The sequence below is a fragment of the Poecilia formosa genome, unplaced genomic scaffold, assembly GCF_000485575.1.
Source record: "Poecilia formosa unplaced genomic scaffold, Poecilia_formosa-5.1.2 Scaffold184, whole genome shotgun sequence".
In the NCBI taxonomy this organism is placed as follows: domain Eukaryota; kingdom Metazoa; phylum Chordata; class Actinopteri; order Cyprinodontiformes; family Poeciliidae; genus Poecilia; species Poecilia formosa.
This window is the reverse complement of record NW_006800123.1, coordinates 750,047-956,496: the sequence shown is the minus strand read 5'-3', so window position 1 is coordinate 956,496 and position 206,450 is coordinate 750,047. Positions and strand designations below refer to the sequence as shown.

Below are 206,450 nucleotides of genomic sequence, written 5' to 3'. Positions count from 1 at the left end.
TTGCTGGAGTTTTTTTTTTTTTTTTTAATGTGTAAGTGGCGGGGTTGTGTTTTCAGAGGGGGCCAAACCCTCATTTGGAAACTGCTTTTCATATTTACCCAGGTTATATCTGTCTAACATAAGAGGAAATTCTTTGGTCAAATACATGATGCCGTAATGCACTCCTAAGTGATGCACTGAGGAAGGGTTTGAGCATCCTCTGACTCCATGAACCCATTAAGCAGTTTGCAGCTTCAGTTCACAGCAAATTGGACTGTGAGATAGGATAAAGATCACCCAGCTAACTGATCTGAAACGTCTGTGTGTTTTTTCTTGTTCCTCTCTTCCTCAGGTGATTCAGACCATCAGTGCGGTGGACAAGGACGAACCTCTGGACGGACATCGCTTTAATTTCGCCCTGGATGCAACCGTCGCCGGCAACCTGAATTTCACCCTGCGAGATAACAAAGGTGCAACTGCCTTTCTGTGCCACTCTTTGATGCTGTTCAAAGATAGTGGGTTACTCTTTATTGTGAATTTATAGAGGAGTGCTGAACGCACACATACAGAGAACCTGTGAGTGTTTGATGCTAAAAGGACACACACACAAAAAAATCATTGTAGTCGGTAGAAATTCTTTATTTGGATTAGAAAACAGAACAATGTTTGGTTAAGGGCTTTATTTAGTCATTTCTAGTTTAAACAGCTTTGCTTACCTTTAGTGAATTGATGAATCTTTTATTATATTTTTTTCCTATTTTTGTTTAGCTCTAACTTCTGTCACTTTATTAGTTGTTCTACTGTCAACTAACTACACAGATACATGTTTTTATTAGTGATGGCACATACGGCTCTTTGAAAGGAACTGAATTTTGAATGAGCCATTTAGATGATCTGTTTTTGGAAATATATTTTTTTTCTAAGACAAACGGCTCTATTTCTGTTTCATACAGTTGTTTACAAGTGTTGTGCGCATTCATCACATTTCAGTGCCATTTGCAATTCAGAAACACAATAAAAAGGAAGATGTAAGGAACAATAGAGGAAAAAGTGAAGCTGGGTTGCTTTACCAGAAACAAAAGCACTTCAAGCTAAATGTCTCAGCTACACAACATTGTAAAGCATCTCTTAATATGTTTTATTACAATCTTATTATGAATATGTATCCTTATTGTAAAGATAAATTAAACATAGGTCTGTCCCAACATTTCAGAAAAACGCAATGACTGCCATATGGTGCATTCTGAGTATTTTCCACATGAAAGTATGTCAAGAGGGGTTTGCGTTGTTACTTGCATCTTTTTAATTCAACCAGCCAATGCAATTGACTCTTCCCATCCCTCACTGGGACTCTGCACAGCGTACACCACCTACGCCACATTTCTGCTTAAGACATGAAGCAAAATCAACAAAACCATATGGTGCATACCTCTATTTGCAACACCACGTAGTCTGTGACAGCATTCTTCTTCCACCAAGCGATGTACCTTTGACCTTTACACACAAGATGCAGCTGCCTTTATAGCGTCATAATCTGCTACCCTCCCACACATAAAAGTGGGTGGAAAACTTCATTCTAATTTCTATGTTAGACGTATAGACTCGAGAGAGTTGTACTTGACTCTATGATTATGTGCTTTCACAAATTCCTGCTGCTTTGAAAAGAAGAAGAAACATGTTCAGGGCTGATAGAGTCTCTGAGGCGATGCCCTGCGTTGAGTGGTGCGCTCACCTGTGTGGGAGATGAGTTGAGGCTGTCTCCATACCTTTTCTCAAGGCGCAGCAGCCGTCATGCTGTGCCAGAGTAATCCACATGAGTGTGAACACGTTAGACACTGAAGTGTATGTTCAAGGTAATTCAGGTAGCAGACTAGGGATTATCTAGTCTGCATTGGAAGACTTGTTTCATACCAGTACGGAGGCAAATCAGTTTTTGAGGGAGTAGCAATCAGTCCAGCAGAGCCTTTACTGACTATTTTTGTATGTGAATTTTTATACCTACATAGTAGATGCATATCATATATAATTTCAGGAAATATTGGTTTCATGCATTTAAATTTGAAGTATTTTTTTTAGGATATTAAAATCTTTCAGAGTGTTCCAACTGACCCAGTATGTAGGTGAAAGTGGAACTAAATGAAAAGAGGGAACTCAAAACAGCTAGCCTTTTTACAAGAGTGACAGGAAGAACTAGACTGTTAATAGGAAGCCAAAATGTCCTGTTTTTAGTTTGCACCATGCCATGTAGATAAAGCAACAAAGCCGTTAAAAAAGATACTAAGAAATAAACTTTTTGGCCTGCATTTAAGAAGATAACTGCCTCAGCATGCCACCTCCCCTATGAAACATGGTGGTGGCAGCATCATCCGGCGGCTGTCGAGAGGCTTTTCTTCATCATCTTTACACTTACGTAAAGTTGGAGTGGAGCAGCGGAGATGTGTGAGTAATCAGGCATTTCTGACTGGTCAAAGGGATGAATCTGGGTTTGGCAATCACCATGACACCAGAACTTTTCTATCTGTATTGCCAAGTGGAAAGTTTAGTAGAAGGATGATAATAGTGTTTTGTTGGTTTTAAACGGGTTGTGCTCTTTGTCTGAGTTTCAGTGAAATGAACTACAAATACTGTAGAGTGCAAAACAGAAACGGATAATTTCATTCTCCTGACTGTGAGGACAGGTTGAAGTTGCCACCTCAACCTGATGGTGGAAAGCTTTCACAGAAGAGTTTAACCTGTTTTTGATGCAAAGGGTGAATTAAGACCATTTTAAAGGTGTGAGTTGAGCTGTTAGGAACACACTACATCTTTAACTCCAAACCCTCACATGTTTCCTGAACTCTGATCTTACTGATGCGTATGTGGCTTAAAGTGGGAATGCATCTGAAGTCTTTCCAAGTAATCACATAGGCAGCATTGGTTTGATTGGTGGTTTCTGACTGGGAGCAGTGCATTTCTGCAGGTGGCAGTAGGGCCACAGGGAGGAGGCGGAGGAGCTCGGATATTCATACATTATCTGTCTCACCCTCTACCATCACGTCCATAATGACAATTTTAACAAGTATGTAAAGAACACATTTTTATAAACACTGCCTGCTGCAGCTTTGAGGGAATTTTTACTAAACCATCCATCTAATTTAATCTTTTTGACTGATTAGTGCATTTTGTTTTTACTCAAGGGAATATATCCACTTCATATTTTAAGGGACTTTTCTTAACGTCTCTTATGTAAATCAGCTGTTCTTTTTATTCCTAGGTGATCATGTTTTCTTTACAATAGAGCCCCTCTTTGTAATAAATTTCCCTTTTTTTTTCTCAGACATCTGAAAGCAAACGATGAAATCTACATTTCAATCATGGCGGCTCAGTTTGAGAGTGGATTTCATTCTATTGATACAGCCGTCATGAAAAACTTTAGCTGCTATAAAATGGCCCTTTGTTTTCCTGACTCTGGCTTTCATACTGAGATTTGACATAAAATTTTACTATGAAACCAAAGCTGCTATTAGCTAACAGGTGGTCAAGACCACAGAAAGGCACCACTGTGTGTCATATAATAAACTGTGTTAATGATGCCATCTGTTAGCCCTACTGGTGAAGTCATTTCAAAATGCATGAACAAAGCAAAGAAGGTGTTACGCTACCTGCTGTTAATATCTACATTGGATGGATGCACCATTAAACTTGTGTTTTTTCTCTCTCTTTTGCAGACAACACTGCCTCCATACTGACGAAACGAGGCGGCTTCAGGAGACGGGAGCAGGCCGTGTATCGACTGCCCGTGTTGATTACAGACAACGGAAAGCCCGCCCTCAGCAGCACCAACACGCTTTCGGTGCGCGTGTGTGACTGTGACTCGGACGGCGTGGCCCTGTCTTGTGGAGCCGTGGCCTACACGGCAACTGGCCTTAGCACCGGCGCCCTTCTGGCTATTCTGGGCTGCATCATTACACTTCTGGGTAAGAACCGGATGACCTCAGTGTCAGAAACATAAAGCCTTGTTCCAGCTGTTTGTTTTTCTCTTGGCTGGTCTGTGCAGCGTAAAGGTCGGTGTGGGCAGCTTTTAATATTGGAGGAGGGTTACAGATACTGGCTTTATGCTCGGATTTCCTTGTTTCTGTTATGTGGGTCTTCAACTCAAGTTTTAAAAGCGCTATTAAAACATTTCTAGGAATATTGAAACATTAAAACAATATTAAAATGATGTGCAGTGATGTACAAAAGTTTATTCACGGGTGGTGGGAAAAAAGTAAAAATGTGTCATTTCTAAACCTGATGAATTTTGTCATTTTTCTTTTTAAAAGTAGAAACCACTAAACCACTTTCAGATATATCCTCTTTTTTCTGCTACATCTTTTTGTGTCAGACAAGTACATAAAAAATACAGTTTTCAAATTATGATTTTATTTATTAAGAAACTAAAATGCATCCCACCCAACGTGGCCTTATATACAAATAACTAATATTTTCCATTTTAGTTAAACGGTTACCTATGACAAGACAAAGACAGACGCACCCATGAGTTCTGATTTGCTGAAACAACAGAAGGTTTTTTCCATTGTGTTTTCAATACATATGAGGTTAGTTACAAAACTGGCCTTTTATCACCCATAGTTACATAATATGTTATTTTCTGAAAACTTTGTTTCATCTCCTGCTTCCATTTATTTTGGTTATGACTCCCAGCTGACTTATGAAATGCATTCTAATAGTTATATGCCTGACAGAACTAAAGCAGGTCTTAGCGACCTCCTGCTGTGTTGGATATTTAATCACATTTTCTCATAGTTGAATCCATAAAATCCCTTTAGGTTGATGGTTGCCAAAGCAGTTATGAAATGCTGTAATGGCATGTGCTAATTGAGGGAGATGTAGAACGAAACACAAAAGCATTTTTTAGCTGAAAGAAATCATTCAGTATTTGTCATTTCATATCAGAGAAGAAACAACATGACTAATAGTTGAAATGACCTCATATCCGGGTTGTGTTGTTGTCTCCTTACCCCAACAAATAGCTGAAATCCACCTATTTCCACAAAGCCCCTCCCCTCCACGCCTTCCCCGGTCTGCTCCATCAGACTAGCGGCAGCAGCAATTAGAAAGCACCTGGTGGAACTGGGCATCCACTTCTCAGTCCAACACTCTTAAGAATGGTTGTTATTGAGAGCAGTTAGTATAATCAGCTGACGATGAGAAGCCTTGTGATGACATGCTGACTCATCTATTCTTACTGTTCATTAAAACTCATCATTGTTTGATGTATCTTCTTCTCACCTGGCAAACAAACTTTAATTGCGTTACTGCCATCTGCTGGGTTGGGGTTTATTCATACATGTGACTAGTATGCCACACATTTTGAACTGAGAAAGGTGTCTATTATTTTTAAGGTCTTTTGTGTAATTAACTAAAATTAGTTGCAGTTTAAAGGTAGCTAAAATGCTTCGTTATTTTTCTGAAGCAAAAATAAAACGATGCACACTCCGGGCTTCCAGACTTTACCATCTGCCTTGTCCTCGTGCATTTTTCATTTTCCTACCTGGAGCTTGTAGATAATATTCGAAGACGGATGCAACATTTTCATATTTGGTTTGTATTTTGTTCAATTCTGTTTATTCTACAAACACGTCTGTTAAATGTTGGTGTCTGAGTGAAAGCAGTGCTTGACACTCTACAGTTTGGTCCTCTTTCATTCTTTTAAAATATTCTCGCTTACAGAGAAATTTGACAGAAAAGGATTTGGAAAATATAACTACAAAACCTGATTTCCTTTTAGCAAAAGGAAAATACAAACTGTTCCTCTTTTCTCACCCCGGTGCTCCCATTAAAATTCAGTCCCTTAGCAAATCGAGGGAGTGGGCAGTGCTTTGACAGCTTATACACCCTGCATTGGCACTGCTGCGCTCCTTCATAATCTGCCTGAACTTCCACTTTGCAAACTCTGCTCCGTTTGGCTGTTGAGTTGCGCTGGGAATTTATTTAAAATAACAACCCCTGCAGTTCAGAGAGTAGTTCAGATGTAAGTGAAGGTAGAGAAGCCATTCAGTCCAGTACTTGGAACCAAAGAGAAGCTATAGAGTTTGCAGCCAGTCCTGATCTATCTGAAGGCGGTTGAAGAGCCTCGACATCTGACATTCTCGCACAGGTCAAACCTGGAAGGAGAAATTTTCCGTTAAATTTCCATAACCGGAAAATATAGTGACCTTAGTGAGGCAGCTCTGAATAGCCGCTCTGATGTTTGCAACTTGAACACCAAGAAAATCCAATAAGATCAATTATGTACAGTGAATGTTACTGGAAGAGGAGGTTTTGAATTTTAGTTAAAAAAAAACATTGGTGAAAATTGAGGTGAAAGCTCAACCTTTTGGCTTTTGGTGTCAAATAAACCAAATATGTGACTGGCTACAACAAATCCAGTATCCCTGGGGATGTTTTTAGTTATTTACAGATTCTGAATGTGTGGATGATAAACTTTCCATGAATGGCAAACACCTGGAATGAAATTAAGTAAATATGACGATCTGAATGTTGGCATTCAGCAAACATGATCACTGGGAAAGCAGCCCCCATTGTTTCAAAGGTTGTCCCAAAACCTGGTCAGCAGCCTGGGGTGTTAAAAAAGGCTGTTGATCTAAATTACTTTACGTTAACTTCACCCCCCAGCATCGACTGTCAACAGGTAGACTGTGCCTGGGAAGATGTACAGACAAAAGTTTTTTACAAGCCAGATTTTGTCAAGCTTATTGAGTAAAAAAAATATATATTTTCTCAAAGTTTTCAGCAATTGTCCCTTTTTCCAATGAGACTGTGAACCTCTGTCTTGTCATAGAGTTGTCTATGAACCCAGAATAGTAGTTAAGGTATAAGTTATCACTGAAATGTTGATGGTAAAAGCATTCCTGTTTCACTGTTGTAATAACGTTGTCCGTTGTTAGGTTGTGGAGTGTTGTGCCATTACGGATCATAAATCATTGATGCACCAATATCCCTTTAATTTTCTTATTTTCTAGAGAAATTCTCAGATTCATTTCTTAAGCTTCAGATGAATCCGAGGGATTATTGAAATAAGTGCTTGTGGGTTTGAAGGACGCTCTGCTTCTGGTTTTGTGTAACACCATATGTAAGGATGCCAGTAAAGACACTGGTAAATTAGCATTCATTACCACGCTTGCACAGATGACGCAGCTCTGAGCTGTCACCTCCAGGCAGCATTATTACTACTATAGACCCACAGACACAGTTTAGCTTTTAGCTGATCTTCATTCATAGACAAGAAGGAGGATCCAAACAGTGCATACAATAACTGAGATAAGATCTGTGATAAGGTCAAACTTTTCTTTTCTTTTGCCCCATTTTTTTTCCGTAAGTGTTTTTTTTTTTTTTTTTTTTTATAATCCCCTGGTAGTTTTTCTCGCCATCAGTTCAACAGAGAATGCCTGCTGTGCTGAATTGACATTTTAAATGAGGCAACATCTCAGAACAACCCAAAACCAACACTTTTGAACAAGGCCTTAACTGGTAGGATATTCTAATTGTGACAACCTCACACACTCAAAAGACTTGCAGCCTTTCTTGGGTACTTGAGTGGGCTGCAGGGGGTGTGTGGTAGGTGTGAGGGGGTATATGTGCAAACCAAGCCTTTCAGATTTTTATTTGGAGGACGTTCTGCAAACTTTCTGAAATTTTTACAAGAATCCATAGCTTTGTGTTGGTATATCACATTAAAAATTGAATGGTTATTGATAGATTTGTAAAGCATTGGGCCTTGTTTTTTTTTTTTTTTTGTTTTGTTTTTTTTTTTCTGTAATGTCCTAAACTTGATTTGAAATTCTGCTGAACTTGCATCTTTAGGCCAGATTTAGCCTAGCTGTAGCATGCGGCACAATGCTTAGCTTGGCACATGACACCATCTCTTGACTTATTTGCAGAGAAGTTTAATTATGGGAGGGTTTTGCATGTTATTAACTTTTTAAAACAGTGGTATAGCTATTTCTTGGCCTAGTGTTAATGCCTAAGTGTTCCAGACTAAGTCTCCTTTGCATGTGATTTTAATTGTGCGTGATGCTCTGTCACCATCTATCTATTTAGCACAATTGGGTGAGCATGTTTCCTCCTCTTCTCCTCTTCCTCCTTGTGAATATTGGTCCCAGCTCTCCCTCTGTAGTGGAACTTTGTCCTTGGCTTGCATTAACCAGCCCGTGCGTGACCGCTCTGACGGATCCTTTATTCTTATCTGCGTTGATGGTCTTCCATCAGGAACCTTTTCAATCTGTAGGTTGCTATTGAGGCCGTGATTGCGTGTGATTGTGTTGTTGTGGATGACAATCGAGCTTCACTGCATCCCACCGCTGTCACTCTCAGGTTCTGTCACTCTCACGTTGCCTTCTCTTTCTTCCCCTTTTCCTTTCCCACTCTCCGTTTCTCATCAGGTGACCACCAGTAATATTGTTTCCAGTGATTTGTCATCATAATAATACCTACAACATATGTTACATGTAGCAAGCTGCGTTTCCCAGAATGCATCGCTTACTTTGAGAGCGTCAGCCAGGACAGATGATAGAAAACAGGCAGTTTTCACCTGCCAAGCTAAAAACCACTAAGAGCTGTGTTTGCATTTGCATTAACTCTACATGCTCATGAGCTGAGTGGTCATCAATCATGGCTTGATATTTTTAGATTTAATTACCGGGCTTGTGCTTCTTGCATTAATAGCTCAGAAAATGCCTGAATACAACTGCACTTTTGAAAAATGTCATTTCAAACCCATTTTTTTATGATCCAGCCACTTTGGAAGATATGTCTAAACTACTGAGACGATCATTATCTCGTTAAGATCCTGGGCCGTTTTTTCCCCCTGTGCAGGTCAGGTACGGCTCAGCCCTCCTGAGAGCCAATTAGGATATTACGTAGCACTCCGAATCTCCAGGCATTTATTTCTATCTGGACGTCTGACTTGCTTATCAGATCTATTTCATTAATCTCTGTATCTGTTTGTGTGTCTCTGGCTGCTGTGGCTGTCCCCTGTGGAAGTCGTGTGTGTTTGTCTCTGTTTCGACATCTCCAAAGTCGTCAGAGATATTTTATGTTCAAGCTGCTTTGTTGGAAGTCGGCCTTTTCTTTGCTTGAACAAGCCCATTACCAGCCGATTTAACTCTTGTTACACATGGAAAAAGCTGAAAATACCTCACATGGGAGAACTGGGAGGAAATGGCTCAGAGTTTCCTAAAAGGATCCATAGAGGAAAATATAAACACAAAAGTTTATGGAGGAGAAAATAAATACCGAGTCTGAAGCCTGTACTGCGCAGTCTGACGAACCCGCAGATGTGGACCAATTTGTAGGGACCTCTGGTAATGACAAAAAACAAAAAATGAAATATTTTATTGCACTGGCATGATATTTCACCTAAAATGAAGAAAATAAAATATATCTATTTTTAATACATTTGGAAGTGTGAAGAAATCATGTTAAGGTACCAAAACATTTTCTGCTATCTTGGTTCTCAAAACTCAGGATTTTCTACTCCGTACAGGGATTGTTTCTGGAAAACAAGAAGGAATGTCACTATACAATTAATTACTGTTAATAGCTTACTGCCTTATATCACTAATAGGGACAAATGGATTTCCTGAACTAGTATGAAAAATGAAATAATTGAAAACAACACAGATGTTGTAAGTAGAAAAACTGTCAAAACAAGGAAACGGTCTTAGTAAAAATGATTAATTAGTGAACTGATCAGATGGTCACCAAAGCATGAGTAGATCTGACGGTGTATGTAATGTACATTTTTGTGTTCAATCATAATGTTGCTGTGCTATCATTCAGACAGGAGGGAGAGTTACAGCTTCGTTATGCATCATGCGTTATGCAACACTGGTTGTTTTAAATGTGCTCATCTCTAAGTAAAGAGCACACATCTTGTCATCTCAGACCATGTTTACAAAATGTGTAACCTAGGAAATAAGCCTATAAAATGGGTTTGATCGTCAGCTTTAGGCTGGGAAAATGGAGTATCTGTCCAAAAAGCTTCATGAAACTCAAAGTGTGATTTTAGAAAATGGCAAAAGTTATTCCAAATTGGACGAAGGCTAATGCAGTTATCCTTCGTCCAAGGTATCATGCATATTTCAACAAGTATAAAAGTTGTTAAAACTGGAAAGTCACCACACACATCTGCTGAATTAGCTGAAAAAGTTTAATGGTCGAAATAGCACAAAGTGTGCAAAAGCCGTTTAGTGACCAAAGAACTGCAAAAGGATCACAGGCGTGTGTGCGACACCTTGCATTCACAGGAATGCAGAAAGCTCCGAGAAGCATTGCTGGAGAACAGAGGAAGGCCTGCATAACTGTTGTGATAGCTCCTGTCTGTCGTCATTCATCACTTTGTACATTCGCAGCAGCAGCAGACAGTCGCATCCCTGAAGGAGAAAGACACCTCTTTATGTGACCAGACACAGATTTTCCATTCGCTCTTTTCAGTGTGTGTTGCTCTTGTTGCAAATGCATTCGCTCTTTCGGAAAGATTGTTTTACCCAGGTTGAATTCACAGTAAACAAAGCTCAATGTGTGGGTGTAAGGCAGTTGGGGGATCGAAACCTTCACATTTGATTAGATCAATCAGACTTTCCCTCTAGTTCCTGTAGTCTAAATGTTTGAGCATTGCTGTTATTTCTCTTGTAGCTTATTACCATGCTGGAAGGGGTGAGTTAGTCTTTCCATTTGTATACGTAAATCTAAGCATTTCTGCACAGCTCCTTCCGGGGGCTTTTTCCTATTCTATAATGAAGGAAGACCCAAAAAAGTTCAGAAGTTCAAAAAGTTCAGAAGCAAGTATATCATAGAACCACTGGCTTTATTTGAGAAACAATCGCTGGGCAAATGGGAAGCTGAAGAGCTGAAACAAAAGCACCAGTTAAGGCTAGCTAAAGAAAGCACAAGCAAGACAGTGAGGGGAACAAAGTCTGACTGACGTGAACAAGAATTAACAAGACATTAACAGAGAACCTAGCAGAAAACATGTACACTTGAATATTAGCAAACATGGCAAAGTATTTCAATATGGCAAAGTCAGTATAAGGGGAACTGAGGCTCTTTCTGTAGAGAAACAAGCTCTGTAAAAATGAATACAAGGTAAAAGAGAAGAAAAACAACAAACTTGTAAGTAAAAGATTTGTCAAGCCCTGCAAAAAGTGAACATAACAGCATGCCAAAATACTAAATAATAGGAACATTTCATAAAACTCAACTTTTCAGCAGATGATTTAGCTAAACAAATGCTTCAACGTTCTTGGAACATAGTTTGTGTTTTTGGATTAACATTTCACACATTATGAATTATTTACATGAAAAAAATATATAATTTTGGGTTTAAATTGAATATAAGGGTGCTTAAGTACTGTATTACCTATTATATAATGTGATTTAATATTCAAAAATGATGTAACTAGGCAACATGAAGTTTTTTAAAAAGTGTTTGGAAGTAAATTAAATTCTAGCTGAAGAAACTCTTTCCTAAAATCAAACGTATGAAACCAAAACTTGCAATAGGCTATGTCATAAATTAACAATAAGTTCATGTATGCGCTGTTCAAACAATAAGCTTCACTTTAACATAAAGTGTAAATCTGTATCTGGTTTAGTTAAAACAAGCCTGTTCTTCCATCAGTGAAGTGGGTAGAGTAGTCAGAAATTTGACTTCTGTAGCAATACCTCCTAATAATATCACTCACTTGGTTAGAGGTGCATGTTATACTATATGTACAGTAATTGTTTTACAAAGATGACATGCAGCATTTCAGCAGCAGGAAAGCCTTGAGGAATTAATTGAGCAATGCAAGCTTCGTGTGCGAGGCTTGTCTACATTCTTCGTACATGTCTGTGTCAAAGTCGTTGATTAATTCATCTTTATTAAACAGCAGCGCAGAGACACGGACTGTGTGGGTGAGGCAGTGAGTAAATAACCTGTTGCGTGTTCACCTGAATCACACATATAGAAATACTCTAATGAGAAAGCGATGCCTGCTGGTAAGAAAAGGGCAGCAGAGAAAATTCACCTTGTTCACTATCGATTGCGTGGGGTAGATCATTTAAACAATTCAATTACAGCAAAAGCCTTTGTAGCACAGAATTGATCTCCTTTTTTTTTTTTTTTTCCCTCTGTTGTTCACTTAGTTTACATCTGTTCTCCAAAGTGAAGAGTGGGTACCTGTCGTACCGGGGCTGCGTTTGCTAAACTGCGTCTCTCAAAAGAGCCTCGGAACAAACCATCTGTATTCTCGGCCATCAACCAGCTCCACCTAGAAGGCTGTAACTGGATGTTGGCCTGTTTCCAGTCCATGAAGCATTGTGTCTGCCTTCTAGGCATTAAACCCTAAAGAGCTTTGCTGGAAAGCACTTGGAATATTCTATTTGGATGTGCCACTTTGTAATTCATTTTAGCGGAGCCTTGCTGAATTGAATGGAATTTAGAATGACTTGGGGCTCTAAAAACAGAAGAAACAATCTCCCTTGGAAATGTTTGGAAGCACTAAAATGTGTCCTGGATCTAAGGAGGGTAATTGGAAAAAGAAGGGACCACTCAAAGTCCGGTGAGCTGCAATATTCTGCATTTTACACACGATTCCTACACATTTTGTCATGTAAAAATTCCACACTCAGTTTTTTTGTTTGTTTTTTTTTTACTTCTCAGTCCTCCATGTTCATTTTACAATATAAAATACAAAAGTTCACCATGTGTTCAGAAACATTTATGCAGCAGACATGCTTTTAAATTTCGTCAAACGGATCAAGTATATCAAGTCACAAAGCAGGAAAGAAGAGGAGCAGCATAAAGCTGAAAGAAAAAGGAATGAAGGACAACACAAGGGAAAGATAAAAGAAGCAAGGAGGGATGCAAGGCAGAAGGAAGTTAGTCAACAAGGAAATGAGGAAGGAAACATTTTTCTAGATTAAATTCTATTCTAAGATTATTATTTTTCCACAGTTATCCTTATTTGGACAAATGGAAATCAAATGCTGGACTTTTCCAGACCACTAAGGTACCGTGGATGCATGCGGTTCCCAAACAGCTAACAGAACGCTGCCCATTCGTCTCCCCAGTCCTTCGGTGTGACACCTCTCTCTCTCCCTTCCTCCCTCCTTCCCATCCCCTCTGTTTGCTCCTTTATTAGAAGGTGTGAAGTGGTCTTTGAATTTGGTTCCTGGGCCTCTTTCTCTGCCGCCAGCAGCAGCAGCAGCTCGATGCCGGGCAGGAAAAGAAATATGGACCAGTGGAACAATATTTCACTGGCACCGGCCTGACATTGATGGATAGAGGATCATTAGACGTTTGCCAGTTTGCTTGGGCGTGGAGTTATTTTCAGCAATAATGTATGGGAAGAGGGAGCAGGGGTTGAAGGAGAGCTTCTGCTATATGATCTCAGAGGCCCGTGCATTCAGCATGGCGGAGCTGTGAACGAGTCTGGAAGGAACGTGGGCGGCGGAAAACACAAAAATGAATTACATCAAAGGTTTAGCTTTGCCTTCTCAGCTTAATACTTGAACTTTTTATTTATGACTCTCAGCCTCGTTTTCCGCCATTAATCTCCTGTCGTCTAGTCCAATCATTTTGATAATTTAATTTCAGTTTAGTACTTCCAGGTTCGTCTTTTACTTTTGACAGCACATATATTGTTCAATAGCGCAACAAGATGTCTGGGATATACTAAGATTATGAATACTTTGTCCTAATTCTCTTTGTCAGTTGCACCACTCAGTCTCTTCTCTTGTTTCACACGGTCATGAAAGAAGGTTGATTTTGTGGTTTCGTTTCCTTGGAACCCATTTGATTTTTAAACGAGGTTAACAGGAGACGTTTTATTCTCATATTCCTTCTTCATCATGTCAAAATAAAATGTTTTTTTTCTCATATTTCTTCTTCATCAAGTCAAAGTAAAATATATATATATATATATATATATATATTTTTTTTTTTTCCCCCAACATGGCTTCCAGACATTGGCATTTGAAATGTGTCTAATGGTTTTTATTTGAAATTCCTTATTATTGTATTGTCCATATTTTCAGGCCAACTTAGCTTGACTTCCCCATGTTGAAAACCAACTAAGAAAAATAACACATTTATATGTTCCTACTGAAAACATATATTCAACCTGAAGGATGAAATAAAGAAAAAAAAAATAAGATTTGTGTTTTGAAATAAATGTGAATTTATTTTTAGGATTTTTCCACCTTGTTACTTGGGATACTAAAAATGTGGTGGACACTGTATGCCATGTTAGAACAAATATTATATTTTAGTATTTTAGTGACCTAAACCAAATCTAATTACTGTTTTGAAAACAGTTTTTTTTTTTTTCACGGTAAACAAATTGCTGTTTTTGTTCTTGTAAGGAGACGTGGCGATCTTACCTAACATTATACTTGAAAATACAAGGAACTTGAAATTCCAGTGATAACTGTGAACAATATATTTATTGGAGACATACTACTACTTTTCCTCATACGCTTCCTATGAATCTCATTTTAAAAAATTGGAAGGACTGTACTATTTTTCTCTCAGTTGATGTATCAAAGGGGGGGAAAAAAAATGGCACACTACTCCTCCCCGGTTGTCTTAAGTCAGTGTGAAGTGATTATCAGCACACGGATAATACACATCATCCCACAATTTCTCACTCCAGGATTTCTCCTCCTCTCCCCTTTACAGTGATGGTTCTGTTGATTGTGACAATGCGGCGCAGAAGGAAGCAGCCCTTGATCCTGGAGGAGGAGAGGGACATCAGGGAGAACATCGTCCGCTACGACGACGAAGGAGGGGGAGAGGAAGACACGGAGGCCTTCGACATGGTCACCCTGCGCAACCTCAACATCATCAGAGACCCCGCCGCACGGCGAGACGTCACGCCGGACACGCCCACCTTTTACCAGTACACCTCTGCTTCCCGCCCGTCCTACAAGTCGCTGCCCGACAACGTGGTGTTTCGAGAGTTCATCTGGGAGCGGCTGAAGGACGCCGACGTGGACCCCACGGCTCCCCCGTACGACTCCCTGCAGACGTACGCCTTCGAGGGCAGCGGGTCTGTAGCCGAGTCGCTGAGCTCGCTCGAGTCACTAAGTACAGACTCGGACCAGAACTACGACTACCTCAGCAACTGGGGGCCGCGCTTTAAAAAGCTGGCCGACCTGTACGGCAACAGTGACAGCGTGTTCTCGTAGCCCCCAAATGTCTCTCTTAGCAGTCCTGGAACTTTGAAACGTGCGAGTAATATATTGTCAGAGCAAGTGGTTTTGTCCGCCTTGGTGCAGCCGAGGAAAAGATTCAAAGACAACATAAGTGATTGAAGGAGAAACACTTTGACTTCAAAGGTTTTTTTGGTTTGTTTACCTCCTAGTATGAGCTTTCAAAAGCGTGCCATGGTGAGTTTTGACACTGACTTCAAAAGTGGCTTGACTGAGGAGGAAGCCTTGTGTGCAAAAGACATTAAAGGTTTCACATTTTGGGCCCGAGTCCAACCGCTGACTGCAAAATGCATTACATGTGGAAGCTTTTTTTTTTTCCAGCGAGAAACCTGTCCTTTCATTCCAGTGATGGGCACAGTCCCAACACTCCGGCTTTGATGCATTCCTTTGCTATCTCTGTGCTAAAAAACAAAAAGTTTCTCATGAAAGGCTGTCCCCCTGGCAGCTAATCAGTAGTCTCTGGACTGCTCAGATGAAATATGAGAACAATTTATGTTTCTTATTACCGTTTTTTTGCAGAAGACGGTTGAAAATGGGCTGTATTTTATAAACCTTTACACCCAGAGCAACATTATTCATGAACTCAGTCATAATTCTTAAAGTTACTAGCCAGACTTTTCTGTAAAATCTGATCAAACTCACTTTAGATATTGCCACCTGCAATATATATATATTTTTGATCAGGTCTTCTCTTTGTTTTGGTATTTTGTCGTAAATTCATCCATCCGTTGTCTACATGCGTTATCCCGGCAGGGTTGGGGGGGCTGGTGCCATTTTATGGCAAATCCCAGTTGTAAATCCTAGAAACACACAGTCTGTAAACATGGCCACACTTCTGCTGATGTCACAGGGGGCAGAGATGAATTAGTTGTAGGGTTTCATGTCTGCTCTCTAGTTTTTGTAAAACTTTGACCAACCGATTGCAACCAATTCCCATTTCCTTTTAGGAATTTCTGTAAGCAGCTAACAAAATATAACAGATATATAATATATCACAAAGTAGATATTTTTGTACCTGGAAAAATTGGGTAAAATAGGCAAAGGAGGGAATGACCTGTACCTGCTGTTGTAGTTAGCACAACAAGTAAGGACATCTTAGTTTGGCTCACTATATATTTGCTTTTATATGAAATATATATTTAGAAAACTGCTTGTTTCTCCTTAAATTGTGGCACATTTGTGAGGAAAATAGATTTGTAGGTTAAGCAGCAGAGTTGAGTATTTGGGCAGCACCATGAGACACCTGCCAAATTCTGTCTCCTAATCCCCAAAACGTTATTGACTATTGACTTCTGTTTGGTGTGGTTTATTGGATTTAATGATCCAAGTTTAAAGAAACAAGACACGTCGACAATATAGCAATGTGTTTCTTTAGCGCAACAGAGGCTCAGTAATATAAAGGTGATCCATAGAAGACCACATTATTCTTCTGATTACCTCCTTGGACACACACTTTTGTTGGATGGCATTGTATTTTTCAACCAGCATTGAATCCATCGGCCAATTTGGTTCTGTTGGTCACTCTGGCATGTACGACACACCTAAAGTGATCCCGCAAGTGTTCAACGGGGTTGTGGCAAAGACTGTAGGCAGAGTTTGGCCCCTTAAGTCGGCCGTATATGAAAGTACTGCATAAATTCTGAGTGATATTCCAACAAACACCGAAGTTGTTGAAGATGACCAGAATTTCACCCTCGAGGAATTGCAGATCAGTTCATGCAAAGTTCTTGAACAAACAAACTGCTTATTGTTTCACTTTAAGTTGGAACGGAAAGAAGAAAATGTTTCCTGCCGGTAGCTGGACAGCTGCTGCATCACCCACCACTACCACCATCTACGGTTGCCAGGCACATCCACTTTTGATGAGCCAAATCCTACCTGTTAGCTCTACTACACTTGCTCCTGCCAAACATCCTTTGCTGCCATCGTCTTTCCAGTTGCTCTGCAGCCAGATGGAGTGAAGGTGTATGGGGGAATTTGTCCATTCAGTATTTTATTGGTATGTACCAGCAAACAAGCATTCCCTGCCACTCCCACTACACTGCGGCCAAACACGTATGACATAGAATTTAAAAGTGATGAACATGGATGGGAGCCAGTCAGACGGAAAACATCTGGAACATACAGTCTTGTAAAAAAGAAAAAAAAAAAAAAATGTACTCAAAATCTCTGAACTCCCTTGAGTTTTGTTAAAATTACAAAGAGTGTTTTTGAATACTGGTTTTAGTTTATATGGGCGGTAGGGGACGGGAGCTTGGTGGAGGTAAATACAGGACAATCAAAGAGGAAAATTGTTGGAATCGGCAACAGACTTGAGATTTAGGTTGACCTTCCGGCTGAGTGGTAGCCCTCAACAGATAACCAGAACTACAGCTGAATAGTTTAGGTCAAAGCGTGTCTTTGAGTCAAAATGACCCAGTCAACGTTCAAACCAAGATGGACTATGTTCCTTCTGACTGAGCTTCAGTTATTTAGCAAAGAAAAAAAAAAGTGAGTCTCAAGATGTGCAAAGCTGGCAGAGACATTTCCAAAAGGACTTCTACGCTGTAATTGTAGCTAAATGTGGTTCTCCAAAGTACTGAATACAAATTATCATCATACTTTTCAGCATATTATTTTGTATAAAAATTTCAATGCCAACTACTCTTTTTTTAACAGTTATTTTCTACGTTGTGATAGTCTCCACTGAAGAGAATCCATTAAAGTTTGGGGTTGTAAATTGACAAGTTGTTAAGAAGTTCAAGCAGAATGGTTACTTCTGCAAGACGCTGTACATATAATTAAACCAGTTTATTTTCAAAGGCCAATCAACCAGTGTCCTCCTCATCTGTACCGTCCACAGCAGTGCTGCTCAAGGCTGAACGGGTCACAGCTTGAACTGTTCTTCTGTCTGATGTCATTGTATTGTATTGTTGAGTTTAGTCCCACTGACAACATCCAAATTCAGTCTATATGTTTCATTCCTGCTGGCTCATGTGATGTCATCAGCTCAAATACAGACACACTAGGACTATTAATTTTCTTTAATGTCTGCTTATTAGAAACTTTGTATTCCACAGTAATATTCCATACTTCATGACTGCGCCTTCAGTGTTGTACAGTTTTTTCTGAAGAAAAATACACCCCTGGCTAGTATCTTTAACACTCCGTGACACACAGACTCATACCTATAATACAGTATAACCAAGTACAGTAGTCGATGTGCTAAGGAAGTTGTGTGAATCATAAAAAGAACGACATCCATCAGTTTTATATATCAGCAGGGTGACAGAGAAACACAAGCTCTTCTTCTCCTGAAAGTACATTTTGCAGATGTCGCGATGTAGTGTGTGTCTCGGTCTGTTTCTACTTCTGCCTTTCTATTACCAACAGTATCATTTCTCAGCTATGAAGTCGGGGTTTAGTTCTGCTTTTCTACCAGGTGGGAGCGTCAGATCAGTGAGCCTTGATGCTGGATTTGTCCGTGCTGTGCTAGAGATTCACAACACCTAGACTTTAGGGGGGCAGGGGGGGCGGAAATCAAGTCTTTGTTTTTAAAGTGGCTGACCTCACAGAGGTCTGGTTTGTAAGTAAATTAATTTAGCTTCTGTAGTTTGCAAAGTCCAGCATATATTGTAATTTTAAAATTGAATTTTAAACAATGTACGGTTTGAATATCGATGGTGAACGGACACACTGTATGATAATCATATTGTGGCGATTTTCTTTTCTTTTCTTTTTTTTTCCTTTTCCCAGCTTTAACGAGTTATGTCACAACTGGGTGTGCACATGTGCAACCGCTATGTATTATTTATTTCAAAGAGGCAGAACTGTGCAAATGATGTTTTTATCTTTTTGCTGAAAATAAAATTGATATTCAGTTCCTTAAAAGGCTTAAGGGATTTATTTCAGGTTATCTGAACATAAAGGTCATCTCTGGCTAGAAACTACAGACACCATACAGTGGCAGTAATAACCAACGACTCTGAACCTGTTGCCATCATTAGGGACCTCATAAAAAACCAGAAAAGGACTCAGGAGGGGAAGAAGCTTTCTCTGTGCGGCTGCTGCAGCTGACAAAGCTTTAATGCTCCACGGAGGCTGTTGTGATGCCTCTGAGGCTCGCCGACGCTCATTTGGGGAGCTTAGTGCAAATGTTTCATGCCCATTTTGACGCAGCCAAATAAAATCCACGTGTTTTGTTTTTAAACGCTGCATCTCAAGCGACCAAAATAAAAAAAATGTTAATTGACTCCCCTCATTTAGGAATGTAGAGTCAATAAACAAATTAAACGAATCATGAACAATATACTGGATTTAATTAAACGCTGCCCTAGTTTCCACACACAAAGTGGTACAAGTCTACTCTCCCTGTTTTTTCAGTCAGCTGATCAGGAATGGGCTACAACAGGTGTGAGAGGGGGAAGTGCTGAGCTACCCAGAAAAGCTTATCCTGGCACTTTATCTGACCTCTCTTATTTATGTTTAAGTCAAAGTCTTGAAAAGTCTCTTATCGTCTAAAAGTTTGGTAGATCTGTCGCTTTTCTGAAAGAGTCATTAGAAGGTTCAGAAAATGTTTGATTGGGCAACGTTAGACATGCTTGCGTGACTCACATTTTTATCTTACCGAGATTCTTTTCATTTAAAAAATATTGTAATTTCAACTTGAGGGTATTTCTTAATTCAAGTGACATGCATTATTCTGAATCTCAACCAAAGTAATGGAACCAAACCACTAACAACTGAGAATAGCTGTTAAAAGCTACAGCCATACTGCTCTATGTTTAGAGTAATTTAACACTAAATTTAGGTTCAGGGAGAACAAGGGGTGCTGCAACATATGGCGTGGCCTTCATCTCAACATCACAAACTCAGTGTGGGATCACATGAAAAAGACAAACAACAGAGATGGGCTAAATGCACAGATTAGCTGTTCATTAAAAAATTAAATAAAAACTGGGAACATTTGTGCCTTAAAAAAAATCCTCTAAATGAACCATTAATTATCAACAAAAAATGTCTGACACATTTTGAAGGGATCTTCTTTTCCAAGCTTTGAACAGTTCTCAGCTCCGCTAACATGCACAAAATGAATAACCTCAATGTTTGTAATTCCATTTTGTCATTTTTCCCCCCCTAACATTTGACTTTTTTTTTCCCCTGGCTTGCTCAATCCAGATTTAAATCAAAGCGAAAACAGCTTGTGTCCCGAGCCGTTTCAAGTAGTCAGAGCTCCATGAATACAACTGACGGTATAATTCATAGTGATGATGCAAGAGATTGCAATGGACTTGTTAGGTGTTTTTTTTTCCCTTGGTAAATATGTCGTCTTCTTACAGGTATTGACACATTTTTGCAAAGCTTTGAACCTGGAAAAGACAGGATTTTGTCAGTGTGACTTCAGAGTAACTATAGTTACTGTGAGTGAGCATTATTGTTCAATCAAATCTTATTCTTCACTCATTTTTCTGTATTCAACAACTATAATTACAACTCCCTTCAAAGCTTGTTTGAAATAATGATCATTTATAAGAGGCTCTTTCATATGTGCATGATGATAATTGAATCCACTTTTATGTCAACATTATTGGTTAATTTTCTCATAATACTTCAATAAAAGACCCTGTGACAGCAGCTTCGTTAGGAGCAAGAACACAAGCTTATGTTTATGCAATAATCAGATTTTTTTTAATGTCATCAATTTATTTTGTCTCACAGAAATCAAACCTTGACTTGATCAAACAGGATGAATTGATTTATCAAAGCAAATCTTATGAAATTCTAATAAAACAAGAATACAAGATTACTCTCAACTAACTTGCACTTTATGTTAAAAAATGATGTGAAAGAGGCGAGGCATCCCTCTGAGGTATATACGCAATGCTCAACCTTGAAAATTAGTGGAATGGAGCAAAAACACCTTGTTATGCAGCAACTTTTGGATTTATTATCACCCCTGGTGAAGACGTATTAATATAATTTTTAAAAAAACGCATTAATTAAAACTGAAAATACATCAATGGAAATTTTAGGACACTCCGACCTTTAACGTTTTATTTAGTCAGAAAATAAAAATCCCACCTAAGAAAATGAATGCTCTTACAAAATCCCCAACTGTTGAGACCCAAACAAAGCCATAGAAAACAAAGGCCACTGAAGCCTTTTTTTTTTAAGTTTATTCCTCACTTTTTAGAACAAAATAACTTCCTTTATCCATCAGTGAGGCAAGATGAAGTATGTAGATTCACACTAATATAAGAATATAAAAACAGAAAGTAAAAATAACAGACTAGACAGTAAGGTCAAACTTAAAGAATGAGACAAAATGACAGTGTAGTTAGTAAAAAAAATACATATTCAGAGTCAAAGAAATGTGAAAGGATAACTTAAGTAATGTACGAAATGTGCAGGTATGTGTATACATAAGAAAAATAACAGACTATTTACAGGCAGTAATAAAAGAAAAACACGGATGTGCAAATAGCAGCAGAAAGTTGAAAAATTTTGCAAAAATCCTCCAAAGCGTATGTTTAGAAAGCTGCATCAAAAACTGGGATTTTGGGATCATCAAGTTCCCAAAGAACCTATTAAACATCATGTCAGCCAGTTGTTTAGTTAGCAGGCCAGAAAACATCTGTTTTGTCCAACAGGCTCAACTTGCTAAACATTACTGTAAAATATTTAACTGTTACTAGGTGGTTGGGTCAGATGCGACTGAGATTCTCAAAAAAAAAAAGAAAATAAAAAAGAAAAAGGAACAGTCCTGGTAGGTCAGGCATAAATAAAAGGATGAATTACATGGAAAATCCCATCATGCATCCAGTTATGTAGGGTGAAGGATCTGTGATGCTCTGGGCGTTTTTCTCCTGTATTGACCCTGGGAACCTCAAATGTTTTTCACAGTGGATTATTTGAAATACCTAGATGTTAAAAAAAGGAAACTTCTCCCAGAAAACTGATAAATTGTCTTCATAGGACATTAACTATAATGACATGACCACATCATCAACAGACACAGATATTCCAAGTCATATGTGGCTTTAATAAAAAATACAAATTCAATATTGCTTTTTTTTGTGCTAAAATGAAAGAATAGCTTTTCCAAAGCTACTTAAACACCTTTGCTAATGAGTGTAGCTGATGTTTGTGTGTTTTTAAGCTGGGCATTCTGTCATCTCTTGATACAACATGAAATAAAACAATCCCTGTACAGAGTTGAATGCACCTGCAGTGGTATAGAGCTGCTAGATGATTGGATCTCAAACTTTTAATGTAAACTCTGGTGTTGATAGCAGCGGCTAACAGTTGTTGATTTTGAATGACCCGTCGCTGTCGATCAAAATCAGCAGGAAAGTGTCTTTAGCTGTCCGCCGCCTGCAATACTTATAAGCAATCAGGAACATTCAGTTATCAGGCGTTCGATCGGGACCTCGGCTGATTGCCTGTGTTGGCCCCGGTGCCTTGGCTGCTGAGGCCCCTTGCCGCCTGCAAGCACTTCACTCCATTCTTATCATAACCGTAGATCATCAGCAAATTGCCCTGACAAAGAGGTGGCCATTTTCAGAGACTCTCAGCGAGATGAGGAACACGCTTCCCCTCAGATTGTCTGCTGGAACATCACTAATAGAGTTTGACCTCCTGGCATAANAAAAAAAAAAAAAAAAAAAATCAGATGCTGTGGTTGCCTTTTTCACTTCATGTCCTACACAGACTTTTGAGATAATTTCTCTTTCAGTTTCTCTGTTCTTCAACAGCAGCGCTTTATGCTGCTAAAAAGTTTTGTAATTTGTGGTTTTTAATTCCACTTTTAAAGAGAGCAGTTTTCCCTGAATAAATCTAGAATGAAAAGAGCAGAAATAAATTGCAATCTGCTGCCTCCCCCACCTCCCACCCCCCCAAAGATATTAGCATGCTGACTCAAAGCAAATGTAGATTTTTATAAACAATGACATCTGATTTCATAAGCTGCAAGAAAGTAGTTAAGATCACATAAAAACACAAAAGTCATGATTTCAGGGAGATAAAAAATTCAACATGCTCCTTGTTGCACATGGACTGAGAGATCAGTTGATGTATGGGGCTCATATGTAAGCCAAAGGGGAACAAGGGTCATGCATATTTATATGAATGGGTGAATATTCGTTTCTGTGATTAAGAAGCGCGAAGCAAAACAAAACAAACAAACAAAATAAAGAAGTCAGGCTACGTGGGGTGCGCTCGGATGTTGAGCAAAATTAAAGCAACATAATCTGCTCCGCGTCCAGCGAGGGTACCTGTTTGTGGCTCGTGCGCCGCCATCAGCTGGATGACTACTCAGAGGTCCTTTGAAAATGAGCAAAGGGAGGAAAAGAAGATCAAAGGCCGTTGCAGCACCATGTTTTATTCTCTGTCTCTCTCAGCAGCCAGCGCTCACGGCTTGCTTGCCCGCCTTCAGCGAGAGAAATGTCAGACCTCAGGTTTGTGTACTCTAAAGTTCCTCTAAAATTAGACCGGTCCCAGACCTGGGCAATATAAATAATTCTCTTGAGAGGTTTGGTGTGAGTGGGAGTGCAACAACTTGCTCAGATAGAGCCTGGGGAGCAAGGCGGGAGTTGTGGGGTTGGAGTGGGGGTGGAAAGTGGGTCACACTGGCAAGATTATGGTAATAAAATGTAAAAGAAGAGAAATGCAAGAAAATTGCTGGATGGTGAGTCAAAGTTGCTCTATGATGAAGACGTCAGGGTAAGTTTGCAATAACCGGGCAGGCTGTGCGGAGAGGTGAGGGGAAGAGAGACGGCATGTGATCAACAATCAATGCGTTTGTTTTCCAAAGGTCAAACACAAAAAGGTATCAGTGACAACAATGGGATCATCCGTCTTTATAATTCCAGCTGTTTCTTTTCGGTGAAATTGCAACCTGCGTGATTTATTCCGCTGGGTTGCTTTAGCGTCTTCTCAGAAAACACGCAAGAATCGTCGCTGTGGCAATGTTGTACGAGAAAATGTTTAATCTGCATTTGGCACGAGGTAGATCTCTCTCAAGTGTGACAATAAACTCAATCGCTTAATACACCCGTATTAACAAATCATTCCGATTTGTAACCTGCTTGTCGAGGTGAGAATCTTATTGTGTCTTTTTGCAAAGTAAAATGTTCTTTTCTTGTCTGTTTGCTGTTTGATCAAACCAAATGAAAATCTGGAAGACCCTCAGAATTCCCACTTTGAATGCTGTTGTTCAGCACAATGATTCAGAAGAGAGTAAAAATTTCTCCCTGGAAAAAATATTTCACAAAACATGTTTTAAATGTTGGGATCTAATTCACAGAAATGCCAAAACTTCGCTCCAGAATTAAACGTCAGCCCAAACTACATGCATTTACCAGATTTTACGCAATTTCCATCAACACAGTTAAAGATATGGAAGCATAAAATTAAAAACACACACGAAAAAAATAAAATAAAACAATCTTCAGGGATCTGGAAGAGTTCCAGTTTTTGTTCTTTGATGTACACAGTACATTAAGGGACCTATCCTGTTCTGTTCCCATTTACATGTGTGACTGTGTGACCGATCTGCACACAGATGAATTATTGTAAATAGAAAATGATGCACCGAAGCCCTCTCCAGCGATGATTGGCAAAAACATGTCAGGGCAACACCAGCATTAATGAGCCATAATCGACACAGGCCTAATTAGTGGCGCTTTGTACTTTTAGGCAGGTTTATCATCATTAGCCATGCCTGGCTTGACGTAAGAACTGGAAATGTGAGGGAGAATAAATGTTTGTTTATCATGTAGACATGGAAAATAGTTTCATGCTACAAGTGCCTCAGTGGAGACACGTTCCTCTAGTTCCCATCAGTTCCCATCAGCAGGGGCCGCGGGGCTAATTAGATCTGCAGAAGAATCAGGAAAGTAAGTCTGAAAGCAAACGTACATATTTAAAGAAGCTGTATGGAAGAGGTTACTTTGTTAGATTTTAGTTCAATTAAATATTCAGATTAACAAAGAATCTATCAAATATTCTAGCCCATCAGACGCAAATTTACTATGACTACTGAGCGTTGTTGGAGCGTCAGTGTTTGCATTTATCGAGCTAAATCCATTTTAGGTGAGGTTTCTACTTTGGGATTCTCCTCCATACCGATTCCATGATTGTTTGTCCGACATAATTGAGAAAAATTATCGCCCATCATGTCTTCTTCTCTCCGCCAAATTGCAGTGTTTAACACAGATAAACTAAGCAAACACTCAGCCCTCTGCTCAATAATTCACGGGCAGACTTCCCTGTTCTGCTGCCGAGGTGCAGGCATGCAGGGTTTATTTTCCCAATAAAACCAAACGGAACAATGAGATGATGGAATTATCCCGGTTGTATTTAATTGAGTTTGACCGGGTCCCTGCTCGCTGTCCGTCTAATCTCCTCGCGGCGCTGTAGTCTCACTCTCGGGGAAGACGGAGGGCGGCCGATAAACTTTGAAGCTTACGCTAAGAACCAGCTCACTGCACCTCCTACATTATTCATGAGTCCGCGACTAGAGCATCTTCAAATGGCTTGTCATTTCTTTTTACCCTCTGTCACAATGGCCATATGGTCCACAAACACAGAGGAGAGGAGAGCAATCGGTGGGACGGAGTGGCCAAACTGGAGCGCACACACAGTGCTTTGCAAGCATATTAACTCATTTTACATTTCATCATGTTACAACCATGAGCAACTTGAGGTTTTCATGTGGATTCGGACATTTAGGAGGCCGTACATTTAATATTACCAAGCCCACTTTGTCATGATACCCTTAAATAAATTCCAGTGTGATTATCTGCCTTTTTAAAGTCAAATGATATGTAAATAAAACTGATTGTGTGTAAAGTGTGGTATGTCTTAGGACACAACTGCCTGAGACAATACGTGTGGAAGTCTGTTACGTGTCAGTGTCACACATAACACATGAAAAACTTTCCATACGTTTGGCAAAACAGCCACCCTTTGAAGTCTTTGTCCTGTTGGAAGGAGAACCTCCATTCCAGTAGGATTTTTTTTTTTCCAGGCTTACATCAAATCTAAGCTTCGATCATATACCATCATCCTGTCACCGCCATATTTTACACCTTCATTTTTTATTTTTTTTGGGGACTTTTTGTGACAGAACAAAACAAAGTAGCACATAATATGTAACGTACAAGTGTGCCACAAGTTGATAGTTGACTATCAAGCAATTCATTTTGGACCGACCCCGCCTGAATTTCGGCTCAGGCTTAGCTCATAAATCCAACCCTGAAAGATGCCTGTTAAATAAAATGTATTATGATTATTATTAAAACGACTTCTACAACTAGGAGAAGGGACACTTGCCAGGGTTATTGAGTCTTCAGGTATTTATACTAATTTACATATGTATTTACGGGAGGGGGAAGCTGCTCTCTGTATAAAGAAAAGGTGCTCAGCCACATGCATGCAGACAGTTTTATAGGTCTTAAATTTAGCATGTGGCGCGCTTTTCTTTAGCTGTGATGCCTTCCTAGAGACATTGACTGAATGCTGTGAACATCTAAACATTGTCCCTCTCCTGCTATTCACTTTCTACTTAAAATGTGCAGCTATATCAGTTCCTTTGGTGTGCTTCTTCTCAAACCCCCATCGGTCGTGGCGGACTGCTCATGCTGAACCAGGTTCTGCTGGAGATTTCTTCCTGTTAAAGGGACACTTTCTGTTGTTACATGCATGATCAGTACTGTGAAGTCAGTGACACAAGGCAAGCGATTGTCTGTTGTCGCCATATGCTCATCCAAGAGGAGTGAACACTTTGAATGGTTCGATGCAATCTGCTGGGTTTCCTTAGACCAATTTGAAAACTGAATTGAATCCACTGTTTGATAACTAGATCAACTGGACTGTATGTGTGGTTGAACTGAAATGGCTTGTTTGTAAAGCCCCTCCAGAAGAGACCTGATGATGTATGTAGACATAAACTGAACTGAATTAAAACTGTTTGAAAATGCTGTCGCTTTCGTTCCTCTCATGCTGATCTATCGCAGAAAATTTAAACTTAATCCATAGAAGTGAAAAAGGTTTAAAGGTTATGAATGTTTTTTTGTGAGGCACTGCACATTGTTTGAACCAACTTGAGGGTCTACATACACTTGAGAAAGCTTTAGAATGTAAAACCCTGCTTTGGCATATTTTTTTTCTCTTTCAACATTCAAGACCAACCTCCTCCCACATATTTCACCCCACGCAGCTCAAGCTGAAGGTAGCCCTGTTGTCTTCCCCAACTCCTTTGAAAACTTATGAAAGGACACACAAAGGGGAACAATCAAAAGTTTTTGGAAAAGGTAACAACCACACTCAGTCTCCGCAGCAAACAAAGGACAGGAATCTCTCTCCCTGCGAGGCGCAGTTAATTTTTTTTCTTTCTTTCTTTCAATCTTATCCGTACGCTAAACAAAGTACGGAGGCGTAATTGTTCACGTTTACGCTGCACGGTTTTCAGTTCTCCCAATTCTTACCGGTGACATTTTGTCAGTCCCCTCAGCCGGCGTTCCACACACTGTTTGTGTTTACAGAGTTTTGTTTGTGTGACAAAGCCACGCAAGGCACATCCTCCAAGGTAGCCAGGATTGCCGTCATTTGGCCTCCCTAATGTGTGCCACTCAGCATTAACATATCATTAGCTCTTTCTGGGACCATTCAGTCAGAAAATTAGAGGTCTCTAAAGGCCCGCGGTTCCATCACTACGGCAAAACCAGTTGACACCTTCACTTCAGTGTGCTCAGTGGGGAAAAGAAAGCAGGATAAAGACATGCGTGGGAGTGAGACCGTGTTTCAGGTACCCCTTTATTATAATGATTTCTAAAACTTTTTGTGCATTTCGCAACTGGATTCAATGGAGTATAATTTGAAAAGAATATTTAAGTGACTTTTTCCCTTTCTTTTTTTTTTTTACCAACCTTCACCTTGAAGTAAAAAGATGGCGCCAACAGATTGCGGAATGTGATAAAATTCCATGTATGGTTCCCGAGGGCAGAGATGGATTCTCCTACGGCCACATCAGCCTCAAAGCGATTGGTTAAATGCTACTGTTAAAAGCCCGTCCTTGCAGAATGGTCAGGATGAACGGCTCTGCTTCAAAACCTAATGACAAAACATCTGGCAGATAGTTCCAGTGCTGCAGTGGAACTGCCGTAGATGAAGCGTTTAGTCTTCGTAATACCTTGTTTTGACACCTGTAATGGAAAGGAGTCCTCCTTGCTTTTGTTGTTCGTGGCAAAACATCGCCTGAATAGGTCGAAGCTCCTCCTCTGCAGGGTAATTACAGGTTCAAACTGAAGCTAAATGGAAATACAAATGTGCGACAACATGAATAGCTTTTCCAGATATTTTCTTCTAATCTAACTACATATGATGCGTGTTTGAGCGATAGATGCTGCAAATGTTCTCGCTTCAAAGGGCTCCTCGAGTTCACCCGTTTATCGCAAATGAGCTTTTCTTTCTGTAATTAGCCGATTACGAAGGCATACATTAGAATACCTATTTGCATATATATCCTACAGTATTTTGAAAACTTATTTATCATTAAAGCTTTACATTTCTTCTTTATTGCAATTGTCTTTGATAATTCCAGTAATTTTCTAGTGTTTACTACAGATTCAGTTACACTTTTGTATAAGAAATTGGTAAGAAAAAAATCCAAGTGTGTTTTTTTCTAGTAGCAAATAAGACATTATTTTTTTAAAGATGGGTTTCCTGCATAATTAATAAATATAATTTTGTCTACTAATAAAAAATAGCAGTTAAGTCCAAAATCACAATGTAATTTCCAAAAAGACTCTGTTCTGTTGTCTTCAATAAAATAAAATGCAATACAATTCTGTTAGAATTTACAGAAATGTATGTTTATTTACTGTCCTTTTGATAAAACTAATTGAAATACTTAAAATTCTGCAATTAAAGGCCAACTGTTAAACGATGTTTACCCATTCAGACGTAACAATAATAATAAGTGAAATTTTAATGGCAGTACTGTTGAATGAAAGTCATTAAGTTTATCTGAAACTTCAACATAGCTTTAGATGAAAAAATGGACAAGCATAAATCCATGTTCCTGTTCATCCTTGCAGGGTCATGTGGAGGCTGCTGCCTGTGTCCAGCTGTCACTGTGTGAAAGCAGGATACATCCTATACAGGTCGCCAGCCCATCGCAGGGCAACAAAGAGAGATTCAAGACACAAACACACACACACACACACACGCCTACACATGCACACACACACACACTCCTAAGGGCAAATTAGAGGGACCAATTAACCAAACTGGCATAGAGAGAAAGCTGATCCGGAGTTCCTATAGAAAACCCAGACACCCACTCACTGTTCCCGTCTAAATATCAGCATTTCAAGAAATTAGAAACAACAGTTTACAATTTTGTTTGATTTTTTTTTTTTTTTTAAATGTGGCGCAAACATTTTTGCAACAATTAACAGAAATGCACCAACCATTATTGCTGTTTCGGCTTTGACCGTTCAGTGCAGATTTTAGTCCGTTGAGACGATAAAATACAACAGAAAATGTTTATGCAAAACATTTAGCAAAGTTAGTGCAGTTAGCAAAACAGAAATCATATATCTTGAACACTCCCGATGTCTGCCGGTATTCCCAAATCCAGCATGGTCCTCAAGAGACAGAAGTTGGAAGCTAAATTTTGGTCCGTCTAATTCATTGGATGCAGCATTTTCCTTTGCATTCTCCAACATATCTAATATGAAAGCCAGATAACCTGCGCTGCCCCAAAAGCTGCTGAACATGTCAAGAAATTCTGCATCAACAAACCTCACACAATGCACATGCACCACTGCTACAGCATTTACACAACTTCCACTCCTATATTACAACAGCAGGCCAATAATAGACCAGCCTTTCAAAACCTGTTGGTGGAAATCCACACATTAGCTGCACTGCTGTGTTCAAAGCATGTGAAAAAATAACAGCATATAGTGTGGAAATTATGATAAATTAAAGAAATATCTGTAAATGTTATGTTAGTTCTAAAATAATAAATAAGAAAGCCTTAATAACCAAGGCGTTGCAGAAATTGTTGTTTTTTATAGTTCTAATAAATATATTTAAGTCTTTTGCTGTGACTGAATGTTTTTATTTTGCAAGTATTTACTAGTGCTGCTATCTGCCATTATCTAGAAACTCACAAAAATTTAATCTGAATATTATTTTCAATATTTGATGGAAATTTCACAAGAAATTTCACCACCTTAAATTGAGTCTGCTGGTTGATTACTGGAAGTACATTAAAAAAGATATTTAATGACTCACACATACTGTTTGAGAATGTATGTCCCCACTTGGACATTTTATAAATATTGTGTATTTCTTATAATTCATTGGTATTATTTTGACATCATGAGTAGTCCTTTTTTTATTACTCTGATTTAATACTTCTAGTTTGACAAAAACAAACAGGTTCAGGCGGCACAAGGCTTCAAAGCCAAGCCAGAGAAAACGACATCAAGGTTCACACAAAGCTATCTGTCCCATGGGGATAAGTTTGGGATCCTGATGGGCATATCTGCACAAGCAAATGATAAACATTTTCAAATGGACAGACATTAAAAAGTCACTGTACATTGGCTAAGGCTGACTAATCCTCCTGGGGTTTGTGTATGCGTGTATGCGTGTGTGTGTGTGTTTCAAGTCCAGGGGACAGAAGGAAGCTGATCCAATTCCCTGCTTCCTGCAGGACACAGATCTGCATTTCCACTGCACTTTGATGAAACAGCAGCCAAGCTGTCCCCCTCCATTAACAGCTCCTCTGATTTCGCTCTGTGCTCTGACAACCCGGCATGCTTGTGCATTTGCCTCAGTGCTTGTCTGTGGGTGCATATTGTAAATAAGTTTTAGTGCATATGCTTGTTGTGTGAGTCTTGTGGAGGCAGATATTCCACAGAGCCTTAGGGATGAGACCAGACTGGTCTGTTTGTTCTTAGAGGGTGTGGATAGACTGAGATCATGAAGGTTAAAGGAAAAACTAATATGTAAATCAGAGCTAATTTCTGTCTGCAGCAGTTCTAATAGTTCAATTAAAGATTATAGTTGGAACATATTTCAAAATCTAGCTACAACCTTCCACACGTAGCAATTTTGGGGGTTAAAGTGGAAGCCATATCCTAGACTCTCTTTTCATTGACTTTTCATTGACATTGCACAGTTCCCGCGCCATTGTTGATCTGTTTACCCTCTCCGATTGCGTCCAGTTTATTAAACATGTTTGTTTGATTGCGACTCAAGTTGAGTCGGGACGGTCCAGTACAGTCCGATGCAGACTTTAACCACGACTGGGAAATCAGGGGTAAAGGTGGTCAAATGATTTTATAGTTTGGCAACAGCTTCGCTGTCTTGTTTAGAAGTCATGGTAGGATACAGTGAGAGATCGACAGATAGATTGGGGGTCTTCCTCTGCAGTAACGGTCCTGTTAGTAAAGCGGTCCAAAGAGCCGAGCCAAAAGGTAAGGGTCCCCACCTGTGGTCATGAGATACGGATCATAGCTGTGAGAACGAGATCAAAGATAAGTGAAATAAGTTCCTCTGTAGAATAGATTGAGCCCATCCTTTTGAGATAAGGTGAGGAGCTCTGTCATCTCGGCCCTGGATCCCTCATAGGAGTCCAACTGAGGTGGTTTGGGCATCTAATCAGGAAGGATATGCTGATAGGATCCAGCAATAGGACTGTGTATCCCTTCTTGAATGGAAGCGCCTTGACATCCCCCAAAATGAGCTGGCAAGAGAAGCTGGGCAGAATGCAGTCTGTTTTCTTTTTTTGTTTTTTTTTTCTACAATTTCTAATATTTAAGTATGTGGAATTATTTCACTGAAACTACCAAGTCAGTTGTTCATGTCACTGAATTTTGCAGCTGCATGTTGCAATTATGAAGCGTCTGTAAAAGCTGGGTACACTCATTTTGACATCCCATCAGTTCCATACAGTAAACAATGTCACATCATAAATCTAATGCTTGTAAATGTCTTTTGCGAATTTGTTCATACAGTTTTTTTTTTCTTTTTTTAAGTGAGAGGAAAAATACAATGAAGTTCATACTGCTTTATAAACCAGAGTAGATTTTTACAACCTCTATATTTATCGCTCCCTCTGGCACTGGAGAGGCTGTTTCTGTCAGGCTCAGTTGCTTAGATTTTTTTTCTCCTTTGCTCTTATCATGTTTGATATTGAAAGAGAACTGTCAATATGTATCTCGTGTGGCTACTAGTCTTCTGCTATGTAATTACAACAGTTTCGTGTTCAAATTGACCTCTAGCCTGATTTAAGTGAAAGGGATCATCAAGCAAAAGGACATTTGTTTGGCGAATCTTAGAAATATTGTAGAAAAAGGCAAAAAGTCCCAGCAAAACTACAATGTTTCATCCTGGAGTAACAGAATGAAACTCAGATGCTCACAGCACTGCATCTGGGTGCACAGTCTTTGAATGTACTGCCACTAACATGTGGCGGTATATCCATTGGGCTGTCATCTCTTAATATGTGTGTTATTAGTCTGTGACAAGGACACCGTTGTATAAACCAAGCTCAGTGCTTTTTTTTTTTTTCCCCTCCCATAGTAATATTTTCTAGGTCACATCATTGCAACACTGGTTCAGTATATGAACATGGCTGGTGGCTCAAATACTTCGACCTAAGAGTCTGTTAAATGCCACGCAGGCTTATCACGTCACCGAACACCGATCCAAACAGCTTGAGGGGCAAAAGTAGAAGAAGGAGGAAAAGGAAAGAAACATGGCATATTTTTGTTTCACCTCCAGGATGACGTGCGCGCACAAGATGGTTAACAAAAATAAATTGGTCCGAAATTGCCCAATAAGTTCAGATGCGGTTGTAATGTGGTTTAAATTGCATGCCCTTTCCGTCAGTGGAACAAACCCTCTCAATGTCAGCACTCTCTCCCACATGTTGAACGCCTAGTTTGCCATGCAGTACAAGATCTCAGGGCCTGTTTAGTATTCACCCACTTAAGTTTCCTAAAGGTTACCAAACCTAATTAGACATTTATGCAGGATCTTCAAAGGTCCCTCCGTTATTAATGATGTGCTACTTCTGAGGACTGCATCGATGCCTTTCCTTTTTTTTTTTTTTTTTCTAACTCGAGAAGCAAGCGCCTCACAATATGCGCATACACAATGGCAACATGCAGACATGGAAAATGCAAGAAGAGGCTGATGGCTGGCTGGTGGTAATTACTGAAATGTCTGGAAGAGATACAGCGAAATACATGGATACAAGGTTAAAATCATCAATGAAAGAATGAGTCCAATTCTGGCCAAGCTAGAACTAAGCCTGGCAAAGCTGCAAGGGAAATGTTTGGTATTTATAGATAAAGAAAAAACAAAGCTGCAAAACTGCATAATGACATAACATTTAAGGCTAATCTTTCCTTTTATTTTCACCACTGATCAAACTGCAGGTTATGCCAAACTTAAATGAAACAATGAAAAAAAGCTAAATGACCAAAGATCCAAGTATTTGGAACTTTAAAAAGTTGACAAGATCTTTTTTCAAGGTATCCTTGATAAGGGAAACTGTTCTAAAGATAAAAGACGGTCCAGTGCCATACCAGCAAAGAGAACCTTCTACAGTGACTGATAGTACTTTTTTTTTTTTTTTTTGTTTTTTGTTTTTTGAAAGACACAAAAAGGCTTTTTGGCAGCAGTTTCATTATTTTCTGTGAAGATAGCAAAAAGGCCACAAAAGAGATGGGTTTCCAGTAAAGAGGCATTTTTAGGATGTCAAGTCTCCATAACATGCAGTAGAAATTATCAATATGGCAACTGACTGTTTTGGAGAATTACCATTATTATTATTCTTTTTTCTCCTGGCATCAAGTGCATACATGTGGAGGATGCGACAAAATAGCATTTTAATTGACACTGTGTGCAAGTTTTCAGCAACAAATATTTCCTTTTGCCTAAAATAAAGGGTTACTTTATGGCTGATCATCATAATGTGGTGGATCATCTGTGATGTTGTGGGTCTTCTTTTTTTTTCCAAAAACCCTCAGAACCGTGTTAGTGTTTTCTTCATGAGCTCTTTGAAACAGAATCATTTTAAAACTAAATCTAGTGGACTCCCTCAGAAAACTCAAACTGGCTTTTTATTCGTTCCCACAAAAGGAAACTGATCCATGAACATCTTCAATTTAACACAGAAGTTGCTTACCAGACACAAATTCAGCCTCATTCTACAAACATCTCAGTTCCCAGACGTAGAAAGCATGTGGCCTGATCTGCAGATCCGGAGAGGGAGTGCATAAGAGAAGACCCGAGACTTAAATAAGAATGTTCAAAGACCCCGTTCTCAGTTTTCTCCAACCCTCTGAAATCTTGTAAGAACCAACAAAGTGCTGCCCCATTTTTAAATGGGTTTATGCAAAGCACTAATATCAGGGTTGCCAACAAATGTTGTTTTCAACTATTTTTAAGACGTGGATTCATGTCTCTTAGTCATTCAATTGACTGATTTATTTCTTTTGTTAGGTTTTGGTAGCATAAGTCGTGTGTGTATGCAGACAACATGGTAAATTAACTCTTGGCATTCATAGGACCCCCAGGAGAGCTGCAAAATAATTTCTGGGGGTCGCCAGATGGTTGCTGAGGGAAAAAAAAATCAAAAACAAAGTGACTCATTTAGACTGGATAATGGTTTGTACATTGCTTTGCCTGTGCCAGAGTTATCTACAAAATAATAACTGAACTTCCAAAGATAACACTGACTGATAAGTTCAGTTATTTGCTTAAAAAATAGTAGCTGAACATCCAAAAGTAACAATGACCTACAATAAGCAACAGACATGAAACATCAAGAATGAATTCTGAATCAAGACTACGACTTATGCTCCACTCATCCGAGATCAGCTTGTGGGGCCAGAAGGCCGTTGAGAAAAATTATATCCTTCTACAATCTCCAACTTATTCTGTGGGATCTTGGAGTGTTCCCAGTGGGATGTCCCAGAAAAACCTCCAAATCGGCACAGAAGGCATTCTGATCAGATGCTGGATTCACGTCAGCTCTGGCTCCACAATGAGCCCCGACTCCCCCCAGGGATGACCTGGCTTTTCAGCAGAGCGCCCCATCGTTTTGAAGCATTGCTCAGCAAATACTAATATTAGTCAATGTATTTTACCTTTTGAGGTGGAGATTCAAAAATGTTAAAACAGTCCTTTAATTTCCAATTGTTTGGACTCTCTAACTCAAATGCTAACTTTAGCAACCAGCTGTTACCTGGTATTCTCAAAATGCTCTCAAATTGTTCTATTTGAAAATTAAAACAGCTTTTGAAAATATCAACCTTTTAAGTTTTAAGTAAGTGTTATACTTTCTATAAAGCCCAAATGTATTTATTCTAAATGTTTTTTATTGGTCTGATGTAATTGTTTAATCTAAAATGTCATGTTTTCATTAGCTGTGAGCTGAATATCATTACAGGTAACAGAAATAAATCCTGAAAAAGATGGAGTGTGCAAATAAGTAGGAAAGGACACGAAAAGAAAAACAACAAAAAGAAAAAAACAGAACAGAGTAGCAGAGCCTGATGTTGGCACAGCTTTACGCTGAACATCTCCTCTGAGTCTTTCTGTCATCGTCGCGTAAGACACCTTTAGACTCTCTAAAGGTCTTCCTCACTACTTGTAACATTTCTTCACTTTAGCAGCCCTCTTAAAGTCTAAGGTGCTGAAGTAGCAACTTCTACCTAACCGAGGTAAAACTCTTAGAAAAATCTTGGATTTCGATAAATTTTAAGAATTTTTCTGAAACGAGCTACGTTTAGTCTTAGGATTCTTTGAGAATATGGACCCAGTCCTGTGTGTCTATGATGATATAAGTTTGTGCTTCGCTCTGTTTTTAGCGCCGCGGAGGTCAGGTCAGCTTTGAATGTTTAACCTCGCGTAAACACTTTATCAGATGAGATCACACGTTGACACCAACGGGATAGTGCGTTGAAAGAGAGACTTCACTTTGACAAGAACTTTGTTTTTCTTCAACTATTAATTTTCCTTCTGGAATAAAAAAAAAAAAATTGTTCTATTTATCTTAAAACCTGACAACATACCGCCCTCAGTTTAATTTTGACATGGTTATACATAATGTGATGAGTAATTATCAAGTAATTACAAAATCCTGTTTACATCCAGCCTCAGATACATATCAGGAAACTACAGTTGACAAGTCGCCAGGGGAAAAATATCCGGTTTTCATTTGTTATTTGACTTTTGGATTTTAATCAATTATGAATGGCAGCTAATTAGAGATCTTCAGGGACCATCACTCTCTGAAGCGTCAGCGTCTCCTAAGTGCACTGCATGTCACGGAGGTTGGACATTGACAAAAAACCTCTCACTTCTTCACGGATTTAGGTGTCTTTTTCCTGAAGAGTCTTCACCAATCATCTGTGAAGGAATGTGCCGGGTGCTTGTGAGAATGTGCATGAGGGTGCAAGAGAGAGAGAGAGAGACAGAGCATGTGTGTGTGTGCGCGCGTGTGTGTGCGCGCGCGTGTGTTTCATAATAATAAGGCGGAGTGAAAATGAAGAGGAGCTAAACTGTGTAAGTCATTTCTCATTTCCTTGCTTCAGTGGCTGTCAGGAGAAAGCCCCACGTTTCTTGAATGATGGTTCAGACAACAAAAAGTGAACAACAAACCCTATGGCTGTAGAGAGGAAAAGGGAAGGAGAAGAAGAAGAAAAGAAAATACTTTGAAGAAAAAAAATGACGAATGCATGTTTTTTTTGTTTTGTTTTTTTTAAAAAGACCAAACCAACAAACAAGGCAAAAATCCCAATATCAATACCCTGATAATACCACAGAACATGCCCTGAGAGTGAAACATAATAGAGGGAGGGTAAAAAATCACCTGTACAGTTGGCACTCGTACAGTTTTAGAAGGACCTTTCAAGGGGCTGATTTAATGTGAGAGCATCAATCCTTTTGCAGCGCAGGGCCTTGACAGCAAGTGAAAGTAATCTCTTCTTTATTAATGGGACTTTTCACTTTGGACCCGGGGCCTTTGGTATTCCATAATGGTACTTTCACACTACAGACCTAAAGAAAGAAAAATATGAAATCAGATCAAGTGGATGCGTTATGAATGGTAAGTGGGAAGTATTCCTTTGTAAATCCAGAAGCGCTCTTTTAAAAAAGTGCAGGTGGGGGAAGAGAGAGAGAGAGAGAGAGAGAGAGAGAGAGAGAAAGAAAGATGCAAAGCTAAGCTCTGAAAATAGCTTAGACGCTGAATATTTTACATTCTTTAAAAATGTGTCGAGGGATGTTTTTGGAGGACTAAACCTTTTAAAACAATAGGGAACACTTTAGGTTTCAAACTATTTTTTAACATAGTCATTCTCGATCTAAGGATCTCCTGACTGTAGACCTACTAACTTTTCACTTTTGTTCAACAGCTGGATGTCAACAGCAAAAGTTTTGGGCAAAAATATACCCAGGAGCTGCAAAACTTACTATTTTCTGAGACAAACCTTCAAAGTGTTCAGCTTAACATATTTTGTATTTTTCTAAAGCTTTTGGATGTGCTTAGTATTTTATAACATTTTGTGTTGTGGCTTAACCTTTGTTTGCTTTTTGTGTTACCATGAATGAACCAGCAAAATTAAAATGCATCTAAAAGTAAAGACTTGCTCCAACTTAATAAACATGTTGTAGTTTAGAAATTACAGCTGTTAATAGACTTACATGCACTGATTTGCTCCATGAATGAAAAGCTTGTTTCCATATTGTTAACTTGAATCTGCATCCCCTGAAAGAAGAAACCTGTAATTTCCACTGGGTTGTTTGTTGTTCACATTTTGACTACAACTCTGTTTTATGCAAATTTGGCTTGCCGAAGCTGAGAGGGTCACTGCCCTTCACTAGCCTGTTGCTTGCAGGAATGTTGCTGAATTTGTCAGGGACAGAGGCAAACAAAGATGCCTGTCATGAAAACTACACTCCCACTCCAAAGAAAAGTTGCACTTTAATATTCCTCTGGACCGCCTTCAATTTATATTACTATGACTTCCATGCAGAGTTGCACTTTTTTTTTTTTTTAAATCTTGTAAAAATAAAGAGTATGTTTGAGCAACAGATGCAGTGGAAGGGCATAAACACCACATGTAAACTGCAATAGAATAAGGTAGCTTTTGAAATAATTGTGTCCATAAAAGTGGAAATGTCATGCTGCCCATCTGTTTTGTTCTCGGTTCCTAATCTATTGTGTACTATTTGATGAGTAAAAGTCGTCACTCAGATATCGTGTGACTTTCGATTTGCAAGTTTGAAACCATTAGACCAGGCAAGACAATAAAAAACAAAACAAAACAAAAAAGAAAATCAGAAGTAGAGAGAAGCTACCTCTTTTCACTGGTGGCCAGAGGAAGTTTGAGAGCAAGAAGAAGGTTTCAGACTGGAAAGGAGGTTCGAACAAACATCATCAAATGCGAGAGAAGAGGGAGAAGCCTTGACAGAGGGCAGCGCAATATCTGAGTAAAAATGAAGAATCCTGTTCTTAGATTAAAAAAGATACACTCTTGAATAATAAAAAGTATTTTTAACACACATGCTGAGAGTAAACAATCTGATTAAATGTGAAGCCTTGTAGGATACGTGGAGGATTCCTGCTGGTGTCACTTATATTACAGTACAGGCTGGAAGTTGTTCACTGCTGATGGCTCTTATGTTTATTCATACTAATCATCACGCCTTGCTTTGGTCGTGCCTGACATCTCTATGTTAATTTAATAAATAGAACTCACACCTTAATACATATTTATACATCTACTTAGTCTCATGTAGACCCAGCCACTTGCTTTCTGCTCTTTATCCTGTTCAGTGCTATTAAGAGGTTGGAGGCTTTCTATTCTCATCAGCACAGAGCACTGTGAATGAACTGCATCTGTTAGTTAGAGCAGCAACAACAAAAAAAACTACTAATCGATTCCACTGGGTGAATGACACTGCATTTGTAAAAATGACGCAAGTAAATTTCAGGACAATTTAAAGTGTAGCGATCATGAGAACACAAAAGTTAATTCTGAATGGTGCAGGTCGCTGTTTGGCTGCATTTGACATAAAACTACAGAAATACGGGCAGACTTTCTCCAAAACCTCACACAGCGCCTCATGTAAATGTGTGCAAACTGTTTCAGTGCGGAGGCTTTATTTGCTCAGTTGAGCTCATTTTGGACCAGATGTGCAAATATGCCGGTGAACTTGTCATTTTTAATCTGAAGAGCGAACTTGTCTTTGAGCTGCTTCTTATGGAGTTCTTGCTGAAAACTCCCAAGATCTCTAATATTTTCACAAATGTTCTTTTTTTAGAGAGAGAGAGAGAGAGAGAGGAAAACAAAAGTACATATAACCTACACATCCAGCACCCATCGTGATCCATGCAGTAATATTTAACACAACCTCAGATTTTAATCTTTATATGTTATAATTATGTTCACATCACCAAACTGAATGTGAATCATTTGCTCCCACTTCAGAAGCTTAAGGCATACATGCAACTAATGAAAGAAGGAATGGCTCTCCAAATCCTTTCAGGCATCTTTTCAATCATCTCACTGTCTGCCTAATGAGAGTCCCTCTTAAAGGCCCTCCAGTGTGCATTGTGGCGCTGCGTGATGAGTTCGGCTCTGGGTTTGGAAAAAGGGAGCTGAATATCAAACCTGTGCAAAGACAGAGACAGTTGACAGAGTGAAATTCTTCACGTTGCCGTAATGAGTGTAATTACACAAAGAAAAGGGCTGTTAGGTTAAATTACCCGTAATATTCACCGTGGATAATGGCAGAAATTCAGAAGGTTAAATGACACCAGTAGCTGAACCCCTTTCGACATCAAGGTACAATTGAAAAGGAAATTATAACTGAGCTTTTACGGGGAAGTCCAATGCATGTTAGATGGTGAAGATTGGTTTGAAAAGACTTTTAAAAGGCCTTTAGAAGCTATTGTGAGGTGATGATTTAGTCTAAAAAGCACTGGCCGGTTAGATTGTTTCCAACAGTGGAAGCTATTTGAAGCCCACTTTGAGTTTGGAGGATGTCTGGAAATTGTCCTGCTGAGTGCTGCACCTACTCATACAAGAAACCACAGCGGGAAACGCTGGATAAATCCTTGCAATTAGTTGTTTCCATTGCCTCTTTCTCCCTTATTTCATGTTCTTTCTTCAAAACAGGCTTGTGCATGATTGTTTTGTTTTTTATATAAATATATATATATTCCTTCAGTGGGAACTATATTCTCTCTGGTTCAATCCCTGACCTTCACAGCCAGCAAACCGCCCAATTAGTGTATGGGCAGGTGAAGAGGGCTGGCCCTGATCACCACGCAATTACCTCGAGTCATCCCACGAGCAACTGCCTACACAGCTGCATGCGGTGTTTGTCTAATGACCATGAAGAAAGAGGGGAAAAAACAGATCCGGTGTTATTCTATATAGCTTTCTTACTATAGTTGGTTCCCAGCAGTTGCACTTCCTTCATACATCTCAAATCAACTTGTGGCATACTTTCGCTTCTCTCTCTCAACCTTAATTTGCATGGAGTTATAAAGTAAGTCGCGTTTTTGATTGCTGGCTGTTCAAAATGAGAGGTTTGATGGACTCTCAGATTGGCACATCACACAGCATAATGCATGTTGAGGATTTGATATTTGCTGTATGTACTGAAAGAAAAAGAAAAAAAGCAACACGTTTGAGACATGACTCGCTCGAAATAGTGAAAATGTCCATGAGTTTTACGAAACGTATGAAAACCAGAAAGCCAACAAAAGTATACGAGAATGATCAAGTAAAAATAACACAAACGTAAAGGTGTTGCATGTACCTGCAGCCGAAGTTTCCCAACAATCGTCTGACAAAAAAAATAAAAGCACATTGTTAAAGAAGCTGACTTTTAACAGAGGACCGTATCCCAGCATATGGCTAATTGAGCAGAAGGGAACAAATATAACGTAATGTGAAGCCCATTTTAGAGATTAAGGAAATATTCACAAGGTGTGGAGTGTGGCTAGAGTCAGTCCTTCAAGAGCCGCCCCACACATGGATGCAGGACATTGGTTTCCGTTTCACATCCCTTGTATTAATTAGACCAAACCTGAATTACAGATAGAGGAAAAAGTGCCTTACCTCAACTAGGGAGAAAAAAGACATTCAGAAGTCAAGATCGTAGATTCCGAAGGAAAAGTGGACAAGTACAAAATTCAAGTAACTTGAGGTAAGATGGAAAGTTTCCTCAGTCAGTGTTTATTCAGGATCTAAGTCATGCTGGAGTTGGTCAACCTTAACGCATTTTATCCAGTTTTAAGAGCCGTCTGTCAATACATGTTTGATCCTTCTGCAGACAAGCTTTGTGTCTATGTTGCTTTCATTTTCCAGCAGGACTTTGCACCGGCCCACATAGCCAAAAAGTACCAATAGTTCCTTTAATGACCACTTATCACTGTGATTGATTAGCCAGGAAACGTGGCCTGGCCTAAACCACATAAAGAAAACAGGTTATGGTCAAAAGTAAGAGGTCACTATTAAAGCTTCCTTAACACTTCAGCAAAACCACACGATCGCCTCCACTGATGCAGCAGTTCCTGCAAAAAGTTTCCCCCACCAAGCAGCGAGTACATATAATGTATATTACATGAACATACTTTACAGTAAACCTACAACTATGTCATAAAACATGTTAAAAGACCTTGCATGATCTTGCAATTTTATGAAAAACTGAATTTTGAGATTTTTTTTTTCATTAGATGTAATTCATAAAATACAAATGAAAATAAATAAATGTTTGAAAGGTGCCACAGTTTGAATGTAGTCAATCTGGTCACTCTTAAATAAATTGACATTTCTGTGATATTCTAATTACTTTAGGTGTAAGAAATGAAAAATGAGTTGTTATAAATTACTTAGTCATACCTTTTAGCAATAATGAAAGTGCAATAAGGAGATGAAGAAAAGAAAAGTGTTAGTGACATTATGTTTTATTCATCTTATAAAAACCACTACAGACTGTTCTCAACAGACTGTTCGGTTCCAGGGGATCGTCTGCAGTAAAGCTAATATGCACTTCCTGCTCAGTGCAACAAAGAAGTCAGAGGGAAAATAAGCTACAAACTTACAGCTTAAAGATAACAAGATAAGGAACCTTAAAATTGGTCCCAAGAGTTGGTGGAAAGCAGAGCTAGATAAGCTGGACTATGTGATTGTGAGTATCTATTCTGATCAGTTTCCAACTGAAAAGTGTTTCTGGTTTAACACTGGTGTCCTTATCAAACCTGTGTCTGGTGTGCAAGAGTTTTGGGGCGATTGGTTAACTACTTCCTTCAGGAATGCTTCTGTTGCTAGGACACAGTTGTGATCTACAGCTGTAGGGTCACAGAGCACATGGCCTGCATAGACAAACATCTCAGCTAAAACTGGGAAAAAAAAAAGTGAAAAAATGAGCTTTTTACATTTAAGATGTAGCAAACAAACTATGTGAACTATTTTTACATAGCTTCATTTTAGTCTTACCAATACTTTAGGAGCTAAGACTAAAATAAAGCTGAATTTAATAAAACGTTGGTAGGTTTCAATGTAAATTTAGATGTATAATGGACATCTGTACAGCTCTGTGGCTTTTGCTGAAGGATAAAAAGTCATACAATTCCTGTAGTTTATGTCTGTGCAGACTAATCTATCAAACTTTTACTAACTCATTTTCTAAATTTTCAATTCAACCAGTTGTTTTTTTTTAGCTTATGGGATAAATATTATATTATATTTGGACAAAGTTTGCACAATTTTGTGATCTGCTGTGAATGTGAAATTTAAGTACTGTACCTCCTAAAAAGAGAAATAAACTGATGAACGATAGAAGAAGAAAGTAGTTTGAAATGAGAGTGGAGAGGAGAAGATGGAGAAAACGGGGAAAACTTGGGATATGAACTGAAAAAGGGCAAAACAGAAGCACATTGTGGACTAAACCACTGATTATTATAATATCATTATAATTTGAGAGTTTTATTCAGATCCAGCTTTATTCAAGTCCCAAAAGGCCATTTAATGTTACAAGAAGTAGGGAAAAAAAATCTATAAGAACTGATAAGAAAATAAAGAATGTAAGAGCATATTTTTCAGTTCCTCTAATCCCCTTTAACATGATCTCATTGGAATAATATTTTCAACTAAATGATGCACAATCCCAGTCAAACAGGCTGAAATTATGTACTAAGTAATAAATATAGGATTTAAAAGAAGTAAAGAACATAGAGGAGAGTTAAGCAGCATGTATGGTTTTAGAAAGCAACAAAAATACAGCTGCCAAAATGGATTGGATATGTGAAGCTTGCCAGCAGCAGCTGTTTTTATATAAGGCTTGATATTATCTTCACAGCAATGGTTTGACATTTTAAAAAGTACACTTTGTCATTGTGCAAACTGTCAAGATGAAGAAAAAAATGTCGAAGCCTGCTGCCTTAAAAGCCCTAACAACAAGGAGAAGAAGTGAGCCTGAAATCTAACAAAAAAAAAAAACAAGAAATATTGGTACAAATATTTACACTACATTATTTTATTTTATTTTTTTCACATTTTACAAGCACAATATATTTTCTTTAGGTTTTATTCAGATTTTATGTAGCAAAGCAACCCAGGGCAGCAGAAACATGGCTTGCAATTTCTTTTAAATAAAAACCTCAAATGCAGGCACGTGCAGAGGGGGGGGCTGGGGGTGCTTGAGCACCTGCCCTTTTTGCTCCTTGCCCCCAAGTGCCCTTTTTGGTCAAACTGTTTTTTGTTTTTTTTTGTTATTATTTTCTAAGCCCTCTTCTGACACATAATAACATGTACTATAATTATTTGCGTTTTTGTTGTTTTTTTTGTTGTTTTTTTGTTTGTAAAAACACAAGCCCTCCGGTCACCTTGTTACCTTTGACCTTTTGCCCGTGATGCATGACGCAGTTGCCTCTCGCGCAGTGAGATAAAGCGGCTAACTGGAGCTCAACGTAGCGAACGTCCCAGATTACAGAACAGATTTTGGTGAATTAAAAAAAAAAACCTTTTTGGTGAATAAAGTGGAGCAGACTTGCTACTTGTCAGATGACGGAAAACGTTGAACGTATCGTTTCTGCTTCAGCGGTTTAAGCAGAGAGGTAGTGAAATACAACAGACACTGACAGGCCTCTGCGTCTGGTTTACTCTGAAGAACTACTGAGCGGGAGGAGACAGCCAGGTGAGGAAGAACTGTTCTTAACTATCAATTCAGTATTTTTATCATACTGACATTAGGCTGTTGTTGTGCTGTTAGCTAGCAGCTAGCTAACAGCTTTGCTAGCAAAGTCGTTAGCTAGCAGCTAGCAAAGCTAGATAACTAAAAAGCTTCTCCCTGTATCGTTAATGATATCAGTCATTCTTCAGTATCACTATTGCAATAATGGCACATCGCCCGTCCAAAACCGATCATCTCCATAATGTATAAATGTCTTCTAATTTCCTTTGCTGCATAATGTACTTTGCATTATTCTGGCGTTAGGTAAATGTACCTTAAAGGAGAATAGCACTTAAATAAAAGTCCAAGGATATTCATTTAGAATTAAAAATAACTCACCCTGACTTACCATGATAGATATAATGTATGTAATAAAAGTGTGTCATTAATGAAGGGAAAAAAACTCAAACCAGATTTTAACTAAGTTTAGGGTCTGGTTCGCAGAGTATGAAGTTAATTGTTTTTTCCCAATTATTCAATGAAAAAAAAAAACTAACCTGAGTTAAGTAAAATAAAATTGTAATCAAAACTTTTGGAATGGTAATGATTTCTTTTTTAAAAACAAAATGTTTTGTTTAAAAAACTTTTTTTTTAAATTAAATAACTCATTTTTGTCTTGTGAACTCAAAAAGTTATTTGCCAAACAAACTTTTATTTGCACACATCAGAAATCTTTTAATGTGAGAATCACAAGCAAAACTTTGAGTCACAAACAAAAAAAAACAACTTAGAATAGCAAGAAAAGATTTCTGAGATGGGCAAAAAGGTTTTTTAAGCAAAACTCAGTAGGCTTTTCTCATGGTGGCATGCATTAACGATTCAATTTTTGCTTTTGTTTTCTTTTTTCTTTTTCTGCAGTTCCACGTTAAAGTTTGATGCAGCTCTGCTTTCCTGAATGGACCATCTTTATCTCCACTGACAGTGTAGCAAACAGGTAGCTCTTTGTTTTATAGATTACACTAAAAGGTAGCATTGTGCCCTTGTTTACATTTTTAATAGTATAATTCTGTAAAGACAATATATGTCTGGTGGTCTAGCTCTGATTTACATATCCTGCTAAATTGTGGGTTTGAATACTGCAATACTTTCCTATAACAACATAGACCTGCAGAAATAAATTACTAATAAAATATCTTACATATGCATAGCTGTATGCTCTATATAGAGATTTTCTTTAGCTTTGATTGTATATCTCACAATTTTGTAAATTATCATAGTTTATTAAACTCTGAAAGCTGAGAGACTTTGTTAATATTCTGTCCTAGAATATGGTTAGATGTGCCCTTTTTTTTTTTTTTTTTTTGAGCACCTGCCCCTTCAGTGGTCTCTGCACGGCCCTGCTCAAATGTGGGTCAAACGTTTGTGTTCACCTTTACTCAAAAAAACAACACATTTGAAAGCCATGAATCATTTTCTATCGTCTTCAAAATTGAATGCTGAATTACTTTGTGCTGACCTACTGATAAAATGTGAAAAATATTCAATGAGTGTGAATATGCCTATGAGAAATCACCAATGTCTGTTTGATTAAAGCTTCCTGGACAGAAGCTGTCCTGGCCTTTTTACCCTTTAACAATTATTATCAATATATAAAAGGTGGGAGGGGGAGGCGTTCTTTAGAAGAATGTGTCTTCCTCTGCTCCTCCGAACCATGGGGTGAGTCTTACTGCATAAGGCTTGGAGTTACACACAGGTTTCTCAGGTTCAAATTCCAAACAGGAGTCCAATGAGCTCAAAGACCCTGAGGACGACCCTGACCCCTCGTACGCGTAAGTCCGAAGGCAATCAAATGGTGGGACGTAAGGATCCTGATCGGCTTCTGCCAGTCTGTCCAGGATAAACTGCCTGAATACCTCGTCCTCCGGCCCAATGAGGTGTGACTCTCGGAGCGACATCCGTATGCTGGCCCTGACTTCCTCCCTCCGCAGTTTCCTGTCCCTCCTCCTCGGATGGGGGCGCAGCGGGACGGGAGGCTGGCAGAAGTCCAGGCCGGCTCCTCTCTCTCCGTAGTAAAGCACCTTCTGGGAAAAGGTGTCGGGCAACTCCAACTCCTTCACCTCCACATCCGTCCCCTCCTGTTGCTTACGCCGGTGCCTCCTCACAATCAGCATTAGAACCGACAGCGCTGCAGACACGACACAGTGCGAGATCATTATAGTTAAACACCGGGGCATGAGCTTAGCGAGAAGAAAAAAACAAAAAAAATAGACACAACATACGGTGCCTGATGGAGCATGCATGAAAATAATAGCAGCCAGATTTGTTTTCCTGCAACATGTTTTCCTGCAAATATGGAAAAAAAAAACATTGGTAATATCTTACTTTTTTTTTATTTCACTTCAAATATAAAGAATAAATTCCTTTATTCGCTCCATGTGGCACAGAATACTAAAAGCATTTATCTTTTTTTTTTCCCTACTGTTTTAACAGCCTCTTGTTCTCTGAGAAGTGTTAGCATAGCGGGTTTTGTCATTAATCTTTCATGTGATGGGCAAAGGGAGGACACAAAGCAGCTAAGGTCATAATAAAGCTCTTCACTATGCACACCCATCAGTGTCCCAGGATGGCATTGGTACTGATGTATTGCAACCAATACACTCATTACCTGGCATCATTGCACTGCACGCTCCAGCATTGTAATCGTGTGTTAAAGGCACGCTGGTGAGTTTAAAAAAAAAACAAAAAAAACGGTGGCTTCAACAATGAAAGCGGAAATTTGTTAATGAAAACCCTGCTGTTTCATATACTTGCCAAATGGTTGTCAGGTGGAAGTGCTTTAGTTCACATCTGCTGGAAAAGAGGAACTTTATGAAAACAACATTTCAGAGAAACACGACTTAATTCATTTATTTTTTTTATGCTAGCAGTTTTATTTTTCTTTTAAAGTGTGCTATGGTTTGTTTACCAATGAGATGCTCCGGAAATGTGTAGTTTAGACTCTTCTATCACTCATCTATGTCACCATGTAACGCATTACCTCACTGCTGGCCCAGCAGCTATTATACACCCTCTGACAAAGAACGAGCTGTCATCTCTTTGCAAAAGGTGCTTCTGCTTAGCAGAAAATGTCTGAGCCTTAGAGCAAAGCAGATGTTCTGGTAATAGCGACAGAACGGAACACGAACTCCTGGAATAGAGGGAGCTCTTCACATAATGGATTATGTGGGGGGGCTTAATCTGCTGCCACCCAATCGTATTAATGTTTGGAACTGTTACCAGCCGACATCAAACAAAACTAATTTTGAAAGTGAAGCGGATTTCAAAAAATGCAGACAACCCGGTTCAAATGTGGGCTGTCTACATTTGAACTGTCACCTTTTGATTGCATGTTTTTTTTTGTTTTTTTTTCTATAAATAAATGCAATAAAATGGTTAAATGCGTCAAAATTATTTTAACTTGTTTCGACCCGAGGCGAGAACAGAATTTTAAAAATGATCTATTAAGATGCATAAAGTGCACACACACACTAAATCTAATATTTTTTTGAAGCATCTTCTCATTTAATTATAGAAATTACTCTTCTTTACTTCACAACCAGCATTAATCATAGTGAGGGTTATTAACCTGATTTCAAGCTCAGGATTTTTATGACATTTGATCTTTTGCATCCTTTAGCTGCAGCTTGCAAAGAGGCAACAAAGGATTTCAATTTGCCAAGATGTCTGTCAGTAGAAGTTTATGAAAAAGTATCCACATCACACATCTGTATCATGGCAGCGAACACAGTTATCATGAATATTAGAAGTAGAAGGAGTATTGGAGAAAAAAAATAACCTATAAATATCAAATATTTCTCAAAATTTGCTGGAACCAAACTTGGTCTTCACCATCAAAACTTAGTAAAATGCAACAGATCGGAAATGTTTTACTCAGTTTTAGATGTCTACATAATATGAAAATTCACTTGCTGTGGTAGGTTGCTGTTTAAATTGTTCCTGTTGTTGTTGTTCCTCAGGTATTTTTTTTTTCCCCCAGTAAGAAAAACCAGAGAAGCTGCACTGATGTAACAAGAAGGGTAAAAGATACAGATATGAACTTATACAAGTTTAAAACATGCGTCTCTGGAATGCCGGATAACATATAAAAATTCCAGAGAGTTGTTACTGATATTCCCTTCGCAGTATCTGACAAACCTGATGGAGCTCTGCCTCATCGCTCTCTTTCCTGACTACATAGTGACGCAACAGAAGCAGAATACATTGTTCGTCCAAACTTTTGCACAAACTTCTCTGTTGAGCAAACAGACATGATCTGTCTGCCTGCATGTCAGCAGGCGGTCCAATGTTCAGTTCATTATTGTCTGAAATTTGGGTGGGGAAAACCTTTTCATTTTCTTGCGAGCTCTACTACTCACTTACAGGATGTGCAACGAGGTCATGGGTTCATCATCCTTTCCTGTTCTCTGAAGTTTTGCTATTGTTGTTAACCGATTATTAAATCGGTTTAATTAAAATGATTAAATAAATCAGGAGTCAGTGGTAGAGCAGGCACACCATATGCAGAGGCTGCAGTTCTCAGCACTGCTGTCCCCAGTTTGATTAGTGGAACCAAATGTACTTGTTGCTGCATGCCCTCTCCTTCCCTCTCCGCCCCTCTTCCTGCCACTGGTACAGCAAAAACCTTTACTAAAAATTATTCCCATTCCATTTAAAAAATAAAAAAAACATGCAGTGGATGGCCAGTATTTGCAGGGATTGGGTTTGTACCTATGCATTTCAGGTCCCCATGCTGCATTTTCCTGAAAGTATTGTAGATATACTCTATGAAAACATATTCTACAGTCAGGCAGATAGAAAGAGCTGAGGGATTTTCCAACATGTACTGGTACTATCCTCCATATGTCTGGAGTGAATACTGAAGCAGCAAAGCATTTATTCCAGAGAAATCCTCTGAGCCTACAATCACCCAAAACCACGTTGGAGGATGTGCTGCGGTCTGATGGAACCAGACTTCCACTTTTGGGGCCACTATTCCAAATGAGTATTTTTGGCTCATCATGCATCACTAAAAGAGCAGCATACCTCCACTAAAGCACAGTGTTGGTACCATCATCCTCTGGAATAGTGTGTCTTCAGGTGAAACTGTAGATTTTCTCAAGGCAGTTTAAATTTTTATTGATACTGAAGCAAAAGCACACTTACATAACAGGGTAATTACTTCTTTTTTCAAGTGATTTATCATTGTTCACCTTTTCATGGCACAAAAAAGCTGAAATTTTATGAGGGAATAAAGGGGCAAGATCACAACCATGGAATGGAGTTAAACATGGTGTCTCAAATAATTGAAATTATTATTTTTTTTTATTCCTGCCCAGTCTGTCAGTCTGCTCCCAAATGTTTAAACATGGCAACTGATTGCAACAGACTGTTTCTTCATCTGATCCATTATCATCCCCACATCCACATCTTTATTCCCATAGAGTAGAAGCCAATTAATGGTTTCCATTCCTTAAAACGGGTGCAGATAGTTTCACCCTTTTCCATTTTGTGCCTTTTTAGTCATATGGGATCAAAATTTTACAACTATGAGACAGAACCACTAAAACGATAACACTGTGTTAAGGTCACTTGGAGACACAATCTGTCGTTATGGGAGATAATTGATTCTCAAACTATCTGTAGGTCTTTCAGGCTTTTCTATACCATCACATTAATATGTAATGGTTTACTTGAATAAGTATATTAAGATTCAAAAAACACTGCTGACCTTAATAATTCAGCTAGCCACTAATTAAAATTAACCTGGGTAAAAGTGTCAAGGTTTTTTTTTTAAATTTAAATTCCTATTTCAACATTAAACTTTAACATTTTTCTACAGATTTCCACAGTGGTTGTAGTTTTCTGAAATGCACACATTTTGAGGATGCTGTTTGAACACAAGGAGAGCCGACGAAGAAGCCGTTAAACATTTCAAGACATGAATGTGTGCTCACACATTTCAATGAATTGTTACTATTTTGATAAACTGATATTTATCTCACTAATAAACCGATTTAAAAAGTTGGAAACGCAAAACAAACGGCAACAAGATTAGGTATGACTAATGACATGTTGACATGGTAACTTTATGGCTACATGACTTCAGGAACAGTAAACTTTCACTTGTTAAAAACAAGTCATCATCGCGTCCATTCACACTTACCAGTCAGAGTGACCAGGCAGACGAAAATCCCCACTAAGGTCTGCATGCTGACCCCGGAGAGAGCGAGAGCCTCGACCCCGGCGGTGGGACAATGTCCAGCCGGGAGGCAGCTGCAGACGCCTATGGTCAGCGTGGTGGTGCTGGAGAGGGCCGGGGTGCCGCTGTCGGTCACCACCACAGGAAGCAGGTACTGAGTCTGGTCTTTACGGGTGAAAGTGCTCCTGCGCGCCACAATGCCTGCCGTGTTATCTGGAACGACGACGAGAGTCAAAGACCGTTTTTAGTGACCGCTCCTCCATGTGCGGGTACCTTAAAAAATCGGGAGGAAAAGCCTAATATGCCTAAAAATTTGAAGTCAGATTTTTCTTAAAGATCAATGCAAAGATAAAGTCAGTTTTCATTGCGTGTGTTTGATTTAATTTGACCGCTGAACAATAACTGACATAAAATAAGCTGTGTGGCATATAGCAATACTCTTTCCTTTATGTTCATTTTCTTGACTCATTATTCATCTGCCTGTCGCTGTCTGGTCCTCGCATGGCTAATCACCAATTCCCTGCACCATTGTATGTTTCATCATAGCTTATTTAATACATTTTAAAGTACTTCATGTTCCACTGACATGTTTCTATTCCTACTGTCTCTATTTATTGTAAACCTTTAGAAACAGTCACAGTCCTCTGACTAACAAAGCAAAAATGTTCATTTACTTTCTCGACTAGAAAACTACTCATCTAGAGACACTCAAAGGTTTACGCATGTGAACAATATTAATTATAGAGGGCATTTCTCAATTCCTAATGAATCATCTGGCCTGGTAATTATCAGTCAAAAATACTTTATTATTATTAATAATCATAATATCTTCTGATGATTTAATTAAGTAAAAAGAAAACCAAACAAGCAAAGGTTTTTCTCTGCACAAACCTCTACAACTAGCAGGAGAAGGTTTATAATTAAGAAATTAGACATTCAGAATAGTAGTTTAACTGATAAAAGTGAAATTCTTCACAAAAGTTTTGGGTCTTTCAGAAGTTTCAAGAAAGGGACAATCAGGCTTTTTTTTTTATTTTCGGCAGTTAGTGTTAAATTGAGGGGGGAAAGGAAAATGAAATAATTCTGTTTCAGAATCCGTACTTGTTAAAATGAGCATATCCACGAGACGGAGAGAAAAATAAAAGTTTTTGAAATTGCTTCACACAAAAACCAAATGAATGCTGCAAAATCGACAAAACAAACAAAAATCTTTATTTTGGTCTCCTTGGTACCAAGCTGATGGAGTAAAACATGTGCTTAGTAGTCTTTCTGTCCAGATTGGTTGATCTGGAGAAAGATCAACCAATCAGAAGTGGATTTTTAACAGCATACAGTTTATGTCACATTATACATTTAACAAGAAACTATTAGTTTCTTCCAGACATTCTTTTGCAAGAAAAATCTAAATTTATTTGCAGAATTATGCCTTGTTTTCATATCTTTGGCACATCGGTAAATGTACCTTTTAAAATTCAATTTCTGACCTTTTAGGAGGTTTAATAACTGCCGTTTGAAATATTTTTCATTTGAGACGATTCAGAAGCAGCTTCTGACTTTTGTCTCCCACTCTCAGCTCAATCTTCTTCTACTGATGACTCACTGACTGAAATCTTCCTCCACCGTTTGAAGAAGCCAGAGACTGAGAAACTCAACAAACTGCCAATGAGAGATGAACAACTGCATCTGCTGCCCAAACTTTTCAAATATGTAATTATTCTATTGAATAATAAGATAAGCTCTCATTTAAAGTCCAACAAATTAATCAATCAATAAGTTACGACCACTAAGTTATGTCTCAATTAATGAAATCCGATAATTCAGATAGGAGGTTCTTTGACAGAGTCGCGGCCCTGCAGTAAAATTCATCCTAACGAAGCTGTTCTCTCGTTTCTAATGGTCTGTTTGCTGGTTGTTGTTGGAAATGTGTGTTTGCAGCCTGAGTTCAAGCAGTTTTGTTCTTCAATTGGTGTGATTGTAGCCCACAGTAACCATTTCAAAATGTGCAATAAATCGACAGTTATTCACCGTCTTTTCAGTACATCCAGTTGGGCATTAGGATGTATTACACATTCAGACAACAGTACTTCTTAAAACCATGAGTTTTGAGGATACAAATCACATTTACATCAAGAAAAATGAAGATGTTCATGGTATGGAAACAGGTTTTCTCGTGTCTAAATGTAAACGGCAGACACGGATGTGTTGAAGGGCCTCAGTTAAGACAGTTAAAGGTGCATGAAAGCTCATATCTCGGGTGTTTTGTGCACTGTTAGTGGTTCTTTGGTGTGTTTTCATTGAATGAATTTATGCTCACAAACGTTTTACAGCCACGGTAAGGAAATGCATACAGATTGATCTTTTTTTTTTTTTTTTACTGGCGGGCAGAGGTGTGCGCTGTAGCCTTAAGTCTTCTGCAAGAAATGTCAGGAATGTTCATAATGACATTTCTTCTTCCTGGAAGAATAATTACAGATTTAATTTATGCCAAATGTCCCTGCAAAAAGACCAAGTCGCCCAAGAGCTCATTTGCTCGACTTGATGGAGGATTTATTCAAACTGCCACCAAAGTTTGTTGCCTAGACTGAAGCTAAAACTATAATCAGTTACATTTGAAACTACTCGGCAAAACACAAGGTTCTTTATTCAAATCAGATTCTTTAAACGTACATTCGTTGCATGTCTGCAAACAGCTCAATGGCAGGAGGCTCAGATTGCAAGCAGAGATAAAAAAGAAGAAAAAACAAACAAAAAAAAAACTAATTTGGCTCCGTCCAAAGAAGAAAAATGTACCTGCAGCTTTTATGCTCTGTTTCCACACAGCTTAGTACATTGTCCATAGAGATGGAGTACCTCACATCCAGTCTAATGAAATGTTTTTTTTTGTAGGTGGCTGAAAACTTAACAGGAACAAGTTATTGGAAGAAGGCCAGTATTGTTGCTGCTATTTTTCCCTGCAGTTTTAACTAAATTCAGAATTAGACTGAATAAAATGAAACAGCGCAATTGTAACGTGAAATAAATGAAACTTCCAGGTGTCGCTCCGCCAAACTGTTTTACCAGCATGAGCTAACGAGCAGCTAGCTGGCACGGATGTTAACTGAGCGTTCTTCGGAAATGGAAGCTAAAACGTATTAACTCCCTAAATCTTAATAAAACAACAGCATCCTCATGAAGTCTTGCAACCTGGTGTAGCTGGAGAAACAAAGCAAATAAGGATTAGCCACAAGATCAGTGAGCTGAGCTTGTGGCACCGTATTCGAAAAGACTCGAGGCTGTAATTGATGTCAAAGGTGGATCATTAATTATTAAACAAAGGCTGTAAGAACTGACACAAATGTGATTTCTTGGTTTTCTATTTTTAATAAATTAAAGTCTGCAGAACTTTTTCCTCGCATCATCATAAAGGGGTAATTGTGTGAAGAATTTTGAGGAAATAGATGAAGTTAATACTATTTAGAATAAAGTGAAGCGCCGTGAACACTTTCCAGATACACCGTAGAGCTTTGGACTTTGACAAGACCTTCAGAATTTGCTTTGTGATTTTTTCCCCCCCTTTTAAAACCAGAAATATTCAATACCAAAAAACTCCAGCTTTGAAATGTTGGGCTTATTGAGTATTTTCAAGGACTTGTGTCAGGACCAACATCCTTTAATTTTTGATTAAATCCAATGCTCCGAATCCAATGTGGGAACAATGTTGAATGTTTTGCCAGGCGATCATTCAGTGACTGTCTATTCAGACAAATTCTGTATCTGCAAGACGTCTATAAACAGAATCTGGCTGGATGTGTAATGCAGTCTTCATGCAACTGAAGAGGCCTTGGTGAAATAATGTCAAGCAGCTTTCTTAAATAGCAATAAAACACTAATTACTAGCTATTGCATAATAGATTACTTAACTTGAGGACAGCGAATTATCTGGGTTAGTGCTACTACAGAATCTATGAACCCATTATACAATTCTAAAAAGTATTATTAGCTGCATTTTCAATTAAATGTAACCTTGATTATCTCTGATGGTGAAGTTCGGATTGATGCGCTCCTGGGGAACCATGGAGTAGTAGAAGTGGTGCTCCTCCACAGCCTTGTCCGGGTCGACGGCACTGAGAAGATGAATGAGCTCAAGAGACACAAACGGAGAGAAGAAAAATAAGCACCGCAATTACTAAAGCACAAACATAATATAATGCGACGCACTGTGTTTTCGGCTACCTATTCATCTCCTTTTTGAAGAAAAGAAAAAAGAAATTGAATTTGGTTGCTGGTAATTTAATGAGTGCACCTGGTGTACAAATATCAAATGTTTTCATGTCATCGCCGCAGAAAAGACAACGTGGGATAAAACAAATATGTTCAAAGCATTCCGCCATATTTAAACACGTTTTGGTTATAACATTGCCGCAAAGTAAAATCCCCAACACGAGAGCATCATAATGGACATACTTCTCCTGCTTGCGTGCCCTCGCAGATATACGGCTGGTAATCCCTCGCAAGCCTTGGCACGTTGTCGTTTACGTCCAGCACGGTGATGAACACCGCCACGGAGGAGGATAAACGGTTTTGCACTGCAGCAGCGAAGACAGACATCCACTGAAGTCCACTGGGTGCATGTATCACAGACGCTTTGTGAAAGCTGTGGCAGAATAACACTTCAGACTGATAAATGTTTGGTGCTCTTAGAACACGACTGCGCTGAGCAGAACCTGAACGTGATAATCAATGGATGCAATTGAATGAACCACACACTTCACAAAACTGAGTGTTTTGCCCTGCATGTGTAGTCAAAAACGCTGAATATCAGCCGGAGAACATTTAGCTGGTGGGGAAGTAGAAAAGAAGTCGGTTTGAACCTGTAAAATCAGCAACAATCCTGAACATGGAGCCACAGCAAGAATGGATGGTTTAGATCAAGGAATGTTCATGAGTTTGAATATCCCAGTCAAAGTTTGAGCTGAAACTCAATTGACGATCCAAGGTGATATTAGACAATTAAAGAATATTTCTGTTCTTTCTGCAATCTGACTAAGTTTGTGTTATTTTGCAAAGAATAGTCTGTCCAGCTGACTTCAGACAATCAAGTGATCTATGTTTACTTTGCATGGGAGGTTAAAGAACAAAAAACTTTCCAGAGACAACACCATTGTGTGCTCTCTTTAAGGATGAGAAATATCACTGTTAGATTGTGCTTAGCAACCAGTTGTGCAATTTTTCAGAGAAACAATCCAAGCTTTTATTTCATATTTCAGACTTACTTGAAATATGAACTATAATTAATTTCTTAATGGATTGAAATGCGACAAATGGAAAGTTGAGAGGCACGCCAAAACTTTCCAGGTGCATCTTTCATAAACTCATGATTCATTCATGGACTGTTTGCATGTGAAAGAGTTTGCTAACAGTAGCATTATAGCATTAAGGTGTTATCTGTCTGTCTAAATTTCAATTGCAAAATTGTACATTTAAAGAAGAGAAGGTTCAGGCTCAAATCATCCGTCTTTCGAGAAACTTAATGGATGACTTGTTGTTTACAACTGAAACCAAAACTTGTTCACTGCATTAAGCCGTATAAATATTGAGTGTAATAGGTCTGGAAAGCTCTTCAGAAATATTGTTTGTTTGTTGTTTCATACAAACAACAAAACCACATCAATAATTGCTACTTATGACTGGTACTACTGCTGTTTATCAAACCATCCAGCCTGGTTGAGTAATCGTTTGATCATCTAACTTCACTGCATGGACTCCACAGGTACATCCACATGTCCCTGTACCATTTAAAGTCACCATCAATCAAGCATTCCAGATGAAAAAACTGCATCTGTGTACAAAAGAATAAAGAATTACATTTCAGAATATAATTTTTAACGTATTTCATCCGACTGGAATATCTCACAGATATTTGCTTCTGTTAATACAGCATGGAGGTGATCAGGCTGAGTCTCTGCTGAAGAAGTCCAGCTTTCTTTAGAAGTGACCTTCAGCTCACCTGCTGGATCTGGGTTTATTATTCTTCCAGCTGACAGTATTCAATCAAATCTCTGGGGTTTAGGTCTGGCCAGTTTGCTGAATTAAATCAGGATCTCCATAAGGCTTGTCAGCAGAAAGTATTGCAAGAGCTCCAGATAGACAGACACTAACTTTAAAATTGAGGTTATTTAACTTTTGGGGCATAGTTTTTCCTTCCACTCCACTTTCCACATTTATTTTTCAGTACTCTGCGAAAAACAAGCTTAACTCAATACATGAAGAGCCAGCAGTTTTCTCTTTAACTGATTTAATTGCTTAGGTCATAACATAATTTTGCATTCAATTTTGTTCTATTATTAGTCTGTTTGAAACAAGGAACTGAAGTTTGTTTTTTCACAATCTGAAGACAATCAGCAAAATTAAATCAACAGAAATCTTATTTGTAAAATGTAATCTATGTCACTGCTTTATTTTTTTTAAAAATTAGAACGGTTCATTTCCATCTTAATTTATTAAGGTTTTACCTGTATACCAGTATTTACATTCACTCCAAAAGTAAAAAAAAAAAAGAGCCATCTAGTTAGTTGTGACTTTCCTAAGCAGCAATAACGCTGGAACACATTGATTAGAGGCGTCAAACGGGAATAAAAATAAATGTGCCACGGCTCTATCAACAAGAAAACATCCTTACTGGTTTCCTTGGCTTCAACGCTCATGTTGTGCCAGTCTGCAGTTTCTCGATCCAAAGCCTTAGCGATAGCTATGGTTCCATTGTTTGGGTCTATTTTGAAAGCGTTGGTGGCATCGGTCTTTTTGTCGATCGAGTATCTGGAGGAGAGAAATTCACAGAAATGGCACATTTAACACGGAAGGCTGGTTTCTGGGCAAAGAAGACGTCGCAAAACCGCAGGGAAATTAATTAGACAAATTGCTCTTTTTTTTTATCTTAGATATCCAGCAAAACAAGTGCACACACAAGCTAGTGAGAGAAAAGTGACAACAAAGTGGTGCAAGGACACAGCACCTTACTCTGATAACAGATTTGTTTATGCTTCCAGTCAATGTAAATTGATTTTCATTTTTAATTAGCAACCCTTGTTTTTCACGATGATATGTGTAACTGGTGAGTAATTTATAAAACACAGATCAAACATTAAAAAAAAGCATGGAATTTAACAGCATTTTGGAGGAGAATGGATGACAATTTTTCAGACTTTATTCCTTCATATAATGGTTTTAGTTGTATCCATCTCAAGCATTATGTGTGATAATCCATTGCAAGAGGTTTTTATTTTTGAAATAATCTTGTTCAAATTTTAATTCCAGTGCATCCAAAGTATATGAATGCTCTATGTTACATCTGAGACAGACAGATATGAAAAGTCGGTTGCCCTGTCTATATCATAGTTGTCTAAATAATTGTTCACCATCTTCCAGTCATCACTATTGTGAGAGATTTTTTTATTTTATTTTTTTTTTCCTAGAGCATTGTCTTTAAAATCATCATACATTTAATTCTTACCTCACTTTAAGGTGACATCATTTCTGTGCACTAATTCAAAGGAGGTCTGGAGATGGCAAACTTAATCATATTTACTGGAACTCTGGAAACCCCTAAAATGTCAGCCTGAATTTATTAATCAATGAAACACTGTCTCCGCAGGGACAATAATAGACGCTGCGCTGAGCATGATATGCAGCACCTGCCACTCTTAAGCTCTGCTGAGATGGACTACAGGCAGCGCTTGTACGGCTGTCTCCTCTGCAACGTGCCCCACTTGCAAATGACGGCAAATCTCAATTCCATATGCCACCTCGTACGGTGCTTTATTACATTTTGCACGTTCTCTGCGACGTCGCTTTGCGATAATACCGCCGCAATAGATAGAAAAGCCCGTGAGGTGCGAGAGAAAAAAGAAGAAATGTCATGATTTATTCAGGAGGGCTCATTTCCCACTAAAGTATTATGAGATAAATATGACCATGTTGTGGGTATCCAGAGATCAAGGAGGTAGAAATGGATGCAGCAAGCCAGTAAGGCTTTTTGAAATGGAATGATTTTTCACCCTGTGGAGGAAGCTGTCTCCAGGTGTTTCGGCATTGGGCGTCTAACCCGTCATTATCATGCCAGTTGTTGGATGCTGGATGGCAGATGCCCCCCCCCTCCGACCCCCCCAGAGCCCCCAACCCCGTTCCTGCTCACACTACCTGATGGGATTCTTGACTGTGTCAGTGTCTCTGGCGCTAACGGTGCCAACCACTGTTCCCACTGCTGCATTCTCGGGAATCTTCCACTCGTAGAGCGCCGAGAGGAAGACAGGCGGCTCGTCGACATCCTCCACAAAAATCTTCAGCGTCGTCCTGTCGCTGAACTCATCCAGAGGCAAAAACCGAGTGTCTGGGTGGTTGTTAGCTGCCTCTGCCACCATCGTGTAGCGTCTCTTGGATTCATAGTCCAAAGGCTGTGAAACAATGAAAAAATAAAATAAAATAATAATAATAATAATCTAACATTTCACAACAACAATACAGCTCTTTATTTCTGATCAACTTTTCAATCAGGTTTCCCTGAGACTTGTGCTTCAGACAATTACTCCACTGGAAGTAAAACCTGTTTAATGATGTTCAGCAATTGCCAATGAGCTCCAAGCTGTGAGAACGCTCTTAAATAATGCTATGGTTTTGAAAAAAACATTAAGATGCGACTAATAGGAAAACAGCGGGCGAAACATTACCACGCGCTCAAAATGATTCCTAAACAAAGTCAATATTTATTTTCCATTTTATGGCATTTAAGTAGAAATCTCCTGCCTGTCGTGAAAAGCAAAAAATTACTTACAGTGTTTGTGCTGGAAAACAATTCTGACTCATTCTATGTTAATTGGAAAAAATATATATTTTATTTCCAACCATATATGTGTAGTTACACGATGAGCAGACAAGGCGAGTCGCGTAGAAATAGTTGTACAGTTTACAGTGTTTTAGAACATAATATCCTGTCTTTCACTAGCAACGTTTCCATTACAAACGTGCACAAATCTTTGTCTAGATTCAGCTAATGTAAACCCCCCCACAATTTTACCATTTTGATTTCTCCATTAATTAATCAAATTAATTGAAATCATACAAGAACAAGCTTGTCTCTGCTATAAGTCATTCAAAATCATGGCAAGCAGCTATGTATGCAACCTTTTGGGGGAAATCATAGCTGACAATTTTACAGAAAAACTATGGATTTAACATGTTCTAATAACACACAACTTTTTATGAACTGCGCGATGCTGTGAGGGCTCTGGTGGAGGCAGCTGCACACTGTCCAGAAAACAAAACAACAAAAACAAACCACCGTTCTCCGACTACTACTTCCTGTTGTCTTCTTTGGCATTTTCGCCAGTAGTAGCATTTGGCTGTTGATCACCTGACTGGTATGATGTGAAGAAGTATTTTCATTGCAGTTTTGCGAAAGACATCTATTTCAATATGGCTGAAAAACCATAGCCAATTATCAATCCACCAAGATGGATTGATAATTTACTAGTACATGGGGGCATTTAGTTTTGCACATTAGGCCAGGTTGGTTTAGGTCGCTTTTTACCCTTATTTAATAAAGTTATCATTTTTTACTCCATCTTTTTTGTGATTTGATCCTATTTGCCAGTATGACCTCTTTATTTTAAGCTTCCCTGGAGGGAAACATCGCAAAACACATGAAGTCAGTCTGTGAATTGTGTTTTCTACCTGCAAACAAAGTCACAGAGTCACTGCAGGAAAATATATGAGCAGTAATAGCCTGGTGTTTTCAAAGCTGGACTTAGCAGGAACATTTACCAGACACAGTAAAGATGGATGGCGAGAGCAGTGAAAAGAACTATACTGAAAGAAGAAAGTGTGCACACTCTTAAACTCCTTTATATTACTGAACTTTTACGAACACCTGCGTTTCAAAGACAAAAAATTCAGTAGTAAAAGCCAAGGTTTTCTTCTGCACCACTCTGTGACGACCATTTGTAAATTTCAGCAGAATGCGAGTTGTAAAGTGCAAGAGCAAAAATTTGGATGGTAAGTTTGCCTGAACTGAACCTTCACTAGATGGTATTATACTGTGCAACAATATAACAGCAAAATAATAAAGACTGGACCGTTATACAGTAATAACTGTGAAAAGAAGACTGCTTTTTTGGATCACGCATGCAGATATATTTTCCACACTATTGTGATTTTGTGTGGAAACAAAAATATTAGGGTTCCATATGCAAGTCATGTAAGTATTTGAGTTACTGCTAGTCAGGCTTAAAGCTGCAGTAAAGCTTGTGAAAACTATCATCATGTTGTGAGACGTGAGACAAATGGAGGGAGAGACTCGGATTGTTTTTCAGGTCTGAAATTACGTTTCAGCCTTGAAAAACACAGAACTCTGTACTGTTTTAAAGAAGTAATTGAAGCAGAAATTAGCAGTGTAGTAAACTAGAAGGATGTCTAATTTCTGAAACGCTGATCATATCCTTGAATTCACTGCAGAATAAATGTGTTTACAGCTGATGAAAGCTCCTAATTCTGTGATGCTGAAAAGTTTCAAATATAAGAAGAAAATAACTCTAAACTTTTCAACCAGAAAAAAAAAGACTACACTTAAATGTACCCACGGATCAGATTTGATTTTCTGCTGATCCATACAAAAACGTTACTCTAGCTTTCTAAATCTGATTAAAAATTAATTCTGATTGAGCCAGACTAGATCAGTCCGATCTGATTGTGGTGTTTACATGACGATCTACTGATTGGGCTATTAAGCTGATTATAGATAGTCCATGTAAACACAGCTAATGAGAAATGAATCACTGATGGAATGAAAACATCCTTCCCCAGATCTTTAAATACTCCACTGTCAATAAAGCATTTAGATCCTTAAAAGTATCTGAATTAAAGTTAGCTGAGAGATTCTCAGTACTGTGGGAAAATATGTGCAGACCTTCATTAGTACTGATTGCCCACCATAAAGCCCTTCAAAGAAATACCCGGGGGAAAATTGAATGCCTCTTACTCATTAAATATGAATGCATTTTTTTTTTCTACTGTCTTAAACATTTCAAATGTGTCCAGTTGAATGAACACTTTTCAGCCAGACTTTGCTGCATTTCATCAGCTACAATGTGAAACGTCTTTGCTGGATCTTGGAGAGGTTTATAGGACGTTGTGGCGCTCCTGACAGAGTGATGGAGTGAGAGTTTCCTGTTATGTCTCCTTTGAGCATTTACAAAATGTCTGTGGAGCACTAGTTCTTTATCATGATGGCAACATACAGTATCTAGGTCATTGATGTGGGGACCGGCTGGTAGCAGCAGTAACCTACATGCGTTGGTCATCACAGGTTTTGAAAGAAGAGTCGCCAAGGCTAGAAACCGTCATGCAAATCCCTCCACTGGAAATAATAGAGACAAGGCTACCATAGGAACCTTCTTTACCTGTAACTGAAGGAATCTTACCACAAAGTTAAAACAAGTTAAAACTCCTACGTCAACAAAAATCCAGCCATAGAAAAGGGTGTGAGGGAAACACAGCCAACTCCAAATTGTGCATTTAGTACCGTTTGCTAAGAATCTGCATTTTCTTATGCTACAGTTCAAATATGAAAATAATCTGCCACACTGTCAGAGAAAACTTAGCATCATACAAATGTATAACAGTCACAGCTTCATGCTTTAGAGCCCTGATGAGATCAGTTCTGAATGATCAAAAGAAAACATAAAAGCTTTGGATTTTCTGGGATTTGGAAAAAAAAAAAATGTCTTGTCAAGTTTTTGACATAAACCCATTTTCAAAAATGAGAATGTTTTGGGAGCATGAAAATTATAGTATTCTGCTGCATCAAAATGTTTACTTAACTTTCGCAATGATGGCTTTTTTTATTTTTTACATTCGTTGTATTTACCGATCAATTAATCATCTGGAAATTTAATTTCAATGATCAATGAGTGGTTACACGTGGGCAGCAACTTGATCAGAAAGTAACTCAAGCTCGCAGTTTTACTGCATTTTCAAGCATCTGACATGGTGAGGTGAGCAACGCTTTAAGACGGTAAGAAATGTAGAAAAAACATAATGTTATTATTGATTCATTGCTGCGATATTGTAGTGGCAGGCCCAAAAAAATCTGTGACAACGTACCAGGTGATCAAATTTGGTATGAGTGTCAGATACACATATTGTGATGCCAAACCATTATTTTTCCAGGACAATATGTATTTCTACACCACTGGAATACAAAAAGGATAGTGTGACAGAGATATCAGAGAGCATCCTAGGGCAGATGTAATATAGGTGGTGTCACAGTTGCCTTCAAACCTAAACATAAGTTTTCAATTTTAACCCAATGGACACTTGTTTGAACAGTTCTGGAGGCATTACAGACCTTATGGCAGTCTAAATCCAGTGTAAAGGGCAACCAACTATTCAGTGAATTTACAGAATGTTTCTTTTTTCTTAAAGTCACAGTCACTTTCAGACAAAGAAAAATAAAAGAAGGAGTAAAACATATTTTCCATAGGAAGATAACTGGCATACTGTAAACATATATGTACAGCAAAGATACTTATTTCAACCATGAAACCATGAAAAAGAAATGCTATGACCACAGCTGATCTACGAGAGCAGGGCTTCCTTCCCCCAGTGGATTATAAGCCTGGCGGGCCACCAGGCTTTACTTGTGCCCCCACCAGGCTTAGCATTACTTATTTAAGTTTGTTTAAACTTTTGCATTTTTGTAAGATTTTATAGTTGGTGTTCAGATATTAATCTTCCCAATATTCCAATAACACATAATTATCAAGTGATCTTTTCAAATTTCCTGTCAGCTTTAAACATTTTTTTACTCAAAAACACAGCGGGCCACTGGATGAATGACTGCTGAGCGCCCCAACCACCTTGCAAGAGCAATTTAAGCACAGCAGATTAAGATAAGTAAACCTAGCCACTCAGATTTCAGGCAGTTATAAAAACAAAGCAGAATGTCATGAACAAGTTCAATATGTTTGTCTGTCATTTCACAAAGTAAAACTCATAGTATGTAGATCAAACCATTATTTCTTGTAATTTTGATGTTTACAGGTTATAAAAACCCCAAACCCAGTTTGAGAGAATTAGAATCATGCAAAAAGAAGTAAAAGATTGTGAACTCATGGCGCCGCACCCATATCAGCAAATAAACTCAAAACATCTGCTAAGGTTTCTTCAACCTCTAAGTGTTCTCTCTGTCTAGATCAACAAGCAGATCAACAAGCAGACCAAGCAATGCAGATGAGCTAACAGTTGCTATCAAAGCAGCCTGGGCTTCTGTTACACCTCAGCAGAACCACAGGCTGGTCACCTCCATGTCAGGCAGGAGTAAAAGGAGGACATATTTCACTCCATGTGTAACTAATCTATAAAATATATGAGTTTCCTTTATGAAATGAGTGGCTAAAAATCTGAAAGGTTTTCATTAGATAAAGTTCTTTTGAGATCTCTCTGTGAATGTAAAGCAAATTGCACATATACTGTATGTACCATGGCCAGAAGGATTACTCCTTCCTGTGTCACTGGGTCTGTTTCAATCTTAAAAGTGGAGCTTTCGTTCAGGTCATCTTCCAGGCGGTATGTCATTTTGGCGTTACTGCCAATGTCTCCATCTTCTGCCATGATTCTACCCACTGTGGTCCCAATGGCTGCATTTTCAGGCAAAGCAAAGGTGTACACATCTACGGAAAGAGGAGAAGTTTAGTGTTATTTAATGCCTTTGGAAGTGAAAGTCAGCATATAACGGATTGGCCACATTTTATCACAACAACAAACTTCATTGTACTTTAAGGTTTTTGTAAGAATGTCCAAGACAAAATTGCACATGGGTGTGAAGATTAAAGAAAGTCATGCATAGTTTTCAGAAAATAGTGACACCACCAAGAGGTTCTAAAAACTCAGAAGAAACTGCAGTACATGTGGTTCTTGCCATAAGACTGGGCTTTATGAAAAACTGACAAAAAAGAATGTCATTGTTGAAAGTGGGGCCACACCATACATAGTGACATTTGCAATACTAGTATGTACAATGTACATGGAGCATTGCCTGCATAAGACCTTCTAATATTGTGTCGTTTAAAAAAAATTAGTCGGAAGTTCAGTTTGCAAAAATGCCTCAAGTCATGTAACGGATACAGCAAATATGGAAGAAGATGCTTTGGGCAGACAAGAAAAAACGTTACATTTCTAGCCTACATGCAAAACACGATGCGTGGAGAAATGATAAAACAGCCAGCTCACCTTGAACATTCTCATAGTGAAATACAGTGGTGGCAGCATTATTATCTGGGAATGCTTTTCTCCAGCATATCACAGTTTATCACAGTTAATGGGAAGAGAGATGGAGCTTAAATGCAGAGCAATCCTAGAAAAAGACTTTGACAGGGATGCAGGTTCACTCTCCATCAGCACAACAGCAATAAGCTTACAGACAGAGCTACAACAGAATGATTTAGATCAGGGCTGTTGATGTATTAGAATGCCTTCATCCACATTAGAAAACCTGTGGTCGTAACATGAAAAAGTAATAAAAGATCGCGGGGTATGAATGCTTTTGAAAGCTACTGTGAAATGCAACAAGGTATTTATCCAGCAACATATTGTTTACAGAAGGTGACTGCAAATTGTCAATAGCCAGAAAAGAGATTCTGCAGGTTTCTAAAGTGATATGAGAGACAGAACACTGAGGTAGATAGTCAATTTGTGTGAGTCCCAGATAAGTTGTGGCAAACCCCATATAATCCCAGCCTAACTCTAATAAGAAGATGAGAAAATCTGATTGTGTCTTCGAGCGGCTCCTTTTTGAGGGACTGGCACTACTGGGAGCAACTCAACAGGCAACCAGCTGCTTCTGGGGTGGTGGAAAAATAGCCCTGCTGATAATAATTTGCAATTATGTGACAATGCAGAGGGCACAGTTCAAAGTGAAGTGCAGCCATCTAATATTAATGAGGCTTTTTTCACCAAACACAGAATCTGTGGGATACACCGGCGCCTGCTATGAATTGGGATGTGACATTAATAGTTAAAAGCTCAATCCTTGCCGGCTCTTTCCTGCAGAATTGATTTCTTCCCACTGCAGTCGTTTAGTAAGGTTTATCCCTGAGAAGGCTCAGTTTGTTTCCAAAGGTCATGACGAATGTCCTTTCATGTGTGAATGATTAAATCCAACCAGCATGTGGCACATGTACGTATGCACACGCAGATGTGTGCAGCTTTTCCCATCTCATCCTTTCGACTGTCTGCTTTTTAATTTTGGGCCGCCGGCTGAAAGCCACGACGTGCACAGTCAAACGCAGCGCCAGCAGCAACAGCCGCCCACCCGAACCAGAGGAGCGGGATCAAATAAATACCTGGTAGGTACAATATGAAACACTTCCTCGATGTCTGCAACACTTTGTACTCTTTCATTGATTACCAGACTTTTTTCTTTCTTTTTTTTTTTTTTTTGTACGTACGCATGTGGCCCTCAGAATTTCTCATCAGCCGCGAGTCGCGTGCGTGACTCACGTTGCTGAAATGTGGGCCCGTTGTCGTTCACGTCGGTCAGAGTAACGGTAACCGTGGTGGTGGAGGAGTAGCCGCCGCTGAGGCCCAGCATGTCCTTCACCTGCACCACCACCAGGTACTCCTCCCTGGCTTCACGGTTCATATCAGCCCAGGACGTCACAACGATTCCTGCAGCGCAGAGGGAGGGAGAAGAGATGGACAGAGTGGACGGAAAAAGTTAAGTATTTGGTTCATTAAGTGCATTTCTGTGGCTCTTACATATGTTTCGTTAAACTAAAGGTAAATAAATAAAGATTGCCCAAAGCAGTCCTTTGGAGAGCCATCCACAACAGTCATCGAGAATTTAATCAGCTAAAAAAATTAAATGTTAAGCGCTCTTTGAGATGGCTTAATGGTTCTTCTGTCTGGCCAGAGTGGAGGCTGTGGGCAACAGCGAACTGAAGAACAATTTCAGAATTAGACTGAACCCGTTGGTATCTTCAAGGCCATCCTTTCCATCAGTGTAAGCATGTAATTTTATGATAACGTGACATTAAACTTTACAAAAGCTAATCGGAAACCAAATATCCTCTGAGCTAACTGCTACACTTTAAAACTCATCTGAACTGTTTAATGTTTGACACCAATGGATTAAATGCAATCAGTACTGAGTGAAAACATTGTTTTTTGTTTTCTTCTTTTTCAAGAGAGTTTTAAACAAAGTCATAATGTTGATATACAAATTATTTTGGGCATTTGCATTAAGCAGAATTGCCTGATAAGTGATCACCTATAGCACATCACTCAAAACCACCATGACATCTTTAAATGTTAAAATAAAAGATACTTATTTCTCACATCTGAAATCATCAACAAACCTAAAGACATGTAGACGTTTACAGAGAACTGCTGCCTACTGCTCTACTTTTTTTTAAAAAAATATAACAATGGGCTCTGTTACAAGTCGGTTTTGTCCTCCCATGTACTGCATCAATTTGCATTTAAAATTTCTTCAGCGTCAACAATGCCCCCTTAAAGCTCTTCACAGCTCAGGTCAACATTGTGTGTGGGAAGTGCTGTGGCTGACCCCGGTATTAAAGCATGAATCCTGTATTCATGAAAACTTGTTGAATCACATTTTAGAGGAGGTCACTTGTACTGAAAGAGCAGGAAAATTTGTCACCGTTCATGTTTGAAGATGAGAGGATGATTGAGTCTGGTCCTGTCAAAAGAGATCTGGAGGGGCATTTCAGCAAAGTCAAATATCTCTGAAAAGTGTATTTATTTTTATGATTAAATTCAAAAACTGAAAAAAAAAATCGTATATAGATTTATTAGAAATAGAGTGAAATATTTTAGCATATTTCAAGCAATAATTTTTGATCATTTTGATGACTTGGGCTTCTGAGTGTAAAGAAACATGTCAGAGGTCTGTGGACCACCAACAGGCTGTCTGTTTTCTTATCTCATGTAAGATGACTGTGATGATTGTGACAGGCCTGATTCTGGAGGATTTAGCACAAGAACAGCAACAGCTGAAGCCCATTTCCTGATGACCTCTCCATATGGTGGCTCCTGAAGTCCTGACTCCAGCTACAGTCTATGCGGCATAGGTCTACGATCGATTTCTTGAGTAACTTTTGGCTCTACTCTCTTCGTTGCAGCATGCTGCAACAATTAGCATCCTTGCATACATTATTCTGTGGATCACCAAGCGTTCCTTCCAAATTCCTATAAATGCATCACTTCAAAACCTTTATGACTGCTGCTCCTGTCTGGGCAAAATTTTCTAGGACACTGTATCCTTCCACCAAGCTTTCCATTAATCTGCTACAATATATTTCTCTTCTAAAATATGGCCTGTTTAGCAATTATCTGAAAAATCCCAGCAATTAGTGAAACAAAAACCTTTTTTCCTGATAGTTTAAAGTTTTATTTTGAAAATTTGCCCTTCCTAATATCTTTATCCTTTTAGGCTTAATTTCTAGAAACAGAGGAAGGAATTGGACACACAGCGTGTCGGTTCAGTGCCGTACCCGTCTTTGGCTGCACAGAGAAGTAGGGCTCCCCCTGCAGGATGGAGTAGATCAGCTTCGCGTTGTTGCCAAACATGGGATCATCCGCATCTGTGGCTGTCACCTGGGCCACCGTGGTCCCTGTGGGGGGCAGGGAGCGGATTGCACAGTCAGAGTACACTCAGGCAGCAGTTCCAGTCGACAGGGAAATAAAGTGATTATGCCACAGTCCCGCAGGGTCTGTCTGTCTGACTCAGGAGGTGGAGGGGGAGGCAGTGGAAATGGAAAAAGCGGAGAGCAGAGCGAGTCTGAGGGAGAGTTAGTGGAGGGATGTTGACAAAAGAGAGAAGGGAGTGGTGGGGGGGGGTCGCGTTGGCCTTTCACAATATAGAGCAGGTGTGCGTGACAACCTTTCCAGCCCTGTAGGGACATCTCTCTATCCTATTGCCCCAGGTTTTCTCTCCTTGATTCAGTTTTATTTCACTATCTTTCACACTTGCCACCTCTCTCTGAGCTGACCATATCCTTGCCCTCACCTTGGTTTCTAAGATATCTTGCTCATGCCTGCTCTCTGTCTCATTCTTTCTTCCATGTGAGTGGTCTGTCTTTCATTCACAGGCGCGGCTTTACCGCCGCGTTTCCTATTTTCGGCTGCCCTCGCTTCAACCTTCCCCTTTCACTTTCCCTCTCTGAGTCAAATTCATTGTGATTTATTACGGGTTGGGGGGTATTATGCAGCAGAATCAGATTACATACAAAATGAAATGGTAATGTTTTTTTTGTTTTGTTTTTTTTTCTCGCATGAAAGTGCAATGGTTATAATAAACTTATTTAAGAAATCTATCAATAAAAGCATCCAAGCTGTGATAGAAAATCCAATACTTTTAACTTCCGGAAAGGGGGACGGGCGGATAACAGACGCTCCTATGCTTCTTTGTTCATGGTCTTCACTTGGGATTTCATTTAAGACAGTTTTCCTTTTATCTCAGAACTAAAAGGTTGGATCAACCTCGTTACGGTAAACATACCAGTAAATGGAAAATTCATGAAACACACAAACCTGTACTGCTTTATAGTTTGGAAATATACTGGTTATCTTTCTCTTTCTTCCTGGATGTAGACACAGAACCTGAAAACAAGCTGGACTCATTATTTTTAACTGAAACGCACTCAGGACTCTTCTTTGAGTTAAGAATCTAATTATATCTCACTGTTTTATTTTCCTTCGCTCTTTGGTTCAATTTGGGCAACAACTGTTGGGTGTTTTCTGGTACAGCTCTTTGCCAAAACTTTCAGTCCTTCCACAATTTTTTCATTTTTTACCACAAATATTTCTTTGCGTTGATCTATCACATAAAAGCTCAAAAGAAAATCTCTAATTGAAACAGTTGAATATATCTTTCAAGACATTGAATCATTTGATTAAAATAAGTTACTTTCATCTTACATCACCTCAGAACAACAGCAAAGACGATACATACCTACTGGGCTCATCTCAGGGATGCTGGAGACATAAGGTTCGTTCAGGAACTGCGGAGCGTTGTCGTTGATGTCCTGCACTTTGATTATGAACTCAGACTGGGGCTCCACTGGCTCCTCGGTCCTTGTGTTTATAGCCTGGGCCTGAAGGACATAGAAGGCCTTTTTCTCGCGGTCCAGCTTCTTCAGAGTCCAGATTTCTCCAGAATTCTCGTCTATCTTGAACACGTCTCCAGCACCTTCTCCTGATAATACGTACTTGATAGTAAAACTGCCTCGATCAGAGTCAGATTTGACCTACAGAGAAGGAAGAAAGGAAGGTATAGGGAGACTTTTTCTGAGGAAAATGATAAACATGTGTTTTCAAAGGGAATAACCATGTCAAGGACATGGCGGGCGTTCAGTTTGAAGCATCACCTGGCCAATAATTTGAGAAGTCGGATCTTCCTCCTGGACAAACAGCTGCTTCCAAATCCAGCCCCTCTTTTGGCGATGGTGCAGAACAGTGGAGCCCCGGGCCAGCTGTTGGCCTTCCAGACCCTGAGTATCTCTTATATCACTCAGTAACCCGCCGGGAATCATAGAAAACACTGTCACCACAGCCAGCACCCCCGGGGTGCTCATTTTTACTGTCCGTGCATGCATTTCCTCTCCAGCTCCCATGGTCAAACAACGATAGGAAAGAAGGGGGTTGTTGTGTGTGTCGGTAATCCTCTATTCGCCAGCGCTGTCGATCACAATCTTGACAGTGCTGCATCCCATCTTCCGATATAGTTTGTACGCAGGTTCATAACTGAAATAACAGGTCACAATTAAATTAAACCTGCTAAATGAATGACTTCAGTTTGTGCACAAAATTTCTGTCGAATGGAAGCACATTCTTTTCAGCAAAGCTGAATGATTAGGAATTTTTTTCCACTTTGTCAAATCAAACTTTTAGTCAATGTCGCCTGAACAGCATTCAACGTTCGTACTAATTCACAGAAAATGACCCACTCACAGCTACATTATAACACAGCAAAATCCTGCAATAGCTTGAACAAAAATGTTGACTGATTCTTTTTACAGTTCCTCAAAATCATTAACATAGTGTGTAGAAAACTGAAGGTTTGCTGGAACCAAAGTGCAATTTACAGAAAGCTTCTCAACTTGTCTATGTCAGCGAAGCCATGATTTGTTTTACATTTAGACAATGCCCTGTATTGTGTTTTATGTCTGGGATGATAAGGCAGATTATCATTCCTTAAGGATGGCACTATACTCTGCAGCTGACGAATGAAGACTTCTAATTAGATCAATGTCTCCCTGGACACGGAAAACAGAGACGCATATACCGCTGACAAACTCTGAGTCAAATCGATGCACCAATTATAATGTGCAGCGAGATCGGGGTCAAGAGTGCGAGGACAATGAAAGTCAGGACCAACAGCAAATTTGTTAGGCACTTCCATTTACGTGTTGTCTGACAGGCCTGGGGAACCCTTTACAAGTTCAACACACACATGTTAACACACGCAGCCAACTTTGTTTTTTTTTTTTGTTTTGTTTTGTAAATCATGGAAAATGCTAATTCACTTGCTTTGGTCGTTGTCGACCTCAAACTGACAGCTCACAACAACAGGTAGTTGGAAGTGAGTGAAATATCTGCCTTTCAGCAACACAGTGGCAGCATCAATACTCTATGACATCACAATTCCCATATTTAATCCTGTAAATGTAAATTAGCTGTCAAGATTCATTTGCAAAAAGCTGTCCTTATACAGGACTTCGTCCTAAATGAAATTTCACAAAAGGACCCGAATGAGGGCATCTGTTTGTGCGTTCGTACGTCTGTACAGGCCGTATTCATATCTCTGAGCATTGTGGAGTGACACTCCAATTAGTGACCAGTGAATCGTGAGGCGTTGTTGTCTTTCACGGCGGCTGCCAGGCGTGTGCCTGGACCGAACGTCTCGAGGCAACACCCAGACAACAGCCCCTCAATGATGCTACACCAAGCAACTGCCAACAAACCAAGGAATCGGTTTCAAAACGCTTCTGTGGGCTGAAATAGTGCACAGGTCAAGAGATGTTTGGCTGTCAGCTTAACAAGATGGGGCATTTTGAAAGTAAGTGATGAAACTGTGGATAAATAAAGCCAGAGAAGCTTAGGTCAGGGTCTGGAAAAGGGAAATGTGAGGCATGAGTATGGTGAAAACATGTTTTGTGTGTGTGTGTGTGTGTGTGTGTGTGGGGGTGTGTGTGTGTGTGTGTGTGTGTGTGTGACAGCCATGCTTATAGTACTTGATAACAAGAGCAGCTAAACCAAAGCGTGGTTTTAAAGCTCATTTTGTAGATAGAGGCTTTTATACAAGCATATCAGCACTTACATGTGTTAAAGTGTTCTGGAAAAAAAAACCTCTGAGGACCTAAAACTAGAGAGACTCATTGGACTAAATGGTATATTTTCTCCATTTTAAAGAAATCCTCATTGTACATGACACATGGAACATGTAGAGTGGCCTGTGCTTGACAGCCATTCATTAAATCTAATAGGCCTTCCTCCCATTTCCAGCCAGCCTCTTGCAGCCCATATGTACCGAGCTGCGCTGATGCTCTGCCACATGACAGAATGACAATGAGCTGCAGTCTCACCATGTTAGGCAGTAGATGCGCTGAGACTGTCCCATCATTTCTCCATACGTCTTCTAGCTCATAAAACGCAGCTCTTTTGTAGGAATGGTTCCAGGATGCCATTAAAAGGTATCCTAAAGTGCCAACGCATTTAGACGTTGTACATCGAAGCAAGGCAATAATGAAACGGAGTCCGTCTTTTGACATTGTGGATGACACATTAATATCAATTCCTGTTGCTGCCTGAATTAATACATTAATGCTCTAGCAAGATGTCCAACTGAAAAGAGCATAAATTATGTTGCTTTAAAAGAATCAGTCATTCTGACTTGTTCCATTTTTTTTCACGTTACAACCACAAACTTCAATCTGCTACCTCCGTTTCTCCGATTCACCAAAATAAAATTGGTGCAAATGGACGGATAGAAAGTTTTGTTTCAGTAAATCGTGTTATTTTGAAATGACAAGCTTAGAATTTTAGATTCTTTAAGTGTTCGACAAAATGTGTTTGCTGACAGAAAGGAAATCATCCTATCTACATTAATGTAATTTAACTTATCCAGTATTTTCAGTGCTCTATTACTTCAGGATGCTGTTTGTTCACTAATGTCCACTAAACCTCTGAGGCATTCTCAGAACAGCTGGAGTTATATTGAGATTAAATTTCACAAAAGAAAATGTTTTAAAGGTGTTTTTACTGTGCACTACATAAAGACTTACTAGTGTGATTTGTTTCCTGCTACTTGAAATTGTTAAAGAAAAGTGCATCTACTAATTGTCACTTCCTTAAGATCACGCTTTTCAGACAAAATATCCTTATTTGGTCATTTGGGAGTCAGTCAGGGGAGTCGCAGTTTACCATTTAACTTCATAAATCAACAACTTTGACACTGACATGTAGGTTGTGTTTACTAAATCGGGACCAAGACTAAGGCAGAGGGATGTCAAGTCACGATGTGACTTATTTATGTATGACTTTGTTTAATTTTATTAAAAATACAAGGTATAATTTCTGCTTTGCAAAATATAATAAATTTACAGAGATTTATAAGTATTAGCACCACGTTCTGTTGTTTATCTGCTTCTGAGGGGGAAAAAAACAAACAAAAAAAAAAAAACAATTAAGTTCTTGTATGCTGCGACCATAGAATAAGCCATGACTAGAGGGGTTTCAATTAAAGTCAGCATTTGATTGCCTCTTAATTAGGCTACAAAAGCATAAAACACATGCTGTCTTCAATCATTAAATAAAGAATGCAGTGGAGTGCACCATATTTAGCTCACTGTATTTTGTGTTGGTGTATTTTCATAAAAAAGTAGAAAGCTGAGATATTAAACGATGAAGAGAAGATACTTTTTTTTTTTACTTTATAAATTAAGTTATTCGTTGAGTAATGAGTTTTATGTGTTATTAAATGTAAAAATCATTATGTTTATAACTTTTCCCTGTGAAATGTGTTCAGGCTTGTAGCTTACTTTAACAAAATTAACTTCTACAACCAAAATTGATACATTTGAAAGAAAAAAAGCTGTATTTTTTGAGTTCATAACCTGAAGATTCAAAGGTAAAATCATTCAGCGAGGTGGAGGAACGCTAGAAAAATGTCTGTGAGCAGGAGCTTTGAGACCTAACAAACCAGCACCCCGTGGAAGGAATAAAGTGCTCTGTGATTAGTGAAAAATAGTCTGCCTGTACTTCACTGATGCAACGAATGACCATTTGTGACACAAGCTTCAGGTAGACGTTGCAATTTCTGCTCAAGTTCTCACCAGCATTGTTGTTCTGATGTGCATGTCTCAAATGTAATAAAGTCTCAAAAAAAAAAAAAAAAAACAGTCTGCCAAAAAATAAAATAATCAACCTGTTTGGAAAATGGAATTTGTTGAGAAAATATATATATTTAAGAAAAACTTACAGCAAGTTGGACACTTGGAGTTTTTGCAATTAGTTCATTTGGAATACAAAATTATATTTATTTGATCAAATTTGCTATAATTTTGTTCGGACTGTACTTAAGAAGACTCAGTCATGAATATAAACAAATGAGGGTTTTTCTTTGTTGTCTTTTTAAACAAAATATTAACCATATGTAGCGACAGAGGTACTTTGTTTTGTTTATTTTTTCTTCCTCTCATAATTTTCATCGTTCTTCACTTGAATTGTACAGGATAGATGCTACATTGTGGGCTGAGTTGTGTAACATTTCACCATATTGAGGATCTTTTCATACTTATGAAGTTGTACGGCTGCAACTAAAGCAAACTGTGGTTACTTTAATATTTTAAAGACAAATGTTGGTAACTGTAGCCAATAAGCAATTAGCTGGAGTATTAACAATATTAGTTACATTTTTGTTATTGTTGTCAAACAATATATAATCTCACTGAATATTAGAGTGAATTGTGATTGCAAAGGCAATTTTAATTTCATCTAGAAAGTACCGAAAGTAGCAACTTAAAGTTGAAATGAAGATGAAAAGAATTAGTCTGGACATGTGAATGGCTAACTGACTGAGATATTTCCAAACTTTTGTGGTGAGAAAAGGCGAAGGGCTAAATCTTTTCAATAATTTTGGAAAACAACATAAACCAACCAAGTTTAAACAGCAGAAATAGCTAAATTTGTCACTTTAAAAAAAACAAAAAAGGGACTCATCTAAAATCTTGTCAGGCTAAAAGGTATTCCTGCTTTTCTGCCGTTGCACTAATAAAATATCTGAAACCAAGTTTGACTGCGTCGCCACACCCACCTGTTTGTGTGATTCTTCTGTCCGCCAAGTCACTGGTCCCGGCTGCCTCCAACAGAGATCACTACTGGGTTTAAGGAAAAACAACCAGCTTAACTAAAGATCCTGGTACATAAAAAGAAATTCACTCGACACAGAAACAGAGACGAATGATCATACTTCTTACAATGCGTAATCCCTTCAACTGACAACCTCGCCTTTTCTTCTTCTCCCCCCTTCTCTGTCCTCCTCCAACTTTCTGAGGAAGAACAAACACAGGCTCTATTGTCTGAGACTCCAATCTGAACACTGCAGAACACTCGGGGCCTTCATTGACATTCAGATAGCCCCAGCCCAGACGTACAAATGGTTTTTTATCTGTTTTTTTTTCTTGGTTTTTTTCTGTCTCGTCTTTGTGAACAATCCTGTGCTTATTAGAGTTGAGCTGGAGCACTGAGCAGATGGTATTTCATCCACTGTAAGGTCACCGTTCTTGCTAGTGATAGGACACCAACAATCTGTTTTTTGACATTCAAGCGGAGGGAGCATGCTGTTCTTCCACACTTCTTTCGAATCTGGTTCTATTTAAACAGTGAAGGCCCCTCCGCCGCCGCCTCCTCCTGTGAGTGACGGTTGTGAACGTAATCCAGAAATGTTTGTCCTTCCAATTTGTCCTACATCATCAGAACAAATGGAAAAAGAATGAAACGTATTAATCCATACACTATAAAACTGCATCGATGTTTAATTTGTTTCAGCAAGTTGGTCCAAAACTTACTATCAACTTTTCCTCGTCAAACATTATGTAGATGATCCACTATAGTGGGAAAACAATGTTCTTTATTGTAAAATCTGCTAAATTATGTAGGTATTAAACATGTAATGCCTTAATTAGCTGCTAATAGCTGTAACTTTTGTTGACATGAGCACATTCACAGGAACTTGACATTTTTTAAAAAGGATCCTGAGGTGCAAATTAAACGACATAAAAGACAAGGAATTCAGCATCTGAGACATTAAACTGAGGAATTCAGTTTTTTTTTTTCCTTTCACTGTATAATTAAATTCCGAATGTATGCAAAAAATTTGCTCGCCCCAAGGACATGTTTGAAACAAATACTGACTAGCTGTGATCTTTACGCCCTCAGGCAGCACCGCATGAAACACAGACATGATTCTGTGGTAGAAGTTTCTGCCTGGGCTGAAAACCACCGTCGGTACAAACATACAGTTAATCGCTGTGTCTGTGATTGCAAATTAGTCTCTGCCAGTCTGAGAACGCATACAGAGGAGCTGCAGCGTATGTGGCATTAAAACTGAGAAGAGTATCTTTTGAGAAGCAGCAGCACTTTGCGACGCTTCAGTCGTTCTGGGTTCCAGAAACGTTTCCGGGTTTTTGCACCAGTTTGAATTCAAAAAATTCTCAATGAATTTTGGGCATTTCCATAAATGGATGGATGGACAGGCTGACAGAAAGATAGATAGATGCAACACGGCATGTTTTATATGATTTGGTAATAAAATACATTGGTTTTGCTACTTATTTGAAGAAATTCTCATACTCCACTTTGATGGTAGAGAGAATATAATCTGGACTATATTCTATATTGAATACTCTTCCTTCTTTTACCATTTTTATCCAGACATTGAAAGCACTTCCATTGATTTTTTTTCCAAACTTTTCCAGACTGTGTGACTACTCATGTTGTCTGAGAATGTGTTTTTCACCCCCTCATCCCCCCCTTGTTTAGTTCTCCAAAGCAATTATAGTAACTCCAATTACCAAAAGTTAAAAGTTGTCATTCTTAAGTCTTTTTTTTTTTATTTGACAACCCAATTGCCTTTCGTAAAAATACCACAAGACTCCTCGTTATGTGCTCCTCAGAGGGCTAATTACACCCCTAAACAATGCTAATGGATTCCATCATTAAAAAACTCTAAGAGGTCCAAACCAACACCGTCGGTGCAAATGTCCCCTAAGTGACCACAGAAGCCTCCCTTCGGCGCTCCCTGACAGGGTGGAATTTGTTATTTCGGAGGTTGAGATTAGTTCTCTGTGTGAACTCCACTCCTATTCTGATTCCATATCAAACAGAGAAATGTCAGGACCTGCTCTGTGACATTTAAAACCTTCATTGTAGACCTCGTCTAATTGAGCCTCCCTCATTATAATGACGGAGTGCGGGCAGAGCGTCGGAAAAGAACATCAGAAATGAAAGCTGCGGTTTAGGATTATTTACATTCCCTTTCTCCCAACGCGGCGGCGGATACGACTATCTCTTAGTCTCCTGTGACATTTTCGGCGCTGTAAAATAATGGGTGCAGTCTAACGGTCAGCATATTCGAACGAAGATAAAGGGAAGTCTGGTCAAATAAGCATTCACCGAGATGTCATACTGTATAAATAATGTGAGCTATAATTATGATGTAGTGCTCTCTTATTTCTTGTACATCTAACTATCAGTGAAGGTATCTTTCTTGCAGCAGGAGTCACAAAAACAGACAAAGCAGCTCCGATATGAAACTGATCGTTTTTCATATTTTCCGGCCTTTTGTGCTCCACTGATGAATCCCTCTAAAGATCTTGTTGAAAACCGGTTATTTCCCAATCAAACACCATGCTGACATAAAAAGTTCACAGGAGATGGAGTACTGAACTGTTCAACTTTGTCATGTCGGAGGCAGATGTGCCCTTCACAGCTTGTGTACATATTGTTAGATTGTCTCTGTGTAATTGGAGGAGGAATAAAGCGTCATTGGCATTCTGCTCAGTCCACTGTGGTGAATTTGATGAGGATGTCACATTAAAAATGTATGTTCCTCGTACGTTCCTTGGCCTTTGTCTTGGACACTTATGACAAATAAGGACAGAGCCGATGCCGCCCGAGGTGGATCTCTGTGTTTGAGAGGAAACATCAGCATCTTTTTTCACTGTCTGCCTCCTCCACATGAGAGGAGTGGCTGTCAGCTGCTGGGCCTGATTTATGGCTATAAAGCAGCGTTGAAAAAAAGTTTCATGGACTTCATGAATATAACCCTGTCAGAAAAATGTGATCAAAGCGCAAACTGGTTATTGGCATTCTGTCTCAAATTCTTTACAAAGTTAAGTTAATCCAAGTAGTTGTGTGTGTTTGTTGTTGTTTTTTTTTGGGGGGGTATATGTTTTGAAATTTTTGTTGACATTTAATTTTTTCTTCTTGTTGTAAAACTCGGTTTGTTTTAGTTTTAGGTTTGCTGTTTGATTTTGTATGCCACATTGTTTTTGTAAGGTTTCCAACACCATATTCAGCCCAAATATGGAAGGACAAAAGCAAATCAAAAGTCTACAGTGTTCATTTATACTCAACATTTATCAATATAGAAATGAAGTGACAGAGGGAAATTGAAATGAAAGACTTTCATTTGTGAAGGCAACCAATCAGAGGTGGACTGGGGAAGAAAATGACCCACCAGTTCCAGAACGTCCTGGGTTCAGATCCCTGCTTAGACTCTTCCTGTATGGACTTTGGATATTCTCCGGATGCATGGGTTCTTTCCAAGTACTCCAACTTCCTCCTGCAGTCCAAAAATGTGAATGTTAGGTTAACTGTTCTATTTAAATTGCACTTAAATTTGTGTGATGTATCCATGGTGCTTAATGTCCAATAACCTCTGAAGAAAAGCACCAGCTCCCCTGCTACCCTGCATGGACAAGTGGGTACAGACAATGGAGGGATGTACAGGCTTAAATGATCTGGGAACATTTAAGCTCCATCATGTAATGGGTAGCGGGGCTGTGTTCTTCATGCACCCCAAAAACCCAGATCAGTGTTGATCTGATGTCAGTGGAGCATGCCACCAGCAGGAGACTCTTATCAAATGGCTCCAGTGAGATTATTAGTGATTTTTTTTTCTTTTTTCTGTGACTTAAGGGACCAGTCACAACTGCTTACACCAACAGACGACACGCCTGGAAAGACGATGAGAAGCATGTAGACAGTTGCACCAGTGAGTTCTTGATGACCTTGGTTTATATGATGTGTTAAAGACACATCATCAGATCGTATTTGCTGTTACAACATTCACTGCTAATGTGACAAGACGTAGTGGGGGTGGTATTGTTGCTGGTTCCTGAATGCACAATGACATTTAAGAGTCGTCACAGATGTGGGAAGCAAATCGTACTTCCTTGGTTTAAACATTTCTAACGGTACATAAAATAAACTGAGGTAGTTTTATACCGTTGCCACAGAAATGGCAGCATACAAGAAACGCTTTAATAATTTTGGAGTTGTCCTTGTAAATTTGGAATTTTTTCATCATAGAACACTGAAATGCTAGATGAAAAGCCGTGGCGTTTTTGAGACTTTTTTTTTGTTGTAATGAGAAGCCGTCTCTTTAACAAACCTTGTTTATCTTGCATGGAGAAGGCCACCCTCGTTTCCAGTGTACATGACTGGAAACGACTTTCCATTAAGATTTTCCTGACTTCTTAGTGAAAGCTGATATTAAAAGTCTTCACATGAACCTCTATGACATTTTCAGGCTGGAGTTGTTTTGCTTTCTGTCCAAGTTTGAAAATCCTCTGGAATGTCTATTTAAAATACAGAAAGGATGACAGAAATGTGCTGCAGATAAGATACTGGCTCATCAAAAACTCTCACAAAACCTCATTTCAAATAAAAAAGTGAACTTTAAAATTTAATGAAAACATAAATTTAGAAAAAAAAAAAAAAATCAAAGTGCATGGGTGAAATAAATTTTTCCCAGACCAGTGATATTGGAATAAAACTGCAGCTTGATGGTATACCGAAAAGGCTTTTTAGAATAATTTGCAGACAGACAGCTCAACTCAGGCAGCTGCTTGTAACATTAGACGTCTTATGAGAAGATGAAAGACGTCTTTTTACGAGGAGGTTCTTATATTTCTTATGAAAGGAAATTTATAGAATGTTATGGCTGCATGTAGCTTCTTTTAAGGACTGCACAGCCTTATTATAAAGTAAGTTTTGCATAGCATCAAAGATAAAAGACAGAGCTCTGAGATGCTGTGTTATGTAGGTGGGCCTTTTGACTGGATGATGATCTGCAGAATGAGCAACTCAAATGGAAAGCCTACATCTAATTGCTACTGAGATTTTGAAAGTCGAAGTGGAATAAAAAATGTTTTCAGACACATTTCATCTGAAAAAAAAAAAAAAAAAAAAAACACACGGCAAAGCAGTGACAGCACAACACTTTTAAAAGCTGTACTGAAGAACAAACCAAACCCGTGAATAAGACAATGAAGCAACCAACAGACCTCACTCAGTCATGGCAAGTTTTCAGCAAATGTTGTGAGAAGTTTGTGGAAAGATTGCCCAAGACCAACAGGTGATTCTACAAAAAAAAAAAAAAAAAAAAAAACAGTATATAAACTTCTCAACTTGTTTTCGTGTCTTTTTACTCAGTGTAACTGTTTAGTTTCAGCTGTATGTTTTGCTGTCTTTCTCATTTTTCATAAGTGATAAAGAAAAATGTGCTTCTATGAAAATTAGATATTGGAAAATTAGATCAGCATCTGGCGGCCCAGTCCAAGTAAAGTAAAAACCTTTCAAGTTCCTCTTGATGTATTGATGAAATTCTTGAAAACTCTCTTTGTAAATCAGGACATATTTAGAATGGCGTGACCTGAACTGCTGAAAAATGTTTGCAAAAAAAAAAAAAAAAAAGATTATTTCTGGTCTTAATTCTGATGCAAAAGGTGGCAGGTTTTATTTTTGTCCAAAGAGTGATTTACTTAAAAAACAGAAAAAGTCTTGTATAAAAAGCCACTTCAGAGCTAGAAGTAAAAAGCAGTTTTTTTAAATATCATCTCCTGAACTGACAACATTTCTCAGAGGATTCACTCGAGGAATGAGTTGAATGCTCAGCGTTCTCCAGGGAAATATAGTTTGGAGTTAAGAGTGTGGTATCCATCATGCTGATGAAATGCATAATTAATTGTCATCTTTCTTGTATTCCTCTTTCCTGCCTTGACCACGAAGATGAAAAGTACAAGTCGAACAGCCGTGTCGTTGGGCTGGATGACGTCCTCTCTCTCTCTCTCTCTCTCTCTCTCTCTCCCTTTTTCTCTCTCTCTCTTTCTGTGGCAAATTAAACACAGATGATAAATCAGCAAGGTTAAAAAAAGTATTTACACAAATAAGTTAAAAACTATCGACCCAGTGCATCTCACTGTCGTAACCCTCGGGACGCGGCTCCCTCGGAAGAATGCACAACTCCCCCAGTCGGGGTTCATTTGAGACGCAGACTGTGTCTGATTGATCAATGAGAACCACTGCCGAGCCATCAATCTAACAGCAGCAGAATGGGAAAAAGGGAGCATTAACATGTATAAGCTGCCGCGTCCTGACAATGTCCTCTACCTTAAGTTGGTAAGAAAACAGCCACCTCTGGGGACAAGTGGGAAGTCTCAGACCTCCGACACGAACGTGTTATATAAGGACAACACGAAGGATGTCAGCATCTTGATCTCTTTTTTCTTTTTCTTTTTTAACTCCTGCGCAGCATTTTTGCCCGAATTTTACAAAAACACAAGACTCACCTTCATGCAGCCCTCAGGTAATTATTACAGTAAGCTGCTAATGAAAGCATAAAATTGCTAGCACCTTTTTGGCCACCTCCCTGCTGTTGCTGTATTTTAAGGCAAATGGGTGATTAATGAGTGATTTGTTCTGCTAGTGCTGCTACACAGCTGTTCTATACCGCAGTGATAATTGGGCAGAGCGGCTAAAGCCTTGTTTGCCAAGGTCTTTTACTCAGAGCTATGACTAAATTAAAAAACAAAAAGCTAACATTGTGCTTGAGGAGGTCAGCAAACAAGGCGTTTCTGTACTGAGCTGAACATCTGTATTTTACATTACAGTACAACTTGCAGCTTAAAATGAGTTGTCTAGCTGAGGGAGACACATTTTGGCAATTTTATCAGGTAGAATTTCAGAATTATACTGTAGTCAAATAACTAATTTAATATAAAGCCTTACAGTTGCTGCATAGTTCAGTGGCGCAGATCTTCATTGCCACTTGGACAATTAAATTCAACATCAGAGCCTAGCAAACAAACACATGGGGCCCTGAATCTGTAAGCACTTCACCACCTTCATGCTTCAACGGTAACATTGCTCTCGAAGTAGAAAGGTGTGTCCACAAAATGTTTTTACTCTTTACTAATGAGTTCACTGACTTGATCGACTGGCCGCTTTCAAGTCGCTCGACTGACTGAATGCGCCTTTTCTGGAAGACAGACTGGGATTGTTCCACCAAAAATACTGGACTTCTTCCAGTTCCACTGCTCAAAAAATGTTTCCGTACTTATTATCTAATAGCATTGTAGCTCCATAATGGCACCTTCTGGCTATGAAATGTATCATTTGACAATAAGTTGTTGTTTTTTTGTTGTTGTTTTTTTTTATCAGATTATAAAAGTTCATATACTGGAGCCAAGTCCAGCCTTATGAGCCAGTGTTGGGAGTTCTGCAGAAGTAAGCAAATGAACCATTTATCTGAAAGCAGGTACGTTGCACTGATTTTGAAATTTGAGAAATAAAATCCCAGTTTAATTTGACACCCAGACACAGACCTGGATTTAAATTGAACCTGTTTGTGTAAGATTGTTTTACACTTTGTGGCTTTGTCACACTAAATCCTCAAACTTAAATGTATTTAACTGTGTGGCAGGACAGACCAACATATCCTAGTATATGATTGTGGGATGGAAGAGTCGTGTTTAGTCTAGTTTTTACTAAATAAAGGATGAAAAGTGCTGCGCGTCATTTCAACCTCCCCACTTGAGAAGACACAGTGTCTGGGGTGTAGCAAAATGACACAAATTAAACAAATTAAAACAGATGGTCCATCCAACTGTGTTCAGGTTATTAAAGTAACCCCTCTGTTCCTGTTTTATTAGCAATATTTAATGAGATCCCTAATAAGAGCCACACTGAACAAAATTGTCTAACAAGGATAGAAAGTTGGAGAGTTTTACTTCAGTTTCTTTTTTTTTCTCTAAATTTAACATTAGAAGCTGAGCAAAGAATATCACAGACAAATCAGCTGCTTGTTGAAGCCACGAGCAGCTCATGCAAGTGTATTGGAGGTTGAACCATTTCGCAAAAGGAATCTTGACAAAAAGCTGACAAGTGGTGAGAACAGCATGTCTTGTTAGCTTTTGCCGCCCTCATTTTTGCAGCTAATCTTGGAGGTTGAGTAGGTGACATTTCAGTAGCTTCGCCAACCATGCTGTCAGTTTATTTTTTTACAACCTTGAAGAAAAAAAAAAAAATGGGAGAAATCATGTCGCTCTCTGTGGAAGAGCATTACCACAATCTTAGTAAGCAGTTAATTTCTGAGATTTGAAATGACATTAGTTTACATTTTCTTACTGCATCGAAGATTTATTTATTTATTTTTTTAATAAGCTGCAAATATCTACAGGATATCTGTCAGCTCCAGGGATAAACATAAGCTCAAATAGTGGCATTCAGATTGCAGCAGATTTGGTTCTTCAGTGCACAGTCACAGTTATATTCACTTTTGGGCATTATTCATTCAGGCCTGCAGTTGTAGCTAATCCCTGCACCCAAGGCACTTCAGCAATAATGTACCTGTAAAAAAAAAAATCCCCATCCATATCTTTATGAATTGTTATGAGATTAGTTAATATTTTTATAACACTTTTGGGGGATTTATCATGTGTGCTTCACTTATGCAGCAAAATGTACCCAATCAGATGTGCCCATCTAAGCTTTTCAGTAAATATAATTTAACTTCGGAGTGACGGTAGATATACAGAAACAGGTGTAGTGTTCGGGTTATTTGAATTTAAAATAACTAGGAGCTCCATGCCCTTCCCTTGCATCAAAATAAACACAAACATTTAAGCAAGAGATGGTAAAGGTGCACTGCTGGGGGTAGATGTTGGTTGGAATACGACAAAATGTTACATAGCCTTAATGAGATCGTGTTAAAGTACTTTAGTTGCCTAATGGAGACTTTTCCTACTAGAATGCAGAGAGAATAATTCAAACACATTTAAAACTTTGGATTTGTTTCCCTTCCATCTTTGGAAAATGAAAGATGTGGCGGGGCACAAGAGCAGTTGCAGCACCTTCAGATTTATGCTTAAAATGCAGCAAGGGGCCTCCTGTAAAAACTGCACGACAAAATCTAATTTAATAAGATGATACTGTATTATTATCCCATAATGTCAAAACCTTTAAAAACAATGATTTGGTGCATCATCCGGAAAATATGTGCGTTCATCTCTCAGTGATGAAGGCAAATCAATTTTTTTTAATTAAACAAAGGTCTCTCGAAATGCCAGGTCTTGTGTTAAATCATTACATGGGAACAAAAAAGTAACTGTATTTATGCTAATGGATATTAATTTTTTTGTGACAGCCAGCAAGGCTTTTAAAGTAATTTATATCTCTCTTTGAGAGGTTTCTGTGGAGCCAGCGCCACGTTTGTGTGTTTGGCAGATGGGCTTTCCTTTTTAAGAAAGGAAGACATTTTTCTATTCAACACATCGAGAATCTGTAGAAAATATACTTGTTTTGTAAACTAAACCATTGGGCTTTTAAATTTCTAAGCAAGAAGAAAAAAAAATCTAAATTCAAACATGAATATACCAAAGAAAGAAAAGGAAGACAGTCAATTGCAGTTTTCTACAGATAATTGTCATGATTCACTGTCTGCCTTAGCACCAGATATTAACAATGTTGATACTCTTTTTTCTTTCAAATCACTCGTCAGAACACGTCTTTTCAAGTGCTTTTCATTGTAATCTCGCATTTGTACAGTTTTTGGGGTTTTCTCGTACATCTGTTTCTATTTTTAGTGTATTCTTGTATTTATTTTTCTCAAATAAGTAATTTTTGCATTTCATTTGAAAACTAAAGTAACAAAGTCTGGAAATAAGGTGGGGAGGTACAGAAAGCTTCGACAGTCAGGGACGACTGATGTCATCTGCTGGTGTTGATCCACCATGTTTTCTGAAGACGACGGTGGAAGCTGCCATCTACCAGCTCTGCTACTCGCCGTTTTTCAAGAGATTCTAAGCTACCAATTGCTTCTTTGTACTCTATAAACAGCTACATCTTCAAGCAGCTTCCGAAACTCAGAGTCATAACTCACCTTACTGTTCAGATGCTATAACATTGGCAGTTCAAGATCACCCAGCCAATCACAGATGCTTCTCTTCACTGCCTCGTGGTTTAGTACCTTGAAATCAACAATACTTCCCCCATATCCCTAACCTCCAGGAACTAAGAAATCTTCAATATTCAACTTGATGTGCTGGTATAAATCCAGCATTCCTTCCTTCGTCTCGCTTGTCTTCTTGCAACTGACCAAGCTCATGTTCCAGAATTATTCCTCCTTTGCCTCCCCCTCGATGGTTCTCCACTGCATCTCTGATATCTGGACCTTAACCCACACTACGAACCCTGACCTATGCCTGTTCTATTGAGCATAGCCTGAAGAAGAAGCCTGCTTTTTTGACCTTGTTTCTGGTTTGCCACATGAGGATCTTTGTGGAGTTTGTCTGTCTTGCTCTCAGAGATGACATGTCCTCCTTTCCAAACGATCCTTCAGTGATCCCAAGCCTTCTCTTACATCACAGCCGCTAAAGTCTTTCTGCTTCCCAGGAAGTTGCTTAATTCTTGTCGTCCATTCAATTTGAATTTCTGTCATGACTGTGTTTTATGTTTTGATGCTTTTTACACCAACGACCATGGCACATTGAAAGTCACTTAACTTTCCTCTCATCCCTATTCTTTTGCTTGGTTTATACATCAACAAACTGTATTGACAACAAGCAATTCAAAAGGTTCCAATCATAAAATGGAGAGCAAATATATATTTTCTAATAAAATGCATATGTATGTGATGTAAAAGCAGATCTTGATGTATCAGAATTAAACTGACTTTGAAAAATGAACATTTATCTTGTCTTAAAATGAGCCTATTTGCATTTGTGATGACATTACTGAAATAAATAGTTGTTTCTCATTAGAGGTATGCAGACCGACTTTGTTCTTTTAACTTTATAGGACGGTGGGAGGAAGAAACCTAGCACCTCTGTGAAGTGTGCCGGAGGCAGAATCAGTTAAAACACACTCCTTGACACAAGGAATGAGAAGGCAAAGAGTCCCTGTTAACATTTTTCACTTCACTAAGCTGTTGGAACAGTAGATTAAGTGTGAAATGTTGTTGAAGATAATTAGGCAGGGGCCAGAGTAGGAAGAGTTAGAACAATCCCCGCTGATACGGCATCACATGCCACTATCTTATAGATTGACAGAAATTACAGCTGTAGTTGTCAGTCATTTTCAATGATCCTTAATGTGAATTTTTATCTCGCGGCTTAATTATCAGACAAAAACGATATTCAACTACATTCACTAGCATACTCAGTGAGCTTTCCACAAGACTAGCTCCTTTATTGTAGGTACATGAAGAAAAAGATGCTTTAAAGGTTTTATCTGCCACAATAAGAACAAACAACAACAAACAAAACCCTCAGCAGTCAACAAAATAAATCTGAATGTCAACAATCATATTTCTTAGTAAAAAATCAAAATGGAAGCATAGGAGAACATAAGAGTCCTGGCCTGACTTTAGCTTTTCACTCAGTTACTGGTTCTGCGTGAGCTGTTGGATGCAAGCAGTATTGATTTTTAACAAAAGCAAAAAGCCTATGGGAGCCTTATTTACCATGTTTGACATGTTGTAGAGGAAATAGTAATTTTCACACTATGCTTTTGCATCGTGAAGAGTCTCCCAGGCACACAATCCCTCACCTGCCCTCTCATATTTCATGGTCTGAGTGGGCAACTCCAGCAGAAAAGGTTCCTCTATGAGGACGACATGTGAGGGGGACACTGGGAAAAAGGAGAAGCCGAACCAAATGTTAAAAACATTCATAAAGTTATTCACAGGAGCAAGCAAGAAAAGAAGGATAAAAACGATGAACATTAAGTGACATCATATGTTTTAACCCTTCACTTCTCAGTCCCATTTTAGCATGGCTTAGATATAAAGTAGTATCAGTTTTTCCATCTTTCTTATAAGTTTTGCTCAACATGAAATGCCTTCAGAAACCGATGTGCCTTATGCAATCTGCCACAACTAGCTGCTAACCAAACCACACTATTCAAGCATTTTATGACTCTCGTGATAATTATTCTTCTTGTTGTGTTTACTGGCAGTTGGTAAACAATTTTCCGGTGCGCATTACTACCACCAACTGGAGGGTCAGGTTGTAATATTCTCTTTTTGCGCTGTGTTCATGCTGTGCTCCTCTGCCTGACTTGCTAATCAGTTTCTTTCAGCTCACCTGTGCCTTGCCTGATTGTCTCCCTTTCTACACCTGTGTTCTCTACTATTTGAGCTCCTGCTTATTGACTTCTCTGTAGAAATCAAGCAGTCCTTCCTTGGTCTTGTTTGTTTTCTTGTTGTTGACTAAGTTCATGGTCCTGGGTTATTCTCGCCTTATCCATATCTACTGCATCTCTGATATCTGGACCTCGACCCACGCTACAGACGGTGACCTATGCCCCACAGAGAGATGCTTCTGACCCATATATTCTCTTGGATCCAAGCTCGTGTTAGCATACAACAATTTAGAAAGTTAGCTGTTGAGACTTGTGAGACCTTTTGTGATCTATTTATTGTGTTTTAGTCAAATGGTCACCATTCAGGCATATAAGTACTACAGTAATTGAAGTTCTTCCAACAATGAGACCTATGCTGTTAATAATTAATGCAAACAATGCTTTTAAATTACATTTAACTAGAGCTTAGAGTTTTTTATTTGCTCTGCTACATTCTTTTCTCGAATAACTTTGGTTTCATGTTACATCTGTGACTATGCTGCTCCCTGGAAAAGCTCAGGTTTAGCAGCACTGCCAGTGAGGAGTTACAGCCAACCAACCAAGATGAAAGATTGACTCCAGGATTCATGGAGTTAAAATCCGCAATCAAACTCTGCCACCTCCATTCCTCACATGGCTCCGTGTTAGGATAAAAGAGATCATAAACAGCATTGGGTCTGCACTACTCAAGCTCTTCACGTGACCCACTGATACAGCCACCTATCACTCTCCCTTCCCACCGACATGCTTTCCTGGTCTAACCTTGAAAAGACAGTTATTTTTATTATCATCTACAAATTCATTTTATACAGTTAAAATGAACAATTTCAATCAAGTGCTGCAACCTTTTTAATCTCTGTGTCGGTAGATGTAATTGGATGGATGGATGGATGGATGGATGGATGGATGGATGGATGGATGGATGGATGGATGGATGGATGGATGGATGGATGGATGGATGGATGGTCGATCATTTTTAATTATGTTGCGTTTGTATGACAGCCTAACATGCTGAGACAAAATGAAAATATTTTCTGATCGGTTTTTGACTCTGTGTTTGTGTCAGTTTCAGACGACTTTGTTTTGTTACTAAATGGTTTGTTATGTATTTTATTGTATTTTATCCATTTTACTTGAATCATATGCTTTGTGTCTGTGACATACCATTTGTAGACTTAATATTTTTTATGCATTTTGCATAGCGTTTTGGGCCAGTGTGGTAGTTTGTTTAAATTTAAGACATTTTATATGTTTGATTGCTAATAAAGCATGTTGCACAAGAAACTGTATCTTACACATTATTTTAAAGGCAGTTTGTGATATTTAACAATTGGAAAAATAGTAACTAACATGCTTTTTTTGCTGGCACCTAAACGAGACACTGTTTAAGTTGGTGTGAGTTAGAACATGTAAAGCAGTAATATGATTATAGAGCGTGCATTTAGTTTTATGTGTTCAGTCAGTAACTTAAGTCACCAAACATGGATGGTTAAAATTTAAGCAATCTTGCAAATCTGAAACTAAAGATGTCCTTAAAAATCTAAATTAATTTAGGAAGCTAGAGGTTTTTATTCTAAACTAGAAACAATTATAGAAACTCTTTTTCCCCACACTCACTTTTCTATTTTAATCTTTCTAAGACCATTCAGTAACCATGGAAATAGATATAGATGAAATAATAGAGATAGCAGATAACAAGACAGAAGAATGTGTTAATTGTTTTTCCTTGTCTGTGATGCAAAATGTGAGTCTCTGAGAAATAAACTTGGGGAGTTATGAAAAATTACTAGGACAAAGCTGTATTGTAGGCTATTTATTATTCTCAGACTTGGCTGCAGGCACATATTCCAGAATTACACCTGTTTAAACCAGGCCTTTAGATTGAATGAGAAGAGAAAGAGAGACTGCAGACAGACTGGCAAGTGTAAAGACTCCAGCATGTGTTAATCGTATGGTGTAATCTGAAGTGTGATAACTTCTTGTGTCTGAAGAAATGATTTTCAGCTTGATAAAAATCATTAAAAAGTTTCAGAACTCTCGTAGGGGAAAAAAAGAAAACATGAACTCTGCAGTCTAAACCTAAGAAGCACTGGTTGCAAACAGAAAAATGAAAAATTCAAGAAATGTGCAAAAAATACAATCCGATATCGCATCAGAAGTTAATTAAAAAAGGAGGTTTTATTCTGGCACATGCAACCAGTTGGTGGAAACCAAATGATTTTTCCAGGAAAAAAATTTTTGAATTGAAACATATTTTATTTGTTACAAATCTCCACCCCAATGCTTTTGGCAAACACCGTTTCTCTCATAACTAAAAGACTTGAACCAAAATTAAACAGTTTCAACTCTTTTCACATTGATCAGACAAGCAGAAATTTCCAGAACACATGTAGATCAAATGTCCAAACTCTGAACTTTGAGCATGATGTCAACATCAGTTTAAATGTAGATCGTAATGCATAGAAGCTGTATGATTTTATAATTTAGTGGTTATATATCTGTTTTTTAGCAGCTATGCTTCTGTCAGTTACATTACTAATACAGCGACATCGATTAATACTTATAATATGTTAAATACTACCTTTAGTTTTTGATGTATTTTGTTTTTTTTACATCAAAACATATCCCAAAAATATGTTTAGGTTATTTTTCTATATCCCAAACACATAGTTGTTGCCCTTATTTCAAGAAAAGTCTGATTAATCTTTAGGAATATTGCTGGTAAATTACAAGATTTGATTATTTGGCAGCTAAAATACCCAACGCTTTTATGGAGAGATGTAAAAACAACATTTTTTTATTGGTTATAAAGATCCGGGAAGTAAAAAAAGAAAAGAAGAGAAAAGAAGCAAAATATGATCAGATTCAAGCCATACTTATGAACCAAAAAGAAGACGAGCAAAAAATAAACTTACAAATAATGTGTCACCAATATGATCAAAAACTATAATCCTGCAGCAGACTCAAGTGCCTCTTCAACAGCTGAAAGTTGTTGCAGGAAGTGGGACTTTCTTCAGACTCCAGTGCACCTGTCTACACTCTCACAATTAGGCAAAAGTAAGACAGGGCACAAGTCAAAAAGTGGTGACAGGAAGTGAGGTGCAGACAGGGGTACTGGAAAGGCATGCCAGGGCCAAAGTGACAGCCTCAAGGGATTGGATGGCTGACACGGTGGGTTAGCAATGCCTCACAGCAAGAGGCGCTCATTTCAGCTTCCTGTCTGCCTTCAGTTCAAACGTATCCACAATGTGTTTTTCTGGCGTTGGGCAAAAGGCATTGACATTTCTCTGTTTTGCACATCACAGCCATAAACTTCAGCCGATCTATGTGATGAACCACCACAAAGTAAAGTGGAGGAAAACATATTTGTAACAAATTATCTTTATTAAAAATAAATAAAAAAATGTGTTGTCAGCTCCCCTGAGCTGATATTTTTTGGAACTATGTTTTACTATCTGCTAGTGTAGCTGTTGTGGAACATGCTGCACCTCCACCAGCTTTGGTGATCCATTCGACAACAAAATTATTTAAGCTCTGGCATTAGTAAAAAGTGTCGTACATCAGTTCGCTGTAGATTCTTAATTGCATTAAGGTCTGAAGTTTGACTAGACCACACAAATATGCTTTGACATAACCATGCTCTTGTAGTTCTGTCTGTATGTCTAGAGTTGTTATGCTACTTAGAGAGTGTTCAGAAATCCCATTCATATTCAGTTTTTAACGTCATAGACTGTACATGTGAACTTTAAGTTTTCAACATTTCAATAAATTATAGTTTTCACTGCAATATAACTAATATGTTTTAAGGAACTTAAATAGGAAGGTTCTCTGCTTCCCCTTTAAGTACTCTGCCCTTATCTCCCAAAAGTTGTGCGCAGACAAATGATTCCCCAGTGGTTTATGCATTGCTTATTTGTTCCAGGACAGTGCAACGGCTCAATATGGATTAAAGAGGGCATTTTAGCAGGATATTTGTATTTATGCTGACTTTGGGATACATATGGGGGTTAAATTAAAATAACTTCAGTTTTCCTTATCTTGCAAGTACTAATGTCACAGGTATCATTTTAGATTTGTGATTATTGCTACTGTTTGGGTCCCACATTCATGACCATTTCACCAGTATGACAAACACACATTGTCACACTGGTGACACAGCATACCGTTTTATTTCTGGTCTATGTATAAAATACCCAAAAATGTCAAGTAGAAATCATGAATCTGATGTAACAAAGAGTCAAAACTTTTGGAAGACACAGCTGCTTATAGAAAAGGTCCAACCTTCTCCAAACCCTTCACGGATATTGATAATGTCATTTGAAAACTGTATATTACAAATATTTAAAAATGAAACAGAGATCACAAAATATTACAGAACACATTAATGGCTCCGTTGTTTCACATAGCTGTCACTTTGACATTGCATCTCCAGGAGAATCTGAGCCGTTTCCCCCACTCAGACTGACAATGCTGCTAGGTCCTACTCTGAATGTCAATCTGGACAACAGAAATGATAAAACCAATTGAAACTTTCAATCTCTGTCCTTCTGATAAACAGAGGGAGTCTGTATGAGGCAGGACAGAGGAAGGATGAAAGCTCTCTCTTATTGATGACCTCGTGCCAGTAACAGCAGAATCCCCATTAGCGTTGTTTTTTTTTTGTGCAAAACAACATTTGGGAACAAATCTCCTGGAGCTTGACTCAATGCACTTTTTTTTCCCTTAGCAAAACCGGGTCTAGATCCATTCTCTTTTTAAAAGGAGAGGATTGAAGACCTTTGTTACTCATTGCATTTAAGTGGACGACTGATGTTCTGTATGCAGCTTAAAATGTCACTCAAGAACTCTGAAGCTTCTTTTAAACCCCGGCCTGTATGGTAATGGATAAATTCAGGTAATTTGAAAAAGAAAAACTAAATTCTACCATCTGTAGATGGAGAAAAAATATATATTTCACAAACTAAATTTTGTGAAATTTAGTTCACAAAATTTCACAAAATTTTGTGAACAACTATTAATAGTTGTCCCTATTAATAGGGACAACTATTAATAGTTGTCCCTATTAATAGGGACAACTATTAATACCAGAGTGACAAATGGTTTGGATAGTTTTTCTCCTTAATAAATGAAATCATCATTCAAAAACTGATTTTATATTCATCTTTGTGTGATATTAAAAGAAGTTAATCTGAAACATTTAAGTGTCAAAAAAAAAATCAACAAAACAAAGCAATTTGTGACAAAGTACTTTTTCTTCGCTCGGCAATAGAGTCGACCTCAAACTGCATAAAACTCGATGTTTAAAATTTCCCTGCCCCGACACATGACTCTGACAGTGAGATGTTTTTAACTTTACTGAAACTGCAAGGTTTGCACCGCATAGCATTTGTTCAGTCAGAAGTTCAAGGCAACATTATTAACTGAGGTGCTTATTAGGTCAATCTAAACCCAATGTGGTGCTATCGCTCTCTAAAATAAGATCACATTGGAAGATCCTTGTGGGCGGTCGGGAGTACATAACAACCCTGCTTCTGTCACCGTGTCCATCAGCGCATCGATCCAAAAGGCCTTATCAAACAGCATATCTCCAGCTAACAGGGCGCTGAGGATTGACTTCGCAAATCTCTTCTCGCTCTAACTTTCTTCTGGATCTCGGCACAGCGTCTTTCGTCTGTGGCTCATAATCAGCCGGGCTGATCTCGTCAGAGCTCCTGTCTTTACTGAAGAAGAGCTTTAAGGTTGCAGAATGCCAAAAGAAACTTATTGTACCCGATTTTGCTACTCTGAGATGTTTCTGCCTCGACAATAAAAAGAAAGCAACTATTTCACCCATCAACACTGACTTGAGTTATTAACATGTTCAAGTGCCTCACGGGTTGTTGACTTTAAGATTTGTGCAATATTTTATTGATGCGCCTTGTGCAACTGTTGCATCATAGATTACAAAGAACAAGCAGCCCAGACGGCAGGAATAAGTGGGGGAACACTGGAGGATCGTCAGAATAAATCAGGAAATGGCTATTGTTGCTCCGTCTCGTTTTGTTTTCTTACACTGACGAGGATGTAAGCGTTGCGTCTCACTTCCTTGCACCAATCCAAAGATGACACAGAGCGATAACGCATACGGGCAGCCCCTGCTGCAAAGGGACCGCATCCTTCAAGTGGAAAAATAATAAGGGGCATTGAGCGAGGTTTAACTGCTGTCCAGTAATGTGCACCTTCAAAGAGCAGTAAAATTTCAGAAGTGAGCCATTATGCTTTGTCAAACAACTTTCATGAGCATAAAACAGTATTTTACACTGATTAGTACAGCTAACATGATTATCTATTACAGCATTTCATTCCACGATGGGGATGTTTTGCAGAAAAGTGTTTGTTTTGAGATCAAAGGGAACGATGGGATTGTGGAGCTAAGATTGCAGAACATTGGCGTGACATCAAGTCTGTCGATGTGATGTATAGAAACGCAGAATGATCCAAGATGTGTCCTTATTTGAACATTATTCAATTTTTAGGTTACCTTACATAATGATTAAAGTTGAAAATAGAAACCACAATGATAAAAGAAACCTAATCGAAACACATCCATCAAGATCAAATGTCATGAAACACCAAAGCAAAAATACAGAAAGCAGGCAAAACATGCTGTGGTGGTAGGAAGGAAGTACGGACCATGTGGCGCTATGAACAGGTGGGTTCGGAGACGTGATCTGAATGTGGGCAGAGATGTTGATGCACAAACGTTCAGAGGGTGTGCATTTTAAAGTAGGGAGGCAGAGCAGCTAAAAGGTCTTTGTCCCACAGTGGACAGATGGAGTCCAAGCTGTGGGAAGCAGAAAGGCAATGGAGAACCTCAGCGTAGGGGTTGGTCTACAAGAAGTTAAGTGAGATGTGCGGGAGTGAGGCTGTGAGGCTGGCTTATCAGAAAACCCCACGCAAAACCACATAAAAGATGCAACCGACATGAAGAAGGTACTCTGGCCAGAGGAGAGCAACACGAAACTTTTGGCCGATGCAAACGGCTCAACGCGCTGTCGTCATGGCGACACATGGTGGTGGTAGCATCATGCTGTGGGAATGATTTCCAGCACTGACATGGAAGAATGGGATACGGATGGAGCTAAAATCAGCAAACAACACACAACCAGAGCTACAAGAGAATGCTTTGGAGCATATTCATAATTTACAATGGCCCAGTCAAAGTCCAGATCTATATCGAGACAGAACTATGCAGCAAAATTATAAAGAGACAACAAAACTAAAAACTGTCTTCAGTTGGGTAAGCGGGTAGCTTTATGGGGTCGGGGGGTTCAAATGTATAAGTTTTGCAGCATCTGCTTAACAGTTATGGACCACTATGCAACACAGAATGCCAATAAAACACAAAGTTTGTGCTTGTTATGTGAAAACATCTGGAAGGTTTTAGGGATGTTAATACTTTTAGATGCTGATACAGATTGAAAACAGTGTTAATCGGCTGAACCTGCATTTGAGCGAAACAGTACAGTATTTAAATATGCAAACAATCAGGTATTAATCCTGTTAGACGGAGTCATGTTGTTTCTTTTATTATAAGACACAATACATGATTCCAGTGTTTCTTAATCCTCTTGGCATTTAAACAAACAAAAAAGTCAGTCAGGAAGCTTTTTTCCCATTGAACTTAAACATGATACTGTAGGATTTTACAAAAGAAGGCATGCATAGCAGAAGTAAAATGCATAGTGCATAAGAGTTTTTGTGCACAAAAAAAATATGTGCAGAAATGGTTCCAATCTGTTGGAAAACTTTAAAAATAATAAGTCAGTACAATGAACACTAAGAGGAAAACATCCTTGTGTAATGTCAGTGATCTTATAACATCAGGCTGGAAGATTTTCACCACAGTTGTATCGGTTCTGTCCAATAAAAACAGTCTTTCATGCAGTGGGTGAATTCCACCAGTCTTTTTTTCATAAGTCTACCATCTTAGCTTATCATCTCCACTCAGAATAAGCGTGTGAGATAATGGATGGATTCGGATACTGACTGCTGCAATTCTGCAGAATCCCACTTACATAAAAATAACAACAAAACTGTTTGAGTACGTTCATGGTCTACTCTCTGCCTGTAAGCATGTGAGTCTGTAATGAATGTTTCTTTTCCTTGTGCTTTCTGGGGCTTATAAAATTGATTTTCTTCCTGAATTTGAAGACTTTATTTTTCGTTTTGTTGTTTGACACTGAGGATTTCTGATGTTTTTAAGCAGGATTAGTGGTTTGACAAGTTAACTTCTGGTTCAACTTTGGGTTTTTAGTAACACAAAGCTGCTTCACTTCATGACAGAATTTTATTTTAAAGTCTTTAGTCAAATTGAGGACGACAGCTTGCAGTCTAAACTGAACCTTTTCCCACAAGGAATGAAGATTCACCATGAACACGGGAAAAAATGTCTGAGAACGTCTATGGTCAAATATCCAGTTACTCACAATCAAAGCTACTATAATAAAGGAAACAAAGATAAAAATTAATGTCCATATAAAAAAAAGGAAAGCAGAAAAGAAACAGAGAAATAATAAAAATGATTTTCATATTTATTGTTACTTTCAAAATGTTTTTATTATTTATAACCAGAACGTCCAAACAAAAACTACAAGAGTATTTTTACTAACAGTTCAAATGTTGCTGACGGAGTTGATTCTGATTCTGAGTGCTTATATAAATGAGCTCTGTGGTTTAACATCATTAACAAAATAAAATATTTGAGTACATGTAGAGATATATGATGACATTTATTTAGACTTCACTGCTCTCCAGTTGCTTGCTCTTTCTCTTCCTCCTCTAGAATGCTCTTTTTCTCTTTCCTAATATATCCTGCTTCCGTATCTTAGAAGCCTCTGAATAGCTCACCATCCCTGTGGGACAGGAGCTGCCTCAGCTAGCCGTCTGCAGTGATTGACACCACTGGAAGTGTGCAAAGTGAAATTAGAGCCGGTCTTAAATATATTTTCAAACTGTCCCCTTAATTGAATTATTAAATGTCTGATTATGTTTGAGTAAGGGCTATTTTCCATTAGTGGTAGCTAAACTCTGACAAAGTCTGATGATGAAGCTGGTGATGTGTCTTCATCATCTAAGATAGGAGGCCAAAGTCTTCCCAAACTTAGAGAGGAGTGTAGCAGAAAATAAAACCAAGAAATGCAATTTCCTTTCTTCTCCATATTAAATAAGATCTGAACTGTACAGACTTTAAATTACTTACTTTTGTACAGCAAGTTCCAAAAAAAAAAAAAACCCATTGAAATACAAGTAATGTTTGTAATTGCAACGTAACAAAATGTGAAAGAAGCTTTGTAGATAGAAAAGCATTGCTAAGTCTCTTTAATTTAATTTAACTTTTTTTGCAGGCTTTTGATTTTTGCATTTGAGCTGTGCCAGTCTGATACATATTATAGGGTAATTTCTCAAAATCATTTAGATTAAGAACGTGTCATTTTGATTAACCTTTTCAGTGCATCATAAGAGATGAAAACAATCCTGCACAGGTACTGTATCCTCAAATCTACACCCAGCCGCCCCTTTGGAGCATCAAATGAGCAGGCTGATCAAAGCCCTGCGGTTTAAGCCACAGCAAACAGATTTTGCACAGAAACGTAAAATCCGTACCGTTTGTTCTGCTCTGCGAAAATAAACAGACATGAAAAGCATTTCTTTATGTTTTTCCGAGAGACGGGAAACATAAATGTATCATTCAATTATCTGAGAGCATTAGAAGAAGATCAGACGGAATATTTCAGTCCTAATTCTGCCATGGCACACGAGCAGCGCTGTGTGTTCGGCGCTGCAGGAGGCTACCTTGTTGTCATCTGTGAGTTTATGGGTTTCTCCATATTTGCATAACAATTGATACAGCTGCAAGTGCAAAGACTCCTGCTTTTTTCCCCCCATATAAACAACAAAAAAATCAACCTGGCGATATGACAAATTGTGTGCTTTGTTCATTGACCCTCTAGGGTCAATTATGTCTGCTGCACGAAGACACCAAGAGCGCCTCAGGTTCACAAGACCGTAGTGTTGGCACGTTGATCGATGGCAGGGATGCTTATCAGCCACAGTGTGCTACAGACACCTAATTGCAATTGATCCCCCTCCGTTGTACCATTAATTGTAAATCCTCTCTCAATCACAAACTCCACACACACTACATATGTTGGAGTCAGATCTCAAACTTCATTCATTAGAGGGATCTACATCGGTTTCCAATATGGCCGCAGACAGTGCTGAGAGTGAGGTGCTGCTCAGTGTGCTGAGCGCTGCCGGGCTCCGAGGCGTCTGCATGGCTTGAAGGTCAAGGTTGATAACGAACAGCTCAGAGCTCTCACCAAGATGTCAACTCACCGAGTTCTGCTGTCAAAATACCGCAGTGGAAACCAAAGCAAACCCAATCTAATGAAATGATTGATCTTTTCACCTCAGTATTGGCAATCACTTGGCCAGTGGCGTTGTACCAAGCTGAAATGTCTCAATAAATAACTAGCCTTACTAAAGTTTGTATTGACAATGACTCGTTTCCACTAAGCGGTACGTCACGGATTCGGTGAGATTTGAAACCCTATTTTGTGGTCCGGCGTATCCAGGAGAGCGTTTCCACCATTGGTTGGACTCTCACAGAGCAGGTGGGGTTAAACCCAAACGCCTAACACACAACTGCTTGTTACAAGACATGATTATTATGTGATGCCAACAGAGGTGGGTTGAGATACTAAAAATAGCACTTAAGTGTCACACTAAGTATACATTAATGAAAGTGCTCAGGTAAGAGCAGAAATGTATTTGGTAAGAAGGTCACTCAGTGACGAAGCACTATGGTTCAGTGGAGTTCAAAAGTCTTTGGAATGACTTTCCAACCTTTTTAATGATGATGGATGTCAACACTTTGTTTCTCATCTGTTCATGAAGTTATTTAGATAAGGCAATGAAGTGCAGTATTTTTAAGCAGGATCTAGCTTAGGGGCTTGCCCACAAAGTTCCACATGTGGACAAAAACCCCGACAGCTGAGAAACAGTGTGGATCAAGGGGCCAAGACCGAGCAGGTCGATCAATCCACCTTTGCCTCTCTTCCCCAAGGCGACATGGAGTTTGCCACCCATGGGAAGGCAAGAAGGCGCCACTGTTCAGCAGCCAGTAGGGAGAACTCCTCTCCAAATCCCCTGCAGAGCCAAATAAACAACCCCAAAAGCAACGTGTCCCTCCCACAGCTGATGCCCTTTGGATATACCAGAACAGCCTTCATGTCAGCCCCCCCCCACCCCAGGTAGCCTCCTCTTTACCAATACTGCACCTGCATGCTCCTCTCTAAAAGTAACATCACCAGCGACCCCGGTGGTCCACAGACTGCAAACACACAGGATCATTCCCATACAGTCCACCAGTAAGTGCAGAACCCAGACTTAAAATGCCAAACACCGAGCCAATTTGCAAGAATTGTAGTAATAGTAGTTTCTTTGCAAAATTTTCTTGTCAGTTTAGGAAAATAAAAAAAATAAAAAAATCAATAATAATGAAGGATTTTTACAGGATTTTTAAAACTTAATATTTATTGTTCAGGGTAAACAAAATAATCTTAGGATGTTAATGTCAAGAACCTACAGGTATTGCTCTTGCTGACCCTGAACAGCAATAATTAAAAGAGAAAGCAAATATGAAATCAGCAAAAGCTACCTGTATGTAAGTTGATGAAGCTGTGCAAAGTACTGTGTTTGCATAAATGACGGGTAAAATGAGTAACGTTTGCGTTTTCAAAGACAAACTGTGTACTGCTTCTTTGTTTTGTAAATCTAGAGGAGCTTTTCTTCAGACAATGCTTCCTGGACTAAGCACATTCATTCAAGGAGATCCTCGCCAGAGGCTTATTGGAATAAACATAGCATTTGACAGGGTGACAGGCAGAATGTGGCTACAGGGCTAACAGTTCTCCAGCAGCCTCCAACCTCTGGCAACAGAGTGTACACAACTACTCCAAGATGCCTTGAAAGAAATGTGTTATTAAATAAGGCAGTGCGGAGATAAAGATGCCAGCAGCAATGATACTTTTTCATTTTAACTCCAAACTTATTTGCTTATAGAGGAGGATGAGTTGTGCAGCTACGGTGAGTTGACAAAGGGGATCCCCCTGCTGCAGGGAGGCTGATATGTCAGCAGAGATGGCGGCTCCGCCTCAGTCGTCCCCCACCCTGGTAAGGACAAACTAATATAGCAGAACTGCATATGTGGCGCTTTCTTAACGCACTTAGTTCTCCTTCCACAAACGCAGACCAGGCCGAACGCGTTCATAACATTCACCGGTGACGGACTGAAGCTGCGGTGAGCACACCGTGTGAGCGCATGGCTCACAAGTTTTACTGACGGGAATGACGTGAAAGCACCATACAGATGATTCATCCGCTCATTTGTCTTTCAGCAACCCAGTTGGTTTCAGTCTGGTCTCACTGCATCCATCTCTGTTAGTGTCAAGTTGTTCTCTTTCATCATTAAGCGAGTATCAATAAATATCACAAGGGCAAAGTGAAAAAATAAATAAGGATTTGCACAGAAAAACATGCAGTGGGGTTTACTGGCTGTTTTCATAGGATCGTTGCTATTGCTAAACATATAGCATAAAAGGAATACATAATTTGAATAAATTTCTAAGAACATCAGGAGGATAATTATTTGCCTTTTTAGCAGACAGTGAGATGTAGCTTACCAGCTACTATTCAATCCATTTTTTTCCTGATCCACCCTAAATGTTCGCTAGGCCATTTAGGCTGTCCAAAAACAGCTTTCTGCAACACATACTGAACACCTGATTGATCCACAGCCATGGAAATGTTTTCTCTTTTGAAAGAAATGCACCTTTTCCACCTCTAACGCCATCTCGTCTAACTGTAGTCAAAAAGTTATTTTTACATTCCATCATTTTCTCCAAATAATTTTTTGTCCATGAAGGTCAAACTTCTGTAGGAGCTGCTGCATAGAAAAGTGATTCTGAAGGTCGAATGCAGTCAAAAAGGGAAGAGAAACGAGACATGATTTGCCTTTCTATTGCACTGTGAGAAGTTCTCTTGGAATTAATTACAAACTCAGAAAAACAGAAACTCTTTTCTATTAGCTTTCTGCTGCTCTGTGGACATTGGTCATCGTAACTCTTAAAATGCTAAGCAGCTGCTAATCTGCTCCTGGATGCAGATTGCTGGGACAAAGGAGTCACAGTGTTCACAAAGCAGCGAAATTTGCATAACCTGCCCTTTGCTAATGAGAACTGTGTAAAAGCCACAGCCCCAACAAGCTAATTAAAACCAAGACTTTGGCTAAAGCTATCTGATCAGGAAAATCTCTCCAAGTCCCCCAAACTTTTGCAGTTCCCTCCTTACTTACTTCGACCAATCAAAATTAGCGCTGATGGGAAGTTTGGCTCTTTTCAGAGAGCCGGCTCTTTTGGCTCAGGCGTAGGAAGAGTCTGTTCCCAGCACTGAAAGGACAGGTACAAACTTATTCTACAAAGAGCCACCTTTAGTATTAAAAGAGCTGAGCTTATTTATTACACCTAATCATGTCTTTGTACATGAATCTCAGAGAAACTAATTACATCTCGTTTTGCACCCATTAATCTGTGGTGATGGTTTTTTTCTGTCTCAAATGAACATCACAATCACAAATTATCACAAAAAAACTTCACACCATGCTCTGAAGCAATGAGGCTGGCTCATAAATAACCAAATTACAAATCCAAAGTAGCAACTTTACACCTTAATTTGGAAACTTCACAAAAAGAAAATGCAATCTAGTTTTCTGATCATTCTAATTACAAAAAGTGTTGCATAATTTTTGGTTCATTTCGGATAAAAGCAATCATACAGTCACACAAAGGCTGCAACTTTTTTTTTTTTTTTCCTGATTGTTACACTGCTGTAGCACTCGCAAGTTTTCAGTGTCTTTGTGTAATTTCTTAGTTTAACATTCAAGGGATTAAATTACAGTAATATTTATGTAGAAATCCATCCAATTAAAACATTTTAAGACCATATTTTTCCTGTTGTCTTCTTCAGCTGTGGCCTTGGAAACTAAAACAAAAAACTTGTTTTTGCAATTATCTATCTGTCTATCCATCCATCTAGAAGCAAAGTCCTAACCTTCCCATATTAACAGTATCCTGGTGAGTGGCTGAAAAACAACTAGAAGGGTAAACACAATTTACCGCTGAAAAAGCCAATTGTGTTGATTAGACGTGCCTCTTTCTTGTCTATTTAATTTGGCCTTCACTGGCTGCAGACTGACTTTTTCTTGTTATAACTCCAGCAGCAACACCAATAATCAGGCCTTCAATCTGTTGAAAGTCTAGTCCTCTTTAAGCCTACTATTATTCTCCCTGCAATAGGCGTAATTGTCAGGATGGCAACAACTACTGAACTTTTTCCTCTGTCTGTCTGGGGGATATTAGAGGCTTAGTCGGATTGCTGAGTTATTAGAGGGAGTTTCGCCAGTTTTTGTATGCTGTCTCCAAAAACATTCAGGTCTTAAGGCTCCCTCCAGTGAAAATGTAGTTCTGTTTGTGTTGTTTTTCTGTGGGGGTTTGTGATGGACTGGCTGGCTAAGCAGAATGTTTCCTCTCACTCCATAATAGCTGGGGTAGAAAGTAGCACCACAATAGAACAAGGCCACAGAAAGATTGATGTTTTCATTTTTTACTTTCAATTTGGGGACTTTTATTGGACGCATTATTAGTAAATCAATAACATCACTTTTGATGGAAAGTTGCATTGCTTTAACATAAGTGACTGATCCTGCAGTCTTCCCTGAATGGGTCTTTTTTGACCCGTGTTACAAGAAATATGCTACTTTTGTTATTTTGATTCAAAATAATGTTTTATATAATATTTTACTATGTTTTATTCCACACAAGAATCATTTCATTTGTGAAATATTTTTATTTTTCACTTTTTAAACATTTGTACATCTGTGACAATTTGCAGAACATTTTTAAAACATTGAAATGACAATTTTACAACAGGAATGGAACAACGCCAACAAACAATTGACAATCCTGCTGTTTTGAACTAGGATATGTTGAGTGCAGTCACTTGAAATGCAGGTTCTGTGACATAGGTTTTGGTTTCGCTAAATTGCACATGCCTGATGCACTTCCACTGACTCCTTTTAAAGAGGAGCTGGGCTTCTTGAGCTCCTGATCTTGTTCTTGGTTTAGTGGTCCAGATCTCATGAGAAAAGGTGCAAATTGGACTGCAGCAGGCCGAGGATATCAAGGTTTAACTTTTGGACTCAGCTCTTTCTGTCCATCTTTGGAGTGGAATTAAAAAATAAAAAAAACAATATAGGTTATCACATTCAATTTCAATTTAATCTGAGGGCAAGTGTATTTTCAGATCTCGCTGAGATGTTTAAATTAACATATTATTTTTAAAAAAAGCTTAATAGGTTACTGAGATTACCTTAATATTAATCTATTGAATTATAACATGTAATACATGAAATATAAATCAAAGAAAATTGTGCGAGTTCAAGTGCCTTTTCAGAGCAATGTAGTATGTAAGAAAGTCATCTTTGTTTATTTAAGATTGAAAAAAAAATAAAAAAAATGCAAACAACTTTTTCCCTCATGAATATATTTAGGTGTTTTTTCCCGGAAAGTGGACTGCAATAACACATCGAGAGCAGTCCATCACCGTTATCGAGGGGGCATAAAGTTTTGGCGTAGCAGCTCTTAAATGGACTCCTTCAACTCAAGATTCTGGGTCACATAAAGTTCCTTCAAAAAACTGAGTTTGACATAGTTTTCATTTGCATAATGCCTTCTTGTGGCATCATTCACAAATTTACATCAGTGACACACTCCCCAAGCCACAGCTGTGCAGCAAATCAGATCTGCGTCAAGAGTAACATAAGAGGATACTGTGTCCTGTTCTTTTTTTATGTTAGTGCAGCTTTCCCAAGATTCTAATGAGATACTGGTGGGACGTTTTGGTCAAAATACTCCTTCGCCTTCGTTACCAAAACTTCTTGGTGTTTCAGGGATTCCGCATGGTGATAAATTAAATTAGCCCAAATTAAGGCCAATAAAAGGTAAAAAACAGAATTTGACTTGGTAGTAAATTTTTCAAAAAGATTTCATGCCCCCTTCAATATATTTTTTACTTTTTCATTGATGTCGACTTTTTGTTTTAAGTTTGCTTAACTAAGAAATCTGTATAAAAATTATAACTACTCACAGGACCTGAGCTGACGGTGATAGACTCAGTTGGTTCCACTGTCCGATGTGCTGTGCAGATGTTTGAACCACCTAAAGTTTGGAGACTAGCAAGTCCTTCTGCGCCTCACCATGAGAAAATATAAGTTTTCACAGCTGTTCAGGTGACAGAGAGGCGTTTTGTAAAGAATGCAGGAAAAAAAATTTAAATTTGACCTGGAATGGCATGATGGCAAACAAATTACACCTAGCATCTACCATTCATTAGCAGCGGATTCCTGCACGGGGTTAGTAGATCCCTCTATGGTGTTTTGGTGTGACACGAAACGATGCGACTGCAGCATCAAGCTCAGGTATGAGCGCAAGTATTGCCATCACACCTCAGCAGAAAAAGCAGCATTATCAGCAATGCGACAGATGGTGCAGACAGGCTTCCCCAAAAAAGACTGCTGCTCGATTTTGTGTTTATAGTAAAAATATTGTAGAGATAGTAAAATACGTAGTAAAAGGTAGTAAATTCAAGTCTAGAATTCCTATATAAACCCCGAGTTTCCTTAGAGGATCTTTTCTTTTCAGATGATGACACAGAGAAGATTACAATTACAATTGGTTTTTGATACCTTGAGCTCTATTGACAGTCGTTTTTTTGTTTTAGACTTTCAGGAAGACTGCTGCCGTTTTACCTTTGCAGTGGTTTAGCGAGAATTTTAAGTCTAAAACAGAGTTTGTAATTAATGCAAAACAGGAAGTAATATGGCCACATGAAGCTTTATCTTCATGGCGTTTACTTGTTTAGATTGGTTGTTTCAATTCACATATTTGCCGAGGGCTTTGTATGCAAATGAAGAGCACACAGTTTTGTGGTCTGATGGGCCAGGTGTCTATACTCTGAACACATCCGTTAACCTGAAGGCAGTTGGACAACTAAATGAATCAAGGTCTTGTCCTGAAAGCAGAAACTGAACGACCAGATGTCCAGGTGTCTCCCTCTGCAGAATTCAACCATTTGTTTTGAGAGTGCTAAAGTAATAAGATGTTTTGTTTTAGTTGAATTTTGTTTTAGCATTTAGAGATAGCCACAAGGCTGTATTGGTTGTGCTCCAGGCATTCGCTGTTTCTGGCGCTTTGAGGGGCTTTTTCATCTAATCAGACCAACCAGAACAGAACCTCTACGTTGGGAGGAGTCCCAAATGTCCACATGAAACTCCGAGACAGGATATGAGCATAGACTATAAAATAGGTGTTATGATAAATGCTTAAGCACAGAGCTGCACAGTGGTGCAGCTGGGAGCACTGTTGCCTTCCCGACAAAGGGTGCTGGGTTTGAATCTCAACCATTGACCAAAATCCACACACATATTCATTTTTTTAAGAAAAGTTGTTCCCACTTCACTCTTTACATGTATCATACTTAGCGAATGAGCGAACAAAAGCCAAAGAATTACCATATTAGCTCGCAGCAGTATACTAACCAGCTTTTTAAAAGCTAGTTAATTAAATAAGATGCCTGAGCTGACTTGCCTAAGTTCCCAGTCTTAATGAGCTTGATTGTGTTCCTTTTAATCAAGCTCCACTGTTTCTGACAACTTGTAACCAGAGCTGCAGTGAGGAAAAAAAATAAATATTGCAAATTACTTGTGATTTCCAAAGAGCATTTGATTCACACCAAACCAAAGGAGAACAGTTGTGAGCTTGTCATACCAGGACAACGAGAGGTGAGCAGCAGACTGAGCTAATATCATTCATGATACATTAGACTAGAGTGTTTATCCAAACAGGCTACTAATTGACTTCCCAAAGAAAATAGGGCTCTAAAGCCAGTGAATTGTGACTACAGGCACAAGAACACAAACAAATGTTCTTTTTGCTTAATTTTTCTGCTACTTTACAAGCACCGCTTTAACATTTTTCAACTAAAGCCATGGATGAACTTAGATTAGCTGCTGTCATAGAATACACCTACTTATTTAAAAAAACACTGATCTTTACTTTAGATTAGCGAAAACTGTCAGGTCGCAACTTGTCATGTTTAATTAGGACTAGGAAGTGAAAGTGCTGTGCTGTGAAGGTCTGAACATACAAGGAAATTCACCAAACTTTCACACGTATGAGTTGTGTGTGAGTTTTATGTAGAGAGAGAAATACGTTTAGTTAGCATTTGGTAATTTGGAGTTTAGTTTTATACTTATTTCAATACTTATTTCTCTGATTACCTCAAGGAAAGAGAGAAATACGTTTAGTTAGCATTTGGTAATTTGGAGTTTAGTTTTATACTTATTTCAATACTTATTTCTCTGATTACCTCAAGGAAAGACAATTCATATTGTATGTGCGTCCAGAGGTAATGGTTGTATGCTATAGTAGAATGAACAAAGGCAGTTCTGAAGACAAAAGGGTGACAACCTATTAGCGAGGTATACCTAATAAAGAGAGTATATTATGTCATATTTGAAAATCAACTCCAACTTGAGTTGTTATGTTTGTCCTTTCTTTTCTGGGATCTGAGCAGAGGACCAGCCAGCAGACAAACTAGCAGCGTGCATGGATGAACTTCAAAACTCTGACTCGACGTGCAGTCGAGACTCGGGTTGTGCTTCTCAAAAGACACCTTAACTCAGCTTGTTAACCTTACGTTGGCCTGTCAATACAAGCCAAAAACACCTTCCTCGCTGATGCGCATGACCTTTCAAAAGCCTGTTCTCTTTCATGACATTTCATTTAGCATCCACTCACTGTATTAGTTTTGGTCGGTGCTCACACCACACTCTGGCTTTGCTAATTCTTATCACAAATTAAGCATGGTGGATAAATCGCCATTATTGATTAAAGGGTGTTTTTTCAAACCTGGTTGCTCATGATTCTTACCTCTTGGAAAAAAAAAAAAAATCAATGCTCAAGTATTTGTCAGACACCAAGGTGACAGAAAAACACAAACCAGTGAATTGGCCCCCCAACTCATTGACCAACCATCAACCCAATGAACCCGTCATTGGCTGTTTGGGTGTAAAGAACAATTTGATGAGTGGAAAAAAACCATCAGCTTTGAACAATGCATTTTTATTTATTCAGCCCTTAGATCCCAAAACATTTTCTCCCTCCTTTCAGTTTTGTCTGTTTCCCAGAGTCACTAATTATACTTGTGAAGAGTCCTAGCAGCACAGATTGGCTGCTAAAATGTGGGTTGTGAGTGTTTGTGTTCTAGTCCTTTAATCTAAAATATATTTAAGGGAGACAGGGTCCAGACAAGACACAGCTCTACATCACCCACTGGGGTGCCTGTCTGCTGTAGCCACAGGGTCCGCCTGGGTGATTTATACCACAATAACAACGACTCTGATGGTAATATACTACAGGTAATTGAAAAGAAAATTGAATTAGGTCAACAAAGGCTGTGGCAGTCACTGGATGTCCCACAAAAACCTTACAAGTGCAGCATCATTCTGCTGCTCTGGCCTTATTAAATATTGTGCTGCAGCCTAATATCAAGTGACTGGATAATTGTTGCTATCTTTCATTTAGACTTGGCACACTCTGTTAATGTAGCTCAGGCTGTCATGACACATGTTGTGGCACTGATAAGGTTTTGTACAAGTTGTCTAGTTGTTTAATGGGAGATTAGATGTTATCTCTGCAGGAGCACCCGGTTGTTGAAAGGAGCTGACGACATGCATGAGCGATAAACCAGCACCGGTGCAAGAGAGAGCCCCTCGCTAAAAGTCAGCCTAAAGATCACATTAGCTTTAGTAAAGTGGACATGTGCATCATTCTCAGCCATGTGTCAACAAATATCACTTCATTATATGGTGAAATTTATTGGAATCAATATATATATTCACTTACACCTACAATAGTTTGTCTTAAGAACGGAGGGGAAAAGTGCACCATTGGGGGTTTGAGTTAAGTGACGATACACTCTTCATCCTAATGCCAGGTAATAATTTATACCATGGATACTGTGGATTTCCCATTGCTAGCAGGGCTTGCTTTTTACCCAAACTCGAACGTAACCTGGGCAACGTAAGGGTCCGAGTTAGTGTAAAAGATTTTAATTTGTCCTTCAACAGTTTGCACATGGTCAAACACATCTATAGAAAATAACCTGCAATGCAGGGATGTAGTTGGACCTCCTGAGATGTTCGAGAAAGAAAAAAAAAAAAAACTAGACTAATTAATTTATGCAACCAGCTGCCTGAGCAAAAGTGTCAGGCAACTGACTTAATTTTAAGGTTTTCATGCTGCCTTAAAGTGATTCAGTTATTAAAGGGAGTCTAAAATAAAACAGGTTTATGTTCTTTATGATATGTTTCTGCAAAAAGCCAATGGTAAGTGCAAGTAGTAATCTGCCTGTTCTGACTGGAAGTCGCTGGTCAAACTTGTAGGTTGTCAGTAAAGCTGACCAGTTCTTGAGAATTATGGTTTCTTTTTATGCAGCATTTCATCCGTTTATTCAATTAACAAGTCCTGACTATTTACATTAAACTTTACATCTAAATTAAAGGAAGACAATGACAGAGTTAATTCTACCCAGCTTCAAATAAGACACATGCTACAATTGTTTTGTGAGAATCATCAGGCTGGTTGCACTACCTATGTTGTGCCAGCAGGGGCAGCATAGGCATGACGATGTATCCCCCGAGTCCATCCATCCATTTTCTTTACACCCTTGTCGGGAGGGTGAGAGGCGGGGTACACCCTGGACAGGTCGCCAGTCTGTCGTAGGGCAACACAGAGACACACAACAATGCAGACACACACTCACACCTAGGGGCAATTTTGGAGAGGCCAATTAACCTGACATGTTTTTGGACTGTGGGAGGAAACTGGAGTACCCGGAGAAAACCCACGCATGCACAGGGAGAACATGCAAACTCCATGCAGAAGGACCAGGGCCAGGAATCGAACCCAGAACCTTCTTGCTGCAAGGCAACAGCTCTACCAACTGCGCCACTGTGCAGCCCTATTCCCTGAATCAGTTTTCAAATAGTTGATGTCATGAACCTGTGACCTGTTTCACACTGCTTGATAGGAAAGATGCCAGACAAAGGATGTAATGAGATCTTGAGCCACAAGAACTCACAATATTGAAATCCTGTCAAAGTGAAGTCTGCCTTATGAAGCGCTATTCAGCTGACCTTGTCTCAAAAATAAGAAGACAAAGCTTTTGTCATGGGCCATGAAGGAGTATAAGACATTTGTATCGTTTGAAACTAATTTTGAAATAAGAAATAAAGTAATTTTCTCTCACCTTCACAGCTTTGTAGTAGAATGTGTTGGAAAATCATAATTAATAAATAATAATAAAAAAAAATACCATTAAAAGTATATTTTACACTTTGACAGTTAAAAACATGTGAACAAAATCTTCTTGTATTTATTTATTTTTTTACTTCATGAGGATCCACCGGATTTTATTTCAAAGTCAAAGCAAAGTTTGTGGATATACTTTGGGGAAAAATGTGGCAGTGTGTCCCGTTTACACACTCTGTATTAGGTAACACATAGATGACATGTAATATTGTAGGGGGAAATGTGTATGTTTTGTAATGGTGAACCTGCTCCTTACAGTCAGGATTATATTAGGCGACTCAGTCACAGTAATGAAACATAAAACCTGGACTGCTTAACACAAATTCAGTTTTCAATACTTTGATACCCTTCAATAAGGATTTCTGCTGTGCAAAATAAAAATTTAATAGTGTTGGCATGCACACCTGGTGCTCGGTTATTGTAGCAATAGCGGTGAGTGTCGACAGCTTGAGTGAGAACATTACCTATAGGCCGGGGGGAAAAAAGTCGAACTGTAACAGAGCTTTTTAGCTCAGACAAATAAAACTCTGCAGCTGCCAGAGTTGAAAGGGAGAGGAAATGAAAATGTAAAATGCATTGCTTTCATTCACACACTTATTGCCTCACATGAGGAACATGGTAATATGAAATGTGCCTGAAACAGCTGGGTCGCAGTCTTTTTTTTTTTTTTCTCCTCCCTGCGTGTTGAATTTATTCATGGTCTTGCCACAAGATGCTAATCCCTCTCTCTTCCATTCCTTCTGTCCTGCGTGTTTGGTGCTGAGCAGCGGTGAGGCTGATCGGCACGGACAGTGTTGTCTGAGGGGAAGCGATAGAGGAGACAGGAGTGACACAACTGTGGCCTCCTGCTGAGAAAAGAGAGCAGGTAAAGCACGGAGGAGATGAATAGGCTAATCTAGGATGCTACCTTAGCGAAATGTATTCCAAACGTTCCTCTGTGCCTCTCACAGAGGGATGACGCTAAAATGTTTGGGCAGGTAAGGACCCAACTGGGAGGGAGCACTGCCCCGAGGAACTTCAACACCTCCCCGTGGTCCCTGCTGACACGTTCCGCCATTCCCTAATATGCATTTAAAACCATCCCCCCGATTCCCTGCCGCAACAAAAAAAACACATCCTTATTCAAAACCGAATTCTTTGAAAACACCTCCAATTTATCGATGGAAATATATTGCCCACATAAATTAAAACCGAGAGATCTTGTCTCATCGGGCCAGGAAGCAGAAGTACAGACCAATTTAAAATGGCAAATGACCAAGCTCCCCAAGTCCCCTCTCTAAGAAGTGAGTAATAGATCTCTGATCATAGGCTATTACCGGGCAGTCAGGCTGAGGCCAGGCTGCCTGTGGAATACAGAGAGCACTCCTTGACTTTTACATCAAAAAGATGCCACATGAAAAAAAAAAAAAAGTCCTCAGAGCTTTGGGCACCGTGGATCTCTGTGGCCGCCGCGCCACGGGAGGAGTGGAGCCCAGTTTGTGGCTTCATCTTTCTCTGTGCTGCCTTTATTATTGGAAGCAGACTTCTAATTCAGAGGGCTCTGCTGAGCTCATGGCGCTGATCACATAGACAGAAGGAGCTAATATATCAGTTAACACTGGAAGCAGTTTAAGACATTAATGTTCAGCGAAACAGTGTTGATGTAAAATACAATCAGGGTTTTCCAGAGGTATATTTGCCATTTTGAAACCACAAACTGTAGTGTATTTTTATGCTGATTTCACGTAGCAAATGTAGGTAGTGTGCAAATTTGAATAGAAAGGGAAACGTTATATGGGTTTGTTTATTTGAATTTACAAACTAGCTGAAAGGATGCATTTGAATTCTACCCTCCCCAGTCAATACCTTGTGGAAGCACTTGTCACTGCAGTTATCTTTATATGCATCTCTTTACCAGCTTTGCACATTGAAGGAGACGTCGCTGCACATTCTTCTTCATGAAGCAATAAAAACTCAACGGAGAGCATCTGTTAACATTGTTTTTCAAGTTTTTCCACATTTTCTCATTGAGATTTAAGTATGGAGTTTCACTTGTCCCTTTTAGCAAAGAAGTAATAGTTTGTCTTAATCTTTAATGTAGTGCATCGTTTGCTATGTTTCCACCCAGTTCTCATGCGAAGTTTGAGTGAAATTGTAAACTGATGCAAAAAAAAAAAAAAAAAGAAAAAGAAAATGTGAATTAGGTAAATTTCCATCTATTGCTTTGGAGCAAATCAGCCTTGCTAACCGAAGCAAAATTTCATCAGATGTTGACGTTACGGATGTAAAAAAAAAAAAAGATGTAGAGGTTGCAAACGAACATGGACTACACACCTCAGAAGTTCTGCTAGACATTTTGACAGACATGATAAAACGAAAATCTGCCAAAAATCTTTTACCGATTATATTTTTTAAACGATAATAATGACTTGTTATTATTTAATTAACGTTCAATGAGCTGAATAGAGAATCCTCTTCGTGTCATCACACTGACCAGTTTCCTGATGCCTCATTTTTCTGCAGGTGAAAACGTTCATTTCTAATCTACCAAGAGCATCCTCTCATCTAAACCACGGATTTCCTCTGGTCCTCTAGAATCACTGCGGACCTGGTGGCTACTTCTGTAAATGATGCTCACCTTGCCTCCATGACATCCATGTCTTGGTAGGTTTGAAGTTGTCCTATGCGCTTTCTATTTTCCCAATGATAAATTGAACTTTGCAGCTCCAGTGGTTTGCTGTTGTACCCACTGATAATCTAGAAAGGAGCTATTGTAGATGAACTTTAGCCTAGGTTTCTGAAGAAAGTTCCACAAATCAAATATGTATGGCTTTATGGGAATACAAAAAGGATGACGCAGTGAAAGAAACAGTTGATGTATTATTTTCCCATGAAGTGGAAAAACAGAAGACAAAGATGATGGGTTTTCTGTTTGCTCTCAGTTTGAGTGATGCTTCTGCTTCCTCATTGGCCCAAACAGATCTAATGTTTTCATCAGCTTGCTGTTTTTTTTGTTTTTTTATCTTATCATGATTTACTGGCTTTGTATGTTTCTTTTACTCTTTGTCACAGTTGGATTTTATCGACACACTAACTTAGATCATTAATCAAGTGTAATGTTAGCTGATACTTTGAGCCTGTTTAGATTCCCAGATATTTTACTCTGCAGTGGCATCAAAATCTAACTAAAAACAGCTTTTGAGAAGATTTGTATAGGGTGATGAAACTAAACATTGATGCATATGCCCAAACAGACATTTCTACATTGTCTGTTTTATTTTATTTTATCAATACGGATGTGACAAAATATGACAAACCACTACCTTAGCAAATAATGAAAATAGCAAAACATGACAAACAAAGCAGATATATTGAAAACCTTTTCCTTAGTGTTCATGTTCACGTTATTTGATTAAAATGCTAAATATAAAGTGTTTGTGATTTGTATGTTGTATTTTTATATTGAGAAGCAAAGATTCTCTTTGGATAATTTGACATCAGAAACAAACAATTGACATAGAGCAAAAGTATTTTATTAAAGGTTTCAAAAGGATAAGGTTATTGAAACAGTCGGCAACTAACAAAAAGAGCAGTTTTTTGTCCTAATACAATTTTAAAAGTTTGACAGCTAAAACTATTTTGAAAGCGGGTCTCACAAAGTAAAATGAAAAAAAAAAATCCATAATATATTGAGCTAATAAAGGAGAAATAAAATCCACGCTGTGGAGGAGAAACTGAGTTCAGCGGCGACCCAATTGTTTTAATTACATAGACATCTCATCATGTTGGGCTGCATTGGAAAGTCTGTGTATGAGATGAAAATTCATATGAGCTGATGCAAATGAAGACCTTTTTGATCTGACAGTCAAAATTGATGGGTGGGTTCTTAGATCACTTCTACACTGAGATGAGAGAAAAGAAATTTGAATTTCAAATTCAGATCTTATTACATTGTGCGTCTGCGTGTGTGTGTGTGTGTGTGTGTGTGTTACAGGTGTTCAGAAGTGCAAAGAGTGGACATATAGAGAGTGTGGAGTATACTTTAGCCAAATTGCTCTCTCAAGAAGTCACTTACATACAGAAACCCCAGAGAGAATCATTGGGCAATATCTTCTCTTACAATAAACTTGATAACAGTATTCCCGCCAGTGAAACTCCCCCCAGGTCAAGCTTAAAGATCTGAACCTTAAACGCTGAAATATTTTGCATCCAAACACTTTTCTGCCACATTTCTGGGTTCAACTGCCTGGATAACCATAGAAAAGGCCTGTGTGTTTATATTATCGCCTTTAGTGAGTTCTTATTGATCAAAGCTGACAGCTACACATGTTGGATAAAGAGAAACATCATGATGATGTATTTTTGTTGCATTATTTATTGTGACTGGCCTGGTAGGGCGACGCTCCCTGAGGTAATATGTCTCCTGATACATTATGTCAGACAAATCTCGGGCTCACTAGAGAGTTTTTTCGCCTCAGAGTTTTATAAGGCATTCATTTGCTGTTATGCAATACTTGCGGCTCAGGTCTGTTTGCGTGTTTGTTTCGGAAACAGAAAGTCGTCGCAAAAATATTAGCTGCTAATTTCATGTTTTATTTATGACCAGACCGCAGTTGTTTTCGAAAGGCACACAATGTCTTTGCTTTATGGGAGCTTTCAGAACTCGGTGTAGTTAGCTTTGCTTGGTTCAAGATAAATCTAAAGATGTAGAACGTCAAGCCTTTGTTGTTTTCAACAACCATGGTTCAAGTTAAAAAAAAAAACAAAAAAAAACTGTATGAGTTTTGGGTATTTCAAAAATGAACAACTTACCCCACTCTTTCACTTTTCTATTCAGATCCTCAAGTTTTTTAATGTTCACACCACAAGGTTAGGAATTCCTGGTCCATTTCTAATGAACAATGAAGGCAACGGGGTAGAACTGTCTAACTATTCAAGTTTGGATTTATCACTGAACAAGACTTAAAACCAAAGTTATAGTAAAGGTTAGACCATACATGTTTTTAATTCCACTAAGCCTCCTTTAAAAAGGCTTAAAATTCTGTTTGTTGACATTGCTGTTTTTATTTCAGTTTATTTCCCTTTCTAGACGTCATTGGGGACATTTGTTTTGCTTTCAGGCCACAATTCTTTCAGATACTGAGAAAAGAAATTGGATATTAAAAATATATATAGTTAAGAGAAATGGTGATAGTGCTGCAGGCTGTACTACAATCCACAAAATTAAAACAATGAGAATAAAAAAACAAACTTTTTGGTTGAAAATCCACAAGTGAATCTCCATTTATGCATGTGCTATACCAATAAATTTGTTTGCCATTACATAGATGATTAAAAATAAAATGTAAATTTTTTTTAAGTAAAACTTCAGAATTTTGTAATGTATTAAGTTTGGATTAGAATAGTAAAAGTCCAGATATAAAGTAAGTAATAAAAAGAAAGACTCAGAAAGATGTATTACAGGGAAAAATATTCCTCCTATGAAAGGATGCAGACAGGTCATAAGATCCACAGTTTTTACTGGTTAAGAAAATAAAAACATAAACCCCAGTAAACATGATAAAACCTCCTCTAAGGAAGTTGCTGCTGTTTAGTGATGTAGATGTGCTAAAACGGCAGTCAGCAGACACAAAGCAGAGGAAGTAAAATAAACTACCTGTGTGATTGTTGGAGAAAAATCCCAGAGGGTGAAAACTCATTATCTGCACTGATTAAATAGATATCACCTACAGGAATATCAGTTAAGTGTATTTAAGCATGTGAGTGGTGTGTGAAATTAAAGCTGTTAGAAGATCATTTAACAATGCATCTGCACATATATCTTCAGGAATATAGATCATTTGTGTTTCCTTGCTGGCAGAGTTTTCATTTTAATCAATAACAAAATACCAAGAAGGATTAACATGTAATTATTAAATCATTAACATGTATCAAATTATTACCATGCCAGTTTCCCACTCCGCATGTAAACAACTTAGTGGATTTGTTGAGATAATCAGAGGAGGACAATAATGAGATTATTGCCTGTAAACACAGCTATAGTGCTAATTACGTGCTCTGCCCCGGCTGTCTGAGATGGGTCTGATTAGCTGCGGCGGATCTACGTGAAGACGGAGGATTTGATTTCCCTCAAGTGACTCAAAGAGGTTATGTGTTTGGAGTTCAGCTGTGATGGGAGGAGAGGCGGAGAAGACGGAGCGATTTTAAGCACCTGGAGATGATTGAAGTGTGTTAAACAGTTCCGGGAAGTCTTAGGAGCCGTTGGAAAATCGAGGAGATTGCTGCCAGAGCGCCCACAGAGCAGAGAGCTCCCACAGGAGACATCAGCTGTTTTTGTGTGTCTGCCTCATTTGTTCTCACTCATTTGAACAGACTCAACACATCAGCGGGAGCGATATATCAGGGATTCTTTTCTGTTGGACTAAAGATTTGTTTATTTTCTTACTTTTTCCCTCCATTTTGATGGTTGTCTTCACAGTTTCTCCACATAAAACTGAGCTTTTCGTAGGCAAAAAAAGAAAAAACAATGCCTTAGAAACCCACTTAATTTGAAAAGAGATCCCCTGTGTTTGCTTTTTGTTCAGTACGAATTCAGCTGTTGTTTCGAAGGCCTCAGAAGACTTGGAGAAAAAATTAGAGAACAAACAGCATAATGAGGCCCAACGAACAGCAGCAGTCAGGTCAGGGGGAAAGTTGCGGAGATGTTAAAGCGGGGTTAGGCTATGAAACAGCATCAAAAGCCTTTGATTTCTCAGTGAGCAGAGCTGGAAACCATGTAGCTAAAACAGTGCCGTACCTCTGCTCATGTGGGTTACGCGCAGCGCTTGGGGCACCAAGTGGCCAGGGCACCAAAAGAATCAGTCTCAACTGCAATAATGACAACATCTTGAGCTGAAATGTGTGAAGCGTGTTAATAATTATAAGAATCACAAAATTTGCTCCAGAAAAAGACAAATCTCCTCCAGTCTTCCCCGTGGTGCCTTCACGTCCCAGTGGCCTATCCTATTGTGCCTCAGTCCCAAGTTTGGCAAACACCTGTGTTTGAGCATGGCCTAGAAAAGAGGTGGGGCGGAAAAGAGAAAAAGAAGAGAAAGCAGAATAATGCTCTCCTCATTGTTTCTTTCTCTCTGCCTCTTCTCCAAATCAGCGTGTACAGAGACAATCTAAGGTCACAGAGCCCATCTGCATCCTTCCATGAACAATGTACAATACAGGCAATGTATATATAGACTCAATAATAATGTCATGTTGAACACCTGACATTACTTGTTTTGGCCTGATAATATTAGTTGTTTCCTGTTTGTAAGACTTAAGAATCCAAATGTTTGCCTTTTTGCCTTGACTGGACTTGTTTCAGTAATCAAAACCTCAATGACAGAATAGTATTTGTATGGCATTCACATTATTTTAAGACAACTATTTTATGTTTCAGAACAAAGAACAAGTTTTATGCAACACATTTTAGGAATACCACTAGAACGAATTATCCTCAAATTAATGCAGATGCTTATTTTTGGATTTTATTACTCGCATATTCACTACCTGGCATCAAGCTTCTTCCACACTCCTCTCTTCTTTGTGCCCTTTTCATACTGATAGAAAGATGAGGGCTTAATTATACCAAATCAATCTTTTTTTTGCCATCCAATTTCCCCTTCTCCTGGGAATTGTAATTAATCTATTATAAACAACACCTCTAGTCCAATATGTTAATGAAGAGACCTCTGCAGTTAACATTACAGTGGCAGTGAGAGCAACACAGTGGATCAATATGTTTGAGTTGTGTTCTCCAAAAGGTGTGGGTGGGTTTTCTCACGTTGATTCTTTTTCAACGTGAATCAAAAACCACAGAGAATAAATCACCTGCTATCACAATCATCAGCTATTTTTTTTTTTTTTTTACTTTTACACTTTATTGTCCTCAAAGGGGAATTTTTTTCTACTATCCAGCCCCTGCACTCCCAACACCAAGTAGACAATAGAAACCAGCAACTAGGTAGAAAATAACATACAGAATGAGACAAAACTCCATCAAAAGGTTCAAAATAAATGATATGATATACAACTGCGGGTATCAGACTTTCTGCAAACAGGCCCTCCTGTACCTCAGTGTCCTATATCTGCACCCCAAAGGGCAGTAAGGTCAGGTGTTCCTGTAGTGTAGTGGAGAGTCTCTTGTTATTGGTAATGCAGTGCATGTGATGGCCCTATTATCGAGTTCAAAAAGGTTGAATGTGGGCAAACCAGTAATTTGTGGAGCAGCACTGGCTATGTGTGTGAGCGTAATCCAATTTTTAACAGTGAGCATGTTATTAAAACTGGTGCATTACAGTAGGACAGACTGAATGATGCTGTGTTAAAGTAGCAGAAAGAGGCATGGAGCAACACAGAGTTCCCCAAGTTAATAGAAAGTCTCTGATGACTCTTTGTGTGTGGATCAATGCTAAGCTTATTGTCTGGTGTTACTCCAAGATATTTAAATCTTCAACTATTTCTACAGTTTGGTTGATGATAATGGGCAGCTGTGAGGTAGGAGGATTCTCCATTGGTTTTCCACCACAGAAGCCCGAGTCCAATCTGGACCTGACCGTCAAGCAGATAATTCTGGCCCGACCCGGCCCAAACTGTGGGTCGGCTTGGGCTATAACTTTAAACTCGACTGCTTCTGAGTGAGGACTTTAGATTGAGCACCTGCAGCAACGTGTCAGATCTTCTAAAAGTCTGTTTTGGAGAGTGCGGGCTCATCTGCCGGACTCTTGATCCAGACATCAGACTTTGTGACCCAACATATATTCAGTCAAAGGCATCTGCAACACAGAGCACAAACTGAACTCATCTCTGCCCACGACAATCACCACCTATGATGACTCCTTTTAGAAACAGAGACATGATTTGCTACGATATCTAATTTCTACATAAGAATTAACAAATTCTGAATTTGTTTGAACAACTTCATCCCAACTCCATCTGACCAAATAACTGACTTTCTATTATAATCCATTAGCTTTCCTGAAGTCTCGCAGCAAAGCTGTCATTTTAATGTCGTCAAAGATTTCCTCACTCTGCTCAGTATTCTCTGAATCTCCAATATACTCCAATAAGTTTTCTCGTAAACAACTGATATATGATACGCGTTTTCATGTCGATGAAAAATACAAGTAAAATGCATTTCTATTGCACTGATATAATGAAGCATAGAATAAACTACTTTGTAAGGGAGGAGCAGCAGTCGTGTCTTTTGACGCCCATGCAACAGTTTCCAAAGGAAACATTGACATTGGTAGGCAATGTCACTCCATCAGGCTGTAGTGAATGAATGGCCACTGCCCACACCATCACTGCCATTAATGTTTTTTCTTTTATCTCAGACTTTCACAGCAGCTTCAGGTTAAGGGTCTTCACATGCAAGTTGCCTGCAGCGGTTAGCTTTAAGTCAAATTTGTTTCATAGCCATCGGTGAAAAACAATATCTTGTGTTACTTGGAACTGTAAAAAATGTCCCTTGTTATCCAAGTATTGTCATTTTTATGCCTTATGAATCGTCACTCTGTCAGTTCGTTCATCTTGCTGCCTTCTCAGCAGTTGATAATTCAGGTTTCTCCCCCATAACAAGCCTTCTGTCATCTTCCATTTATCACAAGGATCGTCGTCATCATCCACAAATCGAAAAAAAAAACTATCAAATGTAGAACATTGAGTTCTGGAGAGAACAAGAGCTGCCACAGCAAACTTTCACACAGCCACTGTTGAACAGGTACGGTGGGATACAAATAGGTTTTGCAGTGACCGAGAGTGGTGATGGAAACCATAAAACTATTTGAAAATGTTTTGGGGAAAATATAGATCTGCAGAGTCAATATTGCTCCTTTATGTAAATTAATATTTACAGAATACATAGAGTTCCTGCAAGGACTTTCAGTACAATATAGTCTTTGTACTGGACTAGTGTTTATGAGATGAAATGCATGACTTGACAAAGTGAGTGACATGAAACCCACAAACCACGTCGTACCCGGCCTTTTCTGGTTCTGGAAAGATCATCTTGCTGTTTGTCGGTTGTTGGGACATTATACTGGCTGTGCCATGTTATCTAAAAACTAATTTTTGTTCCCATTTCTGTATTGCATGTGCAGTGATTTCATGGATGACTCACAAAGCCACTCTCCAAGCCTCCTGACAGAAAACATAGGAAATAAATCACCTACTATCACAATTACCAGCTAATGAAATCCACAGATATTCACATCTTAACAGCAGACACAGGGATACAGTGGGGGTATCTTAGTGAATACCACTCATGTGCCTAGTGAGCCATGGAGCAAGACTTGGGGAGCTACAAGCAGTTTTAACAATGTCTGTCTAAACTTTGCAGTTTGATTGAGTTTTATACTCAGGCGGTATTGTGAATTTCAAGCTTAAATGCATCTTGATCCTCAGGAAATCATCCCGGATTACCGTCAAAGTCACTTTTTCTATACTTTGCGATTAATTTTCAGTGGATTTGCTCAGACTAAAGTCAGACTGACACCTCACACCATGGCAGACAATAAATGTGGTGTGACGAGGCAGAAGTGAATCATCAAGAAGAATTTGAAGCTACAAAGAGGCCTGAGACAGCCGAGGTCTTCCCAAATAACTTGCCAGTTGTATCAGTGAATGGAGAGCATATCCTTCAATAGTCTTTTACTGTCTCCCAACACAAGACTGTACTGTTCCAAACAGATGTTCAAAAGACAGCAATTATGTGATCTTTTTTTTTTTCTAATGCTTTAATTTTCCCATGGATCTCTTATTGAGACAGTGAAACTGGTTCTACATCAGTGAAACAGAAGTTGAGATTAATTTACTTGCTAACTGGCAAAGGAAAAAGGATTTCACCTACTCATGGGCTCCTATCCAGTTCCAAATCGTCTTCTGTTGAAATTTAGTTACTTCCCATTTTTCGTTAGGCTCCATAGTTACCTGTATACATCTCTTCTGGAAAATCATATTATCCGTCTACTTCCTGGTTGGAAACTCCCCCATAAAACTCACTTTGGAAACCACAGGAGTTGCCTGTTAGTCACTCTCAGCTTCAGCCAGTAATAAAAATGGACTCCTGCATCCGTCACACTTGGTGTCTCCTGGATCAATAGCGCCACCCCTGGCCAATCTGTGGGCCTCTGACTGTAACATGTATTTGTTACCTGATAACACAATTCAAAACTTTCCAATAAAGATCTTCATTGAAAGAACATGTCTGTAGTATGTTCATGCAGCAGAGTGACATGCTTAATGAACTTGATATGGTTATAACAATTTTTTTTCTATTTCTCTGGAGTAATCTTGATGAATGAGTCTTATTATGCAAGTTATTGGCATTAAAATCCATATAAATCATGAACTCTTACTGCAGACCTGCTTTGCCCAGACAGTGCTTGAAGAAACAAACATTTTCATCAAACAGGCCTTGCAGTTCAGTACACTTTACACACACTTTAGACCTTTAATTACACGAATTGCACAATTTAGTTGAAACTATTACATTTTTTTTGGCTATTGAACAAATGTTACCGCGGACAGCTCACTAAATAATCTGCTCGCAGTGTCACAAAAGTTTGACCAGGAGCATCCGTACGAGCATTTCAAAAACCACATCCACCTTTTTTAATCACCAGTTTCTCATTTTCCCTTCATTTGAAGGCTTTCCAAATGATCCCTTTGAATGAATTCTCTCACTCATCCAGGCGTTTCAAACAGCTGCTGCTTTATTGTTGTGGCATTTCAAGGGAATTAATTATTCACAAATGTGTACTGCAAGTTATAATCTTCTATCGTCTTTGCAACAAACATTTTTACTTCCTACTTTCTTCTGGTGAACATATTCGCCCTTATTCAAAAGGAAGTGAGATTGATGTGAACTTCTTTTGTAGTCGTCACATAAACTCTGGGACACAACACGGAAGAGTGTGTTGGGCAAAGCATCATGCCACCAAACTTATGGTTTTTGCACAAACATCTGCCTTGTTAATGCATAAAAATTAAGTTATTGTATATCAGGGCTAAAACCTTCATGTTAGACTTGCTTTTGCTTAATAATAATGGACATTGATCAGTACATTTAAAGCACATTTAATAATGACTATTCTGGTTGATTTGAATGATGGTATTTAACAAAATGCAAAGTTGTACCTTGTTGCTAAAATGTGCTATACAAATAAACTTGACTTTAAATAAATAGTACAAAAATAAAGTGTTTAATTATTCATCTGTGAACCTTATCGCTGGGTTGCAGACACATGACTCAGATGATGCGCAAAATTCAGGTGGGGGTCAGGAAGTGGATTCCTCCAGTTCAAAACAGCAAAATGGATCACAGTGAGTACGCTAATGCCCTAAACGGGCTGGCACAGACGAGGTGTCTCAAAAAAACATTCATATATTTAGGATATGATCCATGTTGTCTCGGTAAAAAAGACTTGTCATGTATTGTGCAGCGCAGCAATACAGTGAGTTGTAGTGGTGAAAAGGACAAAACAGACATGAAATAAAGTAGATGTTCATCAATTTCAGGGTTTTAAAGCATCCGAGATCTGGCCTTTACCAGATTTAAAAGGTATAATGAACATCCAGTTTGTGAGAATGAGGCAGTGAGTCAGAGCAACATTTTGAAAACACTTTTGGAAAGACAGTGATACCAGTTTGTTTGTTTTTTTTTTGTTTGTTTGTTGTTGTTTTGTTACAAATGGTGTTCTAAACATCTGCAACTGGTGCAAAAATAATTTACTCCAGGTTTGATTCATCTTTATTCTATGGTGTTGTTGCTTGTTTCAGTTGGAGCTGGCCCCAATAACAGTGCTCCAAACGCTAAGCGTCAAACTTTTCTGTTAGAGTTGAGCTTCTACAGCAGCATCTTCTTATCATTCACAGCCACTCACCTCCAGCCACAGATCCTACTAACAAGAGGATGCGCGTGGTAGGAACGTCAATCCAGAGCAAGTTACAAAGAAAAAAATAAAATAAAGCACATTAACATTCCACAGCCTCCAAATGTTACCAGTTGCCAATTACCAAAAAGTTAGAACTTCCACTAGCAAAGATACACAGCGTGTCTCTGACCGAAACCGCTGAGTTTGTAGCGCCGTTAGATCAGAGGACACAGAGATGAGAGGTTTAGCTGTATAGGCTGTTCCAGCAGTTTAAGGCATGATCCTCAGGTGAAAGATCCATTTCTTTATAACAAAGTGACAGAGGCTGCCTGGCCCAGAGCAGAGGGACAGACTGAAGCTGCATATTTGGCTCTTTCTGCCTGTAGCATTTCAGACTCTACAGGAGAGACGTTAAGTCGGCAGCCAAACTATTTTGTGTTTGGTATGGAGTTATTACCCACTACTGTAGGGACAGTTCAGATGAAAGAATGTAAAAGGTTCTATGTAACTTAAACATAAGGTTTATATTGTTCCTCACCAACTGTGATTTTAAAAAAAATATGTTCTTGACCATAGTTCTGTAGTTGGAGTGGCTGGTTCTGGGCCTGCCTCCACGTTGTACCCAGGACACCAGGCCATGTTGTCCCCTCCTGTTGGCCACCATGTTCAAATTAGTGATATAAATATATATATATGCAAAAATCTTATGGTGTTTTAATATTGCTAGATTTTTCCGGCTGTGATATAACTCAGCCCTCCTTCTCCCTCCCCTACCTGCACTCTTCATGTCAGCTGGCTGAACGGCGATTACAGCACTTTTTACTTATACGGAAAAATATTCACATCAAACTTGAAATTGGCAAGGCGACACAACAAAGATTCTCTGTGCCCTTACATACCAAACAAAGATCAGTTCCAAACTGTACATATAGTGGAAAGCAAAAAACATAAAACTGTACAGTTATGTACCAGTAAAACTAAAACTGAAGGAGTAGAAAAGTAGCAGAACTTTTCTATTCACTGTTCCAGGTTCCATTACCCAACTACTTCTATGAAGTGACCGACAGTGAACCCGACTCAGAGTCTCAGTTCCTGACCACCAAAGAGACGGTTCCTTTGAACTCTAAAAAACAGAAAGTTAAAAGCGAAGGGGGTGTAAAGGGGATAAAAGGTGGAGAACACTGCATCTTGTTAACAACGTCCATCATAAGTGTGAGGAAAGAAACTTCCAGACCGAGCGCTCAATTAGAGCCGATTTACTGAAAATCAGAAGGGAGGCTTATTGTGCAACATTGAAAGGTCAGGAGTAATTTTTGACTAATATAGTTTTTTATCATTGACTGGCTGCCTTCCTGATTAATTATGTGCAACATCAACATACACAGGAGAGACTCAGGATGCTTGCCATGGCTTGTGTGTGGGTGTGCTTAGTAAGCAAGGACAGCTGGAAAAAAAAATATTTTAGGTAAAAAAAATGTAATTAACCCTTTCTCCTTGTGACTGAAGACGCATTAAGTTGTCGAAACTCAAATTTGTAGCCAGAAGAGTTTGATTTATTTTTATTTTTTTCTGACTGACTGGTCAGAGGTCCAGCTGTTGTAAGCAAAAAGACGGATACATCAACGTGTAATTTGTGATGTTTATAATTACTGCATACAGAGTATCAGCTGGTCACAACCACCAGCAGCTTGACCCGATAAAGGCTGTGGAACGGACAGTGGTTTTCCAGGGAACACCTTCCCTATCCGCTCCCTTCACCATCCTCAACAACAGTGCCTACCGTTGGAACCAGTGTCTCTTAGGAACTGACTTGATCCTCACACAGAGGCACTATTCTTAAGAATAGACTTAAAAAGTTCTACATGACAATTATCGAGTCTGTCCTCTGCATATCCATCACTCTGTGATTTGGATTCCTCCACCAAACAGGACGAGTTCAGAATACAACGAACAGCTAGGCCCGCAGCGAAGGCCACCAAGGCTGACCTCTCCTCTATCCACGACTTGTCCAGGTCCGGCGTCAGTAAAAGGGCAGCAACATCTCCTCAGATCCCACACATCCTGGTCAGAAACTGTTAGGTTGGCACTACACAATGCTATTTGCAAAAGCGAGCCACCGCAGAGACAGTTTCTACCCCCAGGCTGTCTCTCTAATGAACACTTAGCAATCAGACTGCCCAGCTGCACTGCTGTGAATCAACACTATGCATACTTGCAGATAATTCAACCGTGTTGTCTTCTTGTGACATAGCACTGCATATATAAATATTAACATAAAAAAACAATTTACGTATTCATATTTAAAATGTCTGTTCACTGCAATCAAAGAGGTAACCCAAGTCAAATTCCAAGCTTGTCTCCACAAACACAGCCACTAAAGCTGGCTATGATTTGGATACTTAACTAGAGATCAAATCTTTGCCACTGCTAATTTACTATCTTCCACCATTTTACTCATATCTGGTTCTACGGTAGTAAACGTTGCCATAACAATCCGATCAGATCGTCTACAAATTTGACAAACACAAATAATATGCAAAGTTAAAATAATATATTGTATTGCAGCTATGCAACTACTTTAATATTACATTTTCCATATATCAGACATACCAATGTTGGTGAAGAGGAGAAAATTAAAAACAACTCGACTGAAACCGAATGCCCGTTTGTTATTCCTATTTACATTAAAGCTAATGTTAGCAATACAGCTCAGACAGCGTGGACAATCTAAAATAAAACCTAAAATAAAAGAAAAAATATTGATTCTAAATGTAAATTCATACTTTTTATATTATTTTCTCTCAAATACTTATCAGTGAATGGATATGCATGTAAAGAGTTGATCACTTTACTTTTTTTTTACTTCATTAAAATTTTTTATATTTTATTTTTGCCTGATTGTGATGCTTTTTAAAATGTCTAGGGTGATATGGACAGAACTTGGGTATTTTGTTCTGATATAAGCCATTATTGGGCAAAAATATATTTTATTTTGAAACGTGCCTTGGAATGGTGAGGTAGGTACTGTGTGGCAATTCCTTGGAATCTGATGATTTTAGTAGAATCCAACTGATATTCTTCAAAAGCTTTTATGGTCTGATGTAAAGCAAAACATCAATATGTAAATGACATCAAGCCTGGTGCTGCTGAGCCTGAAACATATTCACAAATCTGAATGTAAAGTTTTTTTTTCCTTCTCTCCCTACAGGTAAGAACGAAATATAAGTTCAATTTAAGCGAATCACCTGTTTAGGTATTTCGTGCTTTGTTCTCATGCAAAGTAAAATTTCACTTAGTTACACCTTCACCAACACACTCAAGAATGCAAACCATGCAAACAAGCTCTCCCTAATTTGGGCAAGCACTCTACATTCAGCTCTGATTGATAGTTTTCCCAACAACTGAGGCTGACATGCTGTCAGAGAGACTTAACACACCGGATGAACACCCGGATTGTCAACCGTCTTCTGATCCAAAAATATATCTTTAAATCTGACAAGGATAGACTGCTGAATGAGGAGCTTTATTTCCCTCCGTTCTATTTATCACCACATTGAAATCACATCACTGCTGTCAGTGGACCAAACAATTGTGCAGCAAATGCAATATATGTCACGAATGGTGAGGAAGATACTGGAAGGCATTTCTAAGGCAATCTAAAGCTTTACATGTTCGAAGCGTTCTCCTAAGTTGGACTTATAAAATCTAAACGATGTTGATACTCGTTCTTGAATCATCTGTAAGTGATGTAAATTAGAAGAGGTATTGTATGCGCCTTATTTTAATTCACAGGCAGCGAAAGGTCGTTCTCGCCTGACGACCAGTGAAGACAGGAACCAGCTCCCCTGTGACCCTGCGAGGATGAGTGGGTGAAGGCAATGGATGAATGGATGGAAGGTAAATGTCGTTCTGCTCTCATGGAAATGTTCATACCGGTTTCCTTAAACTGAACAAGTACAATAAAAGTAGAAGATTTGGCTCAAATGTTCTGCCGTATTTTATCTGATTTACAGTGAGAATGATGCAGGATCATTCCAACACCATTCACTTACTTTTCTTCCCTATATCTGTTTGACTGGAAGGATCACTTTCAGATGAAGACACTTGTGTTTCAATATCTGAGTGACCAAGATAAAAGAGTGTAGGACTGAACTCATTTCTAACTATACTTGTAGTTTGCGAGTTTAAAAAAAAGAAATAGTAAGACTGCAGGGGGGTAATTAAATTATTTTGAATTAAAAAAACTGAGCGAGCAAAATATAAGTTTACAAAATCGGTTGCAAAAGTCAACCTCGGCAGAGTCCAATTCTTTCCAATGATGATGCCTTTAAAAAAAAAATAAATAAATAAATAAATAAACATAAAAACCAATCAACTATCTGGTAGCAAAAGCCAAAGGGGTAGACTTAGCAAAGCATAGCAAATACTATAATAGTCCTGATCTAACGTAAAATACAAAACAAAAAACAAAAAAACTGTGTGGTCATGAAAATCCTGTCGAAGGCTGTACTGACCATGTTCAGTACAATCTCTGTAATGATTTTTGGTGTATCGTTTTCTCTGGGGCATTTCTTTAAAGACAACCATCTTGACCTCCAGGCCTAACATTAATGTTCCTGAAATCCAAGTGTCATTTGGGAGGAGTATCAACTGTGACATGTTGAAAACCAAAGCCCTCATTACTTCAGCACAGATCTTGTCCAGCGTGGCAGCTTCCCCTGGTCGGGACGTGAGCAATAACATCTGACTTAGTGCAACAAGACTTCAGAACTCCTTATTTTGTGATTTTTTTTAAAGTTTAACTATGAAATTTCCTAGACAAACAATTCAATTAAAATGTCTTAAACTTACATCTCTAACAGCTATTGGCCAAACCTTTTTCTTCCACCTACAGTCACAAAAAAACAGAGTTTGATTAATAGTAAATCGAAGCAACACCTAAACAAAGTGCAGCGTGAAGGACTTGCACCACAAGATGCAACACATCCATGTGTCATATTCCATCACAGGGCTATGAAAGTCCCGTCTCCCAGACTGTGGTGTCTCAGTGACAAGCTGCTGGCATACAGTGTGACGGGGGAATGTAGATGGCCAGAACAGGGTAATTGCTCTGGTATCGGGGGAGACGGCACCAAATTGGAACGAATCTCGGAGGCTGATTGAGAAGAAGCAGTGATGGCCAGAAAGGGCTTCTTCCTCCGTGGGAGGACAGATAAGGAAGACACAGACAGACAGACAGACAGACAGACAGAGAAGACCTCGGCATCTATTAGAAGGGTGTGTGTGTGTGTGTGTGTGCGTGTGTGTGGACTGCAGGCAGGGAGGAACCCACAAGTAAGCAGAAGGGGTCAGAACAGCCCAAATCTCCTCTGTAATGAGCTGAATGAGTGTAATATTCAGCAGTAGTAAGTCGAGTTTGGCTGTAGCACTGGAGGCTTCTCCAGACTCACTTCCCACACTGCCATTGTTTAATCAAAGCTTAATTACCCTGCAAGCGTTGTGACAAGCACAGGGGTTTATTAGTGACACTGCGCATTCAGACATGGCATCGTTATAATGAATGTGCGGCACAGGCCAATATTTCAGGGGCACTTTGACAGAGGGATAAGCCTAAGTGAGTCTCCTGTAAGTAAATACATAAAGGTATAACATATATGGTCAATGATGAGCCGCAACCGGAACCAACGGTGCATTTTAAAAGAAACCTACCTACATGTACATAAAGCACCAAACTAAAGCGTTGAGTCATCATTTTTTTCTTTACGTTGCTTCCACGGCACCAGACTTTCTTTAAATCTTTTTTTAATTGGATCATTAGGCACTTTGTTACCAGCAGCCTGTCACAAAGGCACAATTTGTTCCCAATTCTTTTGCTGAATCTGTGGAAAAAATACCAAAGGGAACACAGCATGATAGACAGAAAGTGGTATTTCAGTTCCAACAAGGTGATTTCAGAAGACCCATTAGCTAAAACCCTAATGCACTTCTGCAGATGGGCAACTAAAGATGGGGACCTTTTCCAGGAACCAGCTAAGCTTACTGGGGCTTTTCTTTGGGTTTTATCTTTACACTGTCAAGGTAAAACCCAATCCCATCACTGGAAATTTAATTTCAATGGTCTGTGGAATTTCAATTATGTCATCTTAAAAGAACTACTTCCATATCACCTTCCTATGCATTTAACTGTGTGTAGAATACACTATCTGATAAATCAGGCTGTGAAAAATAAAATCTGCCACATGAGCACAGCAGCTTTCACACACATTCACCGCTGCTTCAGATTAAACTCAACTGCGACTCAAACGTCACAACAATGATCCGAGAATACCATCCCCTAATCTACTCCAGATTAGGTGGCAGCTAAGAAGACAGAGGCTTGAAACTGAAGGTGAAACATATGCTGTTGTGACATTTTTTATACTTATATGTTGTTCAGTATATTTTGCATGATTAGCGCCTGATTTACAATTATATGTTAAGCATAATTTACATGATGATTATTATTAATTGAATTGAACATGATAGTATATAATTACAAAGGTGAAGTGAAATATATTTAAGTGTGAGACATGATTTATTTGAATAGAGGAAGTCTTTTATTTTGAAGAATGCTTAACAGGATCTGGTTCTGTTTTGTCACCATCTTGCCTTTGTTGATTTTTGGTTGCTAGGTTACGAACAGCTGTTGCCGTTTTTCTCTTCAATAAAAACTGAACAAAAAGGTTCAGTAAAAGACGTACGAGCCTCCGTCTTGTTTGAAGAAGCTTTACTCCGTAACATATGCCATTATTTACTTAATACGGTTAATAAGAGAAGACACCCTTTACTTGACACAACTTATTGGTCTGATTGAGGATAGGGCTGTGTGTACCCACATAGGAGGTGAACTAGCTATAGTCCGCCGGTACGGTCAAAGCTACCTGCCAGCTATCCATCTTCAAAAACACTGTCTACTGAGATCACTTCCTGTTTCTATGAACTACCCTTGAATAAAAAGCCCAGAAGAGACTGGAATTTCTCAAATCAAGAAGTTCAAAAATGCATCATCACCTTCGCTCCATCCAGGAATTAAGTAGTTTTCGAGTCCAAAAAATAATTGTCGAGATCTGTGCTGATCCCACACATTCTGGACACAAACCGTTTAGACTTTTACCCTCATGTTGGTGCTACAGAGCGGCATTTATAAAAAAAACAGCATCAACAGGGACAGTTTGTTTCCCCAGGAGTTCAATATTGTCCAGCTGTCCAGTTCACCTCCAGGGTAAAAAAGGAGGTCATAGATCCCCGGTTGGTCTCTTTTTCTATTCCTCTTCTTTGTGTTCTGGTGCCATTAACCATTTCTGCTGTGTACCATATTTGTAAAATTAAAATAATTTAATCTATTTTAATATGCTGACAGAAGAAATTAGCCGTGCAAGTTTGCACAAGAATTAATATCCTCTACATTTTTAATCACAGCTTCTCTTTATTGGAAATCCAGCTCTATCTCCCCCCTACACGGCTCGCGTTGGGACACACAGATGTCAGCATCACCATGATGCATACCAGCCCGTTTCCTTTATCAGTTATGTGTACTGTACTCTTCAGCTCGCTCCCAGCAACATACCTCCCTTGACTTTCAGATAAAACATTGGGTCTGTCACACGCTGAGATGTGCCGAGGCCCCGGCAGGGGAGCCCTAATGATCGCAATAAAAAACAAATGCAAATGATCACCTTGGGCTTCCCTCTTGTGTGGAATCTGTCGCTCAGCCTCTGGCTGTCAAGATGGATCATTGCCATCATCTGTGGACATGCAGCGTTAGGAAAATAAACACCAACTGGGCCAATGCGGGCAGCAACAATGCAATAACAATAATACCGTTATCTGTTCTGTCGCAGGGTGGCAAGATACGACCACTTTGGGTAACAAATGATGGGCCATGGATGATTACAATCACATCCTGCCAATGCAAGTGATCAAATTTGTTTGGGCTGATTCGTAACTTTTGCTATTGCAGTTTTACAGCCCTACGAGCGTTTGGAAAATTATTTCTCATTATTTGCGAGGGCTCATATCGCAAAGCATTTTATCGTGTTTAATTTTGCCCTCGTCATCAGGAAGCTTTGTGTGACCAAAACTTATTTCTGGTGTTTATGATGCATTTCCGCTTACAGCTAATGGTAAAGTCGACATGGCTATAATATAGCATCGGGACAAATACAGAAGTGATTGGGCTTAATGAAAAGTATGTTAAATACATTTTTAAACGTTATTTTTAAAAAAAGCTACTTTTGAATGAGAAAATCCATTTACTAATTTAATAAATATGGCTGTATACTCTGTACCATCACTTACAGTCTGGTGAAATAGTACCATAATCAAAGAAAAAGTTCCTTTTAATACAACCATTTTCTTCCATAGAGTGTCTGGGTGCTGATGGGATCAGGAACTGACCTCATCCCTGGGGCATCTCCAACTAGAGCTCCTCCCACGTTGGGTCAAAAGAAATCAATTAAGATGCTTCAGGCATTTAACAAGCATGGAGTACTAGGAGGATGTCCTAGGATGGACTCAGAACAGGATATTTATCTGTAATGACTTAGGATGCCATGGCAAACACACACCCAGAACCAGCTGGAGACAGAGCGCCTTTAGGCAGAAGGTTTATTCCCTTATTTATCCGTTTTCTTGGATGGATGGCTAGATGAGGATTTTTTTAATTTCATAATTTATACCATCAGACGAACACCAGAATGTGTTTGCAGTTGCCTGAGAGCATTTTGTAGACTGCAATTAGTGTACCTCTTCTCAGCTAAAGGGCAACACTGTACTCATTATATCATAAATAACATGGACTTCTTTACTCGTACTTTATTCCAGGTCAGCAGGTGAAAAACGGGGGAAAAAAAAACATTTCATTGACGTTGTCACCTTGAGAATCATCAGCACTTGTCTTTTTTCTTTTACTGCGGGCGGAGAAAATGTAAATGACTCCAGTAGCTGCTGTTGAATAGCCGGAGTTCAGTTTGAAAATGTTTTGGATCCAGCAGGTCATAACTAAAGAGTCGAGTCAACACAAATTCAGAGGCTTGTGTAAAAGGATTTGATGAATTATTTTCCCAAAGTGTGTCAGCCTTATGGAGTCAGCAGAGGGCAAACCAATCAACAGCTGCGATTCGCAGGACAGTATTTCACCGCAGAAATCTGCTGGGTGGGAATCTCCTTCAGCGGTCCTTGGTGAATGGGAGGGAGAATAGGTGTTTGACTCAGGGTAAATTTCTCCTTGCAGCCATTTGGTCAACAGGCAGATGGAGACTTTGTGTGGTAGAAATGTCAGAGTACTTCTGGGAAAGGTGAGGCCGGATTTCTTTGTAGGCAGAAGGATCATGCATTGTTGTCTGCTAGGGTTTTCTGGTTCATCCTTCTTGCCGGACGGAAATTTTTTAGATAGAGATTGAGTATAAATGGTGTCAGGTTGCTGCCAAAGTCTTTAATGTATTTCGTAGGAATCTTTTTGTGATAGACCAACTCAAAGTAGTTCACAAGTTTTTAAGGAGAAGAAAATGGGAAAATAATTAAAACATTTTCCTTAATTTTACTTTAAGTACTTTGCAGAATCATCTCTTTATGGAATTGTGGCTGGGAATATTTGTATATTACAAATTAAAAGTCAGTAATTCAATAAGTGATAAATGTTAAAAGGAATGTGTAAAGTATAAACTTGTTAAAATCCACCAGCAACACCACAATTATGATTTCTTCCTGTTTCTAAGAATTACAGTTGCATACCTTCATTCTACTCTGATTCTTTATTGATGCACTGTATTAAATTATCTGCTTACAAAATTCCCATAGGTAGTAGTATTACTAAAAGTAGCTCTAATAATAATAATAATAATAATGAAAATATTTATGCTAATAATGAATTACTCTGCTGTCTCCATCAGCTTTCCTCATCGAGAGAGTGAAAATGTTACGAGTTGTTAGCAAAATGACCCAAATTCAATCATTTCACAGTTAACATCTGTGAACATCAGTTTTCCAGGTCCAACTGGGTCATCAGAACATGAATATGGTTTGATCCACATTTTATTGTCACAATGCTTGTGTGTTTTTTTTTAACTCTAAACGTCTAAATGTTTGGAGACTAGATGACTCTAAACATTCAAGATGTTTTGAGTCATTGTCCTGCTGGTGAGTGAAACTGTATTTTAGTCACAATCGTTTTGCAGCCTAAAGATTCTTCCAGAATTACGTTTGCAAGGCACAATAGCATTTGATTGTCCTGCAAACTCGTGAAATATAAAACCGGAAGGAGTTAGAAGCTTACGCTTGTATTGCAACAATGGAACAGCAACATATGTGCAGCAGGAAATACCTGCTTCCCATTTCAGCCGCTTTTATTGTGTGTTGCAGTTATTCGGTTGTTTGGCTCCCCAGGGCCTCAAGGTGGCCATCGGTCAAAACAATCTAAACAACAATTTTATGATTGATTTGTCATGCAGTTATATACTGCAAGAGAAAGAAATGGAGTAAGAAAGCTGTGTCCTGGAAAAGAGATGATATCAGAAGTATTTTTTTTATTTTTTTTGCCACAAAATGGAGAAAAGAAGGTTTTATTATTTGCTCATTTAGCTAATGACGCCTACATATCAGAGGTATTTTCTCTTTGGAAACATTGTAAACGATCTTTTGAATGTGACTCACAGAAATGATTCATTTTTCATACTTTGGAGATGTATTTTTCATTCCGAGGTAGAGCAAATTTGAAAGCAGAGGAATTATAATGAAGCATAATGCCATTAAGGCATAACGCAGACTTTCCAACTTTTAGGTGGACTTAACCGTCGGCCGAAATGACTTTTCGTAATGAGCTGGATTTGAATAATGCATCCGCTCACGGCTTCGGAGCGTCGAAATAGCGGAGATGAGGATATATGACTGAAAGACCAGATGCAGCATGTACCCACCTCCGTGTGATGCATGACACGTTCCGCACGGTGAATTACGGCTCTTTGACGTTTGCAACCGGTTGCTCACACAGCCACCCGTTGTCTCGGAGACAGCTCTTCTCCGCGAGATAAACCGTGCTGCAGGGTTCTGTGAGAGAGGCTTGTGTGATCTGAATCTTTACCCAGCTCAGAGACTAATTTGAGGCACACCGTTGCTTTTAATTTCTGCTTACTGACACGCTTTTCTAAGCGTGCGCTTTGCTCATTCAAGAAACATTATCGTAAGTGTTAGACTGATGCTGTACATGCTTTGAATCAGCAGAAACACAGTGCAGAGTCAGAGCTGCACAGCCCATTAGGGCATACTCAAAATAAAAAGTGAACGGATGTCGGGGTTTTTTTCCTGCTGAAACCGTCTCCTCACTGTTAGGCCTCTGTCTTTGCTGCACAGCGGCTGCAGTCCCATTCCATAACTGAAATCATTTAGTTGCCTTATGAGAGGAAAGCAAGACATGAGCAGCTCAGAAAAAGAAAAAGAAAAGTCTTCTTTATTGCTGATAACTTGATTGGTGACTTTGTGGCAGCGACAGACTGCGAGTCAACTTTGGTCAGGCGCCTTCGATGCCTTACCTCACACCATTCCAATTTTTTTTTCTCTACCATTCAAGATGAGAATAACACCTCCTGAAACTCAATTAACAAAGTGCATTACACTTGAGCCTGCTGTGAAGTAGCTATTTTTGCCGTGTAGAAGACACGTATATAAACACACGCAGATAAGGGAGTGTGGATCGATAGGATGTGATGTTAACGCTCAGCAATAGTTTGTATCACAGAGACCCCTGCTGGTTAAGCGTCTCTCTGGAGTCTGAGCAGAAACATACAGGAGGTGCTTGACTTTGCTGTAGATATATACATCTAAGAGATGGCGCGTTTGATTTTTTATTTTTTTTTGAATGGGACTCGTTTGTGCTCTTTACTGTGCAAACAAAGGCAGATGTGTGTAAGTTGGGACTTAAGATTCTGATTTAATTAGCATTGACTCTTGGAGGTGCCTCTAAGGTACTTGCTCCTACATGCTGCAAAACTCATTATGGATGAATTAATGAAGTGGGACGTGCACTTGGCATCATCCATGTGGCATGCGCTGATGCATTATGCATCATCATTATTATTATTTTAGGGCGCAAGCATATCAAGTTTGTTTGTCGGGTGTATATTGGGAGACAGGGGTGCAGGTTTGTTGAATCAATTTTTAAATCACATTGTTTAACTTTTAAACCTATAGAAATTGAATTATTTTCATAAATCGTTTTAAGATCTTTTCCACATTAGTTTTTGTTTTGTTTTAGATTGAAATGTCTCAGATGAAACAAATACCAGAGTTCACAAGAATAAATACTAAATGTAGTTTTTAAATGATAATTTCTTTAAAAAAGGAATCATATCCAACCTGCCAGTGTGAAAAAGTAATTGCCTCTGAACCTGACACCTTGCAGTGCCAACCTCAGAGGGAGGATCTCCAGTAAGCCTCCGTGATAATTGACAATATTTTGTCAAGATATTGCTTTAAATTGTGAATTTCACAAGTTCTCACCAAAACCTTCTCCGTTTTGATGCTTTCATCGTTGTAATTGGTGGGGTTAGTTAGATTATTGTAAGCTCACAAGCAAATGTGACCTTATAAAGGATTTTCTGCTAGAGAGAAGATTTCAGGGTTCCATCAGTTTGTGGGAGTTTTGAAGGTTCTGGTGTTGCAACGCAGTCCAAAATCATCCATCTGCCACCTCTATGTTTGAGTTTTCAAATAAGATTTACACCTTCTAAAATATTCCTCTTTTATCTCTGCATTCCACATAAAATTTTCCTAGATATCTGGATGATCATCAAGATGTTAATATGACAACGTGATTTCACTTGAGATTTCTCCCCTGGTTGCCATCTTTTTCTAGACTCTCATGTTGTCCGATTATGAAAACTGATTTGAACTGAGACCTATGTAGCTTTAGAAGATGTTATGGGAACAGTCTTGATGAACCTGAAATATTGAAATATATTAGATTTTATTATTTTTTTATAGGAATTGATTTTTGTTTTAGATTTTTACAATATTGTAGACTCTTGATTTTGTAAAGACATTTATTTTCTCTGGGCTGCACAGTGCAGTGGCGCAGTTGGTAGAGCTGTTGCCTTGCAGCAAGAAGGTTCTTGGTTTGATTCCCGGCCTCGGTCTTTCTGCATGATGTTTGCATGTTCTCCCTGTGCCTTTTGTGGGTTCTCTCCGGGTACTCCGGCTTCCTCCCACAGTCCAAAACCATGACCGTCAGGCTTCTCTAAATTGTCCCTAGATGTGTGTGTATGTGTGTGCCTGGTTGTTTGTCCTTGTTTGGCTCTGTGTTGCCGTGCGAAAGACTGGCGACCTGTCCAGGGTGTACCCCGCCTCTCACCTGGAACGTTAGCTGGAGAGGCAGCAGCAACCCTCCTGACCCCACTAAGGACAAGGGTGTAAAAAGATGGATGGATTTATTTCCACCCACTGGTTAAACATACATTAGAATTTTTTATTTATTGTGAGATTATATGCTGTTCTAGTATGATACCGGAGTGTTTTCTGTTGGCTGTTCATGTTCATCATAGCAGCTCTCTATGCAAGCGAGATGAATTTCACCATCAAAAACATTCTCACTTTGACAGATTTTCAAAAATAAGTAAGTAAAAATACATTTTTATTCGCAGCTGCAGCCATGTGACGTGTATATAAGCCACAGTGCAGGAGTGATAAATTTCACCTCGGCGTCATAAATATCCCCAGCTTGTTTACCGCACGTTATTGCTTGCTGTAGTTGACAATGCGTCATTAATTTAAGAAGCTTTCTAATGAATGTGAAATGAAAGACTCTCAAGCAGCCAATTTCTCCGCACTTATCGTGTGAGAGGAAGACTGTGGTGGCTGCACTTCCACGAGTCCTTACCCGAGTGCTTGTGAAACTATTGAGCTCTGCCGTCGCGCTCTACCTGCCTCTCATCTTTCACCCCTGACAGGAATTACATGATTCAATGATCCAGTGGAGGGAACTGGTGGACGGCCAGCTCTGAAATGGTAATAAACACACTGTTCTGTCGGTTTGACCAACAAACACAGCTTTAACCTTGTCTGTAGCCATTTTTAACTCCTCTCATCTGCTGTTTGATGCTTCTATCCCCAGATAACACCCAGCGTTCCTAGCAGTCTCAAATGGAAGAAATGTGTAGCGTACGAACGACTTTTTCATCTATCCATCCTTCATTCTCGCCTTTTGAAAAACTCTACATCTTGTTTTATCGAGTGAGTGATTTATGATACTTGAAGATGACATAAGAAAAATAATCGCCTCTGATTCTGTTCATGCAGGAGCACGGGAGTAAATAAAAAGGGCAGTTAATGATTTTTTTTTTCTTTCTGTAGAGTACTTGACCTTCCAGCTCAACTTGTCCTCAAGAAAAACACTCTAGCATTCCCGAAGGCCAACTCCACTGGGAAGAATGGGGATGGATCCCTGGCAAACTCTTCTCTAAAGAGCCTGTTTTCAGTGTTAATAAATTTACAGTGGCCATTGAAGGCATTTAATTGAGTTTTTCACATATTGTCACATTCAAACCACAAACGTTTCTTTGTTTTGACGAGACAGATGTGTTGGATAAAGTGAAAGGCGAGGCATGCATGAAATTCAAAGTATTATTTTGAAGATATATATATATATATATAAATGCCTAAAGACAGAAAGAAGATTATGGTACACACTTGTATTCAGCTCCCGCACCCTTCCACCGCAAAATTGAATTAAGTGCAACCAATTGCCTTCAGAAGCCACCTAATTATTAAATAGAGCTCAATAATTTAATCTTAGTGGAAAGAGCTCAGACGTTTGCCAGAGAGCATTATGCAAATAGCAAACAAATAGCATAGTGAAGACCAAGAAACATGTCTGGTCTGGGATAAAGCTCTAAAGAAGTTTAAGGGTTTTAAAACCATATTTCAAAGCTGTTCAATTCATCATATAAGAAGCTAAGAAAGTATGGCAAACTGCTAAGCACATTGCAGCCAGAGAGAGGCCAAGTCTGAAGCAGAGATCTGCAGCTCTGGTAAGAAAATCTGTTGATAGGAAGTTGTGCATGGCACCTATGTGGCCCCTTCAAAACCTGTTGAGGAATATGTGAATATGTGTTCACATTTTGACAAGCCATGTAAAGGACACAGCAAATGAGAAATGACGTCCTCCAGACGAGACCAAAATGTTACATGAAACAGACGGCAGACATATTAGGCATCAACAGACAGCATAAAGGACATTCTTCCTACCCACATTAGACATCAACTGCTGAGTTTGACTAGGCCATCTTCATTTCTGACTTACTCTAACTTGCTTTAAGCTGAAATTGCCTTTGGGATAAAATAAAATTTGTAAACCTTTTTGGAGAAAAGCGTTGGACAAAAATGACGTCTCAATGGCAGGAGTGTGATTGCAAAGGCCAGTGGTTGAGCAGAGTCACAGATGCTGTTACTTTTATCTTCGCAAGTCTGTCTTTGAAAATGTTTGTCATACATGGTAGAGTTGCCCCAAGTAGCTGAACCAGCTTGGACTGAATAGAAATGCACAAACATTTTCCAGATTTGTTTTTAGTTTTGTTCAAATCCATTAATCTGTGCTTTCCTTCTTCAATTAAACACTTGTTATTGATTTATTATGGATAACCCCCCCTAAATAAGTATTAATTTATGGGGCTGAATTATAAAATGAATGAAAATGTCCAAGAGGTTTGATTATTTTTGCTTAGTGTTTTATGTGAACTAAAACAGCTTTATTTAATTTATTTATTGCTTGCCTCTGCCTGAGGCGAAGAAAAAAAACGTCTGATGAAGTTGATTAATGACAGTCATCTGCATCAGTGTGAGTTAGTGATTTGTCAGCACTTTCCTGTAATAGTGCTATATCAAGTTTTTTTTTTTTTTTTTCAGGTAAGTCAAAACCTTCTTCCTCTTGATCACATGACCCAGTCCCTGTACATCCCAGGTAACAATCTTAAGAGAAGCAGACATATAAACTGTAAGGGCAAAAAACAGCTCTTAAACACCGGCTGTCATATTTAAATAGGTTAGTCTGTACATAGACATTCATGTATGCATAAAAAAGAGAAGAGACACATTTAGGCTTCTGACATTTAAACCCCCCCCCCAAGAATAAAGGAAATAAAATACCGAATCTGCAAACAGCAGCATTCGCCCTTCCCCATCCTGTCCCCAAATGACAGAAAAACAGAACCCAAAAAGATGTCACTGTTATTACCAAACGGCATACAATTCCCGATTTTTACAGTTCGATCACAGCAACGGTCGGACACCGTCCGTAGTCCAGGCCAAAACAATGAACCACACTGAGATGCGTCCCAACATAGTAAATTCAAAAAGAAGAAAAAAATAATAAAGTTCTATGGGTCTCAGCATGGATATGAAGATTACCTTTTCTAAACAATGCAGGGAAAATGATTCCTCATTTAAGAGTCCAGAAATGCAGCGGCAGCCTTAGGCGTATTCGCCCCTCAAGAAGGATCTCCAGTGCTGGATGATCAGCTGGTGAACCTACCAAAGTCGGTAACATTTTTTGGAGAAAGTCCACAAGCGAAGTGCCACTCTCTACTTTCTCTGGTAAGTTAATGATTTTTTTTTTTATTTTTGTGCCAACCGCGGTTCTCCAAGTTATTTATTTTTAGCTGCAGATGTTCCACCAGCTTGTGGCGGCTATGCTTGTCCCGTGGGCACCGAGACCGTCTTCTGTCCCGGAGAGTCTCCCCTCGGCCTCCACCATGCGTTTTTCCAAGTCCGCCGCTCTATTAGAGAGCAGCAATAGGAAGCTCTCCACCGGTGATTATCAATATTATCGTTAATTGCATTACCTTCTGGAACAATTTATTTCACCAAAATTTATCGTGAAGGGCTAAATTTTTCATAAAACAATGAATTTAACAAAATAAATGACCATTTTGTCTCATCTGTTAAATACAGGCTAAATAAACAGGAATTTATTTATTTTCCTCATGATTAACCTTCATAGGTCCATGGACGTGTATTCCCGTCTTTTTTACAGCAAGACTCCGCCTCCCCCAGTCTCACTTTCTTTGTAATTTTTTATTTTTATTGATTTTTCTAAAGAAGGTTCTGGGTTCGACTCCCGGCCCCGGTCTCTCTGCATGGAGTTTGCATGTTCTCCCTGTGCATGCGTGGGTTTTCTCCGGGTACTCCGGTTTCCTCCGACAGTCCAAAAACATGAGTCAGGTTAATTGGCCTCTCCAAATTGCCCCTAGGTGTGAGTGTGCATGGTTGTGTGTCTCTGTGTTGCCCTGCGACAGACTGGCGACCTGTCCAGGGTGACCCCGCCTCTCGCCCGGAACGTTAGCTGGAGATAGGCACCAACAACCCTCCCGACCCCACTGAGGGACAAGGGTATAAAGAAAATGGATGAATGGATGATTTTTCTAACTTTGTATAAAACATCAACAGAAGTAACCCTGTTTTTATGCCTACATAGACAGACATTCCTGGGCCTGGTACCAAGTAGTCAAACTGTTGGACAGCCAAGTGAGTAATACATTGAATGTAAAAAAATGAATAAAGACAGAAAAGAAAAAATAGAGGAAAAATGAAAAAGAAGATGGTGTGGAGAGGACAATCCTCATCTCCAGTTGAGATCACAGTCTCTATAAGAAAGATTGCAATGGGCTCCAGATCCTCCAGAATTTGTCTGACTATTGATGAAGATCATGAGTCAGTTTTTCAACTGGGATAGCAGCAGAGATTTGTGATATCCACATATCAACTGTAGGGGCCTGTGGTGCTGACCAGCTCAGTAGTGTACATTTCTTGGCCAAAAATAAGAGGATTACAAGCAAATGTTTAGTATCTGCATTAAGTAGAATGTCTGGAGCATGATTAAAAAGACAGAAGGAGGGAGTTAGTGAGAACTCCCTCCAATGATTTCTTGTATCATTTAACCACTTTCCAGAAAATTTGAATACAATTGCAAGACCAAAATAAATGAATAAATGTACCCCTATGTATTTTGCATTTATGACAAAGATCTGAAGCATCAGAAAACATCCTCCAAAGGCAAACAGGTGTGTAATAAGTTTGGTAGAAGAATTTAAAGTTCTGCTCATGTATAGAAACCGAGGTGCAGTTGGGGTAGACCCCATTACAGATTTCCTCCCAATCTGCTGGATTGAACGTCAGTGTGTCATGCTCCCACACCAGCTCCGTAGCATCATAACCTGAGGAGTCAGAGCCAGATAATAAACTATATATCTTAGAGATAAATTCTTTAGGAGGTTTGGTCATAACAATTACATTCTCCAACTCTGACAGTTTTGTGCGTAATTTTCCTGTCTTCCAGAGAGAGCTCATAAAATGACGGATCCGTAGGTATTTATAGAAATCTGTTAGAAATATTGAAATTGGCTTTAATTTGTTCAAAGGGTTTAACAGAGTCAGAGTCCAGTATGCCCATAATATTTGACAGTCCCTTAGATGACCATTCAGACAAACCAATGCTTCTAATCTCTGCTGGTAAATCTGGGTTCAAAGTTAACGACGACCAAGAAGAGAGGGTGGGTGAGATATTTAGATATTTCTTCACATTTCGCCAATCCAGCAAAGTATTATAAACAATGAAATTATTTCTGAGATTAACTATTTGGCTTGTGCCACTTATAAAGAAAAGAGAATTAAGTTTGCTGGGGAGACAGATTGGGATTCTAGATCCAACCATAAAGAGTTCCCTCTATTCATAAACCAATCTGATATGATTTTAAGTTGTGCTGACCAATAATAAAGCTGCAGGGATGGTAATGATAAACCTCCAAGATGTTTTGGTTTAGTAGAAAACTTGACTCTTGGCTGTTGTTGTTCCAGATAAAGCGAGATAAGCAGAGGATAAGTAGCAGGGAAGATTTTGATATAAATAGTTGAGTCGCGGAAGGACGTTCATTTTTATAGTGTTAATTCTCCCTAAGAAAGAGTTTGGTAGGGAAGCCCATTTTATTAAATCATTTTTTATCTTCTGAATTAAAGGTGAATGATTAGTTTTAAAGAGATTATTGAGATCAGGTGTAACAAAAATACCCAGATATTTGAAGCCTCTCAGACATTTGGAAGGAGACTGCATCAACCTTTCTGGGCGGATACTGAAAGGTGTGGCGACAGACTTTCCTATCTTGATTTTGTATCCTGACAAAGCACTGAATGTAGCCATAGACTCCATGATAGCTGGAATTGATTTCTCACGATTGCACATATACAAAAGTACATCATCTGCGAATAATGAAATCACATGGTTTCTACTGCCTACATTAATTCCAGATACATGTGGATTAGTCCTGATGATCTCGGTCAGAGGTTCAATAAACAATGTAAACAATGCAAACAATGTATGGTTGAAAGGGGGAACCCTTGCCTACAACCCCTATGAATCTTGAAGGGCTCAGACATCAAGCCATTTGTGTTAACTGAGGCTGTTGGATTCGTGTAAAAACTTTTAACCAGATTGATGAAATTTGGGTCCAGACCAAATTTATGTAACACCTGAAAAAGAATCGGCCATTCAACACGGACGAAAGCCTTCTTGGCATCGAGGGAAACAATTACTGCTGGCTCTTTGTGAGTATTAAGGTACTGAACAACATTAAGAACGCGTCGTATATTGTCTGTGCCATATCTCATCTTTATAAACCCCGCCTGATCTGGGTTTATTATTTTAGGGAGGATCTTTTCCAATCTCTGGGCTAATACTTTTGCCACGATTTTATAATCGACATTAAGTAAACTAATAGGTCTAAAGGAGGAACAATCCAGGGGACTTTTTCCTTCTTTTAAAAGCAAACTAATGGAGGAGTGTCTTCACGAGGGGGGGATGCCAGTTCTCAAAATGTCATTAACAGCGGGCATTAATATTGGTTGAATCTCAGGCCAAAATGACTTAAAAAATTCCAACGGAAACCCGTCGGGTCCAGGACAATTTCTGTTTGGCATAGATTTAATTGCAGCCCAAACTTCCTCCGGAGTGGTAGCAACATCTAAGAAGGCACGATCCTCTCCCGTGGCAGAAGGTTGAGATATACTGCTCATATAAGAGGTGTTATCTTCCGGGTCAGCCACGTCCATGTTGTATAGAGATATATAAAAATCCCGGAAAGTGCTGTTAATAATTATTGGGTTGTATGTGATGTCCTTGTTCTGCATTCTTATANTTGCTTGCCTCTGCCTGAGGCGAAGAAAAAAAACGTCTGATGAAGTTGATTAATGACAGTCATCTGCATCAGTGTGAGTTAGTGATTTGTCAGCAGTTTCCTGTAATAGTGCTATATCAAGTTTTGTTTTTTTTTTTGTTTTCTTTTTTCAGGTAAGTCAAAACCTTCTTCTTCTTGATCACATGACCCAGTCCCTGTACAGCCCATTTAAACCCCCCAAAAATAAAGGAAATAAAATACCGAATCTGCAAACGGCAGCATTCGCCCTCCCCCATCCTGTCCCCAAATGACAGAAAAACAGAACCCAAAAAGATGTCACTGTTATTACCAAACGACATACAATTCCCGATTTTTACAGTTCGATACCAGCAACGGTTGGACAACGTAGTCCAGGCCAAAACAATGAACCACACTGAGATGCGTCCCAACATAGTGAATTCAAAAAGAAGAAAAAAATAATAATGTTCTATGGGTCTCAGCGTGGATATGAAGATTATCTTTTCTAAACAATGCAGGGAAAATGATTCCTCATTTAAGAGTCCAGAAATGCAGCGGCAGCCTTAGGCGTATCGAAAAAAGGGATTCGCCCCTCAAGAAGGCATCGGAGGCGAGCCGGATAGGCGAATCCACGGTATTTGTTCCAGCGGATCAGCGCCTTCACCACAGCACCAAATTCTGGCCTCGTCCTCATGACCTGCGCGGAGCTAAAGCCCTGTGGGCACGTTCGATCTCCAGTGCTGGATGATCAGCTGGTGAACCTACCCTACCAAAGTCGGTAACATTTTTTGGAGAAAGTCCACAAGCGAAGTGCCGCTCTCTACTTTCTCTGGTAAATTAGTGATTTACCAGAAGAAGCCCAAACTTCCTCCGGAGTGGTAGCAACATCTAAGAAGGCACGATCCTCTCCCGTGACAGAAGGTAGAGATATACTGCTCATATAAGAGGCGTTATCTTCCGGGTCAGCCACGTCCATGTTGTATAGAGATATATAAAAATCCCGGAAAGTGCTGTTAATAATTATAGGGTTGTATGCGATGTCCTTGTTATGCATTCTTATATTAATTAAGCGACTACCATCTTGATTTTTCAATAAATGGGAAAGCATGCGACTGGACTTATTACCAAATTCATAGTATTTCTGTTTTGTATAAAGTAGTGATTTCTGAACTTGGCGGGTGTAGTCTATATTAAGCTCAGATTTAACAGCCATTAGTCCCTTTAAATTGGACAATGTTGGTGACTGTTTGTGTATTTGCTCCAGTCGGATCAACTGCCTTTCAAGGCCGGTTCTCCTCTCTGCTAGAGCCACTTTTTGGTGAGAACAATAAGATATAAGATGGCCGCGCAGTTTAAGTTTCAAATGTTCTGTAACAGAGCAGAAATGACACAACCCACATTGTTCCACAAAAAAAAGCACCACTTTTATGTAACAGAAATATACAGATGTAATGTGGAGGAAGGGCTCAGATAAGTAAATGATGTTGAGTTTTTACACCCTGCGCTTCAAGCGTATCAAACGACAAATTTGCTCTGCTGTTGTTCTGGCTCTTTCCATTGTGAGCTGACCTTTAGCTGTGATGGATGTTCTCAACTACTAATTAGACTTTCACAGTGCATGGAGCTTTATTCGCCTCTTTTGTTTTTGTAAAAAGAACAAAAAAATCTCTATTTGGAGGAGACAGTCATTCTGTAATTCTTCAACCAACTTAAAAAATGCATTTCTTCCTCAAAGGTTTGCTTAAACATTATTTTATGGTAAAGAATTTTTCTGACAAGAGAAAATGTCAGGAATGCTTCATCATCCTGGTGGGGAGGGTGTTCATCCCTGCTGTAAGAATCAGAGGAAGATAGCAATTAGTGAAATGGAGTTTAATTATTTTCTAATTACTGGTCAGTACAGCACAAGGTTAATTATTGCTGTCTACATTACTGTTATGGGGCGGAGTGCTGAAACAAAACACAAAAAGAATAATAATTTTGAAAACAGTGCCATCTAGCGGGAGTTATCTGAAAGTACAAAAATAAATATATATGTCGGACATGCTTTATAATAGTGGATTTAAAAAGGTAACAGTATTGTAAAATGCCACTTATATCTCATAATTTGACTAGAAATAATGAACTGCAGATTAAATGTCCCATTAAATTCATTAAATGTCCATTTTGATACATGTACATTTGTACATGTATCAAAATGGACATTTAATGAGTTGAGACCAATTTACAGCAACAAGTCTTTTAGTTTTCTGTTGTATTACAGGTTGGTATCCACTAGGTGGCGAACTTACCACTTTATATTTTTTACTTTTGCCCTGAGAAATGTTGGAGTTTTTCTTTACATGCTGTAATGCGCTGCAATGCGAATCCATTTAGTCACATTTTATATTCCTCAAGTGCTCTTTTGTTGCTCTTGTCCATGAATAATGACTGTGGTATGGTTTTTGTTTTTAGTCTTAGAAAATAGACTAAAATGGCTGGTAACTGTAACAAAGGAGCTACAATAAATGCAACCAAAAAGCCAGAAATAAAGAACAATAAGACAAAACATGATACAAAGATGCTACAGCAAGGAGCCATGCATCACCAAAATGACCTCATTAATGACCATCCTGTAGTCACTTTGTACTTGTGATTGCATGATAAGTTATAAAATCAGAAACATAGGACAGACATGATTTACTTTAGTGGTGAATAACTGAATATTTTATACTAGATCATAATTCTTTTAATTTTAATGTTTGTTTTTTTTCTTCAGGCACGTTGTTACTTTTTAAGAATTACAAATTCCACCCCCGAGCAACACAAGATAAACTCATTTTATTAGATGCCAATCAATTGGAATATATTCTTTTTCATCTGATTTTCATTAGTATTCCTACAAAATATGTAATTCAGGATAAGAGCATGGCAGACCATACTATTTATCCATCCAGCCATCTCAAACAGGATGTAGCTGTCCTGTTTGAGACCTATGACCTGGACAGGTCATGACCTGGGCAGGTCATAGGTCCATCACAGGGACTTGTGTGTCTCTGTGTTGTCCGTCACAGGACACTAGGTTCTACTACTAAAGGAGACCAGTCCCATGTTTTTGAATTGTGGGAGGAAGTCTGAGTGTCCAGAGAGCCCAGGACTTTCTTACTGCAATTCAACACTGCCATCACTGTACAGCCCTTTTCTATACATTTATATTTTAATGTATCTGTATTTATTCATATTTTAATTAATAGGCCATTACTGTTTTAGCTATGAGTTTGTGTTCGTATTAATTAACTTGTGAATTTATGTTTATATTTGGAAATGTACGTTCTCATGCATTTATTTACTTGAAATCTTTCCATTTTCATTTCTTTGGCGACTTGTTTATGTAATCAATTATTCATAAACTCATTTTCATATTAATTAGTTGTTAATTTGTGAGTATTTGCATATATTTATTCATCCATCCTCATATCGTCTTCTGCTTAATTCATGATCGTTCAGCAGAGAAGCTCAGACTTTCCAGTCTCCATCCTAAGAGTCCAGCTGAGAAACAATCCCTCCGGCATGTCCTGTGTCTTTCTCTATTTCATTATTATTAATATTATTTATCAGTTTTTATTTACTTAATTAATTATTCTTTATTTACCTGCTAATCATTTTCTTTACTTCATAATTCGCTGACAAACTGTCAAAACAAAGGATGTCTTTGCTCATGTTGTGCGGAAGCTTGATAGATAATTAACTCCTGCAACTTAAGGTGTCAAAAATTGTGTACTTACTGGAAAAACATTGGATTTCCGCAGCTTTCTGATTATAAACGTCGCTCTAGCTTAGTGTGAATTATGTTCTGTTCCTTTGAAAGATTTCCCTGTCACCGTTTTTAAAAGGCTATTATTAAAAAGCAAGCCAAATATAAAATGCCACAAACGAGGGAGCTGTAATGAATGAATCCCAATCACAGAGCCAGCGCAGTGGAAGGGCACAGCTTGTTGATTTCATTGAGATGAATCTGATCTGAGAAGGGGAACAAACATAGTTTGCATAATAATCAGTATTTTAAAACCGTCAGAGTTTGAGCTTATTGTCTGACATTTAAAATATGTCTGCAAAATGCAAATGAGGCAGCTAAGTGGTTTCAAGCCACCCTTGTTCACATTACAAATCAGAAGGCATATTTGCACATGAAGACAAATAGACGCTGGAGGGAGTTTTTTTAAACGGAGACCTTATTTAAAACTAACGAGTCTTTACATCTTGTCCACAATTTAGAAGATTTCAGGTGCATCTTAATACTGGAATGTCTTCTAAAGGTGCATCTGTTTCTGTGATTCAATTTAGAAAGTAAACTAGGAAATAAACACATTCCAGCCTATACAGCCTAGTTCTAATGGATTGATACAACTCATAAAAAATAACGACATTTAGATCACAGAAGAACAATAACACTAATTTTAATAAAAACGTTACTAAAACTGTCCTCTCCACACACAGTTTTACATTCCACTACATTTTCTATTAATATGTACAGATATAGTATTCTGTAAACAACCAGTTTCTTCTCCAACTACATATCGTATCTTTTGTGATATTCAAATTTCCTGAGAAACAGAATTATTGGTGTTTATTAATTGTAAGACAATCATCAAGAATAAATAAAAAATATTGCATCGCTGTGTATCAATATAAAACTTAAGAGAACTACTTAAATAAATTCACAAGATGCACCTATACATCACTCTAAATGTATTATAATTGACCATTATTTTTTCTCTCTCTTGGTTTTTGTTGCGTTTGACAATTTCCCACCTTTTCCAGATCTTACAGGGAGCTAAGCTGACCATCTGCCGGCTGAAGCTTCATATTAAATTGAGAGAAGCATTGGCAAAAAAAAAAAAAAAAAATACCAAACTCCTTCCTTTAAACCCTGCAGGATCCAACGAACTCCTTCGGAGCGGCTTTACACAGCACTAAGCTGTTTCCCTAATATATTATTTACGGTGTGGCCTGCCAAATGCAGGATTCCTGTAATACATTAGCGAGTTGGGGATGAAATAGTCGGCAGTATGAAAATCAGCAGCGGCGTCTGAAGGGGAGGCTGTGCTCAGGTTTGTTCTCTCCTCCGTGTGTGTGCGGTATCCTAGGAGATAAAGAGTGGAGTTCTTGTAATGGATACTCAACCTGGGATGAGTTATTGGCTGTTTGTTATTCTCCGTTGAGGGAAGCAATTTGAGGGTTACAGAGCAATTAGTTATTAATGCATGCTGCCTGGAAGAGCGTAAGTGAGGACACCTAAGCGCGACCATCAAAGAGTCAAAAGCCCTGCAGGCGACTCTCAAACACTAAGGGACATTTTTTTTTTTTGCTTGTGTATTGTTCAATCATAAAGTGTCATCAGCAGATTAAATAGTGTATAAAGACTAAAGTGCTTCTTATTACCCTCAGGAGTACAATCTGTGCTTTCTACTTAAAGGCTTACGGTTAAAGCCAAAGCCAGGTGGAAGCACCATGGGGTAATAGTTTGACTTAAGCATCAGTCTGGTTCTCACCATGAATATTCATAAACTGCTTTAATGAAGACCTAACATTGATTAAGCCGTTTCTAATGGCTTGTATTGCAGCAAGTGCCACAATATAATTGGATTAGTTTGACTTTGGGAAGTACTTTGAGACATTGCCCACACTGGAAATGAAGATGTGCAGCCCACTAACAGTGTAATTGACAAGAATAAAGATAGATGGATCCAGGCGACTCCTGAGCTCCTTTACTTTGCCCCGAAGCAAGGGTAGCCCAGAGCTGTATCCCCAAGCGAACCAAGACCAGATTTAATTAGCTTCAAATGTCTTTTTGGAAAGAAACGTTAGCTTCTAGAAACATGCCTCAGTTTTCAGAACAAAGGAGGTAAGAGGCGCCTTAAAAGGCCTTACAAAATATTCTCCAACCCCGTTTGTGTTTGTTACAGAAATAATTAGGGATTTTTGTAGTGAACTCTCGTCAAAGGGTAGAAATATTTAATGTTTAATTCTCCAGTAGAGATAACTGTCTTGGTGTCTTTATGTAATAGAAATCCAGATTACTTGCTCTTGGATATGTGGCATCCAAAATTGTGACTTTTGAGTGTGTATTTGCAGTCACTTTTGAACCAGTGTGAGGTTACTGGTTCTCTAAAAAAAGTCCTGACTGAAGTTAATTAACCGAGCAATCCTTAGATCTGTCCTAACGACAAAATCTGTGCTGTTTTATTCTCTAGACATGCCCTATGACCAGAGACGAACTCAGAAGTGTAACATGTAGCTGCTGTGGATAAGAGGTCCTCACAATCTAATCAATTTTGAGGACTTTTTAAGGCAGAGTGAGGAAGTGTTTATGTCTCAGTCAAGATGTAGAGAGCTGATTGACTTCGTCTGAGGAAGACTACTGAAGAAACTGAATTAAAAAGTGCTTGAACAAAGTTTAAGGGTGCATGCCCTTATCCAACCAGGTTAATGCAGCTTCTTCATTTTTTATATTTTCCTTTAAATCACTTTTTTTGTTGTTGATCTATGTAGAATATAGGTTACATTAAAGGTGGAAAAGTTGTTAAATGATTCACCTTGTTCTCATTTTTATACATCAATGCACTGCATTTTAACAAGAGTTGTACACTTTGAACCATGAGTTTCTCTCAGTTTAAGAGATAGAAAAGAACCTTAAAAACAATTCAAATAGAGCTACAGAAAAAAAAAAAACTTTTACATTAACAGATGAGTCACGACTGTCAATCTTATACAAAACCACAAAGGAATAAATAAAAAATTCCTGTGGAAATCTCAGAAATTAGCTCACTATTTCTGAGTGTTTGCTTACAACCATCATTAGTAATAAGCAGTTAATAGCCAAACCTAAAGCTTCATAAGTACTCCAATGTGTTAGCATGATATGCAAAAACAGCAAACCTCTAAAAGGATTTTCTTACGCAGAACACGCCATCATTCCTACCTGTACAAAATTTTCAAAAAATATTAATTACAGACCCAATCAATAAGAATATTGCAGGTTTTTAAAACAAGAACGTTACATTTTATTTTTTTCGACCCCCATTTCCACAAAGTTCCTCCTTTGAGCTGCAGTCTCCAGATGAGCCTGACAGATTGTGCTATAAAATGGCACCAAGTGATTAAAACAATTAAAACTCTGTAGTTCAATAGATTCTTCCACTATTGATATCAATCCGTAAACGTGATTCATGTGAAATGGCTCGGGATCCTCACCAAGCAATAAGCCTCGAACATTTCTGGCAACAACGTTGTCTTTGAATCATATGGGGTTAATCATTTCCAGTGGAGATATAGTCACATTTTCCATTTTTGTGAAGGCTTTTCAGCTCTCCAAAAAACTCAGACATAAATAATTAATCTTATTTATGTCTTGTTGCCCTGAAAGACAACAAGAAATGTTGTCTTTTAGGGCAACATATTTATGATCTTATTACATGGAAATTGTAGAGAATTAGGAACTCTCCACCCAACGGATATACAGTGAGACACTTAAGATGTAGCTCATCCATAATTCAAATGGCTCTGCACTCCAATAAATATGTAAACAAATGCATTATTAATTTACATCCAGACCCAAGCAATGTTATATTTAGTGTCAAATGTTTCAGGCTCAGACTATTTTACTGTCCACATTAATTTTTGTAAAAAAAAAAAAAAAGAAAGAGCCTGTCTTCAGCTCTGGCATGAGCAACAAGGAGCACAAATGAAGTGTGTGTAAGTATGCTGTAGAGCAGATCTTCCTTATCTTTTCAAGTGTTCATATTTTAAAAAACGTCATTATGTTAAACTCATTTTTAAGCAAGAACACTTGCGTATTCTTGCACATCTGCAGCTATAAATCCTCCACTTTATTATGCAATTCTTTCACTCTTAATGAAGCCAATGGCCCACAGAAATTTAAAATCCTTAATTAGTCCTTTACTGTTTTGCTCATATCTGGTACCAAATGAGGCAAATAATCGCACTTCTCATACAATGCATTATTGCGAAGTAACATTAACATAGACGAGTTCTAGTTCTTGCAAATAAAAATTAAAAAAGCTACAGAGTGCATCACTTTTGCAGCAATCTGTGCTGTTACACCCCCCAAATAATATCCAGCACAACCACGTCACATCAAGAGACACCTAGTTTATAAAGTTCACATTTGGGTGATTAAATCTCAGTATAAATCCAGCTGTTCTGTAAAGAATTAGCAATCAGAGAAGCAGTCAGGAGATTCATGGCAACCATGGAGAAGAAGCTGAGAGACAACTCAGATGGGAGAATATGTCAACAGGACAACTATTGGTCATAGACTCCACTCGTGTTTGTGGTGACAGTTTCAAGACAGGAGTCAGTGTTGAAAGAAAGTCTTAAGAAGTCCGACTAAGGACAGAGCAAGTATGTAGAAAGAAGGTGCTCTGGTCGTATGACAGCCAAATCAAACTTTCTGGCTGACATTGTAAGACATTATGTGTGAATGAAAACCATCAGTTCACATCAACCTCTCTTTGAAATATGGTGGCCAGAATGCTGTTTCTCCCCAGCACAGTCAGAGGAGCTGAAGATGGATGGGCCGGGTTTTAATGTCAGAAGGAAAGAAAACACCGCAGACAAACCTTGAAATTCGTTTGCACAAATATGGTGTGCATTTCGATATGTTTGAATAGACTACTCAACATCCAGACCCAAACCCAACAAACGATTTGTGGCAAAATGAGGACATTAGTTCTCACGTTCACTGAGCTATTCTGCAAAGACGTATGGACAAAAAATTTGATTATACGTGAAAGCTGATAAAATGGTAAATGACCTGCATTTGCAGAGCACTTTATTAAGTCTGAGGTCTCCGAAGCACTTCAAACTACATTCAGTCATTCACACTCTGCAGGTGGGAAGCTACATCATAGCCACGGCTGCCCTGGGGCAGGCTGACAGAAACGAGGTTGCCACACAATTGACGCCACCGGCAGCCCACCGGTTCCAGGACGAATCCCTACCTTCTGATCTACTGCAGCACTAAGGTGGACACCATGAGACTTCATAAATTGTTGCAAATGTGGCTCTACAAAGTAATGACTTGGGGGTGTTAAAAAAACACAACACACGTTTCAGATTTTGCTGTGTAAAAATCTTAAAAAATAAAAATTCAACTTGACAATTTCTCATGACCAAGATGGTCTGTCACAAATAAATCCCAATTTAACGCAACTGAAGTTTGCAACATGACAAAATGTTACAAAGATCAAAATGTATGAAAACTTAGCAAAAATTGATTCACTGCATCTGTCCAGCATGGCCACCCAACCCTCCGACACACCATTACCCACCGAAGCAGCTGCACAACTGTAACATGTGGCAACAAATCTGAGCAATAATGAATGAGGTAACATGCAAACAGCAAAAGTAAAAGTGACATCTGATTAGCCTGTTGGTTAAATAAGCTTCTGGCATCATCACTGAAATGTGTCTCTGTGCATTTCTTTGCATTTATACCTTAGTTGAACAGAGTTCTCTTGATGTAAAGACCGGCCTTGTTAAAGTTTTTACAAGCTCTGTGATTTGAGTGTAGAGCTACGAGTCTGTGGATACGAGTGTGATGATGGGTCTTTTTTTTTCTTTTCTGTGACTTTACAATTTCTTACAAACCAAGTAAAATAAATATAATCCAGTCAGTCATAATGTCTTTATGGGAATATGGGTACCTCCCCTAACGAGAATGGAAATGGAGCATCCACACTCTGTGCAACAAAAGTGTGAGAAATCTCACATTCAATAGAGGTATTGTTCAGTTGTCTTCCACAACCAAACTCGATCGTCCTAGATAAACCACCTGAAAGGGAAACGTGTGTAAACGAGAAATTTAACGGCCAAAACAGGTTCCTATGAGTCCTCAACAATTACCTTACAGATTCCCATGGGAATATGTAAAAGAGACGTGTCACAGTGCAGCGAGTATTACATGGAGGATTGGTTTTAATGAGTAGGCTTTCTGTCAAACATGTTTTCACTGGTCTCAGAAACTGTCGCCTCCGAGGTAAAATAAATCCTTTTCAATAGTCCCAAAATTACGGTATATGGATTTGGAATTAGGCCGAATGTTGCCTCTGATAGCCAGAACTGTGGTTTAGTCGACAGCTGGTACTCGCGTTAGTGAGGTTTTAGCAACATCGTGAAAAATGTCGTGTTGGTGTGCTACATGAAATATTACTAAAAAAAATCCTTAACATGTGAAAGAAATGAAGTAGCATGGATATATTTTGCCAGGTACTGTATGGTAGTAGTAACACATAATGGGCCTCTCCCTGTTTACAATTTGACAGTTACTGACTTTTGCAGTGTGAGTATATTTTTCTCTTCAATGTTGTCTGTCTTTTCTTGTGACCCAAATTTCTTAGCTATTAAAACAAACATGGCTAATATGTATGAATTTCATTTACTAAAACAAACCTAACCTCAGGAAAAGAAAATCTGTCTCAAAGAAACTTAAAGAATTAAAAAGAAGAAACCCATTTTTCTCCATGTCGATTTGGGCACATGCCTCATTACAGAGAAGTTTATTTTCAATCCGTTTGCACAGCTTGACCATTTTGGATTCGTCTGAAAGTATCACGTCTACATTTATGGTTCCATGTTTGTTGTTTGATTGCTCAGCTGTGGTTAGTGGAGGCAGCCTTAGAATGGGAATCATCAAACCTAGTGTTCCTGAAAGAGTGTTACTACTTTATTGATTCTCTTATATTCATTGATTTGTTTACCTGCAACAGACAACCACTTTATCAAACTCTCATCAGATGCTTCATGGAAACAGATTTTCTTTTGGAAGTGTGACCTGAGCTCTTCCCGCAGTCATTATTGACAACTGTGGACACACTCGATTGCCGCTCAGAGACACGTTAAACATTAAGATGCTGCTTGAAAACAAATTAGATGTGTGAAAGAGTTCAGAGCTAAAACTCTGCAGCTTTCCTGCCATGCTAAGTCCATTATCCATCCATCCATTATCATACTCGCTTATCCATAATGGGGCTGCAGGGGTACTGGTGCCTATCCCGGTCAACAGACGAGAGACGGGGTTCACCCTGGACAGGTCACCAGTCCATCCCAAGTCCATTACCAAAATCTTATTAATTTTAAATCCTCAGCAATAAGGATAAAGTTATTGCAGTTCTGAGCCGAGTCCAAAGCCTACAGTTGATGAGCCAAAGTTTTGGCAGTCACACAAATTCTTAAGAGCTTCTGTATTTAACCGAGCAACATTTACATTGATTTTTAATAGTGTTCCAAAGACTTCACTGCAGAATGGAGCTGTTGCCAGCAGAAAGCTTCAACATTGGTAGCGGGTGGATGGACAAATATACGATAAACACATTAAAGTGAAGACATTCAGCCAAAGGTTTTGTTGTAGAAAAGCAGCCACTTCTGTTCAAGACAAACATCAAGTACAAGGTGAAACCTTGAAGAAAGTAGGACAATGGGGCTCTGAAAGAGTGGTGCAAAGTTTTAAACTCTGACGAATCCTTCCTCTGTTTTTCAGCTGTTATTTTTCTTAAAAAGGAAAGCGTATCCTGCCAACAAAGGCAATTTGGAGTCCTGAGATTATCTATGATTAGAGCTGCTTACAGTCAAAAGGAGCAGACCATGTAATCTTGATCTAGACCAAACGAGTGCAGAGTTCAGCAACAGGAAGTTGAAAATTGTAACTATTAATTAGTAGAATAAGTGTGTTCACTGCTAAAAAGGTTTGAAATACAACATGTTGTTTTATCTCGGTTCAGCAAATATCAACATAGCAAAACATTGACTAGAGGGAAAAGTTTCAACACTGACAAAATGTATTTTAGCTGCAAGATTATTGTGGCAAAAAAAAAGAAACTATCCTTACTGCTTTCCTCATTCATCAAAAGTTTCAGCTCCACAGGAAAAAAAATGTCAAATGGCTGGGTTAACTACTTGTTCTAATTTATCTTCAGCCTCTGCTGGATCCTCCCCTGGAGGTCATGAACCAAGGAGGTCATGACCTTGGGGGTGGTGCTGTCTGCTGAAGCCGATAGAAATTTACTGTGTGGGTTGAACCACAACCTTGAGTCCCTTGTTGCTTCAGAGTTAATGCCATTCTCGCAGTGATTCGCCCACACATATAATCTCCCAACAGGCTGACAATTCAGTACCAGACAATTCCTGAACCTATTTGTTCAAGTCTTGCCTAAGACTCTTTGACCGTCTGTGAAAAAAAGTCTGTCTACCGAATCCTGCAGATGTCAATAAAAGTTTGTCCTCTGTTGAAAAACTGAAGATGTTTATCTAGACGTTAAACTTTCACAAACATGCAGACCTCACAAGGCTTCAACTCCTCTTGACTTGAGTTTCAGCAAACAAACCTTGTAAAGCTAGTTATTCACACAAATTACATGCCAACTGAAACCTCAAAAATGCATACTCTAACCTCGGCACTTTTCTCAAGAGCAGCAAAAACGTCTCCCTCAAGCTGTCAGCTGCGTTTTCCAAGGCTTTGTTTTCACTGCTGCCTCAGTTTTGTTGTAGTTTGGACATGTTTCCCACTTTTGAAGGATTCAAAACAGTGAATGAAGTAATCAGTGTTCTTTAAAAGAGTCAGCCTCACACAAACGCCCATGCAATATTAATCCAATCTTCAGAGGTGGTTCAGCTTCCAGGCTGGCTCCTCCCGAGGGGACTTCTCCATTACCTCTTCCTGCTTATATCTCTTACCTCGATACTCCATAAAAAGCCTCGTCCAGCTTAGAACTTACTTTGATTTTCTACTTTGGACTCATTTCTTTCATCCTTACTTGCACATTTTTCTTGTATTATTGATTAAAGAGCTTAAATCACAAATAATCTCCATTTCATCAGCAAAAATCAAAAGAATGAAAATAGAAAGTGCGTGTGAGAGGCTTTTCTCCTGAGAGAAGTCTAACAGCAGGCATTATCGGAAAGATTCGCAAAGAACCAAGCCTATAAATTAGCAGCTGCTATGTGAAGAGACAATAAAAAGCTTTAAAGTTTGAAGCATTGAAAGCATGTTAAAGAAAATCACGAAGAGTTCGGTTTTCATCATTCTTTCATTTAAGTATATCCGATTTGCTCCTTAGAGCTGTAATACATTGACTTGTGATTAAAAAGCCAATTAAAAAGTTCTGTGGAGCAATGGAAAAGAACCACATTTGTATTAATTGTCATTTAAAAGTGTCTGATCTGTTTAAATTCATAATGTCAAGCTGTTTTGGAAAAGAGCCTCAAGAGTTCAGTCTGGAAAAAAGCTGTGATAATAAAATTGGAAATGTTTTCAGCAAACTGATGTCCGTATCTCCAAACTAAAGTTAATTTATTATTTTGTTGCCACATTTGTTTAAAATTTTCTGGAAAAGTAATATGACCTTACAATAACATCTTGGAAATTGTTACACTTATGAGAAATACATGTCTGTTTAGTGGATTTTTTTTTTTTTTTTTCATTTGAACTTTATACAGTTTATCTCATTGATATTCAAGATCTAATTTGCCACAGAGACTTGTTTTTATAAAACAATAAAAAACTGGCATTGTAACAATGAAAGTAAGAAACAGACCATCTGCTAAGATCCTCAGTTTGTACAATCGGCCAAATTCTACAATTCTTATACGTTTTACTGATGTCAGCATAGAAACGATCATGAAGGTCATGGATATAAAACAAAATGTATCCTATAGCTGGGGACACAAATCTAGAGTTTCTGCAACATTTTAAGTCGACTAAACAAGAAGTTTAGTCGGCAAGAAGAGCGGATGGAAAAGTTAGTGTGAGAGGATCCAACCTGACCTCATATGCAGTCAAACAAGGAGTCTTACTGACCAATGACCCAAATGATACCGACAGCCAAAAACAAAGAGAAACTGAGACAAGGCAACAGAAGCTGCAAGTTTCAATATTATGAGCACAAACTTAAAATAAGCCTGATCATAGTTTAAACTAACCAGCCCCTGCAGTATTTCAGGGTTGTTTTTACGATTTTTTTATTTTTTATTTTTTTGCCTTTGTAACCAACAACAAACAAAACAAACACAAACAGCTGGGTCTGATTACTGCCAGACTTTTAGAATCGAGGAATAACCACAATAGACCTTGTCTTACATCATTAAGCATACTAAAGGATCACAAAAGGCAACATATTATGCCATGATATGAAGAAATTCAAAGTCAGTAAAGTACAAATCAGTCAGAAAGTCAGAATCTCCGGTGGAGAAATCATAAAATAGCGGTGAACTTTCCCAGGAGTGGTCGGCATTCCAGCATTACTCGTAGAGTCCATCAATGACTCATCCAGGAGGAAACAAAAGAACCCAGAATAACCAAAAGTACAACAAATATCTCTTTTTCAAAATCTTAGGAATGACTTTTTATCTCCTTCTATGCTCATTTATGAGAATAACTATTTAATCTCTTCTTAAGATTCATTAGATTTGTGTATGAACCATTTAAGCCTTTTTAGCTGGAGTCTTCCAAGTGATTTACAGTAAGCAAGAAACAAAAAAGTGGGCTAATCCCATTCATTTTTTGGCTTAAAAGGAAACTTTTTTTTTTCCAAGCAAAGCATGAGTTTTGACTTGTCTAACTTCCTGAGGATCCTGGTTTCCTCTCTGGGTGGTGAGAAGCGAGACGTGAAAATTAACAGCTCTTGTCCACAAGCCCTCTTTAGAGCGACTGTATCCCAGCTGCACAGGAAGACTCTCAAGTTGCACCATCAACACTTTTAAATATTTAATCACGTCTGTCACAGGATCTGACTTTTGACATTGACGTCAACCTCTACAGAACGAGCTGTCGAGTGTTTTCATTACATGGCGTTTCCTGCTCCAAGTGGCGGAGACTCTTCCTCGAGCAACTCTTCTTGCAGATTGAATGGTGTTGAGCTCAACCGTAGCCGACTGTATAAATGAGAGGCCAATATGGGCATCCTGTGACTAACCTAGTACTCTCACAGAGATGAAGAAGAGGTAGAATAATGACTAAAGCACAGCAGAGACGCCTGGGGATGACTCCTAGGAGTTCTCTGAGGGAGTCCTTCTGTTTTGCCGTCGCCTGAACAACAACCTTGGTAATAATCTTCATTCTGAGCATCAGGGACTCTGTGGGTTATTCCCACTGGTAGTGCTCCTGTATATAGCAAGCTTTATCCCCATGCATTTCTGTTCTTGTTGTTGGTTTCAATATAAAACCAAACAAAAGGTTGTAGCATGACTTGTAATTCACTACAACACAAAAATAGCCTTAACATCAGTTCTGCTTAGGACACACCAAAGAGAAACATTTGTTTCTGAATGTATGAAAATTTACTTTGGCTATTTTCTTGGTTTTATGTTTTAAACCTCATCATGTTTTATTCGTAAAGTTGCATTTTGATTTCCATAATTCCACAGTTTTGCTCTGAAATGCAGTCTCCTTGACAATTATGGAATCCAAAGGAATCATTTCTTACTGTATTTGAAGGTCCTGACAGTCTTGCCCCCCACCCTCCCTCATATGTCAGTGCTTAAATCCTGCCTATTTCTTTAATTACAAATCGAGCAGTTCAGTGTCACAGACTGATTAAAGCATCACAGGCCCCGAGTTTGACTATAATTACAGACTAGTTGGCCAGAATGCAGAGGGGTGAATTATTTTGTTTCAGGAACATAATTACTCCGCCAAAATGCATCACTGTGAACAATTTAACAACAGCCATTCTTTCCTCCAGAGGAGTTTATTGGTTAATTTCAGCAAGCTCCACCAGATACTATATTGCTTAGAAATGACTTGGGTTGCTCTAATGAAGTCATCAGCATCTGGGATGGATAGACAAACGGACATTCAGACCAGCAACAAAACACCTTCTGTGTAGCTCCTTCTATGATCCATTTTCTGACATATTATGTTAGAAAATGTCACTTAGAAGTCACTCCATATATGTGCTTTTGAAAGTTCTTTAAAAAGTACTTGAAAGACTGACTGTGAATTTAATTTTTCAATCATTTCTGTGAAGTAAAGCCCCCAATATTTGGGGGCTTTACAGCACTGAAATCCAATGGAATAGAGTTTTTAAAACACCATCTGCTTTAGGTGCATTGCGGTAAAATTTATAAATGTTGCCTCCTTCCCTTTGATCTGCATTTCTTTTCTCAAATGAAAAATACATTTATTACCAGCATATAAAGAGCAATATGCAGTAGAGGTTTCCTAATACCTAAAGCAAAAAGATGTTTTAATGCGGCTGAGCTGTGGAGTGTTTATCCTCACTAAATAGTAAAACAATGTTAAAAAACTAACCCAACGTATTACATATGCAGAGTACATTTATATACACTAAGCTGCAAAGATTATTTAATATAAAAGTGTTTGTTGAAAAGGTTAGTATCATTACTTTGTGGATGCTGAAGCCTTTCATTTCCTCAACTCCAAAGGCCAAAATCTTTTTTCTGTGCTTTGAAAAATTAGATGAGTGAAATAAGATTGCTCTCCTACACTCTGATTTGCTAAGTGTACTTGTTCCAATTCCAGCATCAGAGCCATTTAAAGTTGTACAGCAGGACAAAAAAAACTCAACTTTAAAAAGACTAATAATGTTTGGCATCATCGTTCTATGAAACTGTAAGTCTTTATTTTAATCTGTGTAATTTTACTTATTTATCTTTTATACCATCATGGCGCCACAAAGCTGGAGTGTTATGAAAGAAGCAGCAACATGTGGCCTATATACATCATCAAACAGTGAGAGTTGAGGAGCTTTGATCTAATGTTTTGGCTCTGAACCTCAAATTAAGAAAAGTTTAAGGATGGAAAAAAAGAAGGAACCAAAGATTACTCACTGCTAGATCTTCTCTCTGCATACACATACTAACAAAATAGGTTTATTAGTGGCTGTAGCAGGGCAAACAATGTACTGGGCCAAGTGGTGTAAATACGAAAGACACTTAACTCTTAGGACGTAAGCCTGTATGTAAGTAGGGACATCCTATTGACATAGAGCATTCCTTCTTCCAGAGTGCTATGATGGTGGCAAAAACACTCAAAAGAGGTTCAAATGAAAAGCATTAGAAAAGTTGAACAGGGTAATTATAGAATCAAAGAAATTACAGACTATTTAAAAAGGAAAGGACATATGTTAAATATCTAGACTTTCACCAAGTGAAATCAAACACAATTCATGAGTAATAAGGAGATAAAATGAATGCTGTGGACCAAAGCAGTTGTAACAAAGCCCTTAATCATTTGAAGAAGAGTCTATTATTCAGCAGCATCATTAGCCATTCTCTGCTTGGTGACCTTTAGACACCATTTTTGATTGATTGCAGGTGCTCCAGTGACTGCCTGCAATGCTGTCACTTTTTTCTACTTTCAGCTAAGTTTACACTCTCGTCATAAATTGAGCAGCATACTGTAACAAAAAGTTGAAATGAATAAATGAAGGCTGCATTTAATCTTTTCAGTGTGTTGATGCTTCAAACCACAATCATATCTGCTTTTTGACTTTGCACAAAAAAATATAGCATTTAATTTGAACTACGTGATAGATTGAACACAGGTTTATTCAGCCTTTAAAATGTTTCTATTCTCAAGGCAGCTGTACTTTTTGCAAAAAAAAAAAAACACCGGAGTCATAACATAATGATTTATCTTTTCAAAACAAATCTATTCATGTGCTTCTATTTCTTTTTTGCACAATTAAGTTATATTTTCACAAGGAAAATGATTGAGCTTGAAAGTTGCTTGTTCTTGATATCTTCCAGCCTTGTGACATGTTAAAGAAGACAGTTTAAGTTTAAAATGCTTCACTTGGCTGCCTATCTTTAATTACTTCTGCTCAGATATAAGTGTTTCAATAGGATAAAGTGCAAAATGTTTAGCTGGTTTTGTCGTCTTTCTTTGTTGGTTTAATCTGTAAACATTAATCTGTAATTGTACCTGATGAATGTTCATCAATCACAGCTACCAAAAAACTAAATGCAGCCCAACAGAATCAAACAGCAAGTAAGTAGTCATTAATGCAATGAAAACAGAAGCGATGAAATGCGACATATTGGATGTTTCTTGATCTCATATTGACTGATGGATGGATTGGCAAGAGCTACAGTTGTAACAGAACCAGCTGTAGCATGAAACCTGAAAGGAACCGCTGACATATCTCTGGTGGATACCTCTCTCAAACGCCTCACAATGAAAACTGAGAGCATTATATCAGTGCAACAAAGAATTTTGCAATCCCCCAATGCATTCTGTGAATGCTCTGTCTGCAGTAGCTGTGAAATACAAACTGGTTTCCGTCTACTGATATTGATAATTCAGCATGTTATTCAACCGTGACCTGCAAAATATTGGCTTCTACTAATGAGAATGTTCATGAAAGTGCAAATGACCTCATTTAGTTTTTTTTTTCTCCTTCTCTTCCCCATCAAATATTAACCTGACAGCCCTGCCAATAATCCTAATGAAAGTCTACCATAAATTGGCTTGGCAAGCAAAGGAAACACTGCGAACTGGGTTTTTGCAGTCATTTGCACCTGCCAAATGTTGGCACTGCAATCACCCGGGACAGACAAACCTTCATCAAAAGTAACACCAACTCAAGAAATCTCATTTTCAGTTACTTGGATTCCTACACAGGATGTGAGGGAAGGAGTGTATTATCAAAGGGGAGCTGAAGCAAATGCTCAGATGAATTTCTGAATTGTGCACCTTCAGGTTATAAGGCCTTAAAATGATTCTAATTCATCACAGAGGGTTATTATTTTCCAATTACACGGCTCTCATTTGAAATAGGAAGTGAGAGCTATTAGATGAAGATCATCCTGACTTGGATGGAAGTAAAAAAAAAACAGCGTGCAGTCCTTGAAAGAAAGCACATCTAGGAGAAGAAATATTGATGGCCTTTGTCTAGTGACCCGATGATCAGATGCGAGCAAATTTAATTCAGTTGGCTTTCTATACGGACACGATTCTCATTTAATATGACCAGAGTTTGAGCAGAGTAAACATGATTACGGGCAGAAAACAAACATGCCCGCTGACAATCTTTAAAGGGGAATCTGATTGATTTTCTCAGCAATAAGCTATTATCTGCAATCAGTGGCCTTCAGAAGAGAAAGGGTCATTTGGGAGGCAGATGCACAACAGCACATTGCTGCTAGTAGCAAAATGCTTGGAGCTTATTTTTTAACATAAAAGAAGCACACGTGTCAAGGACAGAGAGGCAATCCACGGGATTATCAGTCTTTTTAGACGGGCGTCTGAATTTACCTGTTACAGCCCATTGAGCTTAATCACACAACACGGTGTGGAGAAGAGAACGGGTGTCATACAAGGTTATTAGATGAGAGAGGTGTTTATTTGGTCTACAAAAGGGTGAGATGCAGTATTTGAGATGGAAAAAAAACAGGTGTCAGTTGAAACAAAAACATACAAACAAGATGTTGGCAACATGGCTTGCTGGGTGAAGGCAAATGAGCATCTGCTGAAAATTTATGTCAGTTTTAAGTGATTTTCCAAGAGATTATAACATAAAATGAGATGCTTTGAGCTGAAGTGTTCCAGCTCAAACCAGCTGGAACTCTTAAAACAGAAATTTGGACTAATTTGAATTCCCAGCCCTTGGTCAAATATGAACCGATCCAGTGCTGGGTTGAGGGAACCCAAGAGGATTGGCTATGGGTTAGACCCAGTTTCTTTGGTTAGGTTGTCAACACAAATAAATGGAATCAAGTCTGGGCTGAACAACGTGATATAATTTTTAGTATATCACAATGTTAGTTCCAATTAGCCGACATTTTCCTCTCGTCTACTCTTACTTTTTTGGAACACCACAAAAAAAGAATGACGACCCCAAATACTACTCTCCCTGAGCATCTTCGTCGCTGAAATCTTTATTTGAACAGGTCAACATGGATAGGAAAGCTCAATCAAAAAGGTCAAATACTTCACAAGTAAACCGAGCCTGAATACATTGAACATACCAATAAATCCAGTCAACATACCTTTTTTGTCACACATTGACATTGCAATGGCAGTTGTGTGTCAATGTATTATGCAAATCTATAACAAGTGATTGTAGTGTAACCTTTTGACCACCAGAAATATAATGAAAAAGAGTTTAAAAAGTTTGTGGGGAAGTGGAACTACCTCCAAAAGTAGGTCTGGTTGTTTGGTCTGCACCAGGGCTCATTTAAGCATATTCACACCTGCACAAAGGATCTGAACTAGCAAGGGAAACTCGTCTGGCCATTTTAATCTCCCTTCAGTGCTCCGTCTGGGTTTTTTCCCACTGAAGTGGATTTCTCCAGTAGAATTTGAACCGGGTCAATCAGCGATCAGAACGAGAAGTTATGAATGATGACTTTGATTTTCTGCACCGTCTTAGAACTGAGGAATTTTGAAATGGCAGCAGAGTAAGTGAACAAAGCTGTTTAGTTCGTGTTAGCCTCAGTTCCAAATACTGAATTAACATTAACAACTGATGCATTTGGTTCATCTCTTGTTGTTTATGGTTGTTTACAGTGCTGGCAGTTTCCGGTAAGCTTCATAGTATCGAACCGGTGCATTAAAAATGTCACGGCCGAATGTTAGCTATTGGGTAATATTATAAACTTCAACAAAGCCAACTCCAGCGACCAATCATTTCTAATAGCCGATAGTCAACAGCCTTTGTACGAAGTTAAGTGTTAAATGGACCAGAGCCTGGTTTTTACCAACATTTAAAACAGACTCAAAGTCTCAGGTGTGAATACACCCGTGGAGAAACTGACTCCATTCCCAGGAAGACTGATGTGAATTGAAATCCTTTCCATGAGCAACAGAAAAAGACTCTGTGACAAGGTGGGGCCCTGGCAGAATTTCACTCGCTCTTGGAACAACCTCAGCTTTGTGGAAAGAATGTGGACATGATTCTGACTTTGGGTCTGAAAGAGCCAGATAGTCATTAAAGTCATGCAAGAAAGCCAATATAAGACATATTAGAGTTTCAGGCCTTTTACAAATCCACAAAAACAAGAAATGGGAAATCAAACTCTAATAACCCCCTCAGCAATTCTGTGAGATCAATATCTGATTAGTATATGCTTCCCTTAAGTTTTAATGTAAAACATATTTATCCTCATCATTTTTATGCTAATGTATCATATTTTCTCATGAGAAAAATAAATTAAAGTAAGCGAGACCTCTTCCTGGTGAAAACCCTTAGCAGTGTGGGAGGTGTTGGCCTGAAATCTCTGCACAGCAAGTAAATTTGTTAAACTGCCGTCTTCATTAGCACAAACTCAAACTCACAGTTTCCAGTCGTGGAAGTAGAGGGAGAGGAGCTTGTTGTTTCTGCAGTAATATTTTTACTCTTTAACTGTCATTTCTCTGGAAGGGGCACAGCAACACTTCTGACTCCAACCTTTAACATGAACTTAAACAATTTGTGACCGCAGTCTCCACTCCACGTCTCGTTGTGCTAGACATACTGCCATGGAACAAGACAATAGAAAGAATGGCACATGGTAATTATTTGCAGTCAACGGTTCTGCTTCCACTCAGTTTAAAATACGCTGAGTCCATCAACTAAAGATCAAATTCTGGTGTTCAAGACTGCCAGGTTTTCTTTATGCAAAGAACCTTAATGGATACAAGACAATTTATGTCTAACTATGCACAAATGTTTTAGCCACTTTAGTCAGTTAATGCTTCATCTGACTAAGGGATAAAACAAGTTTATGTCCTTCAAGCATTTTAAAAAGTGAATCACTCTGTAATATATTCTGCCTTTATGAATTTCAAATTAACGTGGGTTTATACATAAGTCATTTCATATTGGCAGCTGCCAGCAGGGCTTGTAATTTCCCCTGGCATGACTTCAGACAGACTCCTGATAGTGGGCCCTGATGGGTCTTAATGGAACTTCAGCGAGGAAAATGGACTAAATTTGCATGTTGACAAAGGAAAGGAAAGCAACAAGATAATGGAGGTACTGTACCACAAACCAGAAGCTAAGCTTGATTTTTTTGGGCTGAATGTGTCAGAAGAGGCCAAGAAGGCCAACAGCTTACTCAGGAGGTTTTCTGCAAAGAGCAGAAAAAATCTGCCTTTAGTTTAATGATTGGACAGACTGGCTTAAATGCTGTCTGGCTGCGTAAAGGCCACAGTAACATACTGTGAAGAGGAGAGGAAAGAAAACGTTCCAATCTGGTCGCTGAATGAAATACAGGTAACATTCACACAGACAGATGGATATAGAGAAAAAATGAGAAAATATATAATCCACCCAAGATGTACTTCAACATTTAATATGTTTAATTTATGTTGGCCAACAGTAGTTAACTTATATGCTATGGTTTAAGCACTCAAGGGTCTGAAAACCATGTGAAGCATGATTAAAGGGAAAATAAAATAAATTTAGTCTTAAAATCTAAAAGTTGTTAGATATATTAAACGAATCAGGACCAGTCTTTTCACAAATGTCCAAAGACGTTTAGTATTTTCATTTATTTCTAATTCCATATTTTGACACAGAATGAAATTCAGGAACTCCGTCCATTCACAATGAAAAGGCACTGCCATATATGTGGGGTTTTCCCACACACTACTTGGAGCCCTGTTAGTTAATTCAATTACTTTTAATCCCCAATGTCACGTTTCTTCTAACCTCAGTCACCTAATCCAATAAATGACACAAAATAATAGACAATAGCTGAATAATCTCTATTGACAGAAAGGAGTCAAAACATTTAAGGCCACAAACTCAACACATTTTACTTACAAATGTGGTACTGTTTAAATTGAAGTAAGCAGCAACCTTGGATGGGCTGAAGGTAATGAAGAAATTATCTTCCCTCAACGTGTGATGCTGTGGTATAAGAAGAACAACACACACATTGAACAGGAAGATTTATTCTTTTTCTGTGTAATAAACACACTTCACATACAACATACTTAAGGTATCACATACTTCAGTAGAGAACCATTAGCTTCATTACATCAGAAATGTCTGTAATATCCCTTTAAACCAAACAATTCTTCTTTTAACATGCTCCATTATGAGTTCCATCAAATGACAAAATTAATTCACAAATAGCTTTTACTTCACTAAATCATATTAACTTTGTAGTTAGTGCTTTAAATCCAATACCATGTACCCTTTTCTTAGATATTTTGTATTTAACTATCAAAATAAAAAATGTATAAATTAGCTTTTAACCATTTTTATAGCTTTTACCATTTTTAATCAACATAAATGAAATATATTTTTTAACATTTAAACATCTTAGATTTTAACCATATTAATTGTTTCAATAGAAGAATATTTTACATCTCACATAAAAAACTCTACTTTTTAATATAAAAGTGAAAAAGGAACAATACACCTTTAATGTTGTTCCTCTGTACTAAGCTTCACATATATGACCTAAATATATGGTTTATCCATTTCTTTTTCAACAAACCCATAAAGAAGCATCAAATTCATAAAATAAAGAAACCAAAATAATGTCCTTTGACTGAGAACTGTCTCAAAATGTGCAAAACACAACATATCCAAAAGGAACTCCGCAGTCCTTCAGCTTCCCCTCAGCTAGCTCACACACTTAGAAGTCCGCTAGCATTAGCTCCAATTAGCCTTCAGAACATGTCCCGTTTTTGTACACAACAATCACAAAACGAACTACACAACTCATTAGTTGACATTCGGTTTAAGAACCTTTTAAACTCTTCAAGAGAACTATTTGCGTAAAAATAAATTTCTACTGACCTGTGGTGTAAGAAGAACGACACACAAGTTGAGCTTCCCTTAACATTCAACAGGAACATTTATTCTTCTTCAGTGTGCTCAGTCTTCTCGACTGCCAACAACGCGACAGGCGCCCCTAGCGGTTGTGTGTGGAATTGCACGGAATTACCGAAATAACTGAAATGACAATGAGGAACTTATTACAACGAGAAATTAAAGATACAAAAATAAAAAAAATTATGTTGGGGTGCCCATTTTCTTCATTATTGTTTTCATTTCACCCCTCTACACAGGCTTTCCAACAGTATAAGATTTATTTTAGACTTGTAGCTTCCTTCTAAATAGCTTCTCACTTCCTTAGCCTTCCTCAGACTTTCCTTTTGAATATCTTACTGATACAAAAAGTCTTCTTTGCTCAGAAACAGCCTCTCCACCACATAGTGTTGCTACCATTCCTGACTTGAGAATACAACCATGTGATATAGTGTGTTAAATAATCGGAACAAGAAAGAACTACTGAATGTCCAATGAACTCGTCACAATGAAAATGAAAATTTGAATATTGAAGTCACCAGCATAGAAAAGCTGAATGCAACTCTTCTGTTTACGGTTATTTTGGAGAAGCATTGGTGTGATTATGCTGAAGGGAGAGTGTTGGAAAGGGCAAGAGGTTCTTAAAGGGACAGAGGCCAATTTCACAACACCAATTATGGCTATGCTGCAAATGGACATTACGAGTTACTTGATTTTTCTATAAAACGGTGCTATGTGCCTGGAAAATACATAAGACCTCCTCTTTAAAGGTAATTATAATTTCTTTGCATCTCATCAGACTAGAGTGTTTCATTTGAGGAAGATGTGTGTCCAGGTTTATCTACCGATGTGTTAAAACACAGTTTGTAAAACTATGTGGTCTTGTTTGCAGGTCATTAGTTTTTCCCAATTCATTTTTGTCTAGTTACTCATCTCTTGACAGCTTCATTTTTTTTTATTTAAAGCACCCAGGCAACATTGCAGTTGCAAGGAGACCAGCATTGATGGAGACAAACAATACTCTCCAGTCCCCCAACAAATATATTCCCAACTGTGCAACACCGACACTCTGCAGATTACCTAACATTATTATCCTAGCATGTATTCTCCCTGTATAAATACAACAGTTTGTACCTTCCATGTTTTGACTGTAATTACAGAAAATGTTGGACAGACTCTATAGAATACCAATGAAAAAATGTGTGCACTGCATGCATCAGCTGATTAAGTTGTTTGCACAAAATGAAGCTACTCACTCTATCCACACACACGCATGACATGTCCACGCAACCACACACCCTCCCCTGGTGTTGAGGATATTTTCAATTAATCAGGCACTCTCATCAATAATGCATGGCCCCTGCAGCCAGTCACTCGTTTCCAGCCATTTAATGAGGCAGTCCTGCCGGAGGGACACCATCTACACATTACTCCCATTATAGAAAATGTTCAGGAGCAAACCCACCATGACCACAAATAGTTATTAAAGTAATGTCATAATTTTTTTGCCTTCAAGTCAAATCAGAAGCCGTCAAGGAGTGTCTGCAAAAGGATGCGGGTGACAATAAGCAAACACTCCGGGAGCCGGAGGTTCAGCCGCATCAGTGAAAAACTGATGCTGCTAAAAAAAATCTGCCAGAGGAACTCCGGAGATCAGACGAGGTTTGTCAGGACAGATAAATTATTAAAGTCACTTTACTGTGACTGAGGAACATGTCCCAGCTTGATAGCATTTTGTTTGAAATTGCAGCCCAGATTTAAGACATAACCAAGAAAGTCGGACAGCACCAGTTCAGAATGAACGTCAGAATAAACGTGCAATCTCTCTTTGATATTGTGGAAAGCAAACTAGGTTAGTTGTTTTGTAAGATATATTTCCTTGCATTAATAGAACAGCAATTTTACGGTTAGATAAAGTAGGGTATCTTTAAAACTTGCAAATGTAGTCTGGTGGTGAACATTCATTACAGTTTGCAAAGACAAAAGAGTAGGGAGGGGATAAACACACAGGAATAGTCAGTGCATCTGTTGCTAAAACGATAATAGCATCCAGTTGGTGCATTGCCCATTTGGGGCAAAGTAAGATCCAAAGGTAAGCCAGTTGGTGCAGAGATTCGTCTTTGAGCCATTATGTGATCCCAGAGGGTGGATGTAACTACTGAAAAATGGCTAAATTCAACAGTAGCGCTAGAAAAGCAACAGCAAAGGAGGTACTTTTCTCAGAAGCACAAATGATACCTAAAATCTTGTTAGCTGTAACATACATGACACGTTTGTATAGGTTTGTTGCAGACAGAGTAATATATTTTAAGTGTTTCTTTCTGTTCAATTCAACCATTATGGGTTATGCTGGGTTAATTAAACCCTAAAATAATACAAAAAAGGATTATAAACAGCAAAATTGTTGTCCGTGACAACATCTCCCCAAACCTAACCTAACAGACTGATCTCTCTACTGCCACAGCTTAATATTAGAAACACATTTCAGCTCCAGCTTGGATAATTTAATTGATAGACACGATCTGTTCTCTGGAGGCCAGTGTGGTTTTACGAAAAATAAAACAGTCGGTTGTGTTGTTTCTTTGCAAAAGGTGCAAAAAATAAATGTAAATCTAAACCCATAACATCATCCAGGCTTTTCCTCATTGTTCAAAGAGACAGTAATCATTCTGGGTCAACTGATTCTGGAGATATAACTAAATAAATCTCTAATGTCTTTCATCATTGTGACATTTCACAAAACTTGTTAATTCTAACAGACAGATAGAGAAGCAGACAACAGTTCACAATTATCCCAAGAAAAATTGCTGATTTTTATAGTGTCTATAGTTGAAAATCCACCCTGAAAAAAACGGTGCTGACTTCATGAAGCATATGACCTGAGAATATGACCATCTGGCCGTCTATATTGCTAAAATTTCAGAGAACAAGACAAGCTCACGGACGAGTGCCTCTTGGCTCCAGCAGCCTGCTGGAGTCGAGGTGCCTCTTTTAAAAATAGACCACCATTGTGTGAAGCTTAACTGAGCCAAGTGTGTGATGTTGAGGAAAAGTAAAACCATCAAAAGCAAACACAAAGAACTAGATTTTCTGGTCTTACATGTAGGTAGGACACTTATAGAGGAGCTCAGCTCAAAATCATAGGGCGGCCCGGCGACTGATGTGAAAGTCTGATTGTGCTACTCAGTCAGGTCGTCTGCCAGTTGTGGGCAGCAGATTTCAATTTCTGTCCTGCTGAAAGTCTGCTAGATAAAAATACGTACGTGAAGATGAGCAGCAGGAATCCTGCTCTGCTGTAATTTCAAAGGAACGCTGTGACCAATGTTATAAGGCCAGTTCCTCCTACTGAAATACATCAATTCCACTAATTAGAGATCAATGACTCATGCTTGATGTAATTAGTCCAGATTGGACGCCCCCACAAAAACTCAGACATATATTCATCCTCTTTTTTTTCCCCCTCTTTCCATCGCCAATACCAGTTCTATTGTGTGCGACATAAAACATGAAAATAATCCCTCCGGGCAGACATGACCTGTCGAGACAAGGTTCAGAAGAGTGGTGGCCGCGGTAGCAGCCTGACAGCCGGGTTATGGTTTCTGCGTCCGGGTAATGAAGGAGTACTTAGTGTGTCATCCAGGAAAAGGGCCTCTGCCCCGTCTCTGTCTGTCTGTAGAAGAGCCAGCTGGATTCACCACCGCACCTCGGAATAAAAACATGTCTCAGACCTCTACCATGTCTACTTTTTCGCTTCGACGTGCTGTGACCTACTCCCTCCAGACGAAAACAGTTCGACAACGGCAGAATAACTTTATTGATGCAATTTGTTTCTCTTTCTTCATCCTTCACATCATTTTGCACACATCAACAGCCGGAGTGTTTGAATGAAATGAGTCTTTGGCAACAGCGCTTTTTAATATGAACAGCATAGTTTTCTAACCAGGGCCGATAGGGCAAGATAGGGGCAATACAAGCACTTGATACCGAGTCTTCTATGTAGTTGTGTGTACAGTTAGTGGAAAGTTTAGTGCGTAAAAACTGGCCACACACAGTGGGTTTGTGAATGATTGAAGTGTCTATCTAATTCATTTGTAAATTAAAGGATCATTTCACTTTGCACTGCACTTGATACATTCTGTGATGCACATGTAAGACTTGCAAAATGTAGAAATAGGTGCTAAAGCAACAGGTATAAGACAGACGAAGCACAGAGTGCTGTGAAAGCAACTTCAGGAGAGTAAAAGGTATACTTGACATTTTTGTATTACATATTACATCTTATGTAATATTCAAATAGTTCTGAGACGCTATATTTTTATTAGTTTAAGCCATCATTCAAAATTAACAGAAATATATACTTCCAATGGGCCTCTTCTATGAAGTTAACGTTTGTCGTCATAAGTGATGAAGGTGGGAAGGGACTGACGAACAGGGTGGGGCTTATTTAGAGTGTTGCTTTGAGTGGTTCAGTTTCCCAGAGACATTACAAACTGTCCACAATAAGCAGAACAACAGAACATATCAGATAAAATGTCAACAACGACAAGCTAAGCTAACATGAAGCCGGGTTCTACTAAATGGTTTTGCTTTCCAAACTAGAGCAACTTCAATTATCTCCAGTTCTGTCATATTGCTGTGCAAAAAGAAAAGACAAATCTGTGTCCGCAGACTTTAATTCAATCGTCAGACAGAGTTTGACTTGAGAACCTTTTTTGGATGAACAGAGTGAAAGACTGGTAGAAAAACAAGTAGAAACTTTAAACAGAATCTACTGGTTTATGGAAGATTTAGCAAAACATCCATCTGAGAATACAACTTATATTCTGCAAAGCAGTTAGAGGGATTTCTTCTTCTAAAATAAAAGAGAGAAAATAACTGCTCAGGGGAACAAAAATGCATTAAAAATTTACGCTTTGGCCCTAAGAAGTGTTTTGATAAACAAGTTGAAAAGTATCAGAGTTAAGGGTGGCCTGAAGTGAAATTCCAGAAAGCCTCATCCGGTGTGATTTGCCTCTGTTATGCGACCAGACTGGGCTTCATTAGCAGTTGCCGCTGTGCTTTATTGGCACGGAAGATCCAATTTTCACTACAGAAATGACTTGCCACCATCTGCAAATTGACAACGCGCCATATTTCCTCGCCAGTCAACTCCTATTATCGCCGATTCCTTGACTCCACACACTCCTGCATCTATGTGCAGCGGATTTATCAGTAGGTAAATTCTAACATTGGGATCCCAGGAACTCAGATGTGTTGTTTACCACACTGAAAATGAGTTAAAAAAGAAAAAAAAAACCTGCAAAACACCACCTTCTGCTCTGCTCACACTACATCACAAAAGTCATCTTGATTTTGTGCTTGTGACACAAAAAGGGATGTGCTTTCATCAAGAAATAAATTACTGTGAAAAATGTGTCGCCCCTTGACGGATTTATTTTGTTTTTGCTTTCTGTTACACTAAAAGGTTTCAGATCATGAAACAAATTTTAATCATTGACAAGGATAACCTACGTAAATAACAAAATAAAATGTTCAAATTACTTTAATTTCATAGGGATAAATCTAATGAAACTGACTTCGCCCTTTGTGAAAAAACATAATTGTCTCATTGCAAAATTAGAAACAACTGTGGAAAAAAAGGTGCGTTTTTTTTTTTCAATTTTACAAGTCGCACAGAAATCAGATTACTATCCGACTTGCTGAATCAATACATTTCTTTAACGGGGCCTTTCTGACAACATGACAGGCTAAATGATCTCACAAAGTAATATATTATATTCTTAGGCACAAAGCCATCAGTCTAAAAATGGGTTACGGAGAGATTTCTAAAATGTTGGGACTATGTCAAACCGCAGAGTCTTTATCCATAGAAGAACATGGGAGATTGGTGCATCTTCCAAGATGTGACCAATCTATCAAAACTACTCCAAGAGCACGTCAATGACTCATCCAGAAGGTCAGAAAACAACATCCTGAGCACTGCAGACACCACTTAACTCAGACAAGGTCAGAGGTCAATCAATAAGAAACAGTCTAGACAAAAAAATAACATCCATCGAGAAAGTCCAATGGTAGCACCACTGCAGACTAAAAATATCACAAAGACTTGTCTTAAATATGACAAAAAAAAAACTATTGATGATCCGAATATTAATAAAGGACGGATAAGACAAAAGATGTTTTGACAGTGTGTTTCAGACTAGTACAGCATTTCAGAAAAATAATAAATAAACATCACTCTAACACTGGAGCTACTCCTACGTCAGCAGATAACCCTGAAGGAAGAAGTTCGGCCAAATCAAAGTCTGGCCTTATTGAGATTTCATGGCATGATGTTTACCAGGCCCTTCTTGCATGGAAACCTTCCAATGTGGCTGAATTAAAACAGTTCAGTTATCATAAATGTTGGTGACGCAATCAATTATTAGGCTTAAGAAACAACTGCTTTTTCACATAGAGCCAGGTGAAGTTATGCATCTTTTTTCCTTTAATAAATAAAATCAGAATTTGGAAGCATTACTCCGGTAATCTGCTTGTTATATTCAAATTTGCTTGGTGATCTGCAAAAACTGACAAAAATGGCCAAATCAGAACAAATCTGTAAGCTGGAAAATTCTCACGATACGCCACCTGATTTGCATGTTCACGTTTTTAAACTTCTACGATAATGGTGTTGTTCTCCATTAGCAGGCTAATTCTGCAGCACAAACGCCTCCTGCTGATGCTATATCGATGATTACTCTCCGGCTGAATTTTAGCCCGCTCCCTGACTGCTGGCAGCAGCGGCAAAGGTTAATTAATGAGCAGTGGCAGGAGTGATGGCTGCCGGCAAGGGAGAGGCTCTCCTGGGAACTCGGATCCACCGAAGGCGAAAGATAAAGGTGGAAAACGAAAGGGTATGACTACTCAGCTGAAATGGAGTCCCCCTCTTTTTTTTCTATCTGGATAACCTCCATGAGAGGGAAGGCAGAGTGATCGCATTGCCGAGCTGAGCGCACGGATTAGATTATAGCGCAGCTTTTCATCATTTTCTCTGTAAAACCTCCTTTCATGGCGATGATTATGCATCAGTTATCAAACATCAGAGATAATCTGCGAGGAAACCGCCTAGCTTAAATTAGCTCTGCAAATCTGTTCGCTCTTCTCAGACATCAGAGGGCTGTTATAAAACATATTTGTATTTTTTTTCTGTTATTTTCAGATGAAATATGAATTGCACGAAAGAAACTCTTGACGTTGGTTTCCATTATTTTTATGACTATAAAATTATACCAAATTTAATTGGCTGGGACGGGCTGCTCAGACTTCCTATGCAGCTGTGTGGGAGCTTTTCTGTTTAAGGAGCAAAGCCATTAATGTTCTTGTGTTGTTAAAGGCCTCAGATCATCTGTGAAGATAATCTGTGTTCCCGCGCTCTGCTACTGGTTCTATAAAAGGCACACTTTGCCGTTTAAGCCTTTTAACTGCGACTGCTGTTTTTATTGTTGAATAAATCATTTACATATCAGCTCTAGATGAATTCTTAATTTGTTGCTCTTTTACACTATTTCTGCACATGTTTTGGTTTCTGCGTATGATTGAAATGGGGGTATAAAAGCATGGTCAAGACAGAAAATTACCAAAATTCTCTTGCTGAAGCAGATGATGCTCCTGATGTGATCTTCTGCTGGGTTTGTTTGTGGTAGCATTATGTTACAGTTTATATCCAAGCATTTTTTTTTTTTTTTTTTTTTTTTTTTTAAGGAAACGATACTGAATCACAAGCTAATTTGAATTTTCCTTCTCTTTCAATTATGGTGAATTATTTGTTAATTTGGAGTACTCGCCATTGTTTGTTCCTTTGTTCAGATCCTACATCCAGACCAGGTGTGTGGGAGGGGCCGACTCACCACTTCCTGTTTGTACAGGTTCATGATGTCTTTGATTACATCACTGGGTACAGCCAAATGAAGGGTTTTCTTTCTTGTAAGGTCTTATTTATTCTCTTCAAAGTAACTTTTTTTATCTGCTCTGTATTAAGGTTGCAAACTTTTTAGTTTTGTAGAAAAGTTTTCAATTTTATTAATACTCCTTTTTTTTCCAGATTGTGTTATTTGGTTTAACCGGTTATCTAATGGTGGAGACCTATGAGGTTTAGGTTTGTGTCAGTTTTGTATAAAAGCAGTAAGATTTTGTCAACTGAGAACTGAAGATGGTGGAAATGGTGATGTCATTGAATTAAATTCATCAAGAATGAACCCAAAATATCTGCTGATGCCGACTACCTACCACCTTCTTTGACATTTGTTCGACACTTCCTATCAAAATGTAATTGTATAATCATTTTAAAGTATCCTTTAGCAAAAGTATATGAACCCAATGATTTTTTTTTCTTTTAAACACATCATAAAGACTTTACAATGAGAACTAATAACCTTGTTAGTCAACCCAGTTAAAAAAAGAGAGCATATTTCTATAAGGCCTGGATGTGAGTGTACCTGAAAGAAAATGTTTTCTTCTACTCTGTAAAATATGGTTACATAGTGAAAATCTGTAATGCATTTTGCACTGTACTTAATCACTACCCTTCAGGTAAGCAGGAATGGCTCCTAAAGGAGTGGCATTAAGCATTATGTATTTTCAAGGCCCATGCATAGATGCATCCATCTTTAGCACAATTAGGTAACTATATTATCTTCAGTTCTTATAGAAATGCTGTAGATTTCAAACATAACTTAAAAGAAATCTGACTTAGTAATTTGACACCTTCAAATTGGGCCTCAGTTTCTTTAAGGAGCTCTTGTGCTTTCAGCAGATCATTACAACAACTCTTTTATCATAATCATACCGTTAACAGTCATTCTTCAGAGCATTAAACTGGGAAATAGTTTGTATTATAAGCTCAGCAGATGCACAGTTCCACCAGGTGTTTGTTAATTGCCGCTGCCACTAGTCTGGTGGAAAAGCACATGGGTGAGGTGTTGTGTAATGAGGCGACACTTTGTATGAACAAGCGTTTAGGCAACTCTTAATGGTTACCATGGAGGTTCAAGGATTTCTCAAACTGATGAAAGAATCAAAGCAACACTCCATATGTGGTTTTGATGAGTAAATAACATTATAACGTGATATAAAGCCCAAAAAGTCAGTTTTACATAATGCACCTTTTAATAGCCTTTTAAATAATAAAAAAAAAAAAAGTGAATGCAATTTTTCCTGTTTCTTAATGTATGTGCAAATTGAGCTATGCCTAATTAGAATTAGCATTTTTCAAATATTTATGGCTAAAGGTGATTGTTATTGCTCCGGTAGTTTCTGTAGGTTTGCAGTTGTGAATCTTAATACAGAGTTAATTTATGGATAATGGAGCTTATGCCCTGCAGAGCAGAAGAGAGAGACTTTCAACTACTTTAATGTAATGCAGGATAAAAAATAAAAAAAAACCTTTTGTGAATAATGACAGACAAACAATTATAAAATTCTTAGTCACATCAGGAGTCTGCAGACTCCATGGAGTCATAATAAATTTAAAGCGGTCACAAAAAGACAGATTTTAGAGGACAGGAAAAGTGACAAAAGTCTTGTGAGAGGTGGTGAATAACTGTCTTTTCTGAAAACCCTGTCGGTGGTTGCATGATTTTATGAACCCAAAGTTATTAAATGGTAAATGGACTGAATTTATATGCCTCTTTTCTAGTTATATTGACCACTCAAAGCACTTTACACTCCAGGTACATTCACACACACACACACACACACACACACCCCCACACACACACACACTTTACACAACAATGAGCAGATTGTGAAGCGATTTGGGGTTAAGTGACTTGCCCAGAAGAACATCAAGACGTGACAGGAGGAAGCTGGAATTGAGCCTTTCTTGTACAATATGATTTTCATTAATGCATGTCCTTGCAAAAGCTGAATAAATAAAAGCTAAAGACTGATACAAGAATAAATTCAGTTTCGTTATTATTTTTTTCTTTACCTGTCATCTGAGAATCAGGGTTAATCAAAGGAGGCTACTTAGTAAGTCCATTCCTGTGGAAAACCCTCCCTTCCATAGAATCAGCCTGAGGTTTTTCTATGAATAATGTTCCTGTTCATGGAAGGATTAGGTACAGAGGGCTCCGCCAAAGCATTCGGGTGTTACAGGAGGGATAAGGAACAAATGAGTAACGAAATGACTGACTCACCACTCCGAGACATGAGATGCAGTGTGTGTGCACTCTCTTCTGCAGCTTCCACCAGTCAGAACATGGCAGAGCAACTTCCTGACATGTTTCTAATTGTTGCCTCTTTCCCGTCATGCACATCAGCCGGAGAAACAGTCAGGCTCCTGTCATCCATGTCTAATAATCTGGAGGTTTTCTTGTTGCCGCATAAAGACTTCTGCATGAGTAGACACAGGCCTTGCTGGTTGGAAGAATTTACAGCAAAAAAAAAGAGACATGCAAATTAAAATTTACAGCGCAATCTCATTTTTCTGCAAAGGTTGGCATACAGTCATCATGAACATAAATGTTATTTTAATTATAGACTTTTGAGGAAGCATTTAAACTATTCTATTTGATGGTGGAATAATTATAGACCATAAAACTTTAGAGATTTATGAAAATAATGATTTAGTTTCAAGTTTAAATATATTGTGAATTTTCTTACACAGAAGAATTTACAGCTCTGGAAAATAAATTAAGAGACCACTGCGCTGAACCCCATTGAAGACCTCATGGTTCTTCCACCAAACATTGATTTCTGAACTCTTCCTGAGTTGTTTCTAAATATAAACTTCTTTTTTTCCCCCTTTTTTTTCTTTTTTTTTTTGCATTATTTGAGGTCTGAAAGCTCTGCATCTCTTTAGTTATTTTGACCATTTCTCATTTTCTGTGAATAAATACTACATTTTTGCTTGGACTTTAGGAGACATGTTGTCAGTAGCTCATAGAATAAAAGTTTATTTTACTCAAACATATATCTATAAAGAGTTAAATCAAATAAACTGATCTGCTTGCTCCGAGAGTCTAAAACATAACGGTTAATTGGTCTCTCTAGATTGTCCTTAGATTTGAGTGCATGTGTGGTTGTTTGTCTTTGCGTTAATAGCTAAGAAGGTATAAACAATAGATTGATGGATGAATAAATATAGAACCTTAATGGTATTTGGTAAATGTCCCTTAACATGTTTCAAAATAGCAACTACCTTTTTTTTGCCCTCAGCAGACTCCTTTCATAGATCCAACAGTGCCAAGTGTTCAACAAGACCAAGGAGGTCATTGTGAATTACAGGAGGTCCAGGAGCACAGAACACAATAATCTGCTCAATAATGGGGAGGGAGTAGACCGTGTGGCTAATATCAAGTTCCTGGCTAGCCATGTAACATCATACAACCTAACTTGGTCACTGAACACATCGTACCTGGTGACGGTCCAACAAAGACTCTTCTTCCCCAGAAAGCTATAACAGACTGGTCTCTCTTTTCAGCTGCTTGTGAACTTCTGTAGAGCTACCATAAAAAAGCATCTTCTGTCTTAGTATGACAGTGGAGTCTGGCAGCTGCGCAGCAGAAGACAGAAGGAAATTGGCCCGGGTTGTAAAAACAGCACAGGGAATTGGGGGGGAGTCCTCTCCCACGTCTGGAAACGGTACACAGTGGATGGATGCAGAAGAAGGCCAGATGTATTGCTGCAGACGCCACCCACCCTGGCAATGGACTTTTTCACTGCTTCCTTCTGGAAAACGGTACAGGAACATAAAAGCACATTCCACCAGACCGAAAGACAGCTTTTTCCCCAGAGCTGTGAAATTTGCCCCACACACTCACACAACTTCCTCGAAGACATTCATGAGTTAGAGGATGATAACATAAAAACGGGATTTTGCACTTTTTCACACATCCTACCTTAAGTTGCACGTCATTGCTGCTAAATTTGTTTACTTGTTAATTTGTTTACTTTGCACATAAATTATTCTGCACAAACATTCTGAATTAACTGTTGGACTTTTTTTTTTAATGTCGTGGGGGTTAGGTTTTAAATGCTTTTGTCCATTTTTTGATGCAGAGAGTAACTAAGCAGAATTTTGTTATGGATGCATAATGACAAAAAAGAAAATGTTCTAGGTAGTTTTAGCAGATTTCAGGTACAATGGTTAGTTTCCTGGAACCGTTTTTTCATACTCTTTTATGCAATATGTTAGCAATATACAACAAATAACAGTATGGCAAGAATGGACACCCCTTACTGCTCTGTGAACATGCAGTTCTGTGTAACAAACTGCACAGCACTGTGTTTCTGATACCTTATATCTGTATTTACAACTCTGTGTGCTTAAAAAAAATAATAATAATAAAAAATAAATTCAGACCATTTTATGTTTTCAAAAAATACTTAGGTTGTATATTGTATTCCACCCTAAAAAAGAAACAAAAACAATTCAAATGCATCATTAAAAGCCCCCAATTAATATGAAATCCTTGCCCATAGTTAAGTGTGTGAAAACCTACAACTGGAAATGTTGGAAAACTGGGCTAAATGAGGGCCGGTGTCATATAATCAGAGAAAACATAACATTATCACAGTGAAAAGCAGCTGACAGCATCAAAACAAAGACTGGTTTGCGAATATATTCATGTATTTATTATTTTCTGAACATCGTGGCCACCTCCTGCTCCAGAGCCAACAGAAATACCCCCCCCCCCCCCCAATATGGAAATGATTGCAATTCAAGGCCACAGAAGCAAGGAACTGTATCCCCACAAGCAAATACAAAACACTGAGTCGCTAACAGGATTGCAACACCAAAAGTGAAAGCATGTCTGCCAAAATCTACACATTCAAAGACCACAAACATCAAACGGGTGGAGGCGGGGGCGTGGGGGGTGTCCAGCCAGTCAGGACTAGGGAAGAAAACAGACACAGCTGATTGTAGTGGAGAAATGATTACCCAATTATGTTTTTTTTTTGCGGGTATAAATGAGCGCACCATGTGCATGATACATATGATCCAGTTGCAGTGCAAAAAGGTTTAATGAAAGACGGCTTCAGGTTACTGAGTAGCATACATTTTTGCCCAAGCAACAGCTTAACGTCACAGAGATGAGATGGTCTCTTTATTTTTCCTCTAAACTTATTATTCACCCCCCGTTTAGTGCAGATCTCTCTGTCCTCTGTAGATAAAAACATAAAATAAAAAAACCAGAGATCATAACAGAGTGAACGTTTCAGGAGATGGAAACCTGTGCTGTTTGCATGTTCCTCAGTTTCTTTGCAGTGAAGATTTTGAAAAGGGTAAAACACCGCCTCAGTTATGCATTCTTCAGATTAATGGGGGTTGCTGAGGGGAATGCTTTAAAAACGGCATCGACTAGAAATGCATCAGGGCTGACAGTTCAGCTTTTTTTTTTTTCAGTTTGATCTCCATTAAGCTCTTCTCTCTGATTCAGTAACTGCTAAAAGGGAGTCATTATAATAATCATATTCATTCTCGGTCCTTTGGGATGTATGTCTTTGGAAGCCATAAATACTCTTGACTCACATTTTGCTACACGTTACATCTTTACAGGCTCATTTTTTTCAAACATTGAGACTAATTTTTCAAAGAAAAACTCATACTCCCTCTTTAACAATCAAAAGAGTCCCTGTAACAGTGCCAGGCCACACAACTGCCATGATATCTTTGAGCTTTAAAATGAAATCTGTCAGCTGATTGAATTAAAATGCAATCAAAGCATTTCTGTGTGTAAGCCACTGATGCTCTCCGTCTCTCCTGCAGCATTCGGTTTTACACTTTTTAAAGACAAAAATAATCAAAAGTTCTTATTTGCAATAAATCCCATTTCTTACATATTTTTTAATCCTTCACTCTTTACTCTTTTTCAGCTCATTTTAGGGCCGGTACATAAGAAAATATATATATCAAATAATAATAATAATAATAATAATAATAATAATAATAATAATAATAATAATAATAATAATAATTGGTAAGAATCATCATAATAATTGTTATTCAATAATGATTAATAATATTATTATTAATGGAACATATTATTAATAATATACATTAAACAGCGTTGATATAGATTATAATGTTGCCTTTTAAAAGATCATTTATTAAGTATCTGTGGGTGACAGCAAGAACATCAATGACCAATAAAATAAAAATCTTTTTATCTCCCGTCTTTGATATTTAGCATGAAATAATTAAATAATCTATATTCATCAGGCCCCATGTTAACTAAATATTTTCCATTTTTGATGGAAAGAGCACACATGCTGTGGGATTTCCTCCCGCTGTAGCATGTGCTTGTGTGATCAGGAAACCCCTCGTTCAGAAAGTCTTGGCGAATTCTGATCATTTCAGTTGGAGAAATGTTCCCTGATTCTAAAACTTTGGCTAAACTAGTGGACTCAGCCTCCAGGTCCACATCAAAACCTTCAGATATTTGTTTACGTGGAAGTGAGAGAACAATTCATGTCTGAAACTGCACTGAACTGAACTGTGCTTGTGAATTATTCACAACTGAAGTGCAGTTGTTTAATTTCATTGTTTATATGTAGTTTAAAAATGGGTGTTCTTCTCCTTTTCAAATCTAATTGTAACGATAAACGAGTTAAAGACAACATTTAGAGATACATAGCAGCAAATACACTTTCTTTCTTTCCTGTTTTCTTTGTAAATGACAGTCAATTTTTTCATGAATAACCAGGAAAATATATTCATTTACAGTACTGTGCCAAACTTGTTTCCAACAGCCCCAAAATATTTCCACCAAACCAGTTAATAATCTCCTCCAAAACGAATCAAACGAAAACGATTAACAAAAAAACAAAAGAAACAAACAAAAAAAAAACAATGATTTTACATTTCTAAACAAAACAGTACGTAGTCGTTTATGAAATGAGGTGGTGTACTGAAAGTAAGTGCTCTTCCTGTTGTAAGACAGTAAAGGTTTCAAAATCTCCCTTAGAGAAGAAGTGCTAATGGTAAACATGAGCAGCTGGTGGAGGAAAACACACAATCCCTATTGTTGTATATATATATATATATATAAATATTCTTCCATCTAAGACATTGTTGGCATATTCTGCACAAATCCCTAAATACACCCCCACTTAGCGCAAAACATTTGGACACAGAGAGACAGGCAACTAACTTTCTTAAATTTCAGTGCAAAAGAAAAAGAGAAAATATATTTGAGTGGCAGCTACAGTAAACATGACAGCTCACGACAAGCTGATCAGCAGCAGTTAACTGGCAGACCTGGCATAGCCCAACCTTTTCATTACACCTCCGCATATATCCTCTATCAGTGTGACATCCTTTCGAGGCATTTTCTGCCTCCATATGTTGATGTTTGCTGGTGAGATGTCCCCTTCGTACATGAGGTTGTACAGGTTTGTGGAGGTGGTAAATGTCAGCTGATTGAGGGCTGCTGGCGACATAGGAACTCCCAGGAATGTGTGTATTGTCTCCGCTGTCTCCTGGGGGAAGCTGACCACGTCCTCAAACCTCACTCGAAGGTAGGAGTCCTCGGGGAGGGTCTCAGCAACTCGAAGTGCTGCCACCGTGTGAGCCAGCCAGAGATGAGCAAGGATCAGGATAGGGTTCGTCTCTGACCGGGACAGCAGCCACTGGATTGTTTTAAACTCTGGGGCAATTGCTGGGCACCCTGCCCTTACAGAATCCTCCTTGAATATCAAGGAAAGGTGCTGCGGGATGTTTTTCAGTGAGTAAAGACTGGGCTTGCTGTTATAAACCATGAGATAAATCCATGCCCGAGGGTCTCTGACCAAATAGACTGCCCTCAGGGAGATGCCAACCACTTCTTGAATGAAGGGCAGTTTAAGCGTCCAGCTGCCGCTCCGCATGTTGAGGACCACTTGGGCGTTGGGGTACTCTGCAACATGCCGTCTCATCTCCCTAACGTACTCTGTGTCTCTGTCCAGGCTGGCCCTCAGCCTGCCCTTCAGCTCAGACGCAGGCTCCCTCCGCCTGGATCTTTTCTTTCTGTCCCTAGAGGGGCTTGCTCTCTGGGGCTGTTTGGCCCTGCTGCCCTCTGCAAGCTGGATATTTTGCAAGTGCAGCTTGGTATTGTGCACAAGTGAATGCAGCCAGCTCTGAATGATCTTAAACCGTCCATGCAAAGCATCTGTCCTTGACCACTCACAGGTGTCAACCAGTGAGTCAAACTCAAACTCAGTCTCAGGAATATCCACATGTTCAGTAGGAACCCTTATGTAAACAAAGTCTGAGTTATTATAGAAAAGGTACTTGAGTATTTCTGACCCCGACCCAGGAAGGGCTGTTATGACCACGGTGGGAAGGGGGAGCCGGTGCTGCTCATACAACCTGATTTGTTTGCTTGCTTCACTTTTGGTGTCTGCACCTTTCCACTTTACTCCGCAGAGCAGCTGATCGCAGCTGTTGGACACAAACAGCAACTCGACTATCCAGAGGACAAGCACAGAGAGCAAGGCGTAGCGCATCAGTCTGCTGAAGCAAACATAAAACTTTCTCTGCATGGTCAAAAATCCTATGGCCACACAGAGAACAACGCCCGCAACCACATTGAGAGTAAATCCAATGTCAAAGAGCTGATTATCGTTGCTAATTTGTTTAGGGATGTGCTGCGTCCCAAGGCCATATCTAGTGATTTGATATCTATCTTCAACTTTGCAGTGACCGCCAAATCCTATATAAGCCAATCTTGCTCCAATATCTTTATAGTTAGTAACTATAGAAACAATCTTCTCTGTGTTGTTTATGGTTAAAGAAAGCCTCACACCATTTTTGCTGTTATCTATAAATCTACAACTGGACACTTTAACATATGGGCCATGGAACACATAAGCTACTCTGCTGACTGCGCCTGTCATTGGAAAAGTGACATTGACATACTGTGTCCACCTCTTTTTAAACTCTGCAGCCTGCTCTGCCTCCTGTATTCTGGTCTCAGGGCTGTGACCCTGGCTGTCAAACCAGAACATTTTATAATGAGCATCCCACACATCCATCATGGCACCGTTGTATTTGTCCATAAATCTAAAGGGAACATATTTGAAATCAATGTCTAGGTTGTGGAAAAAAGCACTGAGAGACTTCACAGGGGAGTCGGCCCACTTCTCAACGTGGTCGAGCACCAGCAAAGTTTGGGAGTTTAGCAGAACCAAGGCTCTGAAAACACTTTTTAATCTCATGGCTGGGGAGTATGCTGACACAGCCTCCCCGCTCACAAACATAGTGTCCCTGTGCTCAGAGGCAACAATCACCTCTCCTCTGGCGTCACCCACCCCCTCATCAGTCCAGCGCAGCCACTTGGCACACTCCCCTAACTGCCCCTCCCATGGACTGTTACATTGGCTGGTAGGAGATGGACTGAACACCAAAACATTGTTAAGATAGCTGTATTTGGGACCGTAAAGTGCTTCAGATACAAACACCTGCCCATTGGGAGCAAATGTGAAGGAGTTCTGGTCTGGGTGTTCGTGGCCAGGGTTAAAGCTGTTCCAACCGTCTACCCAGGAGTAAGGTTTGTCATGAACAATGTCATAGACTGCACGGCCGCCGAGACGTCCAGACTTAAAGGAAACAAAAGTATTACTTTGGCCAGCAGGAAGTCCAGCTCCATAGGTAACAACCCCCCAGTTAGAGAAAATATGCATCCTCGCTTTGCCAAAGTCATGAGGAGGTTGTGGTGTGAGATGTGAGTTGTACCAGATGTACTCTGTGTGGAGCGTAGCCCAGCGCTGGGCCGACGACTGCCCCATGGGTCCATCCTTCGGTCTGTGCTTCCGAATCTGCTGAGCCAGCCAGTTTCCTGTTCCATTCTTCAAGACAAACGTGTCGAGGAAAGCCAGCTGACTCTCCGGTCCGTAAAACCAGTTGTAGTTGGAGTCTGCTATGCCAACTGTCCTCTGGAAGCCTGGCAGCAAAGTGGCATAGTAAAACCAGAAGTGACCCCGCAGCCAGTTGTTCTGCATGTTGTCGATGTTAAAATGGCGTTGGGCTAAAAAGACGTACTGCGTTATGGACTTGGCTGTGTAGCTTCCATAAGCGACTCCCTCGTCCAAAGAGCCATCCACAATGTGATTAAGGAGAAACATGGTTTTCTCCATGTAGTTCACAGACACCTGTTTCCAGATCATCGACTCTGGGTCGTTATGTGAGCCCACCACTATTGCACCAGTTAGGATGGCTAAGATATTAGTGGTTTGATGGTTTTGGAGGTACTGTTTCCCCCATGCTCTGAATTTGGAGAGCTCATACAGTGCTTCAGTCTCTGAGTGAATTTTCTTGAGGTATGTGTCCCTCCTGTTTTCATCCAAGAAGGAGTAAATAAAGTCATAAGCAGTTGCAAACCCAGTCAGAGAGTGGGCCGTGGGGACCTCATCATTCGGCGCACTGGTCACTTTCCAGTCTGGGTAGTTGGCCATCCTATCCATAAACTTTAAAAGAAACTGCAGGGCGGCCGAGTCCTCGGGGCACAGCAGGCAGTAAAGAGCCAGAGGGGGCAAGTTGTTCCCATAGATCTCATTCCATTTGCTTGTAAACTCCTCATGCTTTGCAGGGGGGATGTAAGACGGTGCGTTGGAAAGCATGGTGAGCACAGCTGCCCGGATGACTTTAAAGATGTAACTGTGGGTGGTGGAGGACCTTTGCCTCAAGTGCAACACGTCCGCCTGGTTAAAATATAGGTTGGGGTGTGAGTCGGCGGAGTGGAGCTTCCACCGCTCGAGCTTGACCCGTGGCGAGTCATCGGTGAAAACGTCTCTGTCTGTGGTGTTAAAAACTCCAGAGAAAGCCGTCCCCACTCTAAGGAGTGGGAGTAAAAAAAGCAGATGTGCAACCCACATATAAGCCATGTTTCATGGCATCACTGAATGCATTTCGGAAATTCTTGGAATTTCTTGGAAATTGCAGGTAGCCTACGGAATAAAAGTTTTCTTCCCCCTCTTTTAAAATGTCCCTGCAATGTTCAATAAGTTAACAGAAAATGTCACAATAAAAGTCCTTCAACTTTATATGAAAATATATTAGGAGGTACATGATAGTCTTCATAAGGAAAAAAAAAACTTCAGTGGAATGGCAACAGAAAAATATTCCCATCTGTAGCAGTCTGTCTCAACAGGCAATGAGAGAGAAAAAAGACATTTTCGGAGGGGGGGAATCTGTTTACATCCAAAACATATTCCTCGTGCTTGTTGTCCTCCTTCCTCCCGTCAATACGGAGACACTGCCATCTCCAAGCTCGCCGGTAACTCCTATTGATCTCCTCCTTTTAACATATTGCTCGCACGGACAAACATCAGTCAGCCCCAGTCCGTGTCCGGTCCAATCACAGCCGCCCACAGGCTCCGTGCGCAGCCCGACCGAGCCGCAACATCAGCGGGCAGGGACCGCGGCGGGCACCGCATCCCCGCAGACAGCATTGCTTCTCGGTTACACAGCCGCCACACGCCGAGGTGGTTCTGTGCGTAACCACTGAGCTGAATGTTGCTCCCTTTGCATCGTTAAGCCCAGTTCTCTGTCTCTCTCTCTCCTTTCTCCCTCTCTCAGCGTCTTACCCTCTGATTAGTGTGAAGTCCGAGTAGGGGGAAAGTTGCCGTCACTCCTCAAGTATTCCAAGAATGAAACATTTTGCCCCCCGAATGTCTGCAAGAAAATGGAAAATATCTCCTCCCTTCGACCCCCCCAAAAATAACCATTAGTTCTGATTGTCCGTCTAGTGAGAGGAGAGAATATTCCCGCTGTTGCTGCACACACACATCCCAGAAAGTGAGTGTGTGTGATCTCCCGTTGTGTCCTCCCGACTGTTCAGCACAGCCAGTTTGATTGTTTTCCTGCACTGGATGGAATATTTTTCCACTGTACAAACTGTAGAGGGAGCCGTGACTTCAGCAGCTCACCCTCATGTGAACGATGCGGAGTGCCAATCTTTTACACAGTATTTTATTTATTTTATTTCATTTTTTTTACAGAATTACTTAGTTTTGCATTTAATTTTAATAAAACAGCAAAAATAAATAATTAAATTAAATAGCTATCTATGTAAGTGTAATAATAACATTGACGGATGCCCAATTTATGTAAGAAAATGAAGATGAACAATTAAGAGTGGTATGCAGTTGCTCACGCTCATTACCTGGGAATCATTTGGAAACCAGGGTTAATTGTTTTCCTCATAGTCTGTGTCTTTCCTACTAGCATGGTCCCAGTTTAGGTCTGCTACCTATTTTTTTTTTTTTTTCTAAGAGGGGGCATAGTACCCTTTAAAGTATTTTTATTTTTTTCCACGTAGTCCGTGTCTTTCCTCCTAGCATGGTCCCAGTTTAGGGAATCAGAGAAAAAGATGAAATGATCCAGGCTCACTGCAAGAGCAAGTCAGGCCAATGAAGTGGATGTGTCAGCATGAGCCTAAGATGAAGCATGGCAGATAAATAAGACCGTCCAAAAGGATCAACAAGTCCAATGCTTCAGATAGATTAGCATTTATCTCCCTTACTGTATCAAAGAGAGAAGCAACAGGGCTAAGGATGAGTTTCAGTCCAGAAAATCTATTCAGTGTCTAATTTGTCACTCGGCTTCCCAACTTTCCATAACATTGATTCACTTTTTACTTTCAAATCACAGCTCAAAATGCATCTGTTAAAGTTAGCGCTAGCAAATAAAGTGCATTCTAATAATTATTATGATTAACTAAATACTCTGAAAAACTAACCCGAGACACACATACTTAAATATATGAGTGTTTATTTTTTGTCAGTTTTGATGATTATGATAGCTATTGAAAATCCCACTGCTTACAAAGTGCTGTATTGGAAAGACTGAGTGGAAGGATAGCCACAGGCACGACAGGATTGTGAAGCAAAATCCATAAAAAAATTAAGATGAAAAAGGTATGGACTTTCTCCTATTAACTTCATATTCCATCACAAACAGATGTATTCAAGACATAAAAGCTACAAGTGGAAAAGATCTTACCTAAGAAAAAAGAACAGAGTGTTAGTTGTTTGGTACTTATTGGAAATCTGGGTCCCAAAGTCAGAGAAAGAGTGAAGAAAAACTCATTTTCCTGAGGTTTGGTGAGCAGTTTCTACTGACAGTGATGATTTGGGGTTCCATGTCACCTGCTGGTGTTGCTCCACTTAGTTTTATCAAGGAGCTAACCGTTCAGAGAGACGCTTTTATGAATCATAAAGTGTGCAATCAGATGAGGAGTCTGAGAGGTAATAAAATAAGAATTTCAAGCACCCAGAGGAATTTGCTAAATGTAGTCACACACTAACTAAAAACACACAAGGAGGGAAAAAAATGTATTCAGTAATTGTACGGAAATAAAATTTATTCTTCTTCTTAATTAACAAGTAAGCCAAATTAGCATTACTGTTAATAGTCAAATCAAAACAAATGACATTTATACTCATTGCTGTTTTCCTTGATGCAGCAGAAAATCCACCCAGTGATTTCACAAACAGTGCCATTTAGAAAAATCTCTGGCATTTACCCATCCTCCTCACACTCAGTGCACTCTCATTGATCAAGTGTACCAATTCAGTCTATGTATATTAGGCTTCTGTTCTGCATCTCAATTTGCTGATGGATTGCTTTCTCTGCAGTGACACCACATGTGTGTTCTGCTGCATGGTATGCCTCAGGGAGCATTCTCGCCTTATTTTTTTTATTTTTTTTTTCACACCCAACGGCTTGAAAGCACAGGTTCACTACAGGCACACAGCTGGTTTTATCAGATCACTGCAGGAGATCCACTGTTTCCTTGTTTCCTTTGTGGGAGATATCTTTCATATGGAGAAGAGATGTATCAAAAAAGAAAAAAAAAAGCTGCCTCAGTGCAAACACTGATGATAATCTCAAACTCATGTCAGTCAGATCTTTTCACAAAGTCATATGTCATATGATATGAAAGCTTTAAAATAAAAGCTGAATACAAGTATTTACAAAACTGCTGCAATAGTTGCAGTTATAAAGGAAGAAACCCAATACTTAGTTTACCAGGTGCCAATTAGGGAGTATAAAAAATACCTCATCAATCAAGGGAAAATCCATAGCTAAATCTAAATAGTAAAACACTAAAACAAAAACAAATACATAAAGTCTTATGTACCCAAACCACTGATCAATATTTTCGTTTTTATCTGGTCTTTAAAACTGTTATACCTTCAATGTGATGTTAATTGTATTTAATGTAAAAAAAAACAACAAATTATCATAGATGGAATATAAGTAGTACACACACCCATAAACTAATGCTTTTTCGAAATTGGTGCATATTTATGTTCGTAATTTCAATTTGCCCAATTTGATTGGTTAATCGAAATGCAGCTATGAGACTGAAGGACTGTGTGTCTAGCCAGGTGGTCAGCAGCACAGGAGCACCAAAGGAGCACAGGTGTTCACACCATTCCTTTTTACTCTACACTTTAGATTTTGAGCACAAGTCAGACTCCCGTCATCTGCAGAAACACTCTGCAGTATTCAGGTGTATCAGAGATGGACAAGAATAGCACAGTGAGCTGGTGGATGTCTTTGTGACATTGTGTGTAAACAGTCATCTTGTTTTGAATGTCAACAAAATAAAGAAGATGACTATAGGTTTCAAAAGAAACAGGGTTAATTCAAACACTATTGCATAACAGGAGAATAAGTGGAAGTGATTCAGGAGTATAAACACCTCAGTGTTCACCTGGGAAACAGTCTGAACTCGGGACACGACAGTGAAGTTATCAATCAGAAGGGACAGAGCAGACTGTGCTTTAAGGTTTGCAAGCATACCTGCATGCTGCAGAGTGCAAATTCTTCTGCCATCATCTGTTGGGGTAGCAGCATCAGAGCCAGGGATTTAAAAAAGGCTTAGCAACCTAATAAAGAAAGTTGGTTCAGGGACAGTTACCATGGAACCACTGAAGATTGTGGTGCAAAGAAGGATTCTTTGAAAAACCAAGAAAATTATGGGCAAGCCTGAGCACGCTCTTCATGAGTCGGCTTTACAATGAAAATGTCTTCAATCAGAGGCTTCTTCAGCGCCGCTGTCATACAGACCGCTACAGGAGATCCTTCCTGCTCATAGCCATCAGCATCTGTGACAACTCTTTCAAACATCTTGGATGGGTTTATCCTTTCGGATAAATGAGATACTTTTACATTTCAAATTTAACTTCTCCCCCACCAAAAGATTTTTTTCTGTTTTCAACAGATTTTGTTTCTGTTGAAATCTGCACATTTCAGAAATGTGCAAAATTTTTGAAATGTGCACATCTGAGATCCATCATAAGTCAAGAATATTTCTTGATGTGGTTAAATGTTTTCAAGACTTCATAGTTTTTTAGGTATTTATTATGTACTGTACTGTACAAAATCTTAACAGCTGTGATTTTTTTTTATTTAAATGTAATGTTTGAATGATGTGGCATTTGAATGGCATCGTTAAATAATACAGTCACTGTGGTTAAAATTGTGAGTGGCAAAAAGATAATTACAAACTGCGAATTGGCTGCAAATCCATCAAAACCAAATGCAAGAAAAAACAAAGAAATATGCTTCATCAACACTGGCTTTAAAAAATTGATGCTTTCATCCTTTTTCTCTCTCTCTCTTTTCACATGCATTTCTACCTGTTAGTCTGAATGACATTTGCTCGTTGAATCCAATCCTTCATCCCACATTCATGATCTCTGGAGTGAAGAGGATTTTTCCATTTCTGCAGGCAACAAGTTGGAACCACATCTGGCAGCAGCTTGTCTCAGCGACGTCAAGGCTGCCGTTTCTCTCTCCAGTTTTCCTTTGTGATTTTGCGGAGGAGGTGGGAACTGCATTCACATTCGCTGTCACTCCTGCTAAACTTTTCTTGCTTTATTCATAATCTTATACAAGAGACAGGCATTGGAGAAAAAAAAAAGCATCAAAAGCAGACCGTTTTACTTCTACAGCACTGCGTCAGTTATAAGTTTAGACTTTGTGACTAATGAGGGTTTAAGATTTTGTGAATTTATCATACATATTTTTTTTTTTTACATTTTTAAGACAAACAAAGTCTCTCTTTTCTCCACTTCAAATATTTGTTTACTTTATCAATCACCTTGGATCTGAACAGGATACTTTTAAGTAATATGATATTCATTTAGCTGAACCCCATAAGAATTATGGTTTTCTTTCATTGAAACATTAATTGAAATGAGTCGTGTCCCTACAGGATGTGAATATTGGACACAGCTGCCATTCTTTGAAGTTAAACTCTCAGAAAGAGCACACCTTCCCTCTGGATGAAAAACTCTGTGCAGTTTCCACGACCCCCAAGGCCATTGAACATCCCTAGATTGTGGCAAATTTCAAAACCTTCAGCATGAAGGCAATCGTGATGGTATCTTACTAATAAGTAGGATTTCATTACTATTTTCTAGCCTTCCTATTCACACCTACACAACAACATTTCTCAAGAAGTGGTGCAATTGTTCTACATGTATGGAAAGTTTCTGCTCCCCCACTATCAGTTTCAGTCAAACTGTGGATGAGAAGACACAGACAGGACTTGATTTAGCATGTCGGCAGCACAAGAGGATGAATGGGAGACACAGTGGACACCTGGCATTTGGAGAGGTTGGGAACCGCAGCCGCCAGCAAATAGCTAAAACCAAAGAGTTACAATTCCCTAAAACATATTTCTGCTCTTGAGGGACAGCCAGTCCGAGGCAAAGAAAATAAATGGTGCTCTCAAGAGTCAGCCAATGGCATGTCGAGTTGGATTACGCCTAGGTATTTAAACTTCCCAAGATCATTTTTTTTTTTTTAATTTTAAATATGCAGTACAAAAACAATTAGCCTGACCGACTTTCTGCAAATAATTTTGCCTTACGTTTCACAGAATAAAAAAAAAGAAAAACTATGAATAGGTGAAAACGGTAATAATGAATTGCAAATAAGTGGGAGTCCACAGTATGTTTAAGGTTGTTTTTTTACAGAGCCCGGGCACCACTGAGCGTGTCATCCTGCTCAATATTAATAATTTAACTTGGCTCCATGCATATGACAGTTCTATCTGAACTCATGTAGGAGGAATAATCCACTCTTATTTTTAAAAATCTGTCGTTTTCACCGATCACTGTAAGATGATCGCATCGAGGCTCTGAAGTTGCTTTTAATGAGTTTTGCTGCAACTATGGTAACATAATATTTGAAACACTTTGATCTGCCGCTTATGGTTTTCCCTCTTACTTATTTTTTTTTCTCAATACAATGACAGCCGGAGCCAGCTGACAGCTTTGCCTGGGCCTGGGACAGGATTATCTTAGACGGCCCCTCAGCCCCATGACGTTCTGTAACCATTAGAAAATGTATTAATATTTACCATTTAATAATCAGGTAATCTTCTCCCTTACTCTCGTCTTCCGTTCTCCCGCCTCCCCTCTCCTCTCTGCCCCATGCGGGTTTCATGTCTCCCTCTTCAGAACGGCTTTTGAAATCATCAAAATGAAGTGTGTCAAAACCTCCCTGAAAAACAGAGGCAATCAACTACCCGACATAATAAAAATTAAATCACTGTGAAGAGGTGGCTACTTGGTGTCAGCTGAAGAATACTGCTAAGAACGCGTCAAACAGGCTCAAACACTTTTGACTGACAGGATGCGGCGCTTGTCCCTCATGCAGTCCCAACTGCAGCTCTCCCACTGTTTCATGAAACTTGTCAGATCCCTTGGCGGTGTTGGCTTTCTTTGTCACGTTTTACAAACCTCCAGCTGTACTTGTTGAAAGGAGAGCTTGGTACCGACAGACTCTGCCCCCTTATTAAAAAACTGCCATGCTGGGACCAAAGGGAGGTGCGAACCAGGCCCTTGAAAGACTCCCTTCCTTTTCACCCTGCAGAAAATTTCAATTTCCCTCCAAAGAGCCTCGGGATGCTCAGCATGCTTGTCTCCCGCTTTGGGCCCACTGGGTAGAGGCAGAAGGTAAATCCAACAGTTCAGGCTTCAAAGCCTCTGTGAGGCAGTCAATCAAAGTACTTCTTAGTCCAGGACCGTTGTAGTTTTAACTAAATCATCTTTAGGATTACAGGGGGAAAAAACAAGGCACAGTTCAGCTGTAAACTTCACAGTGAAGAAAAAACACGGTCGATTGCAACACAGGAAAATTTGCTCATCTGCTCCCAAGTGCGTATGAAAAATTAATAAACAGAGCTTGTTTTGATACGCTACCTGTTCACCCCCTCTCAGGTGCTCAATGCAAGTTCAGAAACTTGCCATGAATATTTCAAGATGCTAATCTAAGCATCCCGGAGCATCATTTGAATTTTAAAAGGGCACCGTGTTATGAGAGATGACAGGAAAAAAAGGGGATGGAGTTTTGGATAATCTGTTTAAAAACAACAAACAGGCTCCAAATTGAAGACCACAGTAGTTTATTACCCTGTTACTTCTGCTTGAATTGATTTTATTTCATTTTTCCTTTTTTTGTTGTTGATACCACCACTCCGATATTGGTTTGTGTAAGAAGGCACGTCAACTGTGTAAAGAAGCCAACAAACAGCCCTCTAAACTAATTCCAAATCCCATAGAGCGACACACGATTTTCTCAGAGTGTGCCAAATTAAACATCCCACTGTGGCTGATACATCATTTGCCGCCAGTGTTGTGGTTTAGGTCTTTGGTCGAGAGTGATTACAACTACAGCAATGTAATTTTTTTCCTTTTCTTTGTTCCCCTCTCCATATTCTTGCTACTTTTTGCCAGTCTGGGGGATTTAATCTGATGCTGTCAGAAGTCATCTTTTCGCAGCAAACACATCAAAGAGTCCAGAAAAGAATCTGTTCTCGTCGGTGCGCATTATTCAAATGGGCCAACTTGCATCTCGGAGTTTGGATTTTACATCTTGTCAGCTTCCTTGTCTGACGCGTCTCGGTGTAGCAGGGGGGAGGAATCGGGGATGAGTTTCTTGTGTCATTCACGGTAGCATCCAGTGAAGGGGAAAAAAGCCTGCAGTGTTTCTGAAAAGGGACTTAAAGATGAGACGCAGTGCAGAGGGGGAAACTCTGCGCAGTGCTATGGCAGGAGAGCGAGGACCTCTTCCAGAGCGAGCATCACAGGTCTAATTCCCACAACAGCGGATGGGAGCTTTACATAAATTCATGAGACTGTGTGGCCCTAATTAAAATCCATAAACAAGAGCAAGTTCATCTGCAGTTCACAGCAAAATGTCTCATTGATTTCTTGTGTTCTTATTAAGAGTCAAGGAATTCTGAGTCACGGCCTTTTGGGGCTGGTTTACAGAGTTCTCTTCCAGAAAATTCCACCTTAAACAGATGCAAAGACTGTAGGTTTCTGCTTGTGCTCACTGTTGCTTGCTGTAGGTGTCGTCGTCTGAAGGGAAATACAATCACATCTACTTTTTACTCCTTAGTGAGGATTGAAACATTGGTTTCTGCTCCCCAGCAGACAGCTCTGGATATCCTTTAAACATTAAGTGTACTGCTTGTCATGTCTGCTTGGACCTCGCTGTCAAATTTTGAGAACAAATATCTCCAGAAATACTCAGTTTTGGTGATTCGTGTTTGCTAAAATACAGACTTTGTTTCTGTTGGCTGTCTTCCAGGCTACGTTTTTAAAACTTTAGACTGTAAATATGTTTGATCATCTCTTTCTTCACCACAACAGACCAAAGCAATGCCTGTATTACTGCAGATGAAGAAGCAATCCATCAATCCGTCCCCTCACTTTGTTCCACCAGCCCTTATGATCAAGAAGACCAAATTTGAAGAAACTAAACCTCAAACTTGCGGCAGTAGTTCGCCTTTTGTCTTATTAGGAGTCATGGCCTCAAACTTGGACATTCCTATTTTGTCATGAACAAACACACAAACCAGTGCATACAGATGACTAATCCTTGATTTTCATTGTATGTAGTATACCACAATTTGTTGCAACCGCAAACTGCCCGAGTGTCGCCACACTTGTGCATCGACCTTAATTCATCCAACAAGTGGTAACACTGTAAAACCTGTGCGTTCATGCAATGTTCCAAAATCCACTGGAAATCCTTTTGTTGACTAATCATCAAATTAAAGTTACAACCTTGTAAAGACTACTGAATACATTTACTAGCAAAACAATCTACTTTGCGCAAACAAGAATCACAAACAGATTACAGCCATTTTGTAGCTTTAAGGTGGTTTTTCATGTGAGTGTTGTAATGCCATTTTTCTAACGTCATGTAAAAGCTAGCTTGTACAAAAAGAAGTTTTTACACCTGTACATACTTATACCAGTCAAATTTTCAAATTTTCTACTGTTAGCGTAAAGCTTAATGTTAGTAAAGTTACTATTTTTTTTTATGTTAGTAGTCAAACTCACCCCATCAAGCTGATGGGATCTGCTGCTGCCTTTGGGAAACAGGCATTTCATATCAACCACATCCCATAGTTTTTGGTCCCCAAAAGAACACCATGAGACGCTCAAAAATGGGAACTGATGTCACCTTAGTTTGTCTTTTTCTTTTCATTTATGTCTGACAGACGGATGTGTGAGTATGTGTTTGATAGGTGATAGTAAGAGATGGCACCTTAAACTCCCCAAACCTTTCGAAACACTGGCTGACAGCAGGTCTACCGCTTGAGAAGCTTCACATACAGAAATAAAAAATGAAACTAAATTCACCAGGATGACAACTGAAAGAGCATCAACAAAAATCATGTGGGATTCTAAAAAGAAGGAAAGTGAAAATGCATGACCGGTAGATGATAGAAGAGGGACCTGCTGTGCAGTTAAAATAAACAGTACAAAGGTAGGTTGTTGGAGAACATGCACTTCACTTACTACTTTTAAATAAACTGGACTCAAGTAGTTGATAGATGAAATTACTGAAATAGTGTAGAGATTAACAGTAAATAATAAATATCAATAGAAAACCAAGAAGCCTAAATAACATGGGACGATAATGACAAACAAAAGACAGGTGCAATGATTAGTTAATGAAAGCAGCTGCGACAGGGAAGGACAAACCTGGACAAATCGATTGCAATAGATTCTAAATTATTGGTCCAACTAAAGCATAGTCCAAGTTTCCCTTTGGACTCTCCCAAATCCTTCCTTCTGGGTCATTGCTATGGAAAAAATAGAAAAGTTGGTTTAGTTTGTCCGTCTGATCATTTATACGGTCAATGGCTGGATAAGACATTTCTTCCTCTTGTAATGAAAGTCACTTCCTTCAAGTCCAGGATTATTAACCAGAAAAATATGGCTTAATTATTAAGGGTTAGTCTCTGACTTAAACTGAGGATTTCCATCGTCATAATGTCTTGTTAGGATGCAGTGGGAGAACAGGGGGCTTGATTGTAGTGATGCCACACTCCATGAAAGAGCTCACCCAAAGCAATATTCTTGATTTAACAATCTGTCCAAATTCCAGTCCATGTCTTATGGTGCATACCTTTAACTATGACAGAAGAACAAGTCATTATAAACACTATTCTGACTTTACCTTCTTCATTCGAGGGGCCGGGTGCTTTAGCCTCCTGTGGTGGTCAGGTACAGCATCGCAGAGTCAGCTGAGATGGTTTAGGCTATTAATTAGGACGCATTACTCTCTGGGAAAAACTCACTCAGAGGAGAAACTGGACTTACTGGAAGAACTCGGTATCCGTTCAGTCCTGGAAATGCCTTGGGATCCCCCACTTCTAACGGGGAACGTCACTGGGGAAGGGGGATGCTTGGGGTTTCCTCCCTCAACCTGGTGAGCATGGATGGATGAGTCCTTTTGGACTTTGTTGAACAGATTTGTGCATTTAGAATGAAACTGCGCCACCTTTCCTGTAAGAGGATGGGATAAATAATGTAATTCATGACAGCTTATAACATTTGCATCATCTGACATTTAAATATTCACTCTGTTTTGTTTGCTCTATTCAAGACTTGAAGAACATATTAGCACTAGCAAACAAAACGCCTTTTGAATATCAGCCTGTTTTCTTGGTCAGTGCAATCTGAGGAGGGAAAAATAGAAAGCATGTAACAGCCACTGACCTGTTTTCATTCACAGGTGTCCTCCGAGGTTTTCTACATGTCCTTATTGTCAGGCTGATGTAATTTCCTGGCTGACACACACACACACACACACACACACACACACACATAGCCGGGCTCACAGCTTTGGCCTGAGGAAGCAGTTTCACAAGCCACAGAGGCTTTGACTTCAAAGGAAGATGGCATTAGGAGTGACCACAAGCTGAATGTTCCTTGCATAATTTCCTGGCAAGGCTGTCCCCTGCTTTGTTTAGGTCATGCAAGCCTGAACAAAAGGTTTTGTGATCTCCTCAGGAATTACCTGTCCCTTTTATTTTTAAACGTAGCACGCGGCTCATACTCAAAACGCGTAATATTTCAACTGGCAAATAACAAAATTACGTGTGTTTGAAAAAAATAATTATGCACAGTAAGCAGCCTTGCCTTTCAAATCACTGGGGGGAAAAAAAAAATCGATTATTTTATTTCAAGCCAAAAATTGCCTGAGCGGGACCAAAGGGGAATAAAATAAATGATAAGGACAGAGGATTTTCTATAAAGATGGGTCTGCTGCATACTGCGAATGTCGAGATTAAAACACGCTTTGATGAAAAATGGAATTATGAACACAGGCTTGTCCTCATGGAGGGATGCCTCACCAGTAAAAAGATCTGCTTTCCTGAGCCTTGAAGTAAATCCCCTGGCATCTCCTGATGTGACTTTTAATTAATTCTAAAGTTTCTTTAAAAAAGGGGGGAAACTTTCCCCTTAGAAGAAACATTACTTTGACTACATGGATCGACTTTTAAAGACGTGCCCTCATTCATATGAAAAATAAGTAATCAAAGCGGAACATGAAAAGAACTTGGCTAGTGCTACTAATGTGTCCTTGTTTGTTCTGCAACTTTCCCCCTTATCTTATCTTATCTTATCTTATCTTATCTTATCTTATCTTATCTTATCTTATCTTATCTTATCTTATCTTATCTTATCTTATTTTATGTTTTCTGCTTCACACAAGAACAAATGAACAGTTCAAACTGCACAACAGAGCTGTTGTTAGCGCTGTTGCCTTGCAGCAGGGAAGTCCTAAGGTTTGAGTCACAGTCATGATTTTTTGGAGGATGGGATTTGCATGTTTCGTACATGAGTTCCCTCTGGATACTCTGTCCATGTAGCTAGTTGTCTTGTGTGAGATTTCATGTACAGATAATTTAGGATTTCCATATTTCTCTCATTGGATGCGACCTTGGAAACATGCTCTCAAAAACAAAAACAAAAAAACAACAAAAAAAACTGGTAATTATTTATCATGCCTTCAAGGAAAGAACATGGAAACTTCACAAAGGAAGGTAGCGACTGGAATTTCAATCCAGGACTTGGTTGTTGTGCTGCAACGGTGCAAACAACTGATCTGCCCTGCAGCCTGATCAAACTTTAACTGAATACTTCTGCACTGAACAGAGATGAAATTAGAATACGGTTTGTGCTTTGTGAAACCCAATGACGTGTGTGTCATTTTGTGTTAAACAGAGAGCTGTAATGTGTACCAACCTTTCTTATATAGAAAGTTGTTTATTCCACTGAAGTGCCTAAGAAATTGCAGAGACAGTTGGCAGGTGATTTCATATTCAAGCCACTTTTTATTGAGAAAGCTGCGAAAAGATCTTTGTGCCACAGGAGAAAGAAACTAAGTGATATTTTCTTTGCAGGAATCCTTTCCTTGTCTTCTATAAGTGCTATCCCCTACTGCTGACAATAGTTGGCATGAGATGGCAATTGTTCCAAACCGCTGAGCCTGAAATACTTGGAGCCTGACAGATGGATGACTTCATATCCTCTGTATCTGGTTAATTCCACACCCCTGAACTACAAGCCAGTACCACCCATGTAAAGGCTTTTAATGGGGGAAAGCATTTTCTCGGTCCCTAATTTAGACCCTGGAGTGTCTTCAAAGGATTTATAGTGACTGAGGAGCGTTCCTGTGGTGGGACCGTGGTTGTATATGTTCTGCTCACAGTAGCCTGGAGTTAAATGAGAAGCTTGATCTGTGTGGTAATTATGAACATGCAGCCAGGAGACAATTAGTCTGCATGAACTCCACCAAAGCATTAAAACAGGAATCAATGAGTGAGTATTTTCTATAAACCCAGCATAATCTCCAAACACACTTCTGATTGTTTAAACACTTCAAAAAAAATTCAGAGATTGAAAAAAATAGAGATTGTTTAGCTGAGATGCTTGTTGGGATGGTGAATTAAAGTTAAGGCAGGGTTGTAGTGGGCTGCATAAACGGTCCATAAATTGGATGCTTTAGATCTGACTATTCAAGCATCAGATTTGTCAAGAGATCAGGAGGAGGGGGGCTTGGTGAATTGTTTATGCAAGAACATGAACTGAGCTAATAAAACCCGCTTTTTAAAATTTGCATAATCTCCTTGGATTTCTTAAGTAATCATCTCACCTGAGACCTGTAGAACAAACAGACGGCAGAGTAAACAGATGCCCAGAAAAAAAAAAAAAAATGTCTGTACAAGACATCCAAGTGTACTTTAACTGATACTTAATTAAATTACATTAGAATTTAAGGTGTATTTTACATGTCAAAAGCATTCAGGTGTTCAGTTGAGGTGCCTGTCTCCATTGGGCAATTAGTGGGGTACATCCTGGACAGATAACCATTTACCATAGAAACCGGTTAACCTAACAGACATGTTTTTGACCGGTGGGGGGAAACGGGAGTTCCCAGAGAGAAGGTGCTCTGTAAAAGTGCTACCAACTGCTCCACTGTGCAGCCCATCCAGCATCATGTCACTGAAAAACCCCCCCACAAAAGTCCAATTTCTAAAACTTTACATGTTGACATATAATGATTCTCATCGAGACTTTGTGACTCCAAAATGCCAGTTTTTTTTTTTAGAAAAGTTCTCAAGTGGGTAGCTTTGTACATTTATTTTATCTACAGTACAGTGAGTTAAAACTTTTTTTTAATTATCACTGAATGTTTGGTTAAAGCTGTAGTGAAAGGCTGTTTTGCTGAAGCAATTTTTTGACTAATGAAGATTAACACACACACATTACTCTTTGCTGAATGGGATGAAAATTGAAAGTGTCTTGTATTTAATCTTGTAGAAAAAAATGAAGTCCCCTATTACTAATAAAAAAATGTCTAGGTATTCCAATGAATTTTAAAAGGTGATGTATAAATAGAAATTACTTTGACTGTACAAAAACTGTTAGGGGCAGCAATAACTGCTAATTGTCCTGTGATTGAACAATAACGTCTGTTTAGTCTTGAAAATAATTTGTTTCATGTGCATTTCTTTTCAAACTGAGTTAACTGCCAGTCAATGGAAAGAACTGAGATAGAAAATAAGCTTTTTCTGTGAATCAAGTTCAAGTTTAAACCATTTTTTTTTCAAAGCTGGAATTCAAACAGAACTTTTCCCTTTGACTTCTTTGAATTTCACAATTTTTATGGAAACCACTCCCCATGTTATTCCCCAGTTCTTTTGGGGGCATAACTTCAACCAGAAGGCTCAACAGAATGTGATGGAGACTTTTCATGTTGCCAGTGAAACTTTGATCTGCTTCTAAACATTTCTGAACTAGAATCAACATGCATCTCGGAGTCCGGCTCCGCATAAAACTGAACCGATTTTCTACAGCAAGCAACAGCCTCTGGTCTCAGTCAAAAAAAACTGTTGGTGGGTTAATAACAATCCATACATATCATTACATTTCATTTTTATGCAAACTTGGCAGCTGCAGTGAGGTAGTCTTTTTTTAAGCAAGCCTGCAAGAGGCATTTACATGTGTTATAGCAGGGCTGTGATTTACAAAGGCTGCAGGAAGTGAGTGAAGTCAACCATCCAACAGGCTGTCAGTCTGCTGAAGCCCTGAGATGGAAAGAAAAAAAAAAAGCATATCATGGTCTGCTTGGATTGATTAGCTTTGGGCTCTTGCCTCTTGATTGGCAGCTTCAATTCTGCAACACTCTGCAGGGTAGCGTAGTATCATGTGTCAAAGTGCATCACTGATTGAGTCACCTGGACCACTTAAAGGACAGGAAAGAAGTCGGGCAAAAATGTTCAAATGTAGCAGCCGGGTTGGGTTGCTGCTTTGAACATGCAGTTAAACTTCCTGGATTATCTTCACCTGTTTATCCTGTTGCAACCTTGTGAAGTTTCAGGTTGATAAGTAGTTGAAATGGTTGTAGTACTTTCAGATTGGCCAGATTCAAATAAAATGTTTGAACACATCCATCGTGGACCTGAGCTCAAGACTCTACAGCCTCTGGCAGGTTTTCTTTCAGGATTGCCCTCCCTTCATTGCCCCGTTGCCTCCAACCAGTTTCCCTTTCAATACTGAAAAAAAGCTTCCCTGTACAGTATGCCACTAACATGTTTGACCATGATGGTGGCTCACTGTGGGGTTGACCATGTCTTGGTAGATTTGCAGTTGACTGTGGGGATGTTTAAATTTGTGATTTTGTTTTCTAACCCATCTGTCACTTAACTCTGACATTTGGGATCACACAGATTTCTCATGTGTAAACGGAAGATATTTTGGAATGAATCCGAATTTTCCATCAGTATTTTTCAACAGCATTAAGGAGCATACTTTAGTCTTTTCTACATTGGACTTAACAACTTAAAGTTGAAAGTAAACAAGACAAATGTCCAAAAACTGAGTCCAAACTGTGTGCGTTGTATGAGATGTAAGTCAGAAGAATCACTTTCTGTTCATCGACTCATGTTGCATTTAGGGACATCTAGTACACCAGGTTGTCAAAATCTCAAAACTTAGGTTGGTTGAATTGTAGCATTGAGTGTTTTCAAGAGCTTATGTTTTTGTATAGTCTATCTATTCAGGCTCTGGATGTGCTTACTTGAACTGATGTAATAGTTAAAAAAAATCAACTGCTCTCTGGGTAGTTCTATATTTTCCACTTTTTATGTTTAAAAACATTATAAAATCTAAGTATTTCAGAAAGTGAAAAAATATTCTTTGTTTCTGACGGTAGTGAAAAACAAATCCTATATTTTCACATTTGTTTTTCTCGATTGAAGCATACCAAAAATCTTACCAAACTGTAAAGGGCTGTGACCTTAAAGCTGCTACACTTTTCAGATTTTTATTCATAAAAAACTCTGCATATCATGTATCCTTTACCTTAAATTCCTTGGTATAAACTACTTAGTGTTAGCTTACTACATACAATCTAGTCCTAGTGAAATATGTTAAAGTTTGTGGTTGTAACATGAGAAAATGCACAAGGGCGTTCAACACTTACACACACTACTGCAGAAAGTAACAGAAGTTCTCTCTATTTATTTCCTCAGTCATGAGTACATTTTTTAAATTTTACACAATTAAAACTTTTTGCATTGTTGATTTTTGGATGTATGACCGTATCGCCGTAATGTGATCCTTTTTATGCTTTCACCTCTACTGAAACATTACGTTGCCCTCTGTTCTTGGGGCTCCTGTGGCTCACGCTAATTAAACCGTTTTACAACCCAAAGAGAAAGCTTGAGAATTTATGGCTCTCGAGGGGGAAGAAAAGGGACTTCTCGTTAGATGACAGACTGAAATGTTTGCAGATGGGTAGCAGTTTAAAAAATGAGTTTGCAGCTAATTACATGCTTACCGACTGGAATGTTTTAGGGAAGAAAATGGCCTTCATCTTTTAGTGGTATAATAAAAATGAAGATAATGTTTTCTGTTTGGAATGCCCTTCAGGACTATTTAACGCAGAAGTGTTAGAACATACTCGTAATAATAATAATGCTAATGTTCAGTTTAAATGCCCTGTTCAGACCTGGCATTCACATACAACCTGGTCAGGATTGGAAAGCGTCAAAGTAAGTGTTTATTCTTTTCATTAAAATCCATCATGATCAGGTCTCAGTTATCCAATCCACATGGAAACGATCGCAGCAAACAGACCATCAGCAGGCCAATTGATGTTTGAACTCTGTTGTTAATATTACATTAGTGTGTCAGTAAACCAGTTCCATATAACTTCTTGACCAAAAAAACAAACAAAAACCCCCTACTGAATAAGAATAAATAAAACGAACGTGCAGACACTTGTTGGTGATGTGTGAACGATAGGAGTGAGCACTCTCACTTTCCCCAAGGACCCAGCTAAGCAGGAAAAGTGAATGAGATTAATGAAAGTGAATCTTGGCCTAGAGGCAAGGGCAGGGTCAGCAGTCTGGAGGGCAGGGGCAACAGGTGGAGCCTCTGAAATCAGACGCACCACCATGACTGTGCTGCATGATTAAGCTTCACTAGATAACAAAACAATGAACAGGCTAAGGGTGAGTAAAGTGGAAAGGAGTCTAGGGTTTATTTTCTCTTAATTACTGCATTCAAAGCCCCCGGGTCAGAACAACCTGTACAGAGTTAAAGCATCCCAACATGATGCGGAGACACAGCTGCAGACGACTAAACATTTATAGCCTGCATACGATCACAACCCGCCAGGGTCTCCATGCCAGCAGTTGTTTTTAAACCAGAATGTTTTATTTTTCTTTTCCTTTATTTTTTTTTGCCTTTTTGTAGTGCTCAGACTAGGTGGTGAAAAATATTGCGCCGTCAGGTAGGGAAGGACAAAGCAGAAGCCTTATTATGCAGGAAGAGTTTGCAGAGGGCGGCATAGAGGACCCCTGCCTGTTTGCTGTTCAGTGTTTGCAGATTTACCTATTTATGGAATTTCTGTGGAATGTGGCTCTGAATGATCTGCAGAAAATTCCTACACATGGAGTTTTTTTCGTACAACATATCTAAAAGTGCACCTTAGGAAGTTGATGTGATGCTACTCTATTGGCTATTGGCTGGTATTTGCACAGCAGCCAATCCAGGAGCTCCATTCATTTTCCTTGGTGCTGATTGGCTGCATCCCAACAGGATCTTAGCTAGTATTGATGATAGTTTCGACTGTGCATATTAATGCATAAGTTATATTTAGTGTTTTAACTGTTAAAATAGACTAGTATTAATGTTTTCAAAGGGCATTCATGGATTTTAGCTTGCAAGTTCCTGCAGGCCCTATGTGAATACCTGCTGTCCACCGTATGGGCCAGGCTGAGTGAAGTTAAAAGTTTATGTTTAAAGAACCACATGGTAAAAAACATGATCTGTAGCATGCAGAAATATTGAACTTGTCTAAATAATACAGCTGCATGGGTCAGAAAGCAGTGAATTTACTTGCAGTTACATTTTCAGTGTAACTCAATCTGCGTAAGCGGATGAGCCACAAAACAAAAACAAAGCTAAATCGTTCCACGGTCTGCTTAGTATACAAACTCCTTCACGTCATTATCACGCAGAACCACAAGAAGAACAGCTGCTCATCCGAATAAGCAGTTTACCAGCAAACCAACTTAACAACAGCGGTTCATTTACAGCGAAAAAAGGAGTTTCTGCTAATTAAATGGCAGTCTTAGTTACCAAGCAGAGTTATGCGATTTTCGCTCAAACAGCACTTTATCAATCCTTGCAAGAAGGGGAACGGCAGATATGCATCACAAATGATCAGCCTGTTCCAACTAGACAGAGAGTAACTACCTCCTTATACTTAGGTTAACATTGAGGTTTCTCATAAGGGATCTGTGAACCAAATTCCGGGCTTGGATCAGAATCATTGCAACTCTTAATCAGGACAACCCGACCTTGAATGTGGAGGAGCGCTCCATCCAGATCTACAGGGAACCTCCTGGCATCCTCCCTAATTTCCAGCATGGTGAAAATACAATGAGATTCAAATAAATTGAATCATACCTGCAAAAAGTGAAGTGAATAGTCCCCTCCTCTCCCTAAACTTATCCAAACAATTAAAAAGAAGCTATCTTCTAAAATTCCACTAACATTATGTTACAATGCGGACGACATTCCCAGATTCTTGTGGCTAACGGGGAGCAGTGCTTGGTTTTATATTCAAACGTTCCCAAATTATTTAAATGCAGTTTAATTGTACTGCATAAAAACGTCAGCGTTAGGAAAAAGAAATAAAAATGTCCCAAATGAATTTAGTCTCCTTTTAAGCCTTACATTGGGGAAATAGGTTATATGCAGTTTTATATATCGTATGCAAGTATTTGGTTTAGACAGTCCACTATTTACGTTTTGATTAAAAAGCAATAAAGTGATATAAATCTAGTCATAACAGAAGCAAAGCTTCATCTTCAGAGGTGTAATTCATGCAAAGTCATCTCCAGTGGGAGTGAGGCGCACTACAAATCAAGTCTGTCGACAAGACAATTTGTTAAGTATGCAGAAATCTGCTCTGCTCAGAGCCTCTTGTTAGTTACTTTTGTGTGACCTTTTCCCAAACACGACTTTGACAATCTATCTTGTGTAACATTGTAAAACTGTTACGAAAAAAAAAAAAGTCCTTGTTTTCTTTTGACCTCTGTCGGCCTTTTTCGTGCAGCAGCAGAATTTTTATTTTTTTTATTTTTTTGCACCCTCACCGGGGGCTTTATATCTTGTCCCGACAGGAACCAGATTTCTTGAAAATCCATAGAGACATTTCACTCAAAACACCAACTGTCAGCCTTATGGTGGCCATAAAAGAGCAGCCAGGGTAGACTGAATATCCATCATTTAGTAGGAACAAAAGAGCTGAGGTGAGCAGATCTGACGTGTGTGAGGAGAGTCCAGTGTTGCAGTTAATTTCCTCTTGCACATACAGAGTGTTTACTACAGTTAAAGTGTCGTCTTTGTTTATTCATTAGGCTGCTTTGTAACGTGAAGGTTTCACCTCCCTTTTGATAAGGTTATCCTTCTGCCCTCTGCTCAGCTGATTTGATTAATCAACATCAATTATAGCAGCTTAAAGGAGCCTGCTGGGGGAACTGACTAAATGCCTTCTTCACTGTACGCATGGATAGTTGCTCATGCATACAAGGATAAAAGCCCTTCCCTCTAATGCCTCAAATCCTCTATTACTAACTCAGATGTCACACAGACATTTGCGCTTATAAAGCACATTTTTTACTTCAATTTTTTAAAAAAAAACACCACCAAGTTCAGCCAGCTCTCTACCTATGGAGTCATTTTGAATATCTTTGGGTTCAGTTGGAGAATTATGAATTCAACCGAACATATTTGCAAACAAACTTTTACTGTACAGAGGAATTTCGGCCCACTCTTTCAGCTATGTTGGAGGGTTTTGGAGCATTAATGACTGGCTTAAGGTCATGTCACAGAATCTTTTTAGATTCAAATCTTTACTTTGACTAGGCCACTCGTGTAAGGTCAAACATAGAGCTACGGGTCAAGAGCTGATGGCATCAAAGCTTTCTGCTTACATTGTTCCAGGACAGCTAAGCAATCTCAGATCATCAAAGAAAGAAGGAGAAACAGCCTTGGGGGAAGATCAGCTGGCAAATATAAGAGAATCGGCTACAAGTTAATCACTTATTTTAGATACTTATCAAACTACTAAAGTATGTGGTAGTAATCCTCAAACTCAAAATTTCGTAGCTGAGTTTCTCATTAAAAAAAACAAACTGAATTCTGCATTAGTTTATATATAATGAATAAACAAATATTTTACACACATACATTTTTTTTTAATCTGAATATTTTGTCTTATTTTAGTTTTCAGTTCCCGGTTATTCTAAGCCTCGCAAAACGTTCTGGAGACTCCACTGCTAATAACACATTGGTACAAAAATATTAGAGCCAAAAACAAGAAGAGGAATTCATGTGATTTAACAACACAAAGCAATGGATATCGGCGAAAGGAAAACAAAAGGTTTTTATAAGTAGAAATGAAAGGATTTCATGTAATTTCAATTAGTTTCAGCCCCCTTTTTGCTGATACCCCATAATTAAACAGAAGAAACCAATTTATCTTAAAGTTAAGAGGACGTTTGTGGTAAAGTCAGCCTTCAAAACTGTATACATATATATATTCTCCTCCATATGTAGTAATTTGTTTTAGATCAGAAAAAGAAAAGAATGTTTTCTTTTTGTTGCTGCAAGTTCACATTCTTAGATAAATGGCACCAGCAGCAGGCATTTGCATGGTGCTGCAGCGAGAGCCCATTTATCTTAATCTGGACTAATATCACCATCAGGGAGATGGAGGGGCTGAGCTATCCATCACACTCCTCCCTGGTTTGCATGAGGTAAAAAAATTACATTCAATCAATCTTAACAAGAAGATAAGTCTACCTCTGAGACCCAGAGCTTCATCACTTTAAAGGAGGGCATTTTTGGAGGGGTAGCTGCCAGGTCAAACTCCATCTGGGAGGAACTATTAGCCATTAGAGACCACACAGTCAGTGCTGAATCAAAATGACTGCTGATGGGAACGTTTCCCGAAATAACCGCTTTGCTTTTTTTTTTTTTTCCCCTCTCTGCTCTCTTAAGCTCACATCATTGATTTCAGATGCAAGACAATGGACTGAATTCGCCTTACATTGATGTAGCATCATGAACTGTCAACCACTTACAGCTGATCCAGGGCTCACCCTTAGTATGGATAAGTTTAACAAATGATGACGCTTGATTTCAGTGTTCTCTAGGAAACAAGTTTGTTTTCAGGATTATTTTCACTTAAAGTTCCAAAAATATCTATCTATCTATCTATCTATCTATCTATCTATCTATCTATCTATCTATCTATCTATCTATCTATCTATCTATCTATCTATCTATCT

The 206,450-nt window shown here is 38.8% G+C and overlaps 3 protein-coding genes across 6 annotated transcripts in view; 1 reads left to right on the top strand and 2 right to left on the bottom strand.

Moving 5' to 3' along the window:
• Window positions 1-18,439, top strand: part of LOC103147556 (cadherin-7) — a 130,165-nt gene extending 111,726 nt beyond the window's left edge. The window contains exons 10-12 of the mRNA XM_007565956.2: window positions 332-449; window positions 3,687-3,935; window positions 14,684-18,439. Coding sequence (XP_007566018.1) covers window positions 332-449; window positions 3,687-3,935; window positions 14,684-15,192 — 876 coding nt within the window. The 3' untranslated portion in view covers window positions 15,193-18,439. The remainder of the gene's footprint in view (window positions 1-331; window positions 450-3,686; window positions 3,936-14,683) is intronic.
• A 27,358-nt stretch (window positions 18,440-45,797) lies between these two features.
• cdh19 (cadherin 19, type 2) lies at window positions 45,798-165,786 on the bottom strand. Of its 4 annotated transcripts, XM_016678526.1 has the most exons (17): window positions 165,772-165,786; window positions 164,785-164,871; window positions 78,450-78,554; window positions 75,187-75,258; window positions 75,024-75,087; window positions 72,295-72,407; window positions 70,078-70,453; window positions 69,663-69,957; window positions 68,203-68,322; window positions 66,188-66,355; window positions 64,169-64,359; window positions 58,835-59,088; window positions 57,318-57,454; window positions 55,103-55,224; window positions 54,662-54,779; window positions 50,624-50,872; window positions 45,798-46,606 (listed from the first exon to the last, which is right to left on the bottom strand). In XM_016678526.1, the coding sequence occupies exons 7-17, from the start codon at window positions 70,321-70,323 to the stop codon at window positions 46,098-46,100; spliced, it is 2,409 nt and encodes an 802-aa protein (XP_016534012.1). In that variant the 5' UTR covers window positions 70,324-70,453; window positions 72,295-72,407; window positions 75,024-75,087; window positions 75,187-75,258; window positions 78,450-78,554; window positions 164,785-164,871; window positions 165,772-165,786; the 3' UTR covers window positions 45,798-46,097. The 4 variants fall into 4 exon arrangements, with proteins under 4 accessions (XP_016534012.1, XP_016534013.1, XP_016534014.1 ...); XM_016678528.1 differs by lacking the exons at window positions 72,295-72,407; window positions 75,187-75,258; window positions 78,450-78,554; window positions 164,785-164,871; window positions 165,772-165,786 and adding an exon at window positions 47,233-47,271 and having other exon boundaries at window positions 46,544-46,606; window positions 75,024-75,173; XM_016678529.1 differs by lacking the exons at window positions 72,295-72,407; window positions 75,187-75,258; window positions 78,450-78,554; window positions 164,785-164,871; window positions 165,772-165,786 and adding an exon at window positions 47,233-47,268 and having other exon boundaries at window positions 46,544-46,606; window positions 75,024-75,173.
• A 14,628-nt stretch (window positions 165,787-180,414) lies between these two features.
• On the bottom strand, window positions 180,415-185,615 carry LOC103147553 (dermatan-sulfate epimerase-like protein). The gene has a single exon (XM_007565954.2). It carries the CDS (start codon window positions 184,627-184,629, stop codon window positions 181,015-181,017), a length of 3,615 nt encoding a protein of 1,204 aa, XP_007566016.1. The 5' UTR covers window positions 184,630-185,615; the 3' UTR covers window positions 180,415-181,014.
• Between the last annotated feature and the right edge of the window lie 20,835 nt (window positions 185,616-206,450).

Coding starts and splice junctions, on each gene's coding strand:
- cdh19 (XM_016678526.1), bottom strand. CDS start 70,323: ATGGGAGCTGGAGAGGAAATGCATGCACGGACAGTAAAAATGAGCACC. Junction 54,780..55,102: donor AGGGCACGCAAGCAGGAGAA/GTATGTCCATTA, acceptor GTGTCTCTTGAG/CTCATTCATCTTCTCAGTGC. Junction 46,607..50,623: donor CTGCCTGGTCACTCTGACTG/GTAAGTGTGAAT, acceptor TCGTGTCTGCAG/CGCTGTCGGTTCTAATGCTG.
- LOC103147553 (XM_007565954.2), bottom strand. CDS start 184,629: ATGGCTTATATGTGGGTTGCACATCTGCTTTTTTTACTCCCACTCCTT.